At 42.5% G+C, this 288,358-nt stretch overlaps 1 protein-coding gene across 1 annotated transcript; it reads left to right on the top strand.

Moving 5' to 3' along the window:
- Positions 1-63,045: 63,045 nt before the first annotated feature.
- LOC110531945 (metabotropic glutamate receptor 7) lies at positions 63,046-199,906 on the top strand. Its single transcript, XM_021615472.2, has 10 exons — positions 63,046-64,707; positions 142,505-142,721; positions 148,108-148,243; positions 153,388-153,542; positions 154,898-155,035; positions 156,928-157,128; positions 172,471-172,610; positions 184,010-184,945; positions 193,879-194,131; positions 198,743-199,906. The coding sequence occupies exons 1-10, from the start codon at positions 64,198-64,200 to the stop codon at positions 198,790-198,792; spliced, it is 2,736 nt and encodes a 911-aa protein (XP_021471147.2). The 5' UTR covers positions 63,046-64,197; the 3' UTR covers positions 198,793-199,906.
- Positions 199,907-288,358: the final 88,452 nt, after the last annotated feature.

Consider the following 288,358-nt stretch of genomic DNA (forward strand, 5'->3'; position numbering starts at 1 on the left):
TCCACTGTCATACTGTTATGTTCAGCTCATTACAGTTTTTTTCTCTTTCTATCATCTGGTGGTCAAAGCAAGACTGTGAAAACGGTCTGGACAACCCCTCTCTCTCTTTCTCTCTCTGTCTCTCTCAGTCTTTGTCTGTCTTCTCTCTCTCAATTAATGATACCTCTCCCGGCTCTTACTGACACCTACCACCTACCCTCTTTCCATTTACTGTAACAAGCATCCTCACCCACTGAGCACCGACCGACACCGGGCGTCCATGTATGTTGAAAAGTTGTTGAAATTTGGTCAGACCGCCCTGGCTGGACCAAATCTGAAACAATCATTGACGTCTGTTTCACGAGTTTAGAAAGCACAGTGCAGTACAGAAAAGCACAGTAGAGAACAGAACAGTACAGTAAAGAGAAGTACAGGACTGTACAGTAGCTTAGAGTTCAGTCTACTCTGCTGTGATGTCCAAACATAGATGTGGTCTGGTCCGGACCAACCAAATGTGGTCTTGTTTGGGGGTGGAGCTCATTACAATAATAGCCAGTGTTTACATAAATTCCCAAATATGCAAAAGGAGGATATTGCATATTTCTACCTTTGTGTACCTATTCAAGAGAATGATATTCACATCCATAATTGTAACGGTTTTCTTTATGAGAAGGAGAGTCGGACCAAAATGCAGCGTGTAGATTGCGATCCATGTTTTAATGAACAAACGTAAACCACGAATCAATGCAAACACTACAAAATAAAGAACGTGATGAACGTAACGAAAACCTAAAACAGCCTATCTGGTGAAAAACACATAGACAGGAACAATCACCCACAAACACACAGTGAAACCCAGGCTACCTAAATATGGTTCCCAATCAGAGACAATGACTAACACCTGCCTCTGATTGAGAACCATATCAGGCCAGACATAGAAATAGACAAACAAGACATCCAACATAGAATGCCCACCCAGATCACACCCTGACCAATCAAAACATAGAAAATACAAAGTAAACTATGGTCAGGGCGTGACAGTACCCCCCCCCCCCAAGGTGCGGACTCCGGCCGCAAAACCTGAACCTATAGGGGAGGGTCTGGGTGGGCATCTGTCCGCGGTGGCGGCTCTGGCGCTGGACGTGGACCCCACTCCATGACAGTTTTAATCCCCCTCCTAAACGTCCCTAAATAGGTTACCCACCACAATGATAACATGGGACAGAGGGACAGCTCGGGACAGAGGTAACTCGGGACAGATGGGTAGCTCAGCCCTGAGAGGAAGCTCAGCACTGAGAAGAAGCTCAGCACTGAGAGGAAGCTCAGGCAGGTGGTTGGATCCGGCAGATCCTGGCTGGCTGGCGGTTCTGGAAGATCCTGGCTGACTGGCGGATCCAGGAGAATCTGGCCGACTGGCAGATCTGGAAGAGTCTGGTCGACTGGCAGATCTGGAAGAGTCTGGTCGACTGGCAGATCTGGAAGAGTCTGGTCGACTGGCAGATCTGGAAGAGTCTGGTCGACTGGCAGATCTGGAAGAGTCTGGTCGACTGGCAGATCTGGAAGAGTCTGGTCGACTGGCAGATCTGGAAGAGTCTGGTCGACTGGCAGATCTGGAAGAGTCTGGTCGACTGGCAGATCTGGAAGAGTCTGGTCGACTGGCAGATCTGGAAGAGTCTGGTCGACTGGCAGATCTGGAAGAGTCTGGTCGACTGGCAGATCTGGAAGAGTCTGGACGACTGGCAGATCTGGAAGAGTCTGGACGACTGGCAGATCTGGAAGAGTCTGGACGACTGGCAGATCTGGAAGAGTCTGGACGACGGGCAGATCTGGAAGAGTCTGGACGACTGGCAGATCTGGAAGAGTCTGGACGACGGGCAGATCTGGAAGAGTCTGGACGACGGGCAGATCTAGAAGAGTCTGGTCGACTGGCAGATCTGGAAGAGTCTGGACGACTGGCAGATCTGGAAGAGTCTGGACGACTGGCAGATCTGGAAGAGTCTGGACGACTGGCAGATCTGGAAGAGACTGGTCGACACAGACTGGCTGCTCTGGCTGCTCCATGCTGACTGACAGCTCTGGCTGCTCCATGCTGGCAGACTGCTCTGGCTGCTCCATGATGACTGGTAGCTCTGGCTGCTCCATGCTGACTGGCTGCTCCATGCTGACTGGCAACTCTGGCTGCTCCATGCTGACTGGCTGCTCCATGCTGACTGGCAGCTCTGGCTGCTCCATGCTGACTGGCTGCTCTGGCTGCTCCATGCTGACTGGCTGCTCCATGCTGACTGGCTGCTCCATGCTGACTGGCGGCCCTGGCTGCTCCATGCTGACTGGCGGCCCTGGCTGCTCCATGCTGACTGGCGGCCCTGGCTGCTCCATGCTGACTGGCGGCCCTGGCTGCTCCATGCTAACTGGCAGCTCTGGCGGCTCCTTGCAGACTGGCAGCTCTGGCGGCTCCTTGCAGACTGGCAGCTTTGGCGGCATCCTGCAGACTGGCAGCTCTGGCGGCTCCTTGCAGACTGGCAGCTCCATGCAGACTGGCAGCTCTATGCAGACTGGCAGCTCCATGCAGACTGGCAGCTCCTTGCTAACTGGCAGCTCTAAGCTAACTGGCAGCTCTATGCTAACTGGCAGCTCTATGCTAACTGGCAGCTCTATGCTAACTGGCAGCTCTATGCTAACTGGCAGCTCTATGCTAACTGGCAGTTCTGAACAGGCGGGAGACTCCGGCAGCGCTGTAGAGAAGGCAGGCTCTAACAGCGCTAAACAGGCGGGAGACTCCGACAGCGCTGAAGAGAAGGGAGGCTCTGGCAGCGCTGGACAGGCGAGGCGCACTGTAGGCCTGATGCGTGGTGCTGGCACTGGTGGTACTGGGCCGAGGACACGCACAGGAAGCCTGGTGCGGGGAGCTGCTACCGGAGGGCTGGGGTGTGGAGGTGGTACTGGAAAAACCGGACCGTGCAGGCGCACTGGAGCTCTTGAGCACCGAGCCTGCCCAACCTTACCTGGTTGAATGCTCACGGTCGCCCTGCCAGTGCGGCGAGGTGGAATAGCCCGCACTGGGCTATGCAGGCGAACCGGAGACACCGAGCGCAAGGCTGGTGCCATGTAAGCCGGCCCAAGGAGACGCACTGGGGACCAGCTGCGTAGAGCCGGCTTCATGGCATTAGGCTCGACGCTCAATCTAGCCCGGCAGACACGCGGAGCTGGAATATACCGCACCGGGCTATGCACCCGCACTGGAGACACCGTGCGCACCACTGCATAACACGGTGTCTGTCCGGTCTCTCTAGCCCCCCGGTAAGCACAGGGAGTCTGCCCAGGTCTCCTACCTGGCGTAGCCATACTCCCTGTTAGCCCCCCCCCAATAAATTTTTGGGGCTGCCTCTCGGGCTTCCTTGCCAGCCGTGTTCCCTCATATCGCCGGCTCCTCTCTCCGGCTGCCTCTGCTCTCCTAAGTGCCTCCACCTGTTCCCATGGGAGGCGATCTCTTCCAGCCAGTATCTCCTCCCAAGTGTAACAGCCCTTGCCATCTAAAACGTCCTCCCATGTCCATTCCTCTTTACGCTGCTGTTGCTGCCTGTTGACACGCTGCTTGGTCCGTTGGTGGTGGGTGATTCTGTAACGGTTTTCTTTATGAGAAGGAGAGTCGGACCAAAATGCAGCGTGTAGATTGCGATCCATGTTTTAATGAACAAACGTAAACCACGAATCAATGCAAACACTACAAAATAAAGAACGTGATGAACGTAACGAAAACCTAAAACAGCCTATCTGGTGAAAAACACATAGACAGGAACAATCACCCACAAACACACAGTGAAACCCAGGCTACCTAAATATGGTTCCCAATCAGAGACAATGACTAACACCTGCCTCTGATTGAGAACCATATCAGGCCAGACATAGAAATAGACAAACAAGACATCCAACATAGAATGCCCACCCAGATCACACCCTGACCAATCAAAACATAGAAAATACAAAGTAAACTATGGTCAGGGCGTGACAATAATGATGCATTTCTGTATAATTCAGATCAGAGTGTCATGGCTGGCTGAAGGACTGGACCAAGGTAAGCGTACATTTTCTCTTTATTAATAATTGACGCCGGCAAAACAAAGAACAAAACCAAACCGTGAAGCTTTGGGCTATGTGCCCTGAACAAAGTCAAAGTTAACCTCCCACAAAACAGATGGGGGAAAAGGGTGACTAAGTATGGTTCTCAATCAGAGACAACGATAGACAGCTGCCTCTGATTGAGAACCACACCCGGCCAAACACATAGAAATAGAAAATCATAGAACACAGAACATAGACTGCCCACCCAAATCACACTCTGACCAAACCGCAATAGAACCATAAAACGCTCTCTACGGTCAGGGTGTGACACAGGGACCCATGATGTAATTCTGTTACCGGATGTAAATCCAGTTCACCTACTGTAGTTCAATAAACCAAATACATGTTTTCAAACTGAAGGTGTCATGTCATAGCTGACACCCCATTCTTTCTACAGACATCTTTAAATGTTCATTCAGAGCACATATTTAACCATTTTTGGAAAACTGAGGAATATTTTAATGTAATTCTGTTACTAAACTTTGCATCTGCACAGTTCTTCCAGTGTTTTTGTGTAAATTGTTCAAAGTAGTCCTTGTGCATAGAGTTGTATAGTTTACTAAAATGTGAAATCAAAAGGTTTTTATTTGGCATACATTTTAAATAAAAAAATATGAGTCAAAGCATTATTCTGTTACCGCGTGGAATTACCCATAGGCTACATGTTGTTTTTAATGCTTCCCATGTAACATAGACCCTCGCTGTTCATAACTGATTTGTAACAGATTTCAATTAGAACTCACAGGGGTTAATACAACAGCTTGCTGCTTCCACTTCTTATCAGGGTAAGTCATTATACACCATGGCTGTAGGGACTGGACTTTGGTAAAGACTGCACTCGTCTCTGTGTTCACATTACTGAGGGATATGAGTTGTGAAATGAGATCACTGACTACTCTGCTATCAGTGATTGTGCTATAAAACATTATGGTCCAGAACAGAGTAAATTACATGATGTGACGGTGGGGGGCTGGTCACTCATCTCCTACTGCTCTTCTATCTCCTCTCCTTTCCCTTTCTCACATTCCATCCTCTCCTCTCTTCTATCTCATCCTCTTCTCTCTCTCCCTTATTTTCCCCTCCCATCCTCTTCTTCTATCTCCCATCATCTCCTATCAAATCATCTCATCACGTCTCCTTTTCTCTCTCTCCTTTCTTCCTTCTCATCCTCCTCTTTCATCTCCTGTCCAGTAGTTATCAAGAAAGAAATGCAGGGATTGAGCGGACTATACACTGTACTTCATCTTTATCATTATGGGAGATTGATGTATCAGAGAAAAGCCGTAACATCTTGATCGATTGGGGGCAACCGTGATATATAATCGAGGTCATAAAATGATTAATTATTGTCTATATATCTATATGCTGTATAAAAAAATAATAATTTTGTTTACCTTTATTTAACTAGGCAAGTCAGTTAAGAACAAATTCTTATTTTCAATGATGGTTTAGGAACAGTGGGTTAATTGCCTGTTCAGGGGCAGGAATAGATATAGTGATTGGGAGGGAGAGAGAGGATTATAGGGTGTGTGTTTATACCAAAGTATAACAGAGAATGAGAGAGGTAGAGGAAGTGTTCCCACAACTGTGTGGGTTTGCGGCAGAGTATTAGAGAGACAGAGAAAGAGTTTATGTTGAGCAGTTCCATTAAAGCAGTCTGCCACAGAACTGGGCCGGCAGACCCCCCTAAACCATCTCTGCCACCTGTGCTGTGCAGTGAGCCTCTCTGTCTCTGTGCAGAGACAGACACTGGGGGATGTCAGTGGTGATGAATGGTTAGCAGTTCCATCAAGGATCTCCGGGGCCATCCTCAGAAAATGAAACCTTCGCTGAACAGGTAACTCAATTTAACTCCTGGCCACCTCTGCTGAGCTACAAGTACAAATACTTTCCCAGCTGATTGGAAGGGTGGGACAGAGTATAGCCAGAGCAGCCAGAGCTAGAGAGGGCAACAGGAGAAGCCCATGCCATCTAATTTGCCTGGACATTGTCAGGGGTCGGCTTTTCTCCACTATAGATGGAGGAGTGGAAACTGAGGTGCAGAAAGGTTTTTTCTTTCCTTTTCAATCAATGAAATGGACTGGCTGAAATCAGGGTGGTATCGAGCGCTGAAGATCGCAGAATGGAGGGTTGGTCGCCTGGAACCACTCCCAACTTTACCCACTGTTTCAAAGGAAACTTTCTATAACTGTACTGGAGAGGATACATTGCGTCCTTGCCTTCACTGAAGGATTCTGAATGAAAGCACAGGAAAGTGAAAAGTAAAATACTAGCCTACACTGCAGAAATGCCACTTTAAATTGAAGACAACTTGTAAAAAAACTTTACCGTTATACTAGCCTACATGATAACTACTCGGTTTTGACAAAACTGAAAATGAGTCAGTTCCCTTGCATGGGAGCCCTATATCACGGAGGGTTATGAAATAATTTCAGGATAGTGACAATTAGATAGATTAGCTTCAATGAGAAGAGAGGCATCATTAACAGTGACACACTGGCTCTTAGGTCTATTCCATAATTGTTCTCAGGCTAAATTATATAACGATAACATCAACCTTTCCACAGTCCTGCTTAGTAGTCAGTGTTGGTGCATCTGTGGAGCTCAATAATGCAATCTCCTATCCATTATTAATTACAATAACACTGAGCTCAGAGAATTACAATTTACAAAGTTGGTGCACAACAATTGAGAGAAATAAGCTTTTTGTACATATGGAAAGTTTTATTTCAGCTCATGAAACATGGGACCAACACTTTACAAGTTGTGTTTGTATTTTTGTTCAGCATACACTGACAAAGGATCAGGTATCCAAAAAGTCAATGACAAAACAGAGAAATTATGTGACATTGCATGTATGAAGAACCCACCTGGCTCTTTCAGTAAAGGGCAATCAATTCTAACTCCCTTCCTGTTGCCTAAGTGCATCTTCCAAGATATACCACTTACTCTGAATAAAATAACAAACCTCCCCTTTTAAAAAGCTTTGAAAGAGCTATGCCCCTACATTTCTTCTTCCAAGTTTAGAGGGCATATTTACGTCCCAAATCTAAACAGCGCGTCTCCAATTGATCAACCCGGGCTCAGACCTTAAGTCTAATTAAAAAATAAAAGCAGTGGAAACAAAAGTGATGTTGAGCCCCAGGTTCCAAAACAGAGACGGGCAGTAGTAGTTCACACTTTATTTTCTGTGTAACATTGAGAAAGGGAGAAAGAAGAAAAATAAAGGAGGCAGAGAGAATGACCGAGCAAGCAAAATAAAGCAGTGCGTGAGACTGATTGTAGCCTGCAGAGGACAGCTATTACCCTCACCAAATTGCAAGATCAGATTTTCAATAAGATTGCAGCCATCAATTTATAAATATGGACAAAGCCCTCCCTCCCATCCGTGTACCAGGTGTAACATGTTTCTGCAATCCAATCTGACTACAAGGCCACGAGGAGTTTCTCCTTATTAATCAGATCCCAGAACAAATCATAAAGCCCAGCAAATTTCAGGGGCCGGTCGGCCTGGGGAGTGGCCCCCGGTTTCCAGGCTTAGATTTGCTTAGTGATTACACATTGATTACCAGCCGCCATTCCACACACTGTTGTGAGTGTGTTTGTGTGTGTGTGTGTTGCCGCAGAACAAGTGCACTTGGGGGATTTACGCTGTACTTCATTATCAAAATTGAAATAAGCGTGCTGATAGTCTTTCCAAAATGAAACCCCCCTTTTAAATAGATTCGTTTCCCCCTGCAAGGCCTAACCCTAGTCACAGGACCAGGCTAATGAGAGATAAGAAAATGGAGACAAGACATAGGGGATGGAGGGAAGATGGAAGTAGTGAAAGAGGGAAGTGGGAAGTGTCTTCTCCTTCTTCACTGCAGATTATGGGGAAAATAATAATTACCACCATGATAGAACTTGCCCAAATAATGTATTACTAAACACTTTTAAGAAAGCCAATTATCAACAGTGAGAGGTGTGGGAGTATGGAGTGAAATAAGAGAGAAGTGGAGGAGGGCTGCAGAAAAGGAGTGGGAGCTCATCTGTCAGTGTTAGCCCTCACCCCTCTGTTTTGATTATTTCTTTATCTCTCTCCGGCTGACTGGCAGTTAGTAACAGAGATTTGCCGAATTGGTTCCTGGACCATAGTTTTTGGGATGACTCCTGGGTTACTGTTCACTCCTGAGGTCACTGGATGTGCTGTGCTTTACAAATCACTGAAACACAAAGAGAGCCACTATTTGATGAAATAAAGTGTGAAATAAGCACAGCTAAGAAATCCTATCCTGTGACATGGACAGGCTGCAGAATAGTGAGCAAGTGAGAGTCAGGTACAATCTTGGTGCAGACAATAACATGTGTGACAGTCTCTGTGAAGTCAGGGAAAAGTGAGGACATTTGACTGTGAAATTAAACTGCTGTGTGTGTGTGTGTGTGTGTGTGTGTGTGTCCACATTGAAAAATACTATATTATAAACTGGGTGGGTCAAGCCCTGAATGCTGATTGGCTGACAGCCGTGGTATATCAGACCGTATACTACAGGTATGACAAAACATTTATTTTTACTGCTCTAATTACATTGGTAACCAGTTTATAATAGCAATAAGGCACCACATGGGTTTGTGATATATTGTCAATAGACCACGGATAAGGGCTGTGTCCAGGCACTCCGCATTGCGTTGCGCTTAATGACAGCCCTTAGCCATGTTATATTGGTCATATACCACACCTCCTCGGGCCTTATTGCTTAAGTACACAACTATGGTATAAATACTATAGTAATCACTGTGTTTTTTTGCTTACTTTACTGTAGTATTTACTGTAGTATACTGTAGTGTTTACAATTAACTATAGCATAAATACTGTAGTAAAAGAGAACAGTATATACAATAGTAATGTGTTGTTTTTGCGGATTGTGTTTACGATAGTATTTACTGTAGTGTTTTTGCGGACTGTACTATACTGTAGTATTTACTGTAATGCTTTTGCAGATATTACTCTAGTGTTTACTGTAGTGTTTTATTATCTTTCACATAGAAGTGAAGGCTTTCTCCTTCACTTCAACCTACTGGAGAAATACTAAAATAGCACATTTTCCATAACCTGTACACTAGGACTGGGGTCTGAACGGATAGTTCAGAGCTTCTGCTCTTTTCTATTACCTGTAGGAAACACAACATATGGTCTATACTTGGCATGTAGGTTTCTCACTTATGGGTGGCACAAATTGCGATATGAGGTAGGGGAATGGGCAGGGTATATGCAAATTAAATACTGTAGTAGTTACTATAGCTGTCACGCCCTGGCCATAGAGAGGATTTTATTCTCTATTTTGGTTAGGCCAGAGTGTGACTAGGGTGGGCATTCTGTTCTTTTTTCCATGTTTTTGTATTTCTTTGTTTTTTGCCGGGTATGATTCTCAATCAGGGACAGCTGTCTATCATTGTCTCTGATTGGGAACCATACTTAGGTAGCTCTTGCCCACATGTGTTTTGTGGGTAGTTGTTTTCTGTATTGTTAGTTTCCTTACAAAACTGTTCGTTTTCCTCTATAATTTTTTGTTCTAGTGTTCTGAGTTTAATAAAATATCATGAACACGTCTCACGCTGCGCTTTGGTCCAGTCATTCACAGGAAGAGGATCGTCACAATAGTGTATTTGTTTTGCGGAATGTAGTTTTTTTGCGAACATTACGGTAATATTTATTACAGTTCTTTTTGAGGATACTACTCTAGTAATTATTATAGGATTCTGCAGTATACTACAGCATTCTAAAGTAAGTACTACACTTGATCGAGGCATATTACAGTGAGTATTATAGTATTCTACAGTATACAAAAGTTTACTATAGAATTCTATAGTAAGTACAGTATGTTTGAGTATGTGTTGAAGGGGGGCATGTCTTTGATCATATGGAATCACTGACATGTATTACTCTCTTTCACACACACACACACACACACACACACACTTGCCCTTTACCTCACCATCCCTATTTACCTTGTTGCATCTATTTGAGTGGCATTTTTCTCTGCCTTAATTATGTGGCTGAGCCTGTCACACATGTAAACAGCAGATTTGAACTATTCCCTGTGTTAATGTTCCTGGTACCATTAATGATGGAGGAAACAGACAAGGCCGGGGAGAAATATTAGCCTTGTCAGGCCTGATTTGTCTCCACGTGTTCTCCTCTCTTTGATCCCAGAGCCACCATTACCCAAGCCATCGCCCCAGCCCATCAGCTACCAAGTCCCCCCAGCCCCCGGGGCAGGGACAATGAATCATCAATCTGATTTACACTGCTTCTGACCAATGTAGTTATATCTCAGACCAATAAATCAAGTTTCTCCCCCTTTGACTATTGCATTCATAATGTTTGTGGTGTGATCATATTAAGTATCTGCTGTTTTCCTGCCTGTATCCCAGACCTTCACATGACTTAACACATTCCATCACATCACTCTTCAGTGTCATGTTTTAAAAGAATACACAAGGAGGATTGATGTACTGCAACAGTTGTGCTGCCGCTGCTGAGCTCTGTATACTGGGCTCAAGGTAAGTTTAGATAAGCAAGCAATAACGGCGTATTTGTGTTATATAAGATTAGTGCACTTGTCACAGTGCACTAGCAGCATATCTCTAGGTATAATTCTCTGTGACGGTCACGAAGATGAAGTCTGTCAGTAAACTCACCCGACCATTCACTTCTACCACTTAGGAAATCAGACACCGTTTAAAAGTGAATCTGCCATGCTTTGACAACAGCCTCCAGTCCACATCTCTTTCGCATCCCTCTCTAACGCATCTCTTCTTTCGCCCATCCTTCTCTCTTTGCACTCTCTTTCATGGTGTTAGGGGACACGGTGTTCTTTAGTGGAACTGACACAGGAGAATGTAGCATGAATGTTGGTTCTCCCTGCCCATAGAGCAGGTCTGATAATAGCTCTAGATACCCCATAAACAGAGTAAGCTTCTTCTAAGCTTGAACCAAGGGAGATAGGTGATGATTGCCTGGTTATGACTTACTGTTCAGTAGGAAGAAGTTAGAAATGTAGCCTCCTAAGTTTTGTATGGGTTGCTGCTGTTCAAATGTACCAGCACCGGTGGTGATGTTGGTGTAACTGCATAAACATTTCATGGAAAATCCTGCCCTCTCTCTGATTTATGCCGTTTACCTTTTCATGCTCCCCCCCTCCCCCCTCTCCTGGCAGTCATCTTATCAGCAGTGCCCACCTAGGAAGCCTCCCCTCAAGCAGCTCTCGAAACCAGCAAATGTCACGTTTGTCTGCCAATGTAAATTCCCCATCTTCCAGAGAGAGGAGCCACAGAGAGGGCATTACGGGATCTTTTGAAAGCAGCTTCGCTTCCTCTCCCCTGACTTCTAATATGACACAAATCCCTCTGACACTGGAATGTTTTCCTCATAATCTGATGAAGTGAAGTACCAGGGGAACCCTGGCATGCATAGCCTCAATACCTGGCTGAGTGTTTGAAGCCTCTGGGCCCTGCTCAAGGCAAAGGTGGGTGGCCAAGCCTACTGTACTCCAGTCCTGTAGGGGTTTTGAACATGATCCCTCAAACAGCCTTGATTGTTATTCAACAGGAACTGGCTGTCGACTGAGCCCACTGACTCCCATGCCGCCCAAAATGCCACTATAGTCAGTTGTTCTTTTTTTCTTTGTGTTCTTTTGTTTTTGCTGTTGATTTTTAACCTTATTGGATTTTAATCCCCGCACATACAATCCCACTGAAGTCCCTCACCACCATAAACAAACAGACAGACCAGGAAGGAAAAAATGCTAGATTCAGGTACAGAATCAGTCTGTCTGTTCTCTCCCCATTATAGCAGACTACTTTCGCTTTCCAAATACCTGAGTGGAACAACAGAACACGACAGCCCTGTTCTTTGTGGCAGAAGATGAACATAGAGGAATTACACATCAGTTAAATAGAGCATGGTTAAGGCAGGACTGCATCTCCTCTCCACAGCCTGATCCCCGAGGTAGGGAATCACCTTGTGTGTGTTGGAGCAGGAGGATTAGTCTGCTTACCCTGCCTGCGTATGGAAATTATGTTGATCAAGTTGTAGACACAGCTACCTACCCGGTTCCAGTGTAGCTATATTTCTCTTGAGGGAGACATAAGGACAACGGTGAACCACACCCTTGGGAGACACCGCTAATAGCCAGTGATCAATCACCATCATCAGGATCATAATTTCTGGCTTTAATAGAAAGGGGAGAAGGGCTATAGTGCAGATATTCCATTGGACAACTGTTGTTTGTGTTCTCCGATTTACTCCCTAATTAGCATAATAAGGAACATGCATGTCTTCAGCTATGACACACTGCCTGTTTCTTTCAACCCATGAGTACTGTCTAATCATGTTCTCATGCTGTGATTTTGTATGTCTCAATCCCTTAGCATATTGCAGGAGATTATCTTTCTAAAATTAACTAGCCCCTTGAGACTGCAGAGATAGCAGCTGATTTTCCACTTGGCGAGTTTTCAACAAACCAAGTGGCTTAATGCAAATGGGAAGCGTTCACACATTAGCTGTTTCTAAGGACTGCGTGAGATTATAGGAGAGTATCATGCTGTTCATGCTGCCGCTTGATGGCATTCATGTAAAGCGAACATATTTTTTTTTTTGTATTTTTGTACTTATTTTTTATTTCACCTTTATTTAACCAGGCAGGCTAGTTGAGAACAAGTTCTCATTTACAACTGTGACCTGGCCAAGATAAAGCAAAGTGACACAAACATCAACACAGAGTTACACATGGAGTAAACAAACATACAGTCAATAATACAATAGAAAAAAAGTATATATACAGTGTGTGCAAATGATGTAGGATAAGGGAGGTAAGGCAATAAATAGGCCATAGTGGCGAAATAATTACAATATAGCAATTAAACACTCGAGTGATAGATGTGCAGAAGATGAGTGTGCAAGTAGAGATACTGGGGTACAAAGGAGCAAAATAAATAACAGTATGGGGCTGAGGTAGTTGCATGGGCTATTTACAGATGGGTTATGTACAGGTGCAGCGATCTGTGAGCTGCTCTGACATCTGATGCTTAAAGCTAGTGAGGGAGATATGAGTCTCCAGCTTAAGTGATTTTTGCAGTTTGTTCCAGTCATTGGCAGCAGAGAACTGTAATGAAAGGTGGCCGAATTGGCTTTGGGGGTGACCAGGGGGTGACCAGTGAAATATACCTGCTGGAGCTTGTGCTAAGGGTGGGTGCTGCTATGGTGACCAGTGAGCTGAGATAAGGCGGAGCTTTACCTAGCAAACTTATAGATGACCTGGAGCCAGTGGGCTTGGCGATGAACATGAAGCGAAGGCCAGCCAACGAGAGCATACAGGTTGCAGTGGTGGTAGTATATGGGGATTTGCTGACAAAACGGATGGCACTGTGATAGACTGCATCCAATTTGCTGAGTAGAGTGTTGGAGGATATTTTGTAAATGACATCGCCAAAGTCAAGGATCGATAGGATAGTCAGTTTTACGAGGGTATGTTTGGCAGCATGAGTGAAGGATGCTTTGTTGCGAAACAGGAAGCCAATTCTGGATTTAATTTTGGATTGGAGATGCTAATGTGAGTCTGGAAGGAGAGTTTACAGTTTATCCAGACACCTAGGTATTTGTAGTCCACATATTCTAAGTCAGAAATGTCCAGAGTAGTGATGCTGGACGGGCGGGCAGGTGTGGGCAGCGATCGGTTGAAGAGCATGCATTTAGTTTTACTTGCATTTAAGAGCAGTTGGAGGCCACGGAAGGAGAGTTGTATGGCATTGAAGCTAGTCTGGGCATTGGTTAACACAGTGTCCAAAGAAGGGCCAGAAGTATACAGAATGGTGTCGTCTGCGTAGAGGTGGATCAGAGAATCACCAGCAGCAGGAGCAACATCATTGATGTATACAGAGAAAAGAGTTGGCCCGAGGATGGAACCCTGTGGCACCCCATAGACACTGCAAGAGGTCTGGACAACAGGCCCTCCGATTTGACACACTGAACTCTGTCTGAGAAGTAGTTGGTGAACCAGCAGTCACTTGAGAAACCAAGGCTGTTGAGTCTGCCGATAAGAATGTGGTGATTGACAGAGTCGAAAGCCTTAGCCAGGTGGATGAATACAGTTGCACAGTATTGTCTCTTATCGATGGCGGTTATGATATCGTTTAGGTCCTTGAGTGTGGCTGAGGTGCACCCATGGCAAGCTTGGAAACCAGATTGCATAGTGAAGGTTCGGTGGGATTCGAAATGGTCGGTGATCTGTTTGTTAACTTCGAAGACCTTAGAAAGGCAGGGTAGGATAGATATCGGTCTGTAGAAGTTTGGGTCTAGAGTGTCTCCCCCTTTAAAGAGGGGGATGAACGTGGGGAAATCTTGAGGAGAAAATCCTGTTTTTGTAGATACTCTTTGGTAGTATATGTGCTTTGGGTGCTGTAGCAGTAGGCTACTGGGAGTAGACAACATGGAGGAGTTCTAAGGAGATGCCTGGCTGGTTCACTCGAACTGTTCTAAACCCCAAATGTGTCTGCCATTTAGTAGGGTTAGTCAAACCTGCTCTGGAGTTCTTGTCAAAATCCAAATTTATGCTACTTTCTTTAAAGGCAGGTAGCCAATTGGTTAGAGCGTTGGACAAGTAACCGAAAAGGTTGCAAGATCAAATCCCCGAGCTGACAAGGTACAAATCTGTCATTCTGCCCCTGATCAAGGCAGTTAACCCACTGTTCCTAGGCCATCATTGAAAATAAGAATTTGTTCTTAACTGACTTGCCTAGTTAAATAAAGGTCAAATAAATTTAACAAATGAGGCATAATCAATTGCAACACTGACATTTTTTGGGGGGGTGGGCAATAAACATACTTTTCTGAAACACGGGTTTGATTGAATACCAGCTGAATTCCTTGCATGTTACAGGCAAAGACAATATGGGATATATTGTTTGAAATGGTAGAAAATGACCTATAACTGGTCTCACTGCAGGTATTCCCTCTCTGACCTGCACTATGCTACTATCATCCATACTAAACGATGTCCTGCAGTAGGCTAGACACAGTCCCCTATGGTTCCGGTGATGATAATGTGGAGTGGTCATTTATAAGAGAAGGGCAAAGGTACGAATGGAAGGATACTGGTAAAACAGCCCCATACACTGAAGAGAGTACTTGGAGAGTTTTACAGAGATTTTGCAGATTTGTGTTGTTGCACAATTCTAGTAAAAGGTCTTATAAAACAGGCTTTGTGTTTTACACATCAATGTGCTCCACTTTCCCAACACTAGTACATTAATCAGTATTATTGTGTAGGGGGTCATCTTTATTTGGAGTAAATCTGATCATTATTTAACAGCACTGTATACCATTATAGAGTATCAGGATACTTTATAATAAGTGTATAATACATACACTTCAATGGACTGCAACTATTATCTGTAATCTGATAATAATCAGTGTGCTGTATAGCTAACCCCCTTTGTCTTCTCTGTAATGCAGAGACTCAGATAAGTGATTCATGTTGGAACTGACAGCAGATATTTCAATGCCCGCCTGTTTGTGCCTCAGCTTTTTTCTGTCAATCTAGCAGCCTATAAAGCACTGGAGTTAGCACTAATAAGACAGCTTTCACTGTTCATCTCACACTCTCCCCGCCCCTCCTCTGTCGGACAGGGAATAGATCTGAACAGGTCCTGGAGAAAACCGGGATCACCAGCTGAAAATAACACTGCTTGCGTAAATAAACAAAAACCAATGGAATGGATTGCCACTGTGGATGCCGGTGCTGCGTATGCATAATTGGCTCCGGGCTCCAATGTTTTCATCTGTGAAATTCAAATAGTCACGACTTCCTACAGGTTTTTGCATCATGTATAGAGGAGAAATACAGTATACGTTGGCTAGCATGGCCTTCCCTCTTAGCAGCTATTACACTTTCACTATGAATATGGGATTTATGTCATGTGCTGTAAAATCACAGGTTTTGTAAAGGGAATATGGTATTTCTATTGAAAATATTCTGTTATAGGAATACAAAACCTGCAAAGGGTATTGATGTGCAAAAGGATAAGTTGTGAAATAACATTGCACATTGCACATGCCAAGAGATGGAATTGCTGCTGACTTCATGTTACCTGAGCTACATAAAAAGCTTTGAAACATAGCTGCAAAACATTCTCCATCAACAAAATGAATGGTGAAAAATCTGTGACCCTGAACGAAGCTTTACTATTTGCCTTTTGTCTCAAAACAGTGTGTAATTATGGAAACATATCCCTGCAGTAATGTCATGATTGCTGTCTTAATTGGCCAATATTTGCTTTTAGTGCTCTTTTAAATGACTTTTAACACCTTCTGAACTTCAGCTGCAATAGAAAACACAACACATACTTCTAAAAGCATTCCGAAAACGACTTGGTTAGATTGGCCTGATCTCTCTGTTGTTTGTGTCCTGCTATATTTTAAAGTATCTATCAATCATGTCTACAGGGCTGTCTGCCAGCTTATTTCCACCCTGAGTGGAATAGTGTCTAATGTAGCCATTCATACTGCTCCTCCACTCTGATGGAGGTCTGCAGTCTGAGGATGGCCTCTATGTTTAATCCTTTCCTGGACTTTAGTCTTCAGCGTGAATGTAAAACGGGCTCAACTGGCCACACTATTCATTTTATTGTTTCTTCTCGTTTCCTGCTTGTTGCATTAGTTTGTCCTCTGAGATTTCTTTTGGCACATTTGAAGAGATTTGGGTTAATAATTGATGGTGCAATTTATGGACTGTAGTGCCTGAGGTTCATCGGCTTAAAAGGAAAGCATTATTTTCACCCACTGTGCTTTTCTATATAGAGACACTGCCTTGATTTATAGCTTCACTTTGATGGCCTTCAAACTATCATTAAAGATTCTTCAAGAGGAAAGTGAAGAACAGAAATGTAATACTCTCAATACCATTTCTGAAACAATTCCCATCTTTAAAGATATTACCTACGCTGAATGTATTCAGCATTAAAAATGGAAAGTGATGCAAGATATTGATCAATAGGCTATTATATGGGCAGTACGCCTAAACTGTGTGTAAGGACCAACGAGCACCAAGTCCATAACAGCATATTCAAATTGGGTGTCGATTTAAAGCTTAGAGTTTATATTTTGGGGAAATTAAGGCATAGATTTGAAAAAGATTGCTGTCTAAAAAATGACACATAGGAAAGGATAATCAAGGATGATATTTATTTATCACCTTTATGTCTCCTAGACAAAACTGAGAAAAATATAGTATTTTCTCAAATATCTAAAATGTTGCTCCTGAGAAATAACCATGTATTGCTCTCACATTGATCAATGTATGAGTTCTCTAAATTATCCTAAATGTGTCTCATTTCACCTACCTTCATTCATGCAAAAAATAAAATAATAACAAGAGCTCAGTGGAATTTATATCTGATTCAAAATAATTAGAATCCATCTCAAATGTGCTTCACTTGTCACAGACAAGTATCACCATACATAATCTAGGATCTATCTCTATCTCTCTAAATTGCCTTAAAGCAAGTAGCCTGGCGAGTAGGAGCATTGGGCCAGTATCTGAAAGGTTGCTAGATCGAATCCAGAATGGCCTTCCGGCGTCGACAGAGATGGCCGCCTCGCTTCGCGTTCCTAGGAAACTATGCAGTTTTTTGGTTTTTTTACGTGTTATTTCTTACATTGGTACCCCAGGTCATCTTAGGTTTCATTACATACAGTCGAGAAGAACTACTGAACATAAGAGCAGCGTCAACTCACCATCAGTACGACCAAGAATATGACTTTCGCGAAGCGGATCCTGTGTTCTGCCTTTCACCCAGGACAACGGAATGGATCCCAGCCGGCGACCCAAAAAAACAACTTCGTAAAAGGGGGAAACGAAGCGGTCTTCTGGTCAGACTCCGGAGACGGGCACATCGTGCACCACTCCCTAGCATTCTTCTCGCCAATGTCCAGTCTCTTGACAACAAGGTTGATGAAATCCGAGCAAGGGTAGCATTCCAGAGGGACATCAGAGACTGTAACGTTCTTTGCTTCACGGAAACATGGCTCACTGGAGAGACGCTATCGGAGTCGGTGCAGCCAGCTGGTTTCTCCACGCATCGCGCCAACAGAAACAAACATCTTTCTGGTAAGAAGAGGGGCGGGGGCGTATGCTTCATGGTTAACGTGACGTGACGTGGCCATAACAACATACAGGAACTCAAGTCCGTCTGTTCACCTGATTTAGAATTCCTCTCAATCAAAATGTCGACCGTATTATCTACCAAGGGAATTCTCTTCGATAATAATCACAGCCGTATATATTCCCCCCCAAGCAGACACATCGATGGCTCTGAACGAACTTTATTTGACTCTTTGCAAACTGGAATCCATATATCCGGAGGCTGCATTCATTGTAGCTGGGGATTTTAACAAGGCTAATCTGAAAATAAGACTCCCTAAATTGTATCAGCATATCGATTGCGCAACCAGGGCTGGAAAAACCTTGGATCATTGCTATTCTAACTTCCGCGACGCATATAAGGCCCTGCCCCGCTCTCCTTTCGGAAAAGCTGACCACGACTCCATTTTGTTGATCCCAGCCTACAGACAGAAACTAAAACAAGAAGCTCCCGCGCTGAGGTCTGTTCAACGCTGGTCCGACCAATCTGATTCCACACTCCAAGACTGCTTCCATCACGTGGACTGGGATATGTTTCGCATTGCGTCAGACAACAACATTGACGAATACGCTGATTCGGTGAGCGAGTTCATTAGAATGTGACCAGAAACCGTGGATTGATAGCAGCATTCGCGTGAAACTGAAAGCGCGAACCACTGCTTTTAATCAGGGCAAGGTGACCGGAAACATGACCGAATACAAACAGTGTAACAATTCCCTCCGCAAGGCAATCAAACAAGCTAAGCGTCAGTATAGAGACAAAGTAGAATCTCAATTCAACGGCTCAGACACAAGAGGTATGTGGCAGGGTCTACAGTCAATTACTGATTACAAAAAGAAAACAGGCCAGCAACAAGACACGGCCAGCAACTAAAACATGCGGACTCTCCTTCACTGCAGCCGACGTGAGGAAAACATTTAAACGTGTCAACTATCGCAAGGCTGCAGGCCCAGACGGCATCCCCAGCCGCGCCCTCAGAGCATGCGCAGACCAGCTGGCTGGTGTGTTTACGGACATATTCAATCAATCCCTATCCCAGTCTGTTGTTCCCACATGCTTCAAGAGGGCCACCATTGTTCCTGTTCCCAAGAAAGCTAAGGTAACTGAGCTAAACGACTACCGCCCCGTAGCACTCACTTCTGTCATCATGAAGTGCTTTGAGAGACTAGTCAAGGACCATATCACCTCCACCCTACCTGACACCCTAGACCCACTCCAATTTGCTTACCGCCCAAATAGGTCCACAGACGATGCAATCTCAACCACACTGCACACTGCCCTAACCCATCTGGACAAGAGGAATACCTATGTGAGAATGCTGTTCATCGACTACAGCTCGGCATTTAACACCATAGTGCCGTCCAAGCTCGTCATCAAGCTCGAGACCCTGGGTCTCGAACCCGCCCTGTGCAACTGGGTACTGGACTTCCTGACGGGCCGCCCCCAGGTGGTGAGGGTAGGCAACATCTCCACCCCGCTGATCCTCAACACTGGGGCCCCACAAGGGTGCGTTCTGAGCCCCCTCCTGTACTCCCTGTTCACCCACGACTGCGTGGCCACCCACGCCTCCAACTCAATCATCAAGTTTGCGGACGACACAACAATGGTAGGCTTGATTACCAACAACGACGAAACGGCCTACAGGGAGGTGGTGAGGGCCCTCGGAGTGTGGTGTCAGGAAAATAACCTCACACTCAACGTCAACAAAACTAAGGAGATGATTGTGGACTTCAGGAAACAGCAGGGGGAACACCCCCCTATCCACGTCGATGGAACAGTAGTGGAGAGGGTAGTAAGTTTTAAGTTCCTCGGCGTACACATCACAGATAAACTGAATTGGTCCACCCACACAGACAGCATCGTGATGAAGGCGCAACTTCTACAGATGCACAATCGAGAGCATCCTGTCGGGCTGTATCACCACCTGGTACGGCAACTGCTCCGCCCACAACCGTAAGGCTCTCCAGAGGGTAGTGAGGTCTGCCCAACGCATCACCGGGGGCAAACTACCTGCTCTCCAGGACACCTACACCACCCGATGTCACAGGAAGGCCATAAAGATCATCAAGGACAACAACCACCCGAGCCATTGCCTGTTCACCCCGCTATCATCCAGAAGGCGAGGTCAGTACAGGTGCATCAAAGCTGGGACCGAGAGACTGAAAAACAGCTTCTATCTCAAGGCCATCAGACTGTTAAACAGCCACCACTAACATTGAGTGGCTGCTACCAACACACTGACTCAACTCCAGCCACTTTAATAATGGGAATTGATGGGAAATGATGTAAAATATATCACTAGCCACTTTAAACAATGCTACCTAATATAATGTTTACATACCCTACATTATTCATCTCATATGTATATGTATATACTGTACTCTATATCATCTACTGCATCTTTATGTATAACATGTATCACTAGCCACTTTAACTATACCACTTTGTTTACATACTCATCTCATATGCATATACTGCACTCAATACCATCTACTGTATCTTGCCTATGCCGCTCTGTACCATCACTCATTCATATATTTTTATGTACATATTCTTTATCCCCTTACACTTGTGTCTATAAGGTAGTAGTTTTGGAATTGTTAGCTAGATTACTTGTTGGTTATTACTGCATTGTCGGAACTAGAAGCACAAGCATTTCTCTACACTCACATTAACATCTGCTAACAGTAGTGGAGAGGGTAGTGACAAATAAAATTTGATTTGATTTGAGAATGTTGTTCTCTCCCCGAGCAAGGCAGTTAACCCCCAACAACAACTGCTCCCTGGGCGCAGATTATGTCCCTTAAGGAAGCCACCAGCACCTCTCTGATTCAGAGGTTGGCTAAAATGTGAAAGACACATTTCTGTCTAAATTATTAGTATGAATCTCAATTGTTTATCCTATTGTGCTGATTTAGCTCTTGAAGATATCTATGAAGATAAGATCTCCATTAATTCTCTATGCATCTCAAATACATATTAAATGTACACTCTAAACATAAGAACATATGCCTCAAACAATAGCTTCTCTTTTCAATATTTGCATTACTCCTAAGTGGCCTTTAGACAAAAGAAGTCAGACATGAAGAGGCACTACATGATTAAAAATTGAGAAGATCCAATTTGTCACGTTGGCATGAAGGATTGGCAGACAGGCGCAGGAATGCGCAATAGTTTTTATCATACCCCGAATTACAGCGTGCCGTGTAAGGTCATGGGGACGAAGACCAAACAAACATGTAACAAAAACACACAGTTGAAACCCAAACAAAAAAGCGAGGAGTTCCTAGAAAAAAATAACACTAGCGCACAACACTAGCGCACTACACAGCACAGGTACTCACACGCATCAACGGACATAGTAACAATAATCGACAGCACCATGGTGAACAAAAGGCACATACAGTGCCTTGCGAAAGTATTCGGCCCCCTTGAACTTTGCGACCTTTTGCCACATTTCAGGCTTCAAACATAAAGATATAAAACTGTATTTTTTTGTGAAGAATCAACAACAAGTGGGACACAATCATGAAGTGGAACGACATTTATTGGATATTTCAAACTTTTTTAACAAATCAAAAACTGAAAAATTGGGCGTGCAAAATTATTCAGCTCCCTTAAGTTAATACTTTGTAGCGCCACCTTTTGCTGCGATTACAGCTGTAAGTCGCTTGGGGTATGTCTCTATCAGTTTTGCACATCGAGAGAGACGGAATTTTTTTCCCATTCCTCCTTGCAAAACAGCTCGAGCTCAGTGAGGTTGGATGGAGAGCATTTGTGAACAGCAGTTTTCAGTTCTTTACACAGATTCTCGATTGGATTCAGGTCTGGACTTTGACTTGGCCACTAGCTCACAATGATTATCCCACGGGACGAGACCCGTAATCATCATCTGCACAATCCACAAGGGCACGAAGGCCCAAAACCTACATCACAGGTACTCGCACGCACAAATGGACATTGTAACAATAATCGACAGCACCGTAGTAAACAAAGGGCACATACAGTGGGGAGAACAATTATTTGATACACTGCCGATTTTGCAGGTTTTCCTACTTACAAAGCATGTAGAGGTCTGTCATTTTTATCATAGGTACACTTCAACTGTGAGAGACGGAATCTAAAATCTAAAATCCAGAAAATCACTTTGTATGATTTTTAAGTAATTAATTTGCATTTTATTGCATGACATAAGTATTTGATACATCAGAAAAGCAGGTCCTTAATATTTGGTACAGAAACCTTTGTTTGCAATTACAGAGATCATACGTTTCCTGTAGTTCTTGACCAGGTTTGCACACACTGCAGCAGGGATTTTGGCCCACTCCTCCATACAGACCTTCTCCAGATCCTTCAGGTTTCGGAGCTATCGCTGGGCAATACGGACTTTCAGCTCCCTCCAAAGATTTTCTATTGGGTTCAGGTCTGGAGACTGGCTAGGCCACTCCAGGACCTTGAGATGCTTCTTATGGAGCCACTCCTTAGTTGCCCTGGCTGTGTGTTTCGGGTCGTTGTCATGCTGGAAGACCCAGCCACGACCTATCTTCAATGCTCTTACTGAGGGAAGGAGGTTGTTGGCCAAGATCTCGCGATACATGGCCCCATCCATCCTCCCCTCAATGCGGTGCAGTCATCCTGTCACCTTTGCAGAAAAGCATCCCCAAAGAATGATGTTTCCACCTCCATGCTTCACGGTTGGGATGGTGTTCTTGGGGTCTACAATTTTATCCCCGATGTCCTTACACAGCTCTCTGGTCTGGCCATTGTGGAGAGTTTGGAGTCTGTTTGATTGAGTGTGTGAACAGGTGTATTTTATACAGGTAACGAGTTCAAACAGGTGCAGTTAATACAGATAATGAGTGGAGAACAGGAGGAGAACAGGTTAGTGTTTTTCCTGATATCAATTTTTGTTTATTACTAATCAAGTGACTAAAACCCCTTAATGATCTTACCAGACATCAGTAACGGAATTACTGCAATTGAATTGGCTCCATTGGGAAATCATAGTCTTCACAAACCACAGTTGTGTTACCTGCTACTGCCCTCTGTTCCACTGGCATACTGTTGTTTTCTTTCTCTTTCTGTCGTCTGGTGGTCAAAGCGAGAGTGTGAAAACAATCTGGACAACCTCTCATTCTCTCTCCAATTAAATGTAATTCTGCTGGCTCTCAATGACATCTACCGATGAGCTATGACCTATGATCTATTTCCGTTACTGTAATTATGTTACCATGTGTAAATCCTCTTCACTTACTGTTGTTCAATAACCAAAAGAGATTATTTCAAACTCAAGATGTCCTGTCATAGCTGATACCCCATTCTTTCTGCAGACATCTTTGAATCTTGACACGGAGCATATATTTAACAGGTTTTTGGAAATCGTGGTCAAACTGTGGAGGGTTGTTTTTTTTTTATACCAAACTTTGCATCTGAACAGTTATTCCAGTAAATGAGTTTTGACATTTTCTGTGTAGATTGTTCATGGTAGTCCTTGTGCTTAGAGCTGTATGGTTTATTAAACTTTGAAATCAATGTTTTTTTTTGTTTGGCATACATTTCAATCTCATCGTAATCCCGTTACAGTGGAATTCCCCCTCCCCTACCAATAGCATATTGAAGAGAGAGAAGGTCTGTGGTTTGTCTAACATTTTGAACATTTTTCATTTATGCTTTTATGCTCATAGAATCATTGTCTCATTGTCTGTATGATCAAGACTCCTTGAATCAACCCCTTGATTTGATTATCTTAGATGCAAGCGGCAGGGTTCTTATTATAATCAAGTGCACTTAAGATTGAGTAGAGCCCTTAATCAACGAGACAATCTGTAAAGCTGAAGCATTACAGATTCCAAGATAGAAACGTAAAGGTAATTTCTGAATATATAGCCATTTCTTTAATACGGCTTCCAGCTGAGCCTTTTGGTGCCTACTTTTGTAAATACTACTTGAACGTTTTTTTGTAGCTTAAAATCCTGTATTGTTCATTGGTTTTCTTGACTTTTGGTATTCCTCAACATCTGTCGAAAATAAACTCAAGCCTCTAAATATTCTCTCGGTCTCAAGGAATTATAACTGAATGAAAGCCATTCTAAGCACTTGGCATTTCTGCCACATTTCTGCCAGTGAAACTAGTAAGAGATAATAGAATCCATTCCAAATAGAATATAAAGAGGGAATCAGCAGTAAGAAAGGCACTTGCCTGCAATCTTCTGAAAGGAACCTGCATTATGTCTCCTTGGTTATTCATTTTATTTTAATTTCCTGTTTATTTCACCCTCTGAAGCTATGGAAACTGGGAGCGGAATTAAATTTCCTTCAGTCCTCGTCTCTTTCTCCCATTGCCTTTGATTCATAGATTTTATTTTCAGCTTGAAAGCAAAAAAGGGTGAGATTCTAAAATGAGAAAAAACTGCCATAAGACACGGAGGAGCTTAAAGCGAGGTGAAAGGTGGAGAAGATAGGCAGGATATGAAACTCCCATTCGGGTCCACTGAATATGAAAATATGAAGGATTGTCTGAAACCATGTAACAAAATGTGATATTTAGCTAATGAACTGGGCTTTATTCAAACCCAGAGCAACCCTACAAGTCCCTGTCCGTACTGTGCCCTGTGTATAGAAAGCAGTTTAATTATCTTACACACAGTCAGACAGGCATAAAATTCTACAGTCTACAATCATTTGCCTTGCTCAGATTTCTCTGGCAACTTTGTAAACATAAATGACTGCATTTTCCAGCGTGTCCCTGCATCTCTATGCATCTTTCTGTGTTTCCTTGCCTGTGTTGTGGTATGAGTCAATGAGACATGATAATATAAGGCTGTGTGAGTATTCATGAGAAATCACCAGGGAATCACAAACCCTGACCTTACCATGACCTCTCTCATCTCTCTGATATCACCTCTAAAGGGAAATGTGCATATTTTAATCCGCAGGGAGTTGGATAATGAACACGTAGTGCCACCCTCTGCCTCATATTTCTCTCATGAGGGACGATCATCTGGAATGGCTCAGATACCCATTGTGTGTGCAGGCAGTGGAACTGGAATGTCGCTGGGGAATATTATGCCTGTGCGATCATGGGACATACTGAGCAAAGGGAGACAAGGGGATAAGGGGAGATGGGGAACACTGAAGCGTTGAGCTTATTGAACAGACAGACCCTGGGAATAACTCAGCCTCAGACCAGACCTGTCCCCTGCTGGCCTGAACAGCTCCGCTCTGTTGAAGCGTGGAACAACTTGGGTCTCTGTAATGGTGTGATGCATCAATGCAGATTCTTATTGATCACTCACAGGGGTGCATGTTTTTGTTCTCGCTCAGCACTAACACACCCAATTCATAATTCATAGTTAAACAATCCTCAACCCCTTGATTATTTCCAACCTTGATTAGTTACAGTGCCTTGCGAAAGTATTCGGCCCCCTTGAACTTTGCGACCTTTTGCCACATTTCAGGCTTCAAACATAAAGATATAAATCTGTATTTTTTTGTGAAGAATCAACAACAAGTGGGACACAATCATGAAGTGGAACGACATTTATTGGATATTTCAAACTTTTTTAACAAATCAAAAACTGAAAAATTGGGCGTGCAAAATTATTCAGCCCCCTTAAGTTAATACTTTGTAGCGCCACCTTTTGCTGCGATTACAGCTGTAAGTCGCTTGGGGTATGTCTCTATCAGTTTTGAATTTTTTTCCCATTCCTCCTTGCAAAACAGCTCGAGCTCAGTGAGGTTGGATGGAGAGCATTTGTGAACAGCAGTTTTCAGTTCTTTCCACAGATTCTCGATTGGATTCAGGTCTGGACTTTGACTTGGCCATTCTAACACCTGGATATGTTTATTTTTGAACCATTCCATTGTAGATTTTGCTTTATGTTTTGGATCATTGTCTTGTTGGAAGACAAATCTCCGTCCCAGTCTCAGGTCTTTTGCAGACTCCATCAGGTTTTCTTCCAGAATGGTCCTGTATTTGGCTCCATCCATCTTCCCATCAATTTTAACCATCTTCCCTGTCCCTGCTGAAGAAAAGCAGGCCCAAACCATGATGCTGCCACCACCATGTTTGACAGTGGGTATGGTGTGTTCAGGGTGATGAGCTGTGTTGCTTTTACGCCAAACATAACGTTTTGCATTGTTGCCAAAAAGTTCAATTTTGGTTTCATCTGACCAGAGCACCTTCTTCCACATGTTTGGTGTGTCTCCCAGGTGGCTTGTGGCAAACTTTAAACAACACTTTTTATGGATATCTTTAAGAAATGGCTTTCTTCTTGCCACTCTTCCATAAAGGCCAGATTTGTGCAATATACGACTGATTGTTGTCCTATGGACAGAGTCTCCCACCTCAGCTGTAGATCTCTGCAGTTCATCCAGAGTGATCATGGGCCTCTTGGCTGCATCTCTGATCAGTCTTCTCCTTGTATGAGCTGAAAGTTTAGAGGGACGGCCAGGTCTTGGTAGATTTGCAGTGGTCTGATACTCCTTCCATTTCAATATTATCGCTTGCACAGTGCTCCTTGGGATGTTTAAAGCTTGGGAAATATTTTTGTATCCAAATCCGGCTTTAAACTTCTTCACAACAGTATCTCGGACCTGCCTGGTGTGTTCCTTGTTCTTCATGATGCTCTTTGCGCTTTTAACGGACCTCTGAGACTATCACAGTGCAGGTGCATTTATACGGAGACTTGATTACACACAGGTGGATTGTATTTATCATCATTAGTCATTTAGGTCAACATTGGATCATTCAGAGATCCTCACTGAACTTCTGGAGAGAGTTTGCTGCACTGAAAGTAAAGGGGCTGAATAATTTTGCACGCCCAATTTTTCAGTTTTTGATTTGTTAAGAAAGTTTGAAATATCCAATAAATGTCGTTCCACTTCATGATTGTGTCCCACTTGTTGTTGATTCTTCACAAAAAAATACAGTTTTATATCTTTATGTTTGAAGCCTGAAATATGGCAAAAGGTCGCAAAGTTCAAGGGGGCCGAATACTTTCGCAAGGCACTGTACATCAGGTGGGATAGAAGAAAAACGTGAAACCTTGAGGATCTACTCGCCAGGTGTAGGAGTAGAAAATCCTGCACTAAGGTATCAGCTGTGATGTATAGTATATACAGTTGAAGTCGGAAATGTACATACACTTAGGTTGGAATCATTAAAACTCGTTTTTCAACCACTCCACAAATATCTTGTTAACAAACTATAGTTTGGTTAGGACATCTGCTTTGTGCATGGCATGACACAAGTAACTTTTCCAACAATTGTTTACAGACAGATTATTTCACTTATAACTCACTGTACCACAATTACAGTGGGTCAGAAGTTTACATACACTAAGTTGACTGTGCCTTTAAACAGCTTGGAAAATTCCAGAAAAGTATGTCATAGCTTTAGAAGCTTCTGATAGGCTAATTGACATAATTTGAGTCAATTGGAGGTGTACCTGTGGATGTATTTCAAGGCCTACCTTCAAACTCAGTGCTTCTTTGTGTAACAGATGTTAATCGAACTCTCCTTGCGTTGTGTTTTGTCCAAATAAATCACCCCTGCCTGTGGTCCCAGTTGAGCATTATTTATTATCTGTTGTTAAATAGGAAACAGCACATTAGTTGTGCAGGGCTTAATGATGTTGATGGCTGTCAATGGTAAAATCTGTAGCATGAAAACAACTGTGTTAGCAGTGAGCTTATTACATCGGTGCTTGCTAGCTAACACACTTATATACAGCAATCATATACCAAAGCACATCCCAGAAAGCCCCTCAATCCCTAACAGGTACCATATACCCACACATGTATAAATCAGCAATGTACAGCAAAGTTGTACACACTGTAAAATAGAAAAATAGAAAATAGTATTCAGAACGTGACCTACCCTTTTCATCACATTTTCATACGGAGACCTGATGTTCGCGATCTCCCCCTTTCTGCAAGTTGGGCCAATAACAACACACCCATTGTCATCAGAATTGAACCAACCAATAAGAATGCTAGAACATTAAATACACCTTTCTTTAGAGGCAAGTGGAAACATAACCAACCCGGTTACATTTACTTGAAATTATGGGAAAATTGTAGACCTTGTAGACCTCCACAAGTCTGGCTCATGCTCGGGAGCAATTTCCAAATGCCTGAAGGTACCACGTTCATCTGTACAAAAATAGTACGCAAGTATAAACACCATGGGACCATGCAGCCATCATACCGCTCAGGAAGGAGACGCGTTCTGTCTCCTAGAGATAAACGTACTTTGGTGCGAAAAGTGCAAATCAATCCCAGAACAACAGCAAAGGACCTTGTGAAAATGCTGGAGGAAACAGGTACAAAAGTATCTATATCCACAGTAAAATGAGTCCTGTGTCGACATAACCTGAAAGGCCACTCAGCAAGGAAGAAGCCACTGCTCCAAAACCGCCACAAAGATCGTAGTCAGGAAGTTAAAGCTTGGTGGCAAATGGGTCTTCCAAATGGACAATGATGCCAAGCATACTTCCAAAGTTGTGGAAAAATGGCTTAAGGACAACAAAATCAAGGTATTGGAGTGGCCATCACAAATCCCAGACCTCATTCCTATAGAAAATTTGTGGGCAGAACTGAACAATCTTGTGCGAGCAATGAGGCCTACTATCCTGACTCAGTTACACCAGCTCTGTCAGGTGGAATGGGCCAGAATTCCTCCAACTTACTGTGGGAAGCTTGTGGAAGGCTACCCAAAACATTTGACCCAAGTTAAACAATTTAAAGGCAATGCTACCAAATACTAATTGAGTGTATGTAAACTTCTGGGAATGTGATGAAAGAAATAAAAGCTGAAATATATAATTCTCTACTGTTATTCTGACATTTCATATTTTTTAAAATAAAGTGGTGATCCTAACTGACCTAAGACAGGGAATTTTTTTTAGGATTAAATGTCAGGAATTGTGGAAAAACTGGTTTTTAATGTATTTGGCTAAGGTGTATGTAAACTTCCGACCTCAACTGTAAGGCAGTCGCCATAATTGCAGATTTTAGTGGACGGTACTCATCCATACATTATTACTATATATGTTTTGTAGTTTAATATTTATTTTACTAGGCAAGCCACTTAAGAACATATTCTTGTTTACAATGACAGCCTATGCACATTTTCCTTTAGATGTGGGACTTCCAATCATGGCCAGATGTGATGCAGCCTGGATTTGAACCGGGGATTGTAGTGTCACCTCTTGCACTAAAATGCAGTGCCTTAGATTGCTGCGCCACTCGAGAGCACAAATATGGTGATTTATTGTCCAACCTTATGCAATATCTCAGTGAGATAATTTGTAGCAGAGTTCATTTCCTTCTAATGAGTATGACCGATTAGTTCATGTGCATGATTAATGGTTCATCAGCAGGATGCCAACCCAAGCAAAGTGATGCCTGTGGGGTCTGTGGGGAAAGACTACACCAGAGGCTCTTAGCTGGAATAAGTAGGTCTGCCCTCAACCATGGTCTTTACTTCCACCCTCTGTATGTTAATGAGCTGTTTGAGAAAGATATGCTATTTAACACACACAAAACTACCTACATTTTTTTTAACAATACTGCCTGGTTTAGCAATGATCAACAGCCAATTTGACAGAGGTTGAATTATTTTTAAAGAATAATGGGCAAATGTTGCACAATCCAGGTGTGGAAAGCACTTAGACATAGCCAGAAAGACTCAAAGCTGTAATCACTGTCAAAGGTGTTTCTACAAAGTATTGATTCAGGGGTGTGAAAACTTATGTAAATGAGGTATTTCTGTATTTCAATTTCAATTAATTTGCTCACATTTCTAAAAACATGTTTTCACTTTGTTATTATGGTATATTCTGTGTAGATGTGATGCGTGAGAAGAAAAAAAAATATTTAAACCATTTTGAATTCAGGCTGTAACACAACAAAATGTGAAATAAGTCAAGGGGTATTAATCATTTCTGAAGGCACTGTATCTTTGGATTCAGTGATTTTCAAGGCGGTAACATCAATTACATAAAACTGAGGCACACATTATACTAAAAATGTATATTTTAATAGCGTTATTTGTTTTTATTGATCAATACAATATATTAAATAATTTTGTTCACTGTCTACCATTCAAAATAATAGAGAGATCTCCACGTCCCCCCAAAATGTTACTAAACCTCAACACATTACCAGTGGGACAAGCCCATTTGCCAACACCCAGTAGTTTCTACACTTACAAATATATATTTTGCAGAATAAAGGACTTACATATGTTTTCTTATGAAATAACATTTATGTCAAATGGAAAATGTATTATTTGTCATCTTTTTGTCATTTAAAAATGTTTTACATGGTGCCAAAATCATGGGACAGCATTTGCCACCGCAATTCATTGCATTAGAATAATTTATATGTATATGATGTTGAATGCAGATATATTCACAGGCTGAAAATGTGACTATTCTGCACACTCACTCTTTCTCATACAAATGTGTGTTAAGCAATGTAAAATGTTGAGTAATGCAGATTCACAAGTCAATGTGAAAATGTGCATATTCTGCACAGTCATTTATACTCACACACACATTCTAGCTTGTAGCAAAACATGAGTTGTGTAAGAGAGGATGATTTCACATACAAATAAGAGGATATAGAACAGACCATTGTATTGGAAACCTGCCTTTGTTAAATACAGTGCCTTGCGAAAGTATTCGGCCCGCTTGAACTTTGCGACCTTTTGCCACATTTCAGGCTTCAAACATAAAGATATAAAACTGTATTTTTTTGTGAGGAATCAACAACAAGTGGGACACAATCATGAAGTGGAACGACATTTATTGGATATTTCAAACTTTTTTAACAAATCAAAAACTGAAAAATTGGGCGTGCAAAATTATTCAGCCCCTTTACTTTCAGTGCAGCAAACTCTCTCCAGAAGTTCAGCGAGGATCTCTGAATGATCCAATGTTGACCTAAATGACTAATGATGATAAATACAATCCACCTGTGTGTAATCAAGTCTCCGTATAAATGCACCTGCACTGTGATAGTCTCAGAGGTCCGTTAAAAGCGCAGAGAGCATCATGAAGAGCAAGGAACACACCAGGCAGGTCCGAGATACTGTTGTGAAGACGTTTAAAGCCGGATTTGGATACAAAAAGATTTCCCAAGCTTTAAACATCCCAAGGAGCACTGTGCAAGCGATAATATTGAAATGGACGGAGTATCAGACCACTGCAAATCTACCAATACCTGGCCGTCCCTCTAAACTTTCAGCTCATACAAGGAGAAGACTGATCAGAGATGCAGCCAAGAGGCCCATGATCACTCTGGATGAACTGCAGAGATCTACAGCTGAGGTGGGAGACTCTGTCCATAGGACAACAATCAGTCGTATATTGCACAAATCTGGCCTTTATGGAAGAGTGGCAAGAAGAAAGCCGTTTCTTAAAGATATCCATAAAACGTGTCGTTTAAAGTTTGCCACAAGCCACCTGGGAGACACACCAAACATGTGGAAGAAGGTGTTCTGGTCAGATGAAACCAAAATTGAACTTTTTGGCAACAATGCAAAACGTTATGTTTGGCGTAAAAGCAACACAGCTGAACACACCATCCCCACTGTCAAACATGGTGGTGGCAGCATCATGGTTTGGGCCTGCTTTTCTTCAGCAGGGACAGGGAAGATGGTTAAAAGTGATGGGAAGATGGATGGAGCCAAATACAGGACCATTCTGGAAGAAAACCTGATGGAGTCTGCAAAAGACCTGAGACTGGGACGGAGATTTGTCTTCCAACAAGACAATGATCCAAAACATAAAGCAAAATCTACAATGGAATGGTTCAAAAATAAACATATCCAGGTGTTAGAATGGCCAAGTCAAAGTCCAGACCTGAATCCAATCGAGAATCTGTGGAAAGAACTGAAAACTGCTGTTCACAAATGCTCTCCATCAAACCTCACTGAGCTCGAGCTGTTTTGCAAGGAGGAATGGGAAAAAATGTCAGTCTCTCGATGTGCAAAACTGATAGACATACCCCAAGCGACTTACAGCTGTAATCGCAGCAAAAGGTGGCGCTACAAAGTATTAAATTAAGGGGGCTGAATAATTTTGCACGCCCAATTTTTCAGTTTTTGATTTGTTAAAAAAGTTTGAAATATCCAATAAATGTCGTTCCACTTCATGATTGTGTCCCACTTGTTGTTGATTCTTCACAAAAAAATAAAGTTTTATATCTTTATGTTTGAAGCCTGAAATGTGGCAAAAGGTCGCAAAGTTCAAGGGGGCCGAATACTTTCGCAAGGCACTGTAGGTGACAACAGTTGTGCCACAACACACACACACACACACACACACACACACACGTCATTATACGAAATAAAGGGATGATTATGAATTATTCAATATTATCCTCAATTATAATATTCTATAAACACGTCCTTATAAAATAACTCACTCAGGACCACAGCTACTTAGAAGGTCAAGTAATTAACCAGGGCTGTTCGCTATCGCAATAAAATGTGTGGCTACCTCCCTCTCACAGCTTACCATTGAGCCCGCTGTGCTGGGTCACGTAGGTTAGTCATAGTAACAAAGGCCCAGTCACTCACTAATAGAACCCCCGGAAGATTACAGAACTGAATCGGCTGAAAGGTCAGAACCTCCAGATTGTTCTACTGTCAATCATTATACGTTGCCGGTTGTTAACACAATACACACTCTCCCTTTCCCTATTCAGGACAGACTGGAAATGCCATGGCAATAATGAAAGGAAACAGCTGAGATTTTGTTTCTAGGTATTTTCAGTGGCATGCTGTACTGTGCATATAATGTACCAATCACCAGCCATTTTTACATTGGTTTCTATAGCTTCATACACCTCAGTCCATCTAAACACATAGGCTATTAGCTATACAATTAGCTGCTATACAACTCAGCACCGGATTAAAATCTATAATTTAATACATACTGTGGGATCTGTAGGCAGAAAACGTATTTTATTAGGGTAAACAAGTAAGTTTGCTAACAGAACCATCGTTTTTTTTGTTGCAGTTTTACAGCATGTTTTGCGCAGTACTACAGATTTTGCCATAGGGTGGGGAGAGATTTTTGCCGTTTCAAAGCTACAGTAATTTCCTGCGATTCTATACATTTTTGCCATGACTTATGCCAGGTTATTATGATCTCTGAATGAGAGGGACTAACAAAATCAATGAGGCCCCCCACTTTTCCTGCGTGTCCGGTCGGTAATTTGCCATGATTACAACAAGTTTAGTTTTGAACCAAATCTTGTGGGGAATTAATTTATTGTAGCCAGTACATGGAGAGTGATATAGCTTAAAGTCATTTCCTAACTAAGCAAACCAATTTGAAGAAGACAATTCTCTTATAATTGGCTGATCGTTTCCAACCCATAGGAATCCCCACCTAGTTGACTTCTTTAAAATGGTGGAAGCCCTCAATGACAATGTCCATGAAAAAAAACAGGTTATTCCCAAGTAATGATCTCTATACATTTCTATCGTTGAATCCAACAATTCAATGTCACGTTGTGAGGCTATGGCTGGGCACACACCAGCAGACTACAGAGACATCATTGGAGAGTAGCAGGTATGACAGATGGATTACTAGGATCATTGAGAGTGTAGAACATCTCGATTATCATTCCTGCGCAGCATCTGCTATGCTCCAGGTATAAACAATGTGAAAAGCTAGGAGTCTGGTCTTCACAGCCAAACCTTACTCTGACAGAAATGCAATAGCTAAAAAATAGGTCTCAAACACAGTTGTGAGGATTATGTTTTTTCATTTTTATAGCACTTTCCTCAAACTCAAAGTTATTTACATTGTGTGGGGGTGACTCATAGCCTGGAAGCAGATCTGTCGTAACTACTGTCATACAGGAGGGGCGGCAGGGTAGCCTAGTGGTTAGAGCGTTGGACTTGTAACCAAAAGGTTGCAAGATTGAATCCCTGAGCTGAGAAGGTACAAATCTGTCGTTCTGCCCCTGAACAAGGCAGTTAACCCACTGTTCCTAGGCGGTCATTGAAAATGAGAATTTGTTCTTAACTGACTTGCTTAGTTAAATAAGGGTAAAATAAATATAACAAATGAGGCATAATCAATTGCACCACTGACATTTTTTTGGGGGGTGGGCAAGAACAATACTTTTCTGAAACACGGGTTTGATTGAATATCAGCTGAATTCCTTGCATGTTACAGGCAAAGACAATATGGGATATATTGTTTGAAAGGGTAGAAAATGACCTATAACTGGTCTCACTGCAGATATTCCCTCTCTGACCTGCACTGTGCTACTATCATCCATACTAAACGATGTCTTGCAGTAGGCTAGACACAGTCCCCTATGGTTCCTGTGATGATAATGTGGAGTGGTCATTTATAAAACTGCCACTGCCTGGGTGGGGGCACCCCACCGGTTAGGTACAAGGTCGTCAAGATTCTCATTAGCAGCTTTAAGAATTTCCTTGTATAGTATGCTCTCCCTTTAGGGGGCTTTGTATTTGCAGGACCAACCCTGTCAAGCAGGCTCAGAATCTTGAGGGGGCAGTGCTGCTCTAGGTCTCTGACCACATTTTCGCTGCATACAGACTGCTTACAGCAGGCCAATAAAAGAGTTAGGGACTTCTTCTTAGTATCTGGGTCATTCAGGTGGGTGTCTAAGGTATAGGGTTATGGACCATTCCATCAATATAGGATCATAAATAAATAAATTAAATGTCTAATTTATTTTAAAACACTGTTCCACCATGATAGGACAACAAATAAATAAATAAATAAAATAAAGACGTATAATTCATTATAAAAAGTATATCCATCATCTGAACAATAATGAAAGCTCTGTCACACCCCCGCTCACAGCAATACATTGGTTCTGGGATATGCAACCATTTCCTCTCTCAATCAACGCCACACTTTCCCAAGCATAAAAAAAACACACACACACCACACCATCCACGCATACTGTGCCTTCTGTTTATTGAGTTTTTATCTTCACCATGTTTAATTAGTGCTTTTGTGTTCCAATTAGTTATATTTGAAGATATAGAGAATCTATATTTTTTATTGTATTATTACAATCCATAACCGGGCTACAATTGTGTTTCATTATTTTCCTCGTCTATAAGAACTTTAACATTTTTAAAATAGCCATGGAGTAGTCTTTGTGTCTCTGAACAACTGGTTATTAATATATAGTTTATCGACAACGAGAGCTACTCGTTTCCCTTTTAATCTATTTTCCTTAAATTGGATACAGAACATTACGACGTTCTGTAATTTCCTTTGGGAACTGGTCATTCATGACAATTTTGGTCCCAGCAAGTCTTTTAATCATTATTTTATCTTTAGATTAAAATTTGGCAACGATTGGGCGTTCATACCTCTGCCCTCTCTGTCCGAATGAGGTGTACACGTTCGAGTTGGATTTTGTTGACAGCTTCGTGTGGAATCTGAAGTTCTGTAAGGAGGAACTCTTTTACCACAGATTCAGGAACTTCTCCTTCTTTCTCTTGGATACCTGTAAGTACCTGTAAGTATCAGATTCTCCCTCTTGGATCTAGTCTGTCTGTCAAGTAAGGCTTCTCTCAGAACGATGTTCTCCTTTTTAACTTCATTCACTTCGGTTTCAGTTTTATTGACTGTCACTTTTAGCTTGTTTGTTTCCTTTCCCAACGTCGCAGCTTTTTCCATCACACATCGAAGCTTGCCATCAACACTTTTATATTCTTACTTAGTTCGTCATTGATTGATTTTCACAGATCGGTTTCGACCTTTACCATTCCCGGTGGTGAAAAAATTAAATCGTCTGTGTCTGTAGAAGAGTCATGTTTTCATTTTAAAATCGGTTCCCCTGTCTTACTCTTGTCTTGTTTGGGTGTTGCTTGTTTTCGTAATATTTGTCGCTAAATGTCTCTAGTCTTAAGATTTGTTTTGTATTATTATCCAGATTGAATGTTATCACCCACGAAATTGTGTAGTGCTAATATTTAGTCTAAATTGCCGTAATTGAATTGTGTTTTTATCATTAGGTGCACTACATAACTACGTTCAGTCCCTCCCCTACCAGTCTCAGTCCCGCCCCTACCAGTCTCAGTCCCGCCCCTACCAGTCTCAGTCCCGCCCCTACCAGTCTCAGTCCCGCCCTCCTCCTGAAGGTCTACCTTCAAACTCATTTTCGGCTTGACATCATGGGAAAATCAAAAGAAATCAGCAAAGAAAAAAATTGTAAAAAAATTGTAGAACTCCACAAGTCTGGCTCATCCTTGGTAGCAATTTACAAACACCTGAAGGTACCACGTTCATCTTAACAAACAGTATAAACACCATGGGACCATGCAGCCATCAACCCCTCAGGAAGGAGACGCGTTCTGTCTCCTAGAGATGAAAGTACTTTGGTGCGAAAAGTGCAACTCAATCCCAGAAAAACAGCAAAGGACCTGTGAAGATGCTGGAGGAAACAGGTACAAAAGTATCTACATCCACAGTAAAGCGAGTCCTATATCGACATAACCTGAAAGGCCGCTCAGCACGGAAGAAGACACTGCTCAAAACAACTATAAAAAAGCCAGACTATGGTTTGCAACTGCAAAACATTGTACTTTTTGGAGACATGTCCTCTGGTCTGATAAAACAAAAATAGAACTGTTTGGCCACCCCCGTGCAGCATCATGTTGTGGGGGTGCTTTGCTGCAGGAGGGACTGGTGCACTTCACAAAATAGATGGCATCATGAGGTAGGAAAATTATATGGATATATTGAAGCAACATCTCAAGACATCAGTCAGGAAGTTAAAGCTTGGTCGCAAATAGGTTTTCCAAATGGACAATAACCCCAAGCATGTTTCCAAAGTTGTGGCAAAAAGGCTTAAGGACAACAAAGTCAAGATATTGGAGTGGCCATCACAAAGGCCTGACCTCAATCCTATTTAAAATGTGTGGCTAGAACTGAAAAAGCGTGTGCGAGCAAGGAGGCCTACAAAGCTAACTCAGTTACACAATCTCTGTTAGGAGGAATGGGCCAAAATGCACCCAACTTATTGTGGGAAGCTTGTGGAAGGCTTAACGAAACGTTTGACCCAGGTTAAACAATTTAAAGGCAATGCTACTAAATACTAATTGAGTGAATGTAATCTTCGAGGATATAGGGAGAAGGGGGAGAGGGATGAAGTGAAGGAGAGAGACTGTTATTGTGTGTTTGTGTGGTCTTACCTGGTGTCCACACTAAGTGATGGCAGAGTACTTTGTGCTGAAAAACAGACACACAAGGACAGACAATAGAAGATCATTTCATTATTAGACATAAATACCACATTAAACTTGATGACTTGATTATTTAAATCAGCTGTGTAGTGCTAAGGCAAGAACAAAAATGTGCACAGGTGTTTGGAGCATTCCGATATATCACAGCTGATGAGGTTTCAGGTTTTCCTCTGTACTTAAAGTGTGATCATTCCAATCCTCTGTGAAATGCTGCAGGTCTGCCGCAGACGAGGTAGGAACACATATCCCACACAGAAGAGGTGGATAGAAGTTTAGAAGTTAAGGCATCCTTCTTCCTCCAAACTGTGCATGGGAGACAGGTTCCATGTACAACAAGACAGGCAGCGAGGAAGAGAGAAAAACAACACAGAACAGTTTAATTACCTCTGGTTATGGACACTTTAGTCAGCAATAAAGCTTCCACGGCCTGTTCCTCGGACAGTGAATATCTGGCAATATCTACATTGTTGACCGCTTGATCAGCTCGCACTCTGAAAGTAAAGAAAATAGCTTATTTTTTGTAGATATGAAAACAATAACTGAGACTTGACCGTTCAATCTAAAGCAGCAGATGTCATTTTCAGAATACGTCATTACAGCACAGAAAGCTAAACACCAGACTGGTATTGTGGTTGCTCATTAGGAATTGGGAAATACGCAATACATATACAAAATAATATACTTACCTTCCTTGAAAATCCATCTATACCGTCAAAAATGATAATGTTGTATCTTGAAAAAAAGCATTGGAATTAAAAGTGAAATGTTTAACCTATTAAGCTGCTTCATTATTTATTATTTTTAATCACATGACTCAATTATCTGGCTTGCATGCAACTAGGTCACACCTGTGACACTCACCCACTTAAGGAGTACATCCTCATACTTGATAGCGCATAAACACACATGCCATAATAGATTTTACAGTTAGAAAAAGTAAATGTGTCACAACCAGCATATACTCAAATATACAAACAGGTGCTCTTGCAAATACAGTGCTCCAATACCTTTTTACAGCGCTCCCACATGGTGTCCTGGATCGGCCAGGGCCATTTTGGCTTTTGCCATCCCCTGCCTCTTCACCTGGTTCAGGTTTGTGGTAGACCCAGACTGCCACTGCCCGGTATACTGACTGTCAGGTAACGATGGGTGCACCTGCCCATCCAGGTCACCTCAGCCCCTTCGCTCACCCACTTTGAGTGGACTACTCTGTTCAGGTGTTGGCAGCCCCCACATCAGTGTTGACCTGTCCACCTGGCTGACGCATCCCTCAACCTCACCAGGCTACACCTTAAGCCACGTCCTTAAAGCTGCTCAGCCTTCACCCATAGGGCACCTTAACACACCCCAGGCCAGTTAGGTCAGTCTCATGACTGCAGGGGAAGGCTTCCTCCCCGGCTTCTGCCCCGGCTACCACCAGAACCACCCACAGGAGACACTGCAGAACAAAGAAACAAGACAGTCAAAGGAAAACTGGTCCATGCTCCACAACTGCCCACTCAATGGCTCAGATCTTGGCTGAGAGGGGCTGTACTCAACACAGTTCAGTACCATAGTGCCAACTACACAACCCTAGGTTTAGAGGGATCTCTGAATAACACTATCATTGCATACACATTTTCTTCCAGTTGGAGGTTGAGTGGAAGAACATGAATTGAGGATCAGAGTCATGTCACAATTCACAATTTTGTAAGTTCAGTTTCCATACCCACTTTAGCACAAATACAAACAGGTTTCAGTGCAGGGACATTATCTTTAACTTAAACATTTTTAATCAAGGCAGTACATCACTCCTTCTCACTTGCACCTTCCAGTGGGCAGCCACAACTCTAGAGTTATAAACAGAGCCAATCACATCCATGAATCAATGAATTAGGAACACTCAGTTAGGGCTAAAGCATACACAATAGTTAAAGGTATTTGTCACACCTGTTACAAGTGTGTGTGTGTGCTTTTATGTCAGTGCTTGTCTGTCTGTGGTTGTGTGATCAAGTATACATTATACATACCCTCTTCCCCTGGTAGATACATTACCTCATCACTTGGCACCTTGTACTTCACCCCCTGTTCCTGGTGAAATTGAAATGAAGCATGAGTGTATGTGGGTCTGTGTGTGTCAGTGAGAGAGAGAGAGAGAGAGAGAGAGAGAGGATCCAAACTGAAGTGTAATCCCAGTCTAAATCACAGCGCGTCCCCATGGGAAGGGGCTCCTCTTCCTGGGGTTAGTCAGTGAATTAAATTACAGTGTGGGACCCATTTTTCAAAAGTAACCTTTCCGTTGACAGCGTAAGTGTGAGTCAGGCTCCTTCCACATGGTCTGAGCAGTGGAATTAGTGTTGTGCGTAGATGGCAGGCTCCCAGGGTGTCATTTGTACAGGCTGTTGCTGCTTTTCTCACAGTCCTGCCTGTCGCAGTGTGTTCATAGTGGAAGAGACCATCTGCCTTTCTTCTCTCTTCCCTCCTCCCTCTATTCCTTCCTCTCTCTCCAGCAATGTGTCCTTAGCAGCTCTTACACTCTGGTCTCTGGGCTAAATCGACTTCAGTAGTTCTCACAGTTTCATGTCAGAATTAGACATTCATTCATGTTTCTCAAATGTAATTTCGAAGTTGTTGCAAACTTTACATTTTGAAGTGTTTAAGGGGAAGTTTAGGTATTAACTCCGAAATCTTAAGGTTAAGCATGAACTCTGAATGGTTAAGGTTTGGGATAGGCTTGACACAAAAATATAAAAAACTACTTTCTAACGCTGGATTCAAACTTGCAACCCCTTGGAATCAGAGGCAGATGCTTACACCCGTTTGGCATCCCTTTCCCTCAGAGTCAGAGGCAGATGCTTACGTCCAGCTGCCATCCCCGTCCACAACGCCCTAGCAAGACTTTACACCCTCTGCTATAATGTGGATAAAGAGTTACTTGTCTAACAGAACACAGAGTGTTCTTTAATGGAAGCCTCAAAGATAATCCAGGTAGAATCAGGAATTCCACAGGGTAGCTGTTTAGGCCCCTTGCTTTTTTTAATCTTTACTAATGACATGCCACTGACTTTGAGTAAAGCCAGAGTGCCTATGTATGCGGATGACTCAACACTATACACATCAGCTACTACTGTGACTGAATTGACTGCAACACTTAACAAAGAGCTGCAGTTAGTTTCAGAGTGGGTGGCAAGGAATAAGTTAGCGCTAAATATTACCAAAACTAAAGCATTGTATACGAGACAGATCATTCACTAAACCCTGAATCTAAACATGATCTTGTAATAAATCATGTGGAAATTGAGCAAGTTGAGTTGACTAAACTGCTGGGAGTACCCCTGGATTGTAGACTGTCATGGTCAAAACATATTGATACAACAGTAACTAAGATGGGGAGAAGTACGTCCATAATAAAGTGCTGCTTTGCCTTCTTAACAACACTATCAACAAGGCAGGTCCTACAGGCCCTAGTTTTGTCACACCTTGACTGCTGTTCAGTCATGTGGTCAGGTGCCACAAAGAAGGACATAGGAAAATTGCAATTGGCTCAGAACATGGCAGCACAGCTGGCCCTTGGATGTACACAGAGCTAATATGAATAATATGCATGTCAATCTCAACTGGCTCAAAGTGGAGGAGAGATTGACTTCTTGTATTTATGAGAGGTATTGACATTTTGAATGGATATTGATGGATATTGTCACGTCCGTCGAAGTAGACCAAAGCGCAGCGTGGTGAACGTACATTTTCCTCTTTATTTTGGAATGACGCCAACAAAACAAGAAACAAAATGAACAACTATGAAGCTTACAGGGCGTTAATGACACAATAAAAGTTAACTACCCACAAAGACAGGTGGGAAAGGGCTGCCTAAGTACATAGAATGCTCACCCCACATCACACCCTGACCTAACCAAATAGAGAAATAAAATGGCTCTCTAAGGTCAGGGCGTGACAGTACCGCCCCCTCCCCCCCAAAGGTGCGGACTCCGGCCGCAAAACCTGAACCTATAGGGGAGGGCCCGGGTGGGCATCTATCCGCGGTGGCATCTCTGGTGCGGGGACCCTCGTTGCAGGCCCCGGAATGGGGACCCTTGCTGCGGGCCCCGGACTGGGCATCGTCGCTGGAGGCTCCGGAGAGGGCACCCTCGTTGCTGGAGGCTCTGGAGAGGGCACCCTTGTCTCTGGAGGCTCCGGACTGGAGGACGTCGCTGGAGGCTTCGTGCCATGGATCACCACTGGAGGCTTCGTGCCATGGATCATCACTGGAGGCTTCGTGCCATGGATCATCACTGGAGGCTTAGTGCCATGGATCATCACTAGAGGCTTCGTGCCATGGATCATCACTGGAGGCTTCGTGCCATGGATCATCACTGGAGGCTTCGTGCCATGGGTCATCACTGGAGGCTTCTTGCCATCATCACTGGAGTGAAGAGACACACAGGAGGCCTGGCTCTGGGAGAAGGCACAGGACTCACCAGGCTGGGGAGACATACAGGAGGCTTTATCCTTGGCAGAGGCACCGGAAACACTGGGCCGTGGAGGCGCACTGGAGGCCTCGAGCTTAGAGCCTGCACAACCGTCCTGGCTGGGTGCTTATCGTCGCCCTGCAAATGCAGTGCGCTGGCACAGGACGCACTTTGCTGTGCAGACGTACCGGAGACACAGTGCGCAGAACCGGCGCAGGATATCCTGGGTCGAAGAGATGCACTGGAGACCAAGTGCGCTGAGCCGGCACCATCCGTCCTGGCTGGATGCTCACCCTAGCCAGGCAGATGCAGGGAGCTGGGCTGTGAACGCGCACTGGAGACACCGTGCGCTCCACCGCATAACACGGTGCCTGACCAGTACGACACTCGCCACGGTAAGCACGGAGAGTTGGCTCAGGTCTCCAACCTGACTTAGCTAAACAATGTTTTGGGGAGGGGCTGCCTCTCTGGCTTCCTTGCTAGCCGTGTTCCCTCATAACGCTGGGCCACTTTACTAGCTGCCTTCGCCTTCCTCTCTGCTTCTACCTGCTACCACGGCAGGCGATCCTTTCCGGCCAGGATCTCCCACGTCCAGGATCCCTTGCTGTCCAGGATGTCATCCCATGTCCAGTCCTCCTTCTTAACATGCTGCTTGGTCCTTTGGTGGTGGGTAGTTCTGTCACGGCCGTCGAAGGAAGTAGACCAAAGGGCAGTGTGGTGAGCGTACATTTTCCCCTTCATTTTGGAATGACGCCAACAAAACAAGAAACAAAATGAACAATCGTGAAGCTTACAGGGCTTTAGTGCCATAAACAAAGTCAACTACCCACAAAGACAGGTGGGAGAAAGGGCTGCCTAAGTATGGTTCCTAATCAGAGATAACGATAGACAGCTGTCCCTGATTGAGAACCATACCCGGCCAAAACAAAGAAATACAAAAACATAGAAAATAGAACATAGAATGCCCACCCCACATCACACCCTGACCTAACCAAATAGAGAAATAAAACGTCTCTCTAAGGTCAGGGTGTGACAGCTGTACATTTTAAAATAAATTATACATCTATTTTATTTATTTGTTGTCCTATCATGATGAAACGCTCCCCAACCCTATACCCTAGACACCCACCTGAGCGACCTATACACTAAAGAGAAGTCCTTATCTGTTTTATGGGCCTGCTGTAATATGCTTGGATCATCATTATTTGGTCCGTAAAGGTTAATGAGCCATATCTGTTTATTGTTCAATAACATATTTAAAATCATCCATTTAACTTGCATATCTGCTTGGACAATTTGCACATTCGGATCAAAATTACTGTTAATTAATATACACACCCCTTTTGAGTTTCTTTGTTTCTTTGGAGGGCCCCCCAGTCCTTTTTCCACACAACTTCATCTGAAACTGTTGAATGAGATTCCTGTAAACAATAGATATTATATTCCTTCTCTTTGAGCCAGGAAAAATATTGATATTCTTTTCTTATTATCAGCTAAGCCATTTCAATTATAGCTGGCTTTTACTTATTTCATCATTTACTATAATGAGATACAAGTTTCAAATCTATGTTTGGAATTTACCATTGAGTGTCAGTATAGCTGTTCCATGATATTTGCATTGCTACTAAGTAACCCTCCAATTGTTCTCCATTATTACATCTGCTAAAGCCCCTCCCCATCCCTAGTTGGGTTGTCATCCCAGTAACCAGCAGACCACCCCCATCCCCCCAGATCCCTAGGCCCCCTAGAGGCCAGGACTCATCCTCCGAAAAGAGCACACAGTGCCACCCACGTAACAGAAGTAGATCAATCGCTAAAAGTATTCCCAATGTTCTCAACCCATTTTGCTTTATATATAGCTATTAAAAATATATATACAGTACCAGTCAAAAGTTTGGAAACACCTACTCATTTAAGGTCACTGATCAAAATATATATTTTATATTTGAGATTGTTCAAAGTAGCCACCCTTTGCCTTGATGACAGCTTTGCACACTTTTGCCATTCTTTCAACCTGTCACAACCTGATCAGTTTCACCTGTCTTTGTGCTTGTCTCCACCCCCTCCAGGTGTTGCCCATCTTCCCCTGTGTATTTATACCTGTGTTCTCTGTTTATCTGCCAGTTCATTTTGTTCATAGAACCTACCAGCGTTTTTGTTTCCTTACTCCTGTTTTCTAGTTTCCCGGTTCTGACCGTTCTGCCTGCCTGTCGTCCTGTACCTTTGCCCCAATACTCTGGATTACCGACCTCTGCCTGACCTGACCATGAGCCCGCCTGCTGTTCTGGTGACTTACACCCTCTCTGGATTATTGACCCCTGACCCTGAGCCCGCCTGCTGTTCTGGTGCCTTACACCCTCTCTGGATTATTGACCCCTGCCTGCCTTGACTTGTTGTTTGCCTGCCCTTTTAATTAAAGAATAAACTTGAGTATTTTCTACACTGTCTGCACCTGGGTCATACCTTAAACCAGCTTCATGAGGTAGTCACCTGGAATGCATGTCAATTAACGGGTGTGCCTTGTTAAGTTCATTTGTGAAATTAATGCATTTAAGCTAATCAGATGTGTTGTGACAAGGTAGGGGTGGTATACAGAAGATAACCATATTTGGTAAAAGACCAAGTACATATTATGGTAAGAACAACTCAAAAAAGCAAAAAGAAATGACAGTCCATCATTACTTTAAGACATGAAGGTCAACTAATCCAGAAAATTTCAAGAACTTTGAATGTTTATTCAAGTGCAGTCGCAAAAACCATCAAGCGCTATGATGAAGCTAGATCTTATGAGGACCACCACAGGAAAGGAAGACCCAGAGTTACCTCTGCTGCAGAGGACAAGTTCCGAGTTAACTGCACCTCAGATTGCAGCCCAAATAAATGCTTCATAGAGTTCAGGTACAACAGAGTTCTCAACAATAACTGTTCAGAGGAGACTGCATGAATCAGGCCTTCATTGTCGAATTTCTGCAAAGAAACCACTACTAAAGGTGACCAATAATAAGAAGAGAGTTGCTTGGGCCAAGAAACACGAGCAATGGACATTAGACTGGTGTAGATCAGTCCTTTGGAGTCCAAATGTGAGATTTTTGGTTCCAACACTTGTCTCTTTGTGAGACGCAGAGTAGGTAAATGGATAATCTGTTATTGAAATAAAAGCAATCTCTATTTCGAGATAATTCATTAGAAATGTGTCCGTTCATGCCTGTAATGTCAATAGGCCATGTTTCAATTACAGCAACATGATGCTGCCATCTAACCTCTTAATTGACCAGAATTGATTTGTGGTCAACATGGACACACAATGTTACTCTGAATCTAACCATTACATTCAACAACCCTGAGAACTGTAATGCATTCATAGCTGAAAGGTTAAATGACTTTCAGTAGGTACAGTTGAAGTCAGAAGTTTACATATACTTTACCCAAATACAATTGAACTCAGTTTTCACAATTCCTGACATTTCATCAGGCTTCTTCCTTGCTGAGCGGCCTTTCAGGTTATGACAATATAGGACTCATTTTACTGTGAATATAGATACTTTTGTACCTGTTTCCTCCAGCATCATCACAGGGTCCTTTGATGTTGTTCTGAGATTGATTTGCACTTTTCGCACCAAAGTTCATTCATCTCTAGGAGACAGAAGGCGTTTCCTTCCTGAGCGGTATGATGGCTCCGTGGTCCCATGGTGTTTATACTTGCATACTATTGTTTGTCCAAATGAACGTGGTACAAGGATGAAGGATGAACAAGACTTGTGGAGGTCTACAATTATTTTTCTGAGGTCTTGGCTGATTTCTTTTGATTTTCCCATGATGTCAAGCAAAGAAGCACTGAGTTTGAAGGTAGGCCTTGTAATACATCCACAGGTACACCTCCAATTGACGCAAATTATGTCAATTAGCCTATCAGAAGCTTCTAAAGCTATGACATCATTTTCTGGAATTTTCCAAGCTGTTTAAAGGCACAGTAAAGTTAGTGTATGTAAACTTCTGACCCACTGGAATTGTGATACAGTGAATTATAAGTGAAACAATCTGTCTGTAAACAATTGTTGGAAAAATGACTTCTGTCATGCTCAAAGTAGATGTCCTAACCGACTTGCCAAAATTATAGTTTGTTAACATGACATTTGTGGAGTGGTTGAAAAACGAGTTTTAATGACTCCAACCTAAGTGTATGTAAACTTCCGAATAAGCTGTAGGTGTTCCTTTTGTCCAGGTGGGAAAAGCAGTGTGGAGTGCAATAAAGATTGCATCATCTGTGGATCTTTTGGGCCGATATACAATTTGGTGTGGGTCTAGGGTTTCTGGGATAATGGTGTTGATGTTAGCCATGACCAGCCTTTAAGAGCACTTCATGGCTACAGACGTGAGTGCTACGAGTTGGTTTTCATTTAGGCAGGTTCCCTTAATGTTCTTGGGCACAGAATGAATGTGGTCTGCTTGAAACATTTTGGTATTACAGACTCATACAGGGATTGGTTGAAAATGTCAGTGAAGACACTTGCCAGTTGGTCAGCGCATGCTCGGAATCCTGGTAATCAATCTGGCCCTGCGGCCTTGTGACTGTTGACCTGTTTAAAGGTCTTACTCACATCAGCTGTGGAGAGCGTGATCACACAGTCTCCAGATTAGCTGATGCTCTCATGCATGTTTCAGTGATACTTGCCTCAAAGCGAGCATAGAAGTCATTTAGCTCATCTGGTAAGCTTGTGTCACTGGGCAGGTCTCGGCTGTAGTCTGTAATAGTTTGCAAGCCCTGCCAAATCCGACGCGTGTCAGAGCCAGTGTAGTACGATTCAATCTTAGTCCTGTTTTGATGCTTTGCCGGATTTCTTATAAGCTTCCGGGTTAGAGTCCCGCCCTTTGAAAGCGGCAGCTCTACCCTTTAGCTCAGTTTGTATGTTGCCTGTAATCCATAGCTTCTGGTTGAGGTATGTACAGTGCCTTGCGAAAGTATTCGGCCCCCTTGAACTTTGCAACCTTTTGCCACATTTCAGGCTTCAAACATAAAGATATAAAACTGTATTTTTTGTGAAGAATCAACAACAAGTGGGACACAATCATGAAGTGGAACGACATTTATTGGATATTTCAAACTTTTTTAACAAATCAAAAACTGAAAAATTGGGCGTGCAAAATTATTCAGCCCCTTTACTTTCAGTGCAGCAAACTCTCTCCAGAAGTTCAGTGAGGATCTCTGAATGATCCAATGTTGACCTAAATGACTAATGATGATAAATACAATCCACCTGTGTGTAATCAAGTCTCCGTATAAATGCACCTGCACTGTGATAGTCTCAGAGGTCCGTTAAAAGCGCAGAGAGCATCATGAAGAACAAGGAACACACCAGGCAGGTCCGAGATACTGTTGTGAAGAAGTTTAAAGCCGGATTTGGATACAAAAATATTTCCCAAGCTTTAAACATCCCAAGGAGCACTGTGCAAGCGATAATAATGAAATGGAAGGAGTATCAGACCACTGCAAATCTACCAAGACCTGGCCGTCCCTCTAAACTTTCAGCTCATACAAGGAGAAGACTGATCAGAGATGCAGCCAAGAGGCCCATGATCACTCTGGATGAACTGCAGAGATCTACAGCTGAGGTGGGAGACTCTGTCCATAGGACAACAATCAGTCGTATATTGCACAAATCTGGCCTTTATGGAAGAGTGGCAAGAAGAAAGCCATTTCTTGAAGATATCCATAAAAAGTGTTGTTTAAAGTTTGCCACAAGCCACCTGGGAGACACACCAAACATGTGGAAGAAGGTGCTCTGGTCAGATGAAACCAAAATTGAACTTTTTGGCAACAATGCAAAACGTTATGTTTGGCGTAAAAGCAACACAGCTCATCACCCTGAACACACCATCCCCACTGTCAAACATGGTGGTGGCAGCATCATGGTTTGGGCCTGCTTTTCTTCAGCAGGGACAGGGAAGATGGTTAAAATTGATGGGAAGATGGATGGAGCCAAATACAGGACCATTCTGGAAGAAAACCTGATGTAGTCTGCAAAAGACTTGAGACTGGGACGGAGATTTGTCTTCCAACAAGACAATGATCCAAAACATAAAGCAAAATCTACAATGGAATGGTTCAAAAATAAACATATCCAGGTGTTAGAATGGCCAAGTCAAAGTCCAGACCTGAATCCAATCGAGAATCTGTGGAAAGAACTGAAAACTGCTGTTCACAAATGCTCTCCATCCAACCTCACTGAGCTCGAGCTGTTTTGCAAGGAGGAATGGGAAAAAAATTCAGTCTCTCGATGTGCAAAACTGATAGAGACATACCCCAAGCGACTTACAGCTGTAATCGCAGCAAAAGGTGGCGCTACAAAGTATTAACTTAAGGGAGCTGAATAATTTTGCAAGCCCAATTTTTCAGTTTTTGATTTGTTAAAAAAGTTTGAAATATCCAATAAATGTCGTTCCACTTCATGATTGTGTCCCACTTGTTGTTGATTCTTCACAAAAAATACAGTTTTATATCTTTATGTTTGAAGCCTGAAATGTGGCAAAAGGTCGCAAAGTTCAAGGGGGCCGAATACTTTCGCAAGGCACTGTACTCACAGACATTAATTTAACAGTTTTAGAAACGATTGAGTGTTTTCTATCCAAATCTACAAATGATATGCATATCCTAGCTTCTGGGCCTGAGTAACAGGTAGTTTATTTTGGGCAAGCTTTTCATCCGGATGTCAAAATACTGCATCATTTATGTGTTACCAGTTGATGAGAAACAACGCCAATTTCATAAATCACTGAGAATCTGTCCACGAATAAGTAAGAATAGAAAAGTTTAAATAACTTCTTAGATTTGATGGAGACATTATATATCTTAGTACCTTATTAATTTATGATTTGTATCATTGTGGATGGGAGACGGAGCAGGAACAGAATATTTTTGCCGAGCAAAGCAACGAAGCTGGATCATTCTGGCAATGATACCTGCCCCAGCTACACGTTGCAATGACTCCCTTAAACTCTTTGCTGCAAAGACTCCCTAACTCTTCATACACTATGGCCCATTGTTAGGAGACTTCCTTTGACCATTCTAAAGACTGCATGGGGCATCCTTGCCTTAACGCACTCTGAAAGTAAAGAAAATAGCTTATATATTTTTTTATATTAAGACAATAACTGAGATATGACCGTTCAATCTAAAGCAGCAGATGTCATTTTCAGGATATGTCAATACAGCACATAAAGCTTAACACCAGACTGGCATTGTAGTTGTTCATTAGGTGATGGGAAATATGTAATATGTATACAAAACAATATACTTACCTGTTGTATCTTGAAAAAAGCATTAGAATTAAAAGTGAAATGTTTCACCTATTAATCTGCTTCATTATTTATTCATTACCAGTTGATGAAGAACAACTCCGATTTCATATGTCATTGAACATTTGTCTTGGAATAAGTAAGAATAAAAAAGTTAAAATACCTACTTAGATTTGATTGAAACATTATACATCTTAGTACCTTATCAATTTATGATTTTTATCAATGTGTACGAGAGACAGGGGTGCAGGAACGTTTTTGCAGAGCATGTATGTATGTATGTATGTATGTAATATAGTACAAAGTTATGAACCGACACTGAATCGTAGGCGCTAACTACTAGCTATGTAAAAGATGGACGAAAGAATGCCCAGTGCTGCTTACCTGAGATGCCATCATCACACAGTCCTTCTTCATAGATGTCCGCTATGACTTCCTTTGTCTCGGAAAGAAAGGCTGAACTGTATTGGTTGTAGCCAAACTGACACTCAAAGAATAGCCAAAATGGAGGGTGGTTTATAGCGAAATTAAATTGGAGTTTTGATTTCAAATACATTTTTGTTCTCTAAATATTTTTGTGGAATAAAATGCATAAAGTTTTGCGCTCTATTACAAAGTATTTGATTGCAAAATTTGTTTTAACTTTGAAGCCTCGTTTTTGCTTTCAGAACAATTATTTTTTGATTAAAAATCTAAAAGTTTGCTCTCGACAAAAATACATCCATTTGTTGCAAGTTGGAGAGGGGGGCTAATAACTGAACACTAGACTATTTAACCTTTACTGAAAAATTGTCTAATTGCCGAGCTCGTTGTGAAAAAAAACCCCGTCCAATCACAGACCAGATTTCCCCTAACTACAAACGGGGAGTTAGAGGACTGATTAAGCTTTTGGGTCACAATGCGCTAGTGTGTCTCTAACTGACAATGAATGGGCAATATAAACAAAATAATAAACGGATAACGTGCATGACTTCAAATGAAACAAGCAGACAGCAGGTTTCGAACCCTCAACCTTCTTCCCCGAAGTCCTGTGTGCTATCGACTGTGTACCAAAAGCATGCGCAAGCCGCAGAGTTGATAGAGCGCGTTCTCGCGGTAGCATGCTACTCATTGGAATAAAGTAATGACTTTTCAAATTAAATTACCTTACACATTATGACAATTTGTTAGCTACACTGTCCTTTGTCCGCTGTCTCCTTACGAACCACATAGCGTATCATTAAAGCAGTATGTACCAGTATGTTAGCCGTCTCCCTAACGTTAGTAGTTATACATCAAACTTGCCAGTATATTAACTATAGGCTAACTACCCAACATTTATTGACTTGATTATTTCCGTCATTCTTAGCTTAGCTAAATGGTATAGTCGTTGTTCGTTCTCAAATGGACATTTTGGTGCTTTCGTAAATTCACTCTGGCTATCTACTCCGATTTCAGAGCACTCTCGTCTGAGTACCAGAGCAAAGAATAATGAATTTACGAGCGCTCAACACCCCTTTAATACCGCCGGTGTCAGTAAATGTTGCCAAAAAAGCGGAATTAAATTGTTTCCAGCAGCACAGTTACAGTCACCAACACTCTGGTTAACACAAAAACAGCATAACCAGCTCTGCTAGGGCGTGATGTTTGACTGCCGTTGTAAGGCCAGACGCTAAAATTAACCCAACAACGTGAGAGCGAAACGGTCTGAATTTACAAACTGACAATCTGACAACACTCTGAATTTATGAGGGTCACCTTGTACAGTGCTATATTTTCCATTCCATCCTAACAGAAACCCAGAGGGTTTTTTCGTTATTCATGGAATAGAAACACCATAATATTAATCTAATTAATTAATCAATCAAGTACCAGTCAAACGTTTGGACACACCTACTCATTCCAGGATTTTTCTTTATTTTTACTATTTTCTACAATGGTGGTAAACTAGCAATAACTTGCAGTAACAGAAAAAATGGCTGACAATCAAATGACGTGCCACAGAATGCGTGGGCTCAATCTCCTCTCCCTGTTCCCAGATGCCATAAGACCTGGCGTCATGCTGCTAGCACTCAGCCTGTCCTCTGAGAGGGAGCCTTCCAACACGCAAGGTGTGCCGCAGTATGACGCAACTTTTAAAGGAGGAACCACTGTACAAACAACTGCTTTTAAATAGCGATATTGTCACGCCCTGACCATAGAGAGCCTTTTTATTCTCTATTTTGGTTAGGTCGGGGTGTGACTAGGGTGAGTAATCTAGGTTGTTTTATTTCTATGTTGGCCTGGTATGGTTCCCAATCAGAGGCAGCTGTTTAGCGTTGTCTCTGATTGGGGATCATATTTAGGCAGCCATTTCCCCACTGTTTTTTTGTGAGATCTTGTTTATGTGTAGTTGCCCCAAGCACTCCATAGCTTCACGTATCGTTTGCTTTTTTTATTGTTTTGTGTGTTTGACGTCAATAAATATGTGGAACCGACATCACGCTGTGCTTTGGTCCGAATGTTCTTACGACGATCGTGACAGAAGATCCCACCACACCAGGACCAAGCAGCGTGCTCAGGAGGAGAAGGTACCCTGGGCTTGGGAAGAGATCAAGGAGGAGAAGATATTCTGGACTTGGGAGGAAATAATGGCAGGACACGAAAGCCTTCCTTGGAAGCAGATGCAAGGAGAGAACGGAAGACAGCAACCATTTTTGGGGGTGGCACACGGGGTGGTCGGCAGAGCCGAGGAGTGAACCAGAGCAAATCTGGGAGAAGAGGGAGAAATTGGAGGAGAGTGAACGGAGAGTCAGAGACCGTCAGTGAGTTGATGGAGAAATTGGAGGAGAGAGAAATGAGAGAGTTGTTATGTTGGTGTATGATGCATGACATTCGCCCTAAGGAGCGTGTCATCAGTTTGATGCCACCTGAGTCAGCTCTCCGTACTCGTCCTGAGGAGTGTGCTAGCAGTCTGGTAGAAACTGTGCAGGCTCCACACACCAGGTCTCCAGTACGCCTCCACAGCCCAGTACGTCCTGTGCCAGCTCCCCGCACTCGCCGTGTGGAGTATGTCATCTGTCCGGGACAATTTGTGCCGGCTCAACACACCATACCTCCAGTACGCATCCACAGCCCAGTACGTCTTGTGCCAGCTCCACGCACTAGGCCCCCAGTGCGCCTTCCCAGTCCGGTACGTCCTGTGTCTCCTCCTCGCACTTGCCCTGAACTGCGTGTCACCAATCCGGTGCCACCTGTGCCGGCTCCACACACTAAGCTTCCAGTGCGCCTTCCCAGTCAGGTGCATCCTGTGTCTGCTCCTCACAGTCCGGAACCTCCTGCGACGGTCCACAGTCCGGAACCTCCTGCGACTGTCCACATCTGTCACGCCCTGACCATAGAGAGCCTTTTTATTCTCTATGTTGGTTAGGTCGGGGTGTGACTAGGGTGGATAATCTAGGTTGTTTTATTTCTATGTTGGCCTGGTATGGTTCCCAATCAGGGGCAGCTGTTTGTTGTTGTCTCTGACTGGGGATCATATTTAGGAAGCCATTTCCCCACTGTGAGTTGTGGGATCTTGTTTATGTGTAGTTGCCTGTGAGCACTCCATAGCTTCACGTATCATTTGCTTTTTATTGCTTTGTGCGTTTCACGTCAATAAATATGTGGAACCCATATCACGCTGCGCTTTGGTCCGAATGTTCTTACAACGATCGTGACAGGTATGCAGATGCTATTATTACTATATGACAGATAACTAGATGCTAGAGCTGACCTGGCTGTGGTAGCTATTCACTAGCGTAGCTTATTCATTCACCTCAGTCTAGAGGGGATGAAACATTAGCTAATGTTACATGTAATTTACATTACTAGCTCAGCACTGCAAATTAACACTAGTTTAGTTTTTTTCTTTGAAATTCAACAGCAGTTACCTTGCCAGCTACACCAGTCAACTGAAGACTGTCCCGTTTCTGTTCCTTTTATGACTTGATGAAAGACGTCTACACTGAACTATGCTCAACTCTCCCTTGCTGGTCTAGCCATTCTTCCAGAAGCTTTGATTTCACACAGCCTGTCAGCCCACTCAGTGGTGTCTCGGAGACGCCCCTGGTAGAATGTGTGTACAGTACCAGTCAAACGTTTTGTTAAGGTGAGTGAATGAGGACCCAAAAGCGAACTAACTTAAACAGAGCTTCTTTAATAACCAAACATAGGTAGGCTCAGATAGACCGGCAGATTCCGACAGGACAGGACAAGGTTACAGCAAACATGACGATAGTCTGGCTCAGGCATGAAACACAACAAACAAGAATCCGACAAGGACAGGAACAGAAACAGAGAGAGATATAGGGACCTAATCAGAGGGAAAAAGGGAACAGGTGGGAAACGGGGTGAATGGGTAGTCAGAGGAGGCAAGGAACAGCTGGGGGAAAGCGGGGGAGAAAAGGTAACCTAACAACGACCAGCAGAGGGAGACAGGGTGAAGGGAAAGGACAGAGACAAGACACAACATGACAGTACATGACAGTACCCCCCCACTCACCGAGCGCCTCCTGGCGCACTCGAGGAGGAAACCTGGCGGCAACGGAGGAAATCCTCGATCAGCGCACGGTCCAGCACGTCCCGAGAGGGAACCCAACTCCTCTCCTCAGGACCGTACCCCTCCCAATCTACGAGGTACTGGTGACCACGGCCCCGAGGACGCATGTCCAAAATTCTACGGACCCTGTAGATGGGTGCGCCCTCGACAAGGATGGGGGGGGGGGGGGGGAAGACGAGCGGGGGCGCGAAGGACGGGCTTGATGCAGGAGACATGGAAGACCGGGTGGATGCGACGAAGTTTTCGCGGAAGAAGAAGTCGAACTGCGACAGGATTAATGACCCGAGAAATACGGAACGGACCAATGAACCGCGGGGTCAACTTGCGAGAAGCCGTCTTAAGGGGAAGGTTCTGAGTGGAGAGCCAAACTCTCTGACCGCGACAATATCTAGGACTCTTAGTTCTACGCTTATTAGCAGCCCTCACAGTCTGCGTCCTATAACGGCAAAGTGCAGACCTGACCCTCTTCCAGGTGCGCTCGCAACGTTGGACAAAAGCCTGAGCAGAGGGGACGCTGGACTCGGCGAACTGAGATGAGAACAGCGGAGGCTGGTACCCGAGGCTACTCTGAAAAGGAGATAGCCCGGTCGCAGACGAAGGAAGCGAGTTGTGGGCGTATTCTGCCCAGGGGAGCTGTTCTGACCAAGACGCAGGGTTACGAAAAGAAAGACTGCGTAAGATGCGACCAATAGTCTGATTGGCCCGTTCTGCTTGACCGTTAGACTGGGGGTGAAAGCCGGAAGAGAGACTGACGGAAGCCCCAATCAAACGGCAAAACTCCCTCCAAAATTGAGACGTGAATTGCGGACCTCTGTCCGAAACGACGTCTGACGGAAGGCCATGAATTCTGAAAACATTCTCGATGATGATTTGTGCCGTCTCTTTAGCAGAAGGAAGCTTAGCAAGGGGAATGAAATGAGCCGCCTTAGAGAACCTATCGACAACCGTAAGAATAACAGTCTTCCCCGCTGACGAAGGCAGTCCGGTGACAAAATCTAAGGCGATGTGAGACCACGGTCGAGAGGGAATAGGAAGCGGCCTGAGACGGCCGGCAGGAGGAGAGTTACCGGACTTAGTCTGCGCGCAGACCGAACAAGCAGCCACGAAACGACGCGTGTCATGCTCCCGGGTGGGCCACCAAAAACGCTGGCGAATGGAAGCAAGCGTACCCCGAACGCCAGGGTGGCCGGCTAACTTGGCAGAGTGAGCCCACTGAAGAACGGCCAGACGAGTAGGAACGGGAACGAAAAGAAGGTTCCTAGGACAAGCGCGCGGCGACGGAGTGTGAGTGAGCGCTTGTTTTACCTGCCTCTCAATTCCCCAGACAGTCAACCCGACAACACGCCCCTCAGGGAGAATCCCCTCGGGGTCAGTGGAGGCTACTGAAGAACTGAAGAGACGAGACAAAGCATCAGGCTTGGTGTTCTTAGAGCCCGGACGATAAGAAATCACGAACTCGAAACGAGCGAAAAACAGCGCCCAACGCGCCTGACGCGCATTAAGTCGTTTGGCAGAACGGATGTACTCAAGGTTCCTATGGTCAGTCCAAACGACAAAAGGAACGGTCGCCCCCTCCAACCACTGTCGCCATTCGCCTAGGGCTAACCGGATGGCGAGCAGTTCGCGGTTACCCACATCATAGTTACGTTCCGACGGCGACAGGCGATGAGAAAAATATGCGCATGGGTGGACCTTGTCGTCAGAGAGGGAGCGCTGAGAAAGGATGGCTCCCACGCCCACCTCTGACGCGTCAACCTCGACAACGAACTGTCTAGAGACGTCAGGTGTAACAAGGATAGGAGCGGATGTAAAACGATTCTTGAGGAGATCAAAAGCTCCCTGGGCGGAAACGGACCACTTAAAGCACGTCTTGACAGAAGTAAGGGCTGTGAGAGGAGCTGCCACCTGACCGAAATTACGGATGAAACGACGATAGAAGTTCGCGAAGCCGAGAAAGCGCTGCAGCTCGACGCGTGACTTAGGGACGGGCCAATCAATGACAGCTTGGACCTTAGCGGGATCCATCTTAATGCCTTCAGCGGAAATAACAGAACCGAGAAATGTGACGGAGGAGGCATGAAAAGTGCACTTCTCAGCCTTCACAAAAAGACAATTCTCTAAAAGGCGCTGGAGGACACGTCGAACGTGCTGAACATGAATCTGGAGTGACGGTGAAAAAATCAGGATATCGTCAAGGTAAACGAAAACAAAGATGTTCAGCATGTCTCTCAGGACATCATTGACTAATGCCTGAAAGACAGCTGGAGCGTTAGCGAGGCCGAAAGGAAGAACCCGGTATTCAAAGTGCCCTAACGGAGTGTTAAACGCCGTCTTCCACTCGTCCCCCTCCCTGATGCGCACGAGATGGTAAGCGTTACGAAGGTCCAACTTAGTGAAAAACCTGGCTCCCTGCAGGATCTCGAAGGCTGAAGACATAAGAGGAAGCGGATAACGATTCTTCACTGTTATGTCATTCAGCCCTCGATAATCTATGCAGGGGCGCAGAGACCCGTCCTTCTTCTTGACAAAAAAAACCCCCGCTCCGGCGGGAGAGGAGGAGGGGACTATGGTACCGGCGTCAAGAGCTACAGACAAATAATCTTCGAGAGCCTTACGTTCGGGAGCCGACAGAGAGTATAGTCTACCCCGGGGGGGGGGGTGGTTCCCGGAAGGAGATCAATACTACAATCATACGACCGGTGTGGAGGAAGAGAGGTGGCCCTGGACCGACTGAACACCGTGCGCAGATCGTGATATTCCTCCGGCACCCCTGTCAAATCACCAGGCTCCTCCTGTGAAGAAGAGACAGAGGAAACAGGAGGGATAGCAGACATTAAACATTTCACATGACAAGAGACGTTCCAGGAGAGGATAGAATTACTAGACCAATTAATGGAAGGATTATGACAAACTAGCCAGGGATGGCCCAAAACAACAGGTGTAAAAGGTGAACGAAAAATTAAAAAAGAAATGGTTTCGCTATGATTACCAGAAACAGTGAGGGTTAAAGGTAGCGTCTCACGCTGAATCCTGGGGAGAGGACTACCATCCAGGGCGAACAAGGCCGTGGGCTCCTTTAACTGTCTGAGAGGAATGTCATGTTCCCGAGCCCAGGTCTCGTCCATAAAACAGCCCTCCGCCCCAGAGTCTATTAAGGCACTGCAGGAAGCTGACGAACCGGTCCAGCGTAGATGGACCGACAAGGTAGTGCAGGATCTTGAAGGAGAGACAGGAGTAGTAGCGCTCACCAGTAGCCCTCCGCTTACTGACGAGCTCTGGCCTTTTACTGGACATGAAGTGACAAAATGACCAGCGGAACCGCAATAGAGACAGAGGCGGTTGGTGATTCTCCGTTCCCTCTCCTTAGTCGAGATGCGGATACCTCCCAGCTGCATGGGCTCAGCACCCGAGCCGGCAGAGGAAGATGGTAGTGATGCGGAGAGGGAGGCGACGGAGAGCGCGAGCTCCTTTCCACGAGCTCGGTGACGAAGATCAACCCGTCGCTCAATGCGAATAGCGAGTTCAATCAAGGAATCCACGCTGGAAGGAACCTCCCGGGAGAGAATCTCATCCTTTACCTCTGCGCGGAAACCCTCCAGAAGACGAGCGAGCAAGGCCGGCTCGTTCCAGCCACTGGAGACAGCAAGAGTGCGAAACTCAATAGAGTAGTCTGTTATGGATCGATTGCCTTGACATAGGGAAGACAGGGCCCTGGAAGCCTCCTCCCCAAAAACAGATCGATCAAAAACTCGTATCATCTCCTCCTTAAAGTCCTGATACTGGTTAGTACACTCAGCCCTTGCCTCCCAGATTGCCGTGCCCCACTCACGAGCCCGTCCAATAAGGAGAGATATGACGTAGGCGACACGAGCAGTGCTCCTGGAGTAAGTGTTGGGCTGGAGAGAAAACACAATATCACACTGGGTGAGGAACGAGCGGCATTCAGTGGGCTCCCCAGAGTAACACGGCGGGTTATTGATTCTGGGCTCCGGAGATTCGAAAGCCCTGGAAGTGGCCGGTGGATCGAGGCGGAGATGGTGAACCTGTTCTGTGAGGTTGGAGACTTGGGTGGCCAGGGTCTCAACGGCATGTCGAGCAGCAGACACTTCCTGCTCGTGTCTGCCTAGCATCGCTCCCTGGATCCCGACGGCTGAGTGGAGAGGATCCGAAGTCGCTGGGTCCATTCTTGGTCGGATTCTTCTGTTAAGGTGAGTGAATGAGGACCCAAAAGCGAACTAACTTAAACAGAGCTTCTTTAATAACCAAACATAGGTAGGCTCAGATAGACCGGCAGATTCCGACAGGACAGGACAAGGTTACAGCAAACATGACGATAGTCTGGCTCAGGCATGAAACACAACAAACAAGAATCCGACAAGGACAGGAACAGAAACAGAGAGAGATATAGGGACCTAATCAGAGGGAAAAAGGGAACAGGTGGGAAACGGGGTGAATGGGTAGTCAGAGGAGACAAGGAACAGCTGGGGGAAAGCGGGGGAGAAAAGGTAACCTAACAACGACCAGCAGAGGGAGACAGGGTGAAGGGAAAGGACAGAGACAAGACACAACATGACAGTACATGACACGTTTGGACACACCTACTCATTCGAGAGTTTTCTTTATTTTTACTATTTACTACATTGTAGAATAATAGTGAAGAAATCAAAACTATTAAATAACACATTTGGAATCATTTAGTAACCTAAAAAGTGTTAAACAAATCAAAATATATTTCATATTAGAGATTCTTCAAAGTAGTCACCCTTTACCTTGATGACAGCTTTGCACACTCCTGATTTTTTTCACCTTTATTTAACTAGACAAGACAAGACAGTTAAGAAAAATAATTATTTTACCCCAGCCAAACCCTAACCCAGACCATGCTGGGCCAATTGTGCACCGCCCTATGGGACTCCCAATCATGATACAGCCTGGAATTGAACCAGGGTCTGTAGTGACGGCCCTAACACTGAGATCCAGTGACTTAGTCCTCTGCGTCACTCAGGAGCCCAAACTCTTGGCAATCTCTCAACCATCTTCACGAGGACGTCACCTGGAATGCATTTCAATAAACAGATGTGTCTTGTTAAAAGTTCAGTTTTGGAATTTCTTCCCTTAATGCATTTCAGCCAATCAGTTGTGTTGTGACAAGGCTAGGGGTGGTAAACAGAAGATGGCCATATTTGGTAAATGACCAAGTCCATATTATGGCAATAACAGCTCAAATAAGCAAATAGAAACGACAGTCCATCATTACTTTAAGACACGATGGTCAGTCAATCCGGAAAATGTAAAAAATGTGAATGTTTCTTCAAGTGCATTCGCAAAAACCATCCAGTGCTATGATGAAACTGGCTCTCATGAGGATCGCTACGGGAGAGGAAGACCCAAAGTTACCTCTGCTGCAGAGGATAGGTTCATTAGAGATAACTGCACCTCAGATTGCAGCCAAATAAATGCATTCTGCAACGATTCGCCATCCCATCTTGTTTGTGCTTAGTGGAATTATCATTTGTTTTTCAACAGGATAATGACCCAAAACACACCTGCAGGCTGCGTAAGGGTTACTTGACCAAGAATCCCGGAGTCGCCTCTTCACTGTTTACTTTGAGACTTGTGTTTTGTGTGTATTATTTAATGAAGCTGCCGGTTGAGGACCTGATGAGGTATCTGTTACTCAAACTAGACACTCTAATGTACTTGTCCTCTTGCTCAGTTGTGCACCGGGGCCTCCCACTCCTTTTTCTATTCTTGTTAGAGCCAGTTTGTGCTGTTCTGTGAAGGGAGTAGTAAACAGGGTTGTTTGAGATCTTCAGTTTCTTGGCAATTTCTCACATGGTAAACTTGGATTAGCTAACACAATGTGCCATTGGAACACAGGAGTGATGGTTGCTGATAATTGGCCTCTGTATGCCTATGTAGGTATTCCATTAAAAAAATCTGCCATTTCCACCTACAATAGTAATTTTTACAACATTAACAATGTCTACTCTGTACTTCCTGATCAATTTGATGTTATTTTAATGGACAAAAAATGTGGTTTTCTTTCAAAAACAAGGACATTTCTAAGTGACCCCAAACTTTTTAACGGTAGTGTACATGTAGGTAGAGTTATTAAAGTGACTATTCATAGATAATAACAGAGAGTAGAAGCAGCGTAAAAGAGGGAGGGGGGGGGGGGAAATGCAAGCAGTCTGGGTTGCCATTTGATTAGATGTTCAGAAGTCTTATGGGGTAGTGGTAAGTGATTGTAAACAAATGTAAGCAAGGTTTGAAATGATATGTTTGAGATTCTTGCGGTCAAATTGTCTACAAATAATTTGTAATTACACTGAACAGAAATATAAATGCAACATGCAACAATTTCTAAGGTTTTACTGAGTTACAGTTCATATAAGAAAATCAGTAATTTGAAATAAATTCCTTATGCCCTAATCTATGGAGTTGACATGACTGGGAAAACAAATATACAACTGTTGCTCACATATACCTTTAAGAGAAAGGTAGGAGCATGGATCAGAAAACCAGTCAGTATCTGTTGTGACCACCATTTGCCTTATGCAGCGAGACACATTTCCTTCACATAGCGTTGATCAGGCTGTTGATTGTAGCCTGTGGAATGTTGTCCCACTCCTCTTCAATGGCTGTGCAAAGCTGCTGAGTATTGTCGGGAACTGGAAGACCCTGTCGTTCCCGTCGATCCACAGCATCCCAAACGTGCTCAATGGGTGACATGTCTGGTGAGTATGCAGGCCATGGGAGATCTGAGACATTTTCAGCTTCCAGGAATTGTGTACAGATCCTTGCGGTATGGGGCCATGCACTATCAGGCTGAAACATGAGGTGATGGCGGCGGATGATTGGCGGGACAATGGCCCTAAGGATCTCGTCATGGTATTTCTGTGCATTCAAATTGCTATCGATAAAATGTAATTGTGTTCGTTGTCCGTAGCTTAAGCCTGCCCATACCACAACCCCATCGACACTATGGGTCACTCTGTTCACAACGTCGACATCAGCAAACTGTTCACCCACACAACGCTGTACATGCTGTCTGCCATCTGCCTAGTACAGATGAAATCAGGAATCATCCGTGAAGAGCACAATTCTCCAGCGTGCCAGTGGCCATTGAAGGTGAGCATTTGCCCACTGAAGTCTGTTACGACGCCGAACTGCAGTCAGGTCAAGACCTTGTGGAGAACGACAAGCTAGCAGATTCGCTTACCTGAGACGGCTTGTGACAGTTGCTACAGAAATTCTTCGGTTGTGCAAAAACCACAGTTTCATCAGCTGTCCAGATGGCTGGTGTCAGAATATTCTGCAGGTGAAAAAGGCGGATGTGGATGTCCTGGGCTGGTGTGGTTACAAGTGACATGCTGTTCTGAGGCCGGTTGGACGTATTTCCAAAATCTCTAAAACAACGTTGGATGCGGCTTATGGTAGAGAAATAACCTTAAATTATCTGGCAAAAGCTGTGGTGGACATTCCCTCGGTCAGCATACAAATTGCACGCTTCCTCCAAACTTGAGAAATCTCTTGCATTGTATTGTGTGACACATTTTTGTGTGACCTTTTATTGTCCCCAGCACAAAGTGCACCTGTGTAGTGATCATGCTGTTTAATCACCTTCTTGATATGCCACACCTGTCAGGTGGATGGATTGTCTTGGCAAAGGAGAAATGCTCACTAACAGGGATGTAAACAAATTTGTGCAAAAACTTGAGAGAAATAAGCTTTTTGTGTGTATAGAACATTTCTGGGATGTTTTATTTTAGCTCATGAAACATGGGACCAACACTTTACATGTTGTGTTTTATATTTTTGTTCAGTGTATGTTACAGCCCGCCGACCATCTGCTCAAGAAAGAATCGTCCCGTGGCTGAATCAAGTTGATTATAACTGGAGTATGGGGTCGTGTGCGCGAGCAGTTTGCTGATGTCAACATTGTGAGCAGAGTTCCCCATGGTGGCGGTGGAGTTATGCTATGAGCAGGCACAAGCTACCGACAACAAACACAATTGCATTTTATCAACAGATATACCGTGACGAGATCCTGAGGCCCATTGTCATGTCATTCATCCGCCATCACCCCATGTTTCAGCATGATAGTGCACACCCCCATGTCGCAATTACTGGAAGCTAAAATGTCCCAGTTCTCCCATGGCCAGCATACTCACCAGACATCTCACCCATTGAGCATGTTTGGGATACTCTGGATTGATGCGTACACAGCGTGTTCCAGTTCCCACCACTATCCAGCAACTTCGCACAGCCATTGAAGAGGAGTAGGACAACATTCCACAGGCCACAATCAACAGCCTGATTAACTCTATGTGAAGGAGATGTGTTGCACCAGATACTGACTGGTTTTCTGGTTGACACCCCTACCTTTTTTTAAGGTATCTGTGTCCAACATAATTCCCAGTAATGTGAAATCCATAGATTAGGGCCTAAGTGTCACGCCCTGATCTTAATTATCTATGTTTTCTGCATTATTTTGGTCAGGTCAGTTTGTGACAAGGGTGGGTATGTGTGTTGTCTTGTCTAGGGGTTTTTCTATATCTATGGTTTTTTTGTATGTATTTATAGGTCTATGGTGGCCTGAATTGGTTCCCAATCAGAGACCGCTGTTTATCGTTGTCTCTGATTTGGGGATCCTATTTAGGTTGCCATTTTGGTTTTGTGGGTTATTGTCTGTGTAGTTGCCTGTCAGCACTCGTGTTTTATATAGCGGCACGCTCGTTTTGTTAGTCTGTTTAGCGTTTTTCCTTCATTAAAGAATGTGTGCTTATCACGCTGCGCCTTGGTCTCATTAATATGACGAACGTGACACTACGGCATAATTAATTTGTTTCAGTTGATGCATTTCCTTATATGAACTGTAACTCAGTAAAGTTATTGACATTTTTGCATGTTGCTTTTATATTTTTATTCAGTGTATAGAATAACTAAAGGTTCTGAGCAGGCACAAAATACATTATTTTTACCAATTAACTTCAGAGAAATTGGGCCTATATACTGAGTACCATTTTATGAAAGTGATATACAATCCACAGCTAAGGATCATTGTAAAATATTCTTATCTCTTGGAGTTGAAGAAGTAGGCAGTATTCTCAACACAGGTGGACTGTATTGTACTCGTGAAACGTCTACACAATCAGCACTGTCAAATGATATTTTTTTTATCCCAGATGAGCTGACTATTATGGTGGCCATTTCAGATATTTGTTTCCACAAATGTATAATTAGGTGGGTGAGTGCGAGAGAGGGATTTGGGATTTCAACGGACCCCAGATGACTGCGTGAGGCAAAATGCTCAGTGCGCGCCGACGTCGATAATGTGAAGGCAGGAATGGATTAAACTTGTGGTCTACAATGTTTTGCCTTGACTGAATGTAGCCTAAAGACGACGCACTGACAGAGGATTTAAACACTTGCCCAAACCTCCTAAAGAGGACTTTCTACAGGTAGAATATTTGGAACCCATCTTGAAGTAGGTTAATTCACCTCGGGGTTTTTCAAGCAGATTGAATGACGCCTCTCAATGATAGCGGGTGAAAACTAATCGCGCGTGGTGAGTTATTCTGTGAGTCATTAATTTGTTTTAGGAATATACGATTTTTTTGCGGAGTAGAATACGATAAAGAAAGAAGGATAGCGTGTTTGCGTTTTTGTTCACTTCTATATGTCGATCCAACGATCGTAGTTTTATTCGTGGAGATTTTTAGTGATGTTATAGACAGACTCCTGGTCGACCGAGACGCAGCAGGCAGATCATAGCGGACACGCCAGATCCGTCACTGCGCTCATGTGAAGTTGGCCTCGGCAAAAAGAATGTCACCCAGTTCTGCTGGACCTAAGATCAAATAGCATTTTTTTTAAAAGGCTGTTCGATCTTGTCGATCTATTAGTTCTGTGAAATACATTTTACCGTATGCCTTTTCCTCAGATTGTTATGATCAGACCCCTTTTACTTTTAATGTGATAGGTGTTGCTTTGGTTAGCCTACAGTAATAAATAGTTTTGTGACAGTGGAACCCTTGCGTAAAGTCTATATTATTGATGTTTTCTCAGACAAATTATGTCAATTGCCTCGTTAACCTGAGCAATTTTGAATCCTCGTCAAATGGTGTTTTTCGATTCAACAAGCTACGCCAAGCACTCCTGGCAGTCAAGTGATGGGCGCAGTTTGCCTTAGTTGGAACCGAAGGCGTCTCGATTTTTTTTCATCCAGCTTGTTGAATCTCCTCCTTGGTGATAGGAATTGGCTCGTATTAACTCACTTTACTGCCATTTAGGTAGTAATATAGGCGGATTGCAGCCTCCCCTTTCGCTAGAACTAACTCAACCGTCGGAGCATCATGGCTCGTTACGCTCTCGGAACAAAGCAACACCCTCGCTTTCTATGGAGAGTGTTTTGGTTGACGAGAACGTTGGTGGATTTTGCGCTGTCGCAAGAGGTTTACGCACCCCATTCTATCCGGATTGAGGGACATTTGACCCTCGGTGGCCTCTTCCCTGTGCACACCAGAGGGACCGAAAGCACGCCTTGTGGAGATATCAAAAAGGAGAACGGGATCCATCGGCTGGAGGCCATGCTGTATGCTCTGGATCAAATTAACCTCGACGATCAACTTTTACCCAACATCACCCTAGGCGCCCGGGTGCTAGACACTTGTTCGAGGGATACATATGCGCTTGAACAATCATTAACTTTCGTTCAGGCATTGATACAGAAGGACACTTCAGATGTGAGGTGCACCAATGGAGAACCGCCCGTGTTCGTCAAGCCCGAGAAAGTGGTTGGAGTCGTTGGAGCCTCGGCAAGTTCCGTATCGATTATGGTCGCCAACATTTTGCGCCTCTTTCAGGTGAGTTCACCTCTGGGCCTATCTGTGGATTAAATGTAGTTTAAGTTTAGCTAAATGTGTTTGAAACAACATGTGCAAACTAGTCCTATTTTATTATGTTATTTGTCTAGCCTACTTTTATTTGACAATCTATAGCCTACTTGTTGCATTACGTTATATTTTGATCCCCTATTTTCTCTAAAAGAAAATAACGAGAGAGTCCTAGCCTCTACAAATCCAACCAAATCCTTGGTCTACATACTTCTCAAGTGCTCTCTTATTTACATTGAGGAGAATGAGAAAAGGCTGAGAGTTTGAGTGGTGGGGCTGTTGCGCTTCCCTGGTGGTGCTGAAAGAAAAGCCCCCCACTTCCCGGCTGCCTCCTTATCCCTCCCTCTCCCCCAGTCTGCCTTTCCATTTCTCCATGGTGGGTTGAATGCGATGTGAAGGGGCTTCGACACACTCACACTCATGCATTAGTAAAAAAAAAAAAACACTATTGTAACCGAATGAAGAAGGCTACACAGGTATCACCATCGGTTGTTAAGTTATTTTAGGCATTTTTGACAACTGTTGTGGTTCTGACATTGTTGCACGGGATAACTATTTGATGTTAAAATGTATTCAATTTCTTGAGCGAAAATGAGGTCTCCCCAAGCTGTCTTTTTTTTAAGTAGCCTAACGATTATTTTGTGCCCCGTGATTATGTTGACTTGGCTAATTCCAGAATCTGTAATGTTTTAGTTTATAATGAGACACAGTGACCTCAGAATGTTTAAGTACTCCCTGTTTTCTTCACACAGGCCTACATACCTGTCCTTTAGCCTTGTTGAGAGTCAGAAGAGCACAGACATACAGTCTGCCCACGATTAGTACTGAAGTGGAATGAGGAACCTAGCAGAGCTCCAATACAGCAAATTAATCATTAAAAACACACATTTAGAGCAAAATATGCAATTACTTGAAAGTGTGCATTAATTTGCCACTGTACAAGCCAACATCTAAGCAAGTTCTCTTGTCTGAAGATATAAGATGTGCTGTTCAGAAGGCCAAGAACTTGAGAGTTAGTTTGCGGTAGTGTCTTGTGGTAACAGATTGTGACTTACAGTCAACGCCATAATTGTGTTTTCCCAGATCAATTAAACCAAGCACAGCACAGGACTAAGTAGCTGTTTAAAAGAGGCTGAAGCCATCAAGGTACTTGACATCCTTTTAGGTGCTTTATGGAAGCCACAGACACACACTATTACCCTCTCTCTCTTAATACCAATCTTTACCAGACCAATCCAGTCATGCTGGTCTCAAGGGCTTTGTGGCTCTGTTGGGTGGATATGCTGGTTGATGGGGTTAAATTCCCTCTACCATTATCTCTGCAAGGTTGGAATCAGGATTCTTTGTTTGAGTGAAGGCACCTGAAGGACAATAATTGTTTGTGTCTTTCCCAAATGCAAGTGATTATGTCTAAAATATGTTCCTTGAGTATAGCATTAGAACTCATCCACATCATAGAAAAGTTATGAGGGAGTCAGGGGACTTGGAGATCATATAAGATTCCTTGGGGGGGGGGGGGGGGGGGAAGGATACTAAGCCTCTAATCCTGTCGTCTCCAGGTGCTCCAGTGTCTGTCTGTGTGTCAGGCTGCAGCAGTAGCGTAGGTGGGGTGTTTGCAGTGGCACCGGAGCGTCGGCGTAGTAATCAGGCTCGGGGAATCAGTGGGTTGACAGGCGCTGTCACAAAGCTCCTTCCTGCATTTGCTCAGGCAGTCACTCTGCATTTATGTTAATTTCCACCACTGCACTGCTCTGGCTGCTGTCGTATAGCTGTCACTGGCTATGTTGATCCACACAGTCAAACTCTACACAAATCCCGGGAGGATACAGTAGATTTGATTAAAAGTCTCGATTTTCAACAGATTTCAATATTGAGACAATATAGTCTCCTTTAAGTTTTTTGCTCTTTCTCTCCCTCTCATGTTCTAGTCATGATGATCATATTGATAGTAAACATTGATCAAGAGGAATTGGCTATGAGTCCAAGTGGTAATCAATATAATCTGGGAATGACAGCTCCCTGCCCATTTACTCTCATCATTCTCACTGCAACTGATTCATTTGTGATCGCAATTAGAAGTTTCACAGATTGTTTTCAACTCCAATCCATCAAGTTGAGAATACATTTTCTCGAAAGCAGAATGGAACACCTGTTCAAGCCTGACTGAAAAAGCAAGTGCAATTTCTGCTTTTAAAATTGGGAGAAAAAGCTCCCTACTTCATAAATTACATCTTGTTCTATCAGACAAGCTGCGCCTGATGTCATTTTCTGTACATTGTCAGTGATAAAGTATATGAAGTACTAGTTGTGCAATGTAAACTAAGTAAACAATACTTACCAACAAAGTCATACTCTTCATTTAAAAGTACAATTATTTATTTAGATGAAGGTTAAAATATTTGGATGTATCAGTCAACCATGATCGTTGTCATAATCTCTTCAAATCCAGTCAGTGCACAATCCCATAAATCGTGGAATGTGGTGGAATATTCTCTTTGTCTGCAGTGAAACTGTATGGACAGAGTCCCAGAGGGGTTGATCATCTTCGTGGAGCAGTGGATCAGTGTTGTGATCCTTCAGTGAGGATTTCAGTGAAAGTAACCATATAACTCAGCCATTGTGTTAATCTCCCCCCTGTGATAAATGGAACATCCGGGAAGTTAAATACAGATTGTAGGTTTTACTGCCAGACACTAAATATCGCTGTTGTCTATTTAAGGTGTGAGTGGCCGCTGAACTGTTAATGCTGGGAAATTGACGAGGGATAGATTTTCCTGAGGACCCAGGAGAGTTGATCAATACTGTTGCCATGGTGAGGCCGATTTGCTCTGAAGATGTTTTTATTTTCCTGTTCTTTCACAGAGCCCCGGAAATGAGGAACAACAATTCCACCAAAATACAAAAAAGAAAAATAATTGCATAAAACTTTTTAATTATGACGCGATGTTCAAACAAAGGACTTGTTATTCTCAACCTTTGAGATGATCTTAATTGTTTTTCATCGCTCTCTGTTTTTAAGACATTCTCCCACGCTAGAGAAAAGCCTCTGCCTCAGCCCAAAATCCATAGTGTCAGTGTCCATTTGCAACTCTTGGCCCGTGGAATGTAGGTGAACTAGTTTTTTTTTCATCCGGCTGACATTTTATATCAGAGGGCAGCCTGCTATTTTCTTCCTCTCTTTCCCAAAGAGCGAGGTGTTACTTGTTTTGAATGCAGGTGAAATCTTTCTTGTCCTTCTGTCAAGGGACTGGGCCCCTGCGGACTAGCTGTCTAGGTGAAGCATTGATGTCCTCTCATAGCCTGACAGGCTAGGTACTGTTTTTATCTCTCGCCCTTTCCCAAAGAATAATCAATACAATCGAGGCGAGGTAGATTGAAGCCTGACAGACTGATCTATTCAGCTGACAGCCGGAAGCTCTGACAGACATGTAGGCGAGATGGGTTGCGTAACTGGCACACAAAGCTGTCACCAAATTTCTTAGGTTAAATGTGTCTGCTTGTTCAAACACAGCATGCCATTTGCACATTCAGGTTTGTGACAGCACAGGTCAATTAGTCCCATCTAGGGCACCTTTATTTATGCCTCCAGCGAGTACATGTCAACTGTCAAGCATATGGTCAGACAAACAACCCCATATATATATATATATATATATCACACACACACAGTTAAAGTAGGAAGTTTACATACACTTAGGTTGGAGTCATTAAAACTCATTTTTCAACCACTCCACAAATTTCTTGTTAACAAACTATAGTTTTTGCAAGTCGGCTAGGACATCTACTTTGTGCATGACACAAGTAATTTTTCCAACAATTATTTACAGACAGATTATTTCACTTACAATTCACTGTGTCCCAATTCCAGTGGGTCAGAAGTTTACATACACTAAGTTGACTGTGCCTTTAAACAGCTTGGAAAAGTCCAGAAAATGATGTTATGCATTTAGAAGCTTCTGATAGGCTAATTGACATAGTTTGAGTCAATTGGAGGTGTACCTGTGGATGCATTTCAAGGCCTACCTTCAAACTCAGTGCCTCTTTGCTTATCATCATGGGAAAATAAATAGGAATCAGCCAAGACCTCAGAAAAAAATCTGAGACCTCCACAAGTCTGGTTCATCCTTGGGAGCAAATGCCTGAAGCTACCACGTTCATCTGTGCAAACAATAGTACGCAATTAAAAAAACACTATGGGACCACGCACCCGCCATACCACTCAGGAAGGAGACGCGTTCTGTCTCATCAAATCACATTTTATTTGTCACATACACATGGTTAGCAGATGTTAATGCAAGTGTAGCGAAATGCTTGTGCTTCTAGTTCCGACAATGCAGTATTAACCAACGAGTAATCTAGCTAACAATTCCAAAACTACTACCTTATACACACAAGTGTAAAGGGATAAAGAATATGTACATAAAGATATATGAATGAGTGATGATATAGAGCGGCATAGGCAAGATGCAGTAGATGGTATCGAATACAGTATATACATATGAGATGAGTATGTAAACAAAGTGGCATAGTTTAAAGTGGCTAGTGATACATGTATTACATAAAGATGCAGTAGATGATATAGAGTACAGTATATATGTATACAGATGAGGTAAATAATGTAGGGTATGTAAACATTATATTAAGTAGCATTGTTTAAAGTGGCTAGTGATATATTTTACATCAATTCCCATCAATTCCCATTATTAAAGTGGCTGGAGTTGAGTTAGTGTGTTTTCAGCAGCCACTCAATGTTAGTGGTGGCTGTTTAACAGTCTGATGGCCTTGAGATAGAAGCTGTTTTTCAGTCTCTCGGTCCCAGCTTTGATGCACCTGTACTGACCTCGCCTTCTGGATGATAGCGGGGTGAACAGGCAGTGGCTCGGGTGGTTGTTGTCCTTGATGATCTTTATGACCTTCCTGTGACATCGGGTGGTGTAGGTGTCCTGGAGGGCAGGTAGTTTGCCCCCGGTGATGCGTTGTGCAGACCTCACTACCCTCTGGAGAGCCTTACGGTTGTGGGCGGAGCAGTTGCCGTACCAGGTGGTGATACAGCCCGACAGGATGCTCTCGATTGTGCACCTGTAGAAGTCTCCTGAGGTTGAAGAGGCACTGCTGCGCCTTATTCACAATGCTGTCTGTGTGGGTGGACCAATTCAGTTTGTCTGCGATGTGTATGCCGAGGAACTTAAAACTTACTACCCTCTCCACTACTGTTCCATCGATGTGGATAGGGGGGTGTTCCCTCTGCTGTTTCCTGAAGTCCACAATCATCTCCTTAGTTTTGTTGACGTTGAGTGTGAGGTCATTTTCCTGACACCACACTCCGAGGGCCCTCACCTCCTCCCTCTAGGCCGTCTCGTCGTTGTTGGTAATCAAGCCTACCACTGTTGTGTCGTCCGTGTGCGGCCACACAGTCGTGGGTGAACAGGGAGCACAGGAGAGGGCTCAGAACGCACCCTTGTGGGGCCCCAGTGTTGAGGATCAGCGGGGTGGAGATGTTGTTACCTACCCTCACCACCTGTGGGCGGCCCGTCAGGAAGTCCAGTACCCAGTTACACAGCGCGGGGTCGAGACCCAGGGTCTCGAGATTGATGACGAGTTTGGAGGGTACTATGGTGTTAAATGCTGAGCTGTAGTCGATGAACAGCATTCTCACACAGGTATTCCTCTTGTCCAGATGGGTTAGGGCAGTGTGCAGTGTGGTTGAGATTGCATCGTCTGTGGACCTATTTGGGCGGTAAGCAAATTGGAGTGGGTCTAGGGTGTCAGGTAGGGTGGAGGTGATATGGTCCTTGACTAGTCTCTCAAAGCACTTCATGATGACGGAAGTGAGTGCTACGGGGCGGTAGTCGTTTAGCTCAGTTACCTTAGCTTTCTTGGGAACAGGAACAATGGTGGCCCTCTTGAAGCATGTGGGAACAGCAGACTGGGATAGGGATTGATTGAATATGTCCGTAAACACACCTGCCAGCTGGTCTGTCCATGCTCCGAGGGCGCGGCTGGGGATGCCGTCTGGGCAGTGAAGGAGAGTCCGCATGTTTTGGTTGCGGGCCGTGTCAGTGGCACTGTATTGTCCTCAAAGCGGGCAAAAAAGGTATTTAGTCTGCCTGGGAGCAAGGCATCCTAGTCCGTGACTGGGCTGGTTTTCTTTTTGTAATCCGTGATTGACTGTAGACCCTGCCACATACCTCTTGTGTCTGAGCCGTTGAATTGCGATTCTACTTTGTGAAGAGGTGAACGTACTTTGGTGCGAAAAGTGCAAATCAATCCCAGAACAACAGCAAAGGACCTTGTGAAGATGCTGGAGGAAACGGGTACAAAAGTATCTATATCCACAGTAAAACGAATCCTATTTCGACATAACCTGAAAGGCCACACAGCTAGGAACAAGCCACAGTTCTAAAACCGCTATAAAACAGCCAGACTACGCTTTGCAACTGCACATGGGGCAAAGATCATACTTTTTGGAGAAATGTCCTCTCGTCTGATGAAACAAAAATAGAACGGTTTGGCCATAATGACCATCGTTATGTTAAGAGGAAAATGGGGGAGGCTTGCAAGCCGAAGAACCCCATCCCAACCGCGAAGCACGGGGGTGGCAGCATCATGGTGTGGGGGTGCTTTGCAGCAGGAGGGACTGGTGCACTTCACAAAATAGATGGCATTATGAGGAGGAAAAATGTGTGGATATATTGAAGCAACATCTCAAGACATCAGTCAGGAAGTTCAAGCTTGGTCGCAAATTGGTCTTCCAAATGGACCATAACCCCAAGCGTACTTTCAAAGTTGTGGGAAAATAGCTCAAGGACAACAAAGTCAAGGTATTGGTGTGGCCATCCCAAAGCCCTGACCTCATTCCTATAGAAAATGTGTGGGCAGAACTGAAAAAGTGTGTGTGAGCAAAGAGGCCTACAAACCTGACTCAGTTACACCAGCTCTGTCAGGAGGAATTGGCCAAAATTCAACCAACTTATTGTGGGAAGCTTGTGGAAGGCTACCAGAAATGTTTGACCCAAGTTTAACAATTTAAAGGCAATGCTACCAAATACTAATTGAGTGTATGTAAACCTCTGACCCACTGGGAATGTGATGAAAGTAATAAAAGCTGAAATAAAGCATTCTCTCTATTTTACTTTCTTAAAATAAAGTGGTGATCCTAAGACAGGGCATTTTTACTTGGATTAAATGTCAGGAATTGTGAAAAAATACGTTTAAATGTATTTGGGTAAGCTGTATGTAAACTTCCAACTTCAACTGTTTATATACACTGCTCCAAAAAATAAAGGGAACACTAAAATAACACATCCTAGATCTGAATGAATGAAATATTCTTATTAAATACTTTTTTCTTTACATAGTTGAATGTGCTGACAACAAAATCACACAAATTATCAACGGAAATCAAATTTATCAACCCATGAAGGTCTGGATTTGGAGACACTCAAAATTAAAGTGGAAAACCACACTACAGGCTGGTCCAACTTTGATGTAATGTCCTTAAAACAAGTCAAAATTAGGCTCAGTAGTGTGTGTGGCCTCCACGTGCCTGTATGACCTCTCTACAACGCCTGCGCATGCTCCTGATGAGGTGGCGGATGGTCTCCTGAGGGATCTCCTCCCAGACCTGGACTAAAGCATCCGCCAACTCCTGGACAGTCTGTGGTGCAACGTGGCGGTGGTGGATGGAGCGAGACATGATGTCCCAGATGTGCTCAATTGGATTCAGGTCTGGGGAACGGGTGAGCCAGTCCATAGCATCAATGCCTTCCTCTTGCAGGAACTGCTGACACACTCTAGCCACATGAGGTCTAGTATTGTCTTGCATTAGGAGGAACCCAGGGCCAACCGCACCAGCTTATGGTCTCACAAGGGGTCTGAGGATCTCATCTCGGTACCTAATGGCAGTCAGGCTACCTCTGGCGAGCACATGGAGGGCTCGCAAAGAAATGCCACCCCACACCATGACTGACCCACCTCCAAACCGGTCATGCTGGAGGATGTTGCAGGCAGCAGAACGTTCTCCATGGCATCTCCAGACTCTGTCACGTCTGTCACGTGATGTGAACCTACTTTCATCTGTGAAGAGCACAGAGCGCCAGTGGCGAATTTGCCAATCTTGGTTTTCTCTGGCAAATGTCAAACGTCCTGCACGGTGTTGGGCTGTAAGCACAACCCCCACCTGTGGACGTCGGGCCCTCATACCACCCTCATGGAGTCTGTTTCTGACCGTTTGAGCAGACACATGCACATTTGTGGCCTGCTGGAGGTCGTTTTGCAGGGCTCTGGCAGTGCTCCTCCTTGCACAAAGGCGGAGGTAACGGTCCTGCTGCTGGGTTGTTGCCCTCCTACGGCCTCCTCCACGTCTCCTGATGTACTGGCCTGTCTCCTGGTAGCGCCTCCATGCTCTGGACACTACGCTGACAGACACAGCAAACCGTTTTGCCACAGCTCGCATTGATGTGCCATCCTGGATGAGCTGCGCTACCTGAGCCACTTGTGTGGGTTGTAGACTCCGTCTCATGCTACCGCTAGAGTGAAAGCACCGCCAGCATTCAAAGTGACCAAAACATCAGCCAGGAAGCATAGGAACTGAGAAGTGGTCTGTGTCTTGCTAATTGCCTATAATTTCCACCTGTTGTCTATTCCATTTGCACAACAGCACGTGAAATTTATTGTCAATCAGTGTTGCTTCCTAAGTGGACAGTTTGATTTCACAGAAGTGTGATTGACTTGGAGTTACATTGACTTGGAGTTAAGTGTTCCCTTCATTTTTTTGAGCAGTGTATATACAGTTGAAGTCGGAAGTTTACCTCCACCTTAGCCAAATACATTTAATCTCAGTTTTTCACAATTCCTGACATTTAATCCTAGTGTAAATTCACCATTTTAGGTCCGTTAGGTTCACCACTTCATTTTAAGAATGTGAAATGGCAGAATAATGTCAGAGAGAATGATTTTATTTCAGCTTTATTTCTTTAATTTCACTCTGAGTGTGATACAAAGATCTCTGAGTGAGTTTCTTTCTCCCAGATACAGGAAAACGCTGATTATTATGATAATTTATTCAGACTCCCAGGAGCAGTTATTATGCTGTAAATGGAGCCCTATTAGTGTACAAAAAGGTGAAGAGTGATTGGCATGATTAAGAAAACAGGCTTGGCCCCTCAATGGCCTTTTAGAGCCCCAGCTTTGTAAACAAACCCTGTTTTATACTCATGCTCAGCCCATCGGACATTAATGCACCAGAGGAGGCTGCTGGGAGGAGATATAGGAGGACGGGCTCATTTTAATGGCTGGAATGTGATACATGGAATGGTACCAAACACATATAAACAAAGTGTTTCACTCTGTTCCATTGATTCGAATCAGTCATTACAATGAGCCCATCCTCCTATAGATCCTCACACCAGCCTCCTTGTGTATGCACATACAGTGCCTTGCAAAATTATTCACCTTTTTGGCGTTTTTCCTATTTTCTTGCATTACAAATTCATTTAAATAGATTTTTATTTGGATTTCATGTAATGGAAATGCACAAATGACTCCATATTGGTGAAGTGAAATTAATAAAATAAAAATAAATGGAAAAGTGGTGCGTGCGTATGTATTCACTCCCTTTGCTATGAAGCCCCTAAATAAGATCTGGGGCAACCAATTACCTTAAGTTACATAATTAGTTTGATTGCACAAAGGTGGACTTTATTTAAGTGTCACATGATCTGTCACATGATCTCAGTATATGCACACCTGTTCTGAAAGGCCCCAGAGTCTACAACACCACTAAACAAGAGGCACCACCAAGCAAGCGGCACTATGAAGACCAATGAGCTCTCCAAACAGGTCAGGGACAAAGTTGAGAAGTACAGATCAGGTCTGGGTTATAAAAAATATCCAAAACGTTGAACATCCCACGGAGCACAATTTAAAATAAATTATTTAAAAAAATGGAAAGAATAGGGCACCACAACAATCGTTCCAAGAGAAGGCCGCCCACCAAAACCCACGGACCAGGCAAGGAGGGCATTAATCAGAGGCACCAAATTCACCAAAGATAACCCTGAAGGAGCTGCAAAGCCCCACAGTGGAGATTGGAGTATCTATCCATAGGACCACTTTAAGCCGTACACTCCACAGAGCTGGGCTTTACGGAAGAGTGTCCAGAAAAAAAGCCATTGCTTAAAGAAAATAGTAAGCAAACACTTTTGGTGTTCGCCAAAAGGCATGTGGGAGACTCCCAAACATATGGAAGAAGGTACTCTGGTCAGATGAGACTAAAATGTTGCTTTTTGGCCATCAAGGAAAACGCTATGTCTGGCGCAAACCCAACACCTCTCATCACCTCGAACACCATCCCCACAGTGAAGCATGCTGGTGGCAGCATCATGCTGCGGGGATGTTTTCCATCGGGAGGGACTAAGAAACTGGTCAGAATTGAAGGAATGATGGATGGCGCTAAATACAGGGAAATTCTTGATGGAAACCTGTTTGTCTTCCCAGAGACTGGGATGAAGGTTCACTTTCCAGCAGGACAATGACCCTAAGCATACTGCTAAAGCGACACTCTAGTGGTTTAAGGGGAAACATTTAATTTCTTGGAATGGCCCTAGTCAAAGCCCAGACCTCAATCCAATTGAGAATCTGTGGTATAACTTACAGATTGCTGTACACCTGTCACGCCCTGACCATGGAGATCCTTTATTCTCTACTTTGGTTAGGTCGGGGTGTGACTAGGGTGGGCATTCTAGGTTCTTTATTTCTAGGTTGGCTTGGTATGGTTCCCAATCAGATGCAGCTGTCTATCGTTGTCTCTGATTGGAGATCATATTTAGGTAGCCTTTTCCCTCCTGTTGTTTGTGGGATCGTGTTTATGTATTGATGCTTGTGAGCCCTACTAGGCTGTACGTTAGTTTCTTTCTTCTGTATTGTTTTGGTGAGTTTCATAAATTAAACATGTGGAACTCTACGCACGCTGCGCCTTGGTCCGTTTATTCTACAGGTGATTGTGACAGCACCAGCAGAACCCATCCAACTTGAAGGAGTTGGAGCAGATTTACCTTGAAGAATGGGCAAAAATCCCAGTGACTCGATGTGCCAGGCTTATAGAGACATACCCCAAGAGACTTGCAGCTGTAATTGCTGCAAAAGGTGGCTCTGCAAAGTATTGACTTTGGGGGGGGGTCAATAGTTATGCACGCTCAAGTTTTCTGTTTTTTTGTTGTCTTATTTCTTGTTTCAGAATAAAAATGATTTTGCATCTTCAAAGTGGTAGGCATGTTGTGTAAATCAAATGATACAACCCCCCCCCCCCAAAAAAAACAAATCTATTTTAATTCCAGGTTGTAAAGGCAACAAAATAGGAAAAATGTCAAGAGTGGTGAATACTTTTGCATACCACTGTACAATGTAGGTGACTAATGTAATAAAAAAAAACATTCCTCATTCAAACCAGCTGTCATACTGGCTTACATGGGGGTTCCTGAGGTCAGAGATGTCATGTCAGGGAGAGATTGGGAATCTTTGTTTGCCCATTAGTTGGTCCTGGATATGGATGGGGATGGGGAAATTGACTCTTATTCACCTTACTTCAGAATGTATGTGGAGTCATGTATGTTACATGTACAGTTCCACCCGAATACCGGTACACATCATGTACGTCCACACATAAAGACATCTCCAGCTGATCCTATAAACATTTTCATTGCATCCCTCAGACATGGCTTAACTACATTTTCCCCATGTTTCTCTGTATAACACGACATCTCAGACTTCAACAACCTCAAATACCTCGTTCCTCGCCCAGCCCGTAGGAACCAATCCAAGGTAATAAGGAGAGAATGAAATGGTCTTTTCCAGGCTGCAGAGAGTGGAGGGCAGGCCAGTGTTGAATCTTCCAGCCAGCCAGCCAGGAATTACAACCCAGCCCCTCTCAACTCTGGAGAAAACAGGGGACCTACTTAACAGCTTAAATCCCCTCACATTGGGGGGGAAAAAGTGCTTTGACCCCAAAACGTATTGTCAGGTTGACTGTAAAATGTGACTCTGAGGTTGGAGTTCAAGTTCTGTACAGTTGATCTGGCCAGTAGAATGAGTTATAGTAGGGAACCCCATTACATCCAATCCTTTTACGGGGATGAGTGGAGAGAGGGATGGGGTGGGCGCTGTTGTTTTGGGAGGAGGAGTGCTGTGTCTTGGGAGCACATTTGTTCCTTGAGTAAGGATGCCCCTGTCACTTGTCATTTGGGTGCCGGCCTTCACTAAAAATATTAGTTTTTAGTTTTTAGGTAGATGATCTTCGATCGATGCAGAATGTAAGGGTCTAAACAGTTAACCTGACCTAAAATATGACTACTGGGTTCTCAGTGAACAAAATAGTATATGAATAGTATATCATATTTGGCCTTGGGTATCCAGATTTACTAGAAAGGTTTTTTTTTTAACAGAAAAGTCCTAATCCAAATACTACAGTTATACAGCATGTCGTAGCCAAAACATATATGTATTTATTCTATCTATTTTTCCTTCTCCTTCTGCTGTAGTTGAAATACCAAACACATGTACATGACCTTAAAGCTAATCTCTTATTCAATACATACAATATGAGGCAAATCACTTTCAAATCACATCTCCAATACTGATAGCATTACTGATGCCTCTTCCCTTCCTCCCCTCTTCCTACTCTTCCTTCATACATGGTGCTTCAGAAGTCCTATTCCACAAAGCCTAATCCTGTGGAACTGCTTGTCAGGGAAAATTCTCTCTCAACGCATGAAAGATGTTGCAATTTAAGAAATGCAGAGGAGCCCAAAAAAACTCCTCCCAACCCCAATCTCCACCGACACTCACCCCTTCGCCTCAACTAACCTCCTCCCACCCCCTATCTTACACACACACACACACACACACACACACACACACACACACACACACACACACACACACACACACACACACACACACACACACACACACACACACAGAGTCACATTCCACAAGATACTTTTTGTAGTCTGATGGCAGCCTAACTAAGTGGAAAGTGCACTGCTCACAAGGCCTGCCTGGTGTCCCCAGAGGTTGGGGGCACTGCACTGGGCCGGCCTTGTTATGTTGAGACTGCTGGATGTCTCTGTGAGGAGACTAATGCGGACAGGCATGCACACTGAAGACTGACTGACAGGAGATGTGAAGATAGCTAACGTACCACGACCTGAGCTCTGCATCACTGAAAGAAAAGCCTAGCAGACTGCTAAAAGCGTCTTGCGGACAAAGTGTGTGTGTAGAGCTTTTGTGTGTGTATAAGTGTGTGCGCATGTACTGCACACGTGTGTGTTAGGGAGATGGCAGGGACCCGTGGTGTGTACCCTCTCACATTATACACGATAAGCCTTCATTAGGATTCATTGGTTGTCCTTCAGTTATCTTATTACAGAAAGCCCTACGGCCATCTAAAAATGGATAGTCAATGGATAGTCATAAATCGGCACCGCATCAAACAACAGAATGACGGTGTATATTTTAGGAGAGGAAATTATTATAATAGGACTAAGACCACAGGTGCTTAAAGACCTGTTGATTTCATACCTTAAAAAATGTATAAGATTATCGCTTTAGAATTTAATAATCTGAAATTTCTCTTGGCTATATTTCTCTGGTGATGGTGGTTAGTGAGTGTTCTGTTTTCTCTCCCTTTCTTTCTCTCAGCCTAAGCTTTGCAGTGGTGTGTGTGTGTGTGTGTGTGTGGTCCTCTGAGATTGGAAAGTATGCCATGGTGCTGCAGCAAAAGCATACAGTACATGAGCATTTCAATCTAAAAGGACCCATAAGCACCAACGTGAAGTTTCATAGCATGTCAAATTGGTTGTCAAAGCAAAAACTGATTTTTGGATTTTTGTGTGCAAATTTATTCAAAGTAAAAAACAGAAATACCTCATTTACATAGGTATTTAGACCCTTTGCTATGAGACCGAAATTGAGTTCAGGTTTCCATTGATCATCCTTGAGATGTTTCTACAACTTGATTGAAGTCCACCTGTGGTAAATTCAATTGATTTGACATGATTTGGAAAGGCACACACGTCTAAATAAGGTCCCACAGTTGACAGAGCATGTCAGAGCAAAAACACGAAGTCAAAGGAATTGTCCGTAGAGCTCCGAGACAGGATTGCGTCGAGGCACAGATCTGGGGAATGGTACCAAAACATTTCTGCAGCATTTAAGGTCCCCAAGAACACAGTGGCCTACATTATTCTTAAATGGAAGAAGATAGGAACCTCCAAGACACTTCCTAGAGCTGGCCTCCCTGCCAAACTGAGCAATCGAGGGACAAGGTCCTTGGTCAGGGAGGTGACCAAGAACCCAATGGTCACTCTGACAGAGCTCTAGAGTTCCTCTGTGGAGATGGGAGAACCTTCCAGAAGGACAACTATCTCTGCAGCAATATACCAATCAGGCCTTCATGGTAGAGTGGCAAGACAGAATCCACTTCTTGGTAAAAGGCACATGACAGCCCGTTTGGAGTTTGCCAAGAGGCACCTAAAGGACAATCAGACCATGAGAAACAAGATTCTCTAGTCTGATGAAACCACAATTGAACACTTTTGCCTGAATGCCAAGCGTCACGTCTGGAGGAAACCTGGCACCATCCCTACAATGAAGCATGATGGTGGCAGCATCATGCTTTGGGGATGTTTTTCAGCAGCAGGGACAGGGAGACTAGTCAAGATTGAGGAAAAGATGAACAGAGCAAAGTACAGAGAGATCCCTTATGAAAACCGGCACCAGAGTGCTCAGGACCTCAGACTGGGGCGAAGGTTCACCTTCCATCAGGACACTGACCCTAAGCACACAGCCAAGACAACACAGGAGTGGCTTCGGGACAAGTCCCAGAATGTCCTTGAATGGCCCAGCCAGGGCCTGGACTTGCACCTAATCGAACATCTCTGGAGAGACTTGAAAATAGCTGACAGAGCTTGATCTGCGGAGAATCTCCCCAAATACAGGTGTGCCAAGCTTGTAACGTCATATCCAAAAAGACTTGAGGCTGTAATCACTGCCAAAGGTGCTTCAACAAAGTACTGAGTTAAGAGTCTGAATACTTATGTAATTGTAATATTTCCATTTTTAATTTTTAATACTTTTACAAAAAAAATTAACCTGTTGTTGCTTTGTCATTATGGGTTGTGTGTAGATTGATGAGGAAAAAATATAATTTAATCAATTTTAGAACAAGGCTGTAACTTAACAAAATGTGGAAAAAGTCAACCTGTCTGAATACTTTCCGAGTGCACTGTATATTTCGTTTTGGAGAAATTATTTGCCTTCTGAAAATGTGAAAAACTTGACTTGTGCCATTACCAAAAACACACATCTTTTAAACATTTTCTAATTTCTCTCCCTCTAGAGGAGGGAAATAATGATAGTTCACAGAAGTAAAAAGTAAAGTTAGACTTGCCAATTAATTTGAGTGTTTTTACTGATATCAAGTTTGTTTATTATTTATTAAGGGATTAAAACTCATAATTCTGTTACCAAATCAGTAATGGAATGCCATAATAGTCACAAATCACAGTTGGGTCACCTGCTACTGTCTTCCCTTCCACGGGCATACTGATATTTTATTTCTCTTTCTGTTGTCTCGTGGTCAAAGCAAGACTGTAAGACCGTTTCCTCTCTCCCTCTTGCTATTTCTGCCGCTCTCTCTTCTCCCTCTCCAGTTCAAGTCACTTCTCCCTGCTCTTACTGAAACCTAACACACATTCTCACCCACTGAACACAGACCGACACCGGACGTACATGGATGTTGAAAAGAAGTTCATATTTGGTCAGTCCGCCCTGGCCGAACCAAATTTGAACCGATCATAGACGTCTATATTTCACAAGTTTGGACAGCACTGTACAGTACAGTAGAGTTAAGTACTGTACAGTAAAGCACGCTAGAGTACAGTATAATGTATTGTTTAAATCTTTTTGTATCCAAATCCAGCTTTAAACTTCTTCACAACAGTATCTCGGACCTGCCTGGTGTGTTCCTTGTTCTTCATGATGCTCTCTGCGCTTTTAACGGACCTCTGAGACTATCACAGTGCAGATGCATTTATACGGAGACTTGATTACACACAGGTGGATTGTATTTATCATCATTAGTCATTTAGGTCAACATTGGATCATTCAGAGATCCTCACTGAACTTCTGGAGAGAGTTTGCTGCACTGAAAGTAAAGGGGCTGAATAATTTTGCACGCCCAATTTTTCAATATCCAATAAATGTCGTTCCACTTCATGATTGTGTCCCACTTGTTGTTGATTCTTCACAAAAAAATACAGTTTTATATCTTTATGTTTGAAGCCTGAAATGTGGCAAAAGGTCGCAAAGTTCAAGGGGGCCGAATACTTTCGCAAGGCACTGTACATATGATCCCAGATGGCGTAGAAGTCAGATGTTTTTGTCCTGTCGTGTCCCTTGTATATATCGATTTTTTTACATATTTTCTTCGCATTTATTTTAAAATATTTTGCTAAACCTCAAACATCTAAATACTATCCTGCAACCCGCCTCAGCATGGATCTGCTTTTTTTCCCCCTAGTATCTATATTTACTTCGGATCTGGAATCCCTCAACTGAAGCTTGCCAGCTAACTACCAGCTATCAGTCAGCATACCGAAAGACGGCTGGAGCATTCTTCAACCCATATGGCATGACGCGGTACTCATAATGACCAGATGTAGTACTAAATGCGGTTTTCCACTCATCTCCTCCCCGGATACGTACCAGATTATTCGCACTCCTCAGGTCCAGTTTTGTGAAGAAGCGCACCCCGTGAAATGACTCCAACGCCGCAGCGATGAGAGGTAGTGGGTAACTAAACCCCGCTGTGATGGAATTTAGACCTCTATAATCAATGCACGGACGCAGACCTCCATCCTTCTTCACAAAAAAGAAGCTTGAGGAGATGGGTGATGCAGAGGGCCGAATGTACCCCTGTCCCAGCGATTCAGCAACATATGTTTCCATCGCTACTGTCTCCTCATTTGACAATGGATACACATGACTCCTAGGAAGTGCAGCGTTCTCCAGAAGGTTTATCGCACCAACGGCAACTCCTATACACCTGCCTGAACACTCCTCTGACCACCCCTTAAGAGCCCCCTGTCGCCAGGAAATCACCGGGTTGTGCTGGGCTAGCCAGGGAATGCCCAACACCACTGGAAACACAGGTGAATCTATAAGGAACAGACTAATCTGCTCCTCATGACCCCCCTGTGTTACCATGTCGAGCGGCACCGTAGCCTCCCTAACTACTCCTGACCCTAATGGTCGGCTATCTAAGGAGTGCACGGGGAAAGGTAGGTCTAATGACACCAGGGGAATCCCTAGCCTTAACGCGAGCCCACGATCCATGAAATTCCCAGCTGCGCCTGAATCGACTAGCGCCTTATGCTGTAGAGAGGGAAGAAACTCAGGGAAAGATGTTAACACATACATATGACCGACAGGAAGCTTTGGGTGAGTCTGGCGCTTACTCACCTGGGGTGATCGAGTAGTGCTCCGCCTGCCCTCCCGACTCCCAGACGAGTTCGTCCAGCACCGGTCGGCCGTGTGCCCTCGCCGACCACAACTGGTGCAAGAGGACACTCCTCCTCCGGTCCCCCTCGAAGCCGCCCCTCCTAACTCCATAGGGATAGGGGCAGGAGGGCTGGGAAGTTGAAATGACAGGACCTGATCCGAACGCCCGCGGGCAGCCAGCAGGTTGTCGAGAAGGATAGCCATGTCAATGAGTTCATCCAGTGTGAGGGTGGTGTTCCGACATGCTAGCTCCCTGCGGATGTCCTCCCTGAGACTGCATCGGAAATTATCTATCAGGGCCCTGTCGTTCCACCCTGCTCCTGCGGCCAAGGTCCTGAACTCCAGGGCAAAGTCCTGCTCGCTCCTCGTCTCCTGACGCAGGTGGAACAGCCGTTCACCCGCCGCACGACCCTCTGGTGGATGGTCAAACACAGCTCGGAATCGGCGGGTGAACTCGGGGTAATGATCCCTCGCCGAGTCCGGACCATTCCACAATTCGTTGGCCCCCTCGAGAGCTCGCGCAGTCAAACAGGAGAAGAGGGCGCTCTCGCTCTCCTCTCCGGAGGGAGTAGGACGCACGGTAGCCAGGTAAAGTTCCAATTGTAGAAGGAAACCCTGGCACACCGCCGCCGTTCCATCATCCCGTGGGAGCGTCAGCCGAAGAGCCCCGGAGCCAGATGCGGTAGCAGGAACAGGAGGTGCTGGAGGAGGGGGTGCTGGAGATGAGGTGGGAAGGCCACTCCTCTCCCATCGATCGATCCTCTCCATAATTTGGTCCATGGCCGAACCAATCCTATGGAGAACGCTGGTATGATGGAGGACCCTTTCCTCCATTGATGGGAGAGGAGATGCGGCTGCTCCTGCTGATTCCATGTTCGGGTGCGGGATTCTGTCACGCAGGACTAGGTGTGAGTGCAGGAATCAGACGCAGAGTGAGAGTAACGGAGGACTCTGGTTCGGCCACCAGAGATCACCATGTCCTTAGGTAGAGCTCCTGGTCGTGGTGGTGGTAAGGATGTATACTTCAGAGTTGATCTTGTTAGAATGCTTCAGAGATTGTCGGTGTTCTCGTTCTAGGCTACGTACGTTTCCAGCTGCAGACTGATAACGCAACGTCTAGGATTTGCGTCTTCTGTAGTGATCGATAGTTTCAGAGTTTATAACCATTTAACAACATCCAGCTCACGCCTTAGTCTGCTTGGTTTATAGAGTGGTAGATTTCTCAACCATTTCAACATATCGCTACAGCTCCATGCTTTCTGGTCTAAAATGTTCATTTTTCAGCGCATTCTTTTAAACACTTGGTGAAAAATGGCGTTCCATTACGTTTTGCATAATCTCTGTGCTCACGTGAGCGTAGTTACTGACTTAGTGAACATTACATGAAAAAATATTTTGTCATTTAGAAGACTAAAAACACATTTCTATCTTTTAAAAAGTATTCTGATACTTAATCATTCATGTTTTACAACATTCAGATGCAAACCTCATAATTGAGAAGTGTAGACAAACAGAGATACAGTTATGTGGTTCTACTGTCTTTCATGATGTCACAACATCAAAACGAATTCAACATGGTTCTTTTAGTCTCCACTGAACATTTCCACATTCTCAAAAATATAAATATGGTTTAATTCTCCAATTTTGGGGAGGTAGGAGTTTTGGCGGGAGAAGGTCCTTTGTTCTACTAAGTTCTCTCCCTCCATACTGCTTGGCAAAGGGAAGGTATTTACGACCATCATAAAGCTGGTCAACAGCTCCGGGAGATGGGGGGGGGGGGGATCTTTAGTCCTTTGCCTAGCCAGCACCCCCGATCTCCATCTCAGGACTGGCAAGTTATGACACTATCAACCCTGTTCGTAAACTTTTAAATGTATATTTTCCAGTGATGAAGACGTGGATGTCTCATTGTAGGTGGGGTATGCAAAATGGGTCAAATGTTTAGGCATTTAGGTCAAAAAAGTTACTTTCTGACCATGTCTATGATGGGCAACTATGTATAGAACGTTTTTTTCAAAATCAAATGGAACAACCCGTTTAGAAAATAACCATATTCATTACCTTGAAAATGGAGGTGCTTAAACATCAAGTGACCTCTGGATATTAGCCATTGATGAGAATTTAGGGGGTTTTAACACCCAAGCTGTAACGGCTCTCATTGGTATTAGGAAGAGTGGAAAGTGTTCATGATTCTTTTATTTCAAAAACACTCAAACAAAATAACACACATGAAAATTCTCATTCTCATCCAAGATCGCATAGCAGTTCAGACGTCTTTTGTCCTCGTCTTGTCGTGTCCTGTATATATATATATTTACAACTTTTTTCACATACATTTTATTTTTATTTTCCATCAACTCATCTTCTAAACACTCTCCTGCAACCAGCCTCACCAATTTATATTTATAAAAAAGTATTATTTACCTCAGATCTGCAATCCTTCAGGAAGCTAGCCAGAAACTCCAGGAGGCTGGCCAGAAACTAGCCAGAAGCTAGCCAGGAGCTAGCCCAGAAGCTAATCAGAAGCTAACCACGGTTTGTGGTCATCGGCTGTCCTTTAGTTCGAAAATCTATCGAAAATCTATCGCCAGTTTTGTTCGGCGCAGCGCGGCTCGGAACGGAACATACCGGACCAATTTTTCTCTCCATGTCCCTGGATTTCAACTGCTCTCTGGACATTCATACCCGGATCTCACAGCTAGCTAGCTGCTATCCGTGTGACAGTCGGCTTTCGTCGATTCCGGAGCAAACATCGATTGTTCCGGTGCTAGCCAGCTCCGTCAATCACGCCTGAGTTCCATCATTCACTCCTGGGCTGCAGTCACCTATCCGGACCCGTTTCACTGCCTACGCGGAGCCCCACCGGGCCTTCACAACCGGACTGCCGACGTTATCTACCTGAAGGAGATCCGGCTGGCTCCTCTGTCGCGACGTTACCGGAACGCCCATCTGCGGCCCGCTAACCGTTAGCTGTCTTTCCGGCTGCTATCTGAATAGACAATCGGACAATTTATTTATTTGAATTATTATGTTTTCTTCTCGGGCCTCTATAACTATATCTATTGTTCTTATTTTTGTTGTTGTGTGATTTGGATTAATCCCCTCTACCACACGGAACCCCACTAATCTACTGACCGAACGCAAGAGGTGGCTAACAACAGACTCCATCCTATGCTAGCTTGCTACCGGTTGGCTTGGCTAGCTGTCTAAATCGCCGTGACCCTAAACCAACCTCTCCACTCACTGGACCCTTTTGATCACTCGACTAAGCATGCCTCTCCTTAATGTCAATATGTCTTGTCCATTGCTGTTCTGGTTAGTGTTTATTGGCTTATTTCACTGTAGAGCCTCTAGTCCTGCTCACTATACCTTATCCAACCTATTAGTTCCACCACCCACACATGCAATGACATCTCCTGGTTTCAATGATGTTTCTAGAGACAATATCTCTCTCTTCATCACTCAATACCTAGGCTTACCTCCACTGTATTCACATCCTACCTTACCTTTGTCTGTACATTATACCTTGATGCTATTTTATCGCCCCCAGAAACCTCCTTTTACTCTCTGTTCCAGACGTTCTAGACGACCAATTCTTATTGCTTTTAGTCGCACCCTTATTCTACTCCTCCTATGTTCCTCTGGCGATGTAGAGGTGAATCCAGGCCCTGCAGTGCCTAGCTCCACTCCTATTCCCCAGGCGCTCTCTTTTGACGACTTCTGTAACCGTAATAGCCTTGGTTTCATGCATGTTAACATTAGAAGCCTCCTCCCTAAGTTTGTTCTATTCACTGCTTTAGCACACTCTGCCAACCCGGATGTTCTAGCTGTGTCTGAATCCTGGCTTAGGAAGACCACCAAAAATTCAGACATTTTAATTCCAAACTACAACATTTTCAGACAAGATAGAACTGCCAAAGGGGGCGGTGTTGCAATTTACTGCAAAGATAGCCTGCAGAGTTCTGTCCTACTATCCAGGTCTGTACCCAAACAATTTGAACTTCTACTTTTAAAAATCCACCTTTCTAAAAACAAGTCTCTCACCGTTGCCACCTGCTATAGACCACCCTCTGCCCCCAGCTGTGCTCTGGACACCATATGTGAACTGATTGCCCCCCATCTATCTTCAGAGCTCGTGCTGCTAGGCGACCTAAACTGGAACATGCTTAACACCCCAGCCATCCTACAATCTAAACTTGATGCCCTCAATCTCACACAAATTATCAATGAACCTACCAGGTACCTCCCCAAAGCCTTAAACACGGGCACCCTCATAGATATCATCCTAACCAACTTCCCCTCTAAATACACCTCTGCTGTCTTCAACCAAGATCTCAGCGATCACTGCCTCATTGCCTGCATCCGTAATGGGTCAGCGGTCAAACGACCTCCTCTCATCACTGTAAAACGCTCCCTGAAACACTTCAGCGAGCAGGCCTTTCTAATCGACCTGGCCGGGGTATCCTGGAAGGATATTGACCTCATCCCGTCAGTAGAGGATGCCTGGATATTTTTTAAAAATGCCTTCCTAACCATCTTAAATAAACATGCCCCATTCAAGACATTTAGAACCAGGAACAGATATAGCCCTTGGTTCTCCCCAGACCTGACTGCCCTTAATCAACACAAAAACGTCCTATGGCGTTCTGCATTAGCATCGAACAGCCCCCGTGATATGCAGCTGTTCAGGGAAGCTAGAAACCATTATACACAGGCAGTTAGAAAAGCCAAGGCTAGCTTTTTCAAGCAGAAATTTGCTTCTTGCAACACTAACTCAAAAAAGTTCTGGGACACTGTAAAGTCCATGGAGAATAAGAACACCTCCTCCCAGCTGCCCACTGCACTGAAGATAGGAAACACTGTCACCACTGATAAATCCACCATAATTGAAAATTTCAATAAGCATTTTTCTACTGCTGGCCATGCTTTCCACCTGGCTACTCCTACCCCTGTCAACAGCACTGCACCCCCAACAGCAACTCGCCCAAGCCTTCCCCATTTCTCCTTCTCCCAAATCCATTCAGCTGATGTTCTGAAAGAGCTGCAAAATCTGGACCCCTACAAATCAGCCGGGCTAGACAATCTGGACCCTTTCTTTCTAAAATTATCTGCCGAAATTGTTGCCACCCCTATTACTAGCCTGTTCAACCTCTCTTTCGTGTCGTCTGAGATTCCCAAAGATTGGAAAGCAGCTGCGGTCATCCCCCTCTTCAAAGGGGGGGACACTCTTGACCCAAACTGCTACAGACCTATATCTATCCTACCATGCCTTTCTAAGGTCTTCGAAAGCCAAGTCAACAAACAGATTACCGACCATTTTGAATCTCACCATACCTTCTCTGCTATGCAATCTGGTTTCAGAGCTGGTCATGGGTGCACCTCAGCCACGCTCAAGGTCCTAAACGATATCTTAACCGCCATCGATAAGAAACATTACTGTGCAGCCGTATTCATTGATCTGGCCAAGGCTTTCGACTCTGTCAATCACCACATCCTCATCGGCAGACTCAACAGCCTTGGTTTCTCAAATGATTGCCTCGCCTGGTTCACCAACTACTTCTCTGATAGAGTTCAGTGTGTCAAATCTGAGGGTCTGTTGTCCGGACCTCTGGCAGTCTCTATGGGGGTGCCACAGGGTTCAATTCTTGGACCGACTCTCTTCTCTGTATACATCAATGAGGTCGCTCTTGCTGCTGGTGAGTCTCTGATCCACCTCTACGCAGACGACACCATTCTGTATACTTCCGGCCCTTCTTTGGACACTGTGTTAACAACCCTCCAGGCAAGCTTCAATGCCATACAACTCTCCTTCCGTGGCCTCCAACTGCTCTTAAATACAAGTAAAACTAAATGCATGCTCTTCAACCGATCACTACCTGCACCTACCCGCCTGTCCAACATCACTACTCTGGACGGCTCTGACTTAGAATACGTGGACAACTACAAATACTTAGGTGTCTGGTTAGACTGTAAACTCTCCTTCCAGACCCATATCAAACATCTCCAATCCAAAGTTAAATCTAGAATTGGCTTCCTATTTCGCAACAAAGCATCCTTCACTCATGCTGCCAAACATACCCTTGTAAAACTGACCATCCTACCAATCCTCGACTTTGGCGATGTAATTTACAAAATAGCCTCCAATACCCTACTCAACAAACTGGATGCAGTCTATCACAGTGCAATCCGTTTTGTCACCAAAGCCCCATACACTACCCACCATTGCGACCTGTACGCTCTCGTTGGCTGGCCCTCGCTTCATACTCGTCGCCAAACCCACTGGCTCCATGTCATCTACAAGACCCTGCTAGGTAAAGTCCCCCCTTATCTCAGCTCGCTGGTCACCATAGCATCTCCCACCTGTAGCACACGCTCCAGCAGGTATATCTCTCTAGTCACCCCCAAAACCAATTCTTTCTTTGGCCGCCTCTCTTTCCAGTTCTCTGCTGCCAATGACTGGAACGAACTACAAAAATCTCTGAAACTGGAAACACTTATCTCCCTCACTAGCTTTAAGCACCAACTGTCAGAGCAGCTCACAGATTACTGCACCTGTACATAGCCCACATATAATTTAGCCCTATCAACTACCTCTTTCCCAACTGTATTTAATTTATTTATTTATTTTGCTCCTTTGCACCCCATTATTTTTATTTCTACTTTGCACATTCTTCCATTGCAAAACTACCATTCCAGTGTTTTACTTGCTATATTGTATTTACCTTGCCACCAAGGCCTTTTTTTGCCTTTACCTCCCTTCTCACCTCATTTGCTCACATTGTATATAGACTTGTTTATACTTTATTATTGACTGTATGTTTGTTTTACTCCATGTGTAACTCTGTGTTGTTGTATCTGTCGAACTGCTTTGCTTTATCTTGGCCAGGTCGCAATTGTAAATGAGAACTTGTTCTCAACTTGCCTACCTGGTTAAATAAAGGTAAAATAAAAAAAAAAAAAAAAAATCGAAAGTGCACAGTTCTGTCAGGCAGAAACAGTAAACAAGATCCCACAAAACCCAAAAGGAAAATGACAACTTACCCGTATATATGATCCCCAATCAGAGACGATGATAGACAGCTGCCTCTGATTGGGAACCACACTCAGCCAAAAACAAAGAAATAGAAAACATAGACTTTCCCACCCGAGTCACACCCTGACCTCACCAAACATAGAGAATAATAAGGTTCTCTAAGGTCAGGGCGTAACACAAGCTGGCTGAATGTACAATCCTCAGTCAATAGTCTCTGTTATTTATCAATGTATAATGCCTCCAGTGGGGATCGAAGGCAAATCAAATGACAATCTGTCCGTTTCTATGAAACTGAAATCCACAAACAACCATTCCATCCTAAATTAAACATTCTAGTGGATCTGCTGTTCCCTCTGCAATAGAACCATTTTAAAATCATCTTCTTCTTTACCATCATAATCATCGTCATTATTACCAATCTTGTCATGTTCTCTTCTACTCTGTCTCTGTGTTTTGGTTGTGCTATCTCCCCACAGCCCGTGCTCTGCTCTCTCTCGCCCTCGTTCTGCAGGCAGTAGGCAGTAAACCGATAAGTGGTGTTCTCTGGTTAAGCTCTACGGGGGTAATAGTCTGATATGGTGTCTGCTGCCATGGCTTCACCTCTGACTCCAGCTCTGGAATACATGTCAGTCTACAGCCCTCTGACAGCCATGGCAGGCCCTATACTGATAGTAGATGTAACGGTTTTCGTCCTCGTCTGAGGAGGAGTAGGAAGGATCGGACCAATACGCAGCGTGGTAAGTGTTCATCATATTTTTAATCAAAACTGAACACTACACAAACTGAAAACGAAACAGTTCTGTGTGGAAGACACAGAAAACAATCACCCACATCCAAAATGGGGAAAACAGGCTACCTAAGTATGCCGATCGACAGCTGCCTCTGATTGAGGACCATACCAGGCCAAACACAGAAATACAACATAGACTACCCACCCCAACTCACGCCCTGACCAAACTAAGACAAAGACATAATAAAGGAACTAAGGTCAGAACGTGACAGTAGAACTCTGGCAACAGGGAAGTGCGGAAAGTGTGGTGTTGTGAATTTGCTCTGCCGGATTAAGTGATATAACATGCTATTCTATAAAATAATTTCTACTGTAATTAATATTACCTGATCAAACTAATCATGTAAATGTAATTAACTAGAAACTCGGGGCACCACCAAATAATGTTTATAGAGCTGTTATCTTCCGAATAAACTCTTAAAGACTTGGTAATCTTTTACATCAATAGCAGTCAATTATTAATCGTCACCTTATTCAGTCTCATCTGAACATCGTAAACTCTTGGTTATCTTCACGAACGCTGGCTAACAAGTTGAATCAGCAATACAAAATTTGGTTTAATAATTTATTTACTAAATACCTAAACAATCACAAAGAATTACATATACACAGGATGTGTCATACATTGATTACTAATTATATCATAAAAGAAAACGTCCCTAGCGGACGGAACAGATATGACGGCTGGTTACACAAAGAAAGGGGGTTGGGTGAAATGAAAGCGCGGGAAGACTGAGAAACAAAAGGTTTGGATCTCTATCGGGCCCAATGCAGCTATGCTATTGTAAATACAGAATCTTATGCATTCTAAAAAACTGGCCATTTGGAAAAGGAAAATGCAAGAAATATTTACTCTGAGCTGCGCTTCAATAGGTTGGTCATAGATGGAAGGCCGGGTTAACCAGCAGGGATCTCTTGTCCTCTGAAGAATGTCTTGTGGTAAAATGGATACGTTGTAGTACCGTCATCGTGTGGTAGATCAGCTACTTTGTCCGTCCTTCCTAGCCCTTGTTTACAGCTGCTGCTAACTCAACGGCTAGGAGATATCACTTCTTTAGTGGATAAGAGTTCAAAGTTCATACCAAGTTGCCAAACTTTGAGCTCACGCTGAGGTTGGCTTAGTTCTATAGTTGATATTAGCCCTTTTAACGTCTGGACAGCCGTCCTCACAAATGTTACACTTTCGTAAAGGGCTTATGTAGTAGGGGAGAGAAGGGCGTGTTTCATGTTTCACAACCAATGTCCGTTCACTTGGGCGGGGCCACTGAGTGAACAGAGATTACCTTATGGAAACAATTCTCTCATTTAGAAGCTAGAATCTGATAACTAGAATGTGTGAACTTTCCAAGATACAGTTTATGTCATCCTATCATCAGTAATAATGTCTCAGATGACAACTGATCTGATCTGATCATATCCTTTAAGTACCAATGCATATGTTCAACTGGTTGGATTACTGAAATATGGTTCTGGTCCCCACCCTTTTGATGTTACCATACTCTCTCTATGTTAACAAAGGGCTTTCCAAGAGTCTTTCTGTGGACTAGAGAGAGAGGAAAGGGAGAAAGGTATTTATGGGGGTCATAAACCTCACCAACAGGCCAACGTCATGACAGTGGTTTGGCAAAAACAAGAGGCAAACAATTTGAGGAATGTGTGCATTAGTCTATGGTAGCTGTACACAACTCTGTTTGTCAAGAGTTGCAGTCTGGCTGATTTGCATCCTTGCCTTTTAACTAGGTAATGTTTTTTTATTGGTAAACCAGTTGTATGCATAGCCAATCAGTGTGCTTCTTTTGACCAAACTGGAATCATGAAAGGTAGAGTATATCTGATGAGGCATAGTCCACTACTAAAAATCTTTAGGGAAAACCTAAACCCCCCAATCCTATACATATTCTCAAAAGACAATTACTGGACACTGCATGTGGAAGTATCAGGTCTGTGACGGGTGTTAGGGCAGACCCATCAGTCCCTACCACCAGACAGGAGCAAGGGGCCAGAGCAGGCCACGGCTAAAGACAGGATCATTCTCATCACTGCCAGAACGGGAGAGAGACAGAGCTGCCCTCACAAGAGGGACCACAGAACAGACGTCGCAAGCTTTTTATTGGAGTAATAGCTGGCTAGTAAAATGTATTAAAAACTAGCCACCCGAGTTGTGCAGCGCTCTAAGGCACTGCATCGCAGTGCTAGAGGCATCACTACAGACCCGGGTTTGATCCCAGGCCGGCCGCGACCGGGAGAACCATCGCAGCCGGCCGCGACCGGGAGAACCATGAGGCGGCACACAATTTGGCCCAGCGTCGTCCGGGTTAGGGGATGGATGGTTTGGCCGGCCGGAATGTCCTTGTCCTGTTGCTCTCTAGCGACTCCTTGTGGCGGGCCGGGCGCATGCACACTGACTTTGGTCGCCAGCTGTACAGTGTTTCCTTCGACACATTGTTGGGCTGGCTTCCGGGTTAAGTGAGCAGTGTGTCAAGAAGCAGTGCGGCTTGGTGGGGTCGTGTTTCGGACCTTCGCCTCTCCCGAGTAGGTACAGGAGTTTTAGCGATGGGACAAAACTGTAACTACCGATTAGGGAGAAAAAAGTAAAAAAATTGTACAATGCCTCTAGCCACTGATGTTGAATACTAAACATTAGTATTTCCAATCCAAAATGTAAACACTGCATCCAAACAAACAGTGTGCAGGGAAACATCTTGCATCTTTCCACATCTACAGCCCAACATATACAGTAGATCCGTCAGGTGTCACACAAACAGGTATTGGAGTAAAGAATAGTGAATAATTCCCAGGTAATGGTCCAGATCAGACTGATGAGAGGAGATGGTGTAATCATCTCTCTGACTGCGGGCCAGGATGAAGGCGTAACGGCAGGCACACCCTCCAGAGCTGATAAGTGCCTATTCAACTCTTTTGTTCTGATCGTTACATTCATCTGGAGTAGTGCGGGGTACCTACCCAGGCCCAGGGAGAGAGATAGAGAGAGGGAATACAGAGAGAATATACAGAAATATAGGGAATAGGACACAGAGACAGAGAGAGAATACTGAGAGAGGGGGATGAAGTACAAAGAGATAGACGAGAGAGGGAATACAGAGGGGTGGTGGGGGGGGGGGGGGGGGGGGGGGGGGGGGGGGGGGGACAGAAAAGAATGGGCATACTGTATCTGTTGTATTTTGTGATGCTGCTGCGATCACTATGTAATTACAGGCCCTTAGAGGAGAATGCTCTGTGAGCAGCAGACAGAGAGGCAGAGATGAGATCGCAGAGGCTCGCCCGCTTTGTCTGCACTATTAGGGGAGAAATGAGGCCGGTGATGGTGCTCTGTCTGCTCTGAGGAGAGAGAGAGATTGAGCAAGAGAGGTAGTCAGGTGAAGGTGATCTGTTTGGCATTCCCTTTCTTTACGAAAATATGCCTCTTAAATAGGAAAGAACTCGACTCTAAAGTCAAGAAATAACGTTAATGTTATGTTGGCAACTGCATGTTCAAATCAAATGTATTTGTCACATGCACCGAATACAACAGGTAGACCTTACCATGAAATTCTTACTTATAAGCCCTCAACCAACAATGCAGTTAAGAAAATAAAGAGTTATATTTACTAAATAAACTAAAGTAAAAACAATAACACAATAATATAACAATAACAAGGCTATAAACAGGGGGTACTGGTACCGAGTCAATGTGCAGGGGTACAGGCTAGTGCAAATAGTCCGGGTAGCCATTTGATAAATTGTTCAGCAGTCGAATGGCTTAGGTGTAGAAGCTGTTAAGGAGCCTTTTGGACCTAGACTTGGTGCTCCGGTACTGCTTGCGGTGGGGTAGCAGAGAGAACATTCTATGACTTGGGTGGCTGGAGTCTTTGACCATTTCTTGGGCCTTCCTCTGACACCGCCAGAGTGAGTAAAACGATGGGAGAGGCCTGTAATTTTCATCATAGGTACACTTTTTAAAATTAATTTCTAATTAATTTATTTACAAATTATGGTGGAAAATAAGTATTTGGTCAATAACAAAAGTTTCTCAATACTTTGTTATATACCCTTTGTTGGAAATGACAGAGGTCAAATGTTTTCTGTAAGTCTTCACAAGGTTATCACACACTTGCTGGTATTTTGGCCCATTCCTACATGCAGATCTCCTCTAGAGCAGTGATGTTTTGGGGCTGTTGCTGGGCAACACGGACTTTCAACTCCCTCCAAAGATTTTCTATGGGGTTGAGATTTGGAGAATGGCTAGGCCACTCCAGGACCTTGAAATGCTTCTTACGAAGCCACTCCTTCGTTGCCCGGGCAGTGTGTTTGGGATCATTGTCATGCTGAAAGACCCAGCCACGTTTCATCTTCAATGCCCTTGCTGATGGAAGGAGGTTCACTCAAAATCTCATGATACATTGCCCCATTCATTCTTTCCTTTACACGGATCAGTCGTCCTGGTCCCTTTGCAGAAAAACAGCCCCAAAGCATGATGTTTCCACCCCCATGCTTCACAGTAGGTATGGTGTTCTTTGGATGCAACTCAGCATTCTTTGTCCTCCAAACACGGCGAGTTGAGTTTTTACCAAAAAGTTATATTTTGGTTTCATCTGACCATATGACATTCTCCCAATCTTCTTCTGGATCATCCAAATGCTCTCTAGCAAACTTCAGACGGGCCTGGGCATGTGCTGGCTTAAGCAGGGGGACACGTCTGGCACTGCAGGATTTGAGTCCCTGGCGGCGTAGTGTGTTACTGATGGTAGGCTTTTTTACTTTGGTCCCAGCTCTCTGCAGGTCATTCAATAGGTCACCCGTGTGGTCCTGGGATTTCTTGTGATCATTTTGACCCCACGGGGTGAGATCTTGCGTGGAGCCCCAGATCGAGGGAGATTATCAGTGGTCTTGTATGTCTTCCATTTCCTAATAATTGCTCCCACAGTTGATTTCTTCAAACCAAGCTACTTACCTATTGCAGATTCAGTCTTCCCAGCCTGGTGCAGGTCTACAATTTTGTTTCTGGTGTCCTTTGACAGCTCTTTGGTCTTGGCCATAGTGGAGTTTGGAGTGTGACTGTTTGAGGTTGTGGACAGGTGTATTTTATACTGATAACAAGTTCAAACACGTGCCATTAATACAGGTAACGAGTGGAGGACAGAGGAGCCTCTTAACTTCTTGCGACGAGCAAACCCGTAGCCTCAAACTCATTAGCATAACGCAACGGACATAAATACCCCTAGAAACTTGTCCTATTCATGAAAATCGCATATGAAATGAAATAAATATATTCGAACACAAGCTTAGCCTTTTGTTAACAACACTGTCATCTCAGATTTTCTAAATATGCGTTACAGCCAACGCTAGACAAGCATTTGTGTAAGTTTATCATGGCACAATGCTATGCTAGGCTCTGCTGGCAGCAGGCAACATTTTCACAAAAATAAGAAAAGCAACTAAATTAAATCATTTACCTTTGAAGAACTTTGGATGCTTTCACTCAGGAGACTCCCAGTTAGATAGCAAATGTTCCTTTTTTCCAAAAATATTATTTTTGTAGGCGAAAAAGCTCCCGTTTCTTCACCATGCTTGGCTGAGAAATCGACCGAAAAATGCTACAACTATAACGCCAAACTTTTTTCAAAATTAGCTACATAATATCGACAGAAACACGACAAACTTTGTTTAGGATCCATCCTCAAGGTGTTTTTAACAAATATATTCGATAATATATCCGTCAAGGCAGTTTGTTTCTCCTAAGAAGCAATTGGAAAACTGGCTACCTCAGTATTTTACGCAAGATTTTCTGCGGGAGACATCATGTGACCACATGCCATATCCCTTACAGCCAATCTTCAAGGGAAATGCCTAAAAAGACGTCACAATGCTGTAGACACCTTGTGGAAAACGTAAGCTCATTCGTAGCTCATTCACAGCCATATAAGGAGTCATTGGCATGAGGCGGTTTTAAAAAATGTGGCACTTCCTGGTTGGTTTTTTATCTGGGTTTCGCCTGTAACATTAATTCTATGGCACTCACAGACAATATCTTTGCAGTTTTGGAAACGTCTGTCTTCTTTCCAAAGCTGTCAATTATATGCATAGTCGAGCATCTTTTCGTGACAAAATATCTTGTTTAAAACGGGAACGTTTTAAAAATGGCGCCCCCTAAATCCAACTGGTTAAAGAAGAAGTTACAGGTCTGTGAGAGCCAGAAATCTTGCTTGTTTGTAGGTGACCAAATACTTATTTTCCACCATAATTTGCAAATAAATAAACAAAAAATCCTACAATGTGATTTTTCTGGATTTTTTTTCTTATTTTGTCTGTCATAGTTGAAGTGTGCCTATGATGACAAGGCCTCTCATCTTTTTAAGTGGGAGAACTTGCACAATTGGTGGCTGACTAAATACTTTTTTGCCCCACTGTATATCTATAGGCTACATTGAGCTTTTCCTTTCATTATTTTAGGCTATCTGGAATTACTGCGTAGGCTTAAGTTAAGCTTCAATGCCTAACTGTACAGTACATGCTCCAAACAGCCAATTGCCAAATGATTTTGGGAACGGGCAGAATTTTTTTAATGTATATCCACGGAGGTAAAATGGTCAATGTCAGTTTAATTCAATTAGAGAAACGCTGTGAAACGGAGAGTAATGTTTGTGAAAGATTTGGTTAAGTGGTACAGGATGTCAGCTATGTCATCATCCTCGGCGCGGCTATGTCATATTTGATGATTGTGAGGCGCTATACAAATTCAATAGTCACAAGACAGGGACATCAAATAGGCATATGGCACGTCAAAGTAAATGTAGGTCTACATTGAGTGTACAAAACATTAGGAACATCGGTCTTTCAATGACATAGACTAACCAGGTGAATCCAGGTGAAAGCTATGATCCCTTAAAGATGTCACTTGTTAAGTCCACTTCAATCAGTGTAGATGGGGATGAGACAACCCCTTTTTTTCAATTTTCGCCTAAAATGACATACCCAAATCGAACTGCCTGTAGCTCAGTACCTGAAGTAAGGATATGCATATTCTTGATACCATTTGAAAGGAAACACTTTGAAGTATGTGGAAATATGAAATTAATGTAGGATAATATAACATAATAGCTCTGGTAAAAGGGAAAACAAACAAAAAAACATGCGTTTTCTTTTTTCCCCATTTTTGTTCAGAAGACAGCAGTGGGATAAAACTGCAGAACCCAGTTCCTACATTTGAATATAAAAATGTATTTTATCAAACAAAACTATGCTACAATTTCTCTGAGACCCTCAGGATGACAAATCATAGCAACATTACTGAATGTAAGTACATTATTTACCTTCAGAGGTGAATGTATCAAACCAGTTTCTGTGATAAAAGTAGCATGGCATATTTTTTCTCTAATAGCTACTGTAAATTGGACACTGCAGTTAGATTAACAATAATGTAAGCTTTCTGCCCATATAAGACATGTCTACAGTGGTTCCTGTACCACAGCAAGGGGGAGTTAGTGCACTCATTATGCAATTGGGTCCCATTGATTTTATATGACCAATCATATCGAGTGGTTCCAATGACGAATTTGAAGCGAGCCATTTGTCCCTGGTGACTTTCTTCAGCAAAGATGGCTGACAAAACATTATGCGGGAAGCAAATGTAAGTAATTAAAACGTCATAACACATCAAGCAAAAAAATGTACAATTGAGAGGAATATGTCAGTTAATGTAGAGACAAACGATTGTGCATAATTTTTTTTGTCATAGTTAATTTACGTAAATCGCTATTCAGCAAGTTAGCTGACTAGCTAACATTAGCCAGCTAGCTAGCTAGTGTTATGACGTAAGTATGACATTGCAATTTGTGTTGTTTAATGTTTTAGGGACTCCTGAGAGAACCAGCAAACCAGGATGTCGTCTTGTGAAACAGTGGATTTAAAGAATCTAGCTAGCTAAAGCATTTACTGCAAATTGAATGTACAATTGTCTAAGATCGCCTTGCTTATATTTGCCATGCAATGCAGCTGAAGTAACATAGCTAGCTAACTATTTATTTGCTTATTGTGTAGTGGAGGATATAAATAACTCTATGCCTATGGATGTGTAGCTAGCTACAGTATGTAGCTGATCTGTGTATGGACCCTAAAACGTTTGGTAGGAATATTAGTTCAGAACCTATGAAGATCAGCTATCATAGTTGTTGAATCGACTGGCCTTACAAATGTCATTAATGAAGCCTATGGATTGAGTAGAATATAATAACTTTATTGTGCCAAGGATGCAAGTCCTATATCCATGTACGGTACTGTAGTTGTTACCACGCACGAGATCCCCACATTGTAGCCTGTACATTGAATATATTCACTGATCATGTACTCTTCCTTGGCAAATAAAGGTGTGGTTCAGGTATGAATCTCTGCAAGATTATTTTTCAGTCATATCCAATACCAGGTGTATCAAACTGTATTATTTGAATGATGCTGTGTCTGCATGTATGTATTACAATTTTCACTTCAGCAGAGTTTACCGCTCCGGGGACATCACTTATTACACATTGTAACTATGCAATAGACTAAAAGCATGATTTTAAGTAAAGGCTGATTCGTAATTCATGTATACAGATAAAAAAAACAGTACACTACACTTCCTATGCATATCTAACTCCCTTCATCTGCCTTAATCTGAGGACACAGGATAGGTGTAGTATTTCAATGAGATACTTCATTTCAACCAGTGGAGGATGTGAAAAGCTTTATTCAAAGCTCATTATCCAGGTGTTATAAATACATAATACATGCATTATAAATAAAAAGGCACCTAAAGACTCTCAGACCATGAGAAACAAGATTCTCTGGTCTGATGAAACCAAGATTGAACTCTTTGGCCTGAATCGGGACAAGTCTCTGAATGTCCTTGAGTGGCCCAGTCAAGAGCCCGGACTTGAATTCGATCAAACTTCTCTGGAGAGACCTGAAAATAGCTGTACAGCAACGTTACTCGTCCAACCTGATAGAGTTTGAGAGGAACTGCAGAGAAGAATGGGAGAAACTCCCAAAATACAGATGTGCCAAGCTTGTAGTGTCATACCCAAGAAGACTCAAGGCTTTAGTATTTGCCAAAGGGTCTGAATACTTATGTAAATGTGATATTTCATTTATTTTTTTAAATATACATCAGCAAAAATGTGTAAATATCTGCTTTTGCTTTGTCATTATGGGGTATTGTGTTGGGGTATTGATGAGGGGGAAAATGATTTAATCAATTTCAGAATAAGGTTGTAAAGTAACAAAATGTGGAAAAAGTCAAGGGATCTGTATACTTTCTGCATACAGGCAAAAGTTTGGACACACCTACTCATTCAAGGGTTTTTCTTTTCTTTTTACTATTTTCTACATTATAGAATAAGAGTGAAGACATCCACACTATGAAATAACACATATGGATTAATTTAGAAACCAAAAAAGTGTTTAACAAATCAAAATATAATTTTTATTTCAGATTCTTTAAAGTAGCCACCCTTTGCCTTGATGGCAGCTTTACACACTCTCATGAGGTAGTCACCTGGAATGCCTTTCAATTTATAGGTGTGACTTGATAAAAGGGATTTTGTGGAATTTAATTCATTCTTAATGCGTTTGAGCATTTGTGTTGTGACAAGGTATGGGTGGTATACAGAAGATAGCCCTATTTGGTAAAAGACCAAGTCCATATTATGGCAAGAACAGCTCAAATAAACAAAGTGAAATCACAGTCCATCTTTACGGAACATTTCAAGAACTTTGATTGTTTCCTCAAGTGCAGTAGTGGCAAAAACCATGAAGAGCTATCATGAAACTGGCTCTCATGAGGACCGCCACAGGAAAGGAAGACACAGAGTTACCTCTGCTGCAGAAGATAAGTTCATTAGCATTCTGCAGCAATATGCCATCCCATCTGGTTTGCGCTTAGTCGGAATTTAATTTTTCAACAGGACAATGACACACCTCCAGGTTGTGTAAGGGCTATTTGACCAAGAAGGTCAAAGTGATGTGATGGAGTGCTGCATCAGATGACCTGGCCTCCACAGTCACCAGACCTTAAACCAATTGATATAGTTTGGAATGAATTGGACCTCAGTGTGAAGGAAAAGCAGCCAACAAGTGCTCAGCATATGTGGGAACTCCTTCAAGACTGTTGGAAATGCATTCCAGGTGAAGCCGGTTGAGAGAATGCCAGGAGTGTGCAAAGCTGTCATCAAGCAAAGGGTGGCTACTTTATAAAATATATTTAGCATTTATTTAACACTTTCTTGGTTACTAATTTATTCCATATGTATTATTTCATAGTTTTGATGTATTCACTGTTATTCTGAATGACTAGGTGTGTCCAAACTTTTGACTGGTACTTTATTGTAATGCTCGTCGAAATGGGTAGACCAAGGCACAGCGTGATTTGGGTTCATCATAATTTATTACAATGAGAACCAGCAACAAAAAATATAAAGAGAAACAAACAAAAGAACATGCAGCCTAGTAGGGCTCAAAAGCAACAATACAAAAACAAGATCCCACTAACAACAGGTGGGAAAAGGCTACCTAAATATGATCCCCAATCAGAGACAACGATAGACGGCTGCCTATGATTGGGAACCATACCAGGCCAACATAGAAATACAAAAACTAGACTACACATGGAAATAATAAACTAGAACACCCCCCAGTCACGCCCTGACCTTCTCCACCATAGAAAATGAAGGCTTTCTATGGTCAGAACATCACATTTTATATATGTATTTTTCTTTTTGTGTGCCTGTTTTGCTTGTTATTTTGGCATCAATACTTGTCACATATCAGTTTGCAAACAAAGTAAAAAAGTTGTAATTGAGTTAATAAAGCCACATACAAACATGGTGTCTTTTTTGCTTTCTTGAGTAAGGCAGCTCTAAAATGTAGATGTTTCAGCCATGCTCAGTGCATTTTGTGGTGGTGGGGCAGCCAGCGGGAAAATACAGAGCGTAGGGATTGGTAATGTTCTCTAGTTTCGCCATGATTGGCTCAGTGTTCTGTCACTCATGCGGATACTCCATCACTGCATAACTTATGGGGAGAGCTCGAAAATTCAAGCCACTTGCTGCCATAGATTTTTATTTGAAGTGACCATCTCTGAAGGCCCATGGTTATTGGCCACAGATAAAATTACTTTAAATCACATTATAGCTACCGTAGCTTTTGTTGGACTGATCATGTCAACATCATACTTTCAAAATCTTAGCTAGCAAGCTAGACAAGCAGTCATCGTCATGAATTGCATTTTATTTTTATTTACTCTTTATTTAACTAGGCTATTCAGTTAAAGAACAAATTTGAATACAATCCTTTTCAATCCTTGTCATATGAAGAGAAATTATAGATAAAACATATCGGCCATTGGACATAAACAATACACAACAAGTTGGAAATTCCAAATTCAACAATGAGTATGAGTTTGGAAGGAATCAGTGGCTAACTGCAAGCGTTCCAAAGCAATTACTAGCCTGCTATTCAGTGGAGTGGGTGTGTGGTCCAAGTCTGGGTTTAAGGATCTCTTTTCCAAGCTTTAAAGGATAAACATTCACACGCAACACCATGTGCTAGAAAAGGTTGAATACATAGGCCATGCTGTCAATCCAGCATGACTTCTGTCACGTTCAAAACAACTGGAAACTCAGACCTGGGAAATCTCAGACTTCCGTGAGTTCAAGACAACTGGGATTTCTGAAGGATACAAGCTCTGATTGGGAAAATATGTTTTGAGAGGTCATCCAACTCGAAATTCCAAGTCGGGAACTCTGGCCTCTTTCTAGAGATCCGACCTGAAGATCACTGACGTCATGATTCAACCCTGTTTTTTTCAGAGTTCCCAGTTGTCTTGAAAGTACCATATATCCAGAGAATACCAGACTTTGATGACAAAGTTTGATGACAAAGTTTGCCCATGAGAAGGACTGCCACACTCCCTTCCTGTTCAAATGATCACAGAACAACAAGATGAGTTCAAATGTCTTGTATGCTGCTGCATAATAATGGAATATGCCAGGGAGATATGTACACTGCAGCTAATACAGTAATACTAAGTGTATATTGTGTAGTAAGCTGTTAGTAGCCCATGTTCCTCACCCTAATAATTTGGTCCCTTTCCCCCTATTAACTTACCTACTGTTCTGACTTGGTGGTTGCCAGGTATCCTATAGCCCGTTGTAGAGAAAAGTAATCATCCAATATTGTAAGAGCTTTCATTGTCTGCTCATATGCCTCCTTTGTTTATCCTACGGTTCTGACTTGTTGTACAGGGAGAATACTGTAAGAACGGCCCATGTTATGAATTCTGTCACTGCACATTTAAAAAAGGCAGATCAAATAGTTGCATTCACTACGTCCATCCTAGCTCACTCATTAATGTTTTAATCAAATTACAGATGGCCTCTTATCCGCTCGTCATTCCCTTATGCCGTCATTTGTACATCTCAGTTGTCAGTAGAAAGCAAGTCAGCCATATCAGCTATGTTTTTTAAAGGGCAGTAAATGAATGAACTATTTTGCTGCCAGACAAGGCTTCGCTGATAGCCAGGTGTAGTGGTGGTAAGGATTCACTCCATTGTGCTGAAAAGAAAGCTCTACTGTTGAGAGATCTTTTATGTAGGCTCTAACTGTTTTTGGGCACTGTTTGTCACCATTATACTGTATTGTTTAGTGTTGTGTTGTGGCTTTGCTGTCATTCATCTAAAGAAAATGTGGGGAAATCTTCACTGCCCTACATCACAGCCACTGACAAAGCACACACCTGCAATTGTTACGTCGTAGGGCAGCAGGAGAGAGTGGTTTCATGTTGGTAGCACATTCAGAGATCGATGTATAGCCACTAATCTAAAATAGAGTTGAAACAAGAACACTTTCTGTTCGTCATAGACGGACATGATTAATATGAAATGAAAGCAAGTTCCTAACGAGTTCAGGAAGCCAAAAATCTCATAGTTACTCATTTATAATTTGATTATACTATAGTTAGAAAGCATATAAGTAAGTTATATCCTTATTCATAACGTTTGTTGAATAGGAAATACATCGCATAAAATATTCCATAGTTGTACTGTGTACTTGAGCTTGTGTCCTTAAAAGTGACTACGCCTACACCTCAATTTCTAACTATTTTAGCAGAAAGGTGAGATTTTAACCTTTCTTTGAGTATGCAGCATCACTAGTTTATTGTTTTTGGCCCTCATGATAAATAATTATTTCTGGGGATTATGTAGGTTACATTTTCGATTACATTTATTTACATTGAACTGTTTTTTAAATAATGATTTTTAAGTCTTGAGACAATTGAGACATGGATTGTGTATGTGTGTCATTCAGAGGGTTAATGGGCAAGACAAAATATTTAAGTGGCTTTGGTAGTATGGTAGTAGGCGCACTGGTTTGAGTGTGTCATGAACTGCAACGCTGCTGGGATTTTCACACACAACAGTTTCCTGTGTGTAATGGTCCACCACCCAAAGGACATCCAGGCAACTTGTGGGAAGCACTGGAGTCAACATGGGCCAGCATCCCTGTGCAACGCTTTCAACACCTTGATTGTTATTTTATAAAATAATGACATACCACGTTAAATTTTTACCCAATGTGTAACGCTCAATGAGTGAATAGGTGTGGAGTCAGGCGCAGAGAGCAAAGGATGCGGGAAAAACACGCTTTAATGTCCAGAAATAATCACAGGAACAAAAATAGTATACCAAACCAGGTATAACTACAGAACAAAAGTACCCTATCGTGAAAATAAAAGGACAGCGAGAAACCCAAATGAAAACACTAACCACTCTGACACATACAGATGAACAAGCCCGCACAAACAGAAGCGTGCTGAACGAACATAAATAACCCCACCCTAACAACCAAACAAGGAACAGGTGAAACCAATTAGACAAAACCAAACGAACACAGAACAAAGGATCGGTGGCAGCTAGTACACCGGCGACGACGACCGCCGAGCGCCACCCGAACAAGAAGGGGAGTCACCTTCGGTAATATTCGTGACACAATGAAATTAATCATATAACAATTAATTAAGTAGTAATCTGGGGCACCACAGGAAAGGTTATTTAATGAGTTACTATCTCCCGACTAAACTCTAAAGATAGAAATATCTCTTACATCAGTCACAGTCAATACATTAATTCTTATTTACCTTATCAGTCTCATTCTGAGTGTCACAAAACTCCTTGGATATCTGTACAAACCCTAGCATAAATGATGAATCAGCAATATACAAATTGGCTTAATTATTTATTTACTAACTAACTAAATAATCACACAGAATTACATAAACACAAGAACAGGATAGCTTACACATTGATTACTACACAATGCAATGAAAAGTCCCTAGTGGACTAAACCTATATGACGGCTTGTTACATAAAATGGCGGATTCAATAGAGAGGGAAAGGGGGAGACAAAGGAATTCCACTAATGTACATACAGCTGATAACTATGCTCATGGAAATGTGACTACTTTGCATGTGAACGGCCACTCATTCAAAAGAATTGCAATGCACATGTCTATGTGTGTATGTCTTTGCTGTCTCTCTGTTGAAACACTAGATACATTTACGGGGAGTAATTCTACAGAAAATCTCTGGTTGTGTAGTCGTAGCTTCTTGGTTTCGGAGTGTCTGTGAGAACGGATATTCCATAGGTCTACCCCGTAATTGTTCAGCGGACTCTGTTCATTAGATTAGATGTATATATAGTGGTGAGAGTATGTTGTTCTTTTTCTTCTCATCTTCAGTCAAGTTTACTAGAATAAAGTATTTAAACACCTGCGGACTGAATGTTCCTGTGTAGAGAGTTTCAGAGTTTCTAACTATTCCATACCATACTTTTCAGCTCACGCTGTCGGTTACGCTGGTCTAATGTAGAGCTAGAACCATTTAACACGCCCGTAGCAACCCGGCAATGTACTGTTCTCTAGAGATTTTAATTCCTACCATTTGGTCTCATAGAGTCTAACCATTCGTGAAGTCCGGTTCAAAACTGTCTGCCTGCTTGGTCTTTAGTCATGTCATTTTCTTAACCATTTGTAACTTATTCAGCTGACGCTGCACATAACTGATCTATAGAGAGTTCTTCGTCCTTTTCAACACTTGGGCAAAAAGGGCGTTCCATTACGTTTGGCATAATGTCTGTGCTCACGTGGGCGTGGTTACTGACTGGATAAACTTTACATTTTTCTCATTTAGAAGGCTAAGATCACATTTCTTCTTCTCACAAATAGTATCATATTTAATCATATAAGTTCCACAAGATGTAAACCTGACAACTGGGAAATATACACATTCAGAGATACAGTTATGTTGTTTATACCATCCTTAATGAGATCCTAAAACAACAACTGATCTGACATAATTGTTATTTTAAGTACCCACAGACCATTCCAACTGTTTGGATTACAGAAATATTGTTTAATTATTCAACCTTTTTATGTTGTAGTTTTGGCGGGAGCAATCTCCTTGTAACAAAAGGTTTCTTTCCCCTCCATCCTCCAGTGCCCAAAGGCAGAGTTTCTACAAGGTATTTACGATGTCATAAAACAGCCAAATTCACCCTTTCCCTCTCTCCGGGAGAGAGAGAGTGCTGTAGAGCAGACTCACTGTAACCTGATCCTTTGTATCCTCACAGGAGAGTCATGACACATGTCTACTCCAAGCGGGCTGTCATGTGCCTTTTGCTGAGGAGTGGCTTCCGTCTGGCCACTCTACCATAAAGGCCTGATTGGTGGAGTTCTGCAGAGATGGTTGTCCTTCTGTAAGGTTCTCCCATCTCCACAGAGGATCGCTGGAGCTCTGTCAGAGTGACCATCTCGTTCTAGGTCACCTCCCTGACCAAGGCCCTTCTTCCCCGATTGCTCAGTTTAGCCGGGCGGCCTGCTCTAGGATGAGTCTTGGTGATTCCAAACTTCTTCCATTTTAGAATGATGGAGGCCACTGTGTTCTTGGGGACCTTCAATTCTGCAGACATTTTTTGGTACCCTTTGACAGATCTGTGCCTCACAATCCTATCTCGGAGCTCTACGGACAATTCCTTTGACCTCATGGCTTGGTATTCGCTGTGATGTGCACTGTCAACTGTGCGACATTTTATAGATGGGATTGGTATCCCTACACCAGGACAGTTGTTTCTCAATATGCGATAATGTGACTAGAATGAAGTTGTAAACAACAGACAAATACAGATAGAGATCTAGTAGTCCCAGAGTTAATGATCCAAGGTCAGTTTTGCATTTCATCTCCTGATGATTATGAAGACTGTTAGAATAAAAAACAAAACTTAATCATGCTCTCTCTATCCATCTGTCTCTTGTCTGCAACTATGTTTTGATGTGAGAGAGGAAGCCATTCCCGTCATCGCCACTTCACACACTCTTAAGATAACCTTCGGGCCGACTGGGGGCCCAAGCCGGTTAGGAGACACCGCTAGAGACACTATGTAATTGTGATGAACTGAGAGAATATTAGGGTAGCACTGTGATTCATTAATCATATGCTGTCTTCCCTGCTCCTCTGTTTTACAACTCTTTCCTTTTGTCTTCTACATCTCTCTCCCCACCTCCTCTTTCTTCCTCTTTCATAATAATACATACCATATGTGCATTGAAGTAGAGATTGAACTTGTATTTATAATATAATATTATAAGAAAATAAGAAAAAGAAGACCCATAAACAATTCAAAATACTAGAACAGAAAATCCACGATTTGAATATAACGCAATAAACACCCGATCTGCAGAGATGCCATGAAATCCAAGCAACAATATTTAGCAAGCTGAAAGTGCTTGCTTTTCCAATTAAGAAAGGGAATAGAAGAACAGCATCCATAGCAGTCAAACCCCAGATGGTAGCATAACAATTGATCCTTCTGAAATTAACTCAGTCTTTAAAACTTTGTATCGCAAACTGTATTAGTCTGAAAACAAAAGTTGAAAGGCGTATATAGACAATTTCCTTATTAAGGCCATTAACCAGAGTTAACCAGAGAAAATGTATATGGATAGAAATATATTAATATATATTACCCCAGGTGACCTGTTGGAGGCCATCAATAATCTACAAATCTCCTAGTAAGGATGGATTCCTAGTGGAATTTATAGACATTTTCATCCCAAATGACTTGTGCTCACAGTAGCTCTAGAGAAAAATCAACTGCCTCAGTCACTATGTTTGGCTACAATCACCCTTCTTAAAAAGAAAGATAAGGATTCATTGTCGTGTGGATCTTTCCGCCCTGTATCACTTTTGAATATGGATTACAAAATCATTGCTAAGGTATTGGCTTTTCACATTGAAACACTCATACAAAAGTTGATTCAATCAGATCAAACAGGGTTTATACGGAACAGGATGTCTTCACACAATCTCCAGTTTTATTTTCTCATTATAATCCATCATACCAAGAACTTGAATGCTCCAAAAGTGTCAGGATCAATATATGCAACAGCAAAAAACATTTGATAGGGTGGAATGGGCATATTGGGTGGTTGTCTTAAAACCTCTTGGTGTTAGGGGGCAGTATTTTCATTTTTGGAAAAAAAAAACGTTCCCGTTTTAAATGGGATATTTTGTCAGGAAAAGATGCTAGAATATGCATATAATTGAAAGCTTTAGATAGAAAACACTATAATGTTTCCAAAACTGTAAAGATACTGTCTGTGAGTATAACAGAACTGATGTTGCAGGCGAAAGCTTGAGAAAAATCCAATCCGGAAGTGCCCCAGGTTTTGAAAGCGCTGCGTTCCAATGACTCCCTATTTAGCTGTGAATGTACCATCAACGAGCTTACGCTTTCTAAGTATTCCCCAAGGTGTCTACAGCATTGTGACGTAGTTTTACGCATTTCTGTTGAAGAATAGCCATAGGCGGCCACATTGCGTAAGTGGTCATATGGAGGCTCCGAGAGAGATTCTCGCGTAAAATACAGAGGTAGCCATTATTCTAATCGGTCCTAGTGAAAAACGAATTGTCCCAACGGATATATTATCGAATAGATATTAGAAAAACACCTTGAGGATGGATTCTAAACAGCATTTGCCATGTTTCTGTCGATATTATGGAGCTAATTTGAAATATTTTTCGGGGTTGTGGTGACCGCAATTTCGGGCGATTTCTCAGCCAAACGTGAAGAACAAACGGAGCTATTTCGCCTACAAAAATAATATTTTGGGAAAAAATGAACTTTGGCTGTCTACCTGGGAGTCTCGTGAGTGAAAACATCCAAAGTTCATCAAAGGTAAATGATTTAATTTGATTGCTTTTCTGATTTCCGTGACAAGGTTGCCTGCTGCTAGCAAGGCATAATGCTATGCTAAGCTATGATAAACTTACACAAATGCTTGTCTAGCGTTGGCTGTAAAGCATATTTTGAAAATCTGAGATGATAGGGCGATTAACAAAAGGCTAAACTGTGTTCCAATATATTTCACTTGTGATTTTCATGAATAGGAATATTTTCTAGGAAGATTTATGTCCGTTGCGTTATGCTAATTAGTGTCAGATGATGACAACGGTCCCGTTCACGGGATGGGGTGTCACTACAGGTTAAAAACATTTGGTTTTGGTCCACTTTTTATTTATTTTATTTATTGTATTTCTTGTATTGTACAACATTTCCCAAATCATCTATATGAACAAATGGACAGATCTTTGAATCATTTAAATGATCCAAAGAGAGAGGGATACCCTTTGTCTAGGTATTTATTTTCTCGAGACACAGAACCCCTAGCATCGGTAATTAGGACTCATGTCTCAATCCAGGACGTAGAGATTGCTGGAGATCAACATGTGATATCATTGTATGCAGAATACATTTGACTTTATTTATCTGAACCAGAATATTATATTTTACTACTGTTGGACACCTGATGCTGTATCATGATTCAAAGTGAATTGGAAGGAAACTGAAATAATCCCCATTTCTAATTATCAATTTTCAATCTTAGAATGTACATTTAAGTGGAAATGGACAAAGCCATGTGAAATACCCTGGTGTACTGATACCATGCAATCTGGAGGAGGCATATAAAAGCAACGACTGACTCTCCTTTAATAGATAAGATTGACTCTGATTTTTAGAGATGGAGATGCATTTCTGTGTTAGGTTGGGTCAAGATAATCAAAATGTAAATTTGACCAATGTTGATGTATTTATTCCAGGCCTTGCCAGTTTCAATTCCATCCAACTTTTTAAATAAAATAAATGGCCTGCTCTCCAACTTTATTGGAATAGAAAGACCTCGAGTAAAATTGACTGTTTTACACTTCCCCTATGAAGCTGGAGGTCTTGGACTACCCCATATGAAGATGTATTACTGGGCTGCACAACTGTGTTCATTTAAACAATGGACAGCAGACTATCATTATGCATGGAGCCAGAAATATAATACCGTATGATTTATATCTTTACTATACTGAACAAAATATAAACACAACATGTTAAGTGTTGATCTCATGTTTCATGAACTGAAATAAAAGATCCCAGAAGTTTTCCATACGCACAAAAAGGTTATTTATCTCCAAGGTTTTGCACACATTTGTTTACATCCCTGTTAGTGAGTATTACTCCTTTGCCAAGATAATTAATCCACCTGACAGGTGTGGCATATCAAGAAGCTGATTTAAACAGAATGATCATTACACAGGTTCACCTTGTGTTGGGGATAATAAAAGGCCACTCTAAAATGTGCAGTTTTGTCACACAACACAATGCCACAGATGTCACAATCCCACAAGGGAGTGAGGGAGTGTGCAATTGGCATGCTGACTGCAGGAATGTCCAACAGACTTGTTGCCAGAAAATGTAATGTTAATTTCTCTACCACAAGCAGTCTACAATGTCGTTTTAGAGAATTTGTCAGTATGTCTAACCGACCTCACAACCGCAGACCACGTGTAACTATGCCAGCGCAGGACCGCCACATCCGACTTCTTCACCTGCGGGATCGTCTGAAGAGGGCTGGGGTGGTGCTGAGGAGGATTTCTGTCTGTAATAAAGCATTTTTGCCTGGCTCCACAGTGGGTGGGACTGGCTCCCAAGTGGCTGTGCCACTGCCCAGTCATGTGAAATCCCTAAATTAGGGCCTAATTAATTTCTTTCAATTGACTGATTTCCTTCAATGTACTGTACATCTTTGAAATTGTTGCATTCATTGAATAAAAGAACTGACAATCCAATGATTCTCAATTCCATTTGTATTTGGGATGATGTACATAAATTGACGAGGTAGAAATAACCAATAATTGGAGGAACCCCACTTTACCTCCAGTGTTTAAGGACACCTTTAATTAAGTCCTTTGTTCCAAAGTGGCATCATGCATTTTGAACATGTGCACTATGATGGATCTCTACTGTCATTCAATCAATTACAAGAAAGATAGATTTATTTAAATTGTTACAACAACAAAAATCGTATTCAATCGCTTCAACAGAATCTGTATGAACCAAGGAATCTAGCATAGAAGAAATACTGAAAGAAACTGTTATAGTTTCCGAGTTATATCAAGGTTCAGAATGATGGTTCAGAACCTTTAAGGAGAAAATGGGAAACAGATCTAAAGGAAGAAATTGATTGGAAGCATCAGTCACAGATACAGTATGTGAAAATGTTCATACCTGCTCATACAACCTAAGCCATAAACTACTGCAATTTAAGATCATTCATAGGACTCATAGGACTACACTCCTGGCAGAATATATGTAAAGCACCCAGAAATGTCACATCTCTGTTGGAGATGCAGAAAGCACAAATGAACCCTATTACATATGCTGTGGTCCTGTGACAAACGGACACCATTTTGGGTTGAAGCATGTTTTATCATTTCATTTTGTCTAGGACTTTATATCCATCCATCTCCACAATTATGTTTGTTGGGAAATGTAAATATTGGTGATCAATATCAGATAACGTTTTGTAATCGAGATCTAATTGCTGCAAAAAAAAATCAGACGTGACAGAATTTGGAAATCATATTTTGACTACCTTAGAGAATGTTTTCTACAGTAGATGTTTTGTTTTTGTGATTGTGTGTTGTATGTAAAAATGTAATAAAGTACAAGAAAATAAGAGAGAGGGTGCGGGAGGGGGGAAGAGAAAGAGGGAAAGAAGGAGAGAGTAGGAGTCGTTGGGATGCAGGACAGGTTGTTGCAGGCACAACACTGGAGACAGACAATAAATGTGCCATGCTTCAGGTGTAGCTACAAAAAAAACAAGCACCTATCCCTGCTCCCTCGTAAATAACCTGTCAGAGACAGACAAAGACCAATGGGAAAAATGTCAGAGGCAGAGCGGGCGTTACACCATGTCACCCTCCTCTGGCTCTGATGTAGGATCTCTCAAACACACATGCATCCACGCAAGCGCACACACACACATACACACAAAAAAATGATGTAGTCAATTATAAACTGTGTTTTTTATTTATTTTCTCTCATTTGAAAACTGTTGTGTTCTTGCGTCTAAAGGGCGGTAGCCTGTTGAGCTGTTAAATGTTTTTATGCATATTTATGCATACTATATTTAATGTTGTTTTGGAGATAAAGTAAAGTTATCAAAACAAGGCTGTAAAGAGACAGTGCAAAATATTAATGTAAGGTATAGTGCACTTTTCAGCTGTTGGATGGAGGAAATCAATAAGGCTACGTGTAATGTGATAGAAGGTGGATAGAGAGAAATACATTTACTAACACTTAGTCATAAAGCTTTAGGCTATGGTTTATTCTCACTGTCAGTTCAGGTTCTACAGCACCTGGCAAGACCATCAAATATAGTGCTACTACCAACACAATGTAGACTGTTTTACCCTTCTCCTTATAGCATTGTTTTGTTATTTTTTAAGTTAAATCTAGCCTTTATTTGAGCCATTTGTCAGACTGAATCACTTAAAGTACTATAAGGATTGTGTACACATTTATGTTGATTGCTTAAAACAAGCATCAAATCAAATTGTAATTGTCACATGCTTTGTTAACAACAACTGTAGATTAACATGCTGACCAGACTGGATGTGTAGCTTGCGTAAGTGTTGGAAAATACATTTACCCACACTGCTTGCGCTCGTCAGCGAGCGTCTGCATAGCCAGGTGCTAAAATAGAACTTTGTTCTATTTGTGACGCTCGATGTGCTGCAAGTCCTGCCTCTCCCACCTCCTCATTGGTTTTTAGGAGCAAATACCCACGTGGGTGATTGAAAGATGGACTGATGTCCACACTCCAGTCGGTTGTGGTAATGCACCTTAAAGTTGGTTGCCAACCGCCATATAAAGTCCAAAGAAGAAGAAGAAGCCTGAAGGAAGGAGGAGAGATTACTAAAACTGAACTTGGTTTATCGATTTATCTGTTGATTAATTGCCGGAGTAGAGGATCTTGTGCATTTCAGGTAAAATAACAATCCAACATTGTAGGACAAAGGACAAGGACAAATTAACTAGCAACAGCAAGCTAGCTAGCTAGCTAAATTTACATAACTGTTTAATGCTTTTTGACCTGTCCCCAATTGAATCTAGTTTGTTCAGAGTTTAATTTGATATTTCAAACTGTGTGTCCTGATCACGTCAAAATCCGCATGCGCGCGATGACGCACGCACACGATGGAGCTCGCACACGCACACTCGTGTGTGGTCTGGTCAGCATGTAACAGTGAAATGCTTACTTTACGAGCCTTTCCCAACAGGCTGACCCAAACCATGTTGCTTCAGAAGAGGTAAACAGAGTGGTCAAATTTCGAAGGCGTGCACACCACCCACCACTTTCGAGTATATTACTCGCCAATGTCCAGTCTCTAGACAACAAGGTAGACGAAATTGGGGCAAGGGTTGCCTTCCAGAGAGACATCACAGATTGTAGCATTCTCTGTTCCTCGGAAACATGGCCCTCTTGTGATATGTTGTCGGAGTTGGTACAGCCACCGGGTTTCTTCATGCGACTCTCTGACATAAATAAACATCTCTCTGTGGAGAAAAAGGGTGGGTGTGTATGCTTCATGATTAACGACTTGTGGTGTAATCATAACAACATATAGGACCTCAAGTCCTTTTGTTCACCTGACCTAGAATTCCTTGTAATCAAATGCAGACCATAGTATCTCCCAAGAGAATTCTTGTCAGGTTATTGTCACAGCTGTCTATTTCCCCCCTCAGGCAGATACCACAATGGCCCTCAAGGAACTTGACTGGACTTTATGTAAACTGGAAACCATATATCCTGAGTCTGCATTTATTGTAGCTGGGGATTTTAACAAAGAAAATTCGAGAACAAGGCTACATAAATTCAAACAGCATATTGATTGTAGCGCTCGCAATACATTGGATCACTACTACTCTATACAAGGCCCTCCCGCGTCCTCCCTTTGGCAAATCCGACCACAACTCCATTTAGCTCCTACCGTCCTATAGGCAGAAAATCAAACAGGATGTACCCGTGACAAGAACCATTCAACCCTGGTCTGACCAATCGCAATCCACGCTACAAGGTTGTTTTAATCACGCGGACTGGGAAATGTTCCAGGCAGCCTCAGAGAATAACATTGATTTTTACACTGATTCGGTGAGTGAGTTTATAAGGAAGTGCATTGGAGATGGTGTACACTCTGTGACTATTAAAACATACCCTAACCAGAAACCGTGGATAGATGGCGGCATTCGCGCAAAACTGAAAGCGCGAACCGCCGCATTTAACCATGGAAAGATGACTGGGAATATGGCTGAATATAAACAGTGTAGTTATTCCCTCTGCAAGGCAATCAAACAAGCAACATGTCAGTATAGGAACAATTTGAAGTCTCAATTCAACGGCTCAGACACGATACATATGTGATAGTGTCTACAGGAAATCACAAACTACAAAAAGAAAACCAGCCACGTCACGGACACCGACGTCATGCTTCAGACAAACTAATCACCTTTTTTGCATGCTTTGAGGATAATATAGTGCCACTGACGTGGCTCGCTACCAAGGACTGTCGGCCCCTGCTCTCCTTCTCCATGGCCGACGTGAGTAACACATTTAAACGTGTTAACCCTCGCAAGGCTGCTGGCCCAGTCGGCATCCTTAGCCGTAACCTTAGAGAAGCGCAAACCAGCTGGCTGGTGTGTTTACGGACATATTTAATCGCTCTCTATCCCAATCTACTGTCCCACATGCTTCAAGATGGCCACCATTGTTCCTGTACCCAAGAAGGCAAAGATAACTGAACTAAATGACTACTGACCCGTAGCACTCACTTCTGTCATCATGGAGTGCTCTGAAAGATTAGTCAAGGATCATACCAACTCCACCTTACCTGCCTCCCTACACCCACTTCAGTTTGCATACCGCACCAACAGGTCTACAGACGATGCAATTGCCATCACACTGCACACTGCCCTATCCCATCTGGACAAGAGGAATATCTATGTAAGAATGCTGTTCATTGACTACAGCTCAGCATTCAACACCATAGTACCCTTCAAGCTCATCATTAAGATGGAGGCCCTGAGTCTCAACCCCGCCCTGTGCAATTGGGTCCTGGACTTCCTGATGGGCTTCCCCCAGGTGGTGAAGGTAGGTAACAACATCTTCACTTCACTATTCCTCAACACGGGGGCCCCACAAGGGTGCGTGCTCAGCCCCATCCTGTACTCCCAGGTCACCCATGCACACCTCCAACTCAATCATCAAGTTTGCAGATGACACAAGAGTAGTGGGCAACTAACAATGACAAGACAGCCTACAGGGAGGAGGTGAGGGCACTCGGAGTGTGGTGTCAGGAAAACAACCTCTCAATGTCAACATAACAAAGGAGATGATCGTGGATTTCAGGAAACAGCAGAGGGAGCTTGTTCTCTATCCACTTCAACGGGACAGTAATGGAGAAGGTGGAAAGTTTTAAGCATCGGCGTACACATCACGGACAAACTGAAATGGTCCACCCACTCAGACAGTGTGGTGAAGAAGGCGCAACATCAGGAGGCTGAATACATTTGGCTTGTCATCTAAAACCCTCACAAACTTTTACAGATGCACAATTGAGAGCATCCTGTCGGGCTGTATCACTGCCTGGTACGGCAACTGCACCGCCCTCAACCACAAGGCTCTCTAGAGGGTGGTGCGATCTGCACAATGCATCGCCGTGGGCTAACTACCTGGCCTACAGAACACCTACAGCACCCGATGTCACAGGAAAGCCAAAAAGATCATCAAGGACAACAGCCACCCGAGCCACTGCCTGTTCACCCGGCTACCATCCAGAAGGCAAGGTCAGTACAGGTGCATCAAAGCTGGCACCGAGAGTCTGAAAAACGGCTTCTATCTCAAGGCCATCAGACTGTTAAACAGCCATCACTAACACATAGAGACTGCTGCCTACATACAGACTCAAATCATTGGCCACTTTAATAAATGGATCACTGGTCACTTTAAATAATGCCACTTTAATAATGTTTACATATCTTACATTACTCATCTCATAGGTATATATTGTATTTTATACTATTGCATCCTGCCTACACCGCTTGGTCATCGCTCATCCATATTTGTGACTCACCACCTGGTTTCTCATGTAGCAAAATGTGTTTTTTTTTACATTGGATATAATTAGAGACTTAGAGCTAAAAAAAAATGGTATATCATACACTGCATTTGAGGAACAATGGGAAAGTCATTCTGCTTTGAAAGCTGATCGACTTGTAAACTCACTTTTGAGAAAATGGCCTTTGAATGTTTTGGTATCTAGTGAAGAGCTCCTCTTTGTCTACACCCATTCAGCATCGTCCACACCCTCTTAAGCTTTAGCCCCACCCATCTCGTTTTGCTCTCGGAGCGTACACTTGATGCTCTGGCCGATGATTTGTTTACCTCTGGATAACATGAAAACAGCCTAACCAGCTCTGCTGGCAATAATTTCATTACGCTTTTTTTTTACAGATGTTTACAATGTCTGTACATATAAGTGTATCAGCTGAAAGCTTAAATTCTTGTTAACATAACTGCACTGTCCAATTTACAGTAGCTATTACTGCGAAAAAAGGCCATGCTATTGTTTGAGGAGAGCTCCTAACAACAAAACACTTTTTTCACCACGATAGGTTTGATAAATTCACTACTGAAGGTGAAATGTGTACTTACGTTCTGAAATCTTGCTCTAATTTATCATCCAAAGGGTCCCAGAGATAACATGAAGTGTCGTTTTCATATCCTAAAAAGGTCCATATAGCATGCACGATCGATTTTGTATTTCCAATCGTTCAATTTGCAAAGAAAGGAATCTGTGAAAATCTCACCCTAAACGTTATTTCAACTGTATCTTCATCAAATAAGCACCAATCGGGGTCAAACAAAGCTAGCTAGATAGCCAATGAGCTGGGCTTTACAGGAGTATCCAGAAACCATGTATATGTCATAAAATGTAGCTACTAACCTTGCATGCCTTTTCATTTTGGACAAAAATTATAAGAATATTCAGTGTTATGAAGTTATAAAAACTGGTTGTTTTGCAAATGTTTAACTAATAATATAAACTATAAAAGCTAAATCAAAGTCCAGGTATAAATATTTTACAATATTCTTGCAGAAAAATTTAATTATAATGCAAATGCAAATGTCTCACGATTTGCCCAAATGTACCTGGGGACTTCAGACTAAAAGTCTTGTAGTTCACCCATTCTTCAAGTTATACGTATGCTGCCACTGCTCCCATCTTGTGGACACTTTCGGAATTACAACCAGAGCGATGGCTAGAACTGGGACCTTTCTCTTGCACTCATTATCTCAGCCAATCATGGCTAGTGGGACGGTTGCACACTTTTTCTGTGGCTTAACCAACAAGGCTTGTACAGATGGCATACAAGTTTGTTATTAAGGCAAATGAAAGTTCACATGTTCAAGAAGGCATTTCTGCCCAAGAACGCATTTTGATAAAAAAATGTATTTACTTTCAAACGGCTCTTCTGTGAAGTCGTGACTTGTGACATGCGCCTAGTTTCCTGAATCGGGTCACATATTTATACGTACATATTCTTATTCCATCCCTGTAGATTTGTGTGTATTAGGTACCTGTGAAATTGTTAGATTACTTGTTAGATATCACTGCACTGTCGGAACTAGAAACACAAGCATTTTGCTACGCTCACATTAATATCTGCTAACCATGTGTATGTGACCGATACAGTTTGATTTGATGTGTTGAGTCAGAAAGGGTCAATGCAGATAGTCCGGGTAGCTATTGGTTAACTATTTAACTAACTATTCATCGGTCTTATCGCTTGGGCTGTTCAGGATGCTGTTGTTTCCAGACTTGGTGCATCAGTACTGCTTGCCGTGTGGTAGCAGAGAAAACAGTCTATGACTTGGGTGATTGGAGCCTTTGACAATTTTTAGGGCCTTCCTCTGACACCACCTGGTAAAATCAAATCAAATCAAATCAAATTGTATTTGTCACATACACATGGTTAGCAGATGTTAATGCGAGTGTAGCGAAATGCTTGTGCTTCTAGTTCCGACAAAGCAGTAATAACCAACAAGTAATCTAGCTAACAATTCCAAAACTACTGCCTTATAGACACAAGTGTAAGGGGATAAAGAATATGTACATAAAGATATATGAATGAGTGATGGTACAGAGCGGCATAGGTAAGAAACAGTAGATGGTATTGAGTGCAGTATATACCTATGAGATGAGTATGTAAACAAAGTGGCATAGTTAAAGTGGCTAGTGATACATGTATTACATAAAGATGCAGTAGATGATATAGAGTACAGTATATACATATACATATGAGATGAAAAATGTAGGGTATGTAAACATTATATTAGGTAGCATTGTTTAAAGTGGCTAGTGATATATTTTACATCATTTCCCATCAATTCCCATTATTAAAGTGGCTGGAGTTGAGTCAGTGTGTTGGTAGCAGCCACTCAATGTTAGTGGTGGCTGTTTAACAGTCTGATGGCCTTGAGATAGAAGCTGTTTTTCAGTCTCTCGGTCCCAGCTTTGATGCACCTGTACTGACCTCGCCTTCTGGATGATAGCGGGGTGAACAGGCAGTGGCTCGGGTGGTGTAGGTGTCCTGGAGGGCAGGTAGTTTGCCCCCGGTGATGCATTGTGCAGACCTCACTACCCTCTGGAGAGCCTTACGGTTGTGGGCGGAGCAGTTGCCGTACCAGGCGGTGATACAGCCCGACAGGATGCTCTCGATTGTGCATCTGTAGAAGTTTGTGAGTGCTTTTGGTGACAAGCAGAATTTCTTCAGCCTCCTAAGGTTGAAGAGGCGCTCTTGCGTTCTTCATGACTGTGTTGGTGTGTGTGGACCATGATAATTCTGGTGATGTGGACATAGAGGAACTTGAAGCTCTCGACCTGCTCCTCTACAGCCCCGTCAATGTGGATGGGGCCGTGCTCGGGCCTCCATTTCCTGTAGTCCACGATCAACTCTTTTGTCTTGCTGATGTTGAGGGAGAAGTTGTTGTCCTGGTACCACACTGCCAGGTCACTGACCACCTCCCTATAGGCTGTCTCATCGTTGTCGGTGATCAGGCCAACCACCGTTGTGTCATTAGCAAACTTAATGATGGTGTTGGAGTCGTGAGCGGCAACACAGTCGTGGGTGAATAGAGAGTACAGGAGGGGATGAAGCACGCACTCCTGAGGGGCCCCCATGTTGAGAGTCAGTGTGGCGGATGTGTTGTTGCCTAGCCTCACCATCTGGGGGCGGCCCATCCGGAAGTCCAGGACCCAGTTGCAGAAGAGGTGTTTTGTGATGTGCTTGGAGGGCACTATGGTGTTGAACACTGAGTTATAGTCAATGAACAGCATTCTCATGTAGATGTTCCTCTTGTCCAGGTGGGAGAGTGCCGTGTGGAATGCAAGAGAGATTGCATCATCAGTGGATTTGTTTGTGCGGTATGCAAATTGGAGTGGGTCCAGGGTGTCTGGGATGATGGTGTTGATGTGAGCCATGACCAGATTTTAAAAGCACTTCATGGCTACAAATATGATCATTATGATCAATATGGTCATTTAGTCATTTAGACAGGTTACCTTGGCGTTCTTGGACACAGGCATGAAGGTCTGCTTGAAAGTTGCAGGTATTACGGACTGGGTCAGGGAGAGGTCACAATAAAATCAAGCATAATGTGTATAAACATATCCCTCCAGACAAGCAATTATTATCAGCGCAAGCTTTACAATACATGAACAACACAATAGAATGTGATTTTCTCCCGCCCCTCAGGCAATTTTAATAAAGGACTCTGTGTCTATCTGAGAGTTTGAGCTGCAGTTAAGAAACAGATTCTTTGCTCCTAACAGTCTGAACAGTAACATGGTGGAAATAGCAGGTTGTTTACCAGATGGGAAGATGGGGGTCGCTTAGGTTCCCTTTGGTGAGTGATCCATAATCTCCTCCCACACGCAGTGACTAGCTGCTATACACTTCTGTGTACTGCTCTCCTCTCCTCTTCTGGTCAAATATCTGATTTGTGAGTCATACCTGGCCTCTGTCCCTGTGGTGAGAGACATGCTGGGCATCTTAAAATACATTCTGGCAGGGCAAGCATGGCTGACCTGAGGCTCAGCAGCCAGCCCAGCACACATACACCACACCCAGGGGGACTGGAGGGGGAGACAGGGGAGGGGTGGGGTATGGGGGAGGGAGAGACTTGAGGGGTAAAATACACTCTGGCAGGGCAAGCATGGCAAATCTGAGGCCCAGCACACACCAGGGGACTGGTATGGAGGGTATAGAGATGGGTATAGAGGAGAGACACGGAAGAAGGATGGGGAGAGCATGGGAAAGGAATAGAAGTAGAGGCTGGAAACGTAGGGGGTTTACTAGGAGAGGAGGATAGTGATTGGTGGAGACAGGAGGAGGGTAGAGTGTTTAGAAGAACTGATGGGGAGTCTCACTGGAGGAGATAATGGAGATAAATAAACAAACTAGCTCACTAGCTGAGCAACTAGCTGGGGGGATGGGGAGAGAGATTGATGCATGTGAGAATGGCTAAGGGTGAATGGTGGAGGCAAACTAGAGTAAGGGAGAGAAAGGGATATGTTTGAGTGACAGACGGGAGAATGGGGGAGGGAGATAATGGAGAATAGACTAACTAGCTTCCTAGTTGGCTGTATGTATTGGCTGGGAACTGGTTGCCAGGGGGAGCTGGGGGCAGGGAAACTGACTAATGTCAGAATGGCTGAGGGGAGAATGGGAGAGGGATGGGGGAGACCAGGGAAAGAGTGATTATTTGCCTTGGTAAGAGAATGGGGGAGGGAGAACAACCGAAAAAGAGAGACTGGTTTGTGAGAATGGGGAGTACAAAGGAAAAAGACCAGGGATTAATAGAGAAAGGGAGCCTGGTTCGATTGAGAGTGGCTGAAGGGAGAATGTGTGAGGGAGGGAGCAGGGAGAGACAAGACTGGCTGGCTTTGGTCTGAATGGCTAGTGGCTTCGCTCTGGAAAACTGGCGGCCCCAGGACCTCCCTGGGCAGGAAGTGTCTGCTAATCATCTGTGTGGGAGTGTCTGCATGCAGAGAGAGAGAGGGTGGAGGGGAAGGGATGGGAGGGAGGGAGGGAGTGATGGATGGAAGAGAGAGAAAGAGTAGAGTGACAGACAGACAGACAGACAGACAGACAGACAGACAGACAGACAGACAGACAGACAGACAGACAGACAGACAGACAGACAGACAGACAGACAGAGAGTGCAAGAGAGAGAGAGAACAAGGGATTCAACAGTCAGAACGAGAGCTCCGCTCCGCCCTCTTTTGTTTGGCAGTAGCAGGTCCTGGTGTGGAGAGATTACCCAAGCCCAGCCCGGGGTTCCGTGTACGGCCACAGTCATTACCTTTGCCCTGCTGATAAATGGCAATGTTACCAGAATACACATCTCCTGCTGCCTAATCCCTCTTTGCTAGTAGCCTTTTGTTTTCAGCTGTCCCTTTGATCTATGAGGAAGTACTTTAAAATAAATATGATAACAGCTACATATCTTTGTGCATATAAAATTTTACACTGCAGACATAATGTTCTATACTGTACAGTTTTTTTTTTACTCTGTAGAGGTCCTTTTACATTGATTAACTTTGCAGTTCTTCAGCTGCCATGACTTCATATCACTGTCAACATCAAAACAATATGTTCTAATTAAAAATACTAATTAATTGATTGTCTTGTTTTGCTAATTATATGATGAATGTGGTCCCAGGTGCTTTCTTGTCCATATCCTATACCCAGAACCCAGTGTGCCGCTGCAGTGTGGTGAAGTGTGTGCCCTGGCATTTGGCCACAAACAGCATGCCAGAGTTCGCTCTGTCAGAGAACCCTCTGTCAGTTCTGCTATCGCCACAGAGACTGTCACCCTAACAGCGCAGCCAGGCTGACGGAAGATATCTAAACATGCAATAAATAGAAACTGTCATCTCTCTAGTTAAATGTATAGCGAGCAATAGTAATGGTGTATTTTGGTAGGCACTAACTCTGCCATGGTTCGTTGGACAAAGCCTATGGGGAAATAAATGCCGTAAATATGGTTTGTGGTAAACACAGGCTTAGGAGATCTTATACGTTTTGTTCCATGAAATAATCTTCATCAGCTGACGCTGAACCCGGCGGAAAGATAAAGTGACTAAGGGGGCAATTGAAATCACTGAGGGGGCACATTTTTGGGGGGTTATTGCATTGGTATTATATTGAATTCTGCATATATAACACTATATCACAATTAACATAGATGCCCCGGTCAACTGTAAGTGCTGTTATTATGAAGTGGAAACATCTAGAAGCAACAATGGCTCAGCCGCAAAGTGTTAGGCCACAGAGGGACCGCCGAGCGCTGAAGCGTGTAGAGCATAAAAATGTTCTGTCCTCGGTTGCACCACTCACTACCGAGTTACAAACTGCCTCTGGAAGCAATGTCAGCACAAAAACTGTTTGTTGGGAGCTTCATGAAATGGGCTTCCATGGCCGAACAGCCGCACGCACACAAGCCTAAGATCACCATGCACAATACCAAACAGCAGTGGAGCAGTGGAAATGCATTCTCTGGGGTAATGAATCACGCTTCACCATCTGGGAGTCCGAATGGACAAATCTATGTTTGGCAGATGCCATGAGAACGCTACCTGCCCCAATGCATAGTGCCAACTGTAAAGTTTGATGGAGGAGGAATAATGGTCTGGGACTGTTTTTCATGATGAGGGCTAGGCTCCAGTGAAGGGAAAACAGCATACAATGACATTCTAGATGATTCTTGGCTTCCAACTTTGTGGCAACAGTTTGGGGAGGCCCTTTCCTGTTGCAGCATGACAATGCCCCCATGCACAAAGTGAGGTGCATACAGAAGTGGTTTGTCGAGATTGGTGTGGAAGAACTTGACTGGCCTGCACAGAGCCTTGACCTTAACCCCATCGAACACCTTTGTGGATGAGTTGGAATGCCGACTGCGAGCCAGGCCTAATCGCCCAACCTCCCTAATGCTCTTGTCGCTGAATGGAAGCAAGTCCCTGTAGCAATGTTCCAACATCTAGTGGAAAGCCTTCCCAGAAGAGTGGAGACTGTTACAGCAGCAAAGGGGGGACCAACTCCATATTAATGCCCATGATTTTGGAATGAGATGTTTGACGAGCAGGTGTCCACATAGTTTTGGTCATGTAGTGTATATTTATGCACACTAAAGAGCGCGTGTTCACAAAACATAAAACATGACGGAGAAACTGAACATGCTCTCCAAACAAAGACAACAAAGAAATTGACAGTGAATTTGAAAATGTAAATAAATAAACCAAATGTTCTTTATCACAAGTGTTTGCTCACTGGCTCTCTAAACAATGTTTCCATTTGGAGAATGAGAATGGTATGAATGTACAGTATATTACATTTTTTGAATTATCAAAATGTACGCAATCAATTATTCTAAATAAATGGGGTAATATGTTGGGATTAACAATAACTTCACAGGCATCGAGGCATTAATTTACTGTTCGATTGAACGAGTGACCGAAGCAATTTTGAGCATGGTATAATCGTCGGTGCTGGATCCACTATCTCAGAAACGGCCTCCCTCCTGAGCTTTTCACGCATGACAGTGCCTAGGGTTTACTGAGAATGGTGTGACAAACAAAAAATATCCAGTCAGCTGCAGTCCCGTGGGCGAAAAAAGCTTGTTGATGAGAGGGGTCGAATGAGAATCGCAAGAATCGTACAAGCAAACAGGCGGGCAACAAACAGGCAACTAATGGCGCAGTGCAACAGTGGTGTGCAGAACAGCATCTCAGAACTCACAACTCGTCGATGCTTGTCATGGATGGTCTATTGCAGCAGACGACCACCAGTGTTCCACTCCTATCAGCTAAAAACAAGAAGAAGCGGCTCCAATGGGCACTCGATCGCCAACAATGGACAATTAAGTTGTGGAAAAGTATCGCCTAGAACATGGCAGTGAGTTAAGTTTACTTGAGTGACCTGCACAGTCCCCAGACCTCAACCCAATAGAGCATATTTTGGATGAGATGGAATGGGCTGTTAGCAGCATGACTGTCCCGCCGTCCTCTCTGCAGCAACGACATGATGCCTTTGCGTCAGCATGGACTAACATCCCTGTGGAACGTTTCCGACAAATTGTAGAATACATAATGTTTGTATCTAATAAACTGGCAAGTGAGTGTATATTTCACAGAGCATTGATAAACATTGAAGAAACAATTGAGACAATGAAACAAATAGTGTGCACTTATTGGCTGGAGCCAGTGCGCAATAGTGGAGAGAGATGTGCCTATAGCACGTCTTCGCCACCCACCCCTCCCCTTATTCTGGTCATTACATTTTAAATTACACTTTTAAAAAAAAGTATATACAGTGCCTTGCGAAAGTATTCGGCCCCCTTGAACTTTGCGACCTGTTGCCACATTTCAGGCTTCAAACATAAAGATATTAAACTGTATTTTTTTGTGAAGAATCAACAACAAGTGGGACACAATCATGAAGTGGAACGACATTTATTGGATATTTCAAACTTTTTTAACAAATCAAAAACTGAAAAATTGGGCGTGCAAAATTATTCAGCCCCCTTAAGTTAATACTTTGTAGCGCCACCTTTTGCTGCGATTACAGCTGTAAGTCGCTTGGGGTATGTCTATCAGTTTTGCACATCGAGAGACTGACATTTTTTCCCATTTCTCCTTGCAAAACAGCTCGAGCTCAGTGAGGTTGGATGGAGAGCATTTGTGAACAGCAGTTTTCAGTTCTTTCCACAGATTCTCGATTGGATTCAGGTCTGGACTTTGACTTGGCCATTCTAACACCTGGATATGTTTATTTTTTAACCATTCCATTGTAGATTTTGCTTTATGTTTTGGATCATTGTCTTGTTGGAAGACAAATCTCAGTCTCAGTTCTTTTGCAGACTCCATCAGGTTTTCTTCCAGAATGGTCCTGTATTTGGCTCCATCCATCTTCCCATCAATTTTAACCATCTTCCCTGTCCCTGCTGAAGAAAAGCAGGCCCAAACCATGATGCTGCCACCACCATGTTTGACAGTGGGGATGGTGTGTTCAAGGGGGCCGAATACTTTCGCAAGGCACTGTATATTTCACCTTTATTTAACCAGGTAGGCTAGTTGAGAACAAGTTCTCATTTGCAACTGCGACCTGGCCAAGATAAAGCAAATCCATTTGACACATACAACAACACAGAGTTACACATGGAATAAACAAACATACATTCACGTTTACAGTAGAACAATCTATATACAGCATGTGCAAATGAGGTAGGATAAGAGAGGTAAGGCAATAAATAGGCCATGGTGGCGAAGTAATTACAATATAGCAATAAACACTGGAATGGTAGAATGTGAAAAATATGAATGTGCAAGTAGAGATACTGGGGTGCAAAGGAGCAAGATAAAGAAATAAATACAAATGGGGATGAGGTAGATTGGATGGGCTATTTACAGATTAGCTATGTACAGGTGCAGTGATCTGTGAGCTGCTCTGACAGCTGGTGCTTAAAGCTAGTGAGGGAGGTAAGAGTCTCCAGCTTCAGTGATTTTCGCATTTCGTTCCAGTCATTGGCAGCAGAGAACTGGAAGAAGAGATGGCTGAAGGAAGAATTGGCTTTGGGGGTGACCAGTGAGATATAGCTGCTGGAGCTGGTGCTACGGGTGGGTGCTGCTATGGTGACCAGTGAGCTGAGATAAGGCGGAGTGGTGGGCACTATATGGGGCTTTGGTGACAAAACGGATAGCACTGTGATAGACTGCATACAATTTGTTGATTAGAGTGTTGGAGGCTATTTTGTAAATGGCATCGCTGAAGTCGAGGATCTGTAGGATGGTCAGTTTTACAAGGGTATGTTTGGCAGCATGAGTGAATGATGCTTTTTTGCGAGATTTTGCTAGACTACATTTTGGATTGGAGATGTTTAATATAAGTCTGGAAGGAGAGTTTACAGTCTAACCAGACACTTAGGTATTTGTAGTCCACGTATAAGTCAGAACCATCCAGAGTAGTGATGCTGGATGGGCGGGGAAGGTGCGGGCAGCGATCGGTTGAAGAGCATGCATTTAGTTTTACTTACATTTAAGAGCAGTTGGAGGCCACGGAAGGAGCGTTGTATGGCATTGAAGCTCGTCTGGAGGTTAGTTAACACAGTGTCCAAAGAAGGGCCAGAGGTATACAGAATGGTGGCGTCTGCGTAGAGGTGGATCAAAGAATCACCAGCAGCAAGAGTGTCACGTTCTGACCTTAGTTCTTTGTTTTAGTATGGTCAGGGTATGGTCAGGGCGTGAGTTGGGTGCTTTGTTGGATGCTTTGTCTATGTGAGTTTTTCTATGATTTGCTATTTCTGTGTTTGGCCTGGTATGGTTCTCAATCAGAGGCAGCTGTCAATAGTTGTCCCTGATTGAGAACCATATTTAGGGAGCCTGTTTTCTATTGTGTTTCGTGGGTGATTGTTTTCTGTTTTGTGTCTACACCAGATAGGACTGTTTCGTTTTGTTCATTCTCCTTTGTTATTTTGTTTAGTGTTCTCGTGATAATAAATTATCAAAATGGACACTTACCACGCTGCACATTGGTCCGATCTCTCCTACTCCTCCTCAGAGGAGGAAGAAGAAACTTGTTACAAAGAGCGACATCATTGATGTATACAGAGAAGAGAGTCGGCCCAAGAATTTAACCCTGTGGCACACCCATAGAGACTGCCAGAGGTCTGGACAACAGGCCCTCAGATTTTACACACTGAACTCTATCAGAGAAGTAGTTGGTAAACCAGGCGAGGCTATCATTTGAGAAACCAAGGCTGTTGAGTCTGCCAATAAGATTGTTGTGATTGACAGAGTTGAACGCCTTAGCCAGGTCGATGAATACGGCTGCACAGTAATGTCTCTTATCGATGGCGGTTATGATATCGTTTAGGACCTTGAGCGTGGCTGAGGTGCACCCATGACCAGCTCTGAAATCAGATTGCATAGCGGAGAAGGTAATCTGTTTGTTAACGTGGCTTTCGAAGACTTTAGAAAGGCAGGGTAGAATAGATATAGGTCTATAACAGTTTGGGTCTAGAGTGTCCCCCCCTTTGAATAGGGGGATTACCGCGGCAGCTTTCTAATCTATGGGAATCGAAGACGATACGAAAGAGAGGTGGAACAGGCTAGTAATAGGGGTTGCAACAATTTCGGCAGATCATTTTAGAAAGAGAGGGTCCTGATTGTCTAGCCCGGCTGATTTGTAGGGGTCCAGATTTTGCAGCTCTTTCAGAACATCAGCTATCTGGATTTGGGTGAAGGAGAAGTGGGGGAGGTTTGGGCGAGATGCTGTGGGGGGTGGAGGGCTGTTAATCGGGGTAGGGGTAGCCAGGTGGAAAGCATAGCCAGCCGTAGAAAAATGCTTATAGAAATTCTCAATTATAGTGGGTTTATCGGTGGTGACAGTGTTTCCTAGCCTCAGTGCAGTGGGCAGCTGGGAGGAGGTGCTCTTATTCTCCATGGACTTTACAGTGTCCCAGAACTTAACAGATATATATATATATATATATCAACATGTAGCAGTTGTCACTTTTCCTTCAACTGAAATCCTTACGGTTCAGTATTTTCTAACCACCCCCCTTAATCGCACACACTACCCAAACTAATGGACATGTGACAGCAAGACAGAATGGCACATTCCAAATGAGCACTGGGTACATGATACATATTGGCCAACATGGCATGTCCATTTGGTGAATGTAGATTGGCGGAGTAAATAAAGGAACATCATAGCATTTGCCCCAAGGCAGATTAACACTTTACCCAGGTCCTAAACAATGCCCACTAATCTTTTGGTGATGCTGGGGCACTAAGGGAGCATTCTCTCCCGCATAATGTACAGTGGACACCGGGGTTGTCTCCATACCGCCCAGCAGTGAAACAACTTCCATGCCACACCCAGGAACATTTTGCGGCGCAGTCATTTTCTCTCCAAGCCTGGGGAAAAGATCAGAGCACACCCTCTTCTCACCAGGTCATAATCAATTCAGAGTCGGTCAGTGTCGGAATGAAAACCTCACACACACCATCATAGGGCAGACACTCCTGCAGAGCACCCCTGCTCAGGAACAGCAGAGGAGCAGGAAGGAGACAGTTCGACCTACAACACAACATCTTCACCAGAGCCCAACCCCGCCCTTATAAATCAAATATTACACATAGGACAAGCAAGGACAAATACGGACAGAGCAACATAGGACAAGCAAGACGTAGCATACAGACAGAGCAGCATAGAACAAAAAGCAGCAAGACAAAATTCATAAAAGTTGTTTCCACACCTCACAAGCTACAGACAACACTTAGCCTACCACAGAAATTAGAAGATTTTTTCGCACATTTTATGGAAACCCGAAGGTGTCATACCTAACCGCCCCAGTGGCTTTCCATAGCCCCCCTACACACAGTATGGCTAACTCTGTCCATTGTGCTGACAAAACGCAGCGAAGATATGTTACTCAATTATTTGATATTTTTTGATAAAACTGAGGGGGCACAAGTTTGAACTAAGGGGTTAAGTGTTTATGTAAGCAAAAAAAAAGCACATAAAGCACATACACGCTACATAATTCATAAAGGTCACGTTAATTAAGGATCGGACCCTTTTTTTATATTTTTGCCTGAAATGACATACCCAAATCTAACTGCCTGTAGCTCAGGACCTGAAGCAAGGATATGCATATTCTTATTACCATTTGAAAGAAAGCACTTTGAAGTTTGTGGAAGTGTGAAATTAATGTAGGAGAATATAACACAATAGATCTGGTTAAAGATAATACAATCATCTTTGAAAGAGAAAGAGAAAGGCCAATAATCAGTTAGAAGTAGGGTCGCACATTTTGGGGTATATTCAGAGGTGGAAAATTTCCAAGGGAATTAACGGGAATATATTGGAATTAATGGGAATATATGGGAATTTATGGAAATTTATGCAAATGAATAGTAATACCATTTAAATGTATATGTTTTTTGCATTGGATTACCATATCATATGGAGACAAACATAAACCTTTTACCTTATCATAAGTAGACATAATTGCAAATGATTAAATCCTTCCAATAGAAATAATAAAAAATGATTTAGTTATTTAGTTTAATTTATTTAACTTGAATTAAATGAGTTGACTCTTCACATGGGATAATTTCACTGAACAACAAAAGAAAGGGAATATTGAATGATCCCCAACGATCCCATCGCATCTCCCCAAAAAGTTTTTAACATACATCTGTAAAATGAGAGTCTATAAAGCTTTGGTTGCCTTCATCTCAGGCTTCCATGTCTTCTCCCTGGACCTCCTCAATGTCCACCTCTTGAACATCAGACTCTGAGGCCTCATCTTCACAGTTACTTTCCAACCTTGTTGAGGATGGTTCCTTGTCAGGCTCAAAAAGCTTCAAATTTGCCCGGATGGCCACCAATGTTTCAACCCTTGTATTGGTCAGCCTGTTGCGTGCTTTGGTGTGTGTGTTCCCAAACAAGCACCAGTTGCGCTCTGATGTGGCTGATGTTGGTGGGATTTGGAGGATGATGGAGGCAACAGGGGAAAAAGCCTCAGATCCAGATCCATCCACTTCCACCAGGTGGCTGATGAAATATGTTGGCATGTCTGCCATATTGCATCTCCATCCCAAAGCCCTTGCTTGGAAGTGTACTTCACAAGACTGCCAAGAACTTTGCCCTCATCCAGGCCAAGGTGGCGAGACACAGTAGTGATGACACCATAGGCCTTGTTGATCTCCTACCAGCATACTTGGGGTCCAACGTGTAATGTGCCTTGCGTAAGTATTCGGCCCCCTTGAACTTTGCGACCTTTTGCCACATTTCAGGCTTCAAACATAAAGATATAAAACTGTATTTTTTTGTGAAGAATCAACAACAAGTGGGACACAATCATGAAGTGGAACGACATTTATTGGATATCTCAAACTTTTTTAACAAATCAAAAACTGAAAAATTGGGTGTGCAAAATTATTCAGCCCCCTTAAGTTAATACTTTGTAGCGCCACCTTTTGCTGCGATTACAGCTGTAAGTCGCTTGGGGTATGTCTCTATCAGTTTTGCACATTGAGAGACTGACATTTTTTCCCATTCCTCCTTGCAAAACAGCTCGAGCTCAGTGAGGTTGGATGGAGAGCATTTGTGAACAGCAGTTTTCAGTTCTTTCCACAGATTCTCAATTGGATTCAGGTCTGGACTTTGACTTGGCCATTCTAACACCTGGATATGTTTATTTTTGAACCATTCCATTGTAGATTTTGCTTTATGTTTTGGATCATTGTCTTGTTTGGAAGGTAAATCTCCGTCCCAGTCTCAGGTCTTTTGCAGACTCCATCAGGTTTTCTTCCAGAATGGTCCTGTATTTGGCTCCATCCATCTTCCCATCAATTTTAACCATCTTCCCTGTCCCTGCTGAAGAAAAGCAGGCCCAAACCATGATGCTGCCACCAGCATGTTTGACAGTGGGGATGGTGTGTTCAGCTGTGTTGCTTTTACGCCAAACATAACGTTTTGCATTGTTGCCAAAAAGTTCAATTTTGGTTTCATCTGACCAGAGCACCTTCTTCCACATGTTTGGTGTGTCTCCCAGGTGGCTTGTGGCAAACTTTATACAACACTTTTTATGGATATCTTTAAGAAATGGCTTTCTTCTTGCCACTCTTCCATAAAGGCCAGATTTGTGCAATATACGACTGATTGTTGTCCTATGGACAGAGTCTCCCACCTCAGCTGTAGATCTCTGCAGTTCATCCAGAGGGATCACGGGCCTCTTGGCTGCATCTCTGATCAGTCTTCTCCTTGTATGAGCTGAAAGTTTAGAGGGACGGCCAGGTCTTGGTAGATTTGCAGAGGTCTGATACTCCTTCCATTTCAATATTATCGCTTGCACAGTGCTCCTTGGGATGTTTAAAGCTTGGGAAATCTTTTTGTATCCAAATCAGGCTTTAAACTTCTTCACAACAGTATCTCGGACCTGCCTGGTGTGTTCCTTGTTCTTCATGATGCTCTCTGCGCTTTTAACGGACCTCTGAGACTATCACAGTGCAGGTGCATTTATACGGAGACTTGATTACACACAGGTGGATTGTATTTATCATCATTAGTCATTTAGGTCAACATTGGATCATTCAGAGATCCTCACTGAACTTCTGGAGAGAGTTTGCTGCACTGAAAGTAAAGGGGCTGAATAATTTTGCACGCCCAATTTTTCAGTTTTTGATTTGTTAAAAAAGTTTGAAATATCCAATAAATGTCGTTCCACTTCATGATTGTGTCCCACTTGTTGTTGATTCTTCACAAAAAATACAGTTTTATATCTTTATGTTTGAAGCCTGAAATGTGGCAAAAGGTCGCAAAGTTCAAGGGGGCCGAATACTTTCGCAAGGCACTGTATTGTGTATGGGCTTCATGCAGAAGTCTTCATGCTTTTTGATGTATTTCAGAACTGCAGTTTCCTCTGCTTGGAGCAACAGTGATGTGGGCAGGGCATCATTTCTTCTCTTACATCTGAAAGCAGAGTTTAAACATCAGACAGGATGGCATTGTCTCCCTCAATCCATGCAATGGGTAATGCTATAGGTTTCAGGAGTTTCAGGCTTTTTACCACTCTCTCCCAAAATACATCATACAAGAGGATCCTCTTGATGGGGCTGTCCATATCAACAGACTGTGATATAGTCATTTCTTGGAGAGACTCCTTCCCTCCAGGAGACTGTCAAACATGATGACAACACCACCCTAACGGGTGTTGCTGGGCAGCTTCAATGTGGTGCTCTTATTCTTCTCACTTTGCTTGGTGAGGTAGATTGATGCTATAACTTGATGACCCTTAACATACCTAACCATTTACTTGGCTCTCTTGCAGAGTGTATCCATTGTTTTCAGTGCCATGATGTCCTTGAGGAGCCGATTCAATGCATGAGCAGCGCAGCCAGTGGGTGTGATGTGAGGGTAGGACTCCTCCACTTTAGACCAAGCAGCCTTCATGTTTGCGGCATTGTCTGTCACCAGTGCAAATACCTTCTGTGGACCAAGGTCATTGATGAATGCCTTCAGCTCATCTGCAATGTAGAGACCGGTGTGTCTGTTGTCCCTTGTGTCTGTGATCTTGTAGAATACTGGTTGAGGGGTGGAGATGATGTAGTTAATTATTCCTTGCCCACGGATATTGGATTTGCTTGACCTTCACTTGAACTCTGTTGAACTCTGCATCCAGCAAATTAGTAGATAAAGCATGTCTAGTTGGAGGGGTGTATGCTGGGCGAAGAACATTCTGAAATCTCTTCCAATACACATTGCCTGTGAGCATCAGTGGTGAACCAGTTGCATACACAGCTCGAGCAAAACATTCATCAGCATTTCTCTGACTACGTTCCTCCATTGAGTCAAAAAAACTTCTGATTCCAGGAGGACCATGAGCTGTTGCTATCGATAAGGTGTCTGATTCATCATTTTCACCTCAAATAGAAGTAGAGGGACTTTTGTCAGAGGTTGCTTGTTGTGAGCGCTGAGGGAACTTTATGCACTTGGCCTGATGATTTTGCATCTTTGTTGCATTCTTCACATGTGATTTGGCACAGTATTTGCAAATGTCCTTCTATATTATCTTCAGTGAAATGTCCCCACACATCAGAGTGCCTGTGGAATTTTCCTGTAAAGATTAGAAAAAATTAGTACAAAAATAAATAATACAATTCCATGCACAGGTAAATAGTTAAGCAGTTACATTAAACAACTCCTTTGTAAGCTAAATTAATGAAACATGTACGGAATTAACACTCTTCAGTCAGCAGGCTCAAGCAAGCGAAAACCCACATGGTAGCAAAAACTAACTAGCAGAAATTGTTACGTTATACATTATTCAAACACACTTTCCTGTAGGCTACTATTTAGTAGTTAACAAAAAATCATGTATGTCATATGAAATATATTCACCCCACCCAGTGTTGTAATCAAAACTTACCAGAAAGCATGGCTCAGACAGTGTAGTAGTGTGGTCTCAATAGCATCTCATAAGTGTGCAAGATCTTGAGAATCAGCTGTACATGTGATGGAAGAGTGCACTGCACATGTGATCGAAGAATGCACTGTGCATGCAGAGGGTTGCAATTCCATTGAATTGGGGATAGTTTAACCAAAATATGCCACAAGACCTAGAATTGCCTTATGTGTTTTCCACATTAAAGGTTAACTGTTATAAGCCAGCTTTTTTAATGAATTTAAGCAAAATTCCCCAAATTCCCGGGCTTAACTCCCCATGGAAAATGTCCAGAAGGTTTCCGACCCGTTGCAACCCTATTTAGGAGTCTAAGCTCAAAGTTTTAGACTGATTCAATGAACCATTGCATTACTGTTCAAAATGTTGTATCAAGTCTTCCCAAATGTGCCAAATTGGTTTATTGTACATATCTATAGAGAACATACAAAAATGATGTTGTATTAAAAATACAAGTTTACACACTCCCAGAAATGTCATAATTGATGGACAATTAGATTCCCTACCGAAAAGACACTAACCTTCACACATCTAGATGGGAGAATGGCTGAACGAACCAGAGGTAACTAATTTCCGTTTTTTAGGACTACAAGCTGGCGAGCTCTATTTAGGGGAAACATTTCAGCTCCTGTCACAGGAAGTTTGGAGTTTTTCCTATGAGTAACTCTGTGAGAAATGCGGACTAAATCCCGCCTGGACACGGTCCAAGTTTCTGTGGCTAAGTCCTGAGTTATGGTGACAGATCTCAATGGTTTTAACACTAAGGGTGGCTCTCTATCTGAGATCATGATTCTCCATCTGAATGATGGGCTTTGGTTTACATACAGGATCGGGTTTGATTAAGAGTCCCTGAGAGTATGTACTGCCCACTCTGTTATCCATTGAGTTGGTCTGTTGTGCATTGTATCTCTGGAGACAATAACATATTCACTTGTGTGATAGCAGAGATAGATGGTTGCCATTACTCAAATAATCATACTGTAGCTATGTAGCATTTGCTACCCATGTTTTGCAAATAATTTTTAATTGGGCCATGCATGGTTCATCCTTCATGAGAGAGAATGAGCAATAGCTATGAGAGAATGAGCAATATGCATGAGAGAGAATGAGCAATCGGCATGAGAGAATGAGCGCTAGGCATGAGAGAGAATGAGCAATAGGCACATTGAAGACACACAAGTCAAGTGCACGAATTGATACATTTTTAAAAATAGAAAATAAACATCCCTCCCCTAGCTCAAAATTAATGTTCTTATCTATACAGCCACCCAAAATGAGTTGTACCCTTCATAAAGATGAGCAAAAAAGATGCAATAAATGCAATAAATAATACAAATTCTGAGCTATATCTTATGCTTACAAAAATTGGAAAATTATAGAATTTTATATTAATACAATTGCTCAGGGAAATACATTTTGTTTAATAAAAGTAATGTTGTTTTTTCTCTCAAAAAGATAGGTGTCAAAAGATTCTTAAAAATAAAATGACATCTGCATGAGCGTTCTACTTTTTAAAATGAACCTCAGCTTAAGGAACTGTATTGTGGCCTTCCATGGCTTCCTATAAAATCCCTTTGTCATTCATCAACATGGGAAAAGGCAAAGAACTCACAAACAAAGAGACAAATCTTCAAATCCTGTTTATTTTCATAAATCAGGCAATGAATACATTTTTTAACATTTTTAACCCGGAATACCACTATCAGGGCAGCAATTAAGGAGTAGAAGAAAAATCCAACTGCCCAAGTAGGAGAAATACAGAACTTTGTTTAATCTTATTTAACCTTTAATTTAACTAGCAAGTCAGTTAAGAACAAATTCTTATTTACAGTGACGGCCGAACCCGGATGACGCTGGGCCAATTGTGCGCCGCCCTATGGGTCACCAAGTCTCCAAATGAATAAATAAACACAACCACCATTCCAATAGGCCCTTTGGAAGGGTTGCCAGAAAAAAATCTTTATTGCGAGCAACCAGCAAATGTAAACGCAATGAGTTTGCAAAATGGCATTGGCACTTGGATTGGAACCGGTGCTATGATCAAATAAAATTGAAAATAGAGCTCTTTTGCCACACATTCACCAGTGGTGGGTTTGGCGTCGAAAGAAGGATGCCTATGCAGACAATAGCGTACTGTAAAATATGGTGGTGGATCTTTGATGTACAGTGGCTTGCGAAAGTATTCACCCCCCGTGGTATTTTTCCAATTTTGTTGCCTTACAACCTGGAATTAAAATAGATTTTTGGGGGGGATGGGGGTTGTATCATTTGATTTACACAACATGCCTACCTTGAAGATGCAAAATATTTTTTATTGTGAAACAAACAAGAAATAAGAAAAAAAATGGAAACTTCAGCGTGCATAACTATTCACCCCTCCAAAGTCAATACTTTGTAGAGCCACATTTTGCAGCAATTACAGCTGCAAGTCTCTTGGGGTATGTCTCTTTAAGCTTGGCACATCTAGCCAGTGGGATTTTTGCCCATTCTTTAAGGCAAAACTGCTTCAGCTCCCTCAAGGTTGATGGGTTCCGCTGGTGTACAGCAATCTTTAAGTCATACCACAGATTCTCAATTGGATTGAGGTCTGGGCTTTGACTAGGCCATTCCAAGACATTTAAATGTTTCCCCTTAAACCACCTGAGTGTTGCTTTAGCAGTATGCTTAAGGTCGTTGTCCTGCTGGAAGGTGAACCTCCTATCATGACACAAGGCGAGACCCAGATGCAGACACAGGAGGCAGATGGTTGGAGTCTTACAATATTTATTAATCCAGTAGGGTAAGGCAAAAGAAGGGTCATGGACAGGCAAAAGGGTCAGAACCAGTTCAGAGTCCAAAAGGTACAGAAGGGCAGGCAGAATCAAGGTCAGGGCAGGCAGGATGATCAGGCAGGCGGGAAAGTATTCCAGAGTCAGTCAGGGGTGAAAACCAGGAAGACTATCAAAAAGAGAATAGCAAAAGGAGTATGGGAAAAACACGCTGGTTGACTTGACTAACATGCAAGACAAACTGGCACAGAGAGACAGGAAACACAGGGATAAATACACTGGGGAAAATAAGCTACAACTAGAGGGGATGGAGACAATCACAGGAGCAGGTGAAACACATCAGAGCGTGACACCTTCATCTCTGGAAGACTGAAACAGGTTTCCCTCAAGAATTTCCCTGTGTAAATGCTCAATTTTAGTCTCATCTTACCAGAGTACCTTCTTCCATATGTTTGGGGAGTCTCCCACATGTTTACTTATTTTTTTCTTTTACACAATGGCTTTTTTCTGGCACTCTTCCATAAAGCCCAGCTCTGTGGAGTGTACGGCTTAAAGTGGTCCTATGGACAGATACTCCAATCTCCACTGTAGAGCTTTGCAGCTCCTTCAGAGTTATCTTTGGTCTCTTTGTTGCCTCTCTGATTAATGCCCTCCTTGCCTGGTTCTTGAGTTTAAGTGGGCGGCCCTGTCTTGGCAGGTTTGTTGTGGTGCCATATTTGGACTATTTTGTGTATGTCCATTACATGAAATCCAAATAAAAATAAATTTAAATTACAGGTTGTAATGCAACAAAATAGGAAAAACACAAAGGGGGATGAATACTTTTGCAAGGCACTCTAATTGGGATGTTTTGCTTCCACTGGTTCTGGAGCCTTTGTTATGGTAACCTTCAAGCAAGATAATAACCTCAAGCCCACATCAAAATCCACAAAGAAATTGCTAATTGCCCCCCAAAAAATCTACATTTTGCAATGGTCATCTCAGCCTCCAGACTTGAACCCCGTTGATGGTTTTAATTGAAGTGGGCAGTCCATACGAGCAGACCGAAAGATTTTGTATGAAGGACTGTTCTAAGATCCCTCCCACTGTGTTCTTCAATCTAATAAAACATATTAGAAAAAGGCTGTGCTGTTTTCCTTGCAAGTGGCAATAGTTTTAACACCAAAATGATATCTTTCTCTGAGCAAATTGCATTAATGTAAAATACTATAATTCACCAATTTTAGGAGCATATGATATAGTTCAGAATTTGTATGATTTATTTTATACAGTTTTCTTTGCTGATCTTTATCTTTATCTGGCTTGTGTGAACCAGAACGGCTCAGTGGAGCATGTTTCTGTAGCAGCTGTTCAGTATTCTGTACAGTATCTTTATCAAGGATGCCAATAATTCTGGATGTGACTCTATATTCAGTCAATACAAATGTTTTCCCAACGTAACCGCTAAAGTCTTTAGAAATGTCCACATCGTTGCTTTGTTGCCAGCAGTATGTGAAATAACAGTGGAAAGGGCAAGCCGCACTAATTTACTTCACACCACATTCCTTCTGAAGTAAACGGGTCTAACCTTTACACAGTAACCCCACTTAGTCACCTTTCCTTATAAACACGCCGGTTGAAAAATCTCATTTAATGTCAGTAAGCCGATTGGACCTCTCTCTTCCTTTATTTCCATCTCTTCTGTACCTGTCGCACCGTTCTCAGCTCTCCCTCTCTCTTTTGCTCTTTCTCTCTTTGCTTCGTTTTCACTCCCAGCTCTCTCCCACTTTATCTCGCTTTCAGCTCACCCTCTCTCAGCCCTCAGCTACCCCCTCTCTCCTCACCCTTCCTTTTCTCTTTTTAGATTCTTATTCAGAGAGGTAGGCAGCACTTTGCGTTGGTAAATCAATAAAAGTGTTCCCTATAACAGACTTCTGTGTTTTCCTTTCATTGATCCTGTCAGCCAAGATACATTTAAGAGCAAGCCAAGCGATTACCCATAGCAATCCTAACTCTGATCCACAGTGCAGATGACATCAGCTCGGGGTAATTGTGATGCTGAAAAGGGGGCATTGTTAATCTTCTTTTTTTCCTCGCTTCTGGGCCTGAGTTCAAATTCTCATGTTCAATTCATTTAGATGTTAATTGTGCTTGGGTTATGGTCTAGACCAGGGGTAGGCAACCCTAGACCTAGAGTGTCGCAGGCACTTCATGTTTTTGTTCTAACCAACCTGGAAGACCAGGTGAGTTGAATGTAGGCAATCACTGAATTGATCAATTAGCTCAGTTGGCCCTGTGTGGTGCTGAGCTGGAACAAAATCCTGCAGTGCCTGCGTGTCTCCAGGAACAGAGTTGCCCACCCCTGGTCTAAACTGCCTGCATGGGAGGCAATCTCTACACTACCTTATCTCTGGTGGGACTGAGAGAATGGAGAAATGTGATTATGCATTGTTATGTGCAACAGGGTCAACTGTACTGTAGAGACCCTATGAGTCATCTTATCACAGTCAGACGTGGATTGAGTATTTTAGAGTAGGCTGTTTATTTTCTATTGGTTGTGCAGGTAATTTATGGGAAGTTGGAGACGGATGCAAAATTGAGAATGCAAAGTCTATTGAAAACACCTCTAATAGAAAGAGTGCTCAGAACAGTCTGATCAATGGGAGAGTTACAAAGCGTATTGTTAAAGAAAATCTGCTTGACTTGATGAAGCAGAATAGTGACAAGCATAATACAAGTTTATATTTTGCTCCTATGATACACGGAGGAGGAAGTACTAATGCTCCAAATGATTGTAATTGAATCCCACTATTTCACACAGTAGATGTACATTTACCAACGCGCATGCCCCGCCTATATGAAGATCTCTCTTTTTCAGCCATCTTGTCACTTAGATCTTGCTGAATTGATTGCTTTAATTTAACTTTTGCAACTCTTTTATACTCTTGCTTGTGCCTGTCGTTTTTTTCGTTGTTATGACCTCAGAAATACTGTAATGACCTGTCAAACACATTTCAGTAATGGCCAAAATGGACACAATGGAATACATTGTCTGTAACGGTTTTCTTTAGGTGAAGGAGAAGCGGACCAAAATGCAGCGTGGTGGTTATTCATGTTCTTTAATTTCTAAAGACACTATACATGAAATAACTAACAAAAACAACAAACGTGCAAAAACCTAAAAACAGTCCTATCTGGTGCAAACACAGAGACAGGAACAATCACCCACAAACACACAGTGAAACCCAGGCTACCTAAATATGGTTCCAAATCAGAGACAATGACTAACACCTGCCTCTGATTGAGAACCATATCAGGCCAGACATAGAAATAGACAAACAAGACATGCAACATTGAATGCCCACTCAGATCACACCCTGACCAACCAAAACATAGAAACATACAAAGCAAACTATGGTCAGGGTGTGCTAAAGCTTCATCTGTGATTTAACGCATCATCTCAATACTAGCATCACACGAAAGAGAAGAAAGATAGCTTTAATTTGATGGGTGGTCGTTTTTTTGTGAAATTTAAAAATGTAATCATTTAATACAGTTGAAATGTTTAAAGATGCGCTGAAATGAAAGCAACTTCGGCAAATTAGCACTCAGATTATAGTGATATTATGTCTGATCAACGCAGACAATGTAAAGTATATATACTGTAGATGTGTTGTGTGTAATCTAGAGCCAAGCATGTTGATTTTTGATCTTAGGGTATCCTGCTATTGGCACACTTGTTGAATTATTCAACAGAACATGACAACAACAGTAATTAATGAAGCAGCCTAGACAGTGCAGGTGAGTGCTGGTACTGTGGGCCAAGACAGAGCATGTGTTCCACCCCTTTTTGTTTAATGTCTTTATATGTAAATCCAGCCAGTGTATTGATGCAAATGAGGGACACATTATTTTCTTCATTTAAACACAAAACATTCAAAGAACACCTGATACCATTAGAAAATGTATATATGAGTGCATTCTAAGAACACATTTGAAATGTTACAGTAAATATAATACCTGAATTCCCACCAAAATCCCTGAACTCCATTATTTATCCATGGCATTAACAAAAAAAAAAATGTATGCTTTAATAATGATTCTGTCAATATTTGATGGATTATACAATTCAAAATGTCTGAAGTCTCTACATCCATTGTCCAACTGTTGCGTGTATAATAATTGTTTTTAAAACCATTAACAATTGTTTTTATTACAAACAGGCATCTCGCTTAATTTGTAGTCCATTAGCTGGCGCAGAGAGAGGTGCAAAGGTGTGAAATCCTAATCACAGACCGTTTATACCCACTGCGTCTCATAGAAGTAGTAATGTGGGAAGCTCTTTGTCTCACTTTCATGAATTTACTGATTCAAGGTTTAGCCCTTTTATTCAGAGGGAGGTCAAAGTGCTAATTAAAAAGCATGCTCTGGAAAAGTAAATTATTGCGATGGAATGATTAACACATTCCTAGACCCAGAATAAGTGGTGTGGAATAATTATATCAACAGGCCAAGAGATATGGAGGAAATCAAGGTTGTGCTCCCGAAATAACACACAACCTTCTTTCTGATTCTTAAATCGTTCCCTGCAGCAAAAAGCTCAGGAGAGAAAACATTATTTTTTTCAAGCCCTGTTCCTGAAAGATGGGATCTGACTCAACAATCTATCAGACCTATATAAGACCTTTGGGGAGCCAGAGAGCATCACATTATAACAACAACAACATTGATGAGATACAGATCCTATCAAACACTGAAAATAGATACTTTTGGAGAGAGAGAGAGAGAGAGAGAGAGAGAGAGAGAGAGAGGAATAAGGTGAGAGAGAGATGATGTGTGTGAGCCCACGTGTGTTTTAAATGCAAATATTTTTTGTTCGCTTTTCCCATTACTTTGCCTTCTCATCCTTTTGACCTAGAACACTCAATTCTGGCGAGTGCTGAAGTGGTTCAGCTACTAACATCTGACAGAATTCCTTCCTATGAATTTGTGTAATTGACTTACAACTACAACTGATTTTGTACTTCCGTGTACGTTTGGCCATTCAACACTTACTAAGTTATCTTGAACATGACCTCCCGTTCCCCTATTTGTCTGCTTCATGTAGTTGACCCCCTTTGAGTTGTGGATCCAACTATATCTCACACTCAGTGCTGTGTGAGGCAGGGCTGTGGAATCCCAATTAGTGGGCTGCTGTGTCCTCATTCTCCTGTTTTCCCAGTGTCCAGCTGCTTCTGGTCAGCCTAATGAGAATGGATGGCATTCATACAGTGGCTTAGGTTAGATGGTGTGATGGGGTAACACAACCACATCAATGTGTTGCTCTCAGCCCACCTGAGTGATGCAAGGTAGCTGCTGAACACTCATTATTATCATGATTCCACTGTGGACCGGTGAGGAGGGGTGAGTATAGATAAGGAGATAACAGTCTCCATTTCCCGAATACTCATACTGGCGTATACATACTTAAAGTGCATACTATGTACTCATCGTCGCAAACTATTTAGCACGTACCGTTTTGTAAAAAAGTATGCAGTATGCCACGGCCTGACTGCCTGAGTAGGTGGGGCGGGGCCGAGTGCGGGTGGGTTTTTCCAAAATCAACAGACATGTACCACAATAACCAGCTTGATCGCTCATTTACAATTCAATGAATTTCTCTAAACTCTGAGAAGGAATGGAGTCATAGGCCTATAGGCTAGTTATAGTCAGACTATCACATTCAACCAATACTGTAGCCAATTTACAACAGACTGAAGACAGAAACAGGTAATTTGGTTACATTTCAAAATATTTATTAATGGAACCAAAGTGCTCTAACATGTATAATTTACATCAAATAGTCAGTGCACTCACCAAAACGTTTAAATGTTCAAATCAAAAGGCTATTGCACAGAAACACGTGGACAGTCGAGTGGATCGCAAATTCAGAACCGCTGGATAGCTACTGTACATAATAAACTAAAGCACTGATCTTTGGTAACGAGAACAGAGTGACTGCTTAGGTTTGATCCATACATTAAATAATTCAATAGGTATCCTGTACTACAAAACTTTAACAATCCATATCCACATCCAAAGTCCCAGGTGCCGACACATTCAGAAATAAAAGACTGTGCAGTATTTTGTTTCAAATCTCTGACGAAGGCCAAGAGAATAAAAACACTTTTCAATGAGAAAACAGAGATCCACTTTGAAAAAAAAAAGACTTCTGTTTTCAAAGATGTACAGTAGCCTACGATGCAATACTCATGATCATTTTAAGGAGAACAATAACTATTTAGCCTACATTTGAACACTACCGCAGAAGCTAGTAGCCTACTTCAGGTTTGGCTACTTGAAAAGAGCTAGGGCCTATCACTGGAAGCCCACCTCTTCCAATGCATTATGCAAATGTGTGCATCAAATTCTAATAGAAGAAGAGCCTAAATGAGTATAACATTCTGGCATTTAAACCATACTAGATTTTTGAAAATTCACATACTACATTTTCACATACTGAGAATTCGTCATGCGCGATTGCGTAGTTTTCTGTTATTGGTTGATTTCGGTAGTGCATCCCCATTTTAATTGATCAGCTGTTGTCAAAGCCGAAAAGAGTATGACATCCGGGCATATAAAGTATACTTGATTTTCTAAATGTTGCATACTATTAAACTGATTTTTTTTCGCATACTTAAACGTGAGTATTTAGGACGCAAGTATGGGTATTCGGACACGGCAAGTGTCTGGGTTATGTCCTTTCTTTTCACATGATATTTCAATTAGCTACATGTCACCTGTAAAGTCAACCGGAGGTTTGATGAGCCAAGCTGTCTGTGATAATTGTAGGGAACCGGGAACATCTCAAATGATGATAAATAGCTTAATAGTAATAATGATGATAATGAATTGCTTTTATACAGTGCTTTTTACTAGGTCTCAAAGTGGTTTTCACTGTCTGTCTGTTTGGAACCCACGTCATCTACCACCAATAATAAGTGTATTTAGTCAGGCGTATTTAGTGAGGTAAAATATTCAGAACGTTGCAGACAGAAATATAATGAATAGGGTTGAATAATGTATACTGTTGCTGCACCCTCTTAAACAATAGAGGAGTAAACATCACTTCCTCTCTGTCCTCCAATCAGATCCCTCAGATCAGCTACGCCTCCACGGCCCCGGAGCTGAGTGATGACAGGCGCTATGACTTCTTCTCTCGGGTGGTTCCTCCAGACTCATTCCAAGTCCAAGCCATGGTGGACATCATCAGAGCCCTGGGCTGGACCTATGTGTCCACCGTGGCCTCTGAGGGCAGCTACGGAGAGAAGGGTGTGGAAACCTTCCAACAGATCTCCAAGGAGGCTGGTGAGTTATGGAAGTAGTAGTGGAAATGTTACTGTAAATGATAAGATACTATGGCACGATTTAGTTTTGGATTTATTTCTCAAAGTGCTGTAGCCGTCAATTACAGTTAGAGCAGTGTTGTTCCTCTTTAAGCCTTTTTTACCCAGGGTCCCATACCGACAGGTGAGTGTTTTGAGATGGGCAGTACACTGAAAGTCTGGAGAGGAGAGGGGGGCGGGGGGTGAGGGGGAGGCTGTTTTGTCCATCTAGGATCACTATGGACCTACAATTTGCTGTAAATGCCATGCTGGCAATTATATTTTGTAATAAATTAAGAAGTATTAATTAGCTTGACAACAATTAACATAGTGACTTCTAGCTCTGTGAGTGACATTCAGTTCTGTGAATGTCCTAGGGTAAAATATGTTCTAACAATATAAGAGTTTGTTCTGTGGGTGCTGGCAATATTCGTTGTGTGGGTTAACTCTCAATTCCATTTCCATCCAAGTGACAGGTGCTGCTTTAAGAAAGGATTACATATTTCATAATCTGGCCTAAGAAATTACACTCCATGATCCACGGTTCAGCATTCATACAACTCCTCCCCTGGCAATAGTGCTGTACCAAGGGAACCAAGGTTACTTCCTGATTCTCATCTTGATCTCTACAGATCCCAATCAATTTCCTGTAATTTGCACCTACTAGCTAGATCCCTGTCGACCAATCTCCGAACTTTGGTACCGAGGAGTGATGCTAGTGTATGCCAACCTCTGAAAGGGAGAGAGCTAACGATATCCCATGGGCGATGATCAGAAGTCCAGCGGACATGAATATTTAATCTGTGCACGTTCATGTGTAGTCTGATCACTCATTAAAACTTTAAGAGGCTGCTGTGGCACTGGAGAGAACAGCTGCAGGAGGAGCCTCTGTAGAACACTGAGATGGAATTGGGAAGAAAAGTCTGGATGATTTAGTGGGTTATTTTGGCTGGGTTTATATTTCAGCTTGTTACATCCTCCAATGCACACGGTGGGTCTGCAGCTACCAGATTGTTTTCTCTCCGTTGTATTTCCTTCACTGGTGTTTGTGTCTCAGCATAGAGTCGGCAAAATTATGTTATTGATGTTATTGTCTTGAATTTAAAAATATCACAGACAAGGGGGTTAGAAATGATAGAATATTGCTGTTATTGTTGACTCATACATTACAATTGAGCTGCAGTCAGGGAATGTTCTGTATTCCCATACAAATCAAATAGGAATCATTTACTTCAATGGAAGCCCTTGCACGCTCTAGGCATTGTGATTTGAATACAATAATTTATTAAGATTATGACATAACTCTGTATATTTATAACATCAAAGAATGGGCTAGTTGCAGGATCACTTGCGGCAAGCAACATACTGTATCTGTACTGAAGCAGCAGTGGTGCCATAGAAACAACAACAACAACATTCAGACCTAAATACACGACAGTATATTGTTTGAGTTGATCTGTAGGGCCATGAGATGTTTTGTGGGCTCCTTATTCTTTTGGTGAGAGTGAAATGTCAGATGCATTAGTAGCATTCTCGCTTCACCACTTCAAGCATCCACCGGACTAATGCGATATGGCCGCCCATTACCCTGAGTAGAGACTAGATTGATGGTCAGCTCGTATTGATCTCTTCTGTTTTCCACTCTCCTCTTTCCCCCTTGTTTGGGTAGTCTTCCACCCTCTCAGTTCCATGCGAATGCACTCTCCTCGTAACCGATGTACAGTTTTTTCATTCTAACTTCCGTTTCCCCTGAAAAATGGACGCGGGGACTCATCTCAGATGTCTTTCTACTGCTGCTACGCTAAGTTATGCGAATGAGTTGTCTTTTCTTTAGAAGTGTAGCAAGGGAAGATTCATCTAGTTTTCCTTGGCTTGGGTCTGGAGCAATGGAGTTTGTTTTTCCTCTTTGATAAACAGACTCATGCAAGCCTGTTTGAGGAGTAGATACTCCCACAGACATCACTCTTAAATGAATTGCAGTATGCTGCCACAGACGTGTTTTCATGTCACTTATTTGAACTGAGAAAACCTGTCAATTTACACTCTGAATATATTGCAGTGAGACGTGACTTCACTGGCTTGCCCTCAGTATTTGACCAAAAGCTTGATGTGTTCTCGTAAGATGAGCCTTTTAAACTGGAACAGTGTGCTCCTGCAGCCATCCCATCTCTCTTCTAGGGTGAACATGACAGTGGAATGGAATATGGTATCAGGAAGGAATGAAGGAAGGGGCTCACATGTACACAGTAGGAATGGCATTCCATTCCTGCAGGGCTCCCACTTGAGATGCATTGGGAGGAGCTTCATTGGGGGGAAAGTGGTAGTGGAGGGAGCCTGTAGTAGTTCTGCCTCTGCTCTGGAGGTGATAAATATAATTGGAGAATTATGGATCCCCCTCGGGGGTGGGGTAGTTCTGCGGGAGGGGCGGTGGGGTCAGAGCAAAATGGGTAGGGAGGATGTTGAGTCCTTTAGGAACCTCCCTGATTTCAGGGGAGTTTCCTGAAAAGCCACGATCTAAACCCCCCCCCCCCCATTTTGGGATATGGGGATGAATACTTGAAGCTGTTAATGCGGCACACAACCTGTGGCACGAAGCCCAGACCTAGCAGAAGCCTGATGAATTAAATCATTATTTTATCTGTGATATATTAACCAAACTGGGAAATGTAGAGCATTGGGGGGAGGATGGGGGGAATGGGGGAATGGGGGGAGGATGTTTAATGTAGATACCAACCAGTAGGTCCATCATAATAGAAATTAAGTATTGTGCACATTGAAATGTCATAGGATTCTAATTTCACAAAAAAACTAATACTTAGAATCTCCTATATGTAAGATTTGAATTTGCCACATAAAGCAGTGTGAGGAGTAAAACACTCCACTCTATGATATCCCCTGCATTTATCTCTGAGTTATAAATTCCTTCTCCAAAAGAGACATTGCACTACTCTTTATTCCATTGTCTGCTGTGTGAATGGAGAGCTCTCTCTCTTTCATGCCCAGAGATAAGACACTCTGCCAGTGGCAGGTGAAGGCACTCAGACCCACAGCACAGAGTTCTGGCAGTAGACTTCTGGCTCTGATGGCTCTGCCTGGTTTTCCCATCTTGGCCGACTGACGAGGAATTCTGCAAGCCATTCAATAATTTAGCCTTGGCTGCACAGCACACAGCCAGTCTACAGCCTTCGGGGCAGTCTAGTCCTCACAGCATGTTCAAGCCTGGTGCTCAGAAAGGAAAACCACTCAAAAAGCTGCTTATCTTCATCAGTGGCTGTCTGCCATGACCCATGTCTCTGTCCGCTTCCAGCTTCAAGTGTGGCCTCTGCTTCCCATACACGCTGTGACAGTGACAAGCATATTCTTATTGTCCCTAAAATCTAGATCTACATTTTATGGTGAATTAATCCTCATTACATGTAATACCCAGCAACAGACAGACAGGCACATAGACAGTTTCCCAAAAAGTAAACCTTGTTTGTAGCAGTGGCATAAGCACCCCTAGAGCCCTGAAGAATCATTTTGAATATCGGTGCTGAAATGGAGCTGTAGTGGTGTCCCTATGAGACCCTTCGGCTGCTGCTACTGCTGCCTCTGTCTCTGCTGCTACAGCTCCACAGATGCACCACAATAGAAGACTTTTCATTCATTTTAACAGGAGAGCCCAATCCCCAAGCATTTAACAAGCTACAAAAGGAGCTCAGCAATTTTGTTCTGTCCACTTATGGGGATTACAGGAGCCATCTTAACTGTCTTTGTAGAGATATATTGTCTGGGAATCAGCAATATTTTCTAATTCTGTCTATGGCTGCTGCTGTGGGGATAGTAAGAGGGCGATGGAGGAGAGAGGGAGAGCTGGGAAGGAGTCCTTTAGATGGAGCTCTTTTTAGATGTAGCCCAGTAAACAGATGGAGGTGTGGTTTCTCTTCTGCAAGCTCAAAGCTGTTTATATCAAAGTAATGAGCCTGAGCAGATGACCAATTAGGAGATTCCTCCCATTTCTCTGTCTACTCAGGGAAACCAACCCAATGTTGGAAAGGTTAGCTGATATTAGGAGTGCTTGAGTCAGAGAAATTTTAATTGGTTTGGATAGAGAAGCCTGGGTGTTAACTCGGGACCAAGCCAGACTGCCGCTCATCATCTAGTTCTAACTATGGTGTGTCTTCAGGTGCACAATAATGTCCATTTACTCTATATGAGTACAGTAACCGCTGGAAAAGGTTGGCCCATGCTCTCACATCTGCTCCAGCGGACGGAATGCAATTAAGGTATTTGTTTAATAAGATATGATTTGATTTTTATATTTACATAATAAGCTGTTGAATGTGTGCCGAGGATGACAAAAAATCTGTCAAACTTATTGTTTGTTTTTCTTCTCACAAAATGGTGGCTGCAGTCTCTCCTCCAGCACCAGTGTTTTCCTCAGCACAACACAGAGCTACGGGACGACATTTAAAGATGACCTTTAACTCTTGACAGTAGTAAATTAGGTCATATTACAGGCCCTTCATTTAAGATTCAGACAACCATGGATTACGCTAAATGATTGCCCTTGTTAATATTCCCTCAAGGACAATTGCCAACTAAGTTTTGGCCATATCTTTGAGGTGACTGTCACGGTCGGCTCGCCAAATATCTAATACCTATTTAGTGACGCACGGAAGTAATCAGTACCTTTCATCCTGTACAAACTCATTAGCACTGACCTGTCTGAACATGATTCATTGTCAATATCAATATCCTCCTTGTTTGTGTAGCCTGTCTCCAGATCTGATTGGTTGACTGTCCATTGTGGTGTGTCTAATAATGACGTTAAATGAAAAGTCAATGGGGAAGGGACAACTTTTTAATCTGTGGTCACAAAGTGTGAAAAGTGTATTTATGTGTTCCTTCTACCCTGTTGACACAGTTTCATATTGGTTTGGTCTTCTGTTGTCCTGTAATTATTCACCCACAGCCCTCTATTAAGAAATGGATCCCACTATTAATTTGTGAGGGTTTTTCTTTCAGTTGTTCATTTTCATGCTGTTGTTCATCCCCAGTGATGTACCACTTACTGTAAACCACTCAGCTCACAGCATTTATGACTCAAATGTAAATGGGATGTATAGTACGTGTATATTTTTTCACTCAACTATCTTGGAAAGACAGAGATCCTATTGCGAGGATGAATAACCAATAACAATATTTCCATTAGAAAGGATTAACACGATCTTGACTTGAGGGTTTCAAGTGTGTGCATGTCCGTGTGTATGTGTTCTCATATGTGTGTGTATGTTTGTGTGTTTGCCTCTGTGTGTGTCTCTGTGGGTAAAAATCCCAGAAGTCTCATCAGCTCTCCTTCTTTCTCTCTCTCTTTCTCTGAATTGAAGGTGGGATCTGCATCGCACAGTCTTTAAAAATTCCCCAAAACCCCAAGCTAGAGGATTATGACAAAGCCATCCAACATCTGCTGGATATGCACCACTCCCGGGCAGTCATCATCTTTGCCAGTGAAGAAGACATACGGTGTGTAGTTCAGTACACAGCATCCAAATGCATCTATGTTGTTGAGGGGCTTTGATGACATGTCAAGTCGAGTTCTTTAATCTCATAGCAGAAACCTTGAAGACAGGTTGGAGGCGCAGACAGATCCTTTGTGTGTGCACACACTGGGTGTCTGTAACACAAACATGCCTCCAATAACACAAACAGAAACGTGCCTAGGAGGAGAACTGAGAATATGGAATATCACAACAAAGTAGCAGATATTATTTCATTTACAATACCTTTGAGCAGTGGCGGTTCTAGCTTGTATGTCTCCCTGGGCGACCCCCCCCCCCCCCCTTCTGCCCCTCCCCCCAAATAAGCACCATTCTGCACTATTTAGTTAGTTAGTTAGTTAGTTAGTTAGTTAGTTAGTTAGTTAGTTAGTTAACTGTATTTTTCATTCAGACATTTGGAACAACACAAATAAATAATCATAATCATAATCATAATAATCATTTAAAAATATAGAAAAATATATAGAAAAATAAGACTCAAGTAACAAAGAAATAACAAAGACAAATATAAACAAATTGTAGTATATAAAAATAAATAAAAGAGTGAATCAAAGTATTACACTATTATAATATTGATAACAAAAAACACACAAATAAAACAAAATTGCACAAATCCTATATCACACAAATACACAAATAAAATAACACATTTATGAAGAAGAGAACCTGATTATTACACTATTGCACTTCAAACAAGAAACACACAAACTAAATTGCACAACTAATTGCATTAGTACTGTACAAAGTTAGAAGTGTGCTATTTGATAGATTCCCTTGCTCCCCCTACTTCGGGCTTCCAGTGGGGAGACCTGAGGTCAACCTACCCCCGCCCCCCTCCCCATCTCGTACTTCTGAGTGCGAGACCTTCTCTGGCACTAGCCTGCCTAGCTCACCAACTAGAATCGGGGCGCCCACTCCGACAAGGTTAATTAACCCACAGGCCCACATGGTTACATTATATTATTGACATGATGTGCAAATCAGCGATAGAAAACCGATCGAGCAAATGTCACCACTTGGAATATATGTATATTTTTTAAATATATACAGTGCCTTGCGAAAGTATTCGGCCTCCTTGAACTTTGCGACCTTTTGCCATATTTCAGGCTTCAAACATAAAGATATAAAACTGTATTTTTTGTGAAGAATCAACAACAAGTGGGACACAATCATGAAGTGGAACGACATTTATTGGATATTTAAAACTTTTTTAACAAATCAAAAACTGAAAAATTGGGCGTGCGTGCAAAATTATTCAGCCCCTTTACTTTCAGCGCAGCAAACTCTCTCCAGAAGTTCAGTGAGGATCTCTGAATGATCCAATGTTGACCTAAATGACTAATGATGATAAATACAATCCACCTGTGTGTAATCAAGTCTCCGTATAAATGCACCTGCACTGTGATAGTCTCAGAGGTCCGTTAAAAGCGCAGAGAGCATCATGAAGAACAAGGAACACACCAGGCAGGTCCGAGATAATGTTGTGAAGAAGTTTAAAGCCGGATTTGGATACAAAAAGATTTCCCAAGCTTTAAACATCCCAAGGAGCACTGTGCAAGCGATAATATTGAAATGGAAGGAGTATCAGACCACTGCAAATCTACCAAGACCTGGCCGTCCCTCTAAACTTTCAGCTCATACAAGGAGAAGACTGATCAGAGATGCAGCCAAGAGGCCCATGATCACTCTGGATGAACTGCAGAGATCTACAGCTGAGGTGGGAGACTCTGTCCATAGGACAAAAATCAGTCCTATATTGCACAAATCTGGCCTTTATGGAAGAGTGGCAAGAAGAAAGCCATTTCTTAAAGATATCCATAAAAAGTGTTGTTTAAAGTTTGCCACAAGCCACCTGGGAGACACACCAAAGATGTGGAAGACGGTGCTCTGGTCAGATGAAACCAAAATTTAACTTTTTGGCAACAATGCAAAACGTTATGTTTGGCGTAAAAGCAACACAGCTCATCACCCTGAACACACCATACCCACTGTCAAACATGGTGGTGGCAGCATCATGGTTTGGGCCTGCTTTTCTTCAGCAGGGACAGTGATGGTTAAAATTGATGGGAAGATGGATGGAGCCAAATACAGGACCATTCTGGAAGAAAACCTGATGGAGTCTGCAAAAGACCTGAGACTGGGACGGAGATTTGTCTTCCAACAAGACAATGATCCAAAACATAAAGCAAAATCTACAATGGAATGGTTCAAAAATAAACATATCCAGGTGTTAGAATGGCCAAGTCAAAGTCCAGACCTGAATCCAATCGAGAATCTGTGGAAAGAACTGAAAACTGCTGTTCACAAATGCTCTCCATCCAACCTCACTAAGCTCGAGCTGTTTTGCAAGGAGGAATGGGAAAAAAATTCAATCTCTCGATGTGCAAAACTGATAGAGACATACCCCAAGCGACTTACAGCTGTAATCGCAGCAAAAGGTGGCGCTACAAAGTATTAACTTAAGGGGGCTGAATAATTTTGCACGCCCAATTTTTCAGTTTTTGATTTGTTAAAAAAGTTTGAAATATCCAATAAATGTCGTTCCACTTCATGATTGTGTCCCACTTGTTGTTGATTCTTCACAAAAAAATACAGTTTTATATCTTTATGTTTGAAGCCTGAAATGTGGCAAAAGGTCGCAAAGTTCAAGGGGGCCGAATACTTTCGCAAGGCACTGTATATATATATTTTTGTATGGGGTGCCCCATGCCTCCCCCAGCAAGATGCCGCCCTGGGTGGCTGCCCATATTGCCTATGCCTAAATCCACCACTGCCTCTGAGTCTTACAATGTCTCTTGAGAGGATAATCAACACTACAAGAAATAGACGGACGGATGGATAGACAGACTAAGCAGAGAGAAAGAAAGAGGGAGAGACCTCGGTAATGTGTGGAAGACAAAGAGGGAGAGAGATTGAGAGAGCTTATTTTTTATGTAAATTTAATGTTTTTTTGTTTTGTTGGTGAAATCACTTGGTTTTGAGAAACTTACCCTACCAGCAATAAACGTCCTCATTGCTTGTTCTGCAGTATGTGGGCCATGGATAAACATGAACAAAGGACCTAAATACGTCCTTTTAGAAACGGCAAAGCTCTCAATATAGTGATGCAGGTCTTTAGATGTTGTACACATGAGAGTGTATAATTCTGAACTTTATCTGCAATGTTGTATTCCATTTTGTTGGACTCAAGCGATGCTTTTCTACGTGCGAGCATGCTTTGCCGTTTCTCCTGTGAACAATGGGAACCAGAAAGCATGCGCTGGCTTACACACCTATTGAAAGTTTGAAAGTATTGAACTTTTCCTTTAAAATGCTTTCACATCTTATATCTAGAAATTGATTTAAAACACAGAGAACATAAATACATACTATGGTGTAAATATACAATAAATATAAATGACACCCAACTTCTGTAATGTAATGTAATATATACAGTGGGGCAAAAAAGTATTTAGTCAGCCACCAATTGTGCAAGTTCTCCCACTTAAAAAGATGAGAGAGGCCTGTAATTTTCATCATAGGTACACTTCAACTATGACAGACAAAAATCACATTGTAGGATTTTTTATGAATTTATTTGCAAATAATGGTGGAAAATAAGTATTTGGTCAATAACAAAAGTTTATCTCAAATGTTTTCTGTAAGTCTTCACAAGGTTTTCACACACTGTTGCTGGTATTTTGGCCCATTCCTCCATGCAGATCTCCTCTAGAGCAATGATGTTTTGGGGCTGTTGCTGGGCAACACGGACTTTCAACTCCCTCCAAAGATTTTCTATGGAGTTGAGATCTGGAGACTGGCTAGGCCACTCCAGGACCTTGAAATGCTTCTTACGAAGCCACTCCTTCGTTGCCCGGGCGGTGTGTTTGGGATCATTGTCATGCTGAAAGACCCAGCCACGTTTCATCTTCAATGCCCTTGCTGATGGAAGGATGTTTTCACTCAAAATCTCACGATACATGGCCCCATTCATTCTTTCCTTTACACGGATCAGTCGTCCTGGTCCCTTTGCAGAAAACAGCCCCAAAGCATGATGTTTCCACCCCCATGCTTCACAGTAGGTATGGTGTTCTTTGGATGTAACTCAGCATTCTTTGTCCTCCAAACACGACGAGTTGAGTTTTTACCAAAAAGTAATATTTTGGTTTCATCTGACCATATGACATTCTCCCAATCTTCTTCTGGATCATCCAAATGCTCTCTAGCAAACTTCAGCTGGGCCTGGACATGTACTGGCTTAAGCAGGGGGACACGTCTGGCACTGCAGGATTTGAGTCCCTGGCGGCGTAGTGTGTTACTGATGGTAGACTTTGTTACTTTGGTCCCAGCTCTCTGCAGGTCATTCACTAGGTCCCCCCGTGTGGTTCTGGGATTTTTGCTCACCGTTCTTGTGATCATTTTGACCCCACGGGGTGAGATCTTGCGTGGAGCCCCAGATCGAGGGAGATTATCAGTGGTCTTGTATGTCTTCCATTTCCTAATAATTGCTCCCACAGTTGATTTCTTCAAACCAAGCTGCTTACCTATTGCAGATTCAGTCTTCCCAGCCTGGTGCAGGTCTACAATTTTGATTCTGGTGTCCTTTGACAGCTCTTTGGTCTTGGCCATAGTGGAGTTTGGAGTGTGACTGTTTGAGGTTGTGGACAGGTGTCTTTTATACTGATAACCAGTTCAAACAGGTGCCATTAATACAGGTAACGAGTAGAGGACAGAGGAGCCTCTTAAAGAAGAAGTTACAGGTCTGTGAGAGCCAGAAATCTTGCTTGTTTGTAGGTGACCAAATACTTATTTTCCACCATAATTTGCAAATAAATTAATTACAAATCCTACAATGTGATTTTCTGGATTTTTCTTTCTAATTTTGTCTGTCATAGTTGAAGTGTACCTATGATGAAAATTACAGGCCTCTCTCATCTTTTTAAGTTGGAGAACTTGCATAATTGGTGGCTGACTAAATACTTTTTTGCCCCACTGTGTGTGTGTATATATATATATATATATATATATATATATATATATATATATATCTTCGTAGGTTGCTGTGGATCCACTAATGGATTGCATGTGTCCCTTCTGCTTTTCCTAATTCACACATGGCTGCCCTTGCAGGGGAGTTCTCAATGCCACCAGGAGAGCCAATCAGGTGGGCCATTTCCTGTGGATTGGATCGGACAGTTGGGGGTCGAAGAGCAGCCCAATACACCAGTTAGAGGACGTGGCTGTGGGAGCAGTCACTATACTGCCCAAACGCTCATCTATTAAAGGTACACACACACTATATGGACCATACACACGATAATGACCACAGGCTTATATACAGTAGTAGGAGACAGTAGAACGCACATTGTTGTACTGTGGTCTTTTACCAGCATTTCTGCTCGGTGTCACTACAATAATAGCCATTTATCATTACAATCTGGGGACTAGGTGGCAAGTGAAGTGTGGGTTTTCAATAATATTTTTTTAATTAGACAGGTCTAGACAGGACAAGACTTGGTCTGGGAAGAGCCAGAAGGCAAGAGGAGTATATTAAACCAGCATGCATCATTGATGTCACTTTGAAAAGAAAATCAGCCGAGTCATTCAGTCATGATTAGTCATCTCTCTGATTTAGCTGATAAAACCGACTATGTGAGAAAGAAGACACCTGTGTAGACATTACTGTAGAACTATAGGTATGTCACAGCTGGAAATGATACATCGAGCCAGTCTTTGTGCTTGGTATCAATTAATATTACTGCTGATCTCTTGATTTCATTGTTTATTACAGTAATTAATTTTCACACGGTAGAATACGTTTTTAAAAAGAGTGCAACATAAAATACATTACACAGGTGAGGTCAGAAACCCTGAGTGTGCGTATATAGAACCCCCACAGTACAATATATCTTGAATAAATACAAATGCCCAAAGCATAAAGCGTATTACACAAAAGTTAATGGATAAAATCTATGTACCTAAATCAAATAAAATTTTATTTGTCACATACACATGGTTAGCAGATGTTAATGCGAGTGTAGCGAAATGCTTGTGCTTCTAGTTCCGACACTGCAGTAATAACCAACGAGTAATCTAACCTAACAATTCCAAAACTACTACCTTATACACACAAGTGTAAAAGGATAAAGAATATGTACATAAAGATATATGAATGAGTGAGTGATGGTACAGAACGGCATAGGCAAGATGCAGTAGATGGTATCGAGTACAGTATATACATATGAGATGAGTAATGTAGTGTATGTAAACAAAGTGCCATAGTTTAAAGTGGCTAGTGATACATGTACAGTAGATGATATACACGTTCCCAGGAAACTATATATGCAGACACCTACAAGGTACTGCCCTTCTAACAAAATACTGTGCATATAGACTTCATATACTAACCCTGTTATTATTTATTATGCATCCTGTCATATTCATGTGATTTCCAAGATTAAAGATCCATGTCGTACACAGGAACTGCATTGGTCAAAATAGAATGAAAAGTGGTTTAGTTGTACTGTAGCTATGAGACTAATACTACTCCTAACAGTCAGTACAGCACAGCGCTCCAGTAACACTTCCCAAGTATTGCTTCATTTCTTTCAGAATTCTCTTTTCTTTTTCGATTCTCCAGGGTTTGATGAATACTTCACCTCGCTCACCCTGGAGAATAATCGCAGAAATGTGTGGTTCGCCGAATTCTGGGAGGAAAATTTTGACTGCAGGCTCCTCAGCTCCTCCAAACGAGAGGACACCAGCAGGAAATGCACAGGTAGGTAGCCAGACATTTGTTTGCTTGGGTATTTGTATTTTAATGTGATTGTTTGTGGGTGGGGGCATTGCCATTGCCAATGTAATGCATTTGCACTTTAATGCATGTCATGCTCCTATACAAGGCTACAGGTATAGGAAGAGACTTGAATTGTAGTACATATCTTAATGCAGACTTGAAGGTGTAGGCCCACTGCATAATGCAAATAGCTTAAATAGCTGGTTCTACTGAGAGAGTAAAGTTGTGTCCAGTTGGGTAAAGGCACCATGTCAGCAGTGTTCAGCTGTTTCATTTATGCTAAGTAGATGGTAGAGAAACATCCATGCTATTTGGAGAAGTACTGATAAGAGAAACTACACAGAAATGATGCAAGTAAATCGAGCTCTGCAGATACAGTAACTCACTATTGATGCACCCAAAGAGCTTTGTTACTGACACTGTTTTAATCTAGCTGCAAGCATTACTTGTAATGAGGTGTGTTGGGACTTGGGAGCATTGGTAGTGTGGAAGTGTTGCTCACTGTGATATCTATCCATCCTACAGGTATGCCAGCAAAGCTACAAAATATACAATAACACTATGTCAGTGCTAGTGACAGGGATTTATATATTTGATATGGCTTGAAGTACTGAAGGGTACTGAAGCCTTTCATCATTTCTTTATGTGCCACATGCTACAGATCATTGCACTGTCCATAAACCACATACACATTTAATTTAGAATATCAGCAAAGCTTATAAGCATTGTACAAAGACACTAAAATGCCTCTTATTTACATCCACGTACTTCAACCATACTGAGGAAGATATTCTCTTTTAACTGTGAAGTCGGCGTATTGCTGCTTCCATTTCTGTCTTTTTCACATCTAACCAAGCCGATCTATATTTATGAACGTGAGGTACTGAAGGGAAGGTATTTTTTTGCATTCAAAGTTGTTTCTATCAACGCTCTACTCACTGCTCTGGAAAACAACAAAGGTTATCTGTGGGCTGAAATGTATGTTGAAAAGAGAGAAACTGGAGAAAATGTCAACATTTATTGCATTTGTACTTTTTCAGCTTTTGCCAGTCTCCCACATTGTATTCATATTCGGCCTGGTGGCACAGCCAGTCTTTTTTCCTTCTTCTCATGATCAAGTTCGCAACGTGAACTGGGAGTCTTTATTCTGTATTTACATGTGAAAATCACACAGTGATCTCTGGCAGCTTTTCCCCACAGTGCTGTATAGCACACCACAGTTCATCTGTTATTTTGTGCTGTGGATTTACGAGCTGCTTTCCAGTTAATGCATCCTTGTTAATTACTGCTTGCGTCTTTCAAATGAATATATTCAGCGTCCATATGCCACGCTTAATGACATAACCTGTTCACATTAGCACGTAAAAAATGTGCAATGTACATCAGGCAAAGGATCCCCACCCACAAAAAGCAAGAGATAAGAAATCCCCCACCAACCTGAAGAAATTCATTACACATTCAGTCACAGTATCACCAGTGAAATGAAAAGACCTAGTCCATAGTGAAAGGGCAGAGGAGCACTGAAGAGAGACTGTAATAGAGCATGGTGCTGCTGACAATGCTAGGAGATTCCTGTAGAATGCCTCTCGTCATGGCCTTGAACGCTCTTAAAATGGGACAAAAGATACACATCTCAACTACAGGTACAGTATAGGACCTATAGTGGGCTGACTTCACTATGAAATATGCATATGTACATATGGTATCCAGTTCCACCTGCTCATCTCCTTCTTGGGTAGCCTTTGGTTTTGCGGTACTGCAACAGAACTCTGCAGGAATGTGACCCATGCCGTGCTACGCACACAAAAGGGTGACTGATTCACAGTGTGTGGCTGTCCTTTTCTTGACCTCTCCTCTCTCTCCTCTCTCCTCAGGCCAGGAGAGGATCGGGATAGACTCCAAGTATGAGCAGGAGGGGAAGGTTCAGTTTGTAATAGATGCTGTGTATGCCATGGCTTATGCCCTCCACAATATACAGAGAGACCTGTGTCCAGAGCACTCTGGCATTTGCCCTGGGATGGAGGCAGCCGAGGGGAAGACCCTGCTCAAGTATATACGCAACGTCAGCTTCAACGGTCAGTCCATGTGTTATCCCTGGACCCTGTTCATGTGTGTATCCTCATAAAAATATGGGCAAGGTGAAATAGCACGTTTCTCAAATAAGCACCTACTGTATTTGTTATTTTTTTTAAACGACTGATACATTGTAATTCATTATGTACAGATAAAAATAAGGAAAGGTGGGAGGTAAAATAGAAGCATGAATGTGCAGAGTCAGAGGCACTGGACTCTCAAACACGTCGTATTTATTGATGTCATTTACACTAATTGCAAAATATCATACTGCGTGAATGATTTATTCTAAATAGGTTAGATTTTTACATCTTTTCACATGCATAAATAAGTTGACCAATATAAATTATTACCTAGGACACTGCCATTGGCAGGCCGCACACTGACAGGTCTGTGGCTTTGTTGTGTGAATTGATTCATTCATTTCTCTGTGCCTGTTTTTTATGTTTGCAATCCATCAGTGCAGCAATGTATCAATTTAACCAATGTGATCCCGTCACACCAGAGCTACACGTCGCTCTCGCCATTCTAACTTCCCTGCCAGTTCATTGCCAATGCTGTAGCCTCTTTTACAGGCATTCAGCAAGCAAGAGAATCGATCGATGCTTCTCTCCTCGAATAAGCCTAGGCCTATTAGTGTAAAAATAATTGCTCAAAATAAGTTTCAAACTATATTACTGTTCGTTGTCTATATATACACACTCAGAAAAAAAAGGTTTCAAAAGGGTTCTTCAGGTAGAACACTTTTTGGTTCTAGATACCTCTGTGGAAAGGGTTCTACATATAACCCAAAATAGTTCTACCTGGAGCCAAAAAGGGTTCTAAGAAGGGTACTCCTATGGTGACAGCCGAAGAACCCTTTTAGGTAGCACCTTTTTTTAAGAGTGTAGGCTACTCGTTAAGTGCTAGAGAGAGGGGAAGAAATAGGCCAGTGAAGTTGCCAGCGAAGATGAGTGAATTGGGCCAGAAGGGAACAGTAACGAAGGCAGAGAGATGTGTAAGTTAGAAATGAATTAATATATTAATGCATCATTTGTATAGACTATATATTAGGCTATATATTATAGGTGACCACGTGCTATAGGCAACCCTAAAAGACTGTCACGATCGTTTGTAGAATTTACGGACCAAGGCACAGCGTGCGTAGAGTTCCACATGTTTATTCAGATGAAACTCACAAAAACAATAAACAGCAAATGAAACGTGCAGAAAATGGCGTGCTCACAGGCAACTAACCAAAAACAATCCCACAAAAAAAAAACAGTGGGGAAATGGCTGCCTAAATATGATCCCCAATCAGAGACAACGATAAACAGCTGCCTCTGATTGGGAACCATACCAGGCCAACATAGACATACAACAACCTAGATAACCGACCCTAGTCACACCCCGACCTAACCAACATAGAAAATAAAAGGTTCTCTATGGTCAGGGTGTAACAAAGACAGAGACGAAAAAATATCCGCCGGAGTTTACCCTTATCAATAAGTGGTTGCACAGATGTAGATAAAGCACTCAAATAACCACCCCTTGCTTCACAAAAATGTATCAACGGCTGATCATTAGGCCGCTACGGACAGGTTGTGTGCATGTGTTTCTATTTTCTAATGGTTGTAAATTTCATCTTCATATAACCTATGTCACAGCTGTCTCGATCTCCCCCTTCAAACTTTGCGTGTCAATTTAGCATTATTCTATAACGTAGACTAGTTTTCGATATCCTACAGAAAGGATTTGAAGCTAAGGCAATGTTTTGAATAAGTTTTTGTTAAAGAAAAATGTTATTTGCTTAGGGACTGTGCGTTATTTATAATGAGGAATACCTGGAGAAAATGTGACCTCTCTGAAATGAAAATGGATGGCCCTCCCTTCAGTAAAATATATTTTTTAACTGATCCTCCCCTATATCCATTTGACGTTTTAATTATTACTTTGGGTAACAGAGAACATGCCTTAGCCATGCAGTTTTAGAAACGGTTCTTTGTTTTGTAAGCATTACATGGCGAAGTAGTCAGGAGGCTGTGGATTTGCCGACCACCGCAGAAAATATTTCCATTAATAAAGAACTGCATGAATTTATCATCTTATTTGCAGTCTGAGAAAAAAAGCCTTTTATAAATGCATTTCCTGCAATTCTAAATCGTTTCACATCATAATAGCACAATACCACAACAGAGCATGACAAGGAATGAGCACATGCTGCAGAACCAGAGATGTTTTGATTTGTTAAAAAATAACCTAGTCAACTTCATCACTGTTCCAAACTTAGACTATCATGTGTAAATATTGAGCGCAACAGAACCAGTTACACTTGGAGTATCTGATCACCAGTGAAAAAGTCCTTTGTTTTTTAGTACAGCTGCTGCATATCAACAATGACAAGCCACCGGGGTCTGACAATCTGGATGGAAAATTACTGAGGATAATTGCAGACCATATTGCCACTCCTATTTGCCACATATTCAATTTAAGCCTGCCAGAAAGTGTGTGCCCTCAGGCTTGGAGGGAAGCTAAAGTCATTCCACCCATGAATAGCAAAGCCCCCTTTACTGGCTCAAACAGCAGACCAATCAGCCTGTTACCAACCCTTAGTAAACTTCTGGAAAAATTGTGTTTGACCAGATACAATGCTATTTCACAGGAAACAAATTGACAACAGACTTTCAGCACGCTTATAGGGAAGGACACTCAACAAGCACAGCACTTACACAAATGACTGATGATTGGCTGGGAAAATTCATGATAAAATGACTGAGGGGACTGTATTGTAAGACTTCAGTGCAGCTTTTGACATTATTGATCATAATCTGCTGCTGGAAAAACGTATGTGTTATGGCTTACACCCCCTGCTATAATGTGGATAAAGAGTTACTTGTCGAACAGAACAGAAGGTGTTCTTTATTGTAATCCTCTCAAACATAATCCATGTAGAATCAGGAATTCCCCAGGGTAGCTGTTAAGGCCCCTTGCTTTTTTCAATCTTTACTAACGGCATGCCACTGGCTTTGAGTAAGGCCACTGGCTTTGAGTAATGTATGCGGATGACTCAAAACTATACACACCAGCCACTAAAGTGACTGAAATGACTGCAACACTTAACAAAGAGCTGCAGTTAGTTTCAGAAAGGGTAGCAAGGTCTAAGTTTGTCCAAAATATTTCCAAAACTAAATGCATTGTATTTGGGACAAATCATTCACTAAACACTAAACCTCAACTACATCTCGTAATGAATAATGTGGAAATTGAGCAATTTGAGGTGACTGAGCTGCTTGGAATAAACCTGGATTGTAAACTGTCATGGTCAAAACATATTGATACAACAGTAGCTGGGGGAAGTCTGTCCATAATAAAGTGTTTTTCTGACTTCTTTACAACACTATCAACAAGGCAGGTCCTACAGGCTCTAGTTTTGTCGCACCTGGACTACTGTTCAGTCGTGTGGTCAGGTGCCACAAAGAGGGACTTGGGAAAATTACAGTTGGCTCAGAACAGGGCAGCACGGCTGGCCCTTAAAAGTACACGGAGAGCTAACATTAGTGACATGCGTGTCAGTCTCTCATGGCTCATAGCGGAAGAGAGATTGACTTCCTCATTACTTGTAAGTGGTGTTGACAAGCTGAAGGTACCGAGCTGTCTGTTGAAAATACTAGCACACAGCTCGGACACCCATGCATACCCCACAAGACATGCCACCAGAGGTCTCTTCACAGTCCCCAAGTCCAGAACAGACTGCGGGAGGCACACAGTACTACATAGAGCCATGACTACATGGAACTCTACTTCACATCAGGCAACTGATGCCAGCAGTAGAATCAGATTTAAAAAGCAGGTAAAAATACACCTTATGGAACAGCGGGGACCTTGAAGAAACACAAACATAGGCACAAACACATGCATACACACACACACACATCATCATAACATACGCACTATACACACGCGTACACGTGGATTTTGCATTGTAGATATGTGGATAGTTTTTTCTATACACAACCCCAGCAGTGCAAAAACTTAGGAAGGAATTACATTTTCTTAGAAATATAACTTTGCCCTGTGCTTCTCCGATATTTGCTCCTCTTATAGCCTAGTCCTATAGACTATAGTATAGGCTATGGATCATTTGATTGAGACCAGACTTGATAGCAGAGAATCAGTGATGAGGGGCATCATCAGGCAAACATTGAGATGTAATAAGCTAACTAATTATCAAACCCAAAGCAATATGACATTTAATCGATTGCAAATTACATGACCCTCCCCTTGTCACGGGTGTACGTACTCGTAGCGGAGTCAGGTGCAGGAGAGCAGAGAGTTGTGAACAGGCGCACACTTTATTTAGGCAGGAGAAAGCAACAGACGGACGCCACTGCGTCAAAACCTCCAGCCAGTTAGCAAAAGTGCAAAAACGTGCAAACAGTCACAAACATTATGTTTACCAAATAAACATACCTCGTGAACAACACGGAATATAAGAACACCAGTCTGGCGCGTCACAAATAACACGTAACACAAACAATATCACACAAAGACATGAGGGGGGACAAACAAATAAATACATGCAGTGTGATTAGGGAATGTAAACCAGGTGCGCAGGGAACAAGACAAAACAAATGGATCAATGAAAAATGGAGCGGCAATGGCTAGAAAGCTGGTGACGTCGACCGCCGAACACCGCCCGAACAAGGAGAGGAGCCGACTTCGGCGGAAGTCGTGACAGCCCTGTAATAAAAACAAATATACACTACACCCTCATCCTAACTGAAATTGAAAAAGCATGACCCTCTCCCATTTTCCTCCAGGTAACAATTGTGTAAATTCTGTTCGCTCCCTTATGTGCCTAAGGGAGATGTGCTGCAGGCGGCTTTGATTGATGGGTCCTTTTAGGAGGGTGGGTGTGCTTGTATGAGTTCGCTAATTATCTATCTCCATTCAGAGAGTTTCCTAAAATAGGTCTAGCCTGTCTGGACTTCATCTCTTTAATCAGATAGAAAGAAAACTGGAGGCAGCAAGTGTCATGATAGTCAGCACATGTGCGAGAAATCGTGACAGGTGCTAGTTTTGCATGTCCTCTCTTATTAAATGGGGTGCAACTGAATGAAATGTAGCCAAGCTCCTTTAATGATTCATCCTATTGGATGAGCAGCCTATCCTAATATTTTCAGTAGCTTATAATTTTTCCCTTAGTATATGATCTTTCTCTCATTACTGCGTGCTCTCCATTCACTTTGAACAACATATTGCCACTGAGAATAACCGCAGCAGTTATGTTATGCAATTTTTGGGGAAAAGTGGAGGGAAAAAACGCATCAGACCTGGTGTGTTCACGGTTTAGTTGTTTTATACAAACAACATGCATATATCTCAGCTAACATTACACAATGTAACTATATGTTTCTAGTACACCAGTCGTTTAAAATTCAACTGAACGTGGCGGAAATTCAATTTTACAATTGACCCCAAAGGCAGGGTTAAATGTAACACTGTAAAAATGTTAATTAAAAATACACTACCGGTCAAAAGTTTTAGAACACCTACTCATGCAAGGGCTTTTCTTTATTTTTACTATTTTCTACATTATAGAATATTAGTGAAGACATCATAACTATAAAATAACACATAAAGAATCATGTAGTAACCAACAAAAAAAAATAATATATATATATATATATATATATTATATTTGGATTTCCAGCTTCACCTGGAATGCTTTTCCAGCAGTCTTGAAGGAGTTCCCATATATACTGAGCACTTGTTGGCTGCTTTTCGTTCACTCTGTGGTCCAACTCATCCCAAAACATCACAATTTGGTTGAGGTCGGGAGATTATGGAGGCCAGGTCATCTGATGCAGCACTCCATCACTCTCCTTCTTGGTAAAATAGCCCTTACTAAGCCTGGAGGTGTGTTGAGTCATTGTCCTGTTGAAAAACAAATGATAGTCCCACTAAGCCCAAACCAGATGGGATGGCGTATCGCTGCAGAATTCTGTTGTAGCCATGTTGGTTAAGTGTGCCTTGAATTCTAAATAAATCACAGTCACCAGCAAAGCACCCCATCATCATAACACCCCCTCCTCCATGCTTTACGATGGGAACCACACATGTAGAGATCATCCGTTCACCCACACTGCGTCTAACAAAGACTTGCTGGTTGGAACCAAAAATCACCAATTTCCACTGTTCTAATGTCCATTGATCGTGTTTCTTGGCCCAAGGAAGTCTCTTCTTATTATTGGTGTCCTTTAGTAGTGGTTTCTTTGCAGCAATTCGACCATGAAGGCCTGATTCAACACGCAGAGTTGAGATGTGTCTGTTACTTGAACTCTGTGAAGCATTTATTTGGGCTGCAATTTCTGAGGCTGGTAAATCTAATTAACTTATCCTCTGCAGCAGAGGTAAATCTGGGTTATCCATTCCTGTGGCAGTCCTCATGAAAGCCAGTTTCATCATAGCACTTGATGGTTTTTGCCACTGCACTTGAAGAAACTTTCAAAGTTCTTAAAATGTTTCGTATTGACTGACCTTCATGTCTTAAAGTAATGATAGACTGTCGTTTTTCTTTGCTTATTTTAGCTGTTTTTTTGCCATAATATAGACTTGGTCTTTTACCAAATCTTCTGTATACCCCCCTACCTTGTCACAATACAACTGATTGGTTCAAACGCATTAAGAAGGAAATAAATTCCACAAATTAACTTTTAAGGTACACCTGTTAATTGAAATGCATTCCAGGTGACTACCTCATGAAGCTGGTTGAGAGAATGCCAAGAGTGTTCAAAGCTGTCAAGGCAAAGGGTGGCGATTTGAAGAATCTTAAATATAAGATATATTTTGATTTGTTTAACACTTGTTTTTGTTACTACATGATTCCATGTGTTATTTCATAGTTTTGATGTCTTCACTATTATTCTACATACAAAAGAAATACAACTTTTGACCAGTAGTGTATTTATAATTTGAAACTGATATTTGAATGAAAATACACTAAATTGACAACAACAAAACATTTATTTGATATTTTACGCATGTCATATTGACCAAGAATGGAGTAGCCAAAATGTAAACATTTAATATAATATACTTTTAGCATTCAAAGTATAAATGTGCCTTTTTTCATTTTTCTAACTATACCAATCAAAATACCCTTTCTTACTGATAAACATGATATATGATTAGATATATGGGGAATGTTCCACAGGTCTATAATAAAAACAGAGAGGCAGCAAGAATATTTATAATTCTGCCTGAAACAATTTTTTGTCAATAAAACAAATGCAAATATTCATAGGTATGTAGATACACTAACCAAGCATTAACACACTGAATAACATTTTGTTGTTGCTACTGATGCTGTGTTACTTTGTTCCCCAGTCTTCCTTATGAGATACCTTGCTATTTGTCAATGGGTCCGCACAATTCATTCCAATAAAAGGGTTCCAAAAAAGTTATTTGGCTGTCCCCAAGGAGAACTCTTTTTAGTTCCAGGTAGAACCCTTTTTTGTTCCAGGTAGAACTATTTTGGGTTCCATGTAGAACCCTCAGTGGAAAGGGTTCTACATGGAACCCAAAAGGGTCCTACCTGGAACCAAAAGGATTCTACCTAGCACCAAAAAGGGTTCTTCAACTGGTTTCCTATGGGGACACCCTTTTCGGTTTATGATAGCACCTTTTTTTCTGTGTACAAAAGTACAATATTTAGCCTGAAGTGCTTCTCACAGAATTCAGCATTCAGCATTCAGAAAAAAGCAGACAAGCTGTTTCTGTCATTTGTTGCTGAACATATACATTCCCTGTAATACACTTGCAATAAGACTGTCACAGAGGAATGCTCAGCTCACAAAATGTGCCTTTACTCTGTTTACCCCCACTGATGCAGTACGGATGACCAGGAATGTTCTCTTGATATGTGTGTGAATTGGACCATTTTCATGTCCTAGGCATTCGAAATCTAACGAGTACTTTTTGTGACAGGGAAAATAAATGTTTTCATATTACATTACATTATTTTCTTTACTTTTGTATCATGGCACCAGAGATGATGGCTGACGTGTTCCTATCCAAAGGTGTTTTTTGTTCTTTTTATTGCGTTGTTTGTCATTTATTTTTTTACACTTATTTTGTACATAATGTTACTGCTACCGTCAGAACAGCGATTACTCTATACTGAATTATGTATATTTGAAAACAACAGCTGGTGCACAATATCTGGCATCACAATACCAGAGGGAAAAAAACTCTAAACCACCTTTACTCCACACACAGAGACGCGTACAAAGCTCTCCCTTGTCCCCCATTTGGCAAATCTGACCATACAGTGGCTTGCGAAAGAATTCACCCCCCGTGGCACTTACAACCTGGAATTAAAATATTATTTTTTTCGGAGGGGGGGGTTGTATCATTTGATTTACACAACATGCCTACCACTTTGAAGATGCAAAATATTTTTTTATTGTGAAACAACCAAGAATAAATACAAAAAACTGAAAACTTGAGCGTGCATAACTATTCACCCCCCCCCCAAAGTCAATACTTTGTAGAGCCACCTTTTGCAGCAATTGCAGCTGCAAGTCTCTTGGGGAATGTCTCTATAAGCTTGGCACATCTAGCCACTGGGATTTTTGCCCATTTGTTCAAAACTGCTCCAGCTCCTTCAAGTTGGATGGGTTCTGCTGGTGTACAGCAATCTTTACGATTCTCAATTGGATTGAGGTCTGGGATTTTACTAGGCCATTCCAAGACATTTAAATGTTTCCCCTTAAACCACCCAAGTGTTGCTTTAGCAGTATGCTTATGGTCATTGTCCTGCTGGAAGGTGAACCTCCATACCAGTCTCAAATTTCTGGAAGACTGAAACAGGTTTCCCTCAAGAATTTCCCTGTAATTAGTGCCATCCATCATTCCTTAAATTCTGACCAGTTTCCCAGTCCCTGCCATCTTGGGGTGATGAGAGGTGTTGGGTTTGCGCCAAACATAGCGTTTTTCTTGATGGCCAAAAAGCAACATTTTAGTCTCATCTGACCAGAGTACGTTCTTCCATATGTTTGGGAGTCTCCCACATGCCTTTTGGCGAACACCAAACATGTTCGCTTATTTTTTTATTGAAGCAATTATTTTTTTCTGGCCACTCTTCCGTAAAGCCCAGCTCTGTGGAGTGTACGGCTTAAAGTTGTCCTATGCAAAGATACTCCAATCTCCTCTGCAGAGCTTTGCAGCTCCTTCAGGGTTACCTTTGGTCTCTTTGTTGCCTCTCTGATTAATGCCCTCCTTGCCTGGTCTGTGAGTTTTGGTGGGCGGCCCTCTCTTGGCAGGTTTGTTGTGGTGCCATATTCTATCCATTTTTTAATAATGGATTTAATGGTACTCCGTGGGATGTTCAAAGTTTTGGATATTTTTTAATAACCAAACCCTGATATGTACTTCTCCACAACTTTGTCCCTGACCTGTTTGGAGAGCTCCTTGGTCTTCATAGTGCCGCTTGCTTGGTGGTGCCCCATGCTTAGTGGTGTTGCAGTCTCTGGGGCCTTTCAGAACAGGTGTACTGAGATCATATGACAGATCATGTGACATTTAGATTGCACACAGGTGGACTTTATTTAACTAATTATGTGACTTCTGACGGTAATTGGTTGCACCAGATCTTATTTAGGGACTTCATAGGAAAGGGGGTGAATACATATGCACGCACCACTTTTCCGTTTTGACTATTTTGAGTATATCCATTACATGAAATCCAAATAAAAATCCATTGAAATTACAGGTTGTAATGCAACAAAATAGGAAAAACACCAAGCGGGATGAATACTTTTGCAAGGCACTGTAATTCTATCCTCTTGATTCCTGAATACAAGCAAAAATTAAAGCAGGAAGCACCAGTGACTTGGTCAATAAAAAAAGTGGTCAGATGAAGCAGATGCTAAGCTACAGGACTGTTTTGCTAGCACAGACTGAAATATGTTCCGGGATTCTTCCGATGGCTTTGAGGAGTATACCACATCAGTCATTGTCTTCATCAATAAGTGCATTGATGACGTCGTCCCCACAGTAACCGTATGTACCCCAACCAGAATCCATGGATTCCAGGCAACATCTGCACTGAGCTAAAGGCTAGAGCTGCCACTTTCAAGGAGCGGGACTCTAATCCTGAAGCTTATAAGAAATCCCGCTATGCTGTCTGACGAACCATCAAACAGGCAAAGCATCAATACAGGACTAAGATCAAATCATACTACGGCTCCGACGCTCGTTGAATGTGGCAGTGCTTGCAAACTATTACAGACTACAAAGTGAGGCACAGCCAAGAGATGCCCGGTGAAACGAGCCTACCAGATGAGCTAATCTAATTCTATGCTCGCTTCGAGGCAAACAACACTGAAACATGCATGAGAGCACCAGCTGTTCAGGACGATTGTGTGATCACACTCTCCGCAGCCGATGTGTGTAAGATCTTTAACAGGTCGCAGGGCCAGACGGATTACCAGGACGTGTACTGCGAGCATGTGCAGACCAACTGGTTGGCATGTCTTCACTGACATTTTCAACCTCTCCCTGTCCGAGTTTGTAATACCAATATGTTTCAAGCAGACCACAATAGTCCCTGTGCCCAAGAACACTAAGGTAACCTTCCTAAATGACTACAGACCCGTAGCACTCTCGTCTGTAGCCATGAAGTGCTTTGAAAGGCTGGTCATGGCTTATATCAACACCATTATCCCAGAAATCCAAGACCCACCCCGATTTGCATTCCACCCTAACAGATCCACAGATGATGCAATCTCTATTGTGCTCTACACTGCCCTTTCCCACCTGGACAAAAGGACCACCTATGTGAGAATGATATTCATTGACAACAGCTCAGCGTTCAACACCATAGTGCCCTCAAAGCTCATCACTAAGCTAAGGAACCTGGGACTAAACACCTCCCTCTGCGACTGGATCCTGGACTTCCTGATGGGCCGCCCCCAGGTGGTAAGGGTAGGTAACAACACATCCGCCACGCTGACCCTCAACACAGGGGCCCCTCAGGGGTGCGTGCTCGGTCCCCTCTTGTACTCCCTGTTCACTCATGACTTCACAGCCAGGCACGACTCCAACACCATCATTAAGTTTGCCGACGACACAACAGTGGCCTGATCACCGACAACGATTAGACAGCCTACAGGGGGGAGGTCAGAGACCTGGCCCTGTGGTGCCAAGACAACAACCTCTCCCTCAACGTGATCAAGACAAAGGAGATTATTGAGGACTACAGGAAAAGCAGGACCGAGCACGCCCCCATTCTCATCGATGGGGCTTTACACCACTGGAAATATCTGTGCTCTTTACTGTATCCTGGCTGGGCTGTGTGTGCACGTACGCGTGCACGCGGGCATGTTCACATGTGTATATGTTAGAGTATGTGAATATACATGTTTGTGTTGCCATGTGTGCGTGCCTGTGTGAGTTGTCTTTGTTGTTCTCCCTGCTGCGCTGGAGACAGAGCTCAAGAGAGCGAAGGAAAGAGAGCCCCCAGTCCACCCACACTGCTCGACACAGTACAGCAGCAATGCACTTTTGTCATGTCTTAGTTCAGAGCCCCATACGAATGTATGAATCTTTCATCTTTCACAAAGCTGTCTGCACAGATCATTTTGTTCCCTTGGAAATAGCAGGAAACGTAAAATAGAATGGAATTTGTAATGGCTTCCTATCTGCAAGGAGAGCTACACTGCTTAATAATTTGCTTACTGACCGTGTGTGTGTGGGGGTGGGGGGGATTCTTTGTACTGCAATGTGCGTGGAACAAGACAGTCTTGTAGTCCTGTCATACCAACTGCTTCCAGTGTACTATGTCAACATCTTGTCAACAAATAGATACAGTATGTCAACTCTATTCCCTGTCTGTTGGAAGCAGAAGTGACAGATTGTTGACGACTACCCCTGTGTGTGTTTTTTGTTGTTTCAATTTCATTCTAAAGCGGATTCTGTCGTACTGCAACTACTGTATACTGTACAGCACCAGTCAAAAGTTTGAACACACCTACATTCAAGGGTTTTTTGTTATTTTTACTATTTCTATATTGTAGAATAATAGTAAAGACATCAAAACTACGATATAACACACATGGAATCATGTAGTAATCCAAAAAATGTTAAGCATATCAAAATATATTTATATTTTAGATTCTTCAAAGTAGCCACCCTTTGGCTTTATTACATTTTTGCACACTCTTGGAATCTCTCAACCAGCTTCATAAGGAATGCTTTTCAAACAGTCTTGAAGGAGTTCCCACATATGCTGAGCACTGCTTTTCCTTCACTATGCGGTCCAACTCATCCCAAACCATCTCAATTGGGTTAAAGTCAGGGGAATGTTGAGGCCAGGTTATCTGATGAAGCACTCCATCACTCTCCTTCATTGTCATGTTGAAAAACAAATTATGGTCCCACTAAGCGCAAACCGGTTGGGATGGTGTATCGCTGCAGAATGCTGTGGTAGCCATGCTGTTTAAGTCTGCCTTGAATTCTAAATAAATCACAGACCGTGTAACCAGTAAAGCACCCCAGCACCATCACACCTCCTCCTCCATGCTTCACGGTGGGAACCACACATGCGGAGATCCTCCATTCAGCTATTCTGTGTCTCCTAAAGAGATGGCGGTTGGAACCAAAAATCTCAAATTTGGACTTATCAGACCAAAGGACAGATTTCAAATGTCTAATGTCCATTGCTCATGTTTCTTGGCCCAAGCAAGTCTCTTCTTCTCATTGGTGTCCTTTAGTAGTGGTTTCTTTGCAGCAATTCGACCATGAAGGCCTGATTCACGCAGTCTCCTCTGAACAGTTGACGTTGAGATGTGTCTGTTACTTGAACTCTGTGAAGTATTTATTTAGGCTGCACTAAAAGAAACTTTCAAAGTTATTGACATTTTCCGGATTGACTGACCTTCATGCCTTAAAGCAGAGACAGACTGTCGTTTATCTTTGCTTATTTGAGCTGTTCTTGCCATAACATGGACTTGGTCTTTTACCAAATAGGACTATCTTCTGTATACCACCAATACACAACTGATTGGCTCAAATGCTTTGAGCAGGAAAGAAATTCCACAAATTAACTTTTAACAAGGCACACATGTTAATTGAAATGCATTCCAGGTTACTACTTCATGAAACTGGTTGATAAAATGCCAATGAGTAGGTGTTTCAAACTTTTGACGGGTACTGTATGTTTAGTGTAACTATCGGTAGCGTAACACTTTACATGAGCCTTTTGTCTTATTAAGGGCTACATAATTATGACATAATACTGATACAATTGATGTCCTAAACATTTATGACAGCTGATGTTAGCTTATGACAACTGACAATACATTTCCTTGACACAAACCATTGCCTATCGGCAAAATATTCTGCACACATTCGGAGTGGAAGTTGTTTCGGTGAATTAGCTCAATTGAGCTCTTCTAATACACCTTACACTACTCAGTATCTTCAACAGCTTTGAAAACGGCCACATTAATATTCTGTATGACTAATGTGCAGGAAACGTAAGGAGAAAACGAAAGCAACTCATTGACTTTGATGGTCATACAAACTTTGATGGAGTGGCAGATTCGGTTCTCCCATGAGATTTCTGTATACTTTAGGTCTCGTCCTGTATGTATGGTGCATATAAATGAGGTTTTACTCCCTATAATCTCGTTTCTTGCTGCTAGAGGAGAGATTTTGGCTTTCCTCTTTTGTAGAATGTTCAATGACAAATGTCCTTGAAAAAAAACTGGTGTGTAGGCTACTGAAATTCCCTATTGACAAAACCTAAAAGGGAAGGTATTCAGAATTGGGGTACAGCCTCTACCTAACAAAGCCAAAGGCCTACACAAAACACAAAGGCAACATGTCCCCACAACCATTTTGGACAGGTGTTATTGGTCATTCCCCTTTTAGACTTTTTATAGTCAGGACTATTACTCCAGTCATTTTCCCGTGCCACATCTGATTCGAGTCCCGTCCCCGTCCGATTTTAAAAATGGTGTCTACTATGCCTTTGAGTTATTGTATGCACTGCCAAGGTTAACTCACTGTTGAACTGAAGGAGTAATAGTCCGTCTTACAATGGCAGGATGAGAAACATCGACCTCACTGTGTGTTGTATAAATCAATTCAAATCAAATGTTACATGTCACATGCGCCGAATAAAACAGCTGTAGACCTTACAGTGAAATGCTCACTTACAAGCCACTTAACCAACAATGCAGTTTTAAGAAAAACATGTGTTAAGTAAAAAATAGATAAGTAAAAAAATCTAAAATAAAAGTAACAAATAATTAAAGAGCAGCAGTAAAATAACAGTAGCGAGGCTATATACAGGGGGTACCGGTACAGAGTCAATGTGCGGGTGCACTGTTTAGTCGAGGTAATCGAGGTAATATGTACATGCAGGTAGAGTTAAAGTGACTAGGGGTCTATGTCACATCAAAAAATCAGGGCCACACATTCCTTCTTAGTTGGTTTTACGGAAAGTTCTCAAGGACATCTTCATTATGGCGAGTTCATACACACATACACATGCACATAGATAGCCTACACAACTATACACTCAAACACTCACAAACACATGCACACACAACTCAGGCCACAGACTTCATTTCTCGAATACCGTGTTGCAGGTGTCCAGAACCTTCAGTAAGTTAATTAGCCTGCGGTCCTCTGCTTGCTACAAACTGCGACCAGATGGGGACCGTATGATGCTTTGGCTGACCTATTTTTCTTACTTGGCTTCATCTCCTGTCCAGCATGTGTGATTGAGATGGTTTTACTTTTGAACTGAGGAAATGTGCATCCGTCTCGAAGAACGGGCACCTTGTGCTATTCCTAATGCACAGATGTGATAACCTAAAGCTGAACACTGCTTCATTGATGCTGCGCATAGACCTGGTGATGTATCACACAGCTCTGATGTGAAATGTAGGGCTGCGGTGTGGTGTTGGATAGCCTTAGTACACACTCTTTCACAGCAGAGCAATCATCTCAGTCAGTCGGGAGTTAGCTGACTTGCTCGCCTTCTAATGGGGACAGGATATGAGTCATGGTCATTATGAATAGGCCATTAGCACATGAGCACACCCTGTGGCCCTCGATGTCCACACAGCCGTTTATAGCTTGTAAACGACAGAACAAGGGACACTAGGTTAAATGTCAATGTTTCTCTCACAGGGGTTTATGTACTGTTGGCCCAACCAACCACAGGCCTTTAATGGTTGAATCTTAAAATAAAAAGGGCATGTGTAATTCATTTATTTGCACAAATATGTACTCAATATAAAAACTAACACATTCATTTTCAATTTCTCCTTCCTTCTGTCTTCCTGCAGGTAGTGCAGGCACGTCGGTTATGTTTAATAAAAACGGTGACGCCCCGGGACGCTACGACCTGTTCCAGTTCCAGATGACCAACTCCAGTGTTCCTGAATACAGGCCCATCGGACAGTGGGTGGAGACACTCCAACTCAGGGTAAGTTTAAGGCCTGTAATCTTGGCTGTGACCAAGGACACATGGTCCAAGAATCCTTAGCATACTTATAATGGCCTTATTTGATTATATTTATGATCAATAGAGATACATTTAATTAATTTTAGAAAAATGTAAGTGGATAATAGGTCGAATCTACCACACAACCAAAGCTGATTTTTGAAGGTTCTGGAGGCAGAATGCAAAACAGGAAAAAGTCGATGCACACTTCCAGTCAAATGCACATTTCTTTAAATAGTATCAAAGCTTTCAGTCAGTCGACTTTCATCAGAGCATGCTTTGATGAATGCTCTGATGAAGGTCGACTGGCTGAAAGCTCAGCTACTATTTAAAGCAATTTGCATCAGACTGAAAGTGTGCAGAGACTTTTTCCATTTTATCAGAGAAATGTAAGTTCAAACGAGGCACTTGAGAAAATGGTGATTGATTGGCCACTAATTAGTACACAACTTGTTTAGGAAGAGCAATGTCAAATCAAATTGAGGAATTAGCCTGTAGTCCTAAGAATGTTGCTGTTGCTTTTTGGCAAGACAACGATAAGTTGTCCATGACGGAAAAAGACTGACACCTGTCTAATGAAATATGTTTGTCAAGAAATATTGAGGAGACAGATTGATTATGTCATCTCTGATGAAGAGCTGCATCAAAATGTGTCTAAAAGTGGCCTAAATCCTCCCTGACAACAACAAACCCAACAAACCACCCCTCCTCCCAAAAAAATAAATTATCCGTATCAGTCCAAGGTGACAAATCTTGCTTTGTGGTCTCCATAGCAACAGTGGTGTTGGTCTCATTACTGTTTCCAGCCGGAGAGTCAGTGTTTAATCAGGAACTGTTCCAGGGAGTAACATTGTCCACGTAACAAATCACAGCCCCTGCACAGATAACTGATAGCAGATGACAATCCACTGAGACAGCGTTGAAACAACACATTTGTCATGCAGGACATGAGAGAGCAGCATGTACAGGAATACTCACACACTGTAGTCGTTGTAGGTTTTGGCTTGCACTAAGGTATTTTTTGGTTGTGTAATATCTTAAAGCCTCAGGACAGACTTTAATGTGATTATTATCAGAGCAATTTACATAATCATTGGTTTTTGGGAGCCAGACATGTGGGGAAAATTATACAAGTTGTGATGTGGGATGACAAAGAGTTCTTCAAGATGACTTCAAATCAAAAAGTATTTGTCACATGCGCCGAATACCTAGATAGACCTTACAGTCAAATTATTACTTACAAGCCCTTAACCAACAATGCATTTTTTTTAGAAATACCCCCCAAAAAGTAAGAGATAAGAGCAACAAATAATTATAGAGCAGCAGTAAATAACAATATTGGGGCTATATACAGGGAGTACCAGTACAGAGTCAATGTGAGGTGGCACCGGTGTCGAGGTAATTGAGGTAATATGTACATGTTAGTAGAGTTATTAAAGTGACTATGTATAGATAATAACATAGAGTAGCAGCATCGTAGAAGGGGGAGGGGGGAAATGCAAATAGTCTGGGTAGCCATTTCATTAGATGTTCAGTCTTATGGCTTGTGGGTAGAAGCTGTTTAGAAGCCTCTTGGACCTAGACTGGCGCTCCGGTACTGCTTGCCGTGCGGTAGCAGAGAGAACAGTCTATGACTAGGGTGGCTGGAGTCTTTGAGGTCCTTCCTCTGACATCGCCTGGTATAGAGGTCCTGGCCGGCAGGAAGCTTGGCCCCAGTGATGTACTGGGCCATTCGCACTACCCTCTGTAGTGCCTTGCGTTCGGAGGCCGAACAGTTGCCATACCAGGCAGTGATGCAGCCCGTTAGGATGCTCTCGATGGTGCAGCTGTAAAATCTTTTGAGGATCTGAGGAACCATGCCAAATCTTTTCAGTCTTTTTTCAGTCTTTTCAGTCTTCACGACTGTCTTGGTGTGCTTGGACCATATTAGTTTATTGGTGATGTGGACGCCAAGGAACTTGAAGCTCTCCACCTGCTCCACTACATCCCTGGTTGAAGACAATGGGGGTGTGCTCAGTCCTCCATTGAATCCCGGGAACATATTCCAGTCTGTGCTATCAAAACAGTCCTGTAGTTTAGCATCCGCTTCATCTGACCACATTTTTATTGACCGAGTCACTGGTGCTTCCTTCTTTAATTTTTGCTTGTAATCAGGAATTATGGTCAGATTTGCCAAATGAAGGGCGAGGGAGAGCTTTGTTACGCGTCTCTGTGTGTGGAGTAAAGGTGGTCTAGAGTTTTTTCCACTCTGGTTGCACATTTGACGTGCTGATATAAAATAGGTCAAACTGATTTAAGCTTCCCTGCATTAAAGTCCCCGGCCACTAGGAACACCGCCTCTGGATTATAGCGTTTTCCTGTTTTCTTTGGCGGTATACAGCTCATTGAGTGCAGTTTTAGTACCAGCATCGCTCTGTGGTTGTATGTAGACAGCTACGAAAAATACAGATGAAAACTCTCTAGGTAGATAGTGTGGTCTACTGCGTATCATGAGATACTCTACCTCAGGCGAGAAAAACCTTGAGACTTCCTTAGATATCGTGCACAAGCTGTTGTTTACAAATATGCATAGGCTCTCGCCCCGTTACCAGAGGCTGCTGTTCTATCCTGCCGAAAGAGTGTATAACCCGCCAGCTGTATAACATTAATGTCGTCGTTCAGCCACGACTCGTTGAAACATAAGATATTACAGTTTTTAATGTCCCGTTGGTAAGATATACGTGCTTTCAGTTCGTCCCATTTATTTTCCAGGGATTGAACGTTAGCTAACAGTACTGATTGCAAAGGCAGGTTAGCCACTCGTCATCTGATCCTCACAAGGCACCCCGATCTCTTTCATCGAAATCTCAGTTTCTTTCTCCAGCGAATGACGGGGATGAGGGCCTGTTCGGGTGTTTGGAGTATATCCTTCCCGTCCGACTCATTAAAGAAAAATTCTTCATCCAGTTCGAGGTGAGTAATCGCTGGTCTGATGTCCAGAATCTCTTTTGGTCATAAGAGACGGTAGCAGCAACATTATGTACAAAATAAGTTACAAGCGATGCGAAAAAACAAACAAAATAGCAAAGTTTCTAGGGCAGGCGTTCCGCTAGCGGACTCCTCGACAACATTCCGCTGAAAAGGCAGCACGCGAAATTAAAAAATATTTTTGGGAAATATGTAACGTTCACACATTAACAAGTCCAATACAGCAAATGAAAGATAAACTTCTTGTTAGCCTTTTTGGGACAGGGGGCAGCATTTTCACTTTTGGATGAATAGCGTGCCCAGAGTGAACTGCCTCCTACTCTGTCCCAGATGCTAATATATGCATATTATTAGTAGTATTGGATAGAAAACACTCTGAAGTTTCTAAAACTGTTTGAATTATGTCTGTGAGTATAACAGAACTCATATGGCAGGCAAAAACCTGAGAAAAAATCCAACCCGGAAGTGGGACATCTGAGGTTTGTAGTTTTTCAACTCAGCCCCCATTGAAGATACAGGGTGATATCAGTTATGTTTCACTTCCCAAGGCTTCCACTAGATGTCAACAGTATTTAGAACCTGTTTTGAGGATTCTACTCTAAAGCAGGGGCTCATAAGGGCTCTTTGAGTGAGTGGTCTGGCAGAGTGCCATCGCCTCGGTCTGGCGCGCTCACGTGAAAGGTAGCTACGTTCCACTTCATTTGTACAGACAAAGGAATTGTCCGGTTGGAACATTAATTAAATGTTATGTTAAAAAATTCCTAAAGATGATTCCGTACTGAGGTTGGCATGTTTCTACGGGCTGTAATGGAACTTTTTAAACTTTTCGTCCGACGTTCGGCGCGACCTGAACCCGCTTTTGGATTTGTTTACTAAACGCCATAACAAAAGAAGATATTTGGACATAACTGATGGACATTATCGAACAAATTAAAACATTTATGGTGGAACTGGGATTCCTGGGAGTGCATTCTGATGAAGATCATCAAAGGTAAGTGAATATTTAAAATGCTATTTCTGAGTAATGTTGACTACCCAATATGGCGGGTATCTTTTTGGCAGCTTTGTTGTCTAAAGGCTTTACTCATATTATTGCATGGTTTGCTTTCTCCGTAAAGTTTTTTTGAAATCTGACACAGCGGTTACATTAAGGAGAAGTTTATCTAAAGTTCCATGTATAATAGTGGTATCTTTATCAATGTTTATTATGAGTATTTCTGTAAATTGATGTGGCTCTCCGCAAAATATCACCGCATGTTTTATAACTACTGAACATAACATGCCAATGTAAACTCAGATGTTTTGATATAAATATGAACTTTATCAAACAAAACATACATGTATTGTGTAACATTAAGTCCTATGAGTGTTATCTGATGAAGATCAAAGGTTAGTGATTAATTTTATCTCTATTTCTGCTTTTTGTGACTCCTCTCTTTCGCTGGAAAAAATGCCTGTGTTTTTATGTGGCTTGGTGGTGACTTAACAATTGTCTGTGGTGCTATCGCTGTAAATCCTTTTTGAAATCAGACACTGTGGCTGGATTAAAGAGACTTTTATTTTTTAAATGGTGTAAAATAGTTGTATGCTTGAGGAATTTTAATTATGAGATTTTTGTTGTTTCGAATTTGGCGCCCTGCACTTTCACTGGCTGTTGCGGGGGGGTTCCGCTAGCGGAACGGGGATCCGGGTTAATCTACCCATCGTGTCCGATTTCAAAAATGCTTTACAGCGAAAGCACATCATATGTTAGATTTTATGTAAAAATATATGTCATATGTTAGATCACCGCCAAGTCAAAAAACACACTGCCATTTTTCCAGCCAAAGATAGGAGTCACAAAAAGCAGAAATATAGATACAATTAATCACTAACCTTTGATGATCTTCATCCGATAACACTCATAGGACATCATGTTACACAATACATGTATGTTTTGTTCGATAATGTGCATATATATATCCAAAAATCTCAGTTTACATTGATGCGTTACGTGCAGTAATGTTATGATTCCAAAACATCCGGTGACTTTGCAGAAATACTCTATAAACATTGATAAAAGATACAAGTGTTATTCACAGAATTAAAGATAGACTTCTCCTTAATGCAACCGCTGTGTCAGATGTCAAAAAAACTTTACGGAAAAAGCATAATCTGAGAACGGCGCTCAGAGCCCAATCCAGCCAGAGAAATATCCGCCATGTTGGAGTCAACAGAAGTTAGAAATAACACTATAAATATTCACTTACCTTTGATGATCTTCATCAGAAGGCACTCCCAGGAATCCCAGTTCGACAATAAATGACTGATTTGTTCCATAAAGTCCATCATTTATGTCCAAATAGCCACTTGTTGTTAGCGTGTTCAGCCCAGTAATCCATCTTCATGAGACGCGAGCACTTCATCCAGACAAAAACTCGAAAAGTTCCGTCACAACCTTAGATTTCCCACTTCCTGGGTGGATATTTCTCAGGTTTTCACCTGCCATATGAGTTCAGTTATACTCACAGACATCATTCAAACAGTTTTAGAAACTTCAGAGTGTTTTCTATTCAATACTAATAATAATATGCATATATTAGCATCTGGCACAGAGTAGGAGGCAGTTCATTCTTGGCACGCTATTCATCCAAAAGTGAAAATGATGCCCCCTGTCCAAAAAAGGTTTTAAGAGCCAATAAAACAGCAGCGATCCCCTCCGGCGTCATCATGATAAGTGTTGAGGCTCAGTATCTTTTATGTAATTCAGTAACCTTCTATACATTCTCTTTGTAGTCGACTCCACATCTTTGTGACAATATATCAATTCTGAAGAGAAATTCCCCCTTTAAAACTGTTGTAAAATTGACATTTTTAAGGTGGTAAATCTGATTCTCCTAAACTAATCCCATTTTTCATACCTCTCTGGCTTCTGCTGTCATGTACTGTCATGTTGTGTCTTGTTTCTGTCCTTTCTCTTCACCCTGTCTCCCTCTGCTGGTCGTGTTAGGTTACCTTTTCTCCCCCTCTTTCCCCCAGCTGTCCCTTGTCTTCTCTGACTACCTCGTTCACCCCTTTTCCCACCTGTTCCCTTTTTCCCTCTGATTAGGTCTCTATATCTCTCTCTCTTTCTGCTCCTGTCTTTGTCGGATTCTTGTTTGTGTTAGTCATGCCTGAACCAGACTATCGTCATGTTTGCTGCAACCTTGTCCTGTCCTGTCGGAATCTGCCGGTCCATCTGAGCCTACCTATGTTTGGTTATTAAAGAAGCTCTGTTTACATTAATTCGCTTTTGGGTCCTCATTCACGCACCGTAACAGAAGAATCCGACCAAGAATGGACCCAGCGACTTCGGATCCTCTCCACTCAGCCGTCGAGATCCAGGGAGCGATGCTAGGCAGACACGAGCAGGAATTGTCTGCTGCTCGACATGCCGTTGAGACCCTGGCCACCCAAGTCTCCAACCTCACAGAACAGGTTCACCATCTCCGCCTCGATCCACCGGCCACTTCCAGGGCTTTCGAATCTCCGGAGCCCAGAATCAATAACCCGCCGTGTTACTCTGGGGAGCCCACTGAATGCCGCTCGTTCCTCACCCAGTGTGATATTGTGTTTTCTCTCCAGCCCAACACTTACTCCAGGAGCACTGCTCGTGTCGCCTACGTCATATCTCTCCTTACTGGACGGGCTCGTGAGTGGGGCACGGCAATCTGGGAGGCAAGGGCTGAGTGTACTAACCAGTATCAGGACTTTAAGGAAGAGATGATACGGGTTTTTGATCGATCTGTTTTTGGGGAGGAGGCTTCCAGGGCCCTGTCTTCCCTATGTCAAGGTAATCGATCCATAACAGACTACTCTATTGAGTTTCGCACTCTTGCTGCCTCCAGTGGCTGGAACGAGCCGGCTTTGCTCGCTCGTTTTCTGGAGGGTCTCCGCGCAGAGGTTAAGGATGAGATTCTCTCCCGGGAGGTTCCTTCCAGCGTGGATTCCTTGATTGAACTCGCTATTCGCATTGAGCGACGGGTTGATCTTCGTCACCGAGCTCGTGGAAAGGAGCTTGCGTTCTCCGTTGCCCCCCTCTCCGCATCACTACCATCTTCCTCTGCCGGCTCGGGTGCTGAGCCTATGCAGCTGGGAGGTATCCGCATCTCGACTAAGGAGAGGGAACGGAGAATCACCAACCGCCTCTGTCTCTATTGCGGTTCTGCTGGTCATTTTGTCACTTCATGTCCAGTAAAAGCCAGAGCTCATCAGTAAGCGGAGGGCTACTGGTGAGCGCTACTACTCCTGTCTCTCCTTCAAGATCCTGCACTACCTTGTCGGTCCATCTACGCTGGACCGGTTCGTCAGCTTCCTGCAGTGCCTTAATAGACTCTGGGGCGGAGGGCTGTTTTATGGACGAGACCTGGGCTCGGGAACATGACATTCCTCTCAGACAGTTAAGGGAGTCCACGGCCTTGTTCGCCCTGGATGGTAGTCCTCTCCCCAGGATTCAGCGTGAGACGCTACCTTTAACCCTCACTGTTTCTGGTAATCATAGCGAAACCATTTCTTTTTTAATTTTTCGTTCACCTTTTACACCTGTTGTTTTGGGCCATCCCTGGCTAGTTTGTCATAATCCTTCTATTAATTGGTCTAGTAATTCTATCCTCTCCTGGAACGTCTCTTGTCATGTGAAATGTTTAATGTCTGCTATCCCTCCTGTTTCCTCTGTCTCTTCTTCACAGGAGGAGCCTGGTGATTTGACAGAGGTGCCGGAGGAATATCACGATCTGCGCACGGTGTTCAGTCGGTCCAGGGCCACCTCTCTTCCTCCACACCGGTCGTATGATTGTAGTATTGATCTCCTTCCGGGAACCACTCCCCCCCGGGGTAGACTATACTCTCTGTCGGCTCCCGAACGTAAGGCTCTCGAAGATTATTTGTCTGTAGCTCTTGACGCCGGTACCATAGTCCCCTCCTCCTCTCCCGCCGGAGCGGGGTTTTTTTTTGTTAAGAAGAAGGACGGGTCCCTGCGCCCCTGCATAGATTATCGAGGGCTGAATGACATAACAGTGAAGAATCGTTATCCGCTTCCTCTTATGTCTTCAGCCTTCGAGATCCTGCAGGGAGCCAGGTTTTTCACTAAGTTGGACCTTCGTAACGCTTACCATCTCGTGCGCATCAGGGAGGGGGACGAGTGGAAGACGGCGTTTAACACTCCGTTAGGGCACTTTGAATACCGGGTTCTTCCTTTCGGCCTCGCTAACGCTCCAGCTGTCTTTCAGGCATTAGTCAATGATGTCCTGAGAGACATGCTGAACATCTTTGTTTTCGTTTACCTTGACGATATCCTGATTTTTTCACCGTCACTCCAGATTCATGTTCAGCACGTTCGACGTGTCCTCCAGCGCCTTTTAGAGAACTGTCTTTTTGTGAAGGCTGAGAAGTGCTCTTTTCATGCCTCCTCCGTCACATTTCTCGGTTCTGTTATTTCCGCTGAAGGCATTAAGATGGATCCCGCTAAGGTCCAAGCTGTCATTGATTGGCCCGTCCCTAAGTCACGCGTCGAGCTGCAGCGCTTTCTCGGCTTCGCGAACTTCTATCGTAGTTTCATCCGTAATTTCGGTCAGGTGGCAGCTCCTCTCACAGCCCTTACTTCTGTCAAGACGTGCTTTAGGTGGTCCGTTTCCGCCCAGGGAGCTTTTGATCTCCTCAAGAATCGTTTTACATCCGCACCTATCCTTGTTACACCTGACGTCACTAGACAGTTCGTTGTCGAGGTTGACGCGTCAGAGGTGGGCGTGGGAGCCATTCTTTCTCAGCGCTCCCTCTCTGACGACAAGGTCCACCCTTGCGCGTATTTTTCTCATCGCCTGTCGCCGTCGGAACGTAACTATGATGTGGGAAACCGCGAACTGCTCGCCATCCGCTTAGCCCTAGGCGAATGGCGACAGTGGTTGGAGGGGGCGACCGTTCCTTTTGTCGTTTGGACTGACCATAGGAACCTTGAGTACATCCGTTCTGCCAAACGACGTAATGCGCGTCAGGCGCGCTGGGCGCTGTTTTTCGCTCGTTTCGAGTTCGTGATTTCTTATCGTCCGGGCTCTAAGAACACCAAGCCTGATGCTTTATCTCGTCTCTTCAGTTCTTCAGTAGCCTCCACTGACCCCGAGGGGATTCTCCCTGAGGGGCGTGTTGTCGGGTTGACTGTCTGGGGAATTGAGAGGCAGGTAAAGCAAGCACTCACTCAAACAACGTCGCCGCGCGCCTGTCCTAGGAACCTTCTTTTCGTTCCCGTTCCTACTCGTCTGGCCGTTCTTCAGTGGGCTCACTCTGCCAAGTTAGCCGGCCACCCTGGCGTTCGGGGTACGCTTGCTTCCATTCGCCAGCGTTTTTGGTGGCCCACCCGGGAGCATGACACGCGTCGCTTCGTGGCTGCTTGTTCGGTCTGCACGCAGACTAAGTCCGGTAACTCCCCTCCTGCCGGCCGTCTCAGGCCGCTTCCCATTCCCTCTCGACCGTGGTCTCACATCGCCTTAGATTTTGTCACCGGACTGCCTTCGTCAGCGGGGAAGACTGTTATTCTTACGGTTGTCGACAGGTTCTCTAAGGCGGCTCATTTTATCCCCCTTGCTAAGCTTCCTTCTGCTAAAGAGACGGCACAAATCATCATCGAGAATGTTTTCAGAATTCATGGCCTTCCGTCAGACGTCGTTTCGGACAGAGGTCCGCAATTCACGTCTCAATTTTGGAGGGAGTTTTGCCGTTTGATTGGGGCTTCCGTCAGTCTCTCTTCCGGCTTTCACCCCCAGTCTAACGGTCAAGCAGAACAAGCCAATCAGACTATTGGTCGCATCTTACGCAGTCTTTCTTTTCGCAACCCTGCGTCTTGGTCAGAACAGCTCCCCTGGGCAGAATACGCCCACAACTCGCTTCCTTCGTCTGCGACCGGGCTATCTCCTTTTCAGAGTAGCCTCGGGTACCAGCCTCCGCTGTTCTCATCTCAGTTCGCCGAGTCCAGCGTCCCCTCCGCTCAGGCTTTTGTCCAACGTTGCGAGCGCACCTGGAAGAGGGTCAGGTCTGCACTTTGCCGTTATAGGGCGCAGACTGTGAGAGCTGCTAATAAGCGTAGAACTAAGAGTCCAAGATATTGTCGCGGTCAGAGAGTTTGGCTCTCCACTCAGAACCTTCCCCTTAAGACCGCTTCTCGCAAGTTGACCCCGCGGTTCATTGGTCCGTTCCGTATTTCTCAAATCATTAACCCTGTCGCAGTGCGACTTCTTCTGCCGCGATATCTTCGTCGCGTCCACCCGGTCTTCCATGTCTCCTGTGTCAAGCCCGTTCTTCGCGCCCCCGCTCGTCTTCCCCCCCCCCCCCCCCCCATCCTTGTCGAGGGCGCACCCATCTACAGGGTCCGTAGGATTTTGGACATGCGTCCTCGGGGCCGTGGTCATCAGTACCTAGTAGATTGGGAGGGGTACGGTCCTGAGGAGAGGAGTTGGGTTCCCTCTCGGGACGTGCTGGACCGTGCGCTGATCGATGATTTCCTCCGTTGCCGCCAGGCTTCCTCCTCGAGTGCGCCAGGAGGCGCTCGGTGAGTGGGGGGGTACTGTCATGTACTGTCATGTTGTGTCTTGTTTCTGTCCTTTCTCTTCACCCTGTCTCCCTCTGCTGGTCGTGTTAGGTTACCTTTTCTCCCCCTCTTTCCCCCAGCTGTCCCTTGTCTTCTCTGACTACCTCGTTCACCCCTTTTCCCACCTGTTCCCTTTTTCCCTCTGATTAGGTCTCTATATCTCTCTCTCTTTCTGCTCCTGTCTTTGTCGGATTCTTGTTTGTGTTAGTCATGCCTGAACCAGACTATCGTCATGTTTGCTGCAACCTTGTCCTGTCCTGTCGGAATCTGCCGGTCCATCTGAGCCTACCTATGTTTGGTTATTAAAGAAGCTCTGTTTACATTAATTCGCTTTTGGGTCCTCATTCACGCACCGTAACATCTGCACTCTTTATTTCATTGTTTCTCTCTTTTAATTGTATTTAATAAAAATGCAAGTGCTGTCTCCATGGTGATATCAATTACTCTTGAATACGGAATAGGACACTTGAAAGTATATTGGCTTATTTTTGTTATTCTTAGCAGTCTTATGATTGGAAATACGAAAAAGAATTGATGAAAGAGATATTTTATTCTCCACTGCAACAACTCAGTGGAGGTTATATTAAGTGTAATTTAGAGTATTGTGCTTGCTGCAGTAGTAGCGAGTTAGCCAGTAAGACATGGTGTGACACAAGACATGTACCTCATCCTGTATGCACACACCAAGTCCAGGCCCATTTGCCTGTCAGGTAGATGTAAACCGCTTCATCCCTATCGACTAGCCCTCTTATCTGAAGTGCTACCTCCACTGCTTATCTCCCTCTCACCCCGTGGCCTGTGTCCTCTCTCTTTCTCTCAGCTCGAGGAGATGCAGTGGCCAGTAGGGGAGCCGGGTGTCCCTATCTCTGTGTGCAGTCTGCCCTGTAAGACAGGTGAGAGGAAGAAGAGGGTAAAGGGCATGCCATGCTGCTGGCACTGTGAGCTGTGTGATGGCTACCAGTACCAATACGATGAGACCTTGTGCCGCTTGTGCTCCTACGACATGAGGCCTGACCCAAACCGGACAACCTGCCAACCTATCCCCATCGTCAAGCTGGAGTGGCACTCCCCCTGGGCAGTCATTCCCGTCTTCCTTGCCATGCTGGGCATCATCGCCACCATCTTCGTCATGGCAACGTTCGTACGCTACAATGACACACCTATTGTGCGGGCATCGGGCCGCGAGCTGAGCTATGTGCTGCTGACGGGCATATTCCTGTGCTACATCATCACCTTCCTGATGATCGCCAAGCCCGATGTGGGCGTGTGCTCCTTCCGGAGAATCTTCTTGGGCCTGGGGATGAGCATCAGCTACGCCGCACTGCTCACCAAGACCAACCGCATCTACCGGATCTTTGAGCAGGGCAAGCAGACGGTGACCGCCCCACGTTTCATCAGCCCCACCTCCCAGATCGCTATCACCTCCTCCCTCATCTGCCTGCAGCTGCTGGGCGTGCTCATCTGGTTCGCCGTGGACCCGCCCAACACAGTCATCGACTACGACGAGCAAAAGACCATGAACCCCAACCTGGCGCGAGGCGTGCTGAAGTGTGACATCACGGACCTGCAGATGATCTGTTCGCTGGGCTACAGCATCCTTCTGATGGTCACATGTACCATCTATGCCATCAAAACCCGGGACGTGCCAGAGGACTTCAACGAGGCCAAGCCCATCGGCTTCACCATGTACACCACATGTATTGTGTGGCTGGCCTTCATCCCCATCTTCTTTGGCACGGCCCAATCTGCAGAGAAGGTGAGTCATCCCTCTCCCTCCCTCCGCCTGCGCTGCTTCCGCTCCTTCCAGCCTGTGTTTTATCTCATACAAACACACACACTGACACTGACACACACATAGAGATGCAAAAACAGACACACATAAGAAAACGCACACACACAGTGGCTGTGTGTGTTCAAGACTCATTTTCTTTTGATTTCAAATTCACATGGCTTAGATGTGCATAAAAAACCCACACATGGACCGCAGGAGACGTAAATAGGCATTGTAAAGGGGAGGGGGGCATTCTAAGAAGATGAATGCTGTGAGATGCCTGAGGAGAGCATGGAAAAGAGAGGGGTAGTAATTATCTTAGCTCTTACGCCTGGGGCTCAACACTATTATGCCTCATCCTGTGGAGGAAGAGGAGGTGGAGGAGGAGGTGGTGGAGGAGGAGAAGAAAAAGGGGATAAGTCGTCTGACTCAAGACATTCCATTCCTTGACAAGGTGCACTTTAGAAATGCACTTGACATCAGCAGTTACTCCTGACCCCCTATGCTAGTCATTGCTTATCTGAACAGTATTGGTCAGAATACAGACGCATTTATCTGCTCTATTCATGAGTTTCGTGTGATGCTTGGCAGGCCTTGTGTACATGATGTAGCTGAGTGGATGTTTTCCACTGACAGAATATCGACGTCGACAGGAAAGTGTTACTCCTAACCTTTTAAAAGAGCCACACTGTTCAATATCCTTCCTGCTAGGTTACGGAAAGAGAGAGATCACATTATTTTCCTCATCAATTTGCCTCTGATTTCATAGATAAATTACACTCTCAGAAGCGATTAGGAGTTCATTATGTTACGCCCAGTGACTAGAGAGCCTGTAACGTGTTTATCTATCTTCATGCAGTTAACTCTTACAGAACACTGGCTATCGTCTTACATACTCCTAAGCCACAAAGAAAGTGCTAGCCTCTTGATGCAAGGTTATTTGTAGGCCCACTCCTGTGGCCTTCAGCAGATAGGGAGGAGTGGTGTTTACAAGGACCCCTCCATTACCCCTTAAGTGTTTGTGTGTGTGTGTGTGTGTGTGTGTGTGTGTGTGTGTGTGTGTGTGTGTGTGTGTGTTTGTGTGTACATGTACATATCTTTGTGTGTTTGCTTTGCGGACAGGGATTGTTTGCTGTATTTGACCAGGCTCCTTATCTCAAAATTACCTTGCACTTGTTGCTTTCGACTGAAAAGGCCCCGTTTGTTTTAGATTTATCTTAAACATTCAGGGACTCCGATTATCTAAAGATGTGTCGCAACATGGTGGGGATACGATACCAGGCAACTCCTAATATTGAGCCTAAGATTGTGATATCCAGTTGACCTTATGTTATTGTATCTTGCTTTGATCGCACAGCTAAAGTTCTATTGCGTATTGACTGAATTCTCTACAGCTCCGCGCCAACCCGATGCCTGCCCTTGTTTTTCCGCACCTGTGCTTACCCGACACCCAAGCCCATGTTGTGTGAAGCCATGTACACACGGCAACAAAATATCACACAGTGGTCTTTGCCCCCCTCTACACCTGCATTCGCTCAGTCAGCCACTCATCAGTCAGCATACAGGCTAATGACTGAGAATCACCAGCTTCCAAATCCAACTTGTTTCATGTTCCGCTGCCTTCCACTCACTAGGAATGGGGAATAATCCAATAGTACATAACTTTTGGAGTAGAACTACAGTGCATTCGGAAAGTATTCAGGACCCTTGATTTTTCCACAGTTCGTTAGGTTACAACCTTATTCTAAAATAGATTAAATTGTTTTTTTTCTTCATCAATCTGCACACAATACCCCATAATGGCTAAGCATAAACAGGTTTTAAGAAATGTTTGCAAATTTATAAACATTTAAAACAGAAATATGACATTTACATAAGTATTCAGACCGTTTAATCAGTAATTTGTTGAAGCACCTTTGGCAGCGATTACAGCCGAGAGTCTTCTTGGGTATGAAGCTACAAGCTTGGCACACCTGTATTTGGGGATGTTCTCCCATTCTTCTCTGTAGATCCTCTAAAACTCTGTCAGGTTGTATGGGGAGCGTCGCTGCACAGCTATTTTCAGGCCTCTCCAGAGATTTTGGATCGGGCTTTGGATGGGCTACTCAAGGACATTCAGAGACTTGTACAGAAGCCACTCCTGCATTGTTTTGGTTGTGTGCCCAGGGTCATTATTCTGTTGGAAGGTGAACCTTCACCCCAGTCTAAGGTCCTGAGCACTCTGGAGCAGGTTTTCATCAAGGATCTCTCTGTACTTTACTCCACTCATCTTTCCCTCGATCCTGACTAGTCTCCCAGTCCCTGACACTGAAAAGCATCCCCACAGCATGATGCTGCCACCACCATGCTTCACTGTAGGGATGGTGCCAGGTTTGGCATTCAGGCCAAAGTGTTCAATCTTGGTTTCATCAGACCAGAGAATCTTGTTTCTCATCAGTCGGTGAGTCCTTTAAGTGGCTTTTGGCAAACCAAGCGGGCTGTCATGTGACTTTTACTGAGGAGGGGCTTCCATCTGGCGCCTCTCCCATAAAGGCGTGATGCAGAGATTGTTGTCCTTCAGGCCTTTCTCTCCCGATTGCTCAGTTTGGCCAGCTCTAGGAAGAACCTTGGTGGTTCCAAACCTTTTCAATTTATGAATGAGGGAACTGTGTTCTTGCGGACCTACAATGCTGCATAAATGTTTGGTACCCTTCCCCAGGTCTGTGCCTCGACACAATCCTGTCTCGGAGCTCTTTGGAAAATTCCTTTGACCTCTAGCTTGGTTTTTGATCTGACATTCAATGTTAACTCTGGGATCTTATATAGACAGGTGTGTGCCTTTCAAAATCCTGTCTAATCAATTGAATTTACCACAGGTGGACTCCAAACAGGTTGTAGAAACATCTCAAGGATGATCAATGGAAACAGGATGCACCTGAGCTTCATGTTGAGTCTCATATCAAAGGGTCTGAATACTTATGTAAATAAGGCATTTCTGTTTTAATATTTAATACATTTGCAAAAATGTATAAAAACCTGTATTCTCTTTGTCATTATAGGGTATTGTGTGTAGATTGACAAGTAAAAAAATGTAGAATAGGTCTGTAATGTAACAAAATGTGGAAAAAGTCAAGGGGTCTGAATACTTTCCGAATGCACTGTACATGTAAGGGATTGTGAATAATTCTGTAATAAACATGTGTACCTGTGTTTAATTAAAGCAAAGACGCAAATAACATTGGAAGATGTGGGTATTACTGCCATTGTCAGCTGTTTTTTTAACAACAATGTAAAACATTCTGGAGTGATCAGGTTCCAGGTTTACCTATTTTATTTGAATGTTTCAAGAATCTCTAACTAATCTCTGTGTATCATTCATTACATTTGACCAAGTGAAAACCACCTTTGTGAAGAACTCTGTTTTGACTCCTGACATCAAACATCACACAACCAAACTTTTCCCTGAAAGTATAGAAACTTCCACAAGAGTTAACCACACCCGGAAAGGGAAACTCCTGTTAAACCAAACTTTTATACCTCAACACATGTCTTACAAACACTTAAAGTCTTGTAAGATGGCACTTGTGCTTATCTGAACTTCTTAAAGTCGAGCTGCCAAGTTAGATTTCCCGGGGTTAAATATGTCTGGCAAGAAGCATTTCCTCCTTTAACTTTTAAGGGGGCGGAAAAATAGCATCTTCTGCAGTTGCATCTCCCAATCCGCTTGTATTTCAGCAAATAACTTTATTTGATAAGAGTTAGACTTGACATTTTCTTTGTCAAGGCGCTCTGCCTTCCTGAATTGATACTCTGAATGCCTACTGACTGTGTCTGCCTGGGATTCCACATCTGGAACCTCAAACAACATGCAATGTTCACCAAAGCTTTACAATCAACAGAAGGAGAACTGCGGGAACCAGGGGCATTAAATTAAGCCTCATCCTTATTTTAGTGGTTAGAGATTGAGAACGTCTTCTGAAAGGGGGGATATCTTTTTAACAAGAAAGCACCAGGCCAAGAGGGTAACCTTAAAGGATATAATAAACTGAGTACATCTACACCAGCCCAGCCCAGACATGGACATTTGCAGCAGGTGAGTGACATCCAATTAGATAGTTTATGAGAAGCCCATTCCTAAGCAGTTCGGGAGAAGCGGGTCCCCAGAGCAGCACGCAGACACACTTCTTCCTGAACTGGCTAAGCTGAGCCAGGCTGGGAAAGTAGGCCACCCAAAACAACAAGAGACTTGCAGGTAGATGAGAGGAGAATGCAAATCCCCTCGATCCATTATTGAAGGCTTTCTCCACCAGGGCAGGAGAGCGTCCTAATTGTCACTTTTCTGAATGGTGTCTTTATCGCTGTGTGCATTTATAATCCACATTTTATACTAGACAAAATTGCCTGTGCTGTAAGTACATCCCTAGTGGATATAATTATCTAAAAACCTTTCATCAGTTTTTTGTCTGGGTAGATAGAAGACGGTTGGTGGTTTGGTTTCCTGTTATCTGGATGTTGGCATTTGGCGATGCTCGTGATTGAGATGGTAAAACTCAGGCTCAATCATTTGATTCCTGAATCTTAATAAATCGCTACTGCAGCTATAAATAGAGAGTTGCCAAGCAGTTGTGAAATTTAATTCATGTATTTATTTATGTTAAAGCAACAGGAATTCATTATAAATGCTCTGTGACAAGCTAAACATTCATGTGGTGGCTGAGAGGGAATGCGAATTTGGGTCAAGCTCCCACTGAAGCACTCTGAAAAACCCTGTCTGTGCAGCTAGGACAGCTAATGACCAAAATTGTGTTAACGTGTGTGCGTGACTCTGTGCGTGCGTGCATGTATGTGCGTGTGTGCTCGTTTGTGCATGTGCATGCATGCGTCTGTATGTGTATGACTCTTACACTTCTTGCGGGCTACTGTACAGTAGAAAAATCTAGTCTCTTACATAGTCAATAAATCTATTTTGGTATGGTCAGCATTGCAGTAGATAATCTCATTACAAGATTATTTTAGCAGTGTTTTAGTAGCTTTGACCAAACTATGTGGTGGTGATGGTGGTGGTCTTGCTATGGATGCCAAACATGGAAGCATAGCGAGGGGTGGAGATCCTCTGGTGATGAGATATTATAAAAACAATCACACGCGCTATAAATTGACAGCAATCCAGAATTCCATTCTCTTCTGTTTACAATGGTGCGGAAAGGCACACGCTGAGAAGAGCTTGATATGAGCATCATTGTATTCATATGGTTATTAATGCATGGTGAGCCAGATCTCTCGCTCTGATGTTTCTCCGCAGAGAGATGGAGAGAACGAGGGTGGAGAGAGGGAAAGCGAGAGAGAGAAAGGGGAAAGATCGAGAGGGAGAGAGTGTGCAAAGGAGAGAGGAGAGAGAGATAAACAGTCTGAACGAGGGAGAGAGAGCAAGAGGAGAGGCAATACCAGAAGCTATTGGCATGTCGATGATATTGGTCTTTGAATGAGTTGCGGAGATCAGATGGCATGACTGGCATGTAAATGTCTCTCTGTAGATTGTGTTCAAGGCATTACTATGGCATTACTATGGCTGGTGCTATTTACTGTGGAAAACACTATGCAAACGGTGACATTTTCTCTCCAACCGATTCAGAGTTGTTCTACCATGCAGACCTTTACAACTGTACAAGAGTGGCATTTCACTCTTTCAAGTGTCATAGCTCAGTTTTGAGTAGCTTTTGGTGGACTTCAAACACAGAGATACGCCCTCTAATGTGTTTCAGCCTAATCTAAGACTCTTGAAGGACCTCTTGTGGGTATGTGAACTACATGGCTGATTGAAAGATGATTGCCTTTTAAGAATAGGGTTACATAATTCAGAACAAACCCAAGATATAGCCCAGAGTGTTTAAAAATGTAAGTATAAATGGTGTTACGTAAGTAAAAAAAAAAAAAGAGATAAAAGCACCTAGTGGTCTTTCTACAATTCTGATAAACATGAGCAATGTGATGATTTTGCGGGATAATCCTAAACCGCCCACTACAGTACATGTCTTTGGTCTTTGACTGCTTGAAAACAGCAAGCCTAATATGTGTTTATGTAGCGTAATCTTCTTAAAGGGGCAGTGCAGTCAAAATCATGTTTTTTCTGTGTTTTATATATCAACTCAGCAAAAAAAGAAACGTCCCTTTTTCAGGACCCTATCGTTCAAAGATAATTCTTAAAAATCCAAATAACTTCACAGATCTTCATTGTAAAGGCTTTAAACACTGTTTCCCATGCTTGTTCAATGAACCATAAACAATTAATGAACATGCACCTGTGGAACAGTCGTTAAGACACTAACAGCTTACAGACGGTAGGCAATTAAGGTCACAGTTATGAAAACTTAGGACACTGAAGAGGCTTTTCTACTGACTCTGAAAAACACCAAAAGAAAGATGCCCAGGGTCCCTGCGCATCTGTGTGAACGTGCCTTAGGCATGCTGCAAGGAGGCATGAGGACTGCAGATGTGGCCAGGGCAATAAATTGCAATGTCCGTACTGTGAGATGCCTAAGACAGCGCTATAGGGTGACAGGATGGACATCCGATCATCCTCGCAGTGGCAGAAATTGTGTAACATCACCTGCACAGGATCGGTACATCCGAACATCACACCTGCGTGACAGGTACAGGATGGCAACAACAATTGCCCGAGTTACACCGGGAACACACAATCCCTCCATCAGTGCTCAGACTGTCCGCAATAGGCTGAGAGAGGCAGGTCCTCACCAGACATCACCGGCAGCAACGTCGCCTATGGGCAAAAACCCACCATCGCTGGACCAGACAGGACTGGCAAAAAGTGCTCTTCACTGACGAGTTGCGCGTTTTTTCTCACTAAGGTTGATGGTCGGATTCACGTTTATCGTCGAAGGAATGAGCGTTATACCTAGGCCTGTACTCTGGAGCGGGATCGATTTGGAGGTGGAGCGTCCGTCATGGTCTGGGGCGGTGTGTCACAGCATCATCGGACTGAGCTTGTTGTCATTGCAGGAAATGTCAACGCTCTGCGTTTACAGGGAAGACATCCTCCTCCCTCATGTGGTACCCTTCCTGCAGGCTCATCCTGACATGACCTTCCAGCATGAAAAATCCACCAGCCATACTGCTCGTTATGTACGTGATTTCCTGCAAGACAGGAATGTCAGTGTTCTGCCATGGCCAGCAAAGAGCCTTGATCTCAATCCCATTGAGCACGCCTGGGACCGGTTGGATCAAAGCGCGAGGGCTAGGGCCATTCTCCCCCAGAAATGTCCTGGAACTTGCAAGTGCCTTGGTGGAAGAGTGGGGTAACATCTCACAGCAAGAACTGGCAGATGTGGTGCAGTCTATGAGGAGGAGATGCACTGCAGTACTTAATGCAGCTGGTGGCCACACCAGATACTGACTGTTAGTTTTGATTTTGACCCCCCTTTGTTCAGGGACACATTATTCCATTTATGTTAGTCACATGTCTGTGGAACCTGTTCAGTTTATGTCTCAGTTGTTGAATCTCTTTAATATATTTACACATGTTAGCTGAAAATAAACGCAGTTGACAGTGAGAGGACGTTTCTTTTTTGCTGAGCTTATTTCCACACTGAGGTTGGAATAATACTGTGAAATTGTGAAAATTATGAAAAGACCACCTGAAATATCAGGTTGTTTTCCATGGGTGGGGTTTTGGGACTGCCTGGCGACATAACCAGGCAGTATAAGTTAATAGACCAATAACAAATAGTGTTTGCCTCCTCCCTGCCAATAACAGCTAGTTTTCAGGTTGCATATCTCTCCCAGTAGGTGCCTCCAATTAGGCCCCTCATTCAGACCACTCCCAGACAGTCCTAGCAAAATTATTGTATGAGAAATAGCTTTTTGCTAAGAAGCTATTTTTGTTTCTTTGTGACAATTTTTATTGAAAACAATCACATTAAATCACATTACTTAATTGTTACCTCGAAGGTATTGGATTATGAGATAAAAATGGCTGCACTGGACCTTTAAATGTACAGTTAAATACATCAGTCAGACCTAGGCCAGTCCAATGACTAATCTGAAGGTGCTAGATGGAGTTAAATTAGTTATTTCTGGTCAATGGTCTCCAAAGAGTAAGGTGAAGGAAGGAAGTCGTATAGGAGCATATAGCACCCACCATTTTGAGCCAAAAAGCTCAATATACATCAGCTATCGCAGTGTATTTGTATTTGCATTTATTATGGATCCCCATTAGCTGCTGCCAAAGCAGTAGCTACTCTTCCTGGGATCCAGCAAAATTAAGGCAGTTTATAAAATGTTTAAACATTACAATAAATTCACAGATTTCACAACACACTCAGGCCCCTACTCCACCACTACCACATTCCCACTGTACTAAATCCATATGTATAGTGCGTATGTTATCATGTGTGTGTGTGTTGCAGTGGAGAGGCAATGGGTGAATCATGCCAATTAAGACACAGCCAACTGCTCAGTTACTGCTGCTATATACACTATGGATAGTAAGTGCCTCATAAATACTACAGGAGTATGAATGGTTGGAGTACAAGTGGTATCTTTTCCCCCACAGCATCAGAATGCAAACATAGAACCACCAATGGAGAAATTAACAATAAGTAAATGTGTGGTGCTTTTTGCTTTACTCTAGTTAAGGCCAATTTTTCGGCAGTGGATATCCATCAAGACCACCTACAGGCATCTCTGTGGTATGACTATGATAGGTTTCGCTCTTGCCTCTCTCCCTCATCCATACATCAAGACCAACCTGTAGATAGGGCTGGGTGAGTGCTTGATAAGGTTTATGGGGAGTTTTACTGCATGAGAATATATTCTAACTAGTGTGGCTTCTCTCTCTCTCTCTCTCTCTCTCTCTCTCTCTCTCTTGCTCTCTCTCTCTCTCTCTCTCCCCTCACCCCACTTTCCACTCCCCTCCTCCACAGCTGTACATCCAGACGACTACCCTCACCATCTCTATGAACCTCAGTGCCTCTGTAGCTCTCGGGATGCTCTACATGCCCAAGGTATATGTCATCATCTTCCACCCAGAGCTTAACGTGCAGAAGAGGAAGAGGAGCTTCAAGGCTGTGGTCACTGCCGCCACCATGTCCTCCCGTCTCTCTGTGAAGCCCAGCGAGAGGCCCAATGGAGAGGCCAAATCTGAGCTGTGTGAAAACCCACCCACCGACCCCATGAGTGAGTCATGCAAATGGCAATGAACTTATTCTTTAACAACAACATTTGGCTGCATAGTATCTCCAGTAGTTTAAGTAGCAGCACAATTCAATGATTTATATTCCTAGTTGCTGTTTACATGTAACTTCATGGTTTGTGACATCCCATGACTCATACTGAGAGGAGTGAGATCCCTGCTCACCATGAGTTAGTCACATAGCAGAGCCCACTGTGCCGAGAATTAGATAATATACTATCAGACAGAGATAAATTCATCCAAAAGTTCAGGAAGTGCACACGGGAGCATGCTATTCCATTCGTATTTCACTGCTTAACCAATATGAGGGCCTTTCCTGTAGATTGACATTAATAGGCCCTTTGCTTTAGTGTAGCTGGTAGCTAAGAGCACAGGAGGTCTGTGTTAAAGACTAGTAATGAGGAACGATTATCTATAACACCCGTTGTGTGTCGTTGACACCACTGTTTGTGTGGTGAAGTGAGCTTGATGATGTGAATTATGATAATATCATAATGTTGAAATGCAGAGACCAACATGACTGGTGGGGATTAAGACATTGATATTACACCTGTGATGGGCAGGATTAATGAATTTCTAATTTACACTGAGTATAAAATAATATTGATTTGCACTTCCGTTTGCCCTCAGAACAGCCTACATTCGTCAAGTTGGCTGGATGTCCTTTGGGTGGTGGACCAATCTTCATACACACTTCATACACACTGTTGAGCGTGAAAAACCCAGCAGCGTTGAAGTTATTGACACACTCAAACCAGTGCTCCTGGCACCTACTACCATACCTCGTTCAAAGGCATTTAAAACTTTTGTCTTTCCCATTCACTCGCTGAATGGCACACATACACAATCCATGTCTCAATTGTCTCAAGGCTTAAAAATCCTTATTTAACTGGTCTACACAGATTTAAGTGTGACATCAATAAGGGATCATAGCTTTTACCTGGTCAGTCTATGTCATGGAAAGACCAGGTGTTCCTGGTAACCAGGTGTACACTCAGTGTATATTGCCCCTATATGTGCTACATGCTTGTCTTATTTTTCTAGACTAAATCAAGAAATGATTGACAGGCCATGGTAATAACACAGTTCCCGTTGGCCCTACATCTCTACCAATCACATGGCACACACCAATGCTTATTCCCTCCTGATTCCGGGAATCCTTCAATCCTTCCAGGAATTTTGCAACCTTACACACCACACATGGTATCCACAGGTGTGCCTCTCTCTCAATTACAGCTCTGATATGACAGCTTTCCATGGAAATTCCTCCAAATGCCCTGTGATGTTCATTGTCATCTGTGTAATGAGCTGGAGTGTGTGTGTATGTGTGTAATTGTGTGAGTGTGAGTGAGAGAGAGAGAGAGAGAGAGAGCCTGCGTCAGGAGAGTAACATCGTCTCCTTGCCAGTGACACATGTGACTCGTGGAGCGAACACACTGTGTAGGGGGCCGACAGCTGTCGTTGCAGCGCATCCCAAGCAGGGTTTTGGCGGAGCACGGATAGAGTTCATCTCCGAGAGGCACTCCCAAATGTACACTGTGTCATCTGCTCTGTGCATCTCTCACCTTCTTTCTCCCCTACACACACTTCTTATCGCCTCCCCTCTCCTCGCCCCATCTCTCTCCTCCCATCGCCCTTTTATTTTAGCAGCAGTGGAAATTACATTTATTAATGGCAAATGTATGCGCATGACCGCCCCAAAACTTGAACTGCAGCTCCCTGGCCCCTGGAGACTGTCCGTCAGCCCCTGTAATCGTCACAGCGCCAAATAGTGCCTTTCAGGAGGGATCATCTCTGACTGATCTGACTCATAATGATTTAGAGTTATTAAGTAAGAGCATTAGTAGCTTTGATGATTCTACAGTACATCACTATCGATATGAGTCTTAATATCTCTATGATTATCCCTTGCAGAGAAGTGAGTATTTGCCCTGTAATGTTGAGATATTGGACATGTATCTTCACTGTCCCCGTAGTGATTATTGGCAGTGTGGATGAATTTAAGATTTTTACGTAAATTTTGGTATGATGACCAATCAATACCATGAAAAGGGAATTATCACCTAACCGAGACCGAGAAGAGAGAGGCTGAGAGTCATGGAGAAACAGTCAGGAGTTTCCGTTGAGCTGAATACACTGCACTATATTTTGGAAGGTCAAAGAGATATGTAGATATCTACATACAGCATATCACACACATACATTGTATGCATGCGTGCCACACACTCACACTCACACAATTTTTTATACCAACCGCACACACATACAGCTAAGCCTGCTTATGGGCTAACTGCAAAAATATATTGTATATTTACACGTTTTATTCATCATAGTCAATGACCAGGACTACAAAATAATACTGTCAAGAGGTGGTAAGACTAATTGCACATCCCATGGGAGTTCACCATGGCAACATTTACAGCATTATGAAGAGGAGTTTACAAAGCTACAGTATGTCTCTGCTTTAAGAAGCGCAATGTGCATCGACCTTCTCCGCTAGGCATGAGCGATAACACTGCATGGGTGGAGTCAAGCACAGTACACAAAAGTACCTACCTTGATTTTCGGCAACAGTCTGGCCCGTTTCCATGGCAATATAGAGACTGGGATCACATCACGTTTGTAGCGTTTGTTAGGTGACAACTTGCGTGGTGTTTGTGTGTGTGTTTTTATTTTGCTGGTTAGTATCTGAAAATAGAAACCAGAGTTTGACTCAGTCGTGCTGCTGAAGTGACACAATGCACTAAAACAGGCAGCTATTGTGCAATGATTGTGAACACTGTATGTTCACTTGCATGAATGTATGATAGAGTTGGAGGGTATTTATATATTATGCACGTGGATATCTTAGTTTATGTACAGTGCCTTGCGAAAGTATTCGCCCCCCTTGAACTTTGCGACCTTTTGCCACATTTCAGGTTTCAAACATAAAGATATAAAACTGTATTTTTTTGTGAAGAATCAACAACAAGTGGGACACAATCATGAAGTGGATCGACATTTATTGGATATTTCAAACTTTTTTAACAAATCAAAAACTGAAAAATTGGGAATTGGGCGTGCAAAATTATTCAGCCCCCTTAAGTTAATACTTTGTAGCGCCACCTTTTGCTGCGATTACAGCTGTAAGTCGCTTGGGGTATGTCTCTATCAGTTTTGCACATCGAGAGACTGAAAGTTTTTCCCATTCCTCCTTGCAAAACAGCTCGAGCTCAGTGAGGTTGGATGGAGAGCATTTGTGAACAGCCGTTTTCAGTTCTTTCCACAGATTCTCGATTGGATTCAGGTCTGGACTTTGACTTGGCCATTCTAACACCTGGATATGTTTATTTTTGAACCATTCCATTGTAGATTTTGCTTTATGTTTTGGATCATTGTCTTGTTGGAAGACAAATCTCCGTCCCAGTCTCAGGTCTTTTGCAGACTCCATCAGGTTTTCTTCCAGAATGGTCCTGTATTTGGCTCCATCCATCTTCCCATCAATTTTAACCATCTTCCCTGTCCCTGCTGAAGAAAAGCAGGCCCAAACCATGATGCTGCCACCACCATGTTTGACAGTGGGGATGGTGTGTTCAGAGTGATGAGCTGTGTTGCTTTTACGCCAAACATAACATTTTGCATTGTTGCCAAAAAGTTCAATTTTGGTTTCATCTGACCAGAGCACCTTCTTCCACATGTTTGGTGTGTCTCCCAGGTGGCTTGTGGCAAACTTTAAACGACACTTTTTATGGATATCTTTAAGAAACGGCTTTCTTCTTGCCACTCTTCCATAAAGGCCAGATTTGTGCAATATATACGACTGATTGTTGTCCTATGGACAGAGTCTCCCACCTCAGCTGTAGATCTCTGCAGTTCATCCAGAGTGATCATGGGCCTCTTGGCTGCATCTCTGATCAGTCTTCTCCTTGTATGAGCTGAAAGTTTAGAGGGACGGCCAGGTCTTGGTAGATTTGCAGTGGTCTGATACTCCTTCCATTTCAATATTATCGCTTGCACAGTGCTCCTTTGGATGTTTAAAGCTTGGGAAATCTTTTTGTATCCAAATCCGGCTTTAAACTTCTTCTTCTTCTGTCCGTATCTCGGACCTGCCTGGTGTGTTCCTTGTTCTTCATGATGCTCTCTGCGCTTTTAACGGACCTCTGAGACTATCACAGTGCAGGTGCATTTATACGGAGACTTGATTACACACAGGTGGATTGTATTTATCATCATTAGTCATTTAGGTCAACATTGGATCATTCAGAGATCCTCACTGAACTTCTGGAGAGAGTTTGCTGCACTGAAAGTAAAGGGGCTGAATAATTTTGCACGCCCAATTTTTCAGTTTTTGATTTGTTAAAAAAGTTTGAAATATCCAATAAATGTTGTTCCACTTCATGATTGTGTCCCACTTGTTGTTGATTCTTCACAAAAAAATACAGTTTTATATCTTTATGTTTGAAGCCTGAAATGTGGTAAAAGGTCGCAAAGTTCAAGGGGGCCGAATACTTTTGCAAGGCACTGTATGTACGTGTATGTTTGTGCATTGCTTATTGTACTGTAATTTGTTGCACTGTTGGATGCCATTATAATCTTTGACCTACCTCGCTTCTCAGGTCAAGCTACGAAGAAAACATATGTGAGTTACAACAACCTCAGGATCTGATGGGTTCCCGGGGAATTCTCCATGTCCTTACTCTGTGATGATGACCAAGACTAGGGATCACAGGAAGAGAATACCGGGACAGGGACACTACCTACCTATGCACTCCAGGACTGTGGTTGGTGTCAACCTTCATCATTTGTGTCTTCTGAAGAGGAGGATGGCAGGGGGAAAGGGAAAACGGAGGGATGGAGATATTTGACATCAGGAGTGAATGAATGATGAAGATACAAACACAGCTGTAAGATGGTAACTTGGCCCTGGTCCGTTCTGTTCTAGAACCAGACCCTGGAACCTCTCTGTAGGGTTTTCCGTTAACAGTGAGTGAACAACCTCTGTGATACAGGTGTCGCTGAAAAAAATATGTCTGAACAGTTTATTTCAACAGTTTTCAAATAATTTTTTTGCAATATCCATTAAAGTCATATTCTCTTGCAGTGCTCATGGTTTGTTTTTAAGTTAAGTGAGGTTTCTTCTTAGTTCCTTGTGCCTGATCTTTCATTTTTTCTGACATAACATTATGTTGAATTTTGATTGAATAACTTTAATTAGCAAGCTCCGTCACATGCATTTTGTTTTATGAAATCAACTCAAATCAGCTATTTTAACACAAATAACTATGTCAGAGTGACGGGCAATGTATCTATATTTTTTTGTAAATATCTGAGAGTATTTTCGTGTTTGGATGACAACAAAAAAATATATCCAGTCTATGTTTGATTGGCTTTGGATGGTAAGGAAAAAGCAGCACAAAGTGTTCACATTGCATGTGCCAATGTTTGTCTTTTCTATTTGGTGTAAAAAAAAAAAAGATACATTCATTCTCAAAATGACTATGATGTTAACCATCATTCTGCCGTTTATTCATTTATTTTAAATAAATTACCTGATTCACAAGAGAATATGGCTTTAATCTGTTATTAAAATGGACCCCTCTGCATCTGCAAGCATGTTTGATTTATATAGTTTTGTACAGAGTACATTGTGTTTAATTATCAATGGTGTGGGGCAAAAAAACATTAATATTGAAACATTCATGCAAGTATGCTGTGATGTTGTCTGTCCAATTATCAACATGTAATAAAATAATTTTGTTATCTTTTATACACTCAAACAATGATTATTCAATCATTATTTGTGTGTGTGCACGTGTGAGTACGTGTGTGTTTGTGTTCGTCAATATTTGCTTGGTTCTGTTTAGATGTGGACCCATACTGATTGGGACCATCCTCGTTGGGCAGAACGTGTTGCACCTGTCACCTCGATTGTCAGACATTAGTTTTACGCGTGCTGGTACAGGTGATATTTAAGCACTCTTATTTAGTTGTCATTGTAAGAATATTTTGAAGATAAATACACACCGCAGAGGACTAAAGGTCAAGAGAGGACTAAAGGTCAAGAGAGGACTAAAGGTTAAGAGAGTACTAACGGTCAGCAGGCAATTATCAATGGAAATAGTTGTTTTCATTTCAACATCTGTTTAGAACCTGTGTAGGAATGTCAGTCCTGGAATCATAGCTACGTGTGCCACGTTTTCATTGGTCTGAATCGTCTGTACTTAGATCCTGAGGCAGGATACATCGATTTGGCCATTTGCCCAATTTTACTTCAAGGACTTTTAATTGGTCAACCACAGGCTATGGTGGGGGGTTATAAATTACACCCTGTTGCTTTGTTCTGTGGAGAAAACTGAGGACAGGGAAGAATGAATGTCTACTTTTCAGTATAACATCTATGATATGTCCTTTTTGAATTAACTTTTTATGGCTGCAGGGGCAGTATTGAGTAGCTTGGATGAAAAGGTGTCCATTGTAAACGGCCCGCTCCTCAGTCTCAGTTGCTAATATATGCATATTATTATTAGTATTGGATAGGCAACACTCTGAAGTGTCTAAAACTGTTTGAAATATGTTTGTGAGTATAACATAACTCATATTGCAGGCAAAAACCTGAGAAATTCTACTTTCTGTTTGTATTTTTTCTGGGGGTGGCAGATTTTCAACCAAGCTCGCTTTGAAATTACAGCGAGATATGGATGAGTTTTCACTTCCTACGCCTTCCACTAATATCAGCAGTCAATAGAACTTTGTCTGATGACTCTAATGTGAAGGGGAGTCGAATGACACAGGAAATAGTCACCAGTGCCACGAGTTGACCATTCTTTCACCATGCGCGTTCACAGGGGAAGGACCTGCGTTCCACCGGTCATCTGAAGTAATTCTAATTCTTGGTTGGAACGTTATTCAAGATATATTTAAACAACATTCTAAAGACTGATTCAGTACATCGTTTGACATGTTTCTGCTGACTGTTAAGGAACTTTTGGACATTTCGTCACGTTATAGTGGACGCACTTTGTGACTTTGGAATTGTTTACCAAGCGCGCTAACCAAAGTAGCTAATTGGACATAAATAACAGACATTTTCGAACAAATCAAGCATTTATTGTGGACCTGGGATTCCTAGGACTGCATTCTGATGAAGTTCATCAAAGGTAAGGAAACATTTATCGTGTATTTTCTGGTTTCTGTTGACTCCAACATGGTGGCTAAGTTGGCTACTGTTCTGAGCTCCGTCTGTTTGAAATATATATTGATTATTGCATGGGTAGCTTTTTCCGTAAACCTTTTTTGAAATCTGACACAGCGGTTGCATTAAGGGGAGGTATATCTATAATTCCATGTGTATAACTTGTATTATCATCTACATTTATGATGAGTATTTTTGAAACGATGTGGCAATGCAAAATCACTTGATGTTTTTGGAACTAGTGAATCTAATACGCCAATGTAAACTCCGATTTTTTGATATAAATATGAACTTTATCAAACAAAACATGCATGTATTGTGCAACATGAAGTCCTATGAGTGTCATCTGATGAAGATAATTCAAGGTTAGTGATTCATTTTATCTCTATTTCTGCTTTTTGTGAATGCTATATTTAGCTGGAAAATGTGGTTTGGTGGAGACCTAACATAATCGTTTGTAGTGCTTTCGCTGAAAAGCCTATTTGAAATTGGACACTTTGGTGGGATTAACAACAAGATTAACTTTAAAATAATATAAGACACATGTATGTTTTAGGAATTGTAATTATGAGATTTCTGTGGATTGAATTTTGGCGCCCTGTATTTTCACTGGTAGTTGTCATATCGATCCCGTTACCGGGATTGCAGCCATAACAAGTTAACCTAATTTTTTCCCACTGATTTGCCTTGGAGTCTGTGTTATTGAAGAATAACATCAACTGCTAACACTCTAAATGTGTTATTACTGCACTTTCAACCATATAAAAGCACAACAATGTTCAAATGGGATTACAATGTCAAATATTTTGTATTTATTCAACAACTTGATGTGTTATCACTGTGCTTCATCTACATTAATAGCACAACCAAATTACCTGGATTGTTGTTACGATTACATTAAAAGTGCAAGTGATCAATGCTGTTCGAAGTTCTTCACAGACCTGCAACCTTTGGAGGCTATCTTGAACATGCACGTTTAGTGTGGCCATGGATGAGTTATTCATTTTAATGTTAAATTAAAAGATAACCTTAACTTTAGGCTATTTACTGCATTACTAAAGTCATTTAGAATTGTGTTAGGTTGACAAATATCAACATTTAAAGGAGATAGTTTCATCTGAGAAACTGGCTTAATCCTATTTTTTTACTTTTATTTTTGGTTAAATTGGAGAAGTTAATGCAACATACAGTGCATTTGTAAAGTGTTCAGACCCCTTGACTTTTTCCACATTTTGTTACGTTACAACCTTATTCTAAAATTAATTATATTGTTTTTTCCCCCTCATCAATCTACACACAATACCCCCAAATTGTATTTATTTATTTTTATTTCACCTTTATTTAACCAGGTAGGCAAGTTGAGAACAAGTTCTCATTTACAATTGCGACCTGGCCAAGATAAAGCAAAGTAGTTTGACACATACAACGACACAGAGTTAGTTACACATGGAGTAAAACAAACATTCAGTCAATAATACAGTGGAAAGAAGTCTATATACGATGTGAGCAAATGAGGTGAGATAAGGGAGGTAAAGGCAAAAAAAGGCCATGGTGGCAAAGTAAATACAATATAGCAAGTAAAACACTGGAATGGTAGATTTGCAGTGGAAGAATGTGCAAAGTAGTGAGATGTGTGCAAAGTATTGAGAAAGTATTGAGATGAACTTTTGTTATTGACGAAATACTTATTTTCCACCATAATTTGTAAATAAATTCATTAAAATTCCTACAATGTGATTTTCTGGATTTTTTTTCTAATTATGTCTGTCATAGTTGAAGTGTACCTATGATGAAAATTACAGGCCTCTCTCATCTTTTTAAGTGGGAGAACTTGCACAATTTGTGGCTGACTTAAATACTTTTGACCCACTGTAGTTATAGAGGCCCAAGAAAAAATAAAAAATTTGTCCGATAGGTCTATTCAGAAAGCAGCCAATAAGACAGCTAACGATTAGCGGACCGCAGATGGGCGTTCAGGTAACGTCGCGACGGAGGAGCCAGCTGGATAACTCCGTCGGGCAGATAACGTCGGTAGACCAGTTGTGAAGGCCCGGTGGGGCTACGCGGTGGCAGTAAAAGGGGTCCGGGATAGGTGATTGTTGCCCAGGAGTGACTGATGGAACTCTTCAGCTGGCTAGCTCCGGAATAATTGATGTTTGCTCCGGAATCGACGTAGCTAGCTGCGAGATCCAGGTATAAATGTCCAGAGCTTGCGGTTGAAATCCGGGGACATGGAGAGAAAAATAGGTCCGGTATGTTCCGGTCCAAGCTGCACCGTACAAAACTGCCGATAGATTTTCGAGCTAATGGATAGCTAATGGTTAGCTGAATACTAACGATTAGCCAGTAAAGAAGCTAACTAGCTTCTGGCTACCTTCTGGTTAGCTTCTGGCTAGCTTCTGGTTAGCTTCTGGCTAGCTTCTGGTTAGCTTCTATGGAGAATTACAGATTTGAGGTAAATAATAATTACTTTCCTTTATATAAATTGGTGAGGCGGGTTGCAGGAGAGTGTTTTGAAGATGAGTTTATGGAAAATAAAAAAATATATATAAAAAGGTATGCGAAGAAAGTTATAAATATATATATATATATATATATATATATATATATATATATATATATATATATATATATATATATATATATGGGACACGACAAGACGAGGACAAAAGACGTCTGACTGCTATGCCATCTTGGTGACAAAATGACAAAGCAAAGACAGGTTTTTTGAAGTTCAAGCAAATGTGTATATATATATATATATATATATATATATATATATATATATATATATATATATATATATACACATTTTTTTTTTTTTTTTACTTTTACATAAGTATTCAGACCCTTTACCCAGTACTTTGTTGAAGCAGCTTTGGTAACGATTACACCCTTAAGTCTTCTTGGGTATGACGCTGCAAGTATGGCACACCTTTATTTGGGGAGTTTCTCCCATTCTTCTCTGCAGATTATCTCAAGCTTTGTCAGGTTGGATATGTAGCGTCGCTGCATAGCTATTATCAGGTCTCTCCAGAGATGTTTGATCGGGTTCAAGTCTGGGCTCTGGCTGCGCAACTTGTCCCAAAGCCACTACAACAGGTCGTTGTCCTGTTGAAAGGTGAACCTTCGCCCCAGTCCGAGGTCCTGAGCACTGTAGAGCAGTTTTTCATCAAGAAACTCTCTGTACTTTGCTCCATTCTTCTTTCCCTCGATCCTGACTAGTCTCCCAGTCCCTGCCACTGAAAAACATCCCCACAACATGATGATGCCACCACCATGCTTGACCGTAAGGATGGTGCTAGGTTTCCTCCAGTCGTGATGCTCGACTCTATCGCACATGGTCTCCATTCTACACCCGTATTGGGTCGTTGGCCAGCCTGTCATCCAGATTCCATCCCCAAACTAACGGTCAGTTGGAGTGAGCCAACCAAGAACTGGAGACCACCTTAATGTGCCTGGTCTCAACCAACCCCACTACTTGGAGCCTTCAATTGGTCTGGGTGGAGTATGCCCGGAACACTCTTCCCAGTTCTGCCACAGGACTCTCCCCTTTCGAGTGCTCCATGGGGTATCAGCCTCCACTCTTCCCTGAACAAGAGCAGGTGGTTAGTGCATCCTCGGCCCAGATGTTTGTCCACCACTTTTGAAGTACCTGGAGAAGAGCCAGGGAGGCTATTCTCAAGACCAACTCCGGGTATCATCGACAAGCGGACCATCGCCAAACCCCAGCTCCCCACTACCGCATTGGGCAGAGGGTATGGCTTTCCACTCGGGATCTGCCCCTTCGGGTAGAGTCCCGCAAGCTGTCTCCCCAGTTCATTGGTCCTTTTCCCATCTCCAGAGTCCTGAGTTCCTCTGCTGTTCATCTTGTGTTAACCCATACCCTCCGTATTCACCCTACCTTCCATGTGTCTAGGATTAAGCCTGTATCCCACTGACCTTTGTCTCCAGGCCCATCCCTCCCCCCCGGGTTATCGTGGCCAGCCAGGGTATACGATGAGACGCCTCCTGAAGGTTCGACCATGGGGCAGGGGTTTCCAGTACCTGGTTGACTGGGAGGGTTATGGCCCGGAGGAGAGGTGCTGGGTTCCTGCTAAAGACAACTTGGACCCGGCCCTCATCGCCGATTTTCACCGCCAACACCCCTGTCAGCCAGGTATGCGCCCAGGTAGGACGCCAGGTGGAGTCCCTTGGGGATACTGTCACGCCCTGATCTGTTTCACCTGTCCTTGTGACTGTCTCCACCCCTCCAAGTGTTGCTTATTTTCCACAGTGTATTTATCCCTGTGTTTCCTGTCTCTCTGTGCCAGTTTGTCTTTTTTCCTGTTCTCCTGCTTTTTGCATTCTCCTTTTTCTAGTCCTACTGTTTTTGACCCTTGCCTGTTTCTGGAATTTGTACCTGCCTGCCTGACCATTTTGCCTGCCTTGACCACGAGCCTGTCTGCCACTCTGTACCTCCTGGACTCTGAACTGGTTTTGATCTTTTTGCCTGTCCACAACCATTCTCCTGCCTACCCCTTTGGACATTATAAGACTCCAACCATCTGCCTCCTGTGTCTGCATTTGGGTCTCGCCTTGTGCCTTGATACAAGTAGTCTTTCAGGCACCAACAATGTGAATTCCAGGACAAGGGGGAGGCAGGAACTCTTTACTCTTTGTATTAAAGGACAGTGGCGTCAATAGCTCAAAGACATTTAAACACATTTTCTGAACAATGTATAAACCTGAAGGATTCATGACATATTGATATCGCTTGAAGCATACTGTGATACCTCTTCTGATTTTCCTAAGTCATTAAAAGTATAATATGCATTTGCTCTAACATATATTTCACCGAAGGTATTTTTGAAACCGACAGACTATGTATTTCTTTCTAGAGGCTGTTAACCTGGGGATGAGTAGCAGGCAGTTGAATTTGGGCATTAATTTCATCCGGACGTGAGAATACTGCCCCCTGTCACCAAGAAGTTAACCTCACTAGGGTAGGGGGCACTATTTTCACCTCCGGATGAAAAGCGTGCCCAAAGTAACTGCCTGCTACTCAGGCCCAGAAGCTAGGATATGCATATCATTAGTAGATTTGGATAGAAAACACTCCGAAGTTTCTAAAACTGTTAAAATAATGTGTGAGTATAACAGAACTGAAATGGCAGGCGAAAACCTGAGAAAAATCCATCCAGGAAGTGGGACTTTTTTATGTTTGTAGTTCTCCATTGACTGCCTATACAAATTCCATTGAGGACTCAAATTGCCCTTCCTATGGCTTCCACTAGATGTCAACAGACTTTAGAAATTGTTTCAGGCTTGTATTCTGAAAAATGAGGAATATGCGCCTGACCTAGAGCACGCCTTTCTTGTTTTGCTTTTATATTGACAAAGCTTTTGTCCAGTTGAAATATCATTGATTAATATGACTAAAAACAACATGAGGATTGATTATTAACCTGTTATGGCTGCAATCCCGATACCAGGATCGATATGACAGCTACCAGTGAACATAGAGGGCGCCAAAATTCAAACGACAGAAATCTCATAATTACAATTCCTAAAACGTACATGTGTCTTATATGATTTTAAATCTATTTTAGTTGTTAATCCCACCAAAGTGTCCGATTTGAAATAGGCTTTTCAGCGAAAGCACAACAAACGATTATGTTAGGTCTCCACCAAACCACAATAAGCACAGCCATTTTCCAGCAAAATATAGCATTCAGAAAAACCATAAATAAAGATAAAATTAATCACTAACCTTGAATTATCTTCATCAGATGACACTCATAGGACTTCATGTTACACAATACATGCATGTTTTGTTTGATAAAGTTCATATTTATATTAAAAAAATCTGAGTTTACATTGGCGCATCAGATTCAACAATTCCAAAAACATCAGGTGATTTTGCATAGCCACATATTCAACAGAAATACTCATCATAAATGTAGATGATAATATAGTTATACACATGGAATTATAGATATACCTCTCCTTAATGCAACCACTGTGCCAGATTTTTTTTAAACGTTACGGAAAAAGATATGCATGTAATCTGAGACGGAGCTCAATTTAAAAACACCACAGCCGCAAAGATGGCGTCATTGGGCTGTTTACATTGAGAACCTTATTCATCCAAGCTACTCAGTACTGCCCCCCAGCCATAAAAAGTTAACATCGTTTGACATGTTTCCACAAACTTTACTGATGAGCCTGTGGGTTACTGAACAAAACGCACAAACAAAACTGAGGTTTTTGGATATAAAGAGGGACTTTATCGAACAAAACAAACATTTATTGAGTAAATGGGAGTCTTGTGAAAGCAACCATATGAAGATCATCAAAGGTAAGTGATTAATTGTATCGCTATTTCTGACTTGTGTAACTCCTCTACTTGGCTGGTAACTGTTTGTAATGATTTGTCTGCTGGGCGCTGTTCTCAGATAATCGCATGGTATGCTTTCGCCGGTAGAGCCTTTTTGAAATCTGACACCGTGGTTGGATTAATAAGAAGTTAATCTTTAAACTGATGTATAACACTTGTATGTTTTATGAATTTTTATAATGAGTATTTCTGTTTTTGAATTTGACGTTCTGCAATTTCACTGGATTTTGGCCAGATGGGACGCTACCGTCCCACATCCCCTAGAGAGGTTTAAGCTGATTTCTGTACCGTAGAAACATGCTGTGGACACTTGTGAGGAAATCTCAGGTTGTCTCCTATGAACATAAATGTGCTGGGTTCTCAGAATCAATGGGGTGGTGCCATGATTCTCTGTCTGGCCTATGCAGGCCCATCCTCTGTGAATATATCTATACATTACAGAACTTGCCAATAGACGGTAGATCAAGTTTCTTTGTGGCATGGCCACACCAGTTGAACAGTCTGATCCATTTCTCATTTGAAGCCAAACACCAATCGACGAAGACTTATCCTACTGGGAGAAAAAATTTGCTGCACTTAAACAACTCTAATAGATTTTACTTTACTGCAGGACTGATAGAGAAGTGGGTATTGGTCCTTTGGCTGTGAACTATTTTGGCCTGCTGAACTCAGCAGTGCTGTTGAGGGAGACTTTGACAACCATCCATCCTGGTTCCATCCCATGTTAATCGGAATCCAACTGGGCAGGCAACACTGACATACAAATAATATTATCCTGTTACATTCTTCATTTCCTCTGAAAGTGGCGTTGTGTGTGTAAAGTGGTGGAAGTTACTGAGTATTGTAAAACTGCAGGTCTAATTGCTAAACCCATGATCAATACTGTCTTGGCACTGTCCACATCAGATGATAATTGGTAGCCTAGTTAATGTCTATTCCTGGTTTGTGAAATCTATATCCTCAAAGCCTATGAGTCATTTTCCAACTTATTTAGTCTAGTGCCTCCAGAAAGCATTCATACCCCTTGTCTTATTTAACATTTAGTTGTGTTAATGCCTGACTCTCTCTCAGCTTGTTTCCATTGTTTAAATAAAGGTCAATAATAATCAAATAAAACGTTTTATTATTATTAACCTTTATTTAAACAGGGGAAACAAGCTGAGACACAGCCTATTTTACAGTTGTGCCCTGTGATACAACAACACAAACAACACAGCAATTAATAGGAATTTAAAAACAAACAAAAAATACAAGATGGAGATTAAAAATATTATAATAAACTTCTATAAGAAAAACACACTTTACAAAAAGCATCACAAATGTGAATTTAAACTGTCTTACAGGCGCCAACACATCTAACTGGAGTTCTTTCTGCAATTCATTCCATGAGTGTGGAGCATGATATTCAAATGCAGGGTATCTCTAACGCTAGTATGTCCTGTGGCCGAGTCTGATAAATACTGTTTGACCACTGGATTCTTGAGTTGAGATAATTAGGAAGTTTCTGTAAGACAGCTTGATAAACAAATATCAACCAGTGTCTGGCCCTTCTAAAAGTCAGGGAGTCCCAGACAACAAAAGTGTACAAAAGGCAATCACGTGACCAAAAGTTTGCACCAGTAACAAATCCCAACACTGCATGTGTATCATGCATCATCCATGTGCATCATCCAAATTCATGGATGCACTGACATAAAATGGGGATCCATAAGAAATGGGGATCAATAATAAATAGAAATAGAAATTGTACAATATTTGCACATTATTGTGAAAAACATTCTATAATCTCTGTCAAGTTGGTTGTTGATCATTGCTAGACAGCCATTTTGAAGTCTTGCCATAGATTTTCAAGCTGATTTAACCTTTCCAGGGCAGCCGTTCCACTAGCGGAACCCCTCGTCAACATTCCGCTGAAAAGGCAGCGCACGAATTTCAAAACTTGTTACACAATACATGTATGTTTTGATCGATAATGTGCATATTTATATCCAAAAATCTCAGTTTACATTGCCGCTTTACGTGCAGTAATGTTTTGATTCCAAAACATACGGTGATTTTGCAGAAATACTCATAGTAAACATTGATAAAATATATACGTTTTATTCACAGAATTAAAGATAGACTTCTCCTTAATGCAACCACTGTGTCAGATTTCAAAAAAACTTAAAAGCATAATCTGAGAAGGGGGCTCAGAGCCCAATCCAGCCAGAGAAATATCTGCCATTTTGGAGTCAACAGAAGTTAGAAATAACACCATAAATATTCACTTACCTTTGATGATCTTCATCAGAAGGCACTCCCAGGAATCCCAGTTCGACAATAAATTACTGATTTGTTCCATAAAGTTGCATAAAGTACATAATTTATGTCCAAATAGCCACTTGTTGTTATTGTGTTCAGCCCAGTAATCCATTTTCATGAAGCGCAAGCACTTCGTCCAGACAAAAACTCGAAAAGTTCCGTTACAGGTTGTAGAAACAAGTCAAACGAGGTATGGAATCAATATTTAGGATGTTTTTAACATGAAACATCAAATTGCTTCCAACCGGAGAATTCCTATGTCTGAAGAAAAGCACTGGAACGAGAGCTAACTCTCACGAACCTGAGACACTCTGCCAGACCACTGACTCAAACAGGTCTCATGAGCCCCTCCTTTATAGTAGAATCCTCATTCAAGTTTCTAAAGATGGTTGACATCTAGTGGAAGACGTAGGAAGTGCAACTTTATCCATATCCCACTGTGTATTCGGTAGGCCAAGCTTTGAAAAACTACAAATCTCAGATGTCCCACTTCCTGGTTGGATTTTTCTCAGGTTTTCGCCTGCCATATGAGTTCTGTTATACGCACAGAAATCATTCAAACAGTTTTAGAAACTTCAGAGTGTTTTCTAAAATATGCATATATTAGCATCTGGGACAGAGTAGGAGGCAGTTCCCTCTGGGCACGCTATTCATCCAAAAGTGAAAATGCTGCCACCTATCCCAAAATAGTTTTAAGTCAAAACTGCAATTAAGCAACTCCAGTGAATACTTGGCCTTGTGTTAAAGGTTATTGTCCTGCTGAAAGGGGAATTTGTCTCCCAGTGTCTGTTGGAAAGCAGACTGAACCAGGTTTTCCTCTAGGATTGTGCCTGTGCTTAGCTTTATTCCGTTTTTTTTTTCTTTAAAAATGTCCTAGTACTTGCTGATGACAAACATACCCATAACATGATGCAACCACTACCATAACTAAAAATATGAAGTGGTACTCTGTGATGTGTTGTGTTGGATTTGCCCAATATATAACACTTTGTATTCAGGACATGAGGTTTATTTCTTTGCCACCTTTTTTGTAGTTTTATTTTAGTGCCTTATTGCAAAGAGGATGCATGTTTTGGAATAGTTGTATTCTGTACAGGCTTCCCCTCTTTTTCACTCTGTCATTTAGGTTAGTATTGTGGAGTAACTACAATGTTGTTGATCCATCCTCAGTTTTCTCCTATCACAGCCATTAACTTTTTGTAACTAGGGGGCAGTATTTTCATTTTTGGAAAAATAACGTTCCCAAAGTAAACGGGCTATTTTGTCAGGACAAGATGCTAGAATATGTATATAATTGACAGCTTAGGATAGAAAACACTCTAAAGTCTCAAAAACTGTAAAAATATTTTCTGTGAGTATAACAGAACTGATATTGCAGGCGAAAGCCTGTGAAAAATCCAATCCGGAAGTGACTCGTGTTTTGAAAGCTCTCAGTGAATGGGCTATCAACCAGATTCCTTTTTCTACGTATTCCCCAAGGTGTCTACAGCACTTTGACGTAGTTTCACACCTTTATGTTGAAGAATGAGCGTAAGCAACTACATTGCGTAAGTGGTCACATGATGGCTCTCAGAGTGATTCTTGCGTAAAATACAGAGGTAGCCATTTTTCCTCTCGGTCCTACTGACAAGCCAATTGTCCTGGTGGATATATTATTGAATAGATATTTGGAAAAACACCTTGAGTATTGATTATAAACAACGTTTGCCATGTTTCTGTCGATATTATGGAGCTAATTTGAAATATTTTCGGCGTTGTCGTGACCGCAATTTCCAGTCGATTTCTCAGCCAAACGTGAAGAACAAATGGAGCTATTTCACCAACAAAAATAATATTTTGGGAAAAAAGGAAAGAAGGTAAATTAATTATAATGGAGTTTATAGCTCTTGGACATATTTATAGTTTAAACCACAGAAGAGAAAGTTGAATTGAGGCAGGACAAATTATGGGGAGCGGGGGAATAAACTCTAGTGAGGAAGAGGAAGAGGTTCAGGATTCTGTTAATACCTCTTATGGCTGCGATCCCTGTACAGGGATCAACATCAGGGGAAATTTCAGAGTCAGAACTAAAAATACAACGTCGTAACATTAAACATTCTTGAAAATGCAAGTGTCTTACATCCTTCAAAAGATTAGAATCTTGGTAATCAAACTATGTTTTCAGATTTAAAATAGCTATTACAGAGAACAAATACCATGCTTTTGTTTGAGAAGAGCAATCAACAATAGAAACATTTTCCGCCATTACAGTTTTTACACATTCACATCTGAAGGTAAAATTATGACTTACATTCTGATGTCTTGCTCTTATTTCTCTTCCTCAGGGTCCCAGTGATCAGATGAAGTGCCGTTTTCTTTGATAAAATCTATTTTTATAGCCTAAATCGAACCATTTTGTAAACCGTTTGTGCCGTGAGTTCCATTACTATCAATTTTTTATGGAGCATCGACGTAATTACACACTGTAAACAATTGTTTATCTAGTCATGGTTGGTTTCAGTGCATTCCTCTGAATGTTTGCAAGACAGCCAACGTCATTGTTTTTTTTGCGGGGAGTATTGACCGAAGTGAACTGATTTGAGCAATTACTTCCTTGCGCACCCATCATTTTAGCGAAGCTTCATTGATTGACTCTATTTCTGCCCAATGACCACTGATCTTCTTGAAATCTAGCTGGGAAGATAGCCAATGAGCTGAGGTAAACGCCAGTATGTAATGGCACGCGTAACGAATTCCATTCTCGCCATTGACTGCAGATTCATTGCAGTCACACTTGTTAAGCACAGCAGTGTTTGGGATAACAGTATTTTGGAAGCAGTATTTTTGAAAGTGTTTTTTAAACGATTTCATTGTAGACATCATGGCGAATAAATCAGGAAAATCGAAGTCTAAGTATACAGATTTGCACCAGATTATAGAAGAGATTGATCGGGAAAATGAGACAGATTGTTTGTATGAGGAATCTTTGAGTGAACACAGTTATGATTCAAACATTGAGGAGCTGTTTCTGCAAGGACAGGACATACTTCTGGACTGGTAAGTGCTAATGCCGTTTTATGCAATCTATATATATATATATCTATATATAGATATATATATATTGCAATTTGCAATGAAATGTGTGATGAAATGTGTAAAGTATGTGTGTGTATGTATGTGTACGACCCATAACCTGTGTGTGTTTGTTTGTTTGTGTGTGTGTGTGTGTGTGTGTGTGTGTGTGTGTGTGTGTGTGTGTGTGTGTGTGTGTGTGTGTGTGTGTATATATGTAATATATTCCATGTCAGATATATGAATCCTACAGACGAAGAACCATATATGTGACAATTTTTCCATTTTAAGATAATCAGTTATTTTTATATTATTAATTGTGTGCACCACATTAGGTGTTTTATGGTTGACAAATAATTCACCATACCCATATCTTCCAACTTTTTTTTTTTTTGTTATTTCAAAAAATATTTTTTTTATTGCCATTTTAATTTTTAGAATGTGGAAGAACAGTACATCTCCAGTGATGATTTCAGTTTGTGGAAGAACAGTATATGTGATATTTTGCATGACCTTTTTTTAACACCTGATATGATGTTTTAAGTACTTTTAAGTACAGATGCTCTTCATGTAAATAACTTAAATGCAATATGTAGTTAATTCATTTGTATAGAGGTTCATTTAAAGGTAGTCTATCAACTTTAGCACTGATGTGTCATGGGATTCTTCTGTCGAAGGAGAGGCGGACCAAAATGCAGCGTGGTTATTTCGATACATGTTTAATAAAATATATACAATACAAACCAATAAAACGTATCATGAAAACCTAAACAGCCTAATCTGGTACAAACAAAGAGACAGGAACAATCACCCACAAAACACTCAAAGAATATGGCTGCCTAAATATGGTTCCCAATCAGAGACAACGATAAACACCTGCCTCTGATTGAGAACCACTCTAGGCAACCATAGACTTACCTAGACAACTCTACTATACCACAATCCCATACCCTACAAAAACCCCAAGACAAAACACACCACATAAATAACCCATGTCACACCCTGGCCTGACCAAAATAATAAAGAAAACCCAAAATACTTAGACCAGGGCGTGACATGATGACTTTTCTTAAAAGTTGAGTCATGAAATCTTAGTCTCATTTAAAATGAAGCCCGCAATGTGAACATACCATAGAACTACAAAAATAGAATACTATTAAATTAATTCAATCAATCAAAACAAGCACAACTTGTAAATATCAAATATGGATCAATGTGATGTGCCAATATGCAGGTCCCTAGGGTCAATATTACAAAACGTTCATTAAACCATTCTCTTTGTGTTTAACACTATGATCAGCAATTAAGTTTTGAATTGCGTTAAACCCATGCTAAAGGCAAGAAATGTCCTTCTGTAATGAGGTGACGGCAGTAAATAAGTATTAACTGCTTAGAGTTAATGCTAAATGTGGTGACAGAGAGACGTACTGTATATTGTAATGAATTAAAAAGGGGAATCAAGATCAAATGAATACTCACATACTGTATGTGATGACTTATTTGTTTTTAATTCGTTCAGATTAAAAAAGGTTAAAATGATCACACACAAAATCATTCTCAACAGAACACATTGTACATAACATTTTCTACACTAGGAACAACATCTTAAAATTAAATTAATTAAATATATTGTGCTGGTTCAAATCATACACAAATTGATTCACATAGAAAACACATACTATACATTTAATTTCCTACAATGTGGGTGACATGTCTTCTGAAATGTATTCAGATTCAACATACTATACAGGTTCAGGGGATCATAAACGCATAGAAAAAACAGTTAATTATGTAGCTTCGTTTAACAACAAATTATTCACTCTGCAGTGAGTCATAAAAGAGCGTGCAGCAGCTGGCAAGTAGTTGAGCATGGTCATCAGATCTTGGTACTTGTTTTTTTTTGATGGGCAGAGGACTCTCATATGCTCTAGGGTAGTGGCTTGCAAAACAGGGAGGTTGAGGTGTAGCTCCTTTTTTTGGTTTGGAGATCAGCCACGATTTCCATCCCTCAAATAGACTGTGGCTCTGTCTGGCATACAGATTCCAAGGATCCTCAACTGAAATTAGAACAGAAACATTTTAAGTTCCTGACATCAATAAACAACTTTCACAGTCAAGCATTAGGATATCTTATTGTTAGAACAACATGTTGCATGTTGATGGGATGTTAGTAAACTATTCTCTGTGCAATACCTGTGACTTTTAACCACCTCACTGAGGTGATCTGTAGTCCAGCTGGTCGCTTGAGGATAGAATCTGGGAGGTGCCTGAAGTCTTCACATTGCATCCTCATCACCTTGAATGGTTTTGCTGGTTGTGCTTCAAGTATCATCTTTGAAACATCATCAGGTGTATGAAGGACTGACATCTTGCGCCTCTTCTCGATGGTGGCAAAAGATTCGATCACAAGGAAGAAAAGAATGACCAGAGACCATGAACTTCTGCTCAACTTGGGTAAAGTAACCCATAGAGACGAGCATCGACATCAGATTGAGCATCCGCCAGTTGTTATTCTGCCCACAGCATCTGTCACTGAACATGATCAACTTGCGCACCTCTGGTTTGGTGAGTGGCGTGAATTTTGTCTTCACCCACTTCATTATGCAGCTTGCCACCTCAATGGACCCTCGGTGTGCAATCCCTTCATGCCAAACACACATGTATGCAGGATCTTCTTTTCCAAGTTCCTGGATGCAAAAGTAAAAATTTGACAGCTGCCGCTGGTAGTAGACATTGGAGTGGGTCAGATTAGGGGTGTACATCACCCCCTGTAGATCCACAGAAATGACATGGTAGTCAGCATTGGCTTTAGCCCACTCAGTGTCACTTTGAAGCTGTGTGTAGGCCTTTTCGGCTTTTCGATGGTGCAACTCACTTTCAACTGCAATCTTCCTCTTCTCCTCTTCAGATGTTGCTGCTGACATCTTAGTGAAGAATGCGTCACATTTGCCACAGGTGTCACTCCTGGGTTGGCCGAAATTGAGACTCTGCTGTTTGAAAATGTCCCTATAAACCCAGAATTTTGCAGATGATGTGGTATTCTTCTCTTTGTAGAGTCGGTACATTCGCAACAAATTCAGATCAGGGATGAGGTATTCTCTGTGTACATCCCCCTTCATCCGAGAGTAGTAGTTCTGGGTTCTTGGGAAAGATAGAATGTGCTCCTTGATGCCCTCTTTCACTGTAGCATGTATCCGATGTGGCCTGTAAGGAGACAACAAGATGTTGTTAAACTTGTATTCTCTCAATGGTCTAGGGACCTGCCTTAGAGTGCAACTGTGTCGCTATAACCGGGGTACAAATCCCGGTCACGCCATTGCCGTTTGTGGCCGGGGGTCCTGTTGGGCGGCGAGAATTAGGCCAGTGCTGTCTGGTGGGAGGGAGAAGGTAATCGGCACTCAGTCCTCAATGCTCAGGTGGTAGTTGGACAGCTTAGTTACCATCATTTTGTTTAAAAGTAATAAACATTTTTATATTTTTGTTTCAGAATTCGCTATTCATCCATTCGATACTCTATGTTAATGTTTAAAAGATTGTTTAGAGTACTGCTTTAGTGAAATAATCCAGGCTGGAATCCATAGCGCATTACCTATTGCTATGCTTCCCTCTTCCATCTTCTAAAGGAGACCAGTGTCTCAGTAGCCTGATCTGGAGACCTGCCTCAGCTAACTTTTCCTGAATAACCTGACCAAAACAATTACATTTCAATTAGCAGGTTATTAAAAACTAGTACAGAGAATACAATATGTTTGTAATTGATATTCATATAGACATTAATTCATATTTTCACTTGCCTGAAGACGGCTGTTGGTTAGCTGGAACACAGACATGAAAGTGACCTTGCACACATTCAATCTCTGGCCTGCTTGCTGTACATGGTATTTGAAGGTTTGTTTGTCGTTTGTTCTCCTTTGTATCCTCAGGTTTACGTCTCCGTTTCACCTCATGCTGCAATAAAAATTGACAATGATGAATTCAGAATTTAATATACTGTAGCACATTCAGGATATTGCTTGATCAGGACCTCCATCTTTCAAGCACTCCCAATCTATACACAGAATGAGTTTGTATTGCACCATTGTGTAACACAGCACTTTTAGAGTTAACGTTAATGTACGTATCATTACTGTCAAAGTTAAACTATGCAAGTGTTCAATATAGCTATTATAATAATAGGCGTTTTCTCTACAGTTACAAATTAGACAACCCAGAACATACATGTTAGTTACTGTACTCTATAGCTAGCTAGCTTGATTGTTTGATATACGGTTCTTCCACATACCTCTTTTGGACAGCTTTTCCCATTTTGTTCTTGACCATTACGATTTGTATAGGGTTTTACCGCATCCCGTAAGATCTTCCTTTGCCTGTCTTTCCATTCTTTTAGTTTTGTTTTACGTTTCTTTCCCACATTTCTGCGATTTTCATCAGCAACAGAAAGGTTGTGCGCTTGTCCGTCCATTCTGAGTGGTGCACATAAACGGTTATTCCACAAGAGCCTATCTTTAAATGTAAAATGATTGTTAATTAGCGCGTGGAAAGCTTGTGAAACCGCTTCACTATAGAAAAAGGGTGTCCAATAATGATTTTTCATGTATATCTCTTTTTTTTATGTCACATATGGTTCTTCGTCTGTAGGATTCATATATATTTTCAATTTTTTATTCAAATGGAATGGAGTAGAACAGCAAACACACATGGCCACTGTGCCTGCTACTCCTCTCCATTTCCATATGAAATACCCATTGGGTGCTGTTGGGGGGAAGGCAGGCCGACAACAATGGCCGGAGTTGAATGGAACAGCACTTCACCTTAGTGACTGTTCCTTCTGCTCTATACAATACATATATGTTTATTTTATGTGATGATAAAAGGCTCATACAATACAAATATGTTTTAATGTTTTCTTTCACAGTGACTCCAAGGTGCCCATCCCCCACTGAAGCGGGTTCATCCAGCCGGCCTCCTGCTGTCTCCGGCTCCACACCTACCCCCGCCCGGTCGTCTAGAAGTGTGAAGACAGTAACAAAGAAACAGAGGAAGGGAAGTGTGGAACCTGCTGGCAGAGAGGTTGAGGGGCAATGGCACTCTGTGCTGGAGAAGGATGTGGAGCCACGTCCTCCAATATTCCGACCAAAAAGGCCACCAGAACCTCAGCTCGACATGACATCAAAATACAGCCCCATGCAACTTTTACAATTGTTTTTCACCCCGGCAGTTGTTGATTCCCTGGTGTGTAATACTAACAAGTATGGGGCTAGGAAGCAAGCAGGAAAGAAAGAGGCATGGAAGCCCATTTCCATGTCAGACCTGTGCTGCTACTTTTCACTGGTAATTTACACGGGGCTGGTGAAGTTAAAAACCCTAAAAGATTACTGAAAAACATCCCCACTCTATCACCTGCCTTTCCCCCCCACTGTCATGTCCTCTACAATATTTTTAAATATCTCACGGGCGCTTTCACATCAGTGATCCAGAAGTTGATGAGGAGAATGACAGGAGGAGAGGCACTGCAAGGTTTGACAGGCTCTGCAAAGTCAAACCTCTCTACCCCAGCTTGGTTGAGGCCTGCAAGATACATTTTCAGCCCGCCCAGAACTTGTCCATAGATGAGAGGATGGTAGCCTCAAAGGCCAGAATTGGCCTAAAACAATACATGCGTAACAAACCAACTAAGTGGGGTTACAAGCTGTTTGTTTTGGCATCACATTCTGCCTCCTCTACCTCTGCCGCCTCTACCTCTACCGGCTCTACTCCTGGCTCCAGTGGTGTTCATATGCCACAGTTCATTACTGCAGGCATGACTGTGCCTCAAGGCCAAAAAAGCAAAGCATGGAGGCGTCGTTGTGTTCTTTGTCACATGAAGTCCCCCATCACCTGCATCAGTTGTTCAGTTTGCCTCTGCTTTACAGCAGAAAGAGACTGCTATGGGACATGGCACAGGCAGCAAAATATTGTGTAGAGGACTTCCGAACGGTCTGCCCCTGTTTTTTTTTAAATATATTTTTTCGAATTTAAAAACAAATATATATATATATATATATATTTTTTTTTTGTTGGTGTGTTAGAATTGCTTTTTGATATGTTGTATATAGTTATTTGCACTGTTGTATATAGTTATAGGTCATTTCACCAATTCGGGGCACTTGGGTGCATTTGGGCAACTTGTGTGGGACACCTGGGTGACTTCATGCTAAATGTCATGTAGCTCACCCATTCCTGAAGTTATCAGTCTGAAACTTTGCACACGTACAGTTGCCCTCTTGTGTTATTCATCAAAATTATCTCCAGCATCCAATCTGACTGTGTGGCTATTCTAGTACATGTGAAAGATGATGCTACAACAATAAAAAACAGAAAACATATGCTCTTTCTTTCTCTTTTCTTCCACCAGATCTACTGTGTTATATTCTCCTACATTCAATTAACATTTCCACAAACTTCAGAATGTTTCCATTCAAATGATACCAAGAATATGCATATCCTTGCCTCTGGGGCTGATCTACAGGCAGTTAGATTAGGGTATGTCTTCAGGCGGAAATTGAGAACAAGGGATGCCGCCATATTATTAAACATTGGCTGTGAAGGTTTCGAATTGGCTATTGATTTGGTAGATACAACAGGAACAAAAATCCTATTTATCATCAATAATAAATAGGGGAAGATATGGTACCATGAGCTTTGGACAGGAAATATTTTAAGCCAATACATGGAAAATAAGGAAAATACATGGATAGAAAAATAGTGATTTTATAAGCATTAAAATTATTAATGAAAATAAATATGTTGCAGTTCTTAGGGATGGTAAATTACTGTAGATAAGGTATCCCACACTATGCAACATATATTAAATTATTGAAGAGACTGATTTTAAGGTTAACCCATGTTATTGTTAGATAAAATACAGTGTACCCCTGAAGGAGAGAGCTCATTAGTACAGAAAGGATATGATATGGTTAGCATTCATTTTGGCTTTATTTGACCATTAGAAGATTTTTATTTAAATAGTATTAAAGTTTACAGGGATATATGACATCTGTGGTGATTTGGGATTATTGATAGGTTGATTAAGGTTATGTAAGGACTTAGAGATTGCCACCATAGACATGATTTTTCTAAAATCCATGATTTAGATAAAGCCAAACAGTGAGACGCTTAGTTAATATTTGGAAACAACACATAGTTGTTACTGACTGTTATGAGAAAAAGAGCTACAGACAGATAGGGGAAAAGGCAGACAGAGGAACCCTCCCCGCACTGTTGAGACCTTGAAGGTTTGAGAGCAGAGAGGAGAAGGGGGGCCAGGAAATGAGCAAGATAGGAGTGACACTGACATAGCAGCATTGACTAGTGTCTGTGAAATAAGAAAGGAGAGAAAAGGGTTACTGTTTAAATAGATAAATATATATCTATATTTAAGAACATACAAAGCAGCATAGATAACTTTTAAAGTAGATAAGACACTTGACAGAGAATTGATACAGGATAGATATGAATGGACGCCCAAGGGAGAATTGGATGTGTGGAGAATGAAAGGGGCGCTCCTACATGATAATGTCAGAACATAAGGATAACTTACTAATCTTACCTAAGTCATTGTTTAGAGTAGGCAAGGTTGTTACCTGGGCAGAGCCAGGTATCAAAGGGGGGATGGGTAAATTGTGGTCTAGGATAGGACACTTTGTGGTCTATTGGATAATAAACTAATAAAAATGAAAAATTATAGCTAACTAGTAGGCATAGAAGTTGAAGATAGAACAAATGAGAAACTGTTTGTTACCAAACCTGTATGTCCAAGATTTTATGCACTACAGGTGAATTACAGGAGAAGAGGATTCACTCAATCCAGTCCCTGAGGAGAATAGATGGGAAGCAGCCCCGTTGGGAGGGGCCATACCAAGTACTCCTGTTGACAGCCTTCGCAGTGAGGATAGCTGAAAGAGCTACCTGGGTGCATGTCACACATTGTAAGAGGGTAAGACACTCTGACACTGTCGAACAATCACAGGGGTAGGAGCAGAACCGTAACCAACAAGGTTCGGGGATTAACACTACTGAAGATTCCCTTATACCCGACCTTTCCCTGCTGTGAGCGTTGATAGAAGTGAAAGTGTGACTTGGCCTTTGGCTGGTGATATGTTCTCTGGGAGAGGGTGGGGCTTCACAGGTGTGCTGGCCCGTCCTGAGCTGTCTGATCGTGGGAGCCATATTCCTGATACAGCATGAACCCCGAGAAGGCCAAAGAGGGCAACTTGACTCATGTGCTAGACGAGGGGAATTTGATATTACCATAGCATCACAAAAGGTCACTGGGACTGAATAGTAAGGAAGGGAGAGTGAGATTGGGAAGGATGTCTCAGTGGAGTTCTATGTAGACCAAATGGGGTCTCTGACTCCTTGGCAGTCTAGGACTATGAGCCATTTTGGAAGATATCTGTGCAAGTCCCTGTGTAGTTCATGGAAACAGGTTATAGCTCACACCGAGAGAGAGGGCTACATAAATCCACATACCCAGTATGGAAGAAGATGGAGTGTAGTGAAAGTAAGGGTTTCAGTTGATAACCTAGTGCCATTCCGGTTAGAAGAAGATAGAGCAGATGATAGCTCTATAGTCAAGAAGAATAAAGCAGAGCCCCTGACAAAGCAGACTGACTATGGAGTTGTCAAGAGCCAAGGGCCAGTGTGGATAGTTCAGATGAAAGATGACCTCTCTAGGATAGGGGACGCTTGCGTCCCACTTGGCCAAAAGCCAGGGACAATTCAGTGCGGCAAATACAAATAAAATGATATAAAAATCAAACTTTCAATAAATCACACATGTAAGATACTAAATTAAAGCTACACTCGTTGTGAATCCAGCCAACATGTCAGATTTTAAAACATTTTTTTTACCCCTTTTTTGTGGTATCTAATTCTTAGTAACTTCTATCTTGTCTCATCGCTACAACTCCCATACGGGCTCAGGAGAGACGAAGGTTGAAAGTCATGCGTCTTCCGATACACAACCCAACCAAGCCGCACTGCTTCTTAACACAGCACGCATCCAACCTGGAAGCCAGCCACACCAATGTGTAAGAGGAAACACCGTGCACCTGGCAACCTTGGTTAGCGTGCACTGCGCCCAGTCCACCACAGGTGTTGCTGGTGCGCAATGAGACAAGGATATCCCGACCGGCCAAGCCCTCCCTAACCCAGACAACGCTAGGACAATTGTGCATCGCCCCACGGACCTCCCGGTCGCAGCCGGTTACAACAGAGCCTGTGAGCGAACCCAGAGTCTCTGGTGGCACAGCTGGCGCTGCAGTACAGCAACCTTAACCACTGCGCCACGCTTAAAAATACTTTTCGGCGAAAGCATAAGAAGCTATTATCTGATGATGGCACAACAGTAAACAAAGAGTAGCATATTTCAACCCTGCAGGTGCTACAGAAAACACAGAAATAAAATATAAAACATGCCTTACCTTTGACAAGCTTCTTTTGTTGGCATTCCAATATGTCCCATTAACATCAGAGTTGGTCCTTTTGTTCGATTAATTCCATCCATATATATCCAAAATGGCCATTTACTTGGCGCGTTTGATCCAGAAAGAAAACAGCTTCCAATTTGCTCAACGTTATTACAAAATATCTAAAAATTTGCCTGTAAACTTTGCCAAAACATTTCAAACTACTTTTGTAATACAACTTTAGGTATTTTTAAACGTTAATAATCGATCAAATTGAAGACGGGTCTATCAGTGTTCAATACAGGAAGACAACAAACCAACGCTACTTTTCAAGTCTTGCGCAGTGTTACCCAGTTCCTAGATGGCCGTACTTCTTCATTGCACAAAGGAATAACCTCAACCAAATTCCAAAGACTGGTGACATCCAACAAGAGAACAAGTGCCTAAGAAATATCGTTTCCCAATGAGAACTCACTAAACAGACAAAGACCTAAGAAAAAGATTTCTGAATGGTTAGTCCTCGGGTTTTGCCTGCTACATAAGTTCTGTTATACTCACAGACATGATTCAAACAGTTTTAGAAACGTCAGAGTGTTTTCTATCCAAATCTACTAATGATATGCATATCTTATATTCCTGGCATGAGTAGCAGGAAGTTGAAATTGGGCACGCTATTTATCCAAAAGTGGAAATGCTGTAATTTATTCACCCAGGGGAATGGCCTGTATGGTAAATGAAGGCAGGGAAACCAGACAATGACAGTTGCATTGATCTGCATTATCTTTATCCCTATGTGTCCATTACATTCTGATATCCCCTTTCACAGTTACAGGATTACATTATTATTGTATGGCTCGCTACAACACACACGGATAGGGGAAGTGAGACTCAACTGGCAGATGAAAAGGCCTGGAGTGGATGTCTGGTGATTTGTGGAGGTGTGAGACTGTGACCTAACCTGCCTACCAATTGGACCGGTAGTTGTGCACTAGTGCAGCTAGGCATGCTCTTTACCCTTACCCAGCGCCAGGTAGAAGAGAGAGAAGGAGTGCTCATTCAGGATCTTTTGATAATAGAGTTTACATTGATGGCATTGCTGTTCCACGGGGGGTGCCAGACGAGTTCAAAGCAAGAAATCAGATCCTAGCAGGATAAGAGTCAAGTATTTTCTGGTGGTCCACTCTCAATAAGAATATGGACTGGATCAATTATGTTTATTATAATCCGCAGCATTTCATCAATGATACCAGAGATGCAATAAAAGGATTGGTGGAGCAGACTGAAGCGACCAGCCTGATGGCTTGGCAGAATAGAATAGCCTTGGATATGTTACTGGCTGAAAAGTGTGAGGGGTGTATGAGGTTCGGAGCAGAATATTGTAATTTCATCCCCGATGATACAGCTCCAGACGGATCAGTGACCAAGGCCTGGCAAGGAGCTCTGGGGTAGATAATGCTCTAACAAATTGGTTTGATAGTGGGTCTGGGATATGAATAAACGACATGATCACTGTGTTTTGGGCAACCTTCACCTGTGTGACTGTGTTAGTTTTGTGTGGATGTTGTGAGAAAGGTTCTCATTTCTAGGACTCTGGAGAAATCGATGACACAACAGATGGTGAGGTACGGACGGATTCCAAGCTCTGACCAGTGGAATGATGAATACATGGCTCCAGACCTAGTAGATGAATCCTGATCCTTCACATACGAGGAGCATATGTTAGATGAGACTATTTTTGATGTTTAGGGAATTTAGATGGTTTCTTGTTTTAATGTTTAGACTGTTTCTTTGAAGAAGATTGTAATGAAAATCCTGATAAGAAGAGTTATGATTCTGATGAAGGCCTAGAACAGTCATTGATGAGGAATTGAATGTAAATATGTGTATTGTTTTGGTATATTTTTGAATAACATTAATGTTTCCATATAGTGTTTGATATGTCAGTATGAATTATTTAGTCATTAAGGGTGGATTGTTAGGACTTTTATGAATAATGACTAAACAATGTGTACATTTAAATAGAACTATAACTAATTCAACTCTACCCTGTTTTACAAAATCTGATTAATGTTAGTTCCTAAGAAAGAGGTTATGTAGCATGGACAAGGGGTAATTGGAAATGATAACCATTGTGGATGAAGGAATGTATGTGTGTGTGTCTAAAGTAAGCAAAGAGATTCATTAACCTATGTTTGAACCGACTCAGCTATAACTCTGTGGCGATAAAATAAGACAGCGAGAGCCCCTACAGGTTTTCCGTATCTGGACCTGTCTGCTAAGTGGTAAGAAACTATGGTGAGACTTCAGGAGTTAAAACCTGTTGAGGATATGGCAGACAAACGCCCCCTTTGGAGAGATTGGGTACCCCTAGTAAACTGGAAAAAAAATCTTTCAAAAATTGTTAATATATGCAAATAAAAATTATTATTGGATAGAAAACACTCTAAAGATTCTAAAACCGTTGGAATTATGTCTGTAAGTATAGCAGAACTCACAGGGCAGGCATTCTTCCAAACTAGTTTCTGTGGCCATGAAAGTTGGAGCAACTTTGACGTCATGCCCCCACCCCTCCCAACCAGCTATGATTCTGGGGACACTTTCTATCTCTTCCGCTAGATGTCCTCTTTCATTAGAGCTTCAAACCGTTCAAATCGCGCGAGAATTGACCCTATGGGAGTGAAATTAGTGCGTGCCACGAGAGAATAGGCTGTGCGTATGGGCGCGAATTGGTCACAGTCATTCCTTTGTTTCCAGCACTGAAGAGAAGGGCAGACGATGGGCGATTGAATTGAAGTTTGTTTTGCACGTCTAAAACATCATAAAGCTTGCTTCTGCACTTAGTTTGACCTGTTTAGTCGACATATAATGTGTAATTTTGAAGTTTTGATGCGCAACTTATCCGGACCAGAGGACGTTTTGGGTGCATTTCAGCTGATGTTATTAGCAGTAGCTAATACAAAGACGCAAGACTTGAAACCAAACGATGTATTGGGTAAGTATGAAGCCTTCTAAGACATTCTGAACGAAGACCATCGAAGGTAAGGGAATATTTATGCTTAAATCTGTGTTTCTGTTGACTCCAACATTACGTGGAAATGTAGCTTGGAACTGAGCGCTGTCTCACAATATGGAATAGTGTGCGATTTCTGTAACGTTAAAAATAAATCTAACACAGCGGTTGCATAAAGAAGCAGTGTATCTTTCTAACTATATGTAGAACATGTATATTTAGTCAAAGTTTATGATGTCTATTTTACGTTATCTTGCCGCGCTACATAGATTTCCTGCGGGCGTTTTTGAGTAATTTCTGAAGGTGAACTCACTGTAAATGGACATTTATGGATATAAATGGCATATTATTGAAAAAAAAAAATATGTACTGTGTAATATGTCATATTACTGTCATCTGATGAAGATTTTCAAAAGGTTAGTGAGCGATTTATTTTTTAATCCTGCGTTTGTTGATTGCATGTTTTGGCTATTGAAATGAGCTGTGTCTGGTGGTGGTTTTACATATATATGTGCTATGTTTTCGCCGTAAAACATTTTAGAAATCTGACTTGCTGGCTAAATGAACAAGATGTTTATCTTTAATTTGAGCTATTGGACTTGTTAATGTGTGGAGGTTAAATATTTTTAAGAATATTTTTGCGTTCCATGCGCCACCGTTCCAGCTGCACGTGGGAGGGTTGATTCCCAATTGGGAACCAGTATCGTAGACAGGCTAATCCAGATATAGTGTGCCAGGTATGTGTGCTAGTGAGTTGGAATGAACTTTTGAACCTCTTTTGTCCTGGTCGAGAGGAGGAGAGGCATTTTAAAACCTATGACGTCTTATGTGATATATAGACTGTTGTACATGGTTCTATGACCAGCGCTCTCGAGAATAAATGCTGCTGTCTATTTTATGCAAATAAGGATCTTACAAATCCTTAGAAACAGACAGAGTGATTTTAATTGAATTGGTTAATGAACACATATATGAATTGTTAACCTCTTTGAACCACCCCTCCCAGATCCAGGATAATTGTCATCAGCAACGCTGCATAGCGCAACAGTCAAATACTATTACTAGAAAATATTCATATTCATGAAATCACAAGTGCAATATAGGAAAACACAGCTTAGCCTTTTGTAAATCACCCTGTCGTCTCAGATTTTGAAATTATGCTTTACAGCGAAAACAATCCAAGCGTTTGTGTAAGTTAATCGATAGCCTAGCATAGCATTATGTACACTTAGCATCAGGAAGCTTGGTCACGAAAATCAGAAAAGCAATCAAATTAACGGTTTTCCTTTGATGCTCTTCTGATGTTTTCACTCACGAGGCTCCCAGTTACACAGCAAATGTTCCTTTTGTTCAATAAAGATTATTTTCATACCCAAAATACCGACGTTTGTTTGTCGCGTTATGTTCAGAAATCCACAGGAAAGAGCGTTCACGACAACGCAGACGGAAATTCCAACTCATAATGTCAACAGAAACATGTCAAATGTTTTTTATAATCATTCCTCAGGTAGTTTTTAAATATATATTCAATAATATATCAACCGAGTGTGTAGCTTTTTCCATAACAGCGGGAGGAACAATGGCCATTTTACTCAATTGCGCACCAACTCACTCTGAGAGCCCCCACCTGTCCACTTACGCAATGTGATCCTTCACGCTCATTTTTTTAAATAAAAGCCTGAAACTATGTCTAAAGACTGTTGACACCTTAGGGAAGCCACAGAAAAAGGAATCTGGTTGATATCCCTTTAAATGGGCAATAACTCACAGACAAAATATTGACCGTTTTGGAAACTTTGGAGTGTTTTCTATCCTAATCTGTCAATTATATGCATATTCTAGCATCTGGTCCTGAGAAATAGGCCGTTTACTTTGGGAACGTTATTTTTCCAAACATAAAAATAGTGCCCCCTAGCTTCAAGAGGTTAAATTCCTTTGACACTCGGGGTCTCTGATGTGGACATGACACTCGGGGTCTCTGATGCTCTCTCGGGATATGCTGTCGGAGTCGGTACTGCCACCTGGATACTTTGTACGTTGTGCCGACAGGAATAAACATCTCTCCGGGAAGAATTAAGGGCGGGGGTGTATGTTTCATGATTAACGACTCATGGCATAATTTTAACAACATACAGGAAGTCAAGACCTTTAGTTCACCTGACCTAGAATTCCTCACAATTAATTGCCGATCGTATTATCTCCCAAAAGAATTATCCTCGGTCATTGTCACAGTCGTGTATATTCCACCCTCAAGCCGATACCACGATGGCCCTCAAGGCACTTCCCTGGACTTTATGCAAACTGGAAACCATATATCCTGAGGCTGCATTTATTGTAGCTGGGGATTTTATCAAAGCAAATTTGAGAACAAGGCCACCTAAATTCTATCATCATATTGACTGTAGCGATCACGCTGGCAATACATTGGATCACTGCTACTCTAACTTCCGTGATGCATACAAGGCCCTCCCCCACTCTCCTTTCAGGAAATGTAGGCAGAAATATAGGAAGAAACTCAACAGGATGTATCCGTATTGAGAACTATTCAACACTGGTCTGGCCAATCGGAATCCACGCTTCAAGATTGTTTTGATCACGCGGATTGAGACATGTTCCGGGTAGCCTCAACGTAAACACTGATTCGGTGAGTGAGTTTATAAGGAAGTGCCTAGGAGATGTTGTACCCACTGTGACTATTAAAACCTACCCTAACCATAAACTGTGGATAAAATGGTGGGATTCGCGCAAAACTGAAAGTGCAAGCAATTGCATTTAACCATGGAAAGGTGACTGGGATTATGGCCGAATACAAACAGTGTAGTTATTCCCTCCGCAAGGCAATCAAACAAGCGAAATGTCAATATAAAGACAAAGTGGAGTCGCAATTCAACGGCTTAGACACTAAACATATGTGGTAGGGTCTACAGACAATCACAGACTACAGAAGAAAAACCAGCCACCTCACGGACACTGCTGTCTTGCTTCCAGAAAATCTAAACACCTTCTTTTCCAGCTTTGAGGATAATACAGTGCCACCATTGCGGCCCGCTACCAAGGACTGTGGAATCTCCTTCTCCGTGGCCGATGTGAGTAAGACATTTAAACGTGTTAACCCTTGCAAGGCTGCCGGTCCAGAAGGCATCCCTAGCCACCTCCTCAGAGTATGCGAAGAACAGCTGGCTGGTGTGTTTACGGACATATTTAATCTCTCCCTATCCCAGTCTGCTGTCCCCACATGCTTCAAGATTGCCACCATTGTTCCTGTACTCAAGAAGGCAAATGTAACTGAACTAAATGACTATCGCCCCGTAGCGCTCACTTTTGTCATCATGAAGTGCTTTGAGAGACTAGTTAAGGATCATATCACCTCCACCTTACCTGTCACCCACTCCAATTTGCACCCACTCCAATTTGCTTACCGCCCCAATAGGTCGAAAGAAGATACAATCGCCATAACACTGCACACTGACCTGTCCCACCTGGACAAGAGGAATACATATGTAAGAATTCTGTTAATTGACTATAGCTCAGCATTCAGCACCATAGTACCCTCCAAGCTCATCATTAAGCTTGAGGCCCTGGGTCTCAACCCCACCCTGTGCAGTTGGCTCCTGGATTTCCTGATGGGCCGCCCCCAGGTTGTGAAAGTAGGTAACAACATCTCCGCTTCGCTGATCCTCAACACTGGGGCCCACAAGGGTGTGTGCTCAGCTCCCTCCTGTACTCCCTGTTCACCCATGACTGCATGGCCATGCACGGGTCCATCATCAAGTTTGCAGACGACACAACAGTAGTAGGCTTGTTTACTAACAATGAAGAGACAGCCTATAGGGAGGAGGTGAGGGAATTCGGAGTGTGGTGTCAGCAAAAAAACCTCTCACTCAGCTTCAGCTAAACAAAGGAGATGATAGTGGACTTCAGGAAACAGCAGAGGGAGCACCCCCCTATCCACATCGAAGGGACAGCAGTGGAGAAGGTGGAAAATTTTAAGTTCCTTGGTACACATCACAGAGAAACTGAAATGGTCCACCCACACAGACAGTTTGTTGAAAAAGGCACAACATCTCCTCTTCAACCTCAAAGGACTGAAGAAATTTGTCTCGTCATTCATCTAAAACCCCCACAAACCTTTCCAGATGCACAATTGAGAGCATCCTGTCGGGCTGTATCACCGTCTGGTATGGCAACTGCACCACCCTCAACCGCAAGGCTCTCCAGAGGGTGGTGCGGTCTGCACAATGCATCACCGTGGGCAAACTACCTGCCCTCCAGGACAACAACAAACCAAGCCACTGCCTGTTCACCCTGCTATACCATCCAGAAGGTGAGGTCAGTACAGGTGCATCAATGCTGGGACCGAGAGTCTGAAAAACAGATTCTATCTCAAGGCCATCAGACTATTAAACAGCCATCACTAACAGAGAGAGGCTGCTGCCTCCATACAGACTTGAAATCATTGGCCACTTTAATAATGCCACTGTAATAATGTTTACATATCTTGCATTACTCATCTCCTATGTACTGCATATACCGTAGCTTATGCCATCTACTGTATCTTGCCTATGCCGCTCTTTCACTGCTCATCCATATATGTATTTTTATGTACACTACCGTTCAAAAGTTTGGGATCACTTAGAAATGTCCTTGTTTTTGAAAGAAAAGCACATTTTTTGTATCACATATCATTCTATTCTGGTTAGGGCCAGTTTGCGCTTTTCTGTGAAGGGAGTAGTACACAGATATTTTCAGTTTCTTGGCAATTTCTCGCATGGAATACCCTTCATTTCTCAGAACAAGAATAGAAAGTTCTTTGTTTCTGGACATTTTAAGCCTGTAATCGAACTCACAAATGCTGACGCTCCATATACTCAACTAGTCAAAAGAAGGCCAGTTGTATTGCTTCTATAATCAGTACAGCAGTTTTCAGCTGTGCTAACATAATTGCAAAAGGGTTTTCTAATGATCAATTAGCCTTTTAAAATGATAAACTTGGATTAGCTAACACAACGTGCCATTGGATCACAGGAGTGATGGTTGCTGATAATGGTCCTCTGTACACCTATGTAGATATTCCATAAAGAAATCAGCCGTTTCCAGCTACAATAGTCAACATTTACAACATTAATAATGTCTACACTGTATTTCTGATCAATTTGATGTTATTTTAATGGACAAAAAATGTTTTTGTTTTTTTCAAAAACAAGGACATTTCTAAGCGACCCCAAACTTTTGAATGGTAGTGTATACATTCTTATTCCATTCCTTACTTAGATTTGTGTGTATTAGGAAGTTGTTGTGGAATAGTTAGATTACATGTTAGATCGGTCGGAACTAGAAGCACAAGCATTTCACTACACTCGCAATAACTTCTGCTAACTATGTGTATGTGACCAATAAAATTGGATTTGATTTGGTCTCTGTGGTTGAATCTATGTTTGAAATTCACTGCTCGACTGAGGGACCTTACAGATAATTGAATGTGTAGGCTATAGAGATGAGATAGTCATTCCAAAACCATGATAAACACTCAGAGTCCGTGCAACTTATTATATGACTTGTTAAGCATATTTTTACTCCTGAACTTATTTAGGCTTGCCATAATAACAAAGGGGTTGAATACTTTTTGACTCAAGATATTTCAGCTTTCCATTTTTTATTAATTTGTGATAATTTCTTAAAACATAATTCCACTTTGTCATTATGGGTTATTGTGTATCGGCCAGTGACACAAAATCTCAATTTAATTTATTTAAAAGTCAAGTTGTAGCATAATAAATGATGTAGAAAGTCAAGAGATGTGAATAGTTTCTGAAGGTACTGTAAATACATTCTTGAATGAATTATTTGTGGCATTGCTTCATTTACAAGTGATTGGGTTCTTGCTGTTCCAGATTCTCTCAACTATTCAGAATGGGCCCCATTCCGATTTATGAAATTATACCTTTCTTATGCACACCTTTCTTACACACTTTACAGTAGTTGGCATTCAGGCTTACAGTACCTTATGAAGGTGCGGAACGGGCTTCACAGGCGTGGTTCTCTTGCGCGGGCTGAATAAATGTTTTCATTCAATAGGGTTTTCAGTACATTCATCTTAAGCCATCCCTTTCAATACGTTATAACCTTTAGTTCGAATTTTGTCAGAGAAAGGGTTGAGAATACTGTACCTACGTCATCCCCATATTGTTTTTATTTACTTTGCTGCTCTTTTGCACACCAGTATGTATCACTACTTACACACCATCATCTGCTCATCATCATCTGCTCATCTATCGCTCCAGTGTTAATCTGCTAAATTGTAATTACTTTGCTACTATGGCCTATTTATTGCCATACCTCCTCATGCCATTTGCACACACTGTATATAGACTTTATTTTTTATTCTATTGTGTTGACTGTATGCTTGTTTATTCCATGTAACTCTGTATTGTTGTTTCTGTCACACTGCTTTGCTTTATCTTGGCCAGGTCGCAGTTGTAAATGAGAACTGGTTCTCAACTAGCTTACCTGGTTAAATAAAGGTTAAATAAAACATTTAATAATTAAATAAATATATATAATTAACATTTCATTATTTATTTATTTTTCCATTGTTTCTGTGATCAAAAAATAAAATTAACATTTAAATGAAATTCTTTAAGAGTCCTGTGTAGTAATTTAGTATTTTGATACTTTGTGCAAGCCAATTGGTAAGTACTAAAAACCTTGCAGATAGGACATCCCGATTGGCGCAGCAGTCTAAGACACTGCATCGAACTTCCAGCTGCAATGCTACAGATGCTGGTTCGAGACCCGTACCGGCTGCAAACGTGAAACCCATGAGGTAACCCACAATTGGCCCAGCGTTCTCTGAGTTATGTGAAAGTTTAGCCGGCTGGGATGCACTCGGCCCAGGTGTATGGTGTTTCCTTTGACACAATTTTTTTTTATGGAAAGATATAAATTGTATGTATAAAATGTATAATAGTAATATTTAAAATTACCAAATCGGGTAATTTTGTATACATTTAACTTCTAGCAGTCAGCAGTCAGACGTATTTGTCCTTCGTCTTGTCGTGTCCCATGTATATATATTTGTATATATTTTTCTTCGCATATCTTTTTATATTTTTTCTAAACCCTTACTTCAAAATACTCTCCAGCAACCCGCCTCACCCAATGTGGTGTGGACCTGCTTTTTCTCTAACGTATTTTTCTTTGCCTTATTACTGGAATTTCTTTAACATAAACTAGCCAGCTAACTAGCCAGCTAACGGTCATCAGCTAACCTCTAGCTCGGAAAGCACTCGCCAGTTTGTACAACGCGATTCAACCAGAGCATACCGGACCTATTTTTCTCTCTATATCCCCGGATTCCTATCGCAAGCTCTGAACCGTCTCCCCTTCCGACCTTCGCAGGTAACTTCCCCTGAATGTTAGCTGTCTAGAGCACAACGGACTATTGGCTTACGAGGCCCATCGAATACATTCCGAAGCCACTAGCTAGCAGTCAGCTATAATTTGCTAGCGGTCATCAGCTACCTTTATCCCGACAACTCTCGCCAGTCTGTACAGCGCGACTCAAACCAGAGCTAGTCGGACTTATTATTCTCGATATCTCCGGATTCCTACCGCAAGCTCTGAACCTATTTTATTTTTACATTTTTATTATGATTATTTTTGTATATATTTTTTCCACCTGGAATTATAGCAGCTAACGACCCCTGAATGTACAGCCGCTAATCTGCGGCCTGCTAGCTATCTAAAGCACATTGGACTGCTGGCTTAAGAGGCCCTTCGGATATATTTCTTCGACCACTATACATATTTTGCCAATTGGCCTGGTTTACCACATGGAGCCCTGCTGATCCGTCCGCTGATGTAACTGCACGAGGGGGCCACAACAGACTTCCCTCCGTCGCGTCATCCCTCTAAGGCCTTTCTGTTAGCCTGCTAGCCACGTGCCGCTAGCTGCCTGAAGCGACGCACTGGACTTGTATGATCACCCAGCTACGCATGCCTTTCCCTAACGTCACCATGCCATGTCGATTGCTGTTCTGGATTGTAACTATTGTTTTATTTCACCGTAGAGCCTTTTGCACTGCTCAACTCGCCTCGGCTAACAATTTAGTTCCACCTCCCACACACGCAGTGACATTACCTGGTTTAAATGCTATTTCTAGAGACAATATCTCTTTCATTATCACTATATGCACAGGTTTACCCCCACTGTATTCACATCTTACTATACCTTTGTCTGTACATTATGCCTTGAATATATTCTACCGTGCCCAGAAATCTGCTCCTTTTACTCTCTGTTCTGAACGTACTAGGCATCCAGTTTTGTTAGCCTTTAGCCGTACCCTTATCCTGCTCCTCCTCTGTTCTTCTGGTGATGTAGAGGTTAATCCAGGCCCTGCAGTGTCTACCTCCACCCCCATCCCCTAGGCTCTCTCATTTGTTGACTTCTGCAACCGTAAAAGCCTTGGTGTCATGCATGTTAACATTAGAAGCCTCCCCCCTAAGTTTGTTTTATTCACCGCCCTAGCACACTCCACCAATCCGGATGTCCTAGCCGTGTCTGAATCCTGGCTTAGGAAGACCACCAAAAACCTTGAAATTTCCAATCCTAGCTATAATATTTTCCGAGAAGATAGAACTGCCAAAGGGGGCGATGTTGCAATTTACTGCAAAGATAACCTGCAGAGTTCGGTCTTACTATCCAGCTCTGTACCCAAACAATGAGCTTCTACTTCTAAAAATGAACCTTTCCAGAAACAAGTCTCTCACCGTTGCCGCTTGCTATAGACCACCCTCTGCCCCCAGCTGTGCACTCGACAACATATGTGAATTGATTGCCCCCCCATCTATCTTCTGAGCTCATGCTACTAGGTGACCTAAACTGGGACACGCTTACAATCTAAGCTTGATGCCCTCAATCTCACACAATTTATCAATGAACCTACCAGATATAACCCCAAATCCATAAACACGGGCACCCTCATAGATATCATCCTAACTAACTCACCCTCCAAATACACCTCTGCTGTTTTCAACCAAGATCTCAGTGATCACCTCCTCATTGCCTGCATCAGTAATGGGTCTGCGAGCAAACGACCACCCCTCATCGCTTCCTAAAACACTTCTGCAAGCAGGCCTTTCTAATCGACCTGGCCGGGTTATTCTTGAATGACATTGACCTCATCCCGACAGTAGAGGATGCCTGGTTATTCTTTAAAAGTGCCTTCCTCACCATCTTAAATATGCATGCCCCATTCAAAAAATGTAGAACCAGGAATAGATATAGCCCTTGGTTCACTCCAGACCTGTCTGCCCTTGACCAGCACAAAAACATCCTGTGGCGTTCTGCATTAGCGTCGAATAGCCCCCGTGATATGCAACTTTTCAGGGAAGTTAGGAACCAATATACACAGGCAGTTAGGAAAGCTAAGGCTAGCTTTTTTAAACAGAAATTTGCATCCATCAGTACAAACTCAAAAAAGTTCTGGGACACTGTAAAGTCCATGGAGAATAAGATAACCTCATCCCAGCTTCCCACTGCTCTGAGGCTAGGAAACACTGTTACAACCGACAAATCCACTATAATTGAGAATTTCAATAAGCATTTCTCTACGGCTGGCCATGCTTTCCACCTGGCTACCCCTACCCCGGGCAACTGCCCGACACCCTCCACAGCAACCCGCCCAAGCCCCCACCATTTCTCCTTCAACCATATCCAGATAGCTGATGTTCTAAAAGAGCTGCAAAATCTGGACCCTTACAAATCAGCCGGGATAGACAATCTGGACACCCTCTCTTTCTAAAATTATCTGCCGAAATTGTTGCAACCCCTATTACTAGCCTGTTCAACCTCTCTTTCGTATCGTCTGAGATTCACAAAGATTGGAAAGCTGCCACGGTCATTCCCCTCTTCAAAGGGGGTTACACTCTAGACCCAAACTGCTATAGACCTATATCTATCCTACCCTTCATCTCTAAGGTCTTCGAAAGCCAAGTTAAGAAACAGATTACTGACCATTTTGAATCACATCGTACCTTTTCCGCTATGCAATCTGGTTTCCGAGCTGGTTATCGGTGCACCTCAGCCACGCTTAAGGTCCTTAACGATATCATAACCGCCATCGATAAGAGACATTACTGTACAGCTGTATTCATCGACCTGGCCAAGTCTTTCGACTCTGTCAATCACCACATTCTTATTGGCAGACTCAACAGCCTTGGTTTCTCAAATGATTGCCTCGTCTGGTTCACCAACTACTTCTCTGATAGAGCTCCGTGTGTCAAATCAGAAGGCCTGTTGTCCGGACCTCTGGCAGTCTCTATGGGGGTGCCACAGGGTTCAATTCTCGGGCCAACTCTCTTCTCTGTATACATCAATGATGTCGCTCTTGCTGCTGGTGATTCTCTAATCCACCTCTACGCAGACGACACCATTCTGTAACCTTCTGGCCCTTCTTTGGACACTGTGTTAACTAACCTCCAGACGAGCTTCAAAGCCATACAGCTCTCCTTCCGTGGCCTCCAACTGCTCTTAAACGCAAATAAAACTAAATGCATGCCATTCAACCGATCATTGCCCGCACCTGCCCGCCCATCCAGCATCACTACTCTGGACGGCTCTGACTTAGAATACGTGGATAACTACAAATACCTAGGTGTCTGGCTAGACTGTAAACTCCCCTTCCAGACTCACATTAAGCATCTCCAATCAAAAGTTAAATCTAGAATTGGCTTCCTATTTTGCAACAAAGCTTCCTTCACTCATGCTGCCAAACATACCCTCGTAGAACTGGTGATCCTACCAATCCTGGACTTCGGCGATGCCATCTATAAAATAGCCTCCAACACTCTACTCAGAAAACTGGATGTAGTCTATCACAGTGCCATCCGTTTTGTCACCGAAGCCCCATATACTACCCACAACTGCGACCTGTACGCTCTCGTTGGCTGGCCCTCGCTTCATACTCGTTGCCAAACCCACTGGCTACAGGTTATCGACAAGTCTCTGCTAGGTAAATCCCCGCCCTATCTCAGCTCGCTGGTCACAATAGCAGCACCCACTCGTCGCACACGCTCCAGTAGGTATATCTCACTGGTCACCCCCAAATCCAATTCCTCCTTTGGTCGCCTTTCCTTCCAGTTCTCTGCTGCCACTAACTGGAATGAACTGCAAAAATCACTGAAGCTGGAGATTCCCATCTCTCTCATTAGCTTTAAGAACAAGCTGTCAGAGCAGCTCACAGATCACTGCACCTGTTCATAGCCCATCTGTATACAGCCCATCTATCTACCTCATCCCCATACTGTATTTATTAATTTAGCTCCTTTTGCACCACAGCATCTCTACTTGCACATCCATCTTTTGCACATCTACCATTCCAGTGTTTAATTGCCATATTGTAATTACTTCGCCACCACGTCCTATTTATTGCCTTAACTCCCTTATTTGACCTAATTTGCACTCACTGTATATAGACTTTGTTTATTTTTTTTCTACTGTATTATTGACTGTATGTTTTGTTCATTCCATGTGTAACTCTGTGTTGTATGTGTCGAACTGCTATGCCTTATCTTGGCCAGGTCGCAGTTGGCGCTTCTGGAAAGAGGAGACAGAGAGCTGTGAGACAGGTTTAATCCTTGATGCCTGTTGGTCTGGAGAAGAGCGGACCGAGCACCGAAGAGTCATCTCCAGGTTCTGATTGGCATGGAGGACAGACTAGCTGACAAACCAATGAGTGTGTAGAACGCTTCCAGAACCGGGACAAGAACTGAGGACCACTGTTGGAAACCATGTCCACCGGAAGTCCATGATCTGGAAGATGTGCTGCACCATGAGCTGGGCCGTCTCCTTGGCTGAAGGTATCTTTGTGAGGGGAATGTAATGGGCGGCTTTGGAAAACCGGTCCACCACCATGAGAATAGTGGTGTTGACATCAGATGGAGGGAGACCAGTGACCAAGTCCACACACACACACACACACACACATATATGTGACCAGGGACGGTGAGGGACAGCAAGAGTTTGAAGGAGGCCAGCTGGAGCTTGCTGAGGATTCTTGTTTGTGAGCACAGACACTGCAGGCAGCGTAGACGTCTGGAAACATGGTGGGCCACCAAAAGAATTGTTGCACAAAGGCAGGGTCCGACAAGAGCCAGGGTGGCTCCTTTGGAGGAGATAGCGTTGCGGAGCTAGTCCGAGTCTGCTGGATCAGACATGGCCAGTTCATACTATCAGACCTAAGGATAAGACCCAGATGCAGACAGTTCGAAGTAACAAAAGTTTATTCCTAAAACATTGGGCAGGCAAATGACAAGTCAAGGGCAGGCAAGGGTCAGTAATCCAGAGCAGAGTCCAAAAGGTACAGAACGGCAGGCAGGGTCAGTGCAGGCAGAGGTAAGTAATCCAGGGCAGTGTCACAAGGTACAGAACGGCAGGCAGGCTCATGGTCAAGGGCAGGCAGAGGTCAGTAATCCAGAGCAGAGTCCAAAAGGTACAGAACGGCAGGCAGGGTCAGTGCAGGCAGAGGTCAGTAATCCAGGGCAGTGTCACAAGGTACAGAACGGCAGGCAGGCTCAGGGTCAGGGCAGGCAGAATGGTCAAAACTGGGAAAACTAGAAAACAGGGACTAGAGAGAAAAACAGGAGTACGGGTAAAACGCTGGTAGGCTTGACGAGAAGGCGAACTGGCAACAGACAAACAGAAAACACAGATATGAATGGACAGGGGATAATGGAGAATATGGACGACACTTGGAGGGGGGGTGGAGAAAAGCACAAGACAGGTAAACAAAGCTGAGCTTGGTTAAAACCCTGTATGGTAGACCAAATGGATAGCTGTAAATGGATCAACTCTCCAGTAGGAGGTGCTGCCCAGACTATTGTGTATTTTTTCTGATAGTGGATATAACATTGAAGATCTGACGTTGTTTTAAATTCAACATTGTATTAACTAAGTTTGTCTATGTTGAAATTGGTTACCATGATGACATAATTCTGTGGCTGAAATTTCAACCTTTTTTTTGTTGATGACTTTTTGCAAATCCAACGTATTTTCCACATAGATTCCACATCACAATACAAGGTTTATTCAACCAGTTTGTGCCCAGTGAAGACCACTGTTTAGCTCTCCTTCTTTAAATTTGTGAAAACAAATACTTTTATTTTGTCTCCCTATTTGGTATGGGTTTTTATTTCTTGGCCAAATTTAGTGGACACTTATGGCCTGCTACTTTTAGTGGGCACCCCCAATAGTGTATTTGAGAACACCTTAGAAACCCCTACCTGTTTCATTTAGGTTGTTATTAGTCACTCTTTGTTAGTTCCTGTTCCTGTTTGTTTGTTTGTTTGTTTGTTTGTGTGTGTGTGTGACTGTGCTTGCATTCGCATGCATGAGTTTGTTTGTGTTTGCTTGTTTCTAATAGAAAGACCGAGAACTTTAAATCAGTGTTAAGTATTCGGCTTCCTGTAAACTGATGAAAATGTAATCTGATTGTCTTGTGTTTCACCCCGTGAATGCCATATTATCAGGCTCACTGAGATATGCTGTCATGCAGAGGAGATGGGTTCCTGGGAGAGAGTAAGAGAAAGGATTCCCAACGGCCTGTGTTCCACTACCCCTCTGTGTTTCTTTCTCTCTTTCTATGCCTCACTCTCTTTCTCTTCCAACATCTCTCTTCTCTTTCCAGCCTCACCACCACTCTTTCTCCAAACATCAATGTTGAATGTATGTTGAAAATCACAAGCCAGAACAATTTGTCCATGTACAAAAATAAAGCCTACATAAACTAAACACTGTTCACATCTTGTTTCTGCCTGAAAATGTACATGATTATTTATTGATTACAGTGCATCACAGCTACATCCCCTGAGAAACACATGTATGAAGGAAACCTGTTTAATTACCATGTAAGACCCCCTGGAGTCGATTACATAGACACATGACATGACAAATGATTGGGCATGATGCTGCTGCTGCTGAATCTTCTGCATGTGTGTGAGAGAGTGGGAGAATCCCAACACAGAGTTTGTTGTTTCTTGTCAGCTGTGTCTGGCAAATCCCAGGTTCCTTTGGGACCAGATGGTCTTTACTTCTCAAACGCATAGTCTGTTATTCCTCTCGCGTGCAGCCAAAACAAATCCCAATTATGCCCAATTAAGACAAGCCTCTTCTCCACCAAATGTGTTGAGGCAATCAGTAGGGGACAAACCCAACTGAGGAAGAAAACAAACAAAAACAAATCAAGCAAACTCAGAGCAAATCTTTTTTTTTAAACAAATTTCACCTTTATTTTACCAGGTAGGCCAGTTGAAAATAAGTTCTCATTTACTACTGCGACCTGGCCAAGATAAAGCAAAGCAGTGCGACAAAAACAAATAGAGAAGTATCTGCTGTATCTGCTAAAGAGCTTGTTTTGAAGAGAGTCGCGTGGGAGATTCAAGTGGGCTGAGATTAACTAAAATGATAGCACTTTACATTAAGTTGCCCCTATTAGTATGCAACTAACACAGTAATAACTGTGTTAACAGCAATGTAGTTGGGTACAATATATTTCTAATTATCATGTACCTACCCAGGAGCAAACATCTTAATGTAAAGTGAAACCCTGTAGGGTATAACCTTTATAATTACTATACACTTACAATGTAACAACCTTTGCAGACATTAGCTTAACGAGGAGATTAGGAGAGAGGAAAACAAATTGTACTTACAATGTAACAATCTTTAACCCCCAACTCTGTAATTACAATGTTACAAGGGATAGATATGTATTCACAATGCACTTATCCAGGAGCCAGCAACTCAAATCAAATCAAATTTTATTTGTCACATACACATGGTTAGCAGATGTTAATGCGAGTGTAGCGAAATGCTTGTGCTTCTAGTTCCGACAATGCAGTAATAACCAACAAGTAATCTAACTAACAATTCCAAAACTACTGTCTTGTACAGAGTGTAAGGGGATAAAGAATATGTACATAAGGATATATGAATGAGTGATGGTACAGAGCAGCATAGGCAAGATACAGTAGATGGTATCGAGTACAGTATGTACAAATGAGATGAGTATGTAAACAAAGTGGCATAGTTTAAAGTGGCTAGTGATACATGTATTACATAAGGATACAGTCGATGATATAGAGTACAGTATATACGTATGCATATGAGATGAATAATGTAGGGTAAGTAACATTATATAAGGTAGCATTGTTTAAAGTGGCTAGTGATATATTTACATCATTTCCCATCAATTCCCATTATTAAAGTGGCTGGAGTTGAGTCAGTGTCAGTGTGTTGGCAGCAGCCACTCAATGTTAGTGGTGGCTGTTTAACAGTCTGATGGCCTTGAGATAGAAGCTGTTTTTCAGTCTCTCGGTCCCAGCTTTGATGCACCTGTACTGACCTCGCCTTCTGGATGATAGCGGGGTGAACAGGCAGTGGCTCGGGTGGTTGATGTCCTTGATGATCTTTATGGCCTTCCTGTGACATCGGGTGGTGTAGGTGTCCTGGAGGGCAGGTAGTTTGCCCCCGGTGATGCGTTGTGCAGACCTCACCACCCTCTGGAGAGCCTTACGGTTGAGGGCGGAGCAGTTGCCGTACCAGGCGGTGATACAGCCCGCCAGGATGCTCTCGATTGTGCATCTGTAGAAGTTTGTGAGTGCTTTTGGTGACAAGCCAAATTTCTTCAGCCTCCTGAGGTTGAAGAGGCGCTGCTGCGCCTTCTTCACAATGCTGTCTGTGTGAGTGGACCAATTCAGTTTGTCTGTGATGTGTATGCCGAGGAACTTAAAACTTGCTACCCTCTCCACTACTGTTCCATCGATGTGGATAGGGGGGTGTTCCCTCTGCTGTTTCCTGAAGTCCACAATCATCTCCTTTGTTTTGTTGACGTTGAGTGTGAGGTTATTTTCCTGACACCACACTCCGAGGGCCCTCACCTCCTCCCTGTAGGCCGTCTCGTCGTTGTTGGTAATCAAGCCTACCACTGTTGTGTCGTCCGCAAACTTGATGATTGAGTTGGAGGCGTGCGTGGCCACGCAGTCGTGGGTGAACAGGGAGTACAGGAGAGGGCTCAGAACGCACCCTTGTGGGGCCCCAGTGTTGAGGATCAGCGGGGAGGAGATGTTGTTGCCTACCCTCACCACCTGGGGGCGGCCCGTCAGGAAGTCCAGTACCCAGTTGCACAGGGCGGGGTCGAGACCCAGGGTCTCGAGCTTGATGACGAGCTTGGAGGGTACTATGGTGTTGAATGCCGAGCTGTAGTCAATGAACAGCATTCTCACATAGGTATTCCTCTTGTCCAGATGGGTTAGGGTGGTGTGCAGTGTGGTTGAGATTGCATCGTCTGTGGACCTATTGGGGCGGTAAGCAAATTGGAGTGGGTCTAGGGTGTCAGGTAGGGTGGAGGTGATATGGTCCTTGACTAGTCTCTCAAAGCACTTCATGATGACGTTTAGCTCAGTTACCTTAGCTTTCTTGGGAACAGGAACAATGGTGGCCCTCTTGAAGCATGTGGGAACAGCAGACTGGTATAGGGATTGATTGAATATGTCCGTAAACACACCGGCCAGCTGGTCTGCGCATGCTCTGAGGGCGCGGCTGGGGATGCCGTCTGGGCCTGCAGCCTTGCGAGGGTTAACACGTTTAAATGTCTTACTCACCTCGGCTGCAGTGAAGGAGAGACTGCATGTTTTCGTTGCAGGCCGTGTCAGTGGCACTGTATTGTCCTCAAAGCGGGCAAAAAAGTTATTTAGTCTGCCTGGGAGCAGGACATCCTGGTCCGTGACTGGGCTGGATTTCTTCCTGTAGTCCGTGATTGACTGTAGACCCTGCCACAGGCCTCTTGTGTCTGAGCCGTTGAATTGAGATTCTACTTTGTCTCTGTACTGACGCTTAGCTTGTTTGATAGCCTTGCGGAGGGAATAGCTGCACTGTTTGTATTCGGTCATGTTACCAGACACCTTCCCCTGATTAAAAGCAGTGGTTCGCGCTTTCAGTTTCACGCGAATGCTGCCATCAATCCACGGTTTCTGGTTAGGGAATGTTTTAATCGTTGCTATGGGAATGACATCTTCAACGCACGTTCTAATGAACTCACACACCGAATCAGCGTATTCGTCAATGTTGTTGTCTGACGCAATACGAAACATGTCCCAGTCCACGTGGTGGAAGCAGTCTTGGAGTGTGGAGTCAGCTTGGTCGGACCAGCGTTGGAACAGACCTCAGCGTGGGAGCCTCTTGTTTTAGTTTCTGTCTGTAGGCAGGGATCAACAAAATGGAGTCGTGGTCAGCTTTTCCGAAAGGGGGGGCGGGGCAGGGCCTTATATGCGTCGCGGAAGTTAGAGTAACAATGATCCAAGGTCTTTCCACCCCTGGTTGCGCTGATGTGCTGATAAAATTTAGGGAGTCTTGTTTTCAGATTAGCCTTGTTAAAATCCCCAGCTACAATGAATGCAGCCTCCGGATGAATGGTTTCTAGTTTGCAAAGAGTTAAATAAAGTTCGTTCAGAGCCATCGATGTGTCTGCTTGGGGGGGGATATATACGGCTGTGATTATAATCGAAGAGAATTCTCTTGGTAGATAATGCGGTCTACATTTGATTGTGAGGAATTCTAAATCAGGTGAACAGAAGGATTTGAGTTCCTGTATGTTTCTTTCATCACACCATGTCACGTTAGTCATAAGGCATACGCCCCCGCCCCTCTTCTTACCAGAAAGTTGTTTGTTTCTGTCTGCGCGATGTGTGGAGAAACCCGTTGGCTGCACCGCTTCGGATAGAGTCTCTCCAGTGAGCCACGTTTCCGTGAAGCAAAGAACGTTACAGTCTCTGATGTCCCTCTGGAATGCTACCCTTGCTCGGATTTCATCAACCTTGTTGTCAAGAGACTGGACATTGGCAGGAAGAATGCTAGGGAGTGGTGCACGATGTGCCCGTCTCCGGAGTCTGACCAGAAGACCGCCTCGTTTCCCTCTTTTTCGGAGTTGTTTTTTTTTTGGGTTGCTGCATGGAATCCACTCAGTTGTCCTGTTTGTAAGGCAGAACACAGGATCCGCGTCGCGAAAAACATATTCTTGGTAGTACTGATGGTGAGTTGATGCTGATCTTATATTCAGTAGTTCTTCTCGACTGTATGTAATGAAACCTAAGATGAGCTGGGGTACTAATGTAAGAAATAACACGTAAAAAAACAAAAAACTGCATAGTTTCCTAGGAACGCGAAGCGAGGCGGCCATCTCTGTCGGCGCCGGAAGTGAAGTGACATTTTAATTATGTTGTAGTTACAATGTAACAACCTTTGCAGACAATAGAGTAACCAGGAGAAATAAGGAGACAGGAGATTCATATTTAAACTATTGAAATTCGATTCCCAAGTTCAGACTCAAAGTAAAAACTATTTTAGCTAGTAAAAATACAGGGTGGTAAAGCTAGCTTGCTGGCAATTCTCCATCATATATCATTCACTAATGCAGCTAGCCTAATGTCAACACATTTTCCAACTCGGTTAATAAACGGTACAACATGAACTTGAAAATCACAACACATTTGAGACAGAAATAGCAAAGAAAATACATTATGAAGATGTATACAACAGATGACAAAAAACTGTAACATTACCAACAAAAATATTGTAATCGGATTACAGATAGTTTTGAAAATCTAGATAAGTACTTTTAAATTCAGAAAGGATGTTTGCAAAACAATATGCTTTACTCATTTTGGTTCTCAATTACATTCATTGGAATTCAAAAAAGGCACAAGTTTACATTTCTTCCGCCTGAGAGTCTGACAGTTGAATTCGGAAGTTTACATACACTTAGGTTGGAGTCATTAAAACTTGTTTTTCAACCACACCACAAATTTCTTGTTAACAAACTATAGTTTTTGTAAGGGGTGCGTACTGGCGGCAGAGAAGTCCGGCGCAGGAGAGCAAAAACTGTGTTACAACGGCGCAGTTTAATAACAAAAATAACCGTAAAACAGAACAATCAAAACCATGGGTAAAAAAAACTCGTGGCACAGCAGAATAACGTGCACAAGCACTTACAATAAACAATTCCGGACAATGACATGGGGAACAGAGGGTTAAATACACAAGATGTAATGATGGACTTGTGTGGGAACACGAGACAAAACAAATGGAAAATTAAAAGTGGATCAATGATGGCTAGAAGACCAGCGACGCCGACCGTCGATCGCCGGCCGACTAGGAGATGAACCAACTTCGGCGGAAGTCGAGACAGTTTTGGCAAGTCGGTTAGGCCATCTACCTTGTGCATGACAAGTCATTTTTCCAAATATTGTTTACAGACAGATTATTTCACCTATGACTCACTGTCTCACAATTCCAGTTTGTCAGAAGTTTACATACACTAAGTTGACTGTGCCTTTAAACAGCTTGGAAAATTCCAGAAAATGTAGGAACTTCTGATAGGATAATTGACATAATTTGAGTCAATTGGAGGTGTACCTGTGGATGTATTTCAAGGCCTACCTTGAAACTCAGTGCCTCTTTGCTTGACATCATGGGAAAATCAAAATAAATCAGCCAAGATCACAGAAAAAAAATGTAGACCGACAAGTCTGGTTAATCCTAGGGAGAAATTTCCAAAAGCCTGAAGGTGCCATGTTCATCTGTACAAACAATAGTGCACGAGTATAAACACCATGGGACCACCAGCCGTCATACCACTCAGGAAGGTGATGCATTCTGTCTCCTAGAGATGAGATGAATGTACTTTGGTGCAAAAAGTGCAAATCAATCCCAGAACAACAGCAAATGACATTGTGAAGATGCTAGAGGAAACAGGTACAAAAGTATCTATATCCACAGTAAAATGAGTCCTATATTGACATAACCCGAAATGCCGCTCAGCAAGGAAGAAGCAACTGCTCCAAAACCGCTAGACTAAGGTTTGCAACTGCACATGGGGACAAATATTGTACTTTTTGGAGAAATGTTCTCTGGTCTGATTAAACAAAAACAGAACTGTTTGGCCATAATGACCATCGTTATGTTTGGAGGAAAAAGGGGGAGGCTTGCAAGCCAATGAACACCATCCCAACCGTGAAGAACATGCTGTATTTGATTTATTTATTCTTTATTTTACCAGGTAAATTGACTGAGAACACATTCTCATTTGCAGCAACGACCTGGGGAATAGTTACAGGGGAGAGGAGGGGGATTAATGAGCCAATTGTAAACTGGGGATTATTAGGTGACCGTGATGGTTTGAGGGCCAGATTGGGAATTTAGCCAGGACACCAGGGTTAACACCTCTACTCTTACAATAAGTGCCATGGGATCTTTAATGACCTCAGAAAGTCAGGACACCCGTTTAACGTCCCATCCGAAAGACAGCACCCTAAACAGGGGCATTGGGATATTTTTTTAGACCAGAGGAAAGAGTGCGTCCTACTGGCCCTCCAACACCACTTCCAGCAGCATCTGGTCTCCCATCCAGGAACTGACCAGGACCAACCCTGCTTAGCAACAGAAGCAAGCCAGCAGTGGTATGCAGGGTGGTATGCTGTTGTAGGGGTGCTCTGCTGAAGTAAGGACTGGTGCACTTCACAAAATAGATGGCATCATGAGAAAGGAAAATTATGTGGCTATATTGAAGCAACATCTCAAGACATCAGTCAGGAAGTTCAAGCTTGGTTGCAAATGGGTCTTCCAAATGGACAATGACACCAAGCACACTTTCAAAGTTGTGGCAAAATGGCTTAAGGACAAGAAAGTCAAGGTATTGGAGTGACAATCACAAAGTCCAGGCCTCAATCCTATAGAAAATTTGTGGGCAGAACTGAAAAAGCTTGTGCGAGCAAGGAGGCCTACAAACCTGACTCAGTTACACCAGCATTGTGACAAATGTCAATAAAAACAATTGTCAGTCAAGGCAAAAAAACTGATAAAAAACGTATTTATTTGAATGCTGTAAGTAAAGAAATTGTTTGCTCACTGGGAAATTAATATCCAGCTAGTCAGTGACAACTGTGTGGAGTTTGGTGTTTGTAACAGCTTATTACAGTATTGCATACGTGTGTTTGTGAGAGTCTCATCTTTTCATGGGTAGCTTTAATAGTTTGTAGCTCAAACAATTCAGACATTTCTGTAAAAAGTCCCAACTCCAAGCCCCTTCAGGATCCACCCTTGTCTCACAAAAAACACTCTAGCTCAGCCGCCGTTAAACAAAGACTAATGGACGAGTCCAATGGTACAACCCAGAAGTCTTAAGCTAAAACACATGTTTAATTCTTAAAAGTCTAAGCTGTTGGGGGACGGGTTCCAAGCTGACATATGGAATTGTTTTAAGATAGTCATACTATGGATCATTCAGATATTTGATTGAGAATCCCTTCAGAATCTCTTCAGGTATTAATAAAATAGTGTTCATCCTATATCTAGGAGATATAAGAAAGTTCAGGAAATATATATTTTGGATAGGAACAAAACAACCTTCATAATTCCATTAAAAAATATATGTTACCGGTTACCTTCAGAGGAGTCCTGTGACTGTAACGGTCTTCTTCCTCCTCTGAGAAGGAGTAGTAGGAAGGATCAGAGGACCAATGTGCAGCGTGGTAAGTGTTCATGATACTTTTAATAGAACACAGAAAAATACAAAATAACAACGTGAAATAACAAAAACCGAAACAGTTCCGTGTGGAACACACAGAAAATACAACCACCCACAAAACACAATAGAAAACAGGCTACCTAAATATGGCTCCCAATCAGAGACAACGACTGACTCCTGCCTCTGATTGAGAACCATACTATGCCAAACACATAGAAATATAACAACAGAACAAAACATAGAAAAACAACATAGAATGCCCACCCCAACTCACGCCCTGACCAACTAAAATAAACACATAAAAAGGAACTAAGGTCAGAACGTGACAGTGACACATTAGTTTGTAGCCAAAATGGCGCAGATGCTACGAACAGAAGTTGGCGCATCAATGGTACCGTCTTGAGATGAGTCCCGTGACACTTCACGTCAACCCGTTCAGACTCTGGAGATGTTTTTGTGAGAAGACCAAATTTCGGGATGTCTGACAAACACCGCTCTAGTTCTCCCGCATTTCACCGCAGATGCAGAAGTGGATTTTTGTATTATGTTACTTAGATCGATGCACTGGTGTGTCAATCGGCTCTACATAAAAAAAAAAAAAGTGGTTAGAAGTCCATAAAGAGCCCAAATTACGGTGAAGTTTTTTCTTTTTTTTTCTTATATTATTATTATTATTTATTATTATTTTTTTTTACATAATATAATTTCAAAGTATGCATTAACCCAGTAATGGTTAATTGAAGATGTTTAAGTTGCCTATCAATCAACCAGAGGTGTAGCCTCTACAGAAACCGTTAACCATTTAAGAACCAAATGGAAGCAAACAGAGCAAAACACACTTTTGATAGACTTAAAAAGTTTAAACACTGGAGTTTAAGCACTTGATCGATGTATATATCATAGATGAGTGTAATTGTTTTTAGGCCAGCTCTTTTTAGTCAAGACTTTCGTGTTTTTAACGTGAAATGTTTTTGTTGTACTGTATTTGTGTTTATTGTTTTGTTTAATGTTGTGTTAGTGTATGTAAGTTGTTTTATCTGAAACAATGTTCCCCCTGATGCTATTGGACCAGGTCTCTCTTGGAAAAGAGATGTTATCTCAATGAGAAAAACCTGTATAAATAAAGGTAAAACAAAAAAAATCAGCTACAGAAATTGAAACAATAGGCCTATAACAAATGCACCAAATACATTTGTCACATGCAAATAGCACTTTTCCGGTAGAGCTCAAAGCATGCCATTCCGAGACCAGCAATTATTTTTCAACTCGAAGCAATGAGCCCAATTATTCCCAATCAGTCCTCCATGACAACAACATCATAATCATAAATCAAAAACAACAGAATAGGTTAATTAGTTCATTTCTGAGTTATTCTCAGGTAAAACAATTAGGCTAATCTATATTTCCATATTTCCAAGTCCTATTTTTGAAGATCAATGGGTATTAAATTAATTGGAATGACTGAAAATCTGACAGACTCTTTTGTTTGTTCTATGTGAAGATATAACCTAATCATATTATTATCTGTAGTAGAACGCAATGGGTTTGAAGAAGCCTACATTACCAACCCTTCAAGTAAAACATAACATCCATTTATGGCCAGCTATGCAAACTCTAACATTGACTTATCCTGCAATAGATGTTCAATTAGTTATATACATGTTGTCTTCCTTCTAATGCCTCCTAAGCAGGTTGATGTTTGTTGATATGAGTCTTGTCCTTGAGGCAAAACTGAGTTATTTCCCCTAGATGGGCAGGCTGCAATCTCCAAATTTGCTATTTTGAAAAAATCTATGAAAACAAAAATGATCTTTTTGGTCTTAATTTAAGGTCAAGGTTAGGCATTCTTAGTGTTACAAATGTGGTTATGGTTAGATTTATTTAAGGTTAGGGTTAGGCATTATGTTAACAGTGTGGTTAAAGGTGCTACACATTGACTTATCAACCCCCTCCATGTCCCGCTCAGGTAATCCCAACCATAAATGATCAGCATTACCATATTGCAGGCCCGCAACAGGAAACCATCATTTACTATTGTTTTAACCCATGTCCTCGCTCGAGGCATAGGTGCAATGGTACAGTTCTTGACAATCTTGAATCAAGACCAATTCAAGCTAGCCCTGTGGTATTTTCAAATAAGGGGATACCAACTGAGCATGGTAGCTTGTATTAGAGACTCAGTCTGATCTGAAACCCTGCTGCTGTGGAATGCGACTGATTCATGTGAATGACAGAAATTTGATCTCAAAATGGACTTCATTATAACTCTGGCCTCTCAAACCAATGTGGATTTTCTGGTAACATTTGAAACGTTGTTAAATTATTCTGTGCCGGATAGTGATGTCTCTCTGACTGGTTATAATGTTTTCGATCTGACAGATGCTTGAGAAATAGATGTCTATCCCTCCTTAGAAAAGCTAAATTGACATACAACACTTTTTGAACTGCATATCTGAGGATGGTGGGAATCCAGCTGCCTTCTGGAAGGTAGTCAAATCTCTGAAACAAAACTTACTGTCCTCATTACCCCAGCATGTAATGATAGCCTCTGCTCCCATAACAGATCATGTGGAAATATGTGGTGCTTTTAATAACCACTTTTCCTCAGTTGACCACGTATTTGATAGAATAGCTTCTGAGAACTCTGATCCCAGCAGAGGGATTCATTTCCTCAACTCGGTCCAGGTTGCAGAGAATGATATATTCTCAGATATACATCCATTATTTTCATTTCAATCATTTGATGTCTAGGATGTACTAAGTGGCTTATTTAAAAATAAAACAAATATTTAACCTTTATTTAACCAATTGTGCCAATTGTGCGCTGCCCCATGGGACTCCCAATCACGGTCAGTTGTGATACAGCCTTGATTCAAACCAGTGTGCAGTGCAGTGCCTTAGACTGCTGCGCCACTCGGGAGCCTCTTATTCAAGATCAATGTAAAATAAATCCACTGGGGCTGACTCACTTGATCCTTTTTGCTGCAGCTTTCTGCCCAAACTATTGCAGAATCAATAACCTATCAATTTTATTGTTTCTGGGGTTATTCCTAAAATCTTGAAAACGGCATAAATCCTCCCCCTACACAAATGTGGAGATCCTTCTGACTTGGATAACTGCAATCCAATTTCAAAGCTATCTTGTCGAGCCAAAGATTTTGCCTCTGGCCAATTCTCAGCGTAGAACTTTTTTACTTCTCCATTCTATTCTTAATGAGCACCAATCTTGCTTTAGACCTGGACAAAGCACTGTTTCAGCGGCTACACTTGTCTTAGATGATGTGCTATATTGTTTAGACCATAAACATCATCAGCTGTCAAAGGCGTTTGATACTGTTGACTATTACTAATATTTTTTTTTATAAAAAATATTTTTGAATTGAATATCCGAAACATACAATATACTTGCAGTGAAGTCGCTCAACAACTACACCATACCAGTCATCCAACAGACTCCCCTTCAGAGCTACACACAGAAACCTCCAGGATGAATGCCCTGCTCAAGGGCACATTAACAGTGAAAAACGTGAACCCAAACCCTCCAAAACCCTCCAAGATCCCCCCACAGTTCCCCAATAGCTGTCCCTCAACCGTTTGAGACACCTCCCACAGTCCCCCCAAGAAGAAAAATAAAAATAAAAAATACAATTAATTCCATTCCCCACCCCCAAGAACCCCCAGTGGCACCAACAACCAAGAGGATGAATTAAAGAGAAGAAAGAGAAAGACAGAAGAAAACAGCAAATAACAATGCAAAAAACAAAACAAAAAAAAGATAAAAAAAAGAAAGGACATCAAGGGCAACTAAAATCATAACAGTAATGCCAACTGTATATGTTTGTGTGCATGTCTGGCACTATTACATGTATGTGTGTGTTCTTGTATCCATTTATTTGAATGAGAGTGTGTGTACAGTGGGGAGAACAAGTATTTGATACACTGCCGATATTGTAGGTTTCCTACTTACAAAGCATGTAGAGGTCTGTAATTTGTATCATAGGTACACTTCAACTGTGAGAGACCGAATCTAAAACAAAAATCCAGAAAATCACATTGTATGATTTTTAAGTAATTTATTTAGCATTTTATTGCATGACATAAGTATTTGATCACCTACCAACCAGTAAGAATTCCGGCTCTGACAGACCTGTTGGTTTTTCTTTAAGAAGCCCTCCTGTTCTCCACTGTATTAACTGCACCTGTTTGAACTCGTTACCTGTATAAAAGACACCTGTCCACACACTCAATCAAACAGACTCCACCTCTCCACAATGGCAAAGACCAGAGAGCTGTGGAAGGATATCAGGGACAAAATTGTAGACCTGCACAAGGCTGGGATGGGCTACAGGACAATAGGCAAGCAGCTTGGTGAGAAGGCAACAACTGTTGGCGCAATTATTAGAAAATGGGAGAAGTTCAAGATGACGGTCAATCACCCTCGGTCTGGGGCTCCATGCAAGATCTCACCTCATGGGGCATCAATGATCATGAGGAAAGGATCAGGCCAGAACTACATGGTGGGACCTGGTCAATGACCTGAAGAGAGCTGGGACCACAGTCTCAAAGAAAACCATTAGTAATACACTACGCCGTCATGGATTCAAATCCTGCAGCGCACGCAAGGTCCAGGCCCGTTTGAAGTTTGCCAATGACCATCTGGATGATCCAGAGGAGGAATGGGAGAAGGTCATGTGGTCTGATGAGACAAAAATAGAGCTTTTTGGTCTAAACTCCACTCGCCATGTTTGGAGGAAGAAGAAGGATGAGCACAACCCCAAGAATACCATCCCAACCGTGAAGCATGGAGGTGGAAACATCATTCTTTGGGGATGCTTTTCTGCAAAGGGGACAGGACAACTGCACCGAATTGAGGGGAGGATGGATGGGGCCATGTATCGCGAGATCTCTGCCATCTCCTTCCCTCAGTAAGAGCATTGAAGATGGGTCGTGGCTGGGTCTTCCAGCATGACAATGACCCGAAACACACAGCCAGGGCAACTAAGTAGAAGAAGCATATCAAGGTCCTGGAGTGGCCTAGCCAGTCTCCAGGCCTGAACCCAAAAGATAATCTTTGGAGGGAGCTGAAAGTCCGTATTGCCCAGCGACAGCCCCGAAACCTGAAGGATCTGGAGAAGGTCTGTATGGAGGAGTGGGCCAAAATCCCTGCTGCAGTGTGTGCAAACCTGGTCAAGAACTGCATAAATTGAATAATTTTGCACGCCCAATTTTTCAGTTTTTGATTTGTTAAAAAAGTTTGAAATATCCAATAAATGTCGTTCCACTTCATGATTGTGTCCCACTTGTTGTTGATTCTTCACAAAAAAATACAGTTTTATATCTTTATGTTTGAAGCCTGAAATGTGGCAAAAGGTCGCAAAGTTCAAGGGGGCCGAATACTTTCGCAAGGCACTGTACATCTTTTGTGATATGAATACCAAGTATGTCTACTTCACCATCAGCCAATTTTATAGGTAAACTGCAGGGCAATGTAAAAGTTGCATTTTCTAAAGACCCAATATGTAATATTGTACACTTATCATAATTAGGTTTGAGTCCAGAGAGTACAGAAAAGTTATCTAGGTCTTCAATAAGACATTGCAGGGATCTAGCTTGCGGTCTTAATATAAAACTTGAGCCATCGGCATACATGGACAGCTTTGTTTTTAAGCCTTGGATTTCTAATCCTCTAACGTTGTTAGTGGATCTGATATTAATAGCTGGCATTTCGATGGCCATAAGGAATAGATATGGTGACAGCGGACACCCTTGTTTAACTCCAACTCAAACTCCTCTTCAGCCTTGCTACCACCTCACAGAACTTTTCCAGTGTTGCATGGATTCCAGCCAGAACACTAGCCTCTACTTCAACGGTAATTAAATCGTCTGTGTCTGTAGATGAATCTGTTTTTCTTATTTTTGTCAGGTTAAAGTTATTTGTGAGGTAGTCGGATCTTTGCATGATGGAGTGTGTTGTTCCTCCATAGCCTAAAGCTGTTGATACTCGTCAATTTCCCTCAGGATCTCCTTAGTATCCAGATTGGTTCTTTACTGCAACCAGTTGTTTTACGAAAAGATAACTATGAGTCTTTCCCACGACGACGACAGGTGTCTGTAGTACAGCCAGCTAGCACTCGCGGAATTCACGCAAAAATGTTGACCATTACTTACTTGTTCAAAGGTTATCTGAAATAGGCCTAGATCAGGAATCTTGCAATTGGTTCAATAACTATCTATTGGACAGTACACAATGTGTGCTTACTATTGGTATCAAATGTAGTTTCCTCAATATTATGAAAGGTGTTCTGCAGGGGTCGATTTTGGGCCCAGTTCTCTTCACTATTTCTATAAATAATACTGGTTTATCTGTTAAAACCTGGAACATTCATCTCTACAGAGATGATACAGTTATTTACTCGTGTGCCCCCCTCAGTACAGCAGGCCATTCATGACCTTGAACATGCTCTGACTCAATTCGAAAATCACTTACTGATCTTAAACTTGTTCTGAATGCTAATGCGTAATATTGACCATAAGGGCCTGCGTATTTTCATATTAAAGGGAGCCAACATTTTTAAAACACACATTGAAAAACTGACAAAAAGCTGAGAATAATGATTGGTTTCTTTGATATTAATAAATCCTGCCTCACTTTGGAAAGTAGAAGGAAGAGTATTCAAGCACCGCTTCTCCCAGTACTTGATTATAGTGATATAATTTACATGCATGTGGCAGCCTCTGTTAAAAAACTTTTAGACTCAGTCTATCATTCAACACTGCTTTTAACACTGGGACAATTTTCATACGCATCACTCCATTTTGTATCTGATGGCTGAGAGTGTCTGCCTACCAGAAGAGCCGAGCATTGGCTACTTTTTGTATATAAAGCAATTCTTCAGAGACTGTATTCATTTGAGATCTAGCAATTTTCAGACCCTCTCTCTGGACGGGCTGGTTCTGGAGGTCCCACGGGTCTCCACTGCTGATGCTTTTTATTTATATGCCCCCAGCTCATGGAGCCTTCAGGCCACCTTGAAGCTGGACTCGCTGGTCTCCATTGGACAGTTTAGATCCATTTTGAAGAAGATAATATGTGATAGTTGTGTTTGTTTTGATTATTCTTGTTGTATTTATTGTATTGTGTTGATGTTGTTATTTTTAAGTTCACAGGACTCCCTTGAGATTGACACCCTGGTCTCAGTGGTGACCCCCTGTCTAAATAAAAGTTTGAACAAATAAATAATAATAAATCAATAAATACGCAGGTAATATTGGAATGATAGTGTTTCACAGTATTACTTACCTGCCAGTGTTGTGATTGGCTGTGCTATTCACAATTCATTTATCTCGCCGGAGAAGCATCTGTTGTCAAAATGGGAAAGCTGTTTTGACTTTGTGGCTGTGTTATCTAGAGTAAATCTGGTCAAGGGCCCAATGTAGAAATCACAGTAATTTCCTTGTTGCTACAATTCTACAATGTTCGCTTAATTTCAGTTTATGTGAGAAAACAAGCACTGAATAACGTAGAGAATAATTGTACCATTTAAATCGCTTTGAAATATATTTTAAACAAGAAAAAATATTGTTTTTACAGCTGATTGAGGCTAGTCTACTAAAACCAAAAGGAAAAGGCTCAAGAGCGAGTCTTTCTGTTGCAATTCACCTAGCTTCCACGTAGGGGAGACATTCTGAGAAATATAAGTGTAGCACCTTTAAGGTTAATGTTAGGATTAGGTTTAAAATCTGATTTTATAACTTTGTGGCTGTGCCAGCTACTAACCTGTGCCTCTTAAGGGCAAAGTAATCTAATTACATTACTGATTTTGAGTAAAGTTACATTAATGATTAAAAAAAATTGACAGGTGACTAGTAATAAAGAAAAGTATCTTAACTACAATGTTTCTATACAAGAACAAGCAACTTAATGAAAGTTAAACACATCATGAATTACTCAGTGAATTACAGTTACAACGATGGCAAGCACCCAGTACAGTACTTTTAGCTGTGATCAATAGCAATCCATGTCAATCTAGAAAGAATGTTGTTACAGCACATTTAAGTGTAATTACTATGTCATTTCAATATCATTAAACATTTGGCAGGTATATCACAATTTCAGTTATTATAATGTTGTTATAGAGAAAAGTATTGTAATTACAATAATTATACACAGGAACAAGCAACTTAATGTAAAGTGAAACACATTGTAAATGACTCAAGTAACTACTATGCAGATACCATGTGGCAATGATGGCAGACGCCAGTACTGTGCTTTTAGTTATGATTAATGGGAATCCATCTCAGTCTAGGAAAAACATTGTTACAGCACCTTAAAGTAATAATTACTATATATTTTCAATATTATAAAATTTGGGGCAAAAGTTTAGTTATTACAATGTCATTATAAAGTCAAATATTGAAAATAAAATGATTCTACGCAGAAACAAGCAACTTAATGTAAACCTAACTGTGGAACGTGTACAGACCGCTCTCTCCACTGCACATCTGGAGCAAGCGTCAACCACTCACAATATTTTATTACTTTTGTTTAGAATTTACAACCAGAACAGGCAAAATCACGTTTATAGGGGTGGTTATGTAGCAGTTCCATGCGCCTCATTTCAGAAAAAAGACAAACACATTTTTTTGTATAAATTATTTACAGCGGGAACACGCTTTATCTTACTCTTACTTTATCTCTACCTAGTGTGTGTGTGTGTGTGTGTGTGTATGTGTGTGTGTATGTGTGTGTGTATGTGTGTGTGTGTGTGTGTGTGTGTGTGTGTGTGTGTGTGTGTGTGTGTGTGTGTGTGTGTGTGTGTGTGTGTGTGTGTGTGTAAATGAGTGTGCATAGTCAGTGTTTATTTGAACTTATAAGTGATAGGGAGCAGTTCATAATGACTCTTATCTTTATAGCATCGCTCACCTCTGCTGTCACATTTTTGGTGATAAATCTTGCATATTGGTTGAGCGTCTCTTCTATGTTTTGGCTGTCAACATATAAAACATAAAGCAATTTATTAATGTGCTTGCTGAAATCTGAACACAATAGCATTTATTCTAAACATACACATATATATATTTCCTTCTGCCATAACTCAAATAAAGCTTATGCCCGTAACCATAAGGCGGAGACCTGCACAATGAGGAAATCCTGCAATCGCTGTAAGGAAATCCATCTCACCGTGTTGCATGATGTAATTCCCCAAGCACAGAAAGAGCAGAGTTTGCTCATGGTAGGAGCTGCAAAGGAGCTGTACCTCGACTAACAGAAATTGTCTCCAAGGGTCATGTTGAAGGTGGTCAAGGTCACACTGCAAAGTGAAGGTAGAAGCATTGATACATTCGCCGTTCTAGATGATGGGTCAGAAAGAACACTCATTCTCACGGCGGCCACCCGTCAGCTTAACCTGGAGGGGACCCCTGAGACCCTTAATCTCAGAACGGTGCGACATGATGTTATCCAAATGAAAAGCTCTGCTGTGACCTTTAGCATTTCACCTTCAGGAAACCGTAACGTGGCCTATAAGATCACCAATGCCTTCACGGCAGATGGCTTGAATCTCGCAGAGCACTCCTGCCCGGTAAGTGTTCTACAGAAACAATATCCTCATCTACGAGGATTGCCTCTTCCTAACCTGGCCAGAGTAGCACCACTTATCCTGATTGGGTCAGACCACCCACATCTCGACAACCCGACTGAGCCTATACGAGCTGGACCGGAAGGAGGGCCCATTGCTGGCCATACATCCTTGGGTTGGGCTGTGCAAGGTCCAGCCCATCTACTTCTCTCCACCCAAGCTGTACAGTCACAGGAAGTCCTCTTCACCAGAAGCAATCCAGATCCATCCCCCTGTGCAGCCACTGACCTCCTTCGGAATGTTGAGATGCTCTGGAAGATGGACACCTTCTCCAACCGGAAGCTACAGGAGGTCACTAAGCTCGAAACATGACTCCTATGCATTAGACCTCCTGGAGAAGAGCACCACCACCACTGAAATGGATGGCGTTCACAGGTATGCGACCCCACTGCTACGGGTGCCCAACCATCCTCCTCTGGCAACCATGACACGGGCTGTACTCCCACTACTGCATGGAACGGAGCGACGCCTGGTGAAGAATCCTGAGCTTGCAGAAGTTCGTAACCGAGAGATTCATAACCTTGTGAAGGCAGGCTACATCACTGAAGTGACAGCTCATGAAGAGGGAAACGCACTCCGTGAATCCTGGTATCTCCCTCACCATGTTATCCAGCAACACGGTGGGAAGTACAGACTTGTCTTCAACTGTTCATTCCAAGCTGCTGGTCAACGCCTGAATGACTGTCTACTCCCCGGACCAACCTTAGGTCCTTCCTTGCTCGGTGTCCTTCTCCGGTTCCGGCAGCAATCTGCAGCCATCAGTGGAGACATTAAAGCCATGTTCCATCAGATTCGTCTGCTGCCTTCTGACACCACACTGCTCAGGTTAATATGGCGAGATATGAAACGAGATGCAGAGCCCACAATCTATGAATGGCAGGTTCTCCCATTTGGCACCACCTGCAGTCCTTGCTGTGCCATATACGCTCTGTAGAGACACGCACGGGAGCATCCAGACAGTGACCCAGAAGTATTGGATTCATTGGAAAATGCCTTCTATGTGGATAACTGCTTACAGAGTGTCCCATCCACGGCTGAAGCGAAAGCACTCCTTGATAAAGTATGGAATCTCCTGTCCAAAGGGGGATTTAAGGTCCGACAGTGGGCTAGTAACAGACCTTGACTCCCTCATGTTGAGGAAATTGAATAGGAGTCTATGGGAGCTTTTGGGGTATTAAAAGGTCTGTAACATAAAATGTAAAAGTAGTATTAAGAAGAAGAGTCATAGCTGGAAATAGAATGTAACCCTGGACAGAATACAGTTCAAGTGGTGATAATAGTTTTAAATGTTTTTACAGTAGATAGGAAGAACAGAAAGTGGGCAGAAGAGGAATAATAAGCACACTAATAAGTACTGTATGCAGAATAACATAAGTGTTATGTTATTATAATACCTCCACGAGATTACCTAATTTCCTTTCTGCATGAATTCTGCCAAGCCAATCAGGCAGTAGGCTACACTGGCAGCACATTTCTGCCCGAAATTGGATCATGAATGCATTTGTGAACCTGGGCCCGCCCCTTTTCTGATGTGAAATGACACATTTATGAATAGCAGTGTTCAAGTCGCATACACAGAGTCATATTTGCCTAATTTGGCGTGAACAAAACCAAGACACTTAGGAAGACTTCTTAAAACCTGTCTGAGGAAACAAGGTCAGAGGAATTTGTAGCTATCATCATTATCATCATCTTACTTACTATCACTCGTATTGGATGTGAAAGTTCTCTGTCCCTTAGTTTAAAACAAAACTTTAAAGATGCCATTAAACAATGCAAATAAACTTACCAACAGAAGAGGCAGGACTTGGTCTTAGGGATAGAGTCTGACCCCCTTTACTGTACTCAGAGAAGTAAAGAGAACATTCAGGCTAATGTCAGCCAATAGATGATTGGTTACAGTCATTATCGGTGACTGGCTGTGAAATAAGCCACCTTCTCTTCTTTAATGACAAATTGGGTTGGCTTGACAGCAATTATGTTGGCAAAAACCTACAGATATGGAAACAGACTACAGACATTATCTTACCATACAACTGGAAAACAGTTTTGCGGAGGAAGTGCCGCTCTTCTTCCAAAGCATCCATCTTGATCTTCATCTTTTCAGTTGTATGGTCAGAGGGACTTGATACAGACACAAAAATTAAAACAAAGAGCATTCGTCATAATGTTATAAGATATTATACAGAACAACTTTTTAAAGATTTTATTAAACAATGCAAACACAATGACCAACAGATGAGGCAGGACTTGGTTGTCCTAGAGAGGGAGTCTGACCCCCATGTCAAAAATCCAAAATTAAATATAGAATCGGCTTCATATTTCGCAAAACAAAGACTCCTTCACTTATGCTGCTAAATATACCTGACTATAAAACTGACTATCCAATAAAACTGACTATCCTGTAGTCTATCACAGTGCCATATGTTTTGTCACCAAAGCCCCATATACTACCCACCAGTGCGACTTGTATGCTCTCATTGGCTGGCCCTCACTTTATATTGGTCACCAAACCCACTGACTCCAGGTCATCTATAAGTCTTTGCTAGCTAAAGCCCTGTCTTATCTCAGCTCACTGGTCACCATAGCAACACCCACCCGTAGCACACGCTCCAGCAGGTATATTTCACTGGTCATCCCCAAAGCCAACTTCTCCTTTGGCCACCTTTCCTTCCAGTTCTCTGCTGCCAATGACTGGAACAAATTGCAGAAAATCACTGAAGAAGGAGACATATCTCCCTCGCTAACTTTAAGCATCAGCTGTCAGAGCAGCTTACCGATGATTGCACCTGTAAACAGCCCATCTGTAAATAGCCCATCTGTAAATAGCCCATCCAACTACCTCATCCCCATATTGTTATATATTTTTTGCTCCTTTGCACCCCAGTATCTCCACTTGCACATCATCTTCTGCACATCTATCACTCCGCTGTTAATGCTAATGTCACACCCTGATCTATTTTACCTGTCCTGGTTATTGCCTCCACCCCCTTCAGGTGTCGCTTGTTTTCCCCAGTGTATTTATCCCTGTGTGTCCTGTCTCTCTGTGCCAGTTCGTCTTGTGTGTCCAAGTCAAGCAGTGTTTTTCCCATTCTCCTGCATTTTGCATTCTCCTTTTTCTAGTCCTCCCAGTTTTGACCCATGCCTGTTTCTGGACTTTGTACCTGCCTGCCTGACCATTCTGCCTGCCTTGACCATGAGCCTGTCTGCCACTCTGTACCTCCTGGACTCTGACCTGGTTTTGACCTTTTTGCCTGTCGACGACCATTCTCTTGCCTACCCCTTTGGATTAATAAACATTGTAAGACTCCAACCATCTGCCTCCTGTATCTGCATCTGGGTCTCGCCTTGCGCCTTGATAGCTAAATTGTAAATATTTCACCATTATGACCTATTTATTGCCTTACCTCCCTAATTTTACTACCTTTGCACACACTGTATATTGCTGTTTCTATTGTGTTATTGACTGTACGTTTGTTTATACCATGTGAAACTCTGTGTTTGTGTCTCACTACCTTGTTTTATCTTGTAAATGAGAACTCATTCTCAACTGGCCTACCTGGTTAAGTAAAGAAATGAAATTAAAATGTCCTAAAGGGAAAAACAAAGAGAACATTCAGGCTAATGTCAGCCAACAGATGATTGGTTACAGCAGGGATTGGCCTGCCCTTTTTACAATGTATAGCCTGGTTGATGCACAGATCTGTGATATACACAAACAGGTCGGATAACCATTCTTTCCTCCGCAATATTCAAAACACAAACAATCAAGATGGATTTAGGGCCTACCTACTGTAATAACACGTTTAAAACATGGTTGAGCCGTTGGTCTGTATGGGTCGATCTGTGTTTACTGATCCGTAGTCAGTAATGTCCAACCTCAACAGCACTACTTGTGTGCTGAATAGGTATTTTCCATGAATGACCCTGCATGCTTATTACCTGTGTTGTAGGTTAAGTATGAATGCGTCTGACACGGGTTAAACTCACTTCAAATATACAGGGTAAAACCTTGTTTCTTGATGTGAAATGGGTATAAGTATTTGCACAGGGCAAGGCTCCCACCACCCTCTCTAATCAATTCATTATTGCCGCACTTCTGAACTGAGCAAATTTGTTAAAACATATAATAGAAATACCTTATTTACATTTGTATTCAGACCCTTTGCTATGAGTTTCAAAACATTTCTGCAGCTTTGAAGGTCCCCAAGAACACAGTGGTCTCCATCTTTCTTCCGCCCAGCCAAACTGAGCATTCAGGGGAGCAGGACCTCGGTCAGGGAGAGGTGACCAAGAAACCGATGGTCACACTGACAGTGCTCTAGAGTTCCTCGCTGGAGATGGGAGAACCTTCCAGAAGGGCAACCATCTCTGCAGCACTCCACCAATCAGGCCTTTATGGTAGAGTGGCCAGATGGAAGCAACTCCTCAGTAAAAGCACATGAGTTTGCTAAAAGGCACCTAAAGACTCTCAGACCATGAGAAACAAGAGTCTCTCGTCTGATATTCAATCAATCCCTATCCCAGTCTACTGTTACCACATGCTTCAAGAGGGCCACCATTGTTCCTGTTCCCAAGAAAGCTAAGGTAACTGAGCTAAACGACTGTCGCCCCGTAGCACTGACTTCCGTCATCATGAAGTGCTTTGAGAGACTAGTCAAGGATCCTATCACCTCCACCCTACCTGACACCCTAGACCCACTCCAATTTGCTTACCACCCCGATAGGTCCACAGACGACGCAATCGCAACCACACTGTACACTGCCCTAACCCATCTGGACAAGAGGAAAATATATATGTATGTATGTATATATGTAAGAATGCTGTTCACCGATTACAGCTCAGCATTTAACACCATAGCACCCTCCAAACTCGTAATTAAGACCCTGGGTCTAAATCCCGCCCTATGCAACAGGGTCCTTGACTTTCTGACGCACCACCCCCAAGTGGTGAGGGTAGGAAACAACTTCTCCATCCCGCTGATCCTCAAAACTGGGGCCCCACAAGGGTGCGTTCTCAACCCTCTCCTGTACTCCCTGTTCACCCATGACAGCGTGGCCATGCACGCCTCCAACTCAATCATCAAGTTTGTAGACAACACTACAGTGGTAGTGATTACCAACAACGACAAGACAGCCTACAGGGAGGTGGTGAGGGCCCTCGGAGTGTGGTGTCAGGAAAACAACCTCACACTCAACATCAAAAAAACAAAGGAGATAATCGTGGAATTCAGGAAACAGCAGAGGGAGCACCCCCCTATCCACATTGACAAGACAGTAGAGGAGAAGGTGGAAAGTTTTAAGTTCCTCGGCGTACACATCACAGGCAAACTGAAATGGTCCACCCACACAGACAGTGAAGAAGGTGCAACAGCGCCTCTTCAACCTCAGGAGGCTGAAGAAATTACACTTGTCACCGAAAACACTCACAATTTTTTAAAGATGCACAATCGAGAGCATCCTGTCGAGCTGTATCACCGCCTGGTACGGCAACTGCACCGCCCTCAACTGCAAGGCTCTCCAAAGGGTTGTGCGGTCTGCACAACGCATCACCGGGGGCAAACTACCTGCCCTCCATGACACCTACAACACCCGATGTCACAGGAAGGCCAAAAAGATCAAGGACAACAACCATCTGAGCCACTGCCTGTTCACCCCGCAATCATCAAGAAGGCGAGGTCAGTACAGGTGCATCAAAGCTGGGACCGAGAGATTGTGAAACAGCTTCTAACTCAAGGCCATCAGACTGCTAAACAGCTATCACTAACTCAGAGAGGCTGCTGCCCACATTGATACCCGATCACTGGACACTTTAATAAATGGATCACTAGTCACTTTAAACAATGCCAATTTAAATAATTCCACTTTAATAATGTTTACATATCTTACATTACTCATATCACATGTACAGTTGAGTTTACACACTTAGGTTGGAGCATTTAAAACTTGGTTTTCAACCACTCCACACATTTTTTGTTAACAAACTATAGTATTGGCAAGTTGGTTAGGATATCAACTTTGTGCATGACACAAGTAATTTTTCCTAACAATTGTTTACAGACAGATTATTTCACTTATAATTCACTGTATCACAATTCCAGTGGGTCAGAAGTTTACATACACTAAGTTGACTGTGCCTTTATACAGCTTGGAAAATTCCAGAAAATTATGTCATGGATTTAGAAACTTCTGATAGGCTAATTGACATCATTTGAAAACAGCAAAGGACCTTGTGAAGATGCTGAAGGAAGCAGGTACAAAAGTATCTATTTCCACAAAAAAAACATGTCCTATATCGACATAACCCGAAAGGCCACTCAGCAAGGAAGAAGCCACAGCTCCAAAACTTCCATAAAAAAGCCAGATTACGGTTTGCAACTGCACGTAGGGAAAATATTGTACTTTTTGGAGAAATGTCCTCTGGCCTGAAGAAAAAAAAACAGAACTGTTTGGCCATAATGACCATCGTTATGTTTGGAGGAAAAAGGGGGAGGCTTGCAAGCCGAAGAACACCATCCCAACCGTGAAGCACGGGGGTGGCAGCATCATGTTGTGGGGGTGCTTTGCTGCAGGAGGGACTGGTGCACTGCACAAAATAGATGGCATCATGAGGTAGGAATATTATGTGGATATATTGAAGCAACATCTCAAGACATCAGTCAGGAAGTTAAAACTTGGTCACAAATGTGTCTTCCAAATGGACAATGACCTCAAGCATACTTCCAAAGTTGTGACAAAATGGCTTAAGGACAACAAAGTCCAAGTATTGGAGTGGCCATCACCAAGCCCTGACCTCAATCCTATAGATCATTTTTTGGCAGACCTGAAAAAGCGTGTGCGAGCAAGGAGGCCTACAAACCTGACTCAGTTACACCAGCTCTGTCAAGAGGAATGGGCCAAAATTCACCCAACTTATTGTGGGAAGATTGTGGAAGGCTCCCCAAAACATTTGACTTTAAGTTAAACAATTTAAAGGCAATGCTACCAAATACTAATTGAGTGTATGTAAACTTCTGACCCACTGGGAATGTGATGAAATTTTTTTAAGCTGAAATAAATAATTCTCTCTACTATTATTCTTACATTTCACATTATTAAAATAAAGTGGTGATCCTAACTGACCTAAAACAGGGAATCTTACTAGGATTAAATGTCAGGAATTATGAAAAACTGAGTTTAAATGTATTTGGCTAAGATGTATGTAAACTTCCGACTTCAACTGTATGTAGTTAAATAGCGAATGGAGGATGCTTTCCAGTGGTTTATTTTTATGTCTGCCAAGTAGGCTATATTCCTTTTGTAAATAGAAGCAATGTGCTTAATATTAGGAAAGTTGAGAAATAAATATAGTAGGCCTAGCATATAGAAAGCTGATGGGATCATCTTCTTTTTAATTGAGGGCATCTGTTTTCTCACTCAATTGCATAGCTATAGAAATGTTGCACAACATGAGTTCATGGGTTGTCATGAAGTGTTTGATTAGATTTTTGATTCCATATGTATTAAATTCAGAGTGATTAGAGGGACAATAGAGTGCTGAGGACCAGGCAGTTAGCAAGTTTGGTAGGTTACTAATGACCATCAGCATCAGAGCTTGGAGAAGCCCAACTACCATGACTAAACGGTCACATGGAATTTGACTGTCATGACTCGTTATCGCCGGTGTTGTGGTAATATGGTCACCGTAACAGCCTTAATCCACACACACCCAAACGGTTGTGAAGAGAGCACGACAGCGCCTCTTGTCCCTCAGGAGGCTAGAAGAATTGACATGGACCCTCAGATACTGTTAGTATAATTTAATTATGCCAATGTGCTTTCATCAATTGAAAGCCCTTAATCTATTTTATGAGAATTTGTACGATTTCTTGTTTGCATAAAATAGATGCAGACCAGTCTTTAAATAATAGTTAATAGAATTTAGTCTCGGAGCGCGCTACCACTTAAAGACATGCATCAGTTTATATACAGATCATGACGTCATTTCACTGCCTTAACCGAATCCCCTCCTCTCGACCGGGACAAAGTAAGGTAAAAAGTTCATTCTAACTTACTACCACACTCCCAAATAACTTTTGACCCCTCAACATTATCGATCACCACTGAACTGACAGTTTTATTAGACAGGAAACCTAGGAATGCACTCACTGCCTTATTTAAAAACCCTAGAGCTAAGTTTCAGTTGGGTCAACCATAGGCTAACGACCTTATGTGTTTACACAGTCCACAAACCATTTGTTCCTGCCTAGTTGGAATGGTGTTCATTAACTTTTTATTACTCCTTGTCCTGTCACACAATTCCTTCTTATGAACTCATATTGTCTATTACTTATAAAACAGAGTGTAAGTTTACCTAGATACAATTCTATTTAAAATGGGGATATTGTTTATTCATTTATCCATAATAAATCCATAATAAATTCAACAGATACTCAAAAGGTTATACTGAGAGCATCCTGACTGGATGCATCACCGCTTGGTATGGCAACTGAAAGGTATCTGACCAGAAGGCGCTACAGACTGTTGTTAGTACGGCCCAGAACATCACTGGGGCAGAGCTCCCTGCCATACATGACCTCTATACCAGGCAGTGTTAGAGGAAGGCCCAAAATGTTTTCTAAGAATCCAGCCACCCAACAAATATACTTTTCTCTCTGCTACCACACAGCAAGCGGTATCAGTGCACCCAAGTCTAGAACCAACATGACCCTGAAAAGCTTCTAAGACAGCTAAACAAGACTGCTAAATAGCTAACAAAATGGCCACCCGGACAACGTGCATTGACACTTTTTTTTAACTGACTGTCTTGCACGGACTCTATGCACACACGCTGGATTCTACCCACACACTTAGACATACTTACACGGACACCCCAACACACACACTACATATGCCCACACACACATAACATGCATTCTGACACCACACACACACACGCACACACGCACACACACACACACAAACACACACACTACATATGCCCACACACACATACCATGCGCACACATGCATTCTGACACCACACACACACTCTGCATTGTTAGAAAAGGAACCGTAAGTAAGCACTTCACTGTTAGTCTACATCTGCGTTTTACGATGCATGTGACAAATAAAATTGGATTTGAAATGACTGCTGCATGTTGACATAATGGTTTCTGTGAAAATGCTGCAAAATATGTTCACATGGCTAGAGCCTGCACATGTAATGCAAAAATAATGTATTTTAAAAGCAAATCATAACACCGGTCCATGGTGAGGGAACAGCCAACAGTGTTTAGGTGAAGGCAGACACATCTGTGGTCTAAACAAGAGGTGACAGAGATAAGTACGCGCTGGCTGTGAAATATGATTAGAGCTAAGCCCTTGATTTCAAGGAGCATGGCACAAACAATGCATTTCCCCAACCCACACAGGTCACCGCTTTTCGAGTGAAAATGAACGAAAGGTTAGATAGAACTAGAAAGTGAGTGTTGTGGAGAAATGAGAGGAATGTGACATTGACGAAGGAAGTGGTGTATCTTAACAATCAGACAATAAAGCACCTTTTAAATAGAAACAATTATGTCCAGTGAAAACCATCAGTCCAGTGTTTTGTTTTTATTTTCAAATACATCTCGCTCTTGGACACTGAGGCCTTGCATGATTTATTGAGTTACGTGCTCCTATAATTACCAGTCTGGATTTGGCCATGAAATGTAATATACTGTCAAATTGAAATACAGCAGTTCCAAATTCAAATAATTATCTTCCATTGTGCACTCAAATGTAATTGATAACAGTGTGACTCATTTCGCAGTTGTCTCTGAAGGACAGATCACTCTATATTTGAATAAACTCTTCCCAGAGGCTACAGTAATTATGTATAATCACAATGGAGGTAATGGACTACAATACTATGTAGTTGAAGATAATTTGACAAAAGATTCCTCATGCCATGATTTCGAAATCTTTGAGAGAAAATAGAAGAAACTTGCTAGTAAGAGCAATGTGCGGGTTCCTTATTTTTTCTCTCATGTTATTAAACTGTTACCATGCACCTGCAACAACGATTGCTCAGATGTCCGAGTGCCTTTTACATTTTAAATATCAAATCTTCCACATCATCTGTGAAAAGCGAGAGTGAGTGCAGTTTTCATTCATATTTTCTATTCTGTATATGCTAACCATACTCTGTCTTTAGTTCTTTCACTGATCATCTACGTACATCATTTCTAATTTCATATCCTTATGTAATGATATTTATGTGTGCTTGTGTGTGTGTATCGTTCTCTGTGATCCATCCATCCTCTGATGCAGCTTCTAAAGTACTGTTCCCCAGGGTTGCGGTCCCCTGAGTGGCCCCACACAGAGAACAGAAGGGGCCTGGCGAAGCCCCATCTCTACACTCACTGACCCACACATACCCATCTGGTCATCAGTGCACCGGGAAACAGAGAGGACACACATGAAAGCACTGTGCAAACATGGCACAGGAGGGTGGACCTTTACACAGTACAATACTGTAGGTGAAAATGGGCAATATTTTTGTGTTGAGTAACTAATGCTGAGATAAACTAATGCCAGATTAAACTCAATACAGTAAAATTGCTAGAGGAAAATGTGCAGGATTTTGTTTTGAGACGCACAGGACAACTTTACTAAAATATGTCAATGTTAGGGGAATAAATGTGGTTTAATTTATCTAAAAATAAATAGACAGTAAACACATTGCAATAGTGATGATTTGTTGGACATAATTTCTAAAGGTTAAAGATGGTTTAACAGGTCTCATTTTTATTGGTGTTCTCCTCCCCCTGTTGTTCTCTCAAGCAAATATCCCCAATAACTTTCACAGTTTGCACTGTTGCTTCAAACTCGTGCCGTGGCCTCCAATAAGGTACTGTATCATTCGGAATGCGGCTCATACTTTATAAATCAGTGGGAGAAGGCAGTACAACCAAGACTACACGCATGTCTCTTCCCATTGCTTATCGTTTCCAAGCCCTGTTCCAAGAATATTCCACAGACAATTCAAACCTTTCATATGAATGGGAGCTTTTACTGTTCATATATGAGTGACAAAAAATTATTCTCTCCGGTCTCTGGAATGGATCCAATTTAGGAGATAATAAGGGAAAATGCAATTAGCCTAAACTTTCTAAATCAGTAACAGAATTACAGAGGGATTCTCACAGTTGTTCCAATTTATCACATTTGTCTAATTATTACTGTCACCCCGGAGATTACTTTACACTTGTTATTGTGTGCTGAATTAAATGAGGATCATGTCATTACTTGTAGGCTATTATTAACAAATAGTTCATTTCAGGCACACATGTGAATGGTAAAATAACAGTGACATCCTAACAAAATGTCATCATTGAACACCAAGGCCCACTAGGTAACACAGCCCTGTTATTTTCAATTAATTAAAGTCTACAAAAGAGTCCGCAACCACATTGTTTTGAATGAAATTGACAGTTAAACTTATAAGGATCTGATCCTGCCTGTAGCTCAGGACCTGATGCAAGGGTATGCATATTCTTGATACCATTTGAAAGGAAACACTTTGAAGTTTGTATAAATGTGAAATTAATGTAGGAGACTATAACACATTAGATCTGGTAAAAGATAATACAAAGAAACATATACATTTTTTGTACCATCATCTTCGAAATGCAAGAGAAAGGCCATAACGTATAATTCCAGCCCAAGGGCAATTTAGATTTTGGCCACTAGATGGCAGCAGTGTATGTGCAAAGTTTAAACTGATCCAATAAACCATTGCATATCTGTTCAAAATTTTGTATCAAGACTGTCCAAATGTGCCTAATTGGTTTATTAATACACTTTCAAGTTCATTATTGAGCACTGTAAATTGGACAGTGCAGTTAGATTAACAAGAATTCAAGCTTTCTGGCCATATCAGATACTTATATGTCCCACAGGGGGGGGGGACTGATCCCGTAGAGGGTAATTATCATCTACATTAGAAATACATGTCCCAGTTCCTACTGCTGTCCATTTTAGTGTGACTTTATGGCATGTCTGGTTCTGATGTTATTTCTGAAGTATTGTATTTTATGACTGACTGTCATACAAACAATTTTTGGGGGTTATGTCCAGTGTTGTTTGGCTTTTAATTTTGTAACCCTTATTTTACCAGGAAAATTGACTGAGAACACATTCTCATTTACAACAATGACCTGGGGAATAGGTACAGGGGATGAATGAGCCAATTGTAAGCTGAGGATGATTAGGTGGCCATGATGGCATGAAGGCCAGATTTGGAAATTAGCCAGGACACCGGGGTTAACACCGCTACTCTTACGATTTAAACATTTTAGATTGAACCTTTATTTAACTAGGCAAGTGAGTTAAGAACAATTCTTATTTACAATGACGGCCTACCCCGGCCAAACCTAGGCGACGCTGGGTCAATTGTGCGCCACACAATGGGACTCCCAATCATGGCCGATCATACTGTTTACCAGGGGGCAGGGCTACTGACGTTAAGGCTACGTTAAGGCTGTCTCTGGCCCCCTCCCAGTTGGGGGGAGTGATGAGCTCTACAGCAGAGTCTCACAACTCAATCGATGGTTGAAAACTGTTTTCTGCCCCTCCCAAAATATAGAATTTGTAGATAATTGGCCATCTTTCTGGGACTCACCCACAAACAGGACCAAGCCTGGCCTGTTGAGGAGTGACGGACTCCATCCTAGCTGGAGGGGTACTCTCATCTTATCTACGAATATAGACAGGGCTCTAACTCTCCTAGCTCCACAATGAGATAGGGTGCAGGACAGGCAGCAGGCTGTTAGCCAGCCTGCCAGGTTAGTGGAGTCTGACACTAGCACCGTCAATGTAGTCAGCTCAGCTAACCCCATTGAGACCGTTTCTGTGCCTCGACCTAGGTTGGGCAAAACTAAACATGGAGGTGTTCGCGTTGTTCGCCTCACTGGAAAAAAGACCTCCTCCATTCCTGCCATTATTAAAAGAGATTGTGATACCTCACATCTCAAAATAGGGCTACTTAATGTTAGATCCCTCACTTCCAAGGCAGTTATAGTCAATTAACTCATCACTGATCATAATCGTGATGTGATTGGCCTGACTGAAACATAGCTTAAGCCTGGTGAATTTACTGTGTTAAATGAGGCCTCACCTCCTGGTTACACTAGTGACCATATCCCCCGCGCATCCCGCAAAGGCGGAGGTGTTGCTAACATTTATGATAGCAAATTTCAATTTATAAAAAAAAGAGCTTTTTGAGCTTCTAGTCATGAAATCTACACAGCCTACACGTTTTATAGCTACTGTTTACAGGCCTCTTGGGCCATATACAGCGTTCCTCACTGAGTTCCCTGAATTCCTATTGGACCTTGTAGTCATGGCAGATAATATTCTAATTTCTGGCGAATTTAATATTCACATGGAAAAGTCCACAGACCCACTCCAAAAGGCTTTCGGAGCCATCATTGACTCAGTGGGTTTTGTCCAAAATGTCTCCGGACCTACTCACTGCCACAGTCGTACTCTGGACCTAGTTTTGTCCCGTAGAATAAATGTTGTGGATCTTAATGTTTTTCCTCAAAATCCTGGACTATCGGACCACCATTTTATTATGTTTGCAATCGCAACAAATAATCTGCTCAGACCCATGCCACAGATCATCAAAAGTTGTGCCTGTCCAGACTCCCTCCGTCTACCCAAGGACGTCAGAGTACAAAAATCGGTTCACCACCTAACTGAGGAACTCAATTTAACCTTGCGCAATATCCTAGATGCAGTCGCACCCCTAAAAACAAAGAAGTCTTCCGACTATCTTGGAAAGACAGTACCGTGCAGTATTGAAGAGCCCTCACTGCTGCTCGATCAACCAAAATGTATTTTTGATACTGTCGCAAAGCTAACTAAAAAAAAAGAGAGAATGGCTTTCACTTCAGCAGTGAAAAATTCATGAACTTCTTTGAGGAAAAGATCATGATCATTAGAAAGCAAATTACAGACTCCTCTTTAAATCTGCATATTCCTCCAAAGCTCAGTTGTCCTGAGTCTGCACAACTCTGCCAGGACCTAGGATCAAGGGAGACACTCAAGAGTTTTAGTGCTATATCTCTTGACACAATTATGAAAATAATCATGGCCTCTAAATCTTCAAGCTGCATACTGGACCCTATTCTAACTAAACTTTCTGAAAGAGCTGCTTCCTGTGCTTGGCACTCCTATGTTGAACATAATAAACGGCTCTCTATCCACCGGATGTGTACCAAACTCACTAAAAGTGGCAGTAATAAAGCCTCTCTTGAAAAAGCCAAACCTTGACCCAAAAAATATAAAAAACTATCGGCCTATATCGATTATCCCATTCCTCTCAAAACAAAATGAAAAAGCTGTTGCGCAGTAACTCACTGCCTTCCTGAAGACAAAAAGGTATACGGAACGCTTCAGTCCGGTTTTAGACCCCATCATAGCACTGAGACTGCACTTGTGAAGGTGGTAAATGACCTTTAATGGCGTCAGACCGAGGCTCTGCATCTGTCCTCGTGCTCCTAGACCTTAGTGCTGCTTTGATACCATCGATCACCACATTCTTTTGGAGAGATTGGAAACCCAAATTGGTCTACATGGACAAGTTCTGGCCTGGTTTAGATCTTATCTGTCAGAAAGATATCAGTTTGTCTCTGTGGATGGTTTGCCCTCTGACAAATCAACTGTACATTTTGGTGTTACTCAAGGTTCCGTTTTAGGACAACTATTGTTTTCACTATATATTTTACCTCTTGGTGATGTCATTCAGAACATACAGTGCCTTGCGAAAGTATTCGGCCCCCTTGAACTTTGCGACCTTTTGCCACATTTCAGGATTCAAACATAAAGATATAAAACTGTATTTTTTTGTGAAGAATCAACAACAAGTGTGACACAATCACGAAGTGGAACGACATTTATTGGATATTTCAAACTTTTTTAACAAATCAAAAACTGAAAAATTGGGCGTGCAAAATTATTCAGCCCCTTTACTTTCAGTGCAGCAAACTCTCTCCAGAAGTTCAGTGAGGATCTCTGAATGATCCAATGTTGACCTAAATGACTAATGATGATAAATACAATCCACCTGTGTGTAATCAAGTCTCCGTATAAATGCACCTGCACTGTGATAGTCCGTTAAAAGCGCAGAGAGCATCATGAAGAACAAGGAACACACCAGGCAGGTCCGAGATACTGTTGTGAAGAAGTTTAAAGCCGGATTTGGATACAAAAAGCTTTTCCCAAGCTTTAAACATCCCAAGGAGCACTGTGCAAGCGATATTATTGAAATGGAAGGAGTATCAGACCACTGCAAATCTACCAAGACCTGGCCGTCCCTCTAAACTTTCAGCTCATACAAGGAGAAGACTGATCAGAGATGCAGCCAAGAGGCCCATGATCACTCTGGATGAACTGCAGAGATCTACAGCTGAGGTGGGAGGTGTCCATAGGACAACAATCAGTCGTATATTGCACAAATCTGGCCTTTATGGAAGAGTGGCAAGAAGAAAGACATTTCTTAAAGATATCCTTAAAAAGTGTTGTTTAAAGTTTTCCACAAGCCACCTGGGAGACACACCAAACATGTGGAAGAAGGTGCTCTGGTCAGATGAAACCAAAATTGAACTTTTTGGCAACAATGCAAAACGTTATGTTTGGCGTAAAAGCAACACAGCTGAACACACCATCCCCACTGTCAAACATGGTGGTGGCAGCATCATGGTTTGGTCCTGCTTTTCTTCAGCAGGGACAGGGAAGATGGTTAAAATTGATGGGAAGATGGATGGAGCCAAATACAGGACCATTCTGGAAGAAAACCTGATGGAGTCTGCAAAAGACCTGAGACTGGGAAGGAGATTTGTCTTCCAACAAGACAATGATCCAAAACATAAAGCAAAATCTACAATGGAATGGTTCAAAAATAAACATATCCAGGTGTTAGAATGGCCAAGTCAAAGTCCAGACCTGAATCCAATCGAGAATCTTTGGAAAGAACTGAAAACTGCTGTTCACAAATGCTCTCCATCCAACCTCACTGAGCTCGAGCTGTTTTGCAAGGAGGAATGGGAAAAAATGTCAGTCTCTCGATGTGCAAAACTGATAGACATACCCCAAGCGACTTACAGTTGTAATCGCAGCAAAAGGTGGCGCTACAAAGTATTAACTTAAGGGGGCTGAATAATTTTGCACGCCCAATTTTTCAGTTTTTGATTTGTTAAAAAAAGTTTGAAATATCCAATAAATGTCGTTCCACTTCATGATTGTGTCCCACTTGTTGTTGATTCTTCACAAAAAAAATACAGTTTTATATCTTTATGTTTGAAGCCTGAAATGTGAAAAAAGGTCGCAAAGTTCAAGGGGGCCGAATACTTTCGCAAGGCACTGTAATGTTAACTTTCACTGCTATGCGGATGACACACAACTGTACATTTCGATGAAACATGGTGAAGCCCCAAAATTGCCCTCGCTGGAAGCCTGTGTTTCAGACATAAGGAAGAGGATGGCTGCAAATGTTCTACTTTTAAACTCAGACAAAACAGAGATGCTTGTTCTAGGTCCCAAGAAAAAAAGAGATCTTCTGTTGAATCTGACAATTAATCTTGATGGTTGTACAGTCGTCTAAAATAAAACTGTGAAGGACCTCAGCGTCACTCTGGACCCTGATCTCTCTTTTGACGAACATATCAAGACCATTTCAAGGACAGCTTTTTTCCATCTACGTAACATTGCAAAAATCTGAAACGTTCTGTTCAAAAATGATGCAGAAAAATGTATCCATGCTTTTGTCACTTCTAGGTTAGACAACTGCAATGCTCTACTTTCCGGCTACCCGGATAAAGCACTAAATAAACTTCAGTTAGTGCTGAACACGGCTGCTAGAATCTTGACTAGAACCAAAACATTGTATCATATTACTCCAGTGCTAGCCTCTCTACACTGGCTTCCTGTTAAGGCAAGGGCTGACTTCAAGGTTTTACTGCTAACCTACAAAGCATTACATGGGCTTGCTCCTACCTATCTTTCCGATTTGGTCCTACTGTACATACCTACACGTACCCTACGGTCACAAGACAAAGGCCTCCTAACTGTTCCTAAAATGTATAAGCAAACAGCTAGAGGCAGGGCTTTCTCCTATAGAGCTCCATTTTTATGGAATAGTCTGCCTACCGATGTGAGAGACGCAGACTCGGTCTCAACCTTTAAGTCTTTATTGAAGACTCATCTCTTCAGTAGGTCCTATGATTGAGTGTAGTCTGGCCCAGGAGTGTGAAGGTGAACGTAAAGGCTCTGGAGCAACGAACCGCCCTTGCTGTCTCTGCCTGGGCCGTTCCCCTCTCTCCACTGGGATTCTCTGCCTCTAACCCTATTACAGGGGCTTAGTCACTGGCTTACTGGTGCTCTTCCATGCCGTCCCTAGGAGGGGTGCGTCACTTGAGTGGGTTGAGTCACTGGGTTGGCGCCCCCCTTGGGTTGTGCCGGAGATCTTTATGGGCTATACTCGGCCTTGTCTCAGGATGGTAAGTTGGTCTTTGAAGATATCCCTCTAGTGGTGTGGGGGCTGTGCTTTGGAAAAGTGGGTGGGGTTATATCCTGCATCTTTGGCCCTGTCCGGGCGTATCGTTGGACGGGGCCACAGTGTCTCCCGACCCCTCCTGTCTCAGCCTCCAGTATTTATGCTGCAGTAGTTTATGCGTCCTATGTGAATTTAAGTATGCTATCTCTTATTCTCTCTCTCTCTCTCTCTCTCTCTCTCTTTCTTTCTTTCTTTCTTTCTTTCTTTCTTTCTTTCTTTCTTTCTTTCTTTCTTTCTTTCTTTCTTTCTTTCTTTCTTTCTTTCTTTCTCTCTCTCTCTCTCTCTCTCTCTCTCTCTCTCTCGGAGGACCTGGCCTGATGACTCCTTGCTGTCCCCAGTCCACCTGGCCGTGCTGCTGCTCCAGTTTCAACTGTTCTGCCTGCGGCTATGGAACCCTGACCTGTTCACTGGACATGCTACCTGTTCCAGACCTGCTGTTTTCAACTCTCTAGAGACAGCAGGAGCAGTAGAGATACTCTCAATGATCGGCTATGAAAAGCCAACTGACATTTACTTCTGAGGTGCTGACCTGTTGCACCCTCGACAACCACTGTGATTATTATTATTTAACCCTGCTAGTCATCTATGAACATTTTAACATATTGGCCATGTTCTGTTATAATCTCCACCTGGCACAGCCAGATAGGACTGGCCACCCCTCATAGCCTGGTTCCTCTCTAGGTTTCTTCCTAGGTTCTGGCCTTTCCAGGGAGTTTTTCCTAGCCGCCGTGCTTCTACAACTGCATTGCTTGTTTTTTGGGGTGGGGTTTCTGTACAGCACTTTGAGATATCAACCTGATGTAAGAAGGGCTTTATAAATACATTTGATTTGATACAGCCTGGATAAGTGTCATGGAATCTTTAGTGACCAGAGTCAGGACACCCGTTTAACATACCATCTGAAAGATGGCACCCTACAGTACACAGGGCAACATCCCCAATCAGTGCCCTGGGGCATTGGGTTATTTTCTTTTAGACCAGAGAAAAGGGTGCCTCCTACTGGCCCCATTGCAAGCCAGCAGTGGGATAGATGGTGGTATGCTGCTGGTCAATCCTCTCCACTCTCTTTCAAAGGTGTGTTACTGCCATCTTTTGGTTTGTGAGTTTCAGTAATAATATTCAGGAGTGAGCAAGGTATTTATGTAATAACTGACTTTTCCACTAGATGGCACTATGTTCACTATTGATTATCATTCAAGCCTATATGGTGTATGATTCAATCACTATAGATAATCTACAACTTGTTTCTGGTTATGTTCTGAGTCTCCGCCCTTTTCTGGAAGTGTGCACATGGGTTTAAAACCATATGAATGGTGTAAGCATTGGCAGTTTCCATCCACCATTGTAAAATCCATGCAAGAAAGTGTTTAAATGCACACTTTGGGAGAAGGGTGGATAATTGATATGCAGCTACTAATGGTCCCCAGAAAAGTATCTTGTGAATTTAAATATCTGCTACAATTATTTTTGAATGGGATGAAAGTTGGTCAATTATCAAATGTAATTTATTCTTTCTTTTATTAATTATCTTCTTCTTTTTCTTCTTCTTCTTTCCATACTCTCTGTATTTTTGTTTTCCCTTGACATAACCTGAAGGTTATCAGTTCTCCAGATTAATGGGCTAATAAATTATGTGCCATAAAAATGACTCATCAGCAGAAAACCTCAAGGGGGATATTCAATACTGTGCAATGTTCAGAACTTTACAGCAGAAGTCTAATGACCATAACTGACAAGACTATTCATTATGTGGAAGAAAAAGGACTGTGCATTTAATACAAAACACCTTATGCAATATTTTTTAAAGCAATAAAAACATGAAAGCCAATGCACCCCAGTTAAAACACTGCACTATACCCCAATCCACACCTTTTGTTTACCAAGTAAGTAAGAATACCTGCATCAGCATGGCAGAATGAAAAATACTTCAACTGGTTCACAGAGGAGTCAGTGCACCACATCACCAAGTAGTGCACTGCTTTGTTGGTAAGGAACTGATTACATCCATCTCTCACATCAGGAGGGCAAAGGTCAACAACTACCCATGGAGCTGGACCAAGTGCTCTATTAAGTTTCTATCGCTAAAGTGTTACAGATTGCGTTATAGAAATGTTAAGGTAATGTCTGATTGAGCCAACAAATGCAGCGTTTACCGTGAATGCAGTCTCCGCTGACGCGGGAACATTGCCTTTAAATTTCAATCATGCTGTAACGCTGAACTTTTGCGATACTGATTAAATAGAGCCCCAAATTATACATAATATATATATATATATATATATATATATATATATATATATATAATCAAATTACACCCTATTTAAAAGTAGTGCACTAAATAGAGAATAGGGTGTCGTTGAGACAAAGGCCGCCATGCAGGTACTGCATTACCAGCAATGTTAATTATGAGATCAGCTATAATTGTCTTTTTAGAATAATTTGTGAGAGAGAGAGAGAGCGAGAGAGAGAGAGAGCGAGAGAGAGAGAGAAAGAGCATTATTACAGTGGCATAATTACCCAGCATCTTGCAGGGAGAGGTTGCCCTGGTTGCACCATGTGGCTCCAGAGAATCAGCAGAACACTTGAAAAGATAGATTATATTTGCAACAGCTAATCCCACCCTGAAAAAAACCGTCTTATGGTGAAATGGTAAAGCGAACAAACAACCTACTTACAGCAGTCTATGTGGGCTAAACTATGGATAATTTTGTATTGCTTTGGCACAAAATGCACCTACAGGCCAATTTGCACATGTTTACAAACTCTTCTCAAAACTGTTAAATTTAAGTTCAAAACCTAACATAACACAAAATTGAAAAAGACAGCAATTACCTACATTTCTATAGTAATACCGTATTGAAATATATTTCAAATCTGAAAGATTAAATACTATCAAAACAGTTAGGCCAACCACAGCTGATTCCAATTGTTCCAATTGTAATGTAAACATGGACCCAGCCAGATATAGAGAAGTGGCTGATAGAGAAAGAAGAGAGGCTGGGATAGGGAGAGGAGTACATATTCGTGGTGGAAGAAGACTGAGAGGAAGATCAAGAGCTGTAGTCTCAGATGAGATTAGGGCTACTATAATTGATCATGTAATAAATCATGGTCTATCAATGAGAGGGGCTGGTCTGAGAGTGCAGCCAAATCTGCAACGCTCAACAGTGGCATCTATAGTGAGACATTTCTGTTAAAACAACAGGTAAGACATTCATTCTGCAAAGGAATCTGACTGAACAGTACAGATGTAAATTGAGCAAAGCCACCAAACCTACTTGTGTGTAATTGATTTTCACTGCTGTGCAGGAACTGCAATATTATTTATTTTTATTTAACTAGGCAAGTCAATTAAGAACAAATTCTTATTTTCAATGAAAGCCTTGTTCAGGGGCAGAACGGGGTTTGAACTTGCAACCTTCTGGTTACTAGTCCAACGCTCTAACCACTAGGCTACCCTGCCACCCTAAGGTACAGTTGCAATCGTTGATATGGTCATGAGAAACAATGTCAGAATGCTAACAGAGATTCGGGACAGACAACGTTTCATTTGGAAATATTCACCATGTAAGCATAACTATCTCTAGAGTCCTGAAACAACATCAAGTCAGGATGAAGCAGTTGTACACTGTCCCCTTTGAGAGGAACTCTGAACGAGTCAAGCAACTCAGAAACCAATATGTCCAGGTAAGATGGCTATAAAAAAACAGAACTGGTTTTGAACAAAACCAAACAGGGCAGAGGCACACAATGGCATGTTTTTAGGTATAATGTAAACTACCGTAATAGCCTAACTCTTATGTTGCCTTCTGGATTTATTTTAGAGAGTAAAGGACATTGAAGCCAGGCAAACACCCCACATATTCATCTTTATGGATGAGGCTGGTTTCAACTCAGCCAAAACATGGCGGCGAGGAAGGAATGTGATTGGAAAAAAGCCACAGTGGAAGTCCCGGGCCAGAGGGGTGCCAACATCACAATGTGTGCAGCAATATCCTCTGATGGATTGCTGTTACCCAAACCTCTAATTGGGCCATACAACACCAAGCGTCTCATTTCATTCCTGGGTGACCTCTATGGAAGGGTTGTGACAGGTGAGGAAAGGGTTGCAGTGAGACGAAATCGGCCAACGTTTGTGATTGTATGGGACAATATGGGATTTCACCATTCCCGTGCAGTCACAGAACCTGTGGCCAAATGCAGAAGACAGGGTTGACTAGCATTGCTACTGTATTTGTATCGGTAGATGGTGTGTATATACAAATTCTTGTACTTTGGAATCACTCAATGCCAAAAAAATGACATAATACATATTGAAGCATATTGCATCATGTCTGATTCATTTCTGTAACATATACTGCAGTGAATTCTAAACAGTAAAGGTGTAATTCTTGTTTTGTAAAGACATTTTACAAAATAAAACATTGTGTAATGCTACCTGTTAGAGTTTTTTAAGTCATTGTTTTATGAGTGACAAAGTGTGCTTGTTGGGAGACAACCTTTGCTAGTGTTATGGAAGAATGAGTTGATTTGAGACATGTATGAAGTGTTTTGGTAGTTTTAGTGCATTTTGGATGTGAAATTAACTGCTGTGAAAGCTGAAAGTTGGTTAGAAGTGTGTGAAGAGTTTTGAAAAAGTGACCTAAGTATTGAGAAATGGGTTCTAGTGACTGTAAAAAATATAGTAGTTTCATCTGTGGTTGAATGAGTTTGTGTGTTTTGTTGTTCAAACTCATTGCTCAAAGGCTTGTAAGTTCATTAAAGTATCATACAGTATGTTCTGTGTGTCATATAGTGTTATAACGGTTCCTTTCCCAAGTGGTATGTAGCTGAGAAATCACAATTTATTCTCAAAAAGTGTATTTTGGCTCAACTCATGTAGTGTAACCCAACAAACAAACATTGTTAGTAGATCTTCAGGTTTAGGGCTGTTGTACGTTCACTTAGGGAAAATCTGAATGAACTTGTGAGAGTAATGCTTCAGTACAGCGACAGATTGAAATGGTGAGTTTTGTGCACAGAACTGTAAAAAGGGACCAAAACAGCAACCGCCCAACCTGTCAAGAGCCAGTGCATCAGAAGCATTGACCACTGAAAAGTCAGCTCTGCATAGGTTCTCATAAAACTCATCCATATTTCATCACATACATTAACCTTCATTCCCAGTACATTATTAATGGGTGCATTTTGGATGAAGTGGGGGTGGCGAGGCATTAAAAATATTTTTGGGACACAATTTCCCAACACACCACTGCACTTTATTACAGCACAGTCAGTCTGACAAACTGTTCATTCATGATCTACAAGAACAGATTATTATATTATCCAAAAGTAATTCCATGAAGCAATTTCATGAAAGTATCAGGTTAATTTACTTTGAATGTCATTCTGATCAAATCAGTTCAACTGTGAGGTGAAAAGGTCAGAAGGTGGCAGATAATGCAGAAATGTAACTTTATAAAACTGACATGATTATTACCTATTCTACATGACATATATGTGTTCTGCACAATTAATTTCTATCTGAATTATTTGTGACGCTGGATCCTCTTGCAGGCCCCTGATGTGTATTGCATGGACATAACACACGGAAGTGGATGTATGTGGGTTCTAAGAAGAGGACCAACATAAAAATAAACTTATAATGGACCTCTGGACTTTTGAATAATCAATTCAACAAGTGGATAAGTGTATCATATATAACTCACTGCAAGTGTACACTAGATTAGGGTTGCAAAGCTACCGGTAATTTCTGTAATTAACAGAAAATCTATGCCAATCTCTTGGAAATATGGTCATTTATACTTGATTTATTTTTATATCTGTGCCCATATTGTCAATGAGTTTTATAGTACAGTCATGGCCAAAAGTTTTGAGAATGACATAAATATTAATTTCCACAAAGTGTGCTGCTTCAGTGTCTTTAGATATTTAGTCACTTAGTTATCACTTTTGCCTTACGGCAAGTTTCTCCATCATGTTGGAAAAGGCATTGTTCATCACCAAACTGTTCCTGGATGGTTGGAGAAGATGCTCTTGGAGGATGTGTTGGTACCATTCTTTATTCATGGCTGTGTTCTTAGGCAAAATTGTGAGTGAGCCCACTCCCTTGGCTGAGAAGCAACCCCACACATGAATGGTCTCAGGATGCTTTACTGTTGGCATGACACAAGACGGTAGCTTTATGGTAGCGCTCACCTTGTCTCCTCCAGAAGTCTTCGCCTCACTGTGGATGCAGATGCACTCACACCTGCCTGCTGCCATTCCTGAGCAAGCTCTGTCCTGGTGGTGCCCCGACCCCGCAGCTGATCCACTTTAGGAGACGGTCCTGGCACTTGCTGGACTTTCTTGGGTGCCCTGAAGCCTTCTTCACAACAATTGAACCGCTCTCCTTGAAGTTCTGGATGATCTGATAAATGGTTGATTTAGGTGCAATCTTACTGGCAAAAATATCCTTGCCTGTGAAGCCCTTTTTGTACAAAGGAATGATGACGGCACGTGTTTCCTTGCAGGTAATCATGGTTGACAGAGGAAGAACAATGATTCCAAGCATCACCCTCCTTTTGAAGCTTCCAGTCTGTTAATCAAACTCAATCAGCATGACAGAGTGATTGTCCTCGTCAACACTCACACCTGTGTTAACGAGAGAATCACTGACATGATGTCAGCTGGTCCTTTTGTAGCAGGGCTGAAATGCAGTGGAAATGTTTTTGGGGGATTCAGTTAATTTGCATGGCCAAGAGGGACTTTGCAATTAATTGCAATTCATCTGATCACTCTTCATAACATTCTGGAGTATATGCAAATTACCATCATACAAACTGAGGCAGCAGACTTTGTGAAAATTAATATTTGTGTCATTCTCAAACCTTTTGGCCACGATATGGTTCAAGAGAAAATGGCCAAATTAATGAAAAAAGCATGTAATCAACAACACATTTTTCAATTACTTCTGCAAATCGTCTAAATATTTACTTTTTTCACAACTGCCACCAGTTTGACATCAAAACATTGACAACAAATACATATTGACATTGTCAAACAAATTGTTGAAGGAATTCTAAATTCCTCTGTTTTAATTCCCAATCAAAATTAAACACTCTGTCAATGCATTCGAAGGGTTTGTAAGACCCTATATTTTATAAGAATGGACAGAGCCCCGGTCTTAAAAGTCAGGTAACAGCCTTTAATTCAAGAGAGTACTAGTTCATACACATTTTACCACAGGTTATAAACTGAAAATGACGTCAGCGTTTTCTAAATGTTCCGTCTCTTCTTGACACTGGTAGAAAGGCCCTATAGTTCAAGCCTTCCCTCCTCGCCTAAAGCCAAGGTCAGTCAGTGTAGATAAGCATTCTAGACAGTCTGGAGATAGTCCGTCCCTGCCATCTGGAGATAGTTCATTCATTTGTACAAAGGAACAGACCGTCATTGTTCCAACTTTTGCCCACGTTCACACACCTCCGTTCCAGTACCAAGGCTGTGTTCTCAAGCCTTCCCACATCCGTCTCCCTACCAATTTAAAAAAAAAATATGAAAGTATGAAAAGTATGAAAATTCATACATATACAGTAATATTTAGTATTTTGATTAGTACATATACAGTACCATAATTGTATTCTGATTAGTACATCCTGATTGAAATGTATACATAATTAGTCATTATAGACAAAAATTCCCTTAACACAAATAAGTGTGTAAAAAAAGATGCTCATATTAAACACCAACGGCACTCACAAGGTTGATGGTTTATATTTAGTATAATGTTTTACAGCTTTGGCATTCTTTTTTTAAAAATTGTATTATTTAATAATTTCATGTATTTTACGTGATAAGACCAGAGATAATTACAGACGCCTGTGATAATCTGAAGTACCCGAAAGGGCCACTAGATGTCCTGTGATAGAGTGCATACAATTCTTCAACCGGTATTATAGTGAAATGCTAACTTACGAGCCAGTAACCCACAATGCAGTTAAAAAAAACAGATATGAATAAGAGATAGAAGTAAAAAACGAATTAAAGAGCAGCAGTGAAATAACGATAGCGAGGCTATATACAGAGGGTACCGATACAGAGTCAATGTGGGGGGGCACCGGATACCTGAGGAAGTACAGTGGAATAGTGAATGACCTGCAGAGAGCTGGGACCAAAGTAACAAAGCCTACCATCAGTAACACACTACGCCGCCAGGGACTCAAATCCTGCAGTGCCTGACGTGTCCCCCTGCTTAAGCCAGTACATGTCCAGGCCCGTCTGAAGTTTGCTAGAGAGCATCTGGATGATCCAGAAGAAGATTGGGAGAATATCATATGGTCAGATGAAACCAAAATATAACTTTTTGGTAAAAACGTAATTTGTCATGTTAGGAGGACAAAGAATGTTTATTTGCATCCAAATAACACCATACCTACTGTGAAGCATGGGGGTGGAAACATCATGCTTTGGGGCTGTTTTTCTGCAAAGGGACCAGGACGACTGATCCGTGTAAAGGAAAGAATGAATGGGGCCATGTATCGTGAGATTTTGAGTGAAAACCTCCTTCCATCAGCAAGGGCATTGAAGATGAAACGTGGCTGGGTCTTTCAGCATGACAATGATCCCAAACACACCGCCCGGGCAACGAAGGAGTGGCTTCGTAAGAAGCATTTCAAGGTTCTGGAGTGGCCTAGCCAGTCTCCAGATCTCAACCCCATAAAAAATCTTTTGAGGGAGTTGAAAGTCCGTGTTTCCCAGCAACAGCCCCAAAACATCACTGCTCCAGAGGAGATCTGCATGGAGGAATGGGCCAAAATACCAGCAACAGTGTGTAAAAACCTTGTGAAGACTTACAAAAAATGTTTGACCTCTGTCATTGCCAACAAAGGGTATATAACAAAGTATTGAGATAAAATTTTGTTATTGACCAAATACATATTTCCACCATAATTTGCAAATAAATTAATAAAAAATCCTACAATGTGATTTTCTGGGTTTTTTTTCTCATTTTGTCTGTCATAGTTGAAGTGTACCTATGATGAAAGTTACAGGCCTCCCTCATCTTTTAAGTGGGAGAACTTGCACAATTGGTGAATGACTAAATACTTTTTTGCCCCACTGTATGTACAGTTGAAGTCGGAAGTTTACATACACTTAGGTTGGAGTCATTAATTAAAACTCGATTTCAACCACTCCACAAATTTCTTGTTAACAAACTATAGTTTTGGCAAGTCGGTTAGGACATCTACTTTGTGCATGACACAAGTAATTTTTCCAACAATTGTTTACAGACAGATTATTTCACTTATAATTCACTGTATCACAATTCCAGTGGGTCAGAAGTTTACATACACTATGTTGACTGTGCCTTTAAGCAGTTCGGAAAATTCCAGAAAATGATATCATCAGAAGCTTCTGATAAGCAAAATTACATAATTTGAGTCAATTGGAGGTGTAACTGTGGATATATTTCAAGGCCTACCTTGAGACTCAGTGTCTCTTTACTTGACATCATAGGAAAATCAAAAGAACTCAGCCAATACCTCAAAAGAAAATGTAGACCTCCACAAGTCTGGTTCCCCCTCTTTGAGCAAATTTCCAAACGCCTGAAGGTACCACGCTCATCTGTACAGACAATAGTTAGCAAGTATAAACACCATGGGACCACGCAGCCGTCATACCGCTCAGGAAGGAGACGTGTTCTGTCTCCTAGAGATGAACGTACTTTGGTGCGAAAAGTGCAAATCAATCCCAGAACAACAGCAAAGGACCTTGTGAAGATGCTGGAGGAAACAGGTACAAAAGTGTCTATATCCACAGTAAAAACGAGTCCTATATCGACATAACCTGAAAGACCGCTCAGCAAGCAAGAAGCCACTATTCCAAAACCGCCATAAAAAAGACAGACTACAGTTTCCAACTGCACATGGGGACAAAGATCGTACTTTCCTCTGGTCTGATGAAACAAAAATAGAACTGTTTGAACATAATGACCATTGTTATGTTTGGAGGAAAAAGCGGGATTCTTGCAAGCCGAAGAACACAATCCCAACCGTGAAGCACGGGGGTGGCAGCATCATGTTGTGGGGGTGCTTTGCTGCAGGAGGGACTGGTGCACTTGGACAATTGGCCATCACAGAGCCCTGACTTCAATCCTATAGACAATTTGTGGGCAATAGTTTGTGGGCAATTAGTCAATAGTTTGGCAATAGTTTGTGGGCAATTAGTCTATGTGTGCAAGCCCTGCCACATAAGACTAGCATCGGAGCCGGTGTAGTATGATTCAATCTTAGCCCTGTATTGACGCTTTGCCTGTTTGATGGTTTGTCGCAGGGCATAGCAGTATTTCTTATAAGCTTCTGGGTTAGAGTCCCGCACCTTGAAAACGGCAGCTCTGCCCTTTAGCTCGGTGCGAACGTTTCCTGTAATCCATGGCTAATGGTTGGGGTATGTTCGTACATTCACTGTGGTGATGACGTCCTCGATGCACTTATTGATAAAGCCAGTGACTGATGTGGTGTACTCCTCAATGCTATCGGAAGAATCCCGGAACATGTTCCAGTCTGTGATCGCAAAACAGTCCTGTAGTTTAGCATCTGCTTCATCTGACCACTTTTTTATAGACCAAGTCACTGGTGCTTCCTGCTTTAATTTTTGCTTATAAGCAGGAATCAGGAGGATAGAGTTGTGGTCGGATTTACCAAATGGGAGAGCTTTGTACGCGTCTCTGTGTGTGGAGTACAGGTGATCTAGAAAGTTTTTCCCTCTGGTTGCACATTTAACATGTTGATAGAGATTTAGTAGAACTGATTTAAGTTTCCCTGCATTAAAGTCTCCTGCCACTAGGAGCACCGCCTCTGGTTGGGTGGTTTCCTGTTTGCTTATTTCCTTATACAGCTGACTGAGTACAGTTTTAGTGCCAACTTCTGTCTGTTGTGGTAAATAAACAGCCACTAAAAGTATAGCTGAAAACTCTCTAGGCAGGTAGTGTGGCCTGCAATTTATCACAATATACTCTACTTCAGGCGCGCAAAATCTAGACTTCCTCAGATTTCGTGCACCAGCTGTTGTTTACAAATATGCAGACTGCCCCCCCTCGTCTTGCTGGTGCAGTGTATATCCCGATAGCTGAATATACATGTCATCATTCAGCCACGATTCCGTGAAACATAGGATATTACAGGTTTTTATGTCCCATTGGTAGGATATTCGTGATCGTACCTCGTCTAATTTATTGTCCAATGTTTGCACGTTGGCGAGGAATATTGACGGTAGCGGCAGCTTTCCTACTCGCCTTCTGCGGGTCCTCACGAGGCATCCCGCTCTTTGTTCTCTGTACCTGCATCGCTTCCTCTTGCAAATAACGGGGATGTTGGAACTGTCAGGTGTTTGGAGAAGGTCCTGTGCATCTTTCTTGTTAAAGAACCAATCTAAATCTAATCCGAGGTGAGTGATCGCTGTCCTGATATCCAGAAGCTCTTTGTTGCCGTAAAATACGGTTGTAAAAACATTACGTACAAAATAAGTTACAAATAACACGAAAAAACCCGCATAATAGCACAATGGGTTGGGCGCCCGTAAAACTGCTGCCATTTCTTCAGGCGCCATTTTATTTGACCTATTTGATAAAACAGGGAATTATTTTACGAGGATTAAATGTAAAAAGAAATGTGAAAAAATTAGTTTAAATCTATTTGGCTAAGGTGTTTGTAAACTTCAGACTTCAACTGTACAGTACATGTAGGTAGCGTTATGAAAGTGACTATGCATAGACGACAACAGAGAGTAGCAGTGGTGTAAAGAGGGGGAGGAGGAGGGCAGTGCAAATACTCTGGGTAGCCATTTGACTAGATATTCAGGAGTCTTATGGCTTGGGGGTAGAAGCTGTTTTAGAAGCCTCTTGGACCTAGACTTGGTTCTCCCTTACCGCTTGCCGTGCGGTAGCAGAGAGAACAGTCTAAGACTAGGGTGGCTGGAATCTTTGACAATTTTTAGGGCCTTCCTCTGACACCGCCTGGTATAGAGATCCTGGATGGCAGGACACTAATATGATACATGTTGCACAAATTGGACAACTTAACATGAGCATCGTTATATGATTCACTCTAAGTATACACACTACAGTATAAGACATTTTCACATACGACTCCCATATCATGGAGCAAATTTTGAGTCATATACTCTACCAACTGTGGCTTTCTGAGGGTGGGGGGGTGGGGGAAGAGGAATAGCGCTCAAGCACCGTATTGTGTTTGAAGAGGACAGATGAGAAAATGTGGAAATGTTCTGCCAAAAAACGGCTGTTTGTCAGTGAGGTATGGGTCTGCAACGCGTCACCAAGCTCTAATAGAATTGCTTCTGATCTTTCCAGAGTAAGCCATCATAACAAAAGCTCTCTAATGTTACAATCCTAAGGCAATGATTAGTCATTGTTATAAATAGATAACCCCAGGAAAGAGGTAGGAGCCAAAAGCACTGGAGGAGAAGCTGGCCACTTGAAAACGTAGTGGGAGCACTGCTGTTAAAAAATATATACTGAATATAGTGCACTATACTTCGGGCTCCACTTTACAATGAATTTAAATAGATTTACATTACATAAATATGCAGTAATTTCTACTACAAATGTGTGGAGCTTGTATGTGGAAACCAATTTGCAGTAGCCAGCTAGGAACTGCAATGTTCAATATTGTCACGGCCGTCCTCCTCTTCATCTGAAGAGGAGAGACGAGATGGATCTGAGGACCAATACGCGGCGTGGTAAGTGTCCATGGCAAATCTTTAATCAAGAAAGACTGAACACTATACAAACGAGTAACAAAAACAATAAACCAAATTCGACCGTGAAGCTACAAAATGAGACCTGTGCTGAAACAAGCCATCAACATAGACAAACAAACATAGACTGCCCACCCAACTCACGCCCTGACCATACTAAATAAATACAAAACAACGGAAATAAAGGTCAGAACGTGACAGTACCCCCCCCCAAAGGTGCGGACTCCGGCCGCAAAACCTTGACCTATAGGGGAGGGTCTGGGTGGGCGTCTGTCCGCGGTGGCGGCTCTGGCGCGGGACGCGGACCCCACCTCATCATTGTCTTAGTCCGCCTTATTGTCCGCCTCCGTGGCTTTCTCAGCATGACCACCCCTCTCAATGACCCCACTGGACAGAGGGGCAGCTCGGGACAGAGGGACAGCTGCTCGGGACAGAGGGACAGCTGCTCGGGACAGAGGGACAGCTGCTCGGGACAGAGAGACAGCTGCTCAGGACAGAGAGACAGCTGCTCTGGGCAGAGGGGCTCCGGCAGCGGCGCCGGACAGGCGGGAGGCTCCGGCAGCGGCGCCGGACAGGCGGGAGGCTCCGGCAGAGGCGCCGGACAGGCGGGAGGCTCCGGCAGAGGCGCCGGACAGGCGGGAGGCTCCGGCAGAGGCGCCGGACAGGCGGGAGGCTCCGGCAGAGGCGCCGGACAGGCGGGAGGCTCCGGCAGAGGCGCCGGACAGGCGGGAGGCTCCGGCAGAGGCGCCGGACAGGCGGGAGGCTCCGGCAGAGGCGCCGGACAGGCGGGAGGCTCCGGCAGAGGCGCCGGACAGGCGGGAGGCTCCGGCAGCGGCGCCGGACAGGCGGGAGGCTCCGGCAGCGGCGCCGGACAGGCGGGAGGCTCCGGCAGCGGCGCCGGACAGGCGGGAGGCTCCGGCAGCGGCGCCGGACAGGCGGGAGGCTCCGGCAGCGGCGCCGGACAGGCGGGAGACTCCGGCAGCGGCGCCGGACAGGCGGGAGACTCCGGCAGCGGCGCCGGACAGGCGGGAGACTCCGGCAGCGGCGCCGGACAGGCGGGAGACTCCGGCAGCGGCGCCGGACAGACGGGAGACTCCGGCAGCGGCGCCGGACAGACAGGACCACCTGCAGGGAGGAGACAGAGAGACAGCCTGGTGCGTGGGGCTGCCACAGGTACCACCAGGCTGGGGAGCCCTTCAGGAGGCTTGGGGTTAGGAGGAGGCACCTGAAGGACCGGGCTGTGGGGGAGCACTGGAGCTCTGGTGCGCAACCTTGGCACCACCTCCCCAGGCTG

Source organism: Oncorhynchus mykiss, chromosome 9 (assembly GCF_013265735.2).
Source record: "Oncorhynchus mykiss isolate Arlee chromosome 9, USDA_OmykA_1.1, whole genome shotgun sequence".
Classification (NCBI taxonomy): domain Eukaryota; kingdom Metazoa; phylum Chordata; class Actinopteri; order Salmoniformes; family Salmonidae; genus Oncorhynchus; species Oncorhynchus mykiss.

Coding starts and splice junctions, on each gene's coding strand:
- LOC110531945 (XM_021615472.2), top strand. CDS start 64,198: ATGGCTCGTTACGCTCTCGGAACAAAGCAACACCCTCGCTTTCTATGG. Junction 142,722..148,107: donor ACAGATCTCCAAGGAGGCTG/GTGAGTTATGGA, acceptor TCTGAATTGAAG/GTGGGATCTGCATCGCACAG. Junction 148,244..153,387: donor GCCAGTGAAGAAGACATACG/GTGTGTAGTTCA, acceptor CTGCCCTTGCAG/GGGAGTTCTCAATGCCACCA.